We start from the raw sequence: 244,588 nt of genomic DNA on the forward strand, positions 1-244,588 counted from the left end.
GCTAGCTCTGATCGAACTAGCATACTAAAAACAGTGTCCCTGTGACAGTGCAAGTAGTGGGAGGGGCTAAGCGCCTGGAGTACATGCCTAGTGTCTTGGATGGATACATACTCAGGGTGGTTAGCCCCTCCTGCTGCTTACGCGTTATTTTTAGCATGCTAGCTTGATAAGCTCGAGCACAGGTATGTCTCCTTGAGCTGGCAATCACCACTCCAACTCGAACTGTAGACATAACTTTTTCAGGATTTAGGATTTCCACACGGGGAATTACACTGGTACAGATTTAGGGTTATAATAATATCTGTATAGTTTTTCTGGTAAATTTTATGATATAAACAAGTCCCACAAAGGATTCAGTGTTTATTAGCAGCCAGAATCCAAGGGACAGAAAAATATATAAACAGGAATAGCAGCACCTCTGCTCCTGACTCATCATGTTTCTCTTTACAGATCATCTTGCCCCGTCCCCATCCAATGCTTTCTATTTCTGTCTGTCTCTCTGTTTGAATGCTGCTTAACAGGGATGTCCCATCAGACCACGCCACCCAACCAAGTTGGGGAAGGTTGCTGAGAAACAGACTAGCTGAAAGACAGGGCTAGGTGAATGAAAGTCATACAGGGTAGAGTGAGAGACTTGTGGATAAGCCAATGATAATGGGACTGGATACAAAGAGAGGTGCTATTTGAGCTGGAGACCAAACGTCACTGGTTACTGATGGCCAGAAACGGAAGTGCTGAGAATCAAAAACCACTTTTGATAATGTGGGCCCCACTGAGGGAGGCAGTGTGGTCTAGTGGCTAGTGCACTGGAGTGGGACTCTGTAGAACTGGCTTCTATTCCAAGCTTTGCCCCAGCCTACTGAGTGCCCTTGGGCAAGTCACTTTGCCACTCTGTGGCTTAGATTCCTCACCTCTAAAATGGGGATAATGAGACTGACCCTCCGTCATAAAGTGCTTTGAGATCCATGGATTATTAAGAGCTAGAGATTGTTATGATGAATGAATGAGATGTCTGTCTGCATATTTTATGGTCTGTATTAGCATGTGAGTCCAAGTTAGACCGGACTGGATCATTTAGAAGCTGAGAAACATCCATAGGAACACAGGACTGGAAGGGACCTCAGGGCAATCCTGTCATCCAGACAACCCTGCAAAAAATTAGTCTAGCTATTAGCTAGTGATAACAAGATGCCATGAAAGAGCCAAGAAATGCTAGATTAGGAGCATGGAAAATGTATGCAATGATCCTTATAACCCTAAAGACTTGAGGTTTTTGCAGTTAATTGTGAATTCTCCAAAACAGGTCAATTTCATTTAAAAAAATAAAAACAGAAAAACTGTAAAATGTCTCAGTTTTTCTGAATCATCAACAGGAGTAATTTCAAAAGAAACAAATCTCATTTCGGAGCAAAAAATCCCAAAACCTCTAAGCGTTCCAAATTCAGTTTGGACAGAGATAAGTTTTTACATTGAAATGTATGAGATTTCCATGTCAAAACAGCCATTGTGCAAACCTTTGTGAAATCTCTGGCCCTGAAACAAAATTGGGAAAAAACATTTTGGGGAAATGGGGAGGAGGGGAACATTTTTCAAAATTGTTGTCATTTTTGCACATCATTGGTAATAAGACACTATCAGGGAATAGCTATTGTGAAAAACACTGATATGCTATCAAAGAGATAAGCTCTTATCAGCGTTTTCCTGGAACAGACTTTCCCCAGATAGGAACAGACTGTGATGTCTGGTGCCTATAGGATATATTTCTCTAAAATCCTGTTCACCAGGTAAGTCATCAAGCAAGACTGGGGGTGGTAGATGTGAATTGAAGTTCATTGGGTAAAAAGCCTCAAGCAGAAGGATTTGTTCCCTGTAGTTGACACAGTAGATACTATTATTATTATTATTGATTAATCAGGAGGAGGTGGAGGAGATATTTTTAGAACAAATACCAGAAGTATCCAAAGCACAGGACCTGGTGGTAATGGGGGACTTTAACTACCAATATACTGTATCTGTTGGAAAAACAACACAGTAGGACATAAGCTGCATTGGGGACAACTTTTAGTCTCAGAAAATGGAGGAAGTAACATGGGGAATGTCTATTTTAGATTTGATTCTTACTACTAGGAAGGAACTGGTTGAGAATCTGATGTTGGAAAGTAACTTGGGTGAATGACCACAAAATTGTAGATTTCATCATTATTCTAAGGAAAGGAAGAAGAAGTGAAAGCAGCAGAATAAAGACAGCGGACCTCAGCAAAGCAGACTTTTAACAAACTCTGAGCATTGGTAGGTATGGTCCCATGGGAAGGGTATCTAAGAGATAAGAGAGTTCAGGAGAGCTGGCAGTTTCTAAAAGAGACAAATATTAAAAGCACAGCAGCAAAGTACCCTGATGGGGAGGAAAAGATGGGAAGAATAGTAAGAGACAAATATGGCAGCTCTTTACTGACCTGAAAATCAAAAAGGAATTGTAGAAAAATGGAAACAAAGACAAATTGCTAAGGATGAGTACAACAGAATAGCACAAGCATGCCGATCAAAGCCAGCCCAAGTACTTCTACACAAGCATCAGTCACACCTTGGGCTTGCAGTTAGACATACTCCCCCTATAACTGAGAATCAGGCCTCATGTTTTCCAGGGAAGTTCTCGTCATAAGTTTTGAGGGAAGGCACTTTGGCCCTGCACACTGTCTGCCTGCATCCTAGTCTGAAGGCGTCTCCATGGTTTTATGGTGTATGGTTTGGTCTTGTGGGTTATTTGCCTTGGCTCGGAGCACAGTAAGCTATTTATCTAAGCGCTTTTTTATTCCCACTACAGGAGCAGCTGGATAATATGTTTATTTTCCTGTCAATTTATTGTTTTCTCCAGCTCCCTTTTAAGGGGATCTACTGAAAAACAGGCAGAATTGGGCAAGAAAGAAATGGGTCCATCCAGGTTCCTCAGCGCTTACGCCCCAATGGGAGTTTGCTGGCTTGGAGTCCCTGGAAGTCCTGACATTAGGATCTGGCTCATTGGATTTCCATCTGAAAGTACAACATGCCACATGTCCTCTCTTAAACAGGGGGCTCTCTATAATCCATCACCAGGCACCTGCTGAGAAACTGCTCATAATCCTGATGGCTCCAGCTTCCAACTTTCTTTGGTTCTATCCACTTTTCCTGTTAGGATCAAGAGTATATCACATAGTCTGAGCCAGGAGCACTTAATCTTCCCTTTTGATGGGAGGAGATAGGAGTAGAGGTTTCTCCCTGGGTCTTCCATAAAATAGCCTCTCTTCCCCCAGGCTCATAGACAAATAGACTTTAAGGCCAGAAGGGACCACTGTGATTATCTACTCTGATCTCCTGCACATCACAGGCCACAGAATCTCACCCACCCACTCCTGTAATAGACCCATAACCTCTGGCTGAATTATTAAAGTCCTCATATCTTGATTTAAAGACTTCAAGTTACAGAGAATCCATCATTTACTCTAGTTCAAACTAGGAAGTGACCCATGCCCCACACTGCAGAGGAAGGCAAAACAAAAACAAACAAACAAACAAACAAAAAACCAGCCCTCAGTCTCTGCCAATCTGACCTGAGGGAAAATTCTTTCTCGACCCCAAATATCAGTTAGACCAGGGGTCAGCAATCTTTCAGAAGTGCTGTGCCGAGTCTTCATTTATTCACTCTAATTTAAGGTTTCACGTGCCAGTCATACATTTTAACGTTTTTAGAAGGTCTCTTTCTCTAAATCTATAATATATAACTAAACTATTGTTGTATGTAAAGTAAATAAGGTTTTTAAAATGTTTAAGAAGCTTCATTTAAAATTAAATTAAAATGCAGAGCCCCCCGGACCAGTGGCCAGGACCCGGGCAGTGTGAGTGCCACTGAAAATCAGCTCGCGTGCCGCCTTCGGCACACATGCCATAGGTTGCCTACCCCTGAGTTAGACCCTGAGCATGTGGGTGAGACCCACCAGCCGGACCCCTGGGAAAGAATTCTCTGTACTGACTCAGAGGCTCCCCCATCTACTATCCCATTTCTGGCTGTTGAAGATACAGTATTTGCTAATAGCAGTTGTGGATGGGCCATATGCCATTGTAAGCAACCTTATCAGATCATCCACTCCATAAGATCATCAAGCTTAGTCTTGAAACAAGTCTTGAAATCCTGAAGTTGACAGTGCAGGTTTTCACCTTCTGCAGAGTTGTAATGAAGCTTTGGACAGCCTTGTTCAGGAAGTAGGGGAGCACTGGAGCAGTCTGACCGGGGAGGCTCATGTGCACTCAACCTGCTTTGCCATCTTCTGTTGAGATTCACCACCCCTCTTTCCAAGTACATGAGACAAAAGGGTTTCATTTTGCCTCCCAGTTCTAGACTTTGAGCTGGAATTGTTTGGTTTCGCTTGCAGGTGCTGTTGCTCTAGCATTTACTAGAGCTGAACAAAAAGAAATAGGATTTCCCTTTTGTGGGAAATTCCATCATTTTTAAATTTGACTTTGTTCCAACTTGGAATGAGAAGTTGAAATAACAGAATTTCCTGCTAAATGAAATATTCCAAAAAAACGAATGTGGATCTTTTCAAAACATTAGAAAAAGGTCAAAAAAATTCATTTCAACTTTATCATTTTGACTTTTATTTTATGAAAAGGCCATCAAAGAAGGTATTGTCTCCTTTGTTACCAGTCCTTGGGGAGGTTCTTGTCTTCCCGAGTTTGGTAAGAAGTTGCTTAGGCATTGCCAAATAATGAAGTAATTTCCCAATTAATGTAAATTTCTCATACTCAAATGATGACATATTAGCAGTTGGCTATAGCATCAAATTTGACTCCATATTTGTACATAAAACATCTCAATATTCACATTATGTCAAAAGTTATTATATGAGGGACTTGCATTTAAATACAAAGCATTTGCAAATAAACATCTCAAAAGAAGCTTATAGCCAGGGGCGGCTCTAGGCACCAGCAAAACAAGCTGGTGCCTAGGGTGGCAAAATCTAGGGGGCGGCAAAAGGCTGGGGGGGGGCGGCAGGCTGGGCCGGCGGACCTGCCGCAGTTATGCCTGCGGGAGGTCCACCGGAGCCCCGGGACGACTGGACCTGCCGCAGGCATGACTGCGGAGGGGGCGCTCGTCCTGCGGCTCGGCTGGACCTCCCGCAGGCATGACTGCGGCAGCTCAAGCGGAGCCGCCGGACCCGCGAACCGTGCGCAGCCGCGGGAGGTCCAGCCGAGCCACGAGGGACCAGCGGTCCCTCTGCAGTCATGTCCGCGGGAGGTCCGCTGCTCCCGCGGCTCCAGGGCCCCTCCCGCGCATGACTGCTTGGGGCGGCCAAAAAGGTAGAGCCGCCCCTGCTTATAGCATCTGAGGAACAAAAAGGAAAAAAACCACTTAAGAGGAAGTCTGAGGAAACGTGTTAGAAGTAACCAATACTTCTATAAAACAATTCCCCACCTAAAAATGTGCTGCTTCAAGTTGGAAGAATACAGACTTTTGAATGTTTATAAAAGAAATTGGTTTTACTACAGGAAAACTTCCACCCCTACCAGAGACTTTGGTCTTTTCCTCTCTCTTTATTGTCCACAAAGAGCCAGTGTAGACACTGCTGATTGTCTTGTCGACAGAACTGGCTTCCCCCAGTATCCCACAATGCCTGCCCTGATTGCTGTGCTCAGTGTTTTGATCTCTGCTGCCTTGCAGGCATGCACCCCTCCCCTTTCAAAGCTTCGGGGAGTATCTGTGTGCTGCTCCACTTGGGGAACAAACAAAGAGCAAATCATTGGACTGCTCCTGTTCTGCCCTGCAATAGGAACACAGCAGCAGCCAGACTGCTCCGCTGCTTTGCCATTCCTCATCATGGAGATCTCAAAGAGCTACTCATGATGCTGCTTTCGGCAGCTGAGGGGGCTGTGGGAGAATTCGGAGGGAATCCCAAGATGCGCAGCGATCAACTCTTCCTTCCCACAACACTGCACTGTGGGATACATACCATCGGTGCATTGCTCACCATGTCGATGACGGTGCCCCCAATGTGGACATGATCTGTTGACAGAGGGAGCAAGTGTGAACACCCTTTGATGATTTTTGTTTTGTCAACTTTTGGGTGTCGACATAAGTTTTGTCAACAAAACTTGGTAATCTAGACAAGCCCTGAGATGCTACAAAGGGCCTTTGACTCATGGCTGCTTTGACACTGCCACGTCATGGGATCATGTCACCTGGTACTAGACTCCATGATAGAATACCAGCATTTTTCCACTGGGGGGGAGGGGGCATGAGAAATCACACTGGAAAACAAAAGATTCCCCCCCACATGTAAAATCTATTTAAGGCAGGGAAGTGAGATAATGAGCGTTTGTTTTTCACTGAATACCCGCTCAGGATGACTACTGGAAACATCTAAGAAACAAAAGGGCGGGGGAGGGGGGGCGGAGAGGACTGAGCCCAGGCTGGAAAAGTGTCTGGCCAGTGAAAGAAATACCTGGAGTTTTAAGCTACAAGCAAGAGCAGCTTGCCTTCAAGAACCTCTACAATCTGGCAAGAATAACATTTAGGGTGAGAAATTACTGCTTGGAACCAATTTCTTTAGTGTATTAAGCTGAGTTTGGATCTTTGTTCCATTTGATAGGTAATCTGCTTTGATCTGTTTGCTAACCCTTGTAATCACTTAAAATCTATCTTTTGTAGTTAATAAACTTGTTTTTATTTTCCCTAAAACCAGTTTGTGGAATTCATAACTGGTGGGAGGGGCAATAAGCTGTGCAAATCTTCCTCCACATTGAGGGAGAGAGCGAATTTCATGAGTTTACACTATACAGTTCTCTGTGCAGCACGAGACAATATAATTTTGGGCTTACACTCCGGGGTGGGGGGCGTGCACTTGAGGGCTGGCAGTTGCCTAGCTGAGCTTTCCCATGCAGAGCTGATCTCATGTCTGTGTCTTTCTGCAGCTGGGTCTGATCCTGCGAGCTCAGTGGGTACTCCAGGACATCAGGTGGCACCCCGGAGTGTGGGGGACAGCTCATCACAATGTCTATGGGCCATCAGGACATAGACACCTGTAAAAAGTGCCTCGATGAGAAGTCTCTCCAGCATCTTGGTCTTAGTGTTAAGTCTTCGAAGATCAAAGAGGGAGCCATTGAGTCAGTAGTGAATGTATGTCCTTGATCCAAGTCCTTTGTGGCATGGCTGAGGACACAGGCAAAGAACAAGTTGAACAGCACTGGAGCAAGTATGCAGCCTTGTGTAGCCTATAGGATTAACCCGCTTGCTGCACACACACACACATATATATATATATATAGTTTAATTATTTGGTTTATTGTAACAGGTTAATAGATTTATATTAAAGTAAGTTCATCTATAATGCAAGGGACCTACAGGCCATATCCTGTATGTTGAGCTAAGGCAAAGTTAGCACATCTATGTCTGATAGCAAAGTCAACACACACATACATATGTCTGAGACCTTTCATCTAGAAAGATAAATTATGGTAGAATGGCATAGGAGGTTTCCAAGTCTGTACCCTCAAACTTAACAGGTACACTACAAGGAAAGAACCGAAATAACTGGGAGAACAAAAATAACATGTGTGTATGATCTAATGTCATTAATATGTATGTACATGTTATTAATACATACAAACATATTAGCCTATGGAGTAATTGACCCTAACATTTTTGTGGGTGAGAAATGAAGTTTGGGCATAGAAGGAGGGCTCAGAGACCTGTGCCCTATAAAAGAGGGCCTTGCTAGAGAGCCTGTACTTGTTTTTCTTAAAACTTTCTAAGCTCCAAGGGGACTAGGCTAAGCTTGGTTTCCCTAAGTTTTTGTTCTTAGTTTGGTGCATTAGGTTTTGATTTTAAGTTTAAGCTAGTTAAGTAAACGCAAAGTTAGCTTCGACAGCTCTTAGCTCTAGCTTCTTCTAAGCTTTGCACCTCTCACTCAAGAATTGAGGAACCTGAACCGCCAGAGGTGAGGCTGGTCCTGTGTCTCTCACCTCCAGGTTATCAAGGAAGGGTGTGAGTATATTAACCAAAGCTTTGTAGCATATAATACCATATGTGTCTTTTGAATAGCTGTAATACAATTGTAACTTTGTAACTCTGATTATTTTACCATTTAATTACTACTTCATTTATCTTAATAAAAAGTTTTAAAGGCTATTTCTGTCTCAGTGTGAGCTTCCTGTCATACCCACGAGGGTCTTTTGTAAATTCTGTGGAGTTTGATTCGGGACAAGAACCTTTTTGTGTGTCTTACTCACTCATTCTTAAGAACACAGGAACCCGATTTCCTGTGACTGCTCCTTGGCAGCTATCCCAGAATTTCCTGTTATGTACCATGGTTTGACTTAGGGCTTGGCTACACTTGCAGCTGTAGAGCGCTTTAAGTTAAACCAGCCTTTGGGAGAGCGCACTAGGGAAAGCATTCCAGTCTGTCCACACTGAGAGCTGAAAGCACACTGGCATGGCCACATTTGCAGCACTTGCAGCTGCATTGGGAGTGGTGCATTATGGGCAGCTATCCCAGCGTTCAAGTGGCTGCAACATGCTTTTCAAAGGGGAGGGGTGGAGTGTGACAGGGAGTGTGGGGGGAGAGAGAGTGGGTTTTTGGGGTGCTGAAAGTGTGTCAGCACGCTATCTTGTAAGTTCAGACCCCCCCCTCCCTTGCCTCTCTCTCACTCACTCAAAGCAAACATAAGCTGTTTGTTTTTTTTCTCAGACCAGATAAGCAGCCGGCACTCCGAAACGGAGCTTTGGAAGGGCACTGCCGCGACCCGAGTTCACAACAAAGACAAGAGAGGCCACTTCAGTTAAGGGGATTATGGGACGTTTCCGGAGGTCAATTAGAGCATTGTAATGTTACTTCTCATTTACACTGGCACTGAAGCGTCTCACCCAATACACAACAGCTGTTAATCCTCTCGCCAAGGTGGAGTACCAGGAGTGCTCCAGCCAGGGAGTAAGAGCGCTCTGTGTCTTGCCAGTGTAGATGGGGAGTAAGGTAGAGCACTCTGAGAGGCTTTATTGGGGTATAACGTGCAAGTGTAGCCAAGGCCTCAGAGTTTTAGCTTAGAAGTTTTGAATTTAATCTTGCAAGATAAAAAGTAATAGTGTTATTATTTAAAGTGATACGCATGTTTAAGGGGCTTTGTTGAAGGTTGAAATTATAACAGGTGGTACTGATAAGATATTAGAAGTAGCATCGGGCCCGATGACCCACACTAGTGGTAGCGGGGGAGTTCATAAATCTATGTATTAAGAGACCGCAGTAGAGGCCGCAGATGGTTCGAGCTACTTTATTTCAGTCCCCTCAACTCTCCCAGGCTGCACGTCTGATCTGTCTGCCTCAGTTTCCCACAGTTGTTTGGCAGATCCCAACAGAGGAGAAGAGACCTCTCAATCAGCTATGCGCCATCGAGGGAAGAGAGGGGAACGCGCCCCCACCCCTCTATTGTTTACTTGGGACTTATTGAACTAAGTGTAAAAACCGGTTTGGGGTGTTGTTTCTGTGAAGGGACACCTTCAGTTTCAAAGTAAAGAACAGCAGAGTGTTGATTATATAGTTTATTACATAGGCTAGTCAATAGTGAAGTTTTAGAATTGAAATGAATTGTATGTTACGTGTTAAGATGAGTGGCGCAAAGGCAAGAGTAAAGTCTGTTGGAATTACCTGCAGTCTAGCTTTAGAAAACTTTATCAGAAAATACATTCAGGAGCATTGTGGAGGTTTAGTACAACTAAGAAATAGCGAAATGATCTCTGAGCATTGTAACCCATGGGGTTTTGTGAGTGAAGTGTTTGATGTAGAAACAGAGCAGAAAAAAAAAAAGGCTAAACTGGTGTAGGGAATAGCTATTGAATGTCTGCTCGTGGCTTGTAGTTCGCTGGGAAAGAAACTGAATAAAAAATTAGAGTTACTCAGGAAAGCCCTGCAAACTTTGGATGAGGGAGGAAAGGTTATTCAGGATTTAACAAATCGGCTATATGTAGTGTCAGAGGAGCAATCAGTACTTTTCCAAAAGAAGCAGGAGATAGAGAAAACAGTAGAATGGTGTAGGTACGAGATACAGGAAGCAGGAGAAGAAGCATGTTGTTGGCAGGAGCGAGTGGATGCCAGCTTAAAATCGCTGGACAGCTATAAATCAGACTGAGGTTGGCTGTTGAAAAGAATCAAAGAGTTGGAAAAGACAGGAGATGTGTTAGAGGAGGACAAAGAATCAGTTCCCATCCCTATTGGCGCGGTGGAACTGATGGAGATAGAGAAACCTGCAGGGCCAATGACTAGAAGTAGAGCGAGAGAGTTAGTTCAGGCTGATACAGGACCTTTAAGAGCAGAGTTGGAGATTGAGTCTCAGGAAGAGTCAAAAGAGGAAGTTGCAGTGCAGAAGCTACTAGCAGTCTGCCAGGGCCGCCCAGAGGGGGGGCAAGAGGGGCAATTTGCCCCAGGCCCCGGGCCCTGCAAGGGCCCCCACGAGAGTTTTTTGGGGCCCCTGGAGCAGGGTCCTTCACTCGTTCTGGGGCCCCTGGAAAACTCTCGCAGGGCCTGGGCCTCCAGAACATCTTCCATGGCAATTCGGCAGCGAGGGGTCCTTCTGCTCCAGGACTCGCCGCCGAAGTGCTCTGAAGACCCGCGGCGGCGGGTCCCGGGGTATAAGGACCCCCCTGCCACAGTGCCGGGTCTTCGGCGGTAGCTAGTGCCAGTGATGTAGTAATCTCTAGGTTACAACAGAGAGAGATACAACAACCAGGGGATGCAATTCCTGCTCCTCCACCCAATGTTACATTGGCACCATATAGATCAGGAGACCCAGCCCCTTTGGTTGGACGCTTATTGGTATTTGGGCGATCTTCAACATTGCCTAGGTCCCTAGAATTTCGTGGATGCTCTACACCCCCTTGGTATATGCTGGTATCACCTAGTGTACCGGTAGAACACCCTACTACACCAGATCTGAATGGACTGAGAGATGTCCTACATCAGTGTGGAGATGCCTTGAGTGTAGGACATAGAGGTTTTATGGAAAGTTACCCTGCTCATCCAGGATTATTTCCAGAGGAAAGTTCTGATAGCTCTGATGAGGAAAATGTGGATTTGGGTAGGAGAAGTTAAAACATAGAAATTATAGATTCAAACTCAGATAGAAGCTCAGATCCCGATCTGGAGAGAAGATCCTCAGATTCTAATTCTGATTGTCCGGTAGCTAAGCAAGTAGGGATGATGGATGATTCTTTGGTTGCAATGCATGCACAATGTGTACAAAAAACAGCAAAAGTGTTTGGTTTACCAAGGGAAGATTGGATTAAAATCTTACAACTCACAGTGAATCGAGCATTATGGAGTACTTTGCCACCTGCATTTAGGGTAGGAGAGAGATCTTTTAAGACACAGTAGCCCTATTGGAACATAATCAGCATCTGGGGCAAGCTGGAGTGGCTATCCTGTCTAACCTAAAGCAGAGACCTAATGAGTCCTCACATCAATTTCACCTGCGGTTAAGTGCAGCATGGCACAGTCACATGAAAGCAGAAACAGAGGAGCCACCATACGTTAGTTTGTTGGTCAATAACTCTCTTGCCCATTTGCAGGAAAAGGTTAACATACATATAAATGATAGCACTTCTTTCAGTAAGGCATTAGTCTTATTGGCGAAGGCATATTCTCAGGGAGGCCCTAAAAGAGGTTGTCAAGAAGCCCCTGTTGCAGTACTTCAGGAACCACAAGCTAATCCCACTGTGAGGACTGAGGGACCCCCAGGGTTAGGCTGAGGTGTTCCTAAATTCCGGTGGCCTCCGTTGACTCATTTCCTTCTCTCCGGTGGACAGCCTCTCCTCCTCCAGAGTTGGCTGCCTCCGAAGAGACAGAAGGAAACCCCATAGATTATTTGTTTGCATACTCTACAAATTACTCGGCATGACGCCAACCGACCCCGCGAGTAGTCATAGCCCCTTTAGGCAGGGATGCAAGCGGGAGACCCACAGTATCTGCAGTGGTAGAGGGCCGCCACAGGACTTTTATTATAGATACTGGGGCAGCAATTAGCATTATCCATGTCAAGGATCCTAGATCCTCTTCTCTGTCATCAAGGTGTACAAAAACACTTTCAACTTTTGCAAGCAATCAGATTGTTACTACACTTTCTAAACCCATTGAAGTACAGATAGGTCACCTAAGAAAGGTTCATACCTTTGCACTGGTGAAATTAGCAGACCCAAGGAATTGCCTATTGGGAACTGATTTCCTATACAAACAGGGATGTGTTCTTGATTTGGTTAACCAATTGTTGTGTCTTACTGTAGAACAGGCAAAGGATGACTCACCAGTGATCATACCTGAGTGTGGCATGGTGTCTCCAGTGGAGGACTCTGAACCTGAGGCGTATGATTTGAACAAAATAGTGGCTAATCATGCAGACCAACCTGAGTTACAGGCTTTACTTCGCAAGCATGCGGATACCTTTGCTAAACACAAACATGATTGTGGAGTCTGGCAGCCCAAAGACAATATCCTTACCCAGACCAGGCAAACTCATACATAGGAAAGACTATCAAGTCTTTACTGACACAAGGAGTACTACATAGATGTACTTCCATTGCCAATTCCCCTATTTGGCCTGTGAAGAAACTAGATGGTTCTTGGCGTCTCACAATTGATTACAGACGCCTGAATCAGGTCATACCCATGTGTGCCCCTACAGTGGCTAAGATACTGGATCTAATCAAGTCCTTTGATCCAGAGGCTGTGTGGTTTACTGTCCTTGACATCAGTAACAGCTTTTGGACATTACCACTGGCCCACATTTCACAGGACCGTTTTGCATTTAGTTTCCAGGGGGTCCAATATTCCTGGACACGTTTACCCCAGGGGTATAAAAATTCTCCAGCTTTATTCCATGCACAAATGAGGCAGGTACTGTCGCAATTTTCTAAACCAACTGTTCTGTTTCAATACATAGATGATCTTTGTTTAGCAACACAGACCAAGAAGGAGCATCTGGAAAGGCTTGACGAGCTCCTGCAAATCCTAAAGGAAGCAGGGCTAAAATGCAATCTGGCCAAGGCACAGCTAATGGCCTCATCCTGACAATATGGGGTAGCGCCCCAGCACAACCGAAAGTGGATGCAATCCAAACATTGCCTTTACCACAGGACCCAACGGCTTTCAGATCCTTTTTGGGTTTAACTGGATACCACAGGGATTTCATTCCCAATTTTGCTTCCATTGCAGGTCCCTTGTACCAACTGTTAAAGAAGAGTGTCCAATGGAAATGGACTGAGCAACACACAGAAGCAGTATCCCAGCTGAAACATGCCATTGTCAAGGCTCCAGTGTTGATCACTCCAAATCCTGAGATACCCTATCATCTGGTGGTAGCAGTGAGCGTTAATAAGTTAGCAGCTTCACAAGAGAGACATGGAAAAATCAGACATATGGCCTATGCATCACGTTTAATGTCATCAATTGAACTTAAGTATGACAATTGTGAAAAGTACCTATTGGCCACCAGTTGGGCCATACAACACTTTTCTTTTCTAATTGGCCTCAGCCCAATCATATTACACTCATCGCACACTCCAGTTCTTACCGTCCAATAGGGTAAAAGATGGGCAAGAATGCTTGCCTAGCCCACGGGGAATTGCTGCTGCAAGGAGAAGATATTGCAGTGAAACCTGTTAGGACACCATCTTTGTTACCAACTGCCCTACTGTACCAAGGGGAGCCACATGTGTGTCCTGATCTTGATCAATTGGATCTAAGGGGGGAGGAAAAAAGAAAGCTTTTCTGACCATTGATCCAGGAGACAGATTCCGTTAAGAGGTATCATTTCTTCATTGACAGTTCTAGTTATTACCATCAAGGCAAACCTTACACCAGGTTTGGAATCTATGCAGTTCCTCCCAAGGAGAAAGGAGAGCCCTTGGAAAAAGGCATATTCATGCATATTCATGCATATTCCACATTTGGCTCAATATGCTGAATTAGCAGCAGTGGCTTGTGTGCTGGAGTATTGCGAGCAGTTCTCCATCACCACAACATACCAAAGTATCTGTCTGTTTTCAGACTCCGCATGGGTATGCAATTCTCTCACAGAGTTTCTATCATGTTGGGAGACAAATGGGTTCACGTCTTCTGATGGCTCACCTATTAGGTATGCATGGCTGGTGAAAATACATCCGCTGGTTAGCAGTAACAATCACTGTTCCAGGGTGGCCGATTAAAGTAAAAAAAATAAAAGCTCACTGGAAATTAGAACCCTATGCAACAGAAAATGGGAAGGCTGATGAATTAGCCCGAGAAGGAGCCTGATCAAGGGAGTTCTGGAAATAAAAAGATCAGGAATATTCTGTGACTACCCCTAGTCCCAGATGCCCTATTCCCACAACTAAAGTTGTACAGATTGACATACTGGATTTAAAAGAGATGCAAAAATCGGATAGAGACATAGTGAGACTAATCCAAGAGCTTTCCAAGACAGAAGGAGAAGGGTCGCTAACAGTAGATCCTTTGTACAGAAGATATGAGCATCATTTGCAGGTATTGGACGGAGTTCTCATATATACAGGAGGTCCTTTCCTTCTATGGGTAATTCCAGCTCACTTACGGAGGGAAATGATGTACATGGTTCATGACACTTCTACGAGAGGACACCAGGGAGTGGACAAAACTGTCAAGCGTCTTGCATCTGTGAGATGGTGGCCACTTCTTAGGATGGATGTGCAACAATATTGTTATATCTGTCTGGCATGTGCTCAAGCCAATCCAACTCCATCCACAAGAAATGTGCCATTAAAATCTCAGGTGTATGAAGGTCCTTGGATGGCTTTGCAGATTGACTTTGTAGGTCCTTTGCCAAGGACTCAAAGAGGTAAACAATACCTGTTAGTGATTGTTGATCCTTTTTCAAATTGGACCAATACTTAAAGCCAATACTGCAAAAGCCACCGCCAAGGTCCTAGTAGAGCAAGTCTTCACTTGATGGGGGATCCCTACAAAGGTGGAATCAGACCAGGGATCACATTTCACTGGACAGTTCTTTAGGGACTGCCTTAAATTAATGGGAGTCCCGCAAAGACTACACATCCCTTACAGACCACAGTCATCTGGGATGGTGGAATGAACCAATTGGACTATAAAAGTGATGTTGAAGAAACTGGTTGATGCCAATGGGCATAACTGGGACACTCTCATGCCTCTAATTTTAATGGCATTGAGAACGACACCGGCTGCATCTACTGATAAAACACCCTTTGAAGTGATGATAGGCTGAACAATTTTGATTACCAGAACATTTAATTTGGCACATCAGTGGCACTCAGTTAGAGGGAATAAAAATGGATACCTATGTGATGGGTTGGATCACAGAAACCCCCCTGGGCGCTGCCAACTGATGTGCCAAGACTACCTCTGCTTCTGTTTTCCCTAACAGCTCAGGACTCCAGCACCCTGTCTTGCTGAGCCAGACAATCCCGTCTGCTCCAACAAAGCATGGACATGTGACTTGCCCATGTGACTCCAAAACTCCTTCTTTCAGCTGGATTATGCATAGGAGAGAGGAAGGGGTCTCCACCCACAAGAGAAAGTCTATTTAAGTCCCTTGGAGACCCCTCCATTTTGTCTTCAGCTGGCTCAAGAGGCAGCCTCTCCATTCCCAAAGGATACCTGAAAGAAACTGGAACAAAGGACAGTAACCACAGGGGTGTGAGTGATTGCTGAACCCAGACTAGAAGGAGGCTAGTCTGTAAAAGAAGCTTATTGGAACATCTCTGAGGGTGAGATTTCATCTGTAATCATTTTCTTACTATATTAAGATTAGACTTGCGTGTTTTATTTTGTTTTGCTTGGTAATTCACTTTGTTCTATCTGTTACTACTTGGAACCACTTACATCCTACTTTTTGTATTTAATAAAATCATTTTTACTTATTAATTAACCCAGAGTATGTATTAATACCTGGGGAGGGGGAGCAAACAGCTCTGCATATCTCTCTATCGGTGTTATAGAGGGCGAACAATTTATGAGTTTACCCTGTATAAGCTTTATACAAGGTAAAACGGATTTATTTGGGGTTTAGACCCCATTGGGAGCTCAGTTAGCTGAGTGTTGGAGACAGGAACACTTCTTAAGTTGTTTTCAGTTACGCCTACAGCTTGTGGGGGACGCGGTTCAAATCTGGATCTGTGTTTATAGCAGTCTGGCACAACCAGGCAGGGTTCTGAAGTCCCAAACTGCCAGGGAAAATGGGCTTAGAGGTAGTCTCCCTTGCTGCACATGTAGCTGATTCTTCTTGTCCTACCCTTGGTTGATATGGATAATAATAGATCACCATTTTCTTTATCACAAGACAAAATAGAGGGGGGTCTCCCAGGAATTTATATAGTTTCTCTTTTGTGGGTGGAAACCCCTCCCTGCCTCCCCCTATGTAGAATCCCCTCTACAAGATGGAGTTTTGAAGTCATCTGGACAAGTCACATGTCCATGCATGACTTAGTTCTCCACAGGAATGTTCCCAGGACACCTCAGATGTGGATTGGCGTCTATGAAAGACTATTGTCAGATTAAGTGTTTCTTGATTGGGCACTTACTGAGAATAGTCTGTTCTCAAGAAGCTGACCAAATGCTTCACAGAGGCTACTTAAAATCAAACAAGTACACAGCCAATATTCATAATTTCGAATACAAAAATGATACATGCATACAAATAGGATGAATATATTCAGTAGATCATAGCCTTTGCAGAGATATGTTATATGGCATATTTAGCATAAAACATATTCCAGTTATGTCATATTTACATTCATAAGCATATTTCTATAAAGCATTATGGGGTGCAACATCACAGGACCATAACCCATTAATAATGAGGTGGTATTTAGCGCTCCAGCCATACTTCTTTGAAGTACTACATCGAGTGGGTAAGGCCCATAAAAATGCAGACTTCTTCTCAAGAGACTGCAGGGAGTCAATTGCATGAGGCAACCTTACAGTGCCAGTCATGGTGGAGAGGGCACATGATGAGGTTTACAAACCCCTCACTAAGGCTGAGGCAGGGAAAAGGCTGGAGTAGTACTGGGCCAGGAAAGCTCCAACCCTCAGGCACTGCCAACCATGCTCCTGGGGAAAAGAGAAGCAGAAGGAGAGCTCCAGCAGCCCAGGCAGGGGAGGAGAGAAGCACTGCCTGAGACAGATGGCGAAGAAGCTCTTACTGAGGAGGTGTCAGGGTTCCTTTCCCACTCTGAACTCTGGGGTACAGATGTGGGGACCCGCATGAAAGACCCCCTGAACTTATTTCTCCAGCTTAGGTTAAAAACTTCCCCAAGGCACAAATCCTTCCTTGTCCTTGGATGAATACTGCTGCCACCACCAACTGAGTTAGACAAAGGTTCAGGGAGGGCCACTTGGAGCCCTGCCTCCCCCAAAATATCACCCCAAGCTCCTACACCCCCTTTCCTGGGGAGGCTTGAGAATAATATCCTAACCAATTGGTTACAAAGTGAGTACAGATCAACCCCCCTGGGTCTTTAGGACACTGAAAAACAATCAGGTTCTTAAAAGAAGTGTATTTAAAAAAAGATAAAAAGAATCACCTTTAAAATCAGGATGGAAGATAACTTTACTGGATAACAAAAAGATTCAAAACACAGAGGATTTCCCCTATAGGTAAAAATTTAATGTTACAAAAACTGGGATAAACCTCCCTCTTAGCACAGGGAAAATTCACAAGCTAAAACAAAAGATAATCTAACGCATTTCCTTCCTATTACTTACAATTTGTAATCCTAGAGGCCTTTAGTTCAGGTATGGCTTTGGGACATGTATTTTCCCTGCCCTGATTCCTTGCTGACCTGGAGAGAACAACAAAGGAACACAAAACAAAAACCTTCCCCCACAGATTTGAAAGTATCTTCTCCCCTCATTGGTCCTTTTGGTCAGGTGCCAAAGGTGTCAGGTTGAGCTTCTTAACCTTTTACAGGTAAAGGAGGGATTTTATGCTACCCTTAGCTGTATGTTTATGACAGGAGGTCAGGCTGTGAGTCTTTCCCCTCTCTTCCTTTGAGCCATTACCCCCCAGTGGTAGGGAGAACCATGTGTGGGAGCACCAGGGAGTTGCCTGCATCAGTCCCAAGTCTCTGGGTTTGGAGCAAAGGACTCTTATTAAACAGCAGCCATGCCCCAAACTGAGGCATCAGGGAAGAAGTGGCCCAGGGGAAGGTGAGCAGAAGGTGGGCCGAGTATAGCCCAGCCCACGCTGTCACACTTTCAGGGCCCCGGACTGGGACCTGGTGGAGCAGGAGGGCCCAGGGACCCCTACCTACTTCAGATTTCCCTACGCGTAGCCCTGCCTAGGAGATCACCAATGAGGAGGCCGGATAAGTGAACCCTGTTCAGCAGGTCCTGAACACACGGAACTAAAAGTAAGACTGGAGCAGCAGGCCCTGACCACTAGACCAACTTGACTATGGAGTCCATGTGCTGATTATGAACAGCCTGGAACAAGAGCTATTGCTCATGTCAATGGCAGAGTATGTGAATCTCTGAGACATTCCCTTCTGCACTTGTTGGGATGTATCAAGCCTTTAGGTGCTTAAACCAACATGTCGCATTGCCTCTCAAAGACTGAGCGGTTGGATAGACGTTTATGAAATCCATTGTTGTTTGCAGTGTTGTTAGTCCTAGGATATATAGAGAGACAAGGTGGGGGAGGTAATATCTTTTCTTGGACCTTGTCGCTATAGAATCCATGTTAGTCTCTTAATTTCCCCGCAAGGAGGAGCAAATGCGAATAGGGGATTTTTCAACTTCCTCTTTAGTCATGACATTTTGGCAGCAGTCATTGTAGGGCAAGGCAGGGGAACAGAAACTGCCAAAGTAGGGAAAAATAAAACATATATAGAAGGTGGAAAGGGCCTGTTATGCAACCAGTCAGCACCCAATCCTGATATAAAGGGAGAGAGAGAGAGAGAGCACCCTGTAACTGAGAAATTGACATGTCTCATCCCCATCAGACAAATATTCTTTTCCATCCCTGCAGTGACTGGAGACTTAGGAGTGTTGGGTAAGTGATTCCCTTCCAGTCTGTGCCTTATTCTCCTGGGGTGTAACCTGCATTGCCATTAACACAGCCCTGCACCAATCAGGAGTATTCAAATGGGATTAAATAAATTTCATCCTATAAACCAGGCCTCTTTAAATTACTAGAGTGGGGCCTGGCTGTCAATTTCTCTATCCCCATATATCCTGACCCCCTTCTCACTATCCTAAGAATATATAATGAACTAATTAGGGCTATTCTGTGCATAATCCTGAGCAAAGGGATGGAACCCAGGGGTCCTGACTGCCAGCCCCACTTCTCTATTTCAATAGACCCCTCCCTGCCACCAGAACTGAGAACAAAACCTAGGAATTTTGACTCGCAGTGCCCCCTGCTCTAATCACTGAGACACCACTTCCCTTCCAGACTTTAGGGGGGAAAAAACAGGAATCCTGGATCTCAAGCTCCCCTTCTGTCAACCTTTGACTCAACTCCCTGCCCGGAGCTGGGAACACAACCCTGGGGTTAGTCAGCTTTGCTTTCCCTTATGATCCTGACAGGGTCAGTTGCACCAGCACTATTTTATTCTGGGATTCTCTTCTACAGATTCACAGCTCTTTTGACAATGGATCTTTCAACTAGAATCAGTTAATGATTACATGAAAAATGGACTTTTTTAAAATGGGAAATTTTGTTGGAAAAAAATTGTTTCCAACTCTCCAATTTTCTGGGCAAAAGCGGAAAACAAAAAAAAGTCACTGTCTGTTTGGGCCTTTTATGTTTGCTTGTTGTTCCTTGCTTTGTTGTCTTTCCATTTCCCCCCATTTAACAATGCAATAGAGGGTTGAAAAGTGGGAGGGGAAATGAAAAAAAAAAAAAGTCAAACCCAAACATTTCCAGGATTTTTTTTGTGTGAAAATGAAATTAAAAATAAAAATTAAAAAACGGAATGCAAATGGCTTCAAATTTTTCATGAAAAAAATTCCCCTTTAAACCAAGAGTTGCCACTCATTAAATATTATTACTTTTGGGATGGCAGCAGCCCTACCATAGTTAAGGTTCCATCAGGCTGTTTGTTACAATTTGATTTTAAGTGTTCAGCAATCTACATATATTATCCAATTATCCTAAAAATGTGTATAACAGTAGAGCAACAGTTCTCAACCTGTGGCCCACAGGCTGCATGCAGCCCAATTAGCACACAGCTGCAGCCCAGCTCAGCTGTGTGCTAAAGGCTGCGAGCTCTGGGCTGCCCTGCTGCACCGTGGTTTCTGGTCTCCAGGCTGCTGCGCGGTTGTCTCCAGGCTGCCATGCGCAGGGCTGCCCAGAGAATTCCGGGGGCCTGGGGTCTTCGGCGGCGGGGGGCCCTTCCGTTCCGGGACCCGCCGCCGAAGTGTCCTGAAGACCCGCGGCGGGGCCCCCCCACCGCCGAATTACCGCCGAAGCGGGACCCGCCGCCGAAGTACAGCCCGGTCTTCGGCGGTAATTCGGCGGCGGGGGGCCCCGCCACGGGTCTTCGGGGCACTTCGGCGGCGGGTCCCGGAACGGAAGGGCCCCCCGCCGCCGAATTACCGCCGAAGACCGAGCTAAACTTTGGCGGCGGGTCCCGCTTCGGCGGTAATTCGGCGGTGGCGGGGGGGTCCTTCCGCCCCGGAGCAGAAGGACCCCCCTGCAGGCGAAGACCAGGAGCGAAGAAGCTCCTGCGCCCTGCCCCACCAGAGTTTTCCGGGCCCCCCGGAGCGAGTGAGGGACCCCGCTCCAGGGGCCCCGAAAAACTCTCGTGGGGGCCCCTGCAGGGCCCGGGGCCTGGGGCAAATTGCCCCTCTTGCCCCCCCCTCTGGGCGGCCCTGGCCATGTGGCGGTCTCTGGGCTCTGAGGTCCTGCGGGGTCTTGGCCCTGGCTGCTGCACAACCCTGCACAGCGGCTTGGGGTCCAGGAACCTGGCAGGGTCTGGGATCTTAGCTTGGTCCTGGCTGCCTCCCAGCCCCACAAGGCAGGGGTCGGGGTCCCCATGGGGTCCAGAGTCGGGTTCTCCTCCCTGCCCCTTGCCCCATACCTAGGTCTCCGCTTCTGGCCCCACTCTGTGGAGGGATCTCTGGGTGGAAGGTGCTGAATATAGGAGTTGGAGGGCGGGATTAGGTGGAGGGCACTGTGATTCTCAACCTATGGCCCAGCTAACACTTTGTGGGTCACATATGCGGAACCCCAATCATAAATAGGTTGAGAATCACTGCAGTAGTGCCACTTGCAACAATTTAGTGGAGCGAATTTGGGGTATTTTGGACTGTGGGTTCCTGAGATATAGCTTCCCTAAACCAACTTCCTTTGAATTTTTCCAGTGCTCTAAAATGCACGTACACAGTTGGATTGGCTGGAAAATTGCTATGCTAGTTGAGGGTCCAGAGTAGACATTGGGGTACAAATTTGGATTAATTTGGTTAAAGGGTTCCCAAAACACAGCCTCCCTAAAATGAAATCTGAAATCCCCATGCTGATGCAGATTGACTTGATAGTTGCTGTGCCAGTTGAGAGCCCAAAGTGGAGCTTTTGATGTAAATTTGGGTCACTTGATCAAGGGATCCCTGAAATGCAGGCCCACCCCAAATGATCTACTTTTGATTTTTAACGTGTGCTAAAATTTAAATGCAGAGTTGGATAAGTTGGAAAATTGGTTTCTGCATTGGGATTGTGGGAGAGCCAAGAGCATGGTCAGTCCACGGCACAGGTACACAGTACTGAGACCAGGGACTGCTAAGAATGAGCGTGTGTAACCAACAGGGTTTACTGTACTGCAGCATTTGACTTTGGCTCAAAAAAAGTAAGAGAAACAGAATAGAGGAAATGTGGATGTCTGTGGATACGCTAGCTCAAATAGAGCTAGCACATCTCTCTACCCATGCTGGGAAGCATGCTCCTAGCTGCATTGTAGACACACCCTGTGTCGGGTGCTCATGCATACTAGTGCAAGGCAGGATAACTTGGCCAGAAGGGCACAGGACCATAGAGAAATAGGGTGGGGTGGTTATAGGAAGTTTTCATTGTGTGCAACTCACCGAGCAGGTCATCCCCAATCACCCTTACAGAGTGGAGCCAATCAGAGCGCAGGGGGAAGAAAGTTATAAATAAAAGACAGCTTTGTAGACTCTGTGGCTGATCAACTCAGGACCAGGAGATGTGTCTGCTGTGAGGACTGGTTCCCAATACTGGTATTACTTTGGCTATAGGTGAGTGCTATTCCAGCTTTACTTTACTATGAAAGACCTCCATTAGGATGGTTGGTCCACCAGGGTGTGTCTTACAGACCTTTAGAGCAATGGTTCTTAACCAGGGGTCCAAGGCCCCCTGAGGGGCCATAAGCAGGTTTCAGGGGGGCCACCAAGCAGGGCCAGCATTAGACTTACAAGGGCCCAGGATAGAAAGCTGAAGACCTGCCGCATGGGGTTGAAACCTGGGCCCTGAGCCCCGCCAACCGAGGCTGAAGCCAAAGCCTGAGCAATGTAGCTTTGTGGGGGTTCTTGTGGCACGAGGCCCCAGGCAATTGCCCTGCTTGCTACCCCCTAACGCCAGCCCTGGCTTTTATATGCAGAAAACCAGTTATTGTGGCACAGGTGGGCCATGGAGTTTTTATAGCATGTTCGGGGGGCCACAGAGAGAAAAAGGTTGAGAACCCCTGCTTTAGAGGGAGAACTCATTGCCCCTAGAGATTGTACAGCCGGCGGAATTGACATTTAGCTATTAGCTAATGCTTTAGTTGCGGATTCTGTCTCAGTTAAAGAGAATGAGGCAGCACTTAGTGAGGTGGGGGCTTGTACATTCTTGCCTGACATCAGGGCCATCCTTAGGCATATGCAGCATATGCTGCGTAGGGCACCTGAAAATTTGGGGCACCCCTGGGTCTTAGTGTCCACTCACCCACCTCTTCCTATCCCTGTCCTGACCCTTCCTGCAGACTCCCACCACAGCTGGCTGCTGCACTCTGGTGAGTCTTCCTCCTGAGGGGATCTAGTACTTAAAAGTGAAAAGAGACCTATTAGCACAACATTGAAACTGTTAAAGAGCCATTCAAGTGGTAATGAAGCCATTTAACAGGCATTTGCCAACCCCCAGGTATCTACTGTCAGTTTCTGAATGTATTGACAAAAACATTTGTGCTTATTCAGAACATGTATCAGAGAGGTAGCCGTGTTAGTCTGGTTCTGTAAAAGCAGCAAAGAATCCTGTGGCACCTTATAGACTAACAGACGTTTTGCAGCATGAGGTGTTAGTTTATAAGGTGCCACAGGATTCTTTGCTGCTTATTCAGAACATGTTAGTCTACAGGACCTTAGTTTAAAATTTGCTTTAAAAATATTTCATTGGTGTGTTGCTGAAGATTATAAAAATCACATCTCTAAAAAAATCCTTGCATAGATTTTTAGATGCACAATCTGAGTATTCATCTTTAGAGTTAAAGGCTTGGATCTTCAGACCTATAGTTTTTTAAATAAATCCTTCAAAAGACCCCCCTTATCTAAAACACACATGCGAGCCTGGGCTGCCATCGGGCATAGGGGCACCAATTTAATAATACTGCATAGGGCCCTATAAATCCTGAGGATGGCCCTGCCTGACATAGCTGGGTTTATAGGGGAAAGATATTACCCTGTGGGGTGAGAGCCTTATAGAAATCCAAGGAATGGATATTTTATATGCTTCTCCCAATACCTAGACCACTCTGGGTACAGGCTATAGATTTCTGTTTCACCTGCAACTGAGAGGACCAGTCAGCTACTAACCCGAACGCTGGGATGCTGCTAGCTGGGCAGATTACTCCAGACAGTTTGTTTGCTGACAGGGTTCTCAGACGTTTGAAAAGACTCAGATGCTTCCATTCTCCTCCAACTCTGAAGAGTTCAGGTGACACATGCTTGCATGTTATGATAGGGTGACCAGATGTCTCGATTTTATAGGGATAGTCCCGATTTTTGGGTCTTTTTCTTATATGGGCTCCTATTACCCCCCATCCCTGTCCTGATTTTTTACATTTGTTGTCTGGTCACCCTATGTTATGACTACAGACTGAGAAATCATCATCAGAGGGGAATGTGTTTTGATGTATGTACTAAAGTATAGGAAATGTTATACTGAACCCTTGTATTTGAATGTATATGAGAGGAACCAAGTGGGAAGGAAATCTGTATTAGGTACACAAACTGTATGCAGCGTAGGTATAGCTGGGTTAGTCCCAGGTAGGGTGACCAGATGTCCTGATTTTATAGGGACAGTCCTGACTATTGGGTCTTTTTCTTATATGGGCTCCTATATAGCCCTAAAGTTGAACTCTGTGTAAATGGTTTCACAAAAGACAGAACTCTGGCTTGTGCTTCAGCAAAGGGCTATGCAGAGGTGCAGAAAGACTGGGAGTGTAATAATTATAGATAATATTGCCCCAGCACACCCATACCCCCTTACACATATTTGGCACATAGCACAGGTACATGGGCCTGAGATCAGGGCAAGGGGGCAAGAGCTGAGAATGAGCATTCACACTCTCTTCTCAAACACGCACCCTATGAAATTAAAAGGCAACAAGGGTAAAGGTGGCAGATGAAAAAACCTTTGGGTTCTTTACACAATCCGTCATTAACCTGTGCAGTCCCCCACCACAGGAAATGCTAATAGTTTCTGGGCACCTTCAACCTGATGTTTAATGACTAGGGATCTACCAAATTCTACCAAATTCATGGCCATGAAAAACGCGTCATGGACCATGACATCTGGTCTCCCCCTGTGAAATCTGGTCTTTTGTGTGCTTTTACCATATATTATACAGATTTCATGGGGGAGACCAGCGTTTCCCAAATTGGGGTCCTGATTCAAAAGGGAGATGCAGGGGGGTCGCCCAGCTCTGAAGGCAGCACCCCACCAGCAGCACTGCAAAATTAAGGGTGGCAATACCATACCATGCCCCCCTTACTTCTGCACTGATGCTAGCAATGGCTCTGCCTTCAGAACTGGGCTCCCAGCCAGCAGCAACCGCTCTCCAGCTGCCCAGCTCTGAAGACAGTGGCGCTGCCAGCAGCAGTGCAGAAATAAGGGTAGCAGTACCACAACACCCCCCCCCAAATAACCTTGTGATCACCCCACAACTCCTTTTTCGGTCAGGATCCCTACAATTACAATACCATGAAATTTCAGATTTAAATAGATGAAATAATTAAATTTACCATTTAAAAAATCCTATGACCATGAAACTGACCAAAATGGACTGTGAATTTCATAGGGCCCTATTAATGACGCTTACATCACACCATCCAATTTATTTCCTTTTTGAACGTGGACTTCCTCTTGTGACTTCCCTTCAGCCCCTGCTTGTATAAATCCTCTGGACGGAGAATTTGCTGCATCAGAGACCCCAGCTCTAATTCACGCTCTTCCTATCACCATGAAGGCTCCCTTCTTTCTCTGCATTCTCTTTGCTCTCCTAGGTCTGGGTGAGTCAGCGCTGTTTCTCTGCAGGGACTTGCATTCTAGTTTGTATAAAGTAGCAAGAGTCCAACTTGGTCCTTTGTATAAATTTGTTTATAAATGTCACCAAAAAGCCAGTATTGGGAAAAATGGGCCGACTGGACATGTCGAAGGGAAAAGAACAGATTCCTTATGAAGTCCCGAGTTGACATTGAAATATTCTAGAAATAAGAGGAAATATTGATACTTGAAGTCCTCCAAGACATGTTCTGATTGGTTCCTTTTTACAAATGGCTGGAAAATTGGTGTTTTATCCCCCACAAGAAATGTTGTGGGAAAAATCCACTTTTGAAAATCCCCTGTTGGGAAATGCTGATTTTCCTGCAGGAAATTTTAAAAATGGGGAATATGCAGCCATCTGAGACCAGGGTCAGAGCTGGTGTGTGTGTGAAGTGAAATAGAGAAACTTCAGCACCGGAAAGCAGGTTGCACCAGATCCTTTCCTGAAGAACCCAGGGGAAGGTGAGGGGTAAGAAAGGGACAAATCTACATGAATAATTTTCTTTCTCCTTTTCTAGGTGCCTGTCTGCAGTGTGAGGTTTGCTCTGAGTTTGGCAGGACCTGCAGGGGCAGCATGAAGACCTGCAGTTCTGGAGAAGATTCCTGTGCCATCACTCTGTTTGAAAGCCAAATAAGTAAATGAGCCAGATCTCACACCAGCATGGTCCAGTGACCAGAGAACACTCGGTTCTATTCCCAGTTCTGGGTGAAGAATGGGGTCTAGTGGGTTTGAGCAGGAGGTAGGCTGGGGATCAGGCTTCCTGGATTCTATACCCATCTTGGGGAATAGGACCAGTGGGTTGGAGCAGGGGTAGACCACCTGAGCAACCACCAAGGATGCTATGGTCAGAGGTGATCTGTGCAGCAGTGCAAAGGTGTGTGTTGCTGGCTGGTAGGGGAGAGCCACAAACTCACAGAGGTTGTGAGGGAGATTCCCAAACCTGAGCCATTCTTTTTAGGTAACAAATCTGAGGATCTGTCCCAGATTGAGGTGTCATTAGAGGAGGTTTTGGAACGTATTGATAAACTAAACAGTAATAAGTCTCCAGGACCTGATGGGATTCACCCAAGTTCTGAAGGAAGTCAAATGTGAAATTGCAGGACTACTAACTGTCATCTGTCATCTAAACCAGTTTCTGTACCAAATGACTAGAGGATAGCTAATGTGACGCCAATTTTTAAAAAGGGCTCCAGAGGAGCCCCTGGCAATTACAGGCCGGTAAACCTGACTTCAGTAATGGCCAAACTGGTGGAAACTATAGTAAAGAACAAAATTGTCAGACACATAGATGAACATAATTTGTTGGGGAAGAGTCAACATGATTTTTGTAAAGGGAAATTACGCCTCACCAATCTACTAGAATTCTTTGAGGGGGTCAACAAGCATGTGGACAAGAGTGATCCAGTGGATATAGTGTATTGAGATTTTAGGAAAGCCTTTGACAAGGTCCCTCCTCAAAGGCTCTTAAGCAAAATAAGCCATCATGGGATAAAAGAAAAGGTTCTCTCAAGGATTGGTAACTGGTTAAAAGATAGGAAACAAAGGGTAGGAATAAATGGTCATTTTTCAGAATGGAGAGAGGTAAATAGTGGTGTCCCCCAAAGGTCTCTACTGAGCCCAGTCCTATTTAACATATTCATAAATGTTTTGGAAAAAGGGATAAACAGTGAGGTGAGGTGGAAAAATTTGCAGAGGATACAAAACTACTCAAGATAGTTAAGTTCCAGGCACAGTGAAACACTACAAAAGGATCTCTCAAAACTGGGTGACTGGGCAACAAAATGGCTGATGAAATTCAATGTTAATAAATGCAAAGTAATGCACATTGGAAAACTTAATTCCAACTATACATATAAAATGATGGGAGTCTAAATTAGCTGTTACCACTCAAGAAGGAGATCTTGGAGTCATTGTGGATAGTTCTCTGAAAACATCCACTCAATGTGCAGCGGCAGTCAAAAAAGCGAACAGAAAGTTGGGAATCATTAAGAAAGGGGTAGATAATGGGACAGAAAATACCATATTGCCTCTATAAAATCCATGGTACGCCCACATCTTGAATACTGCGTGCAGATGTGATCGCCCCATCTCAAAAAAAATAAATTGGACTTGGAAAAGATTCAGAAAAGGGCAACAAAAATGGTTAGGGGTATGGAACGGCTGCTGTATGAGGAGAGATGAATAAGACTGGGATTTTTCAGCTTGGAAAAGAGACGACTAAGGGGGGATATGACAGAGGTCTATAAAATCATGACTGGTGTGGAGAAAGTAAATAAGGAAGTGTTATTTACTCCTTCTCATAACACAAGGACTAGTGGCCACCATATGAAATTAATAGGCAGCAGGTTTAAAACAAGCAAAAGGAAGTATTTTTTTCATACAACGCATAGTTAACTGGATATTGTGAAGGCCAAGATTATAACAGGGTTAAAAAAGAACTAAATAAATTCATGGTGAATAGGTCCATCAATGCCTATTATCCAGGATGGGCAGGGATGGTGTTCCTAACCTCTGTTTGCCAGAGGCTGGGAATGGGCGAGAGGGGATGGATTACTTGATGATAACCTGTTCTGTTCACTCCCTCTGGGGCACCTGGTATTGTCCGCTGTCGGCAGACAGGATACTGGGCTAGCTGGACCTTTGGTCGGACCCAGTATGGCTGTTCTTATGACAGGTGGAGGGAAGTGCCCAGATTTCTCCCTGCTTTCTCCCAGCAGAGGAATGGGGGTGCAAAGAGTGACACACATATACTGCTCACCCCCTGCCCCAATGTTCTTCCATGCCCCACTAGGAGGCTGTGAAGGCAGGAACACAGGCGCTGACTTTCTAAAGTGCGTGGGGGTGCTCGACCTCCAGCTCTCCCCCAGATCCTGCCCACACTCCATCCCTTCCCGCCCAGTTCTGCCCCTCCCACAAGAGCCACATCCTCACTCCTCCCCCTCCTTCCCAGCCTCCTGCACGCCACAAAACAGCTGATGGCAGCAGGCAGCAGGTGCGGGGAAGGAGAGAGAGACACTGATCTACGGGGCAACCGATGGATGGGAGGCACTTGGGAGGAGTGGGGAGCTGATGGGGGGGGTGCATGGGTTTGGGGCAAAGAGGGCACAGTGCAAGGGTTAGGCGCGCAAGATGGGGGTACATGGGTTCATGGCAAAGGGGGCACAGTGCACGGGTTAGGGACAAAGGGGGCATAGTGCAGGGTTTAGGAGCACAAGAGGGGGATGCGGGGTTTAGGGGCACAGGAGGGGTGCAGGGGTTGGGCGAAGGGGGTACAGTGCTGTACAAAGTAAGGGTGGCAATACACCATATACAATGGCATCCTTACTTTGCTGCTGCTGGTGGCGGCCTTCATAGCTAGGCACCCAGCTAGCAGCTGTCACTCTCCAGCCACCCAGCTAGTGCTTAATTTGTGCCGAGGTTTGCTGGGGCTGAGCTCCTCTTTCAATATCAATTAAGCACGGGGGGGAGGCAGCAGGGCCCTTTTGGAGTGGGAAGCCTTGGGGGCGAGAGGTGATGGGGGGTGGGGAGCCCATGGTGGCCAGGGGAATTGGGGGGGGTGGGGCACCGTGCCCACGGGGGCCAGAGGCGCCAAAATACAAGTTCACCCAGGGCACCATTTTCCCAAAGGCCAGCCCTGGGGTGGAGCAGGGTGTGGACTAGGACTCAGGCCTCCAGGGTTCTATTACTGACTCTGTGACCTCAGGCAAGTCTCCATGCGTCAGTTTCCGCCTGGGTAGACTAAAGATAAAGACACAGACGTCTTTTTGAGGAGCATGGGGATAGGGTGGCAGAGTTGGTGAGTAAACATTGGTCTTCTCCTTCTGTACAGTGGGATTGGCTATACAGCAGGTAATCAAATCCTGCATGGCATCCAGTGAGTGCAGAGCCAGCCCTGTTGTTACCAGGTTTGGGGATGGAATGGCAATAAGGACGAGCACCACCTGTTGTGTGGGGGATGCCTGCAGTACAGCCTCTGTTACAAGTACGTATCCCTCTCTCTATCTACGCACCCTAATATCACTCCCACACCAATTCTTCCTCTTCATTCCCCCTCCTCCCCCTCTGCCCACCTGCACTCCTCTTTTCTGGAATGAGCCCCTGAGAACAGTCTCCTGCCCTGCATGGGGTGCTGCAGTGAATTACACTGAGCCCTAAGAAAAGACGGTTACCCACCGTTGTAACTGTTGTTCTTCGAGATGTGGTGCTCATATCCATTCCAGTTAGGTGTGTGCACGCCGCGTGCACGCTCGTTGGAAGATTTTTACCCTAGCAACACTCGGTGGGTCGGCTGGGCGCCCCCTGGAATGGCGCCGCTATAGCGCCAGATATATATCCTTGCCGACCCATCCGCCCCTCAGTTCCTTCTTGCCGGCTACTCCGACAGTGGGGAAGGAGGGTGGGTCTGGAATGGATATGAGCAACACATCTCGAAGAACAACAGTTACAACAGTGAGAAACCGTCTTTTCTTCTTCGAGTGATTGCTCATATGCATTCCAGTTAGATGATTCCCAAGCCTTACCTAGGCGGTGGGGTCGGAGTGAGACGTGGCAGAATGTAAGACTGCTGAGCCGAAGGCTGCATCGTCTCTGGATTGTTGGACCAATGCATAGTGTGAAGCAAAGGTGTGAACGGAAGACCAGGTAGCCGCCCGACAGATTTCCTGGATGGGGACATGGGCCAGGAAGGCGGCAGAAGAGGCCTGCGCTCTTGTAGAGTGAGCAGTAAGATGGCTAGTCTGAACATGAGCAAGCTCATAGCATGTCTTGATGCAGGATGTTACCCAAGACGAGATCCGCTGGGAAGAGACTGGCATGCCCCTCATGCGGTCTGCTACAGCTACAAAGAGCTGGGGCAAACGCTGAAAGGGTTTGGTCCGCTCTATTTAAAATGCGAGAGCCCTATGGACATCCAAAGTATGAAGCTGTTGTTCCCGGCGCGATGAGTGCGGTTTCGGGAAGAAAACAGGGAGGAAGATGTCCTGGTTTACATGAAAAGCAGACACTACCATAGGGAGGAAGGAGGGGTGTGGTCGCAGGTGCACTTTGTCTTTGTGGAAGATTGTATAAGGAGGGTCAGCTGTCAGGGTGCGAAGTTCTGAGACTCGCCTTGCCGAAGTGACAGCGACGAGGAAGGCCGTCTTCCAGGAAAGATATAAAAGGGAACACGTGGCCATAGGCTCGAAAGGGACCCCCATAAGTTTGGCTAAGACCAGGTTTAAGTCCCAGGTAGGAGCCGGGCGCCAGACCTGTGGGTACAACCGCTCTAGTCCCTTAAGGAACCTGGAAACCATCGGGTTAGAAAAAATAGAACAGCCACCTTCGGTTGGTCGGAAGGCCGAGATAGCTGCCAGGTGCACCTTTAAAGAGGAGACTGCTAGGCCCTGCTCCTTGAGGGACCAAAGGTAGTCCAATATCGCTGGAATAGACACCAGATGAGGATCGAAGTTGTTCTGATTGCACCAGTGGGAGAAACACTTCCACTTGGCGAGGTAAGTCGCCCTAGTGGAAGGTTTCCCGCTTCCCAAAAGCACCTGCTGTACCGCAGCAGAACAACGCCGCTCCGCTTGGCTCAACCACGCAGGAGCCATGAGGTGGAGGGACTGCAGGTCCAGGTGGTGAAGCCTGCTGAAGTCCTGCGTTATGAGGTCTGGCCACAGTGGTAGGGGAATTGGTTCCGCCACTGATAGGTCGAACAGCAGGGTGTACCAATGCTGCCTCGGCCATGCTGGAGCAATGAGAATGAGGTTGGCTCTGTCCCTCCGGAGCTTGAGCAGCACTCTGTGAATGAGGGGAAATGGCGGAAAGGCGTAAAACAGGTGTCTCGTCCACGGGAGGAGAAATGCATCTGTGAGGGAGCCCGGGGAGTGTCCCTGGTAGGAGCAGAACACGTGGCATTTCCTGTTCTCTCTGGAGGCAAAGAGGTCTACTCGGGGAAAGCCCCACCTCTGGAAAACTGTATGGATGACATCGGGACGGATCGACCACTCATGAGACAGGAATGACCTGCTGAGGTGATCTGCCAGGGTGTTCTGTACACCTGGGAGAAAGGACGCTACTAAATGAATAGAGTGGGCTATGCAAAAGTCCCAAAGGAGGATGGCTTCTTGGCAAAGTAGGGAGGAATGCGCCCCGTCCTGCTTGTTTGTATAGAACATTGTCATCGTGTTGTCCATGATCACGGATACACAGCGGCCTTGTAGATGGACTTGAAATGCCTGGCACACTAGGCGGACTGCCCTTAGCTCCCTCACGTTGATATGTAAGGCCAGCTCCTGGAGTGACCAGAGGCCTTGAGTGTTATTGGTTCCCGAGGTGGGCACCCCAACCCAGAGATGATGCGTCCGTGGTCAGTGCCACGGAGGGTTGGGGAGGGTGGAACAGTATCCCTGCGCAAACTACCGCGGGGTCTAACCACCAAGTGAGGGAGTCGAGGACTGTCCCGGGGATCGTGACCACCGAGTCTATATTGTCCCTGTGTGGACGGTATAGTGAAGCGAGCCATGTTTGAAAGCGCCGAAGTCGCAGTTTTGCGTACAGGGTCACAAAGGTGCATGACGCCATGTGACCTAGGAGGCCGAGGCAGGTACGCACCGACGTTGTCGGGAAGGATTGGAAACTTCGAATGATCGAAGACAGTGCCTGAAAATGTGGCAGAGGGAGGCAGGCCCTGGCCAGATTGGAGTCCAGAACTGCTCCAATAAATTCTATCCTCTGCATTGGAGTCAGAGTAGACTTTTCGACGTTGACCATAAGGCCTAGCCTCCCGAAGAGGTCTGTGACTACACGCAGGTGTTGGGATACCTGCAGCTGGAAAGTCCCTCGAATGAGCCAATCGTCGAGGTACGGGTAGACGTGTATTCGACGACGGCGGAGGGCGGCAGCGACTACTGCCATGCATTTGGTGAAGACTCTTGGGGCCATAGACAGGCTGAAGGGGAGCACCGTGAACTGGTAGTGCTGGTGGTTGACGACAAAACCAAGATAGCACCTGTGTGGCGGGTAAATGGCAATGTGGAAGTATGTGTCCTTCATATCGAGGGCAGCATACCAGTCTCCCGGATCCAGGGATGGGATAATGGTCCCCAGGGTTACCATGCGGAACTTGAGTTTTACCATAAATCTGTTGAGTTCTCGCAGGTCTAGGATTGGTTGTAGACCTCCTTTTGCCTTGGGGATTAAAAAGTAGCGTGAATAAAACCCCCTGCCCCTCATGCCCTCCGGTACCTCCTCTACGGCACCCAGACTCAAGAGTGTATGGACCTCTTGCAAGAGGAATTGCTCGTGAGAGGGGTCCCTGAAGAGGGACGGGTAGGGAGGATGGGAGGGACGGGGAGAAACAAATTGGAGGTGGTATCCCGCTTCCACCGTGCGGAGGACCCAGCTGTCGGAGGTTATCTGGGACCAGGCAGGGAGGAAATGGGAGAGACGGTTGGAAAAGGAGGGTGAAGGATCCGGTAGGGAAACTGGTGGGTAGTCCTCGGGCGTTCCATCAAAAGTTTTGCTTTGTCCCCGAAGATGGTTTTGGGGGCGCTTGAGTTTGGTTTCCCTGGTTACCAGATTGTGTCCGCCGGTTCACCCTGCCACGACGTCTGGTGTCTCGTTGCGGCCTGGGTTGATTATAGGGGCAGTACGGCTGGGGCCTGAAGGATCTACATTGGGTTACTGGAGTGTGCATGCCCAACGAGCGCATTATAATGCGGTTGTCCTTGAGACTTTGCAGTCTTGGGTCAGTTTTCTCTGAAAAGAGACCCTGACCGTCAAAGGGTAGATCCTGAATCATCTGCTGCAATTCAGGTGGGAAACCTGAAGCTTGGAGCCAAGATATGCGCCTCATCGTTATCCCCGAGGCAAGAGTTCTGGCTGCAGAGTCTGCTGAATCCAGGGAGGCCTGGAGGGCAGTTCTGGCTACTTTTTTACCCTCTTCTAAAAGGGCCGTAAATTCCACGCGGGAATTTTGTGGTAGGAGTTCAGTGAACTTGCCTACAGACACCAATGTATTACAGTTGTAACGGCTTAGGAGGGCCTGCTGGTTGTCCACCCTAAGCTGAATGCCGCCAGCCGAGTATATCTTACGGCCTAGGAGGTCCATGTGCCTTGCCTCCTTAGCCTTAGGAGCCGGCGCCTGCTGGCCATGCCGTTCCCATTCATTGACAGATTGTACCACCAGTGAGCAGGGAGTTGGGTGGGTATATAGATATTCATAGCCCTTCGACGGGACCATGTATTTCCTTTCCACTCCCCGAGCCGTAGGTGTAATAGAGGCTGGGGACTGCCAGATGGTATCAGCATTGTTTTGTATAGTACAGATGAACGGGAGGGCCACTCGAAGGGGAGCATCCGCCATCAGAATGTCCACCACTGGGTCCTCTATTTCAGCCACCTCCTCGACCGGTAGGTTCATGTTTTGAGCTACTCTCCGTAACAAGTCCTGATGAGCCCGAAGGTCAATGGGAGGAGGACCCGAGGAGGATGTTCCTGCTACCGCCTCATCAGGTGAGGAGGAGGAGGAGAGGCCCGGTACCAAGGGGTCCTGTGGTGGGTCAGTGAGCGGCGGAGCTCCTTCTGCGTCAGGAGGAACTTCGGGTTCCGCAGAGACAAGTGGCTCCTCGTCTGTGCCCGTGGGAGGAGGCCAGCTGACCGTGGCTTCGGGGGCTCTATGATCAGAGGGACCTGAACGCTGAGCCGCGAATGGGGCACCTTGCGCCTCGTGGTATGCCCACGGAGTCCAGAAAGCCCATTGAGGAGGGCCTTGCTCTTGGCCTTGTGCCTCGGACTGCTGGTAGGAAGCACTGCCGGCGTGGGATGAGATGGATGGGTGCCTCGAAGGCCATGGCGGTGCCGAGAGACCCTGGGACGGTGCCGCTGATTCAGCCGTTCGATCCCGGGGCGGTACCGAAGAACGGTACCGGTCCTGTCGGTGCCGGGACTGAGATCGGGACCATCTACCGCGCCGGTGCCGGGAGGTCGACCGGGATCTCGAGTCTCTGTGGTGAGAACGGCTGCAGGACGTACGGTACCGAGAGAAGGACCGGTGCCGATAGTGTCTGTCCAGAGACTGGGATCGTGAGCGTCTCCGCGAGTACGACCGGTACCGCGATGGAGAGCGGTACCGGGACTGCGAGCGGTGCCGGGATCAGGACTGGTGTGAGTGGGAACGTCTCCGAGATTGGGATCTGAAGTGACACCTCTCTTGGTGGTCAGGGGAAGGAGGCCTCATAATGGCTGGCTTGCCAACTGACTTGATGACCCACACTGGTGGTGCCGGGGGTTGAAGCTGTGTCGACTCCGTTAGCGCAATTAGCTCTCTTGCTGTTGAGAATGTCTCGGGAGTTGAAGGGAGAGCTAGCTCAACCGCAGTGTGAACCGGGGAGCTGTGTGGTACCGGACTCAATGGCCCTTGCGGTGCCAGAATCGACAGTGCCGCGCTAGGAGGAGCTTGGAGCTGCGGTGCCGGAGTTGGTGGTGCTGGCGCAGGTACCGGGGTCCGGCCTGTGGGCCTGGGTGCATGCTCCTTTCTAGAGGATGTGGCCGGCGCAGCACGATGTTTCCCAGAGGGGGAAAGGGATCGGTGCCAGGGAGTCGGTGCCGGCTGATGTCAGTTCCGGGTCTCGGTACCGGAGTGAGCTGGTGCCGAAGGTGCACTCCTCACTGATGTAGACTGCTGGGCGGTCGGTGCCGGCGCCGCAGGGCTAAGTGCCGATTCCATTAGGAGCTGCTTTAAGTGAAAGTCCCGCTCCTTCTTTGTTCTTGGCTTGAACGATTTACAAATTCGACACTGATCAGGAAGGTGAGACTCTCCTAAGCACTTCAGGCAAGATTCATGAGGGTCTCCCACCGGCATCGGCTTCTGGCAGGCTGAGCACGGTTTAAACCCCGGTGCCTTGGGCATGAGCCTGCACCGGGTCAGGGGAAAAGGGGCTACTCCCCCAATCCCCTGGTGGACTACAAACACTAACTACAACTAAACTAGTAAAACTAACTATAACTACACTAAAGTTGAACTATATACATGATAAGCTAGAGATAAGAGCGAGAAGCTAGGGTTGTGGAGGACAGCGATGCCGCACTCCACCGTTCCAACGACCGTCACGGGCGGTAAGAAGGAACTGAGGGGCGGATGGGTCGGCAAGGGTATATATCTGGCACTATAGCGGCGCCACTCCAGGGAGCGCCCAGCCGACCCACTGAGTGTTGCTAGGGTAAAAATCTTCCGACAAGCGTGCACGCGGCGCGCACACACCTAACTGGAATGCATATGAGCAATCACTCGAAGAAGAACAGTTCTGCTGCCTGTAGGGGGGCGCAGCAGTGAATAGCACCGGGTTCCTAGGGGAAGAGGTGGAATTAAGTGAATGTGGCTCTAGACTGCCACAAACTGCAGCTGATTCCACATGGGGCATGGTTCAATTGGTCTGTGCTGCAAACTGATGCCACTAACCTTGCTACCTCCAGTGTCTCCTGAGCTCCTGTATGTGGGATGCGGGGTTGAGCTGTTCAACCCTAACCTGCTCTCTCTGTCCTGAAGCCTATTTTGGCCAAGTTGACTGCATTTGTTCTGCTTCTTCACAGTGCCCCCAGCAAGTACAATCCCAAATGGTCGGCACTGCCCCGCCTGCTCTTCTGTGTTTAACTTTCCATGCAGCGACGAGACCTTAGCTTGCACTGGATCTGAGACCCAATGCCTTGCAGTAACCGGAAGCATGACAATGGGTAATTTGAATTTATTTATTCTGGTATGCTATTTGCTTTCTTATTATTTTCTCTCAGACGACACCTATGGTCTGGTAGATAAGGGATTGGGCTTGGACTCCAGACACCTGGGTTCTAATATCAGACAGCAACTGGCCTATTATGTGACGTCAGGCAAGCCTCTGTGTCTGTTTTCCCTTGGACTAGATCTCTTTCTATTGGGGCCCTGTTATGCTAGGCGCTACACAGACCCTGATTGAGATTGGGAGGGTCCCCCATTGTGCCAGGCACTGCACAGACACAGCCATTCACCGTTGCACAGATTTTACCATCTAAATAGTAAAGGAAGGATTATTATCTCCATTGTACATATGAGGAAACTGAGGCACGGACAGATTTAAGGCAGGGATCTTCAAAGGAGTTTGGGGCGTTAGGGACTCAGATCCCATTAAAATTAAACCGCCATCTATGTTACACTCCTCTGAAAAATCTGCGCCTAAGTGATGTGCCCAAGGCCAATCAGGGAGTCTGTGGCAGAGCCAAGAATTGACTTCCAGATATTCTGAGTCCCAGCCCAGTCCCTTAATTAGCACAAGGCCTCTCTTCTTAGAGCACCCACTCCCTGCCACCAGCTGTGAATTGTTTTGTTGCTCAATGAAGAGTGGGAATAATACAAAGCCCACTGAAGTGAATGGGTGTCATCAGTGGGTTTTAGATCTGGGGTCCCAGAGATTTGTCCAAGGGCACACAGTGAGCCTGCATCAGAGCCGAGGAGGGGAGGCTGTTGGGGCCTAGATGAGAAGGGGGAAGCAGAGCAGACAAAGAAGTGACGGCCATGGAGAGCTTACATGCAGCTCTGGGGAATGGAGCAAAGGGGAGGCCTAGATGGAACTTCAGGGAACAGAGCAGAGGAGGAAGCTGAGGCTGTTGTGGTTTAGAAGGGCAGGAGCTGTGGATTTATGGGTAATGGCGACAGAAGGAGACAAGACTCCCTTGACACTGACCAGCTGCTGCTTTTTCCAGGGGCAGATTTACAGGCCACCTTGAAGGGTTGTGCCACTGAATCCGCCTGCACCCAATTGAAAGGTGATTCAAGGCGCTTCGGAGACAACGTAAAGATAACCACAGCCACATGCAGGCCAGCCCCTGGCAGGTCTGAACCAACTAAGGGACCAGCCCCGGGTGCAAGTGGCACAGCTAAGGGACCAGCCCCGGGTGCAAGTGGCACAGCTAAGGGACCAGCCTCCAGTGCAGCCAGCCAAACTTGGGGTCCAGCCCCTTTTGCGGCTGGCACGACTCCAGGACCATCTGGGCTTCTCCTCCAAGTCCTCACAGGGTTATTCCTGTTGAAGCTGTTCTCCTGATCCCCACACTATGCACCAGCACCACTGCACTAAATAACACCTGTTCAGCTTGCATTTGCCCTTCTCAGCTGCTGCTTTTCCATTCCAGAGACTCTCACTTTCTGGACGGATTTGTTTCCCCTTTATTTTGTTGCACTGAATAAAACAAACTGGAGATCAGAAAACTCTGGAACTGGCTGAATTATTTTGACAGGAAAAATTAAGTAGCTTCCTGAAGGGGGACCTACGGTGGCAATCTATTAGCTCATGTGTTAGGCACATGGAGCTTTTCTCTGTGGTAAGAAAAAGCCCTGGATTTCCCCACTTAGTCCCCTCTAAGCAACAGAAGCAGGCGGGGGGAGAAGCATAATTAGACAGACAAGGAGGAGAAGCAAATAGATTAAGGGGGAAGGAGGATTTCTGCCCTGGGAAATATTCCCATGCCAGGAAGCATAGGCCCTGACTCCGTGAGTGCTCTGGAGCTCCGGCAGCCACAGAAAAAAATAGTGGGTGCTCAGCACTCACCAGCTACAACTGTTCCGTGCTGCTGCCAATCAGCTGTTTGGTGGCTGAGGGAGGTGCTTGGGGGAGAGTGGCAGGGGCCTCAGGGGAGGAGGTGGAGCAGGCAGGGCAACAAGCAGCGGAGCAAGGGTAGGGCCTCAGGGGAGGGGGCGGAGCGAGGGTAGGGCCTCGGGGAGGGGGCGGAGCAGGGGTGGAATATTTTCCCACAGAAAAATAAAAGTCAGTGCCTATGCCAGGAACAATCAGCTGCTGCGTAACAAACACCGTGAATAGAGCTGGTTGAATTTATTTGGAAGTTGGTCTTCTTTTAAAAAACTGAAAATTTTGTTTGTTTTTTAAACTTTCCATGTTTTGGGGATGAAGCCCCCAAATTCCAGGGAGTGTCTCCTGTTTTCTTATTTTTTCAGCAGCAAAATGGAAAAAGGGAAGTGTGCAAGAACACCAAAACATGTCCATTTTGAAATTTTTTTGAAAGCACAAAAGCTCTGATTAAGATTTTTTTTTGGTAAAAATTTTTAAGAAAAAAATGAAATCTCCCTTTTAAAAATTATTTTGAAAATGTTCCCACAAAACTAAGATTTTGTCATGGATATTTTTAGTAAAAGTCACGTTCAGGTCACAGGCAAAAACCTGTGCGTGACTTTTACTAAAAATATCTGTGACAAAATGGGGATCTGCGGTTTCCCCACACTGCCTGAAGCGCAGCAGCATTTGGACAGTTTGCCCAGTGGGACTTTGTTACCCTAGAAGGAGGGTACCACAACCACATAATGGTCTGGCTGGAGGGTTGAGGCATGAAGAGGGAGCACCCTGTGTTGGGGGTGGGGCACAACGTGAACAGCCAATGGAAAGGGGTGCCAGGTGGGGTAAGAGTTAATTCCCAGACCCAGCTACAAGGAGGTACATCTGAAGTGAGTGGACCCCTTCACACCTGCTAACCAGATGCAATGCCTGTCTAGGCTTGGACACAGGCATATGCCTTGTTTGGTGACAGGGGAACTGTCACGTAAGTGGTTTATGGTGTTTTGTCTCTGCCTGTTTCCTGGTTGAAAGAGAAACACAAGGGAAGGAGAGCTTGTCTGCACCAGGGGCGGCTCTATGTTTTTTGCTGCCCCAAACACGGCAGTCAGGTGGCTTTTGGTGGCATGCCTGCGGGAGGTCCGCCGGTGCTGTGCCATTGGCGTACCCGCCGCCGAATTGCCGCCGAAACCGTGGGACTGGCGGACCTCCCGCAGGCATGCTGCCAAAAGCCGCCTGCCTGCCACCCTCATAGCGACCCTCACGTGCTTGGTACGCTGGTGCCTGGAGCCGCCCCGGTTTGCACAGAGACATTTACCAGTAGAGCTCTACTGGTATGATTGTACATTAGAGCTATGCTGCTGTAACTGCCCTCGTGGACACACTCTTTCAGGATCTAGGGTATGTCTACATGTGGAGCTGGAGGTGTAAATTCCAGCTCGAGGAGACATGCCTGCGCTAGCTCTGATCAAACTAGCATACTAAAAACAGTGTCCCTGTGACAGTGCAAGTAGTGGGAGGGGCTAAGTGCCTGTAGTACATGCCTAGTGTCTTGGATGGATACATTCTCAGGGCCGTTAGCCCCTCCTGCTGCTTACACTTTATTTTTAGCATGCTAGCTTGATAAACTCGAGCACGGGTATGTCTCCTTGAGCTGGCAATCACCACTCCAACTCGAAGTGTAGACATAACTTTATTGGGATTTAGGAATTCCACACGGGGAATTACACTGGCACAGCTTTAGGGATGTAATCACGTCGGTATAGTTTTTCTGGTACATTTCATGATGTTGACAAGTTCCACAAAGGATTCAGTGTTTATTAGCAGAAAGAATCCAAGGGACAGAAAAAAATATAAACAGGAATAGCAGCGCCTCTGCTCCTGACTCATCATGTTTCTCTTTACAGATCATCTTGCCCCATCCCCGTCCAATGCTTTCTGTTTCTGTCTGTCTCTCTGTTTGAATGCTGCTTAACAGGGATGTCCCATCAGACCACGCCACCCAACCAAGTTGGGGAAGGTTGCTGAGAAACAGACTAGCTGAAAGACAGGACTAAGTGAATGAAAGTCATACAGGGTAGAGTGAGAGACTTGTGGATAGTGGGACTGGATACAAAAGAGGGGTGCTATTTGAGCTGGAGACCAAACGTCACTGGTTACTGATGGCCAGAAACGGAAGTGCTGAGAATCAAAGACCACTTTTCATAATGTGGGCCCTACTGAGGGAGGCAGTGTGGTCTAGTGGCTAGTGCACTGGAGTGGGACTCTGTAGAACTGGCTTCTATTCCCAGCTTTGCCCCGGCCTACTGAGTGCCCTTGGGCAAGTCACTTTGCAGCTCTGTGGCTTAGATTCCTCACCTCTAAAGTGGGGATAATGAGACTGATCTTCCGTCATAAAGTGCTTTGGGATCCATGGATTAATAAGAGCTAGAGATTGTTATGATGAACGAATGAGATGTCTGCCTGCATATTTTATGGTCTGTATTAGCATGTGAGTCCAAGTTAGACCGGACTGGATCAGTCAGAAGCTGAGAAACATCCTTAGGAACACAGGACTGGAAGGGACCTCAGAGCAACCCTGTCATCCAGACAACCCTGCAAAAGATTAGTCTAGCTATTAGCTAATGATAACAAGATGCCATGAAAGAAGCAAAAAATGTTAGATTAGGACCATTCAAAATGTTTGCAATAACTCTTGTAACCCTCAGGACTTGAGGTTTCTGCAGTTAATTGTGAATTCTCCAAAACAGGCCAATTTTATTTTTTTTAAAAACCTGTAAAATGTCTCAGTTTTTCTGACTCATCAACAGGACTAATTTCAAAAGAAACAAATCTCATTTCAGAGAAAAAAACAAAAAGAAAAAAAACCTCAAAGTGTTCCAAATTCAGTTTGGACAGAGATCAGTTTTTACACTGAAAGGTATGAGATTTCCGTGTCAAATCAGCCATTGTGCAAGAATTTGTGAAATTTCTGGCCCTGGAACAAAACTGGGAAAACTAATTATGAGGAAGTGGGGAGGAGGGGAACATTTTTCAAAATTGTTGTCATTTTTGCACATCATTGGTAATAAGACACTAGCAGGGAATTGCTATCGTGAAAAACACTGATAGCTATCAAAGAGAGAAGCTGTTATCAGCATTTTCCTGAAACAGACTTTCCCCAAATAGGAACAGTCTGTGACATCTGGTGCCTATAGACTTTCTTTAAAATCCTGTTCACTAGGTAAGTCATCAAGCAAGACTGGGGGTGGTAGACGTGAATTGAAATTTGTTGGGTAAAAAGCCTCAAGCAGAAGGATTTGTTCCCTGTAGTTGACACAGTAGATACTATTATTATTTATTTATTGATTAATCAGGAGGAGGTGGATGAGATATTTTTAGAACAAATAACAGAAGTATCCAAAGCACAGGACATGGTGGTAATAGGGGACTTTAACTACCAATATATCTGTTGGAAAAACAACACAGCAGGACACAAGATGTGTTGGGGACAAAAGATGGTTACTCACCTTTGTAACTGTTGTTCTTCAAGATGTGTTGCTCATATCCATTCCAATCAGGTGTGCACACGCCGCATGCATGATCGTCAGAAGATTTTTACCCTAGTAACACTCAGTGGGTCGGCTGAGGCGTCCCCTGAAGTGGCACCCTTATGGCACCGGATATATGCCCCTGCTGACCCAGCGCCCCCTCAGTTCCTTCTTGCCGATGTGACAGACCCAAACCGGTGGGGTACAGGAGTCTGGTTACTCGAACAGTGGGGAAGGAGGGTGGGTTTGGAATGGATATGAGCAACACATCTCGAAGAACAACAGTTACAAAAGTGAGTAACCATCTTTTCTTCGAGTGCTTGCTCATATCGATTCCAATTAGGTGACTCCCAAGCCGTACCTAGGTGGTGGGGTCGTCGTGAGATGTCACGGAGTGAAGGACTGCTGAACCAAATGCCGCATCATCCCTGGACTGCTGCACTATGGCATAGTGGGAAGCGAAGGTGTGCACAGATGACCAAGTCGCTGCCCTACAGATCTCCTGTATGGGCACATGGGCCAGAAAGGCGGCGGACGAAGCTTGAGCCTGAGTAGAATGGGCAGTGAGGCGGGTAGTTGGGATGTGAGCCAAGTCATAGCACGCACGGATGCATGATGTAACCCAAGACGAGATTCGCTGTGAGTAGGCTGGGAGGCCCTTCATCCGGTCTGCCACCGCTACAAACAGCTGGGATGTTTTTCTAAAAGGTTTTGTTCGCTCGATGTAAAAGGCGAGAGCCCTATGAACATCTAGAGAATGCAGCTGTTGCTCTCATCGCAAAGCTTGCAGCTTCAGAAAGAAGACCGGGAGGAAGATGTCTTGGTTGACATGGAAAGCAGCCACCACCTTAGGGAGGAAGGCGGCGTGTGGTCGCAGCTGTACCTTATCCTTATGGAACACCATATACGGTGGGTCCACTGTGAGGGCCCGAAGTTCCGACAAGCACCTCACCGATGTAATAGCGATGAGGAAAGCTGTTTTGCAGGAAAGGTACAGAAGCAAGCAAGTGGCCATCGGTTCAAAGGGGCACCCATGAGCCTAGATAGGACCAGACTGAGGTCCCATGTAGGGGCCGGATGACGAACTTGCGGGTAGAGACATTCCAAACCCTTGAGAAACCTGCTGACCATATGATTGGAGAAGACTGAGCGCCCATTCTTGCCAGGGTGGAAACCGCTGCTAGGTGTACCCTGATGGATGAGACAGCTAGCCCTTGCTGTTTCAGGGACCAGAGATACTCTAGGATGGTAGGCACTGGCACCTCCAGAGGGACAGCATCGTTCTGGGCACACCAGCAGGAGAAGCACTTCCATTTGGCCAGGTATGTGGATCTCGTGGAGGGCCTTCTGCTACCCAAGAGTACTTGCTGCACTGAACTGGAGCAACGCAGCTCGGACGGAGTTAACCATGCAGCATCCATGCTGTGAGATGGAGGAACTGTAGGTCTGGATGGTGGAGCCTGCTGTGTTCCTGAGTGATCAGATCCGGCCACAATGGTAGAGGAATTGGTTTGGTCACCGACAGATCGAGGAGTGTGGTATACCAGTGCTGCCTGGGCCACACCAGAGTGATCAAGATTAAGCAGGCCTTGTCCCTGTGTAACTTGAAAAGGACTTTGTGGACAAGTGGGAATGGAGGAAAGGCATAGAGCAGGTGGTCTTTCCACGTTATCAGGAATGCGTCCGACAGGGAGCCCGGGCAGCGTCCCTGGAGAGAGCAGAACACCTGGCACTTCCGATTCTTGCGAGAGAAACCCCCACTTCTGGAAAACAGAGTGGATAACGTCCGGGCGAATCGACCATTCGTGAGCTAGTAAGGACCTGTTGAGGCGATCTGCCAAGATGTTCTGGACTCCTGGGAGAAACGCCACCAAGTCGATTGAGTGAGCTTTGCAAAATTCCCAGAGATGTATGGCCTCCTGACAGAGGAGGGACGACCGCGCTCCACCTTGCTTGTTGATGTAAAACATGGCTGTTGTGTTGTCTGTGAAGACTGTGACACAACGGCCTTGAAGGTGTTCGCAGAATACCTGACGCGAGGTGTACTGCTCTCAGTTCCCTTATGTTGATGTGTAGGGTTATTTCTTGTTTAGACCAAAGACCTTGTGTGCGAAGTCCCACAAGGTGAGCGCCCCAGCCCAGAGATGACGCGTACGTGTTCAGGGCTAGAGAGGGCTGTGGGGCATGTAATGGCATCCCCCTGCAAACCAAGGTGGGGTTTAGCCACCAACCCAGAGAGGCTAAGATCTCCGTTGGCACAGTGAGAATTGTGTCCAAGCTGTCTCGGCCTGTATGGTACACTGATGAGAGCCAGATCTGAAGTGGACAGAGGCGTAGTCTGGCATGTCTGGTCATGAAAGTGCACGAGGCCATGTGGTCCAGAAGAGTGAGGCACGTGCATGCTGTCGAGGTCGGGAAGTTTTGGAGGCCATGAATGATGGTCATCATGGACTGGAAGCGGGCCTGCAGTAAGCACACCCTGGCAAGATCTGAGTCTAGGATTGCCCCAATGAAGTCTATTCTCTGTGTAGGTTCCAGAGTGGACTATTCAGTGTTGAGCAGCAGGCCGAGTTGCTTGAACAAGCTCATGACAAAATGAACATGAGACCACACCTGCAGCTCGGAGGAACCTCGAATGAGCCAGTCATCGAGGTATGGAAATACTTGTATCCGATGTCGGCGGAGCAAAGCCGCTACGCCAGCCATACATTTTGTGAAGACTCTTGGCGCTGTGGACAGGCCGAAGGGAAGGACAGTAAATTGGAAATGCTGCTGGTTGACCACAAAGCGAAGGAATCGCCTGTGCGGCAGGTAAATCGCTATGTGGAAGTACATGTCCTTCATGTTGAGGGTGGCGTACTAGTCTCCAGGATACAGGGAAGGGATAATGGGCCCCAGGGAAACCATGCGGAACTTCAACTTTACCATGAATTTGTTGAGTCCGCGCAGGTCCAGGATGGGCCGTAGACCCCCCTTTGCCTTGGGGATTAGGAAGTAATGAGAGTAAAACCCCCTGCCCCTCAAATCCTTTGGGACCTCTTCTACTGCTCTGATAGCCAGGAGCGCCTGTACCTCCTGTAAGAGGAGTTGCTCATTAGAGAGGTCCCTGAAGAGAGACGGGGAGGGAGGGTGGGAAGTGGGGGGCAAAACAAATTGAAGATGGTATCCAGTTTCCACCGTGCATAGGACCCAGTGATCTGACGTTATGCGGGACCACGCAGGGAGGAAATAGGAGAGGCGGTTGAAGAAAGGTGGGAAAGGATCCTGCAAGGAGACTGGTGCTCCGTCCTCAAGCACCTTCAAAAGTTTTGTTTGGGCCCTGCTGATGGTTTTGGGGGGCCCTGATTCTGGCCTGATTGAGGTCCAGATTGTCTCCTCCTATTACCACGGCCACTAGTGAAGTCTTGCCGTGGTCGAGAGTTAGGGTAGGTGCGCTGCAGCTGGGGCCGGAAGGGTCTGCTTTGCATCACCGGGGTATGCATGCCTAGTGGTTGTCCTTCAAACTCTGAAGCCTGGGGCCAGTTTTATCAGAGAATAGCCCCTGACCATCAAAGGGCAGGTCTTGAATGGTCTGCTGCAGCTCCGGTGCAAGACCGGACACTTGTAGCCATGAGATGCGGCGCATAGCCAGCCAGAGGCTAGAGTTCTAGCCGCTGAGTCCGCTGCATCTAAAGATGCCTGCAGGGATGTCCTCGCCACTTTCTTGCCCTCTTCAAGCAAGGCCTCAAAATCCTCTCTGGACTCCTGGGGGACCAACTCTTTGAACTTCCCCATCGAGGTCCAGGTCTTATAGTTAAACGGCTCAGGAAGGCCTGCTGGTTAGCTACCCTGAGCTGTAGACCACCAGCAGAATAAATTTTGCGCCCGAATAAATCCAAGTGCCTAGCGTCCTTGGACTTAGGGGCGGGCGCTTGCTAGCCATGGCTGTCCCTCTTGTTCACCGACTGCACCATGAGAGAGCAAGGGTGGGGGTGAACATACAGATATTCATATCCCTTGGAGGGCACCATGTATTTCCTCTCCACCCCTCTGGCTGTGGGAGGAATAGATGCTGGGGACTGCCAGATCGTATCGGCATTAGCCTGGATGGTCCTAATGAAAGGTAGGGCGATGTGTGGGGGCATCGGCCGATAAAATGTCCACCACCGGATCCTCCAATTTCTTCACCTCCTCCACCTGCAGGTTCATGTTCTGTGCCACCCTGCGCAGGAGATCCTGGTGTGCACGAAGATCCATAGACGGTGGGCCAGAGGAGGACGTGCCTGCCACAGCCTCGTCAGGTGAGGAGGAAGAGGATACCCCCGGGACAAGCGGATCCTGGGAAAGGTCTGGTTGGGGAGGGTCCTGCTGCTGGGAGCCGGATCGGTACCGATCGTACTGGGAAGGAGATCTGCGTGAGGCGGAGCGGTGCCACGAGTACAACCAGCGCCGAGATGGGGATTGGTGCCAGGACTGCGAGCGGTGCTGGGTCCAGGACCATCGATGGGATTGGGACCATGACCTGGACCGGGATTGAGATTGGTGCCGAGCTGTCCTACTCTGTGAGGAGGGTCGCATGAAGGCAGGTTTCCCTATGGATTGAACAGTCCGCACCAGCAGTGCCGGGGACTGAGGCAGTCCAGGCTCTATCTGTGCAATCAGGTCGCGAGTGGTGGAGAAGGTCTCTGGGGTGGGCGGCAGGCCAAGCTCAATCACAGTGTGCACTGGGGAGCTTGTGTGCACTGGACTCAACGGCCCTTGCGGCGCTGGAATCGATGGTGCTGAAATCGGCAGTGTCAGAGTTGGAGCCTTTGTGGGATGGTCCAGTCCAGGCTGTTGCTCCAATGGGGCCACAGGTGGTGTCTGCAACTGTATAGAAGCAGCAGGTGGTTTGTGCTGCTTCTTGGGCCACGGAGACAGCGAACAATGTCGAGACTGTACTGGTGCCAGAGATGTCCGGCGCCGAGAGTCTTTGCTGGTGCTAGGTCGTTCCGGTGCCAGAGGTGTGCTTTGGACTGATGGCGTCTGGTCTGCGCGCGGTACCAAAGGCTCCGGGCTAAGTGCCGCTAATTGGAATCAATATGAGCAAGCACTCGAAGAAGAACTTTTAGTTTCAGAAGATGGAGGAAGTAACATGGGGGATTTCTATGTTAGATTTGATTCTGACTACTAGGAAGGAACTGGTTGAGAATCTGATGGTGGAAGGTAATGGGTGAAAGTGACCACAAAATTGTAGATTTCATCATGATTCTAAGGAAAGGAAGAAGTGAAAGCAGCAGAATAAAGACAGTGGACCTCAGCAAAGCAGACTTTAACAAACTCTGAGCACTGGTAGATATGGTCCCATGGGAAGTGTATCTAAGGGATAAACAAGTTCAGGAGAGCTGGCAGTTTCTACAAGAGACAAATATTAAAAGCACAGCAGCCAAGTACCCCGCTGGGGAGGAAAAGATAGGAAGAATACTAAGAGACAAATATGGCAGCTCTTTACGGACCTGAAAATCAAAAAGGAATTGTAGAAAAACTAAAACAAAGACAAATTGCTAAGCAGGAGTGTGACATGCATTCCATATGCTTTATAAAAATATGTTTATGATTGTGAATATGATGTAACTGGAATATGCTTTATGCAAAAGGTCTCTTGTAAGGTATCATTACAAAGCTTATGATCTGCTGAGTGTGTTCATCCTATTTGTATGTTGTGGTGGGCCTGGCACCACATCACCCCTTTATGGCAGGGAGGGATGGGGTGTCGGAACCTCGCCACTCCCAAGTTCACGCGCTAGCCTCTCTGTGAGCGGCCTGATGCGGCCTAACGGCCTGTCTCTATGCAATCGCCCCTCGGTCGGGGTAGTGGGCCCTAACAGCTAGTGTCCATGTAGCTCGCGCCAAGAGTGAGGGCTGTGTGGCCCAACTGCCAGAGTCCATATAAATCCCCCCTCTCAGGTGGGGTAGTGCGGCCTAGCGGCCAGAGTCCAAGTAGCTCACACCAAGAGTCAGAGCCATGTCGCTCAATGGCCAGAGTCCATACAACTCCCCCCTCGCAGGTGGGGTAGTGCAGCTTAGCAGCCACAGCCCATGTAAATCACCTCAAGTGTCAGGGCACTGTGGCCCAATGGCCAGAGTCCATATACTTCCCATGTGTGTGGGCATGTGAGGAGGTAGGGGGACCCGGACTCACCTTCTCCACTGGGTCCCGACCCAGGGCCCTGATAGCAGCAAGTTCCCCTTGCAACTAGCCCGGCCGGAATCCACCCGCAACACACTGAGCATCTGTGCAGCTCTAATGCCGTTTGCCTCTGAAGTTCCCCTGGGTCGCTTCCTATCATAAATGTCGGGATCTCCGCTTCGCGGAGGGGTCCTCCGGTCTGTTCCCCTCCTGTGACATACTCCTTCTGGGTCTCAGGGTGCATCCCGGCTTGGATGGCCTCCGGATCCTGGAGCACAGGCTGTCCCTCCTCGGAAGCTGGCGGCATGCCTCCTTCCCCTCCAGCAGTCCGCCCAGACTGAGCAGCTCTGCAGGCTTTTATACCTGTTCTCCAGTTGGAGCATGCCCAGCAGAGCTTCTGGGGCGTGGCTTCCTCTGCTAGGAATGAAGGGTTAACCCCTGTGGTACTGGTGCGGGGTCACTCTGCCCCGTCACATATGTATATATCATTCTTGTATCTAAAACTAGAAATATGAAGTATTACTCTGAAGTCCTATTGTAATTATGTAAAGTGTGGGCTATTAATGGTGGCTTGGAATCTTGATGGCTCCCATTAACTAGGACAATTTGTTGTGAATGGCTCTGTTTACTTGCAAAACTTCCTGGGTACCTGCCGGCCAGCCTTGGAAGAATGGAGACTAGGGGTCTCACAGGACATGTGACCATGTCACATGATATTGGAATCCATCTTAAACCTGGTGCTTTTCCATTTAGAAAGAGGGGTGGGAACCTGGAGAGACAAAGGATTCCTGCCTTATGCCAAAGCTATAAAATGGGGTGAAACAGAACAAATGTGCCCAGTCATGTGGAATCCCCTGCTTTTCACCTAAGATGCCTGCTGGAACTAATAAGATCTGTACCAGGAGAAAGGATTGGGCCCAGACTAGGAAGGAGTCTAGTCTGTGAAAGAAGTTTATTGGAACATCTCTAAGGGTGAGATTTATCTGTATTCAGTTTCTTAATGTATTGGGCTTAGACTTGCGTGTTTTGTTTGATTTTGCTTGGTAACTTATTTTGTTCTGTCTGTTATTACTTGAAACCACTTAAATCCTACTTTTTATACTTAATAAAATCACTTTTGTTATTAATTAACCCAGAGTAAGTGATTAATAGCTGGGGGAGCAAACAGCTGTGCATATCTCTCCATCAGTGTTATAGAGGGCGGACAATTTATGAGTTTATGCAGAGTAAAACGGATTTATTTGGAGTTTGGATCCCATTGGGAACTAGGTGTCTGGGTACTGGAGACAGGAGTACTTGCTAAGCTGTTTTCAGTTAAGTCTGCAGCGTTGGGGACGTGGTTCAGACCCTGGGTCTGTGTTGCAGCAGGTTAGTCTGTCTGGCTCAACAAGGCAGAGTTCTGCAGTTCCAAGCTGGCAGGGAAAATGGGCTCAGAGGTAGTCTCAGCACATCAGGTGACAGTCCCAAGGGGGTCTCTGTGACCGAACCTGTCACAATGAGTACAACAGAATTGCACAAGCATGCAGATCAAAGCCATCTCGCGTAATTCTACACAAGCATCAGTCACACTTAGTGCTTGTACGCAGCCTTGCTTCACTCCATTTGAGATTTCAATGCATCAGAAAAGTCACCAGTGGAAAGCACTTGCACTGTCATCCGGTTTCAGAATCAGTAACTGGTTAAACGATGGGAAACAGGGTAGGAATAAATGGTCAGTTCTCATAGTGGAGAGAGGTAAATTGCGGGATCCCCCAGGGATCTATACTGGGAACAGTGCTGTTCAACATATTAATAAATGATCTGGAAAAAGGGATAAACAGTGAGATGGGAAAGTTTGCAGGGGATACAAAATTACTCAAGATAGTTAAGTCTAAAGCAGACTGTAAGGACTTACAAAGGGATCTCACAAAACTGAGTGACTAGGCAACAAAATGGCACATGAAATTCAGTGTTGATAAATGCAAAGTAATGTGCACTGGAAAATATAATTCCAACTATACATACAAAATGATGAGGTCTAAATTAGCTGTCACCACTCAAGAAAGAAATCTTGGAGTCATTGTGGAGAGTTCTCTGAAAATATCTGCTCAATGTACAGCGGCAGTCAAAATGTTGGGAAAGGGATAGATAAAAAGACAGAAAATATCATATTGCCTCTATATAAATCCTTGGTATGTCCACACCTTGAATACTGTGTGCAGATGTGGTCACCCCATATAAAAAAAAGATATATTGGAATTGGAAAAGGTTCAGAAAAGGGCAACAAAAATGATTAGGGGTATAGAACAGCTTCCGTACGAGGAGAGATTAATAAGACTGGGATTTTTCACCTTGGAAAAGAGGCAACTAAGAGGGGATATGATAGAGGTCTATAAAATCATTAGTGGTATAGAGAAAGTAAATAAGGAAGTGTTGTTTACTCCTTTTCATAATACAAGAACAAGGGGTCACCAAATGAAATTAATAGGTGGCAGGTTTAAAACAAACACAAGAAAGTATTTTTTCATGAAACACACTGTCAGCCTCTGGAACTCCTTGTCAGAGGGTGTTGGGAAGACCAGTACTATAAGGGGGTTCAAAAGGGAGCTAGATAGATTCAAGGAAGATAGGTCCATCAATGGCTATTAGCCAGGATGGGCAGGAATGGTCTCCCCAGCCTCTGTTTGCCGGAAGCTGGGATTGGGTGACAGGGCATGGATCACTTGATGATAACCTGTCTGTTCATTCCATTTGGGGCATCTGGCATTGGTCACTGTCAGTAGACAGGATACTGGGCTTGATGGACCTTTGGTCTGACTCAGTATGGCCGTTCTTATGTTCTTATGTTTAGAGGAAAAAAGGAAAGAAAGGTTATTAAAGAGAAGAAAGAGTGTTTGGTTAGGTTTAGTAAGGAGAGATGATTTTAAAGGCTTAGTTTGGCATGTTATTAAAGAATAAGAAAAATTAAATAAATTTAAAACGATTTTTAAATATAAAGTTAGGTTAAAAAAGAATACATGGCAAAAAAGGGAATTTTATAAAGCAGAGACTGTGTAGTAAGCACATGGTAAAAACATAAAGGCAGGTTAAGAAAAAAACATTTAAAATATTAAATATAAGGGTAGGTTAAGAAAAGAGTGTTTAAAAAGAGTTAAATAAAAGAGAAACATATAAAGATAGGTTAAAAGAGAGACCAGGGCAAGAAAAGGGAAAAGAAAGCCCCTTTGCAAAGGGCAAAGATAGACAGCACGTGGTTGAGTCAGAGAGAGAGAGAGAGAGAGAGAGAGAGCTTACCCTCGCCGCTGCTCCTGGGTAAAGAGAGTGCTTCCAAGACTCACAACCCCTCAGGATAGTTATCACCACCTTTGGGTGAGACCAATCAGATGCTATTCTATAGCTGTGTCATATAATACATTTTCCTGAACCAATCCTATAGTTCCAAGATTTTTAAACAAGAGCCATCTCCCTCCCCTCTTTACACCCCCCTTTAACTGCCTTATTCTTATCTAAAAAACAGACTTGAAGCATCTTTCCTGACATGTAGTACTTTTACATAAGTGTTTTAATAAAGGTTAAAACCATAAGCCCTTAGTAACAAAAATTTTGTAAAAGTTTTCCACTATATTTTAGACTAACATTGGTCATTTTTTAGTAAGAACAATTTGAAGCAGCATGCTTTTTCGGCAAAGCCACTGTCAGCAAAAATAGCATCTGTGAGTCAGTGGATCAGAGATAAGAAGGCTGCTTCTTTTTCTGCTTTTTAACGAAAGCAAGTAAAAGATATATTAAGTCTTGTCAAGGAATAAAGCTCTGCTTTCTAATCACTTGAAAAGACAAGCCTATATGAAGAAACTGCCCTTTATTTAGCACTTTTGCATGTGTTTTAATAAAAAATAGGCATGCAGAAACACTCCAGTGTTAAACCCACAAACACTTACTAACAAAAAATTTATAAAAGCTTTTCCCTCTGCTTTTAGTGAGGACAAATTGAAGCTGCAGGAAAACAGCATCTGTGAGCCAGTGGATCAGAGAGAAGAAGATTGCTTCTTCCCCAACTTTTTAACAAATAGAGGTGAAAGTTAGATTAAGTCTTGTACAGGAATAAACACTTTAAAAGACAAACCTATATGAAAACACATCCCTTCATTTAGCACTTTTGCACGTGTTTCAATAAAAAGCTAGCATACAGAAACATCCCAGGGTTAAAGACACAGAGAACCTCTTTATAAAAGTAATTTATAATGATAAAATAGTTTTCCCCTCCATGTTTTAGACTAATATTGGTCATTTTTTAGTAAGGACAATTTGAAGCAGTGTGCTTTTGCAGCAAAGCCCCTGTTAACAAAAACAGCATCTGTGAGTCAGTGGATCAGAATTAAGAAGATAAGAGATAAGATAAGAAGGCTGCTTCTTCCTCCGCTTTTTAACAAATACTACTGAAAGGTATATTAAGTTTTGTAAAGGAATAAGCGCTTGAAAAGACAAGCCTATATGAAGACACATCCCTTTATTTAACATTTTTACAGGTGTGTTTCAATAAAACAGAGCATGCAGAAACACCCCAGGTTTAAAACCACAGGTCCTCAGTAACAGCCAGTTTATATTCCCCTTATTCTGTAATTCAGTGGATCAGAGAGAAGTTTATTTTCCTCCACACTTTTTAACAAATTTAACAAAAGTTATATTAAGCTTTCAGTTTCTTAGGACTTTTAGATTTAAGTATGAATTTTTCTGTTACATTATCAGAATGTCTTTGTTTTTAAATGTTTGCAACCCATGTGCTGAGACACAGGTACACGCTCCTGTGTTTGTTTTGGGTCCATAGATTTTATTAAAATAATACATCACAGGCTGGAGCCTTGGCTTTCTCTATATTTTAAAAACAGATACGACTAATTAGGCTAGCCAGTGATCCATGCACTATAGTCTTCACTTAAATCTCTATACTTCTCTTTGATCCACTGGATTACAGAATAAGGGGAATATAAACTGGCTATTACTAAGGACCTGTAGTTTTAAACCTGGGGTGTTTCTGCATGCTCTATTTTATTGAAACACACCTGTAAAAATGTTCAATAAAGGTCTCTGTCTTCATATAGGCTTGTCTTTTTGAGTGTTTATTCCTTTACAAAACTTAATCTAACTTTCACTTGTATTTGTTGAAAAGTGGGGGAAGAAGCAATCTTCTTCTCTCTGATCCACTTGCTCACAGATGCTGTTTTTCCTGCAGCTTCAAATAGTCCTCACTAAAAGCAGAGGGAAAAGCTTTTAAAAACTTTAGTAGTAAGGGTTTGTGGGTTTAACCGTGGGGTGTTTCTGCATGCTCATTTTTTATTAAAACATATGCAAATGTGCTAAATAAAGGGCTGTTTCTTCATATAGACTTGTCTTTTCAAGTGATTAGAAAGCAGAGCTTTATTCCTTTACAAAACTTAATAGTACTTTTATTTGCTTTTGTTAAAAAATGGGAGAATAAGCAGCCTTCTTATCTCTGATCCACTGACTCAAAGACGCTGTTTTTGCTAACAGGGGCTTTGCTGCAGCTTCAAATTGTCCTCACTAAAAATTGACCAATGTTAATCTAAAACATAGAGGAAAACTTTTTAAAATTGTTTGTTACTAAGGGCTTATGGTTTTAACCCTTATTAAAGCTCCTATGTAAAAGTGCTACATGGCGGGAAAGATGCTTGGGGTCAGTTTTTTTAGATAAGAATAAGGCAGGTAAAGGAGTGGGAGAAGAAGGAAATGGCTCTTGTTTAAAAAGTCTTGGGACTATAGGATTGGTTCAGGAAAATGTATTCTATCACATATCTGTAGAACAGTATCTGATTGGTCCGATCCAAAGGCAGTCATAACTAGCCTGAGGAGTTGTGAGTCTTGGAAGCACTCTCTTTACCCAGGAGCAGCCGCAAGGAGTAAGCTCTCTCTCTCCCTGAATCAATAGGGTGACCAGATGTCCTGATTTTAAAGAGACAGTCCCGATTTTTGGGGCTTTTTCTTATATAGGCACCTATTACCTCCCACCCCCGTCCCGATTTTTCACACTTGCTATCTGGTCATCCTATTAATCAACCATGTGCTGTCCTTCTTTGCCCTTTGCAAAGGGGATTTCTTTTCCCCTTTCTTGCCCTGTTCTCTCTTATCCTATCTTTATATGTTTCTCTTTTATTTAACTCTTTTTAAACAGTCTTTTCTTAACCTACCCTTATATTTCATATTTTAAATGTTTCTTTCTTAACCTGCCTTTATATTTTTACCATGTGCTTACTACACAGTCTCTGCTTTATACAGTTTCCTTTTTTTTTTTTTGGCCGTGTTCTTTTTTAACCTCATGTTATATTTAATCAACTTTTAAAATTTATTTAATTTCTTTTTATTCTTTAATAACATGCCAAACTAGGCCTTTAAAATCATCTCTCCTTACAAAACCTAACCAAAAATCTCTTTTCTTTAATAACTTTTCTTTCCTTTTCTCCTCTAAACCTTAGCAAATCTTTCTTTTTTTTTTAAACTTTAAGCTCTCTCACTCTATTCTTTCAACCTTTTTCTCTAAACCAGTGGTTCCCAAACTTGTTCCGTCGCTTGTGCAGGGAAAGCCCCTGGTGGGCCGGGCCACTTTGTTTACCTGCCAGCTCCCAGTGCCCGTGGTTCGCTGCTCCAGACCAATGGGAGCAGTTGGAAGCGGCACAGGCCAAGGGACGTACTGGCTGCCCCTTCCAGCAGCTCCCATTGGCCTGGAGCAGTGAACCATGGCCACTGGGAGCTGCAATCGGCAAAACCTGCAGACGCGGCAGGTAAACAAACTGGCCCGGCCCGCCAGGGATTTTCCCTGCACAAGCAGCGGAACAAGTTTGGGAACCACTGCTCTAAACAATCAACCACATGTATCAAAGCACAAGCATGCAACATTCCCCCTATTCAAACATGAAAAATAATTAAAAATAAAAATAAAAATGGCAGACACTGCCAAACCTCGATATCAATGGAAACGGGAACAGAGGGCAGGACATAAGCATTAAAGGGGGCATAGACACCTGTCAAAAATACATGGTGATGAATGCTATCAAGGTTATACTACTCTCAAGCTCCCCTTCTCTGAACCTTAGTCTCAGTTCCCTGTCCAGAGCTGGGAACACAACCCTGGGGTTAGTCAGCTTTGCTTTCCTTATGATCCTGATAGGGTCAATTGCCCCAGAACTATTTTATTCTGGGATTCTGTTCTTCCATAGATTGACAGCTGTTTGACAATGGCTCTTTCAACTAGAATCAGTTTTCTGGGCAAAAGCAGAAAACAAAAAAAAGTCATGTTTGGGCCTTTTATGTTTGCTTGTTATTCCTTACTTTGTTGTCTTTCCAATTCCCCCCATTTCACAGTGAAATGGAGGGTTGAAAAGGGGGAGGGGAAATGAAAAACAAAAAATGGCAAACCCAAACATTTCCAGGATTTTTTTGTGAAAACGAAATTAAAGGTAAGAAACGGAATGCAAATGGCTTCAAATTTTTCATGAAAAAATTCCCCTTTAAACCAAGAGTTGCCACTCATTAAATATTATTACTTTTGGGATGGCAGCAGCCCTACCATAGTTAAGGTTCCATCAGGCTCTTTGTTACAATCTGATTTTAAGTGTTCAGCAATCTACATATATTATCCAATTATCCTAAAAATGGGTATGACAGTAAAGCAATCGTTCTCAACCTGCAGCCCACGGGCCGCATGCAGCCCAATTAGCAGACAGCTGCGGGCGCGGCCCAGCTCAGCTGTGTGCTAAAGGCTGCGAGCTCTAGACTGCTGCATGACCCTGCACAGTAGCTTGGGGTCCAGGGCCCCGGCTGAGTCTGGGATCTTGGTGGGGTCCTGGGTTGGGGTCCTGGCTGCTCCCCAGCCCCACAATGTTGGCGTCAGGGTCCCCATGGGGTCCAGAGTCCCCATGGGGTTCAGTGTCATGGTCTCCTCCCTGTCCCTACCCCATGCAAGCATCTAACATCATTGGGGAGCTTCCGCTGCTTGTGGCTTTGTAACAGCACAACAGGAAATTGTGCAAACTGCACTCGAGTGGGGAGTGGGGGGCGCGTCTGGCTACACTTATAAATAAAAGACAGCCTGGTAGACTCTGTGGCTTATCAGCTCAGGACCAGGAGATGTGTCTGCTGTGAGGACTGGTTCCCAATACTGGTATTACTTTGGCTATAGGTGAGTGCTATTCCAGCTTTACTTTACTATGAAAGCCCTCTATTAAAATGGTTGGTCCACCACAGTGTGTCTTACAGACCTTTAGAGCAGTGGTTCTCAACCAGGGATCCAAGGCCCCGTGGGAGCCTGAGAGCAGGTTTCGGAGGGCAGGCCGGGGGGGGGGGGGCACCAAGCAGGCCCAGCATTAAACTTACAAGGGCCCAGGATAGAAAGCTGAAGCCATGCTGCATGGTGTTGAAACCTGGGCCCTGAGCCCTGACATCTGAGGCTGAAGCCAAAATCTGAGCAATGTAGCTTTGTGGGGGTTCTTGTGGCATGAGGCTCCAGGGAATTGCCCTGCTTGCTACCCCCTAATGCTGGCCCTGGCTTTTATATGCAGAAAACCAGTTATTGCGACACATGTGGGCCGTGGGGTTTTTATAGCATGTTGGGGGGCGGGGATTGAGAGAAAAAGAATGAGAACCCCTGCTTTAGAGGGAGAACTCTGAGGGGAACACTTGCCCCTAGGGATTGTACAGCTGGTGGAATTGACATTTAGCTATTAGCTAATGCTTTAGTTGGAGATTCTGTCTCAGTTAAAGAGCATGGGGCAGCACTTAGTGAGGTGGGGGTTTATACATTCTTGCCTGACATAGACGGGTTTATGGGGGAAAGATATTGCCCCGTGCAGTGAGAGTCTTATAGAATCCAAGGAATGGATATTTTATATTCTGCTCCCAATGCCTAGACCACTTTGAGTACAGGCTATAGATTTCTGTATCGCCTGCAACTGAGAGGACCAGTCAGCTATTAACCCAAATGCTGGAATGCTGCTAACTGTGCAGATTACTCCAGACAGTTTGTTTGCTGACAGGGTTCTCAGACATTTTAAAAGACTCAGATGCTGCCACTCTCCTCCAACTCTGAAGAGTTCAGGTGACACACGCTTGCATATTATGACTACAGACTGAGAAATCATCATCAGAGGGGAAGGTATTTTGATGTATGTACTAAAGTATAGGAAATGTTAGATTGAAACCTTATATTTGAATGTATATGAGAGGAACAAGGTGTGAAGGAAGTCTGTATTAGGTACACGAATTGTATGCAGGATATGTATAGCAGTGTTAGTCCCAGGATACTAGAGACCTCTGACCTGAGGAAGAGCTCTGTGTTGCTCGAAAGCTTGTCAGGTCTGTTCAGTAAAAGACCCATCTTGTCTCTGTAAGGAACACCAGTGCATTTACTGCCTAACAGTTTTTGTTGAAGTTATTGATAGTGTTCCAAATGTATTTACAATATTTTCTTGAGCATTAAATCTTTGTTTTACTGAGTGCTTGTCTTCATATACAGCACTACTGTACGGTAGCACTTTAGTGAAGATGCTACTGCACCATTAATCCACCTCCCTGAGAGGCAGTACACACAGGTGCCAACTTTCAGCTTTCCCCAGGTGTGCTCCACGACCACTCCACCCCGAGGTCCCACCCCCAATCCCACTCCCACTCTACTCCTTCCCCAAGGCCCCACCCCACCTCTTCCTGCCTCCAGTCCGCCCCCTCCCCGAGAGCACCCTGCCCTCGCTCTGCCTCTTGCCCCCGCTCCAGCACCTCCCACCCGCTACCGTACAATTGATCAGCGATGGGCAGGAGGTGCTGGGGGGAAGGAGGAGCTGATCGGTGGGGACTGCTGAACAGCTGATCAGTGGGTGGCTGCTGAGCACCCACTATTTTTTTCCCTGGGTGCTCCAGCCCCAGAGCACCCACGGAGTTGGTGCCTATAGGCAGTAGCCATGTCGACAGCAGAAGCTCTCCCACTGACAAAGCGCTGTCCACACAGGGGGTTAGGTCAGTATAACTACGTCACCCCACACCCCTGAGCGACACAGTTATACTGATATAGGTCTGTAGTGTAGACCTGACCTAAGAAACTGTGTGGTACTCTTTGTAGTTGACTGGGAACTATTAACACCTATTTATCAGGGTTTTACATATAGCCCTAAAGTTGAACTCTGTGTAAATGGTTACACAAAAGACAGAACTCTGGCCTGTGCTTCAGCAAAGGGCTATGCAGAGGTGCAGGAAGATGGTGAGTGTAATAATTATAGATAATATTGCCCCAGCACACATTTACCCCATCACACATGCTCGGTGCATGGCCCAGTACATGGCCCTGAGATCAGGGCAAGGGGGCAAGAGCTGAGAATGAGCATTCACTCTCTCTTCTCAAACAGGCACCCTATGAAATTAAAAGGCAACAAGGGTAAAGGTGGCAGATGAAAAAAACCTTCGGGTGCTTTACACAACCCGTCATTAACCTGTGCAGTTCCCTGCCACAGGAAATGCTAATAGTTCCTGGGCACCTTCAACCTGATGTTTAGTGACTAGGGCTCTACCAAATTCACGGCCATGAAAAACACGTCACGGGACCATGACATTTGGTCTCCCCCTGTGAAATCTGGTCTTTTGTGTGCTTTTACCATATATTATACAGATTTCATGGGGGAGACCAGCATTGCCCAAATTGGGGTCCTGATCCAAAAGGGAGATGCAGGGGGGCTGCCCAGCTCTGAAGGCAGCACCCCACCAGCAGCACTGCAAAATTAAGAGTGGCAATACCATACCATGCCCCCCTTACTTCTGCACTGATGCTAGTGATGGCTCTGCCTTCAGAACTGGGCTCCCAGACAGCAGCAACCGCTCTCCAGCTGCCCAGCTCTGAAGACACTCCCAATGCCAGCAGCAGCGCAGAAATAAGGTTAGCAGTACCACAACCCCCCAAAAAATAACCTGTGACCACCCCACAACTCCTTTTCTGGTCAGGATCCCTACAATTACAATACCATGAAATTTCAGATTTAAATAGATGAAATAATGAAATTTACCATTTTAAAAATCCTATGACCATGAAATTGACCAAAATGGACCGTGAATTTCATGGAGCCCTATTAATGCCACTTACATCACACCATCCAATTTATTTCCTTTTTTCAGGTGGAATTCCTCTTGTGACTTCCCTTCAGCCCCTGCTTGTATAAATCCTCTGGACAGAGAATTTGCTGCATCAGAGACCCCAGATCCAATTCACGCTCTTCCTATCATCATGAAGGCTCCCTTCTTTCTCTGCATTCTCTTTGCTCTCCTAGGTCTGGGTGAGTCAGCGCTGTTTCTCTGCAGGGACTTGCATTCTAGTTTGTATAAAGTAGCAAGAGTCCCACTTGGTCCTTTGTATAAATTTGTTTATAAATGTCATTTAAAAGCCAGTATTGGGAAAAATGGGCCAACTGGACATGTCGAAGGGAAAAGAACAGATTCCTTGTGAAGTCCCGAGTTGGCATAACAACACGTTGAAATATTCTAGAAATAAGAGGAAATATTGATACTTGAGGTCCTCCAAGACATGTTCTGATTGGTTCCTTTTTAGAAATGGCTGGAAAATTGGTGTTTTATCCCCCACAAAAAATGTTGTGGGAAAAATCCACTTTTGAAAATCACCTGTTGGGAAATGCTGATTTTCCTGTAAGAAATTTAAAAAATGGGGAATATGCAGCCAGGGTCAGAGCTGTGGGGGGGTGGGGGGGAGAGAGAGAGAGAGAGGAGGAGAGAGGGGGAGGAGAGAGAGGGAGCGCGCGCACTGGCAGGTTGCACCAGATGGTTTCCCTAAGAACCCAGGGGAAGGTGAGGGGGCAAGGTACAAATCTACATAATTGTCTCTCTCCTTTTCTAGGTGCCTGTCTGCAGTGTGAGGTTTGCTCTGAGTTCGGCAGGGACTGCAGGGGCAGCATGGAGACCTGCAGTTCTGGAGAAGATTCCTGTGCCATCACTGTGTTTGAAACCCTAATAGGTAGATGAGCCAGATCTCACATCAGCATGGTCCAGTGCTCAGAGCACACTCAGTTCTATTCCCAGTTCTGGGTGAAGAATGAGGTCTAGTGGGTTGGAGCAGGAGATAGACTGGGAGTCAAGTTTCCTGGGTTTTATTCTGAACTTGGGGAATGGGGCCAGTGGGTTGGAGCAGCAATAGTTTTAGGGGTGGACCACCTGAGGAACCGCCTTGACTCAAGGGTGATATGGTCAGGGGGGTGCTGTGCAGCAGCACAGAGATGTGCATTGCTGACTGGTAGGAGAGGGCCACAAACTCACAGAGGTGACCCTCAAGGATGTGAGGGAGATTCCCAAATCTGAGCCATTCTTTTTAGGTGGCAAATCTGAGGAACTGTCCCAGATTGAGGTGTCATAAGAGGACGTTTTGGAACAAATTGATAAACTAAACCAGGAGTTCTCAGACTTTTGTACTGGTGACCCCTTTCACACAGCAAGCCTAAGTGCAACCCACCCCCCCCCCCCATACATTAAAAACACCTTTTCATATATTTAACACCATTATAAATGCTGGAGGCAAAGCGAGGTTTGGGGTAGTGGCTGACAGCTCGCGACCCTCCTTGTAATAATCTCATGGCCCCTTGAGGGGTCCAAACCCCCAGTTTGAGAACCCCTGAACTAAACAGTAATAAGTCACCAGGACCAGATGGGGTTTACCCAAGAGTTCTGAAAGAACTCAGATGTGAAATTGCAGGACTACTAACTGTTGTCTGTAACCTTCTGTACCAAAATGACTGGAGGATAGCTAATCTGATGCCTGTGATGGGTTGGATCACAGAAACCCCCTTGGGACTGCCAACTGATGTGCTGAGACTACCTCTAAGCCTGTTTTCCCTGCCAGCTTGGGACTTCAGTGCCCTGCCTGGTTTGAGCCAGACACACTAGCCTGCTACAAACACAGACCCAAGTCTGGACCACATCCCCCACAAGCTGCAGGCTTAACTGAAAACAGCTTAAGAAGTGCTCCTGTCTCCAGCATTCAGATACACAGCTCCCAATGGGGTCCAAACCCCAAATAAATCCATTTTACTCTGCATAAAGCTTATACAGGGCAAACTCATAAATTGTTCGCCCTCTATAACACTGATACAGAGGTATGCACAGCTGTTCCCCCCCCCCCAGGTATTAATACATACTCTGGGTTAATTAATAAGTAAAAAGTGATTTTATTAAATACAAAAAGTAGGATTTAAGTGGTTCCAAGTAATAACAGACAGAAAAAGGTGAATTACCAAGCAAAATAAAATAAAACACGCAAGTCTAAGCCTAGTACAGTAAGAAAGCTAAATACAGATCAAATCTCACCCTCAGAGATGTTTCAATAAGCTTCTATCACAGACTGGACGCCTTCCTGGTCTGGGCACAATCCTTTCCCCGGTACAATCCTTGTTCCAACTCAGGTGGTAGCTAGGAGTTTTCTCATGACTGCAGCCCCCTTTGTTCTGTTCCATCCCCTTATATATATTTTGCACAAGGCAGGAATCCTTTGTTCCTCTCTGGGTTCCCACCCCTCCTTCTAAATGGAAAAGCACCAGGTAAAAGATGGATTCCAGTTCAGGTGACATGATCACATGTCACTGCAAGACTTCATTACCCACTTGCCAGCACACAGGTATACAGGAAGACTAAGTAAACAGAGCCATCTACAGTCAAATGTCCTGGTTAATGGGAGCCATCAAAATTTCAAACGACTGTTAAGGGCCCACACTTTGCATAATTACAATAGGCCCTCAGAGTTATATTTCATATTTCTAGTTTCAGAAACAAGAGTGATACATTTATACAAATGGGATGATCACACTCAGTAGATTATAAGATTTGTAATGATACCTTACAAGAGACCTTTTGTAGGAAGCATATTCCAATTCCATTATATTCAAACTCATTAGCATGTTTTCATAAAATCATATAGAGTGTAACGTCACAATGCCAATTTTTAAAAAGGGCTGCAGAGGAGACCCTGGCAATTACAGGATGGTAAACCTGACTTCAGTACTGAGCAAACTGGTGTCAGACACATAGATGAACATAATTTGTTGGGCAATAGTCCACATGGTTTTTGTAAAGGGAAATCATGCCTCACCAATCTACTAGAATTCTTTGAGGAGGTCAACAAGTATGTGGACAAGGGTGGGGGGTCCAGTGAATATAGTGTATTTAGATATTCAGAAAGCATTTCACAAGGTCCCTCACCAAAGGCTCTTAAGCAAAGTAAGCTGTCATGGGATAAGAGGGAAGGTTCTCTCCTGGATTGGTAACTGGTTAAAAGATAGGAAACAAAGGGTAGATATAAATAGTCATTTTTCAGAATGGAAAGAAATAAATAGTGTTGTCCCCCAGGGGTCTGTATTGGGCACAGTCCGATTTAAGATACTCATAAATGATCTGGAAAAGGGGGTAAACAGTGAGGTGGCAACATTTGCAGATGATACAAAACTACTCAAGGTAGTTAAGTCCCAGGCAGACTGCAAAGAGCTACAAAAGGATCTCTCAAGACTGGGTGACTGGGCAACAAAATGGCAGATGAAATGTAATATTGATAAACGCGAAGTAATGCACATTGGAAAACATAATCCTAACTATATATATAAAAAGATGGGGTCTAAATTAGCTATTACCACTCAAGAAAGAGATCTTGGAGTCATTGTGGATAGTTCTCTGAAAACATCCACTCAATGTGCAGGGCAGTCAAAAAAGTGAACAGAATGTTGGGAACCATTAAGAAAGAGATAGAGAATAAGACAGAAAGTATCATATTGCCTGTATATAAATCCATGGTACGCCCACATTTTGAATACGGCATGCAGATGTGGTTGCCCATCTCAAAAAAGATATATTGGATATTGGATTCAGAAAAGGGGAAAAAAAATGGTTAGGGGTATGGAATGGCTGCCGTATGAGGAGAGATTAGTAAGACTTGGACTTTTCAGATTGGGAAAGAGACGACTAAGGGGGAAGATGATAGAGGTCTATAAAATCATGAGTGGTACAGAGAAAGTAAATAAGGAAGTGTTATTTATTCCTCTTAACACAAGAACTAGGGGCCACCAAATGAAATTAATAGGCAGCAGGTTTAAAACAAACAAAAGGAAGTATTTTTTCACACAATGCACAGTCAACCTGTGGAACTCCTTGCCAGAGGATGTTGTGATGGCCAAGACTATAACAGGGTTCAAAGAAGAACTAGATAAAATAATGGAGGATAGGTCCATCAATGGCTATTAGCCAGGATGGGCAGGGATGGTGTCTCTAGCTTCTGTTTGCCAGAAGCTGGGAATGGGCAACCAGGGATGGATCACTTGATCATCACCTGTTCTGTTCATTCCCTCTGGGGCACCTGGCATTGGCCACTGTTGAAAGACATGCTACTGGGCTAGATGGACTTTTAGTCTGACCCAGTATGGCCGTTCTTATGACACATGGAGGGACGTGCCAAGATTTCTCCCTGCTTTCTCCCAGTGGAGGAATGGGGGTGCAAAGAGTGACGCACATATACTCTTCCTGTTCTCTCCCAGCCTCCTGCATGCTGCAAAACAGCTGATTGTGGCGGGAAGGAGGCACAGGGAAGGAGAGAGAGATACTGATCCATGGGGTAGCTGGGGAGGAGGCGCGAGCTAATAGGGGGGCTGCCGGTGGGTGTTCAGCACTCACCATTTTTTCCTGGTGGGTGCTCAAGCCCCAGAGCACCCACACAGTAGACGCCTATGTGGGGCAATGTGGAGCAACGCTAGGCGTTCCGTGCATCCAGGTCACTTTCCCCACCTGGACTGTGCTGTGAGGCAAGCATCAGGAGCTGTGGCTCTCCTACTCTCCCCTTATGCAGGCCGGGAGCGGGGGAAAGTGACCTGGGTCTAGAGAGCCCTGACATTGCTTGTCGCTTCCACCCATGACTCGCTAGGGGTGCATGGATGAGCAGTGTTGGAGAGGGGGAGCAAGCAGCAGCGTCAGCTGCTCCCTGCATCCAGGGCAGTTTCCTCATGGTGGGCACAGAAGGAGAGTGCAAGAGCTAGGCGCACAGGAGGAGGATGCATGGGTTTGGGGCAAAAGGGGGCATAGTGCAGGGTTTAGGGGCACAGTGCAGGGTTTAGGAGCACAGGAGGGGGATGCAGGGTTTAGAGGCACAGGCGGGGGTGCAGGGGTTGGGGCAATGGGGGTACAGTGCAGGGTTTAGAGGCACAGCAGGGGGTGCAGGGATTGGGGCGAAGGGGGTATAGTGCGGCACAAAGTAAGGGTGGCAATACAGCATATACAATGGCATCCTTACTTCGCTGCTGCTGGTGGTGGCCTTCATAGCTAGGCACCCAGCTAGCAGCCTCCACTCTCCAGCCACCCAGCTAGTGCTTAATTTGTGCCGAGGTTTGCTGGGGCTGAGCTCCTCTTTCAATATCAATTAAGCACGGGGGGGGGCGGAGGCAGCAAGGCCCTGGTGGAGGGGGAAGCCTTGGGGGCCAGAGGTGATGGGGGGTGGGGAGCCCATGGTGGCCAGGGGAAATGGAGGGGCACCGTGCCCACGGGGGCCAGAGGAGCCAAAATACAAGTTCATCCAGGGCGCCATTTTCCCAAAGGCCAGCCCTGGGGTGGAGCAGGGTGTGGGCTAGGACTCAGGCCTCCAGGGTTCTATTATTGACTCTGTGACCTCAGGCAAGTCTCCATGCTTCAGTTTCCGCCTGGATAGACTAAAGATAAAGACACAGACGTCTTTTTGAGGAGCATGGGGATAGGGTGGCAGAGTTGGTGAGTAAACATTGGTTTTCTCCTTTTGTACAGTGGGATTGGATATACAGAAAGTAATCAAGTCCTGCATGGCATCCAGTGAGTGCAGAGCCAGCCCTGTTGTTACCAGGTTTGGGGAGGGAATGGCAATAAGGAAGAGCACCACCTGTTGTGTGGGGGATGCCTGCAGTACAGCCTCTGTTACAAGTACGTATCCCTCTCTCTATCTTCCCACCTACTACCACTCCCACACCAATTCTTCCTCTTCATTCCCCCTCCTCCCCTTCTGCCCAGCTACACCCCTCTTTTCTAGAACAGTCTCAGCAATGAGCCCTTGAGAACAGTCTCCTGCCCTTCAGGGGGCGCTGCAGTGAATTTGACTAAGCCCTAAGAACAGTCCCACTGCCGGCAGTGAATAGCACTGGGTTCCTGGGGGAAGAGGTGGAATTAAGTGAATGTGGCTCTAGACTGCCACAAACTGCAGCTGATTCCACATGGGGCATGGTTTTCCCCATGCTGTGCTGCAAACTGATGTCACTAACCTTGCTACCTCCAGTATCTCCTGAGCTCCTGTATGTGGGATGTGGGGCTGAGCTGTTCAACCCTAACCTGCTCTCTCTGTCCTGAAGCCTATTCTGGAATATCCCCTAAATTGACTGCATTTGCTTGGCTTCTTCACAGTGCCCCCAGAAAGTACAATCCCAAATGGTCGGCATTGCCCCGCCTGCTCTTCTGTGTTTAACTTTCCATGTAGCAAAGAGACCTTAGCTTGCACTGGATCTGAGACCCAATGCATCGCAGTAACCGGAAGCATAACAATGGGTAATTTGAATTTATTTATTCTGGTATGCTATTTACTTTCTTATTATTTTCTCTCAGACGACACCTATGGTCTGGTAGATAAGGGATTGGGCTTGGACTCCAGACATCTGGGTTCTAATATCAGACAGCAACCAGCCTATTGTCTCACCTCAGGCAAGCCTCTGTGTCTGTTTTCCCTTGGACTAGATCTCTTTCTATTGGGGCCCTGTTATGCGAGGCACTCAGACAGACCCTGACTGAGATTGGAAGGGTCCCCCATTGTGCCAGGCACTGCACAGACACAGCCATTCACCGTTGCTTAGATTTTACCATCTAAATAGTAAAGGAAGGATTATTATCTCCATTGTGCAGATGAGGAAACTGAGGCATGGAGAGATTATGGCTGGGATCTTCAAAGGAGTTTGGGGCGTTAGGAACCTAGATCCCATTAAAATTAAACCGCCGCCTATGTTACACTCCTTTGAAAAATCTGCACCTAAATGATGTGCCCAAGGCCAATGAGGGAGTCTGTGGCAGAGCCAAGAATTGAATCCAGATATCCTGAGTCTCAGCCCATTAACACAAGGCCTCCCTTTTTAGAGATCCCACTCCCTGCCACCAGCTGTGAATTGTTTTGTTGCTCAATGAAGAGTGGGACTAATACAAAGCCTACTGAAGTGAATGGGTGTCGTCAGTGGGTTTTAGATCTGGGGTCCCAGTGATTTGTCCAAGGGCATACAGTGAGCCTGCATCAGAGCCGAGGAGGGAGACTGACACTGACCAGCTGCTTCTTTTTCCTGGGGCAGTTTTATTTCCTGTACAGATCACCATGAAGGGTTGCGCCACTGAATCCGTCTGCACCCATTTAAAAGGAGATTCAGGGATCTTCGGAGACAACATAGACCTAAGCACGGCCACATGCAGGCCAGCCCCTGGCAAGTCTGAACCGACTAAGGGACCAGCCCCGGGTGCAAGTGGCACAGCTAAGGGACCAGCCCCGGGTGCAAGTGGCACAGCTAAGGGACCAGCCCCTAGTGTAACCAGCCCGATTAAGGGACCAGCCCCCAGTACAAGTGGCACAGCTAAGGGACCAGTCCCTTTTGCAGCTGGCACGACTCCAGGACCATCTGGGCTTCTCCTCCTCCCAGTCCTCACAGGGTTATTCCTGGTGAAGCTCCTCTCCTGAGCCCCACATCATGCACTGGTGACACTGCACTGAATAACACCTGTTCAGCTTCCATTTGCCCTTCTCAGCTTCTGCCTTTCCATTCCAGAGGCTCTCCCTTTCTGGACAGATTTGCTTCCCCTTTAGTTTGTTGCAGTGAATAAAACAAACTGGAGATCAGAAAACTCTGGAACTGGCTGAATTATTTTGACAGGAAAAATTTGTCAAAAAGGTGATCTAGATTTATGGAGACCCCTAGTGATGAAATTAGACAGTACACTCAGGCCTGGTCTACGCTACGGAGTTAGGTCTAATTTAGCCACGTTAGGTCTATTTTAAAATGAATGCACCCCAGGGCCGCCTGGGCGGGGGTGGGGGGAGGGGGGCAAGTGGGGCAATTTGCCCCAGACCCTGGGCCCTGCAGGGGCCCCCCGAGAAGATAGTATTCTATAGTATTGCAACTTTTTTTTTATGGAAGGGGCCCCCGAAATTGCTTTGCCCCAGGCTCTCTGAATCCTCTGGGTGGCCCTGATGCATCCACACAATCAACCCCATTCTGTCAACTTAAAGAGCTCTTAAAATCGACTTCTGTACTCCACCCCGGCAAGGGGAGTAGCACTAAAATCAACCTTGCTGGGTTGAAATTGGGGTAGTGCAGCTGCAAATTGATGGTACTGGCCTCTGGGAGCTATCTCAGAGTGCTCCATTGTGACCGCTCTGAACAGCACTTTGAACTCTGATGCACTAGCCAGGTACGCAGAAAAAGCCCCGGGAACTTTTGAATTTCATTTCCTGTTTGGTCAGCATGGTGAACTCAGCAGCATTCAGCAGCAGAGGTGACCATGCAGTCCTCCCAGAATCGTAGAGCATAGAATGTTTCTCTGCTCCCTTTATCATCTCCGTCCCTGAGGTTATTGCAGAGTAGAAGGCGAAAAAAATTCACTCGCGATGACATGTTTTCCGAGCTCATGCAGCCCTCCCGCACTGATAGGGCACAGCTTAATGCATGGAGGCATTCAGTGGCAGAGGCCAGGAAAGAATTAAGTGAGCATGAAGAGCAGAGGCAGGACACGATGCTGAGGCTAATGTAGGAGCAAACGGACATGATGAAGCGTCTGTTGGAGCTGCAGGAAAGCCAACAAGAGCACAGACCCCCGCTGCATCCACTGTATAACCGCCTACCCTCCTCCCCATGTTCCATAGCCTCCTCACCCAGACGCCCAAGAACGCGAGGGGGGGAGGCTCTGGGCACCCAGCCACTCCACTCTAGAGGATGGCCCAAGCAACAGAAGGCTGTAATTCAAACAGTTTGATTTTTAGTGTGGCTACAATAACAACTGTGGCCTTGTCCTTCCCTCCTCCCCCACCCCACCGGGGCTACCTTGTCCGTTATCTCATTTTTTTTTTAATTAATAAAGAAAAAATGCATGGTTTCAAAACAATAGTTACCTTATTTCGAAGGGGGGAGGGTGGTTGGCTTACAGGGAATTAAAATCAACTAAGGGGGCGAGTTTGCATCAACACACAACTGTCACACCGAAGCCTGGCCAGTCATGAAACTAGTTTTCAAAGCCTCTCTGATGTGCAGCACGCCTTACTGTGCTCTTCTAATCGCCCTGGTGTCTGGCTGCTCAAAATCGGATGCCAGGCAATTTGCCTCAACCTCCCACCCCGCCATAAATGTCTCTCCCTTACTCTCACAGATATTATAGAGCACATAACAAGCAGCAATAACAATGGGAATGTTGGTTGCGCTGAGGTCTGACCTAGTCAGCAAACAGCTTTTAAAGCTTTTAAAGTGCATGGCGGTGAGCTGAGCGGGCTCCATGCTTTCTGTGGTATGGAGTCTGCATGGGTAACCCAGGAAAAAAGGCATGAAACAATTGTATGTTGTTGCTTTCACAGAAGGAGGGGCGACTGACGACATGTACTCAAAACCACCCGCAACGTTTTTGCCCCATCAGGCATTGGGAGCTTAACCCAGAATTCCAATGGGTGTCGGAGACTGCGGGAACTGTGGGATAGCTACCCACAGTGCACCGCTCCATAAGTTAATGCTAGCCATGGTAGTGAGGATGCACTCCGCTGACTTAATGCGCTTAGTGGGGACATACACAATCGACTGTATACAATTGATTTCTAAAAATCGACTTCTATAAAATCAACTTAATTTCATAGTGTAGACATACCCTCAGGGAGTGCCCGTGTCCAGCAGCCTTAATGAAAGATCCTCTATTCATCAAAGCCAAGTCCTGTCATTTCTACTGGTGGTGCACCCTACAGTAGGGAGCTGTAAATTTACAGTCTAATCTGGAAATTATTTTTCAAAATCTGGAAGAGAATTTTTGTGGCAGAGCTGGGAAGAGAACCCTAGCCTTCCAGGCCCCACCCCAGCACTTGCATTGGAGTTACTCATGTTTATACTTAGGCATCACACTTAAATAGCTTCCTGAAAGGGGACCTAAGGTGGCAGTCTATTAGCTCATGTGTTGGGCACATGGAGCTTTTCTCTGTGGTAAGAAAAAGCCCTTGATTTTCCCACTTAGTCTCCTCTAAGCAAAAGAAGCAAGTGGAGGGAGCATAATTAGACGGACAAGGCGGGGAAGCAAATAGAATAAGGGGGAAGGAGGATTTCTGCCCTGGGAAATGTTCCCATGCCAGGAACCATAGGCACCAACTCCATGAGTGCTCTGGGCCTCAAGCAGCCACGGAAAAAAAAAGTGGGTGCTCAGCACCCACCAGCTACAACTGTTCTGTGCTGCTGCCAATCAGCTGTTTGGTGGCTGAGGGAGGTGCTTGGGGGAGGACGGAGAGAGGTAGGTAGGTAGGTAGGTAGGTAGGTGGGTGGGCAGGCAGGAGCCTCAGGGAAGGAGGCAGAGCAGGGCGGGAAGAGGTGGAGTGAGGGTAGGGCCTCAGGGGAAGGGGCGGAGCGGTGATAGGGCTTTGGGGCGGAGCAGGGGTGGAGCGCCCCCCCGCCCCAGGAAAAATAAAAATCAGTGCCTATGCCAGGAACAATCAGCTCCTGTGTAACAAACACCATGATTAGAGCTGGTTGAATTTTTTTCAACACTCTTTATGTTGAAAGTTAGCCTTTTTTTAAAAAAACTGAAAATTTTGTATTTTTTTAAACTTTCCATGTTTTAGGGATGAAGCCCCCAAATTCCAGGGGATGTTTCCGCCTTTCTTCTTTTTTCAGCAGTAAAATGGAAAAAAGGAAGCGCGCGAGGAGAACACCAAAACATGTACATTTTGAACATTTTTTGAAAGCAGAAAAGCTCTGATTAAAATTTTCTACCAAAAAAAAATCAAAGAAACAAACAAAATCTCCCTTTTAAAAATTATTTTGAAAATGTTCCCCCAAAATTATTCTGTTTTTCAACCATCTCTGGAGATCATGACTAAGCTAAGATTTGATCATGAATATTTTTAGTAAAAGTCATGGGCAGGTCATGGGCAAAAAAGAATAATTCACAGAAGCTGTGACCTGTCTGTGACTTTTACTAAAAATATCCATGACAAAATGGGGATCTGCGTGTCCCCACACTGCCTGAAGCGGGGCAGCTGTGCAGGGGCTAGGAGCAGCCTGCAGCAGCTGGGGGCTGCGGGGTACCTCTGCTGCCCGCAGCTCCGGGGGTCATGGCAGCTTGGAGCGCAGGGATTCCCCCACTGCCCATGGCAGCTGGAGCTGTGGGGTACCCCGCCACCCGCAGCTCTGGGGGCCAGAAGCTCAGGGGTTCTGCCACCGCCGCTCCCAGCCACCATGGGCTCGGGGGTTCTGCTGCCACCACCCCTGATGGCCGGGAGCTGTGGGATTTCTCCTGGCGTCCGGGAGAGCTCTGGGGGTTCCTCCAGAGGCTGGGAGCTCTGGGGGCCACCAGATGCGGCGGGGGTATCCCACAGCTCCTTGCCCCCGTGGGTGGTGTGGGGGACCCTGCAGCTCCCAACCACCACAGGCTGAAGTCACGGAGGTTGTTGGAAGTCATGGATTCCATGACTAATAGCCTTAATCATGACCCTAATCCTGCACATATTTCACTGATGTGCTTAATTTTGCTGCCATGAGTTGTCCCGTTGACATCGACAGAGAAAATTAGGGCATGTGTGTGTGTATGTGTATTTGGGGGAGAGGGGGGAATGAAAGTTTTTGGTTCAGAAAACCTTTGAAATTGAATGTTTTCTAAACAAAAAAATTGTCTGTGGGGAAACATTCCCTCCCATCCACCCATTTCTGACCCATTTCTCCACTCCTTTTTTCAGCAACAAAACGGGTATGAGGGAGGGAAATAAAAGGTTGGTAGAACCAAAAATTTCCTATTTCCAATTTTTTCCTCTGGCTTTTATATTTCATTCTAAATGATGATATAACATAAAAGTCCAAATGAAAAAGTCAAAATGAAATGTTTTGACCTTGTTGAAATATTGTGATAATTTTGCTGTCAAATATTTTAGTGAATCTAATATGATACCTCAAAAGTTTTGATTTTGATGATTCAGCATTTTCTGGGGAGTGGAGACAGGGAGGGACCTCTTCTGTTGGAAATATTTTGACTAGCTCTAATGTTTACTACTTTACTAGCCCAAGCTACAAACCCCAGCCACAGAGTAATTGCTACCAGCAACAGACAGAAAGTGGAGATGAACATAGTTTGGGGCTTCCTACAGGAAAGGCAGATTGAGGGAGAGTGTGACATTCTGTACCTCATAGTAGCACCACGGCACCCCCATATTCACCATGGTGATATGATTATGACAGGTTTTGTACAAAGTATACCTTACGAGGTATCATTTTAAAAGTCTTGATCTGTTGAACATTAGCATTCTGTTGGATTGTAATTGCAATGTATGTTACTAACATATGTTTTGAGGTTGGGAACACCCACAACCAGCCTTTCAGGTACAACAGTGGAGTAGCTAGGCAGTGTTAATGGCTCATCAACACCCATCTGGGAAAGAATCCATTATCCCAGGGACTGTATGCAATGGAGAATTCTCAGAGAAAGCATGTATGCAATGGAGACTGCTTGACCAATGGGGACTGACTGACCCCCATATCACAGCATAGATCTTTCCAGCAATCTGGAAGAAACTATAAAAGAGGGGAAGTGACATCATCAGTTGGCCTCACTCCCCCCACAACTCAACACCAGGAAACACGGCTGGAGGACAAAGACTTTGAACTGGAGGAAGGTGGCCCCAGGCTGTAAACGAGTCCCAAGCCTGTGTTTTGAAGACTTGTCACCTGCTTGTACCATCTGTCAGAGGGAGACACTCCCTGAGATAAATCCTGCGTAGTTTGTAGAACTTAGACTGCAAATTTATTTTTATTTCTTAAGCAACCAACTTTGATCTCTATGCTGCTTATAATCACTTAAAATCTATATTTCTGTAGTTAATAAATCAGGCTGTCAGCCCCAGGGTGAGGTGGGATGGCTCCAGCTGTCAGTGCTCCACAATGCCTCACACATTTAAGTCAGTGGAAGTGCTCCTGGTGAGGATGCACACTGCCGACAGAGGGGGCATAGTGTGAACATGAGCCACTGTAGTACTTACTCCGGTGTCTTTATGTCAACTATCAGAGGGGTAGCTGTGTTAGTCTGGATCTGTAAAAGCAGCAAAGAGTCCTGTGGCACCTTATAGACTAACAGACGTATTGGAGCATGAGCTTTTGTGGGTGAATACCCACTTTGTCGGATGCATGTAGTGGAAATTTTCAGGGGCAGGTATATATATGCAAGCAAGAAGCAGGCTAGAGATAACGAGGTTAGTTCAATCAGGGAGGATGAGGCCCTCTTCTAGCAGTTGAGGTGTGAAAACCAAGGGAGGAGAAACTGCTTTTGTAGGTGGCTAGCCATTCACAGTCTTTGTTTAATCCTGAGCTGATGGTGTCAAATTTGCAGATGAACTGAAGCTCAGCAGTTTCTCTTTGAAGTCTGGTCCTGAAGTTTTTTTGCTGCAGGATGACTACCTTTAAATCTGCTATTGTGTGTCCAGGGAGACTGAAGTGTTCTCCTACAGGTTTTTGTATAGGTCAACTTAATTTTGTAGTGTAGACTTGCCCTTAGGGTCTGAAAGAACTGCGCAGCTCACACCCATCTTGAGATGAGACTGTCTTAATGGAACAACAACTGAGTGAGTGTTGAGGCTCCAGCAATGGAAAGAGTCAAAGAAGATATGAGATATCTCAGAGGAATAGTGTGGCCATTTTGGCTACTTGTCAAGAGCCAGAGCAGCCACACCCAATTTGTGTTATTTGCATATTTAATCTTAGCAAAAAGAAATGCAGGGAGCCTGCCTTAGCCTTGCTGTGCCACAGGGCTGGCAATTCCGTGGTCTGGACTGAAAGCCTTGATGGACCGGATCAGACAGAGTGAACTGGTTTGTGAGTTGAGGGAACAGACTGTCATCCAGTTCCCAGAGCTCTTGGGATGTCTGTAAACAGCTTAAACTTACCAGGATCTCCAGGTGGAAGGTAGATTGGCATCTGGTAAGCTAGACATGCATAGAGTCTGTTTGTAATTTTAAGATCTTTTTCCCTGAAATGCTTTTATTCTAAATAAACAATACTTTGCTTTAAAAGGCTGTTTGTGGTCATTGCTCCCAACAGGAGTGGACTGTAGGTTCTAAGCCTAAATTGAATCTGATGAGATAATCAAGATTAATACCAGTGGACTGCAGCTCAAGGCCAGTCTTAGAGTGGGAGAACTGTGTGATTCCACCCTGAAAGATGTGGTGACTCTATCCATGAGACCTGGAGGAAGTGCACCCATAAAGACCAGGAAGGAGTCAGAGAGGCAGTTAGGCCAGGAACCCTGACAGAGGGAAAGACGCAGAATTTGCTGAAGTTGTGAATAATCAGCCAGATCCTCAGCTGTTGTATATTGGTGTTGCTCTATTGACTTCAGTGGAACTATGCCAATTTATATCAGCTGAGGGTCTGGCCCTACAAGTCTAGTTGATGCAGGGAATAGGAAGTGGAGTGATGAGTCTTACCCAGAAAAAGAATGTCTCGAAATATTGCTCACACGTTTCCCATTCTCCTTTACTTCTGCCTGTTACTGTCAATTCTCCTACCTGAGGCCGGGTGGCAGGTCTGGGTTGGGTCCATCAAGGCCCTCATTGTTCATAGCCGTGAGGTATCCTCTCCATCCTCTTCTCTTCTTTCTTCTTTTTTTTTCCCATTCCTTCTCACCTCTGTGCTTATAGCTGTTCCTTCTCTCTCCAGCCCACTGTCCTCTTCCTCCCTCACTGAGTAACCAGGGAGTTAGCCTAGGGTTGCCACCTGCCCAGGTTTTCCTGGGATTGTCCCTTTGTTGAGGTAGCTGTACTGGGGAATCTGTAATGTTGTGCAGCACACACTGCCACCTGTCCAGTTTTAAGGGCTCAGGATCATCCTGGATGCCCTCAGAGGTGGCAACCATATGTCCTTTTCAGAGGTACTGCTAGTCATGCACCAAGCCTGGTGTCTAGGGTGATGCTCCGGAGCAGCAGGAGTGACTGAGAGTTAATCAGAATGCCCCCTGGGGAGTGGGAAGCTGGATATGGGAGTTGGAAAGTGGCATTTGGGGGTAACAATTGAGTAGGAGCTGGAGGCTGAGAGAATGCACCTGGGAGGAATTGTTGGGTGGCAGGGAGGTGGCAGTTTGGTGGGTGGGAGAAGGAAGTTGGCAGTTGGAAGTAACAGTTGTGTGGCTGGTCGGAGTAACCTGGGTGGCTGAGAGACAGGCGCTGACAGTTGAGAGGCACCATTGGGGGAGGTGGTAGTTGGGATGGGAGTAACTGTTGGGTGGCTGGATGGTGGCAGTTGGGATGCACAGTTGGGTGGCTGGGTGGGGGCAGTTGGGTGGCTGAAAGACAGGCGGTGATAGTTGGGAGGCACTGTTGGGTGGGAGATGGCAGTTGGGAGTAACTGTTGGGTGGCTGGATGGGGGCAGTTGTGAGGCACGGTTGGGTGGCTGGGTGGTGGCAGGTGTGTGGCTGAGACACAGGCGCTGACAGTTGGGAGGCACCGTCCAGCCGCTGGCTAACAGGCAGGGCAGCAGATTCAGTTCGGGGCTGGCTATGTGCTCTGAGGTATTTCTGAGGGGAGTGGAGGAGGAGGGATCTGGTGGTCGGGTGCGGTGATGGGACTGGAGGCGCAGGGGCTAAGCGCATGAAGGCGGTGTCATGGCCACGGGTAAGGTGTCCCCATCACATGGCACATGGGGGATGAGGGGCTTTGGGGGGCAAGTGTGGTCTGACGTGAGAATTCAGGGAGGGTGAATTGGAGGTGGGAGGGACCCACCTGCGTAAAGGGAGTGGGTGTTCTTATGTTCTTATGGTGACATAGGCTTGTGGGTGGCTGTGTGTAGGTGGGGGGCACAACTTTCCTACTGAGGTAATATGTTGGGGGACAACAACAACCTCCCCCCACAACCGGCAGTTGGGCAGAGCCTTTTCCCGCCCACTCTCCCTTTTCTCCTTGCCCCGCCGTCCCTCGCTTGGGACTTAGCCCCTCTCCTATACTGTAGTCTGGCCCCGCCCCGCCCCTCATTTTCCCGCCCTCATCGCCCCGCCCCTTAGAGCGCCCCGCCAATCACCGGGCCCCACCCCCCAAGACGCTCTTCTCCACAAAAGCCCCGCCGCTAGCTCTACGCTTCCCTATTCACCCACGCCGGCAGCGCGCGCCGCAGCTCGAGGCGCTCGCGCGCGGTCTCTAGGCTCCTCCACCCGCCCGCCCCCCGCGCATCGGGACCCGACGCTCCCTGGGGGCCATGGCCGCGTGCAGGGACCGCGTGCGCCTCCGAGATGCCGGGGAGAAGGGCGCCTCCAACGGGGAGATCGGCCCGCAGGACGCCGGCAACGGGGCCGTCTTCCCCGCGCCGGGCTCCCCCTCCAAGGCCGCCCGCGTGCGGGGCTGCCTGCGCGCCAACCTGCTGGTGCTGCTGACGGTGGCCGGGGTGCTGGCCGGGGTGGCGGTGGGGCTCGGCGTGCGGCAGGTGCCGGGCGGGCTGAGCCGCGCCGGGGTCCTCGCCTTCTCCTTCCCCGGCGAGCTGCTGCTGCGCCTGCTGAAGATGATCATCCTGCCGCTGGTGGTCTGCAGCCTGGTCTCCGGCGCCGCCAGCCTGGACCCCGCCGCCCTGGGCCGCCTGGGGGGCTGGGCCATGCTCTTCTTCCTGCTCACCACGCTGCTGGCCTCGGCCATCGGGGTCAGCCTGGCCTTCATCATCCGGCCCGGGGAGGGGGCCGCGGCGCCCAGCCTAGGGGGCGAGGGGGGCGGAGCCGTGCCCGAGGCCAAGGAGGTGGCGGACTCCTTCCTGGATCTCATCAGGTGAGGCGCTGGGGAGGGGGCGGGAGCCACGTGTTCCCTGGGGTAGATGATGCGTGTGGGGGGGAACGGGAGCAGGGAACACGGGCGGGGGACGGCGCTGTACATAACTCGGCGCTGGTGTCTGGGGGGAGCTGGGGAACGTGGCGGCCTGTGTCTTAGGCAAGACCATGATCCGGTAGCGAAGAGGAAACGGACACGTGTCGTTCTGTCCTCCACCCCGGATCTAGGAGGGACCCAAGTCCCGGCTGGCCCTGCTGATTCCATCCCGGCTCCAGCTCCGTACCGGGGGGGGGGGGGGCTGCAGATCCCTTCCTTCACCTGAAGGTGCCTTTGCTACCCAAGCTACCTGAGTCGCCTTTCAGGTGGATGGGGTGGGGTGGGTCTTCCTCCCCTCCTAGCCCGGTGATGGTGGCTGCTCCAAGGCCTGGATAGGACAGATGGGGGCTCCGGTTGCAGGTGGTGGAGAGGGGAATTATGCTCATTCCCTTTTACCCTATTCTGGTTGGTGGCCTCCCTGGCATCACAGCCACCCACGTAGCTTCTTATGCTTCTGAACAGGGACACTGAGTTGCATGCAGTCCCCCCCCCCCCCATTAGACATTAAAGCCCCATGTTGGGTACTGTCCTATATATACAGAGTAGAACCTGCTCTAAGGCAACTGCCTTAAACTGCCGCTCTGAACTAACCTCAAAGGCTTTCTACTAACCTTGTTCTACCTTCAGACTCCTGTCCTGTCCAGTGGTAACTAACACTCTTGGGGGCCCCTTCAGTGTCTGGTTGGTTGAGAGTTTGTAACATGCTAGGGTGAAAGATAAGCAAGAAATGTTGGATGAGAATGTGACTTGCCACCTGCACAGCACTCCCTCCATCTGGAGATCCCAAGAATGACTTTAGTCTCCCTGCCTCTTTTCCCAGTACGGTTGGGGAAACTGGGATACAGTGTAGGTATCTTGGGCAGGTCATCAAGCAAGTTTATGGCAGAGCTGGGCATGGAACTTGGAGCTGCTGACTTCCAGTCCTGTGTCCTGCTCCCAACTCCATCCTCTTTTCCTCCTCCTCTCCCCCCCCCCCCCCCTTGCTGAAGGCATGTTAAATGCTTGCTGTGGAAAGTCTTTTTGCTACTTAGGTCCAGCAACCTGGATCCTATGGGAAGCTTGTAAAGACCTGATTGGCACTTCAAGCCACGTAGTATTGATGGGAGATCCAACAGGAGGCCAGAGGAATGTGATAGTCTCCGAACACTTCTGATTCAACACGGCCTGCATATTGCGTGTGACATAAATGCCACATGTCTGTTACCGACATCCTCTTCCTCATGGTGTATGTATGCAGAGGCAGCCTGGCCTCTAGGCTGTTAATTCATTAATACTCAGTTGGCATGTCAAGCTATACAAGTGTTGCCAAAGTATAAAAGGGAGAGATCCCTCTGGGCTGTGTCAGATGCTGACACTCTCTACCAGGGCTTTACTCTTTTCAGGGTCTCAGTTGCAGTCAGTATGGTCCATTTGCAGTAGATATTCCCGATCTGGTTGCAGACTGCTATGTAGCAGCCTGCCACTGTGAGAAACATGATGGCATCTCTCAGTCTCTCTCCAAGGGTTAAGGGCAGGTTTTTTTTTTCTTCATAGCTTTTAACAAAAAGCCTAGTAGGGAGAGTCTATTTGTGATAGCAGTTGCCTGGAACAGGGACCATCTGCCCATTGAATCTGCTGAGTCACAGTTAGGTGGTTGAATTCAAGTCTCTCCTTGGTAGCTGGGGACGAGAGAAGTGGCATGCAGCCCATAAGGAAGAGAATTGTCACAAAACCTGTAACTTGCTGCTGAATGAGTATAGCCCTAACCCACCCCAAGGGCAGAGGCAATGCAGGCAAAGCTGACTGACCTCCTGAACCATCAAACGTTCTTTGTTTCTGAATTATACAAATAACTAGATCACATCCCTGCTCCACCCAGACCGGGAGGTAGGGATTATTCCTATGTTGTGACTTGCCTACAGTCATGCAGGCTGTGGCAGAGAGGGGATTAGAACCACAAAGACCAGCCTTCTGTAGCATCTTTCATACTAACTTCATGCCAAGGGAGTTGACTTGGAGGACAAATAACCCCAGATCACAACTGATGAATGCAAAGGCTCTTTGTGAACGGATTGGTTTGAAATCTGGGGTGACGACCATGTTGTCTGGTATAAATCTGACATCCTGAGTCTGTCAGGTGGGAGTTGGGATTGGTTGAGCCGCTAGCCTGGACTGGCATTTTGACAGAGTGAAGGAGTCAGGCTTGTTGCTGATGGAGAGAGCCTGTTGTGGTAACAGGCTGCTCCTTGTGTCTGTGAGAGCTGATGCGTGGCGGGGGAGGATGAACACTAGCATTGGCTATTGTCTGTGTTGGCCAGTGCAATATCTTTGATCACTGCACTGCCAGTCATGGAGCCCCAATGTGAGAGATGACCAAGCTTTGCAATAGCTGCAAGCTCTTATGCTTCATTTGTGTCTATTTATATGCTTAAATCAGATGCCCTGTTCCTGTTTTGATGGATGAACAGAAATTTCTTGTTGCAGGAGTCTTCCATCAACTAACACCCCTGTATAGATGACTTATGTCCTAGCCCCACACTTGGAGTGTCATGCCTATTGGCCAGAGAACTAGCTAGCTGTGGTTTGGACACTTGCTCCGAACTACTCTGGTCTTGTTGGCTTCGTGGCCGAGGTGCTGCTGTGTCCTTAACAGCCTGAATCTTCTCCCTTCATTGGAACAGCCTGTCAGAATTTCCTCTCTTCCTGGCAAAAGCATAATGTCTTGATTCATGCATGATTCATGTGAAATGAGTCACACGAACTGACATTTGAACAGTCTCTTTGGGTTCTTTATGGGCTTTTTATGTGGCTCGGGGCTAGCAAGCTAGCTACTGAAGCCATCTCTTGCCAAAGGGCTCCAACATAGTGCTCTGCCAGTGGCTAGCTTCCATGTAAGCCCGTGTCTTATGCTGAAACTCCCTCACTTCAGCGGAATGAAAATGTAGCTTGCATTAGATGCCCTGGCTTTTTCAGGGACCAAACCAAACAGAGGGGGAGTCACCACTGGTCCTGTCTTTAGGAGATGCCGGGGTTTGAAGTAGGTGGAGTCCTGTCTGTCTGATGCAATGTTGACTGTGTGTTGAGTCTGCTGCCAGGCAAAGCAAGTGCTGCATAGGGTGGGGTTGAGACCGGAGCACTGCTCTGGGCAGGCATTCCAGCACTAGCCATGCGGAGGCTGGGTAGGGGGATGGTAAAGCAGAGCTTTGAACTGTCAAGCATGGGTTAACGTCTAAAATGAAGCTGTCTGCCTCAAGTCTAGAAAAAAGGCTAAAAATAGCTCTTAGGAGCTCCTGTGGGGTAAAGACATCGATGTAGCTTTATCTATGCCCTGAGGGCAGCACAAGAAGTCGGTGGTCTTTGGGGAGCACCACTAGAATAGTGGGGGGGGGGAAGGTGAGAGGGTTAATTAACCCAAACAAAATAGTCTTGTTGCCTGTGTTTGTAAATCAGAAATAGCAGCCCAAGTGTAGGTTGTTTCCTTGCCTTTTGCAAGGGTGAGTTAAGGGTGCCAATGCTTTAGTTGCTTGGCTGAGTCTGGATCAGGGATGCAAATGGCTCTTACGAAAGAGGAGAAATCTCGACCTGCCTATTGCCAATGCCAGTGCCTTTGTCAGAGTTCAAATAGGTGGAATTGTAACTCTCTATTGCTGTTATGCCGCAAGGTGCTCCTGGGTGCCAGCAGGTGTGGCTGGGATCCAAAGACAATCCCAACCCTTGTTAAAGCCTGTGGGTTCACCAAGTACTCCTGGAGCATGGCTGCATTTGAATGTTAATTTAGATTCAAGTATGTTGTGGATTCAAAGCTCAATAGCTGTCCTTCTAGAACTCTGTGTATAGACAAATCCTTGAACTATGTCTTCACTGTCCCAAAAAAAAAAAAAGAAGAAAAAGTGGGTGGGTAGGTCTTTATTTTGTTTGCAGCAGGAAAACTGTTTGTGGAGACAAGGCCCTGTCATTGGGGGGGACTAACACCAAAGGCACTAGGATGCATGGCAGGTCAGAGTAAAGTTGTGTGGACTGAGTTGCCAATGAAGGAGCTAAGAGTTGGTGTTGGATGCAGAGAACCAGGACAAGGAATTGTGAGCATGACCCTCAGGGGAAGCTTCTTTGGTATAGAGCATGCTAGAGTGGCAGGCTGAGGAATTTCAGAGCAAAGAAACTGCCTGCTCGGAAACAGGGCTTTGGATGTTGTGAATAAACAAGGTACCAAGAACACTGACTCATCTATTTCTCCTCCTAATAGAAATGACCTTGCTGGGCCCTGGATATTGGCCAGCTGGTCAGACCAGAGGGGCAACTCTGATCATTAACTCTAATTATCCAGTCTCCTCTAAGACGCTCCCCTTTGGAGCCTTTCCAGTGAAGTGTTCAGCAGAAAAATGACTAACTGGTGGTGTGGTCTGTCTGAAACTTGCTGATTCCAGATCAAACAACTTTTTTTTTTTTTTTTAAAGCCAAAAGATGATGAACAAGCTAAGGAGAATCTAAAGAGCCCAGCTGGGCTTTCTGCATCAGGCCTTCTCTAGTGGCAAAGAAGAGTTCAAACTAGATCTCTATGCTCGCTCCCCCATCTGCAGGGCCAAGAAAGCGTAACTATTCTGGAATAGTGTGTCCACACACAGCTGTTCTAGAATAGCGTATTTGGTGATAGCTAGGCTGGGTAGACACTTTCTGCTTTACCCAGTTGCTACTTGTCGTGGACACTTACCTCCTTGCCCAGGATAGCACCTGTTCTACATGAGCCAAAAAGGACTACCTTAAACCAAAACTTCTGGGCAAAACAAATGCTGAGATAAAACCACGCACAGCTTAGAGAAAGGGATCGTCACTCATGCATCTGATACTTAATGGGGTTTGCATGCTTTCTCTCTCCAATTTACTGCCAGATTTGGAGGTGAGTAGATATTGGACTCCTGGATTTTATTCCTGGCTCTGCTGCTGTCGCTCAGGTCAAGTCTGCATTGATCTTTTTTTTGAGGCTGTGTGTAAATGAATACTGCAGCTGGCTGACACTAGGCAGGCCCCAGAGGCTGCCATGGGATTGGTAGCTTAAACTAATATAAATTGCTTTAACTGTCCAAACTCTTCAAGCACAGTCGTAAATGGGCTTGGAGTGGCTGGCTGTGATTACAATGTGCATTCTGCTGCAGCTGGAATTGACTCTGTAGCTTTCATAAGTGACAGTAATCCAGCATAAGGGGAATTTGTGTCTTTTTTTTAAAAAGCCACCGTTAAATCTGTTCCCAAAACAAATACGCAGACCTATGTGGCAGAACCCAGTGGTCCCATTCAGCCATGGTGCTCTGCCCAATGAAGGGCCTGTGCACTCTGCATGAACTGACAATTCCTTATGGAGTGCTTCTCGTCAGCTCTCAAAGTGCTTCATGGTCTAATGTATCTACCCCCAGAATCCCCCTGTAGGGCACAGGACTATTACCCCACATTGAGGGGATGGGGGAATGAGGCACAGAGAGGCCAACTGACTTGTCTGAGGTCACACAGGAAGTCTGTGGTGGAGCAGGGAATTGGGCTGGGACTTGGGGTGCCAGCTTTCATGTTGTAACCAATGGACCATTTTTTCCTGAAGTGGCTGGCTCGTGCCTAGTTGTCCACAGGACCCAGGTCAAAAGGAGCGTTTAAATTGATTAGACCAAGCTAAATAAGTTTAGAAAGGTTATTTTGGGTCCTGTAACTGTCCTGAATCTTTTCTCACTGCTCTTCCCTCCCAGCCAATTTGTGGGCATTACAGTCTTTAAAGAGTTTTATGTCTGACTCTCACACAGAGCTGGTAATAGCTCACAGGTGTGACAGTGAAACTTCAGAGAGCAATGAGATGCCCAAAAGAGGCAAAGAACTTGTTCTAACAATCGTGATCTTGGGTGTCTGTAGCAAGAGTAGGATGGTGGAGGGGTGGGATTTGGGCCAATGTGATTGGTAAATGGACAGGTTCCCATCAACTATAGGAGTGTCAGCTGGGTGGCAGCACAAATTTAGACAGATGTCAATGGTTCTGCTCATGCAAAACTGCTGCCCACTTGAGACATCCGTTAGAAGTGGAAGAGATACCTGAGGGTATGGCTACACTTGCAGCTGTACAGCGCTGGGAGTTAGAGCTGTCTTCGTACAGCTGTGTAGGGAAAGCGCTGCAGTGTGTCCACGCTGACCGCTACCAGCATACTGTGGTCACATTTGCAGCATTTGCAGTGGTGTTGGGAGTGGTGCATTATGGGGAGCTATCCCAGCGTTCAAGTGCTTTTCAAAAGAGGGGTGGGGTGCGGTGGAGTGTGACAGGGAGCGTGGGGGAGAGAGGGAAATTGGATTTTTGGAGCCGACACTGTGTCAGCTCCCTGCCTTGCAAATCAAAGTGTAGTGTCTGTTCTTATCAGTTTAATATCTGATAGGTCCTTTATTTGAGAACTGTATGTTAAATTGATTTTTAAAACAAGGGGATGGTATAGGAGCTTGCTCTGTCCACCCCATGCATTGACCTGGTATTGCAGTGTCTCCAGGACCAGTGCTTCTCCTTCTTGGGGGGGGGGGGGGAATTCTGACCTCTTCCCCCACCCCTCTCTCATTCACTAAATGCAAATAGCCCTCTTTGTTTTTTCCTCACAGACCAGATAAGCAGCTGCTCCAAAATGGACCCCACCCGCCCGCTGTGTTGTTCTCTCCTCAAGCAAACACTAGCTGTGGACATTCCAAAGGGATCCCCCTGCCTGCCTCATTCACAGCAAACAGTAGCTGTGTTTGTTTTTTTAGATAAGCCGCTGGGTTCACAACAAAACAGAGGCATCACAACAAAACAGAGTGTAATCTTTACTTAAAAGCATTATGGGGAGGTTCCGGAGGTCAGTTACAGCACAGTAAGATTAATCACTGTTTACACTGGCACCCCAGCGCTGCAGCACCAGCGCTGTTCTCTTTATTCCTCTCGTGGAGTACATGCAGCGCTGTAGCCAGGGAGATACAGCGCTGTATGTGCCTTGCCAGTGTGGACGGGGAGTGAGTTACAGCGCTGTAAAGCCACCACCAGCGCTGTAATTCTCAAGTGTAGCCAAGGGCTAAGATAAGGCTGCACCCAAAACTGCAGCGCTGGACTTCCTTAAGGCAGATCTTTTGTCATTAATAGGCTCCATCTCATCCCTTTGCAGCAAGGGGGAATTGAGGACAGAGTCATTGGCTTTACATTGGAATTTCCTGGCATTTCACTAATCTTCAGTGATCCTGTTTTGTGGTTTGTTTTTTAACCAGGACTTTGCTCCATGTGTCTTGAGTATGCTAAATCCTCCCTAGTGCCAAGTGACATCGTAAACATGTTTATCCGGAGGGGTTAGAACAGGCAGCAGCAGCTGGGATCTGAAATCTTCTGGTTTGAATCTGACATGGGTTGAACATCTGTTTGCCCTCTTATGGCTGCTCAGCAGTGTGAAATAAGTGTGGTCTCAGCTCAGTTCTAGCAGGCAGGTATCTATATCCAACGATTACTGCTGGCATTATTAGTCCTGTTCATGACCCCTAATCCCGCGCTTTCCCTCCCCCACTGGAAGCTGTGCTGAAGCCTCTTTCAAAGGAGAACTGTGTACACAGTCAGAACTGAACAGATCAAAATGCCCATCCAAGGGCACCTGGGCACATCTGAATAAACTGCTTCCTCTCCGCTTTGCTCCCAGGAAAATGGATGATCCCTACAGCGTGTTTGGATCCTCTAGGCCAGTGGTTTCCAAAGTGGGGTGCGCAAGAAGATCCTTGGGGGTGTGCAGCAGGAGGAGCATGCTTCTTTTTATTTGGTGCATGGCAGGGGGTGCATGCTCAATTTTTTTACTGATAGGGGTGCGCAATCAAAAAAGTTTGGAGACCACTGCTCTAGGCTCTGCCATCCTGATCAGAAGAGGGGGAGTGAGTGAGCGAGCAACTGACAGAGCTGAGGACCCTTCTGGGAGGCAGTGTGGCCTGGTGGTTAGAGCACTGCACTGGTGTGCTGTAGACCTGTGTTCTGTTCACTCTCACTGGCTTGCTGGATTACCTTGCCCAGGCCACTTCCTCTCTCTGTGCCTCAGTTTCCCCCTCTATAAAATGGGGGGTGAATGGTACAGACCTTTGTAAAGTGCATTGAGCTCTACAGATGAAAAGCACTGCTGTACACTGTAGGTATTGCCACACAATTAGTGCTGCTGGCTGAGGCATGCCTGGGTGTGTGGTCATCCTGCCTTTGCCTGCGCTATACCTGCCCTGGGGATACAGGAAGCGCTTCAGTCTCTGGGGGTGGCAGGATAGCACTTTATTTTGAGATTAAATCAGAGAAGCTTGAGGATGTTAGTCTGTCCCTACTTGCTAGGCTTCCTGCACTGAGATGTGTGATTGTATCAAAGCATCTGTGTGCGCTTAGTTATAAAAGATCAAAGACCTTATCCCTGCTACTGGAAGCTCTGACACAGACACCGCCCTGGGAGAGCCAGAGAAATGTTCCCGCTGGGCTTCCGCTTGTCCAGAGCGAGGGGTTTTCTCCCATTATTTCTGCCAAGGGACTAGAAGTTTCAGAAATGTGTAGACTCCATCTTAACAACCAGTTAAATTTCCTGCCATCAGACACCAACAATCTCCTCTATTTTTTCACTAGTTCTAACCAGCACTCATCTGAATCAGCTGCACAGACTGGCTTGTGCTCAGAGAAGCCTTCCTAACAGCTTGGGTGGAAACAGAAGGAAACCGTGGCCTATTGATCCTGGGGAATGTGAGGAGGAGAGATGCTGGCCTGGGATGCTCTGACATGTTTGTGGACGATCTACTGCCTTCCTGAGCCCAAGGGCAAGTCTACACTGGAGCGCTACAACAGCGCAGCTGTAGCACATCTGCTGAAGCGCATCGGCACTCTCCAGTCAGCAAAATTACTCCACCTCCGTGAGAAGCTATGTCAGCAGGAGATGTAGCGCTGGTGTGGCAAGCACTTAGATCGATGTAATTTATGGTGCTCGGGGAGGGTGTGTGTCTTTTACAGCCCCATAGCGACATAAGTTACATAGACTTAAGGGCTGATCCACACTACTGCTTAATTGTAAAAGTCAGCTGGACCCAGTGTGAGAATTATCACGCAAACATCAGAGCTAGGAGACCTACCTAGAGTTGGAGCAGGGGCTGATAAGATTGGATGTGAAATCCTGATCTTATGGCTTAGGTTATTAGAGCATGAGTGCTCCGTTATCAGTATCGTCCCCTCTTCTGGGGAGGCCGGGCAGGGCTATTAACGCCATTGTACAAGATGGGGAAGCTAAGAAACAGGAAGTCTGGTAAAATATGGTCTCTAGCTGCAGGTGGTGGGGTTGGGGCTGGGCCTGCAGAGGCTATAAAGGGAAGAGACGAGGCTAGAAAGCCGCTTCTTGGTTTGAATGGAAAAAAACGGAACCACTTCAGACATCTGGGACCTGATTCTGTTGCTTGTGGGATCTTGTACAGTTTGCTTGTGGGATCTTGTACAGTCGCTCACCTCAGTGCACATAGTGACATGCCACCATGCTGATCTGGTGGTGGTTCACTGATGCTTTGCACTAGTGAGAACGAGTCACAAGGGCAATAGTTGGGCCCTATGAGTTTTCCCCCGGTTGTCCTTTTCAGCCAGCATAAACCAGTCCTATGTTGTTGTGGATGGGACCAGTTAAGGCTGCTCAAACTCCAGTTCAACTGGCGCGTCTACTTAGCGGGATCTGACCCCTTGCAGAGGGGAATGAGTGCCATGAATGCAGGGTATGAATTCAGACGGTCAGTCGGTGAAGAATGGCGCTCTAATGAATGTGCCCTTCTCCCCATGGGATTGAGACCAGCAGGGACAGAAGCTGCTGCAGGAGACCCCTGTGCTGGAGTAGAGCTCTGTACATGTGCAGAGTATCACCCTGCCCCTTATGCTGGGCTCTGTGACTGGTTGGGGAGTCCTGTAAAGGAGGGTGACTGGGAACTAGATCCCTAGCGCAGTCCATGGCAGCGCTCTGGGAATTTGGCAGGAAGGCTCTCACTAGCCCTATTGTGCAGGATTAGCTGGGGGCACATGACAGCGGAGTCTGCGGAGCTTTGTTGCTTTTGGTACTTAGTAGCTGCGCTTTGAGAGGAAAGCTGGCTCCTGTCTTTGGGTAACTTGGGGACAGGGTGTTGTGTCCTTAAGAGGATCACAAGAATGGCAGCCATATACTTCTCTTTCCAGAGCCTGCCTGAATACTCCCTTTACCTCTGGGGTGGGTAAGCCCCTTCCAATGGAGGAGGGGGGGGAACAGTCCCCCCTACCCACCCGCCTCCCAGCTAGGGCTGAGCTGGGCTCATGCCATGTTTGTTTTTGATCAGGATAGTTCTCTTGTGGGCGAAATGCAGTCGCTCCCTTTAGAACCAGTCCTGTGTTGGAATGTGGCAATCGCTGGAGTTTGATTGTGGCGGCCCCATGTGACTGCTGTTTGGATTCGTGTTTCAGGGCCGGCTGCTGGCAGAGAGGATGCAGGCATCTCCCCACTGCCCCAAGGGGTTGTGCTGGCCCATGATGGAGTCTCTCAGCCAAGCTTCTCCATGTGTGCTGGGAGAAGCTGGGTTTGGACTGGGATGTGAATGCAGCGCAAAGTGCCTGGGTTACTCTTCAGCCCACCTCAGCTGTAGAGGCACAGATCATTCAGGTCTGCTTTCAGCCTTGGGAATTGCTGGCTCTACCAGGGGAAATCCCCTCTCCCTGATCTCATCTAAAATATCTGATGGAAGTAGCTGTTAGTGTCACATTGCCCAGGGAGAATAAAGCCCTGTTCTGTGTGGCTGAGGTGCAGCTTTGGGAGTCAGGACTCCAGGGTTCAATTCTCATCTCTGCCACTCGCTTGCAGTGTGACCTTGAGCGAGCCACCATCCCTTGTCTGGGCCTCAGTTTTCCCCATCTCTGAAATCAGGAATTGCCAGACTGCATCAGATCAGGGGCCCATCTAACCCATTCTTTCCACTGAACCCAGTGCCAGCTGCTTTAGAGTCAGGTCCAAGAAACCCAGCAATGTTGGGATAACCTGCCCCCAGAGAAACTATCCTCTGACCCCAAAAGTTAGAAGCTGACTTACCCCTGGAGCAAGGAAGGGTGTTATCTCTTCCAAAGCTCCTGGCTTTTAATATTAATGACCAACTCTGGATATCCTACTTATCCTTATGATCATCTAATTCTCTTATAAATCCTGCTAAGCTATTGGCCTTCATTTTGCAGTTAAATGAATGGGTTCAAAGAGCTTGGAGATCCTTGCAGGGATGGGAGGTGCGGAGAGAAAAGAGGTGGTTCTGATAGTCAGGGGATGTAGTGTTGGGTCTAATCTTGTCCAAGCTATACTACTCAATTCCCTGGAGGAGGTAAGACAGATCTATGGGTGATCCTTAACTAAGAGGGCTGGTCAGTATGTTTAGAGGAAGGTGGTGGGACCCAAAGGATCAATGAGGGGCTGATGGGTCAAGCACAATGTAACATACAACTGTGTGGAACTGACCAAAGGAATTATTCCTATAGAAACTTGCCAATCTACCTAGTGTGTCAAAGGTCTGTGCAGTGTTCTCAACCCTGGCAGCTCCCCAGTGAGGCAAGTGTTTTGTCTCCTCTAGGTAGGAAGCAAAGAGGTTGTGTCTCTTGCAGATAGAGAGATGTGTAGAGGACAGAGGCATGTATGTTGGGTGTATCCATAGAGTGGGTATCACAACTGCCTTCTGGGTGCCAGGCATAAATTCCTTTATCTAATCAAAGGCAACAATAGAAACTGCAACCGTCAGGGAAAGAGGTGATGGATCCGGATATCTGAAACAACTAGTTAGGTGCAGTGTAGCATGCTCCAGGATACGCCGCTAAGCTGGTATTTACTCTGCTGGGAACAGTCATTCTGTTGTCTAGTGGCTCACCGGAGTGGATGATCTGATCAGACAGATCTCTACTAAATGAAAGTGACAAAGGCGCATGAAAAGGCCCCATGAACAACTTGTGAGGCAAATACAAATATTGCCTTTGTGCCAAACCTCTGATAAAGGGGTCGGGGGGGAGAGCAGGGGAGCTGTTACTAAAAATTCCTTTATAATATGGTCCTGTCATCAGGTGATGGAGTTCTTAGCACCCTGTTAACTCAGAGAGCAGCCTGGATTCCAACTCTCTCCTCAGATCAACAGAATTGTCTACTAAGTTCCAATCCAACAAAAACATTGCTGCAGATGACAATGTGCTTCCCTTGGAAAATTAGTCAACCTGATGATTGTAAGAAGGAATGAAGAAGCATGGCCCACTGGATTGGGACTTGGGACCTGGGTTCTAGTTCCAGATCTGCCAGTGACTTGCTGGGTGACCTTGGGCGAGTCACTTCTCTTCTCCCTGCCCCAACGCAGTGCCTTGGTTTCCCCGTTTGCTAGATGCAGGTACTGGTCACAACACAGTGGGACTCCCTAAATCAGTTGTGACCTCTGTGCTACTGTAATGTGTAAAGTGAGCCCACTGGGATAGGGGAGACCTTACAAATGTGGGGTTCCATGGTGCCATCCTTTAGTGGCTTTCAGGTGAGAATATCACTCCAGTGCAAGTCCATCTTGGCGCACACCTACCACTCCCTACCCTAACTCGTAAGGACGTCACTGAGTTCTGAGCACAAAGGGCATTGCAGGTTCCTGCTCTTTTTCTAACCAGGTATTGTGCTGCTAGCAAGGAACCCGAAAAGCCATGCAAACAGGCCAGGTCCAAAGCCTCCATGTCAGGACTTCTGGGTTCTATCCCCAGTGTTGACACTGCAGCCTTGGAAGAAGCACTTGATCTCTGATTTTGTAAAATGGCTAGAAGCTCACTGGGGTTGAGAGTCAGGGCTTGTCTAAAGAGATGTTGCCAGATCAGGCTGTTCTAGTGAATCCTATTTAGAACAGGAGTGACTCCACTTTACAGTTTGTCTGGTTAAGGGTCACATGGATGCATTCCTAACTACTCTGCTGCTGGCATTCCTCCTGCACTGCTTCACAGCTGGATTGGCCTGTCTGTGCTGCTTTGGGCTCATCTTGATTGGATGCATACTCTGTGGTGGCATTCAGCCAGCTTTGCCCCTCTACAGTACCAGGTAGGGGTGAGTTCATGCCCTGTATTTCCAGGAGACCTGGAGACCACCTGAGTCTGCTTGCAGTGTCCAGCATTGGACTGCAGACATCTACAAGACACTGAGATGAGGGGGCAGTGCCAGGCCTGGTTCCAGTGCCCAGCCAGAGGAAAGGGGCTCTGTCAGAGGTACCTGAAAGGAAGGGATGAGAACAGGGTCTCCAGTAATGCTCATCATAGGGGTAGGTAATGGGACTGGACTCCTGTGATGACATTCTTAGGGGCCGTTTTCTACAAAGCATCCAAGGCAGCATGACAATATCCAAGATGTCTAGGGTCTGTTCCCCACCATGGGGTCTAATCCAGAGGAGGTCTTCCTGGGTAGACAAGAACTGTGTGACACATGTGCAGAGTTCACACAAGAACCCTCTGTGTGCAGCCTGACTGAAGCTGCCATGGAGGAGAGATCTACCAGCAGTCAGTTTCACCGTGCTGTGGGGGGGAGGTGTACCCATATTATGTGCCATGTTACAATACAACTATCTAGGGAGCGTTAAACAGCTCTTCTGGGTACCAGCTGTCCTCTGAACTGAGCAGAGCTCAAAGACAAACCGTCAGAAGTTATCATCCATCCTCCTCTATGCTCAAAAGGGCACCTCTGCCAGAGACTTAAAGCTATAAAATAACAAATACCACAGCCAGTGCCATGGCGGGGGTTACTCGTACACAGTTTATGCTTGTTGTAGCAGCAGCTCCAGCAGGAACTGTACTCTGGGTCCCAGGTTGTTCCAGTGCACTTCAAGTGAAGATACAATTAAACTGTATGAGGTAAATGGCCAAAATCAGCTTATGGAGCCATTCCAGAATCACAAGGCACTTCCTATCACCTCCTACAGGCCGTTAACCTTTGTTTAGTTGCTGTAAAGGTTTATTTTTTTACACTTGTTCATAAAAAAAAAAAAAATTAAGGCAGAGGGAACGCTGTGCTTTAGCGCACGTTTCATGGCCATATACGCCCTGTAGCGCTAGTAGTCTCCTTCTATTCCTGCAGCAGCTGGGCAGACCCCATCCTCAGGAATAGCAGCGCTGCATCTCTCCTAGGTTTGCCCATTGCCTTCTAGAACCAGACTGCCTGAGGCCAGTTCTCCAACATGAGGATGGGCTAAGCACCCCTGCAGGCTAATACTTACCTGCCCCCTACCCAGCACTGCTAGAGGGCTATACAAGTGGGAAGAGAAGAGGGGAAGGGCATTCTGAAATCTGAGGGAGAAGCAATGTTTTCTCACTATTGGTATGGGGACTAGCACTGGGAGAATACATGTGATCATTCTGATTGCCCTCAGCAGCTGGTTTCCATGGCCTGTGCATCCAGGGTCCTGGCACCAATAAAATTAGCTCAAGTCTCTTCCTCATTGTCGGAGATAAGAGGAAACCTTCAGGGAACCAGTGCTTGCAGCCTATGAAGGCAGAAGGGTGGAGGCTTATAGGAGAGCGTGTGGCCCCGGAAAGGGACATGATGGAGATTTTTTGTAGCAAAGGTCAAGCACTGCCCCGAAATCTTGCCCTGCCCTGTCAACTATGTGGAACACACCACATTGGGACCACTGATGTGGGAAAGACCTCACTCAACCCTCTGCAGCAGGATAGGCCTGAGTGCCCCTCCTCCAGGAGATTGTGAGCGCCCCCTAGGCTGGGTGTGCCACACTTCTGTGGTCTACATTCTTAGTTAACTGTCTGGGTTTCTTTTATTAAAGGAGTAGTGTGTTTGTGGTGGGTGTTACTTTTTAACTCAATGGGTCTTTTCGTCCAGCTTGGCTGGGACATTCTATTACATCACTTATATAACTTTCCTCCATCATATGAGTTCTTAATAAAACCAGTGCACAAACATGTGAGTCACTGTTTTAGTTGCAGCGCATTTATTACCTCAGACTATCCCTTGGCCTCAGTGTAGGAGCACGATTGCATCACTGCTCCTGTTTCCCTGGACTCTTGGACATGTTTTCTCAGCGATGGTCTAGAATGTTGAGAAATTCTCTCCACCTCTTGTCTAGGTTCTCTTCCCTGGCTCATGGGTGTTTTGTGATGAGCGTTTGCTGTGTTCTGCACAAGGTATACGATGAGGAGAAATAGCCAGCCTGGCTCGGTGCCATGGCTGCTTTCCCTTCGCTCTTCCAAACGCACGTCCCACTGTCATTTTGCAGCTGCTCTGCAGCCCTTGTTAATATTGGTGAACTTTGCCCAGGGATCAGCCAGGCTTTGCAGCACCATTTTCATCAAAATCTCTGGCCTGGGGTGTGGGGGTGGTGCAAAGAAAAGGCACTGATCTGGTAGCAGTTGCCCCTGTACCATGCAGGCCCCCCATCCATGCAAAGGCATTGCCAAACTTTGTCCTGGGGCAGTAGCATCCTGTTAATACCTTGCACCGCCCCCCCCACAAGACCAGCCTAAGCAGCTGATTTCTCTTTCTCCACCCCCAAAACAAAACTCCAAATCACTAAGTGTTGACCACTAGTAGTGGAGGGGGGAGGAGATGAGCTTCCAAATGGCCCCACACTTCTCTGTGCAGAGGGGAATTCTCATGTTGGGCTTCTGCTGCTCCAGGGTGAGCTCTGCAGAGATCTCTAGGAGCGTAGGCTGCTGCAGCTACTGCTGGTCAGCCCCATTCTGCAGCACTGTCCTGTCCTCCCATCTGCGCTTGTTGACCAAGCCCCAAAACAGCAGTGCACTTGGGAAGGCTGCTCCAGTTCAATGCCCTGCTGAAGTAACTGCTGGATTTCCTCATCTCCCCCTCAGTGGCCGTGTCACTGCAACATCCAAACCCACTGTCCCAGACCTGTCGGCTGAGTGACTGCCAGTATACGTGCCTCATCCTGACATGAGCACGGTGCTCCATGTGTCCCCAGGGTGGCCTGATTAGCAGTTTGAAAATGGCACTGGCAACATACAGATGAATTATGGGATGTTTGGAGGGGGTGTGTTTCTCAGATCTCCTTCCCCAAATCTCAGAAGTCCTCTAGGTTCTGGGAGGCTTCCCACTATTCAATGCAAGAAAAATCCTAGAGCATTGAGTTGAGCGGCAGAACTTGGCACTATGGAGATAGCTGTCCAGAACGCTACCTGCTTCATTTGAACAACTGCAGAGCTGTGTGGCTGCAGTAATTAACAAGGGTTGTACCTTAAGGTGACATAACGGCTCCGTGCTGCGTACTTCAATTCTATACGGTTAATTCAAGGTACTGAGAGTGAACAAACTAGATGTAACTTTCCTGTATAGACAAACCTTTGCTCTGAGATCTCTAATGCAAAGGGGGCCGATTTAGTGACCTTGTATTTCTCTGAAGCTTCGCTGTCTAAATCTTTTCCTTCTCCACAGGAACATCTTCCCTTCCAACCTGGTGTCGGCGACATTCCGCTCGGTAAGTGACTCGCTGCATCATCCCACACGCTGTGCTTTGTCCCGCAGGTCTCCCCTTAATAACCGATCTAGAAACTGTCATTGGGCTGGTTGTCCAAGTATAGGAGGCCGTCCTAATGCCACCTGCACTGCAGATCTCCTCCGTGTTGGGGGCAGAACAGTCCCGTCGCAGTTCAGTAGTGTAGCTGGAACCTAGTGTGTTCCCCAGTTTTCATACTACAGATGGTGCCCTGTTTTGTGTATGTTGCTGGCAGCCAGCTCCCCAGCACTGAATCCAGTGGTGTATTGCAGGACTCTCAAGAGCTGCCTTCCATAGGCTTAGCGTGGGCGAGAAGTGCCCTAAATATGTTTATACAGCACCTAGCACAGTGGGGCATCTGGGAAGAGAATAAACGATGAACCTGTTGGGTGCATAATGCCTGCTCTAGAGATACAGTGGTGGTTTTGCTGTGTCACTCTGAATTAGGATCAGGTAGATCAGTCTCTCCAGGTTCTTGTAATGGGTCTGCCATGGTATCTGACGGCCTCCTGAGACTGAAAAAGGACAATCAGTGCGTGCCCTTTAGAGAGGGAGAGAGCCCTTAAAAGAGAGCTAAGCTCAGGTGGGTGGGGTGGTGGGGGAACTCAGGCTGAGAATTATGTTAACAACCAAGGCAAATCCCAGATGGGGACGTAAATGGACCCCTTCTCCATTGTGTGGGAACTGACTGCTCGCACTGCAGTGCATCTAATGCACCTGGATTCTAAAAATACACCTGGGAACTGGCAAGCTCTGTGGCTAAGCACCTGGTTATAGGATTTGGATAGCAGGTGAAGGCCTCAGTGTAAGCACTGTGGTAATTGCAGGGTTTACATACAATGTTGTTTGGCAGGTGCAGTTACTGCTAATGGAACAAGGGGGTCATAAGCAAATCTGTCACAGCGCTAACCTTTGGGTTATATTCATTTGTGGCAATTATGCTGCGGTTATAGATGTAATTGCAGTGTAACTAAAGTGTAACTGGTCACTATGCTGTACAGTGTGACCCCTAACTTCCTTCTGAGCGCACACTCCTCCACCCTGTTGGCCATTAAACAACATTGGACGGGTTTTTCCATCTCAGCCTATCTTGTGACTAACCCCACACGGGTTGGGGGCCTACAAGACACAGGTGAAGCAGTTTATCTCCCCTTTTGTCTCTCCAGTATGCTACCCACTACAAGCTGGTGGTGACCAGGAAGAACATCACCGATGAGCTGGGAGTTTTCAATGAAACTGTCACAGAGGAGAAGGTAAGAACCTCATCTGGGGGAACGGCGCTGCTACAAGCCGCTCTGGTCTGATCCCTGCTGAGATGAACCTTCAGGCTTGCCTCTGCTGCTAAGAACACAGGGAGCAGGTGAAACTGCTGTCCTCCCAACCCCTTGTCAGAAGCTGCACACGCAGGCCTCTGCTTTACAGCAGAGCCAGAGACTAGGCTGCCCTGAGTTGGTCCCATTTGTTCATATGGGATTGGTTAGTGGCCCAGTTGGGGTGGGACCATCTAAATCCGCTAAGCTGTTGTCTCTGTTCGGATTGGAGGGGACTTGGTGCTAAGAGTCCTGTCCAGACGGGAACTCTCCAGTCCCACCCTAATTCCTCCTTGTCTGTGACTAGGACACTGCTGGTGCCCCATTGACCTCTTCTCCCTTGCTCTGGAATAGGACATAGTTGCAGGGAGCTTCTTCATGGTCTGGACGTAATAGTCTCTCAGAACTAGAGGCTTTGCATCCTGCTCTGTTCCCTTCCCAGCTGTGTCCAAGGAACCCCTGGGAGAGCCGGACAGGCCTCCTTAGTACAGACATGGTGCTGTTGCCCAAAGATGAAGCCCCGTTTTTTTTTTAAATTGGATGGTGACTGGATAGATATGTTCTAAGAACATGAATCTGAGAACAGGCCGTTCCCACTGCTCCCCTTTGTCCTCAGTCAGGTGGTCATGGAAGGACTCTATGTATGATGCCAACCTTCACAAATGCTATCCAGACCATCTCCCTTATTCCTGGAGATGCCACCCAGCATGGTCTGCTATGGAGGCTCATGACTGTACAGACAGTACAGTAGTGTGAGTGCTGGGCAGAGAATTGCAAAGACAAGACCCAGGCAGTGCGTGTGTCTGTGCCTCGCAAATGCAGGGAGGTCACCTCTCCAGGTTCTCCAGCCTTCTGAGACCTTAAAGTACTGATGGCTAAAGTTCTACAAGGCTCTCCTTCCTTGCCAAACTCATGCCTGTCAAGCATCCGCAAATAGCTAGAGCCTTTCTCTGTTCCCTGGTCTGTTGTCTTCTCTGAGCTATCTTGTTCCTCTGATGACAAATGTTGATCTCTTCTCTGCTCAGGTTCCCCTGGGAGATGAGGTGGAAGGGATGAACATCCTGGGTTTGGTGGTTTTTGCCATTGTCTTTGGGATCGCTCTGCGGAAGCTTGGGCCCGAGGGGGAGAACCTGATAAAGTTCTTCAACTCCTTCAATGAAGCCACCATGGTGCTGGTCGCCTGGATCATGTGGTATGAAAGGGCAGCTAGTTGCACCTATTGGGGGAGAAGGGGGTTGATTCAGTGAGGGGTGGGCAGTGACTGGTAACTTGGTGATAAGACTGTCTCCTGTAGTGCGTCGCCCAGGGTAGATAGCCAGAGGTGGGGGGCGGGGAGTGGATGCAAAGGCCCGTGGGGATAATTATGGAGCTAGATGAGCCGGTGATGGGACTCTACCAAGCTGCTCAGACAGCTGTGTGGCGATTCTGTGCTGTAATGGAGACTGGTGTATCATAGACCATTCCACTTGTCTCAGTGCTAATTCGTTAACATCCTCACTCTGGAAGAGCTGGGCTCACTCACTAGTACGTAGAGTTAGTGCCTTGCTCTCAGACCCTCCAAGAACTGGATGTGAGCCTGATTACAGAAAGGGAGATGTAAAGTGATTCATCCAAGGTGGAGAGTCATCTGCAGAGCCACAAATAGAACCTATCCCTGCTCTGCTGACCTCGGGTCAGACACATGCCGGGGGCGTAATATTATACAGCAGCTGCTCTTGGATGCGGTTGTTGGCACTTTCTTTCCCGGTGTGCCAATATGCCGGGTGTAGCAGTGACTATGCGTTAGTGCTTACACCCCACTCTGCCTCCTCCTAGCAGCTGGATGTTCCTGTTCTTCCTGCACTGTTGGGAGATGGGTAAATGACTTGCTGTATTGGAAACACTATGGTGTAGTGTGAGATGGGAGTGGAAGGATCATGGGAGTTTTTTCCCTAGTTGAATGGGGGGACCATTAGCGGGTTGTGGGGTTCTTTGCTTCTGGAAGGGTCTGATGCTCACATCTCTGGACCGGAAAGGGCAAAAAATAGAATCCTCTCTCTGGGCTTGAGGAGTGGACAGCAAGGATCAGCAAAAGTCCTCCTGGCTATGGCTGGACTCCTTATCCGCTTCTCCTGGGATCCTGCCCCAGTGAGTGCTCTTGATGTATTTGGACTTTCAGAAAGCCTTTGACAAGGTCCCTCACCAAAGGTTCTTAAGCAATGTAAGCTGTCCTGGGATAAGAGGGATGGGCCTCCCGTGGATCAGTAAGTGGTTAAAAGACAGAAAACAAAGGGTAGGAATAAATGGTCAGTTGTCACAGTGGAGAAAGGGTAAATACCGGAGTCCCCCAGGGGTCGGTACTGGGATCAGTGCTGTTCAACACCTTCATAAATGATCTGGAGAAAGGGATGGTCAGTGAGGTTGCAAAATTTGCAGATAGTACAAAATTACTCAAGACAGTTAAGTCCATAGCAGACTGTGAAGAGATACAGAAGGATCTCACAAAACTGGGTGACTGGGCATCAAAATGGCAGATGAAATTTAGTGTTGATAAATGCAAAGTAAAGCACATTGGAAAACACAATCCCAACTATACATACAAAATGATGGGGTCTAAATTAGCTGTCACCACTCAAGAAAGAGATCTTGGGGTCATTGTGGATAGTTCTCTGAAAACATCTGCTCAGTGTGCATCTGCAGTCAAAATATTGGGAAAGGGATAGATAATCAGACAGAAAATATTATAATGCCACTATATAAATCCATAGTACGCCACACCTTGACTATTAGATGTAGTTCTGATCGCCCCATCTCAAAAAAGATATATTAGAATTAGAAAAGGTACAGAAATGGGCAACAAAAATGATTGGGGGAGTGGAACAGCTTCCATACGAGGAGAAATTAAAAAGCCTGACTGAGGCTGAGAGATGACTAAGGGAAGAAATGATAGAGGTCTGAAAAATCTTGAATGGTGTGGAGAAAGTGGATAAGGAGGTATTATTTACCTCTTCCCATGACACAAGGACCAGACGGTCACCCAATGATATTAATAGGCAGCAGGTTTAAAACAAAAGGAAGTACTTCTTCATCCAGTGCATAGTCAACCTGTGCAACTCATTGCCAGGGGATGCTGTGAAGGCCAAAAGTATAACTGGGCTCAAAAAAGAATGAGAGAAGTTCCTGGTGGATAGGTCCATCGATGGCTACTAGCCAGTATGGTCACGGGCACAACCCCGTGCTCCTGGTGTCCCTAAACCTCTGACTGCCAGAAGCTGGGACTGGATACCGGGATGGATCACTTGATAATTGCACTGTTCTGTTCGTTCCCTCTGAAGCATTTGGCATTGGCCACTGTCAGAAGACAGGATACTAGGCTATGTGGACTTTTGGTCTGACCCAGTATGGCCATTCTGATGTAACCTTCTCTCCACTCACGAGCAGCATGTGCTGGGCAGACTTGCTTCAGGAGATGTGGATTCCTCCTGACCAATGAGAAGTAGCATGAACTAAGAAAGGGATTTGTCCCAGATTTCGGTGGAAGTTAGGGAGCTTGAATATCTTTGAGGATCTGAGCCTGGAAGCCAGGACTCCTGGGTTCTCATCCTGGCTTGGCCACTGCACGCAGATCTGGGGTAAGACCCTTAACCTGGCTTTTCCCATCTACAAAATGAGGATAATTGCCAACCTCTGGGAGGTGTTAATTGGTCATTGTTTGCAAATGTCCTATGCTGGCTGGCATCACTGTCCTGCCATAGTGGCTGAGGGGGTCTGCCTGTCTTCACTGGTCTCTCCTGCCCTTAGGTACGCTCCCCTTGGTATCATGTTCCTGGTGGCTGGCAAGATTGTGGAGATGGAGGATGTGGTGGTTCTCTTCACCAGCCTGGGCAAGTACATCTTCTGCTGTATCTTAGGGCACTTCATCCACGGCTTCATCCTCCTCCCAGTTATCTACTTCATCTTCACACGCAAGAACCCCTACAGGTTCCTCTGGGGCATCTTCACAGCGCTGGCCACTGCCTTCGGCACCTCCTCCAGGTATGGCAATGCTAGCTGAGGGCACAGGTGCTTAGGGGCTTGAGTAAACCTCTCACAGGGAGGCTTCCATCAGATCAGGGAGGCCCTGGCTGCTCGGCCTGGCAAGGAGAGAGGGTGATAGATACTGGGGTTGTTAGAAGGTCCCTTCATAGAGTCCAAGGCCAGAAGGGCCCACCAGCTTATCCAGTCTGACTTCACCATCCCAAAACCACCCTGTTGCTCGCATACTGAACCCAACAATCTTTTTATGTGATACAAGAACCAGAGACAGTACTTGATTATGCTGAAAGTCGAGGAAAATGCTACCTCCTCTTCAGCGGTCCTGGGCTGCAGCTACTCCCATTGACTCCTGCTGGGTTTGTGGTTGCTCAGCAACGCTTAACTTGCAGCCACAGCGTTGTGTTAACCTGTAGAACTCACTGCTGCATGATACTTAGCAGTCTAGTATCTTTAAGAGTCAAGAAAAGTACTCAGGTTTTTCTGGGCAGTAGAATCATATCCTAGGGAGGATGCAGTAAGTAGGGCTCTCCATCCTTGGGCTTCAGGGCATAAACACTTCACTGGGGTCAGGAAGCAACTTGCTTCTGTTAAGTGAGGTGCATTCATTCTCCTGTGAAGCACCTGGCTTTGGCTGCTGCGCAGCAGAACATATAGACCAAGGAGGTAACAAACTTGGTGGGGGCTGTTTCCCATTTGTAGCGCAGCCTACGGGTGCCCTTCTCCCACAGGGAAGGGGGCCTGTGGATCTATTAGGAAGTTCTGCATTGGCCCCTCCCTACAGCTGGGGGGTTGCCTGCCCTTACGTACACACTTGGCTCAAGGCCTGGTGCGTGAGGACTCAGCGTACACGCTCTGCTCTCTCCACAGCTCTGCCACGCTGCCGCTGATGATGAAGTGCGTTGAGGAGAACAACGGCGTCTCCAAGCACATCAGCCGCTTCATCCTGCCCATCGGGGCCACGGTCAACATGGACGGGGCTGCCCTCTTCCAATGCGTGGCGGCCGTCTTCATCGCCCAGCTGAACAACATCCCGCTCAACTTCATCCAGGTCATCACCATCCTGTGAGTGGGGCAGCCCGCACCCTGCTCTGGCACTAAAACACCGAGCCACAGAATCTGCCCCACCCCACTCCGAGAGCTGGGCTGGTTATTAGCTCTGGCTTGCACAGGGCGAGGGGGGGTCCTGAGGCACAGGGAGGTGATGGGACTTGCCAAGCGGTGGCAGGGCTTGGAATAGAACCCAGGTGTCCTGTCTCCATCTCAAATCATGAGACCGTGCTTCTGCCCAGAGGCGAGAGTCCTAACTCCCAGGTTCTTGATCTAACTGCCAGGCACCGTTGTCTGGCCCCACCCGGCTGTTCCCCTTCCTCTTGCGGCTTTCTGCCGGAAACTGGGAATCTCCCTGCTTGCCTCACATAGGAAAAATGTGGTCATGAGCTTGCTGCCGAGACCAGAGGAGATTTATGTGACGCTGGCTCACGGCAGGAAGCTGATTCTGTTTTATAACTGAGCTCAGTGAATGACTAGCTGAGCCCTGGCACTAACCAGTGCGTGTTACAAGGGTTAGCAGCCAAGAGGCTGAATGTCCTGCCTCTGCATCACTCCCAGGTCTTGGCAATCCAGGAGCTTGGGGAGCCCATCTCCACCCCCCACACCCGCCACGCTGTGCTCTTAAAAAGCGACCTTCACGCCTGGGTTGTGTCTGTGTTTCCCCGGTACAGACACTGCTGGGGCGATGTTTGGGATACGGTCGCTGTCTGAGCTCAGGCACAGATGAGCTGTTGTCGTAGGAGCTTTCACTTCACCCAACTCCTCTGCCCCAGCCCCGAACCCCCGTCCAAGCGTGGGCACTGAGTCAGACTGGGATATGCCGTTGCCTGTGAGTGCGGGGCGCTGAGCCGTGCCGATCCATCCGGTACAGATCACACAAGGGGACCAGAGGGTCAGTGATCAGATGGTCCCGTGGCTCATTAGAGCCGGATGCTTCCTCCTTGGCCGAGAGATGCTGCCCACGCTCCTCCCCAGCAGTGGGTGGAAGGGGAAGAGCTCACTCTGCCCTTGGCTTTGCTGGCTGGCGTGGGGCCTGTCACTGGCTGGTTGTGCTGCTGGGAGGTCCCTTCTCTGAGCAGTGCTGACACACATCCCTTGGCCGCGTACTCAACTCAAGGATCACGTGTTTAGGGCACTACCCAAGGACTTGGGATACCTGGGTTCAAGTCTCAGCTCCACCACAGACTCTGTGACCTTGGGCAAGTCACTTGGCCCCTCTGTGCCTCAGTTTCCCCATCTGCACAATGAGAATAAGCGCCCCAGGGGAGTTGTGAGTGTGAGTGAGTTGTTGCACTAGTGACGTGTCTGTTCTCTCTCTCTCTCTCTCTCTCTCCCTCTCCCTCCCCCGCTCCCCCCCTCCCCCTTGCAGTGTCACAGCTACAGCCTCCAGCGTAGGGGCAGCGGGGATCCCTGCTGGTGGCGTCCTCACCCTCGCCATCATCCTGGAAGCCATCGGGCTGCCAACCAATGACATCTCCCTCATTCTGGCTGTGGACTGGCTTGTGTAAGGGCAGGACAGGAGGGCAAAGACACTGACGCGGGCTGTATGGGGTAGAACAGACGGATCCGTCTGAGGGGCTCGGTGGGTGCAGCTGCCTGGAATGGGCCGGCTGGCTAGGTCCATGGGAATCCGCTTCCCGGGGGCCCCCTACGTTTCCGCAGCCTCAGCAGAGCAGGTTAAAGCAGCTGAGAGCAATCGCGCACGGGGAGAGCCCTGGGCAAAGTGACACAAGGCTGCACTCCCCATAAGCTGTCTCCGCTTGGACAGGGCCGTTCCTTTGGCTGGCCTGCAGCTCAGGCTCTGCAAGGCTGTGGTTGCTGCGTTCGCCTGCCGCGCAGCCCCACCTGCTCTCAAAGGGGAAGGGACGGTGCCACGTAGACAAGCCCCGCGGCACAGTGCAGTGTCGCTTTGCCAGTGGGCAGCTGAAGCAAGGGGGTGCGTGGGTTAGTCTCCAACGGGAGCAGCCTTTGGGGCAGATGCCTGCGAGGTTGCCCTTGCGTGGGAGGGGAGTGGGGAGGTCAGGACTGAGGAGTGTGTCTCGGTCGTGGGCACGATCAGTGCGAGGAGGCTGATGCTGGCTCCTGTCCAAGGTGAGCTAGGGAACTAGCTGGCCTGGTTAGTGGGGCTTGGTGCTACTTCCCCATGTCTGAACACTCCGGGCCTAGCAGCTAAAAAGCCTGATTGAGGGGGACCAGCTTGGAGCAAATCCCAGCTCTGAATGGGATGTGCCCTGGGGCACAAGGGTGTATCCTGCAGGGTGCAGCACCTGCTCTAGAAATCCTCTGGTGGCATCTGCCACAGTCACGCCAAGCCAGCATCCAGCCCAACCAGAGGTCAAGAGCTGCGTGAAGGGCTCTGGGTTGTTGGGCAGGGGCTGTGGTGGCGCTGGGCTGCCGTCTCTGGTGGCACTGAAGCACCTGCCCCTGGTTCAGAGCTGGGGAGCAGTGTCTGACTCCCTGCTGTCGCCTGTCTGCTCACCCACCGATCCGCCTGTGTTTTGTTCAGGGACCGCACCTGCACCGTCCTCAACGTGGAAGGAGACGCCTTTGGAGCCGGCCTCCTGCAGGTGTACACAGAGAGGACAATGGGGAAGGCGGAAGCCGAGGAGCTGGTGGAGATCAAGACTGAGTCCCTGGGCCCCAGCAAGGTTCCAGGCGAGGAGGAAGGCTCCCCACTGATCAAGAGAGACGGGCCCATCCTGCTGGCTGCCGGTGGCTCCTGCGAGAAGGAGTCTGTGATGTAATCAGCGCCCGGAGCGTGGTCCTGGTCGGAGACTTTTCCTTTTGTAGGGTTCCTTTTTAAAGATGTCAATCAGGGCAGAAACGGGCCACTTCCGGTTTTCTTAAGCCGTGAACCTCCTGGGCAGAGGCAGTCTCGGTGAGGGGGCTGATTAGCTCGAGACAATCCTGACAGCTCTCTAGAGTGACCCCCTGACACCCACCAATCTGACTTGTGTTCAGGGAGCCGGAATCTAGGCTGGGCTTCCAGCCTCACCTCTTATTCCTTTTCTGTGTCGATCCCATTCTCCTGACACGGGGGCTGCAGCCTGTACTGGCTCAGGGGCCTCTTCAATCACTCCTTGCCTCTGACCTTCTGCTGGCTGCCCTCCACCCTTGCCCCCTTCCTGTTAATTTTCTGGACCAAGCAAAGCACCTGAACTGGCCTCCCTGCGCTTTAAATGTGCTGAAGCATCCGGCGTTTCTTGAATGACGGGTAACGCCACTTTCCGTTGTGCGCTCGGCTGCTCGAGTGGAGGCCGGCTGGCTCGCGGGCCCCTCCTGACCTCTGACCTCTCCTTGCCTGAAAGACTTGATACTCTAGCTCAGCCAGAGCTCCGGCTGGGGGTTCCTGCAAGAGGTCCCCCCGCATTCTTTCCATGTGGCTACAGCTCGGTTGTGAAACAGCTTGTGCCTTTGTCTGTGTGGCTGTGGTCCAGTCCTGTCTGTCACGCCGGTCCCAGAGGAGCCAGCGCTGACGTTGGTGTGGAATCGTGTGTCTGTGTCCCACGGTCTCTTGGTGTCCTGGTTGCTCCAGCCAGGCTGACGTAATTTATTTTGCTATTTAAACGATACGAGTGAGTTGGTCTCTCCAGAATAGAGGGGAGGGAGCCCTTAGACAGCACCAATGGACTGGAGGCTGCACCGGGCATCTGCCATGAAAAGGGGATGGGACAGATCCTGGACTGATGGGTAACCCTGTACATCAACACTCCAGCTAGGCATTGCCTTAATTATTTGACTCCAAGCCCTGGTTCTTGGGCTGGACACTCCAGCCAAGGGTTACAGCTCGGTGCTGATGTGTCAACCCTCTGGCGCTTCAGCGTAACCTCTGACAGGCTGCGGTTCCTCTGGCCCCATTCACTCCTTAGCCTTGTAGACCCAAATCCTGCAGGGCTGTTCCCATGCCAGCTGGACCCTGCTGCTCTCGCCTGTGCCACGATCAGCCATGTGGGGCTCTGATCTGGGGCTGTTCTTGGGGGAGGGGAGGGAATGGCTTGTTCTGTTCTGGCCCCCAGCAAGCCGTTCTGGGGGCTGTCAGGCCCTGGTAGGGGCTAAGTTATTGACCTTCGCCACGGCCTCAGTCGGGTGGGTTGGTTCGTTTGAATCTCTGTCGTATCTGCCCCAGAGAGGCTTTGGGGTGAGGAATCATGGGGGAGGGGAGATGGGTTAGCTCCTGGCTTCAAGGTCCGATCTTGTTTTAAATAGGCGGGGGGCAGGCTGGGAGAAGATACCAGGCCCCTCGGTAGATCTGTGGGGAGGGTGTTTGCAATACTGGCCGGCTCAGGGCCAGGCCAGATCTTGGATGTGATTGCCCTCTCTGCTGGCTCCATGTGCTGTTACTGACCTAGTGTCTCTGGCTGATTCCCCCCTGGGCCAGGGGCTGGGCATTTCCATTACTCAGACTGGCTCTTCACCCCTGGTTTTCCTTGGGTTTTTGGAGGCCCTTCGTTTGCCCTCTAAGGATCCCTCAGCTCAGGGCTGAGCCTGGGGCTCACTGGGGGGTGCTGGGAGAACCAAGACATTCCTGGGAGATGCCAGGGCTGCCTGCTGTGCCCTGTCTGCCCGCAGGCTGTGGCTCTCTGCTAAACCTAGACTGGTGCTGCCCAGCTGCGACAGCCTCGTCCTCTGGGCTGCCTCCCTTCTCTGAAGAAGCAGCAAAGAATCCTGTGGCACCTTATAGACTAACAGACGTTTTGCAGCATGAGCTTTCGTGGGTGAATTTCCACTCTTGCATCCGAAGAAGTGGGTATTCACCCACGAAAGATCATGCTGCAAAACGTCTGTTAGTCTATAAGGTGCCACAGGTTTCTTTGCTGCTTTTACAGAACCAGACTAACACGGCTACTTCTCTGATACTTCTCTGAAGAAGAAATTTGAGCTGCTAATCAGGTGGCCTGGCCTGGGAGGGGGGAGTCACGCACCATCCACCAGGGTCTGGTTCCTCTTAGCAGCCCCAGGCAGCCGTGCTTCCACCCAGGGTGCTCCTGGCACCAGGCAAACGTGGGCAGCTGCTGCAGATTGGCGATTTCCCCCTCGAGCCAGGCCTCGGGTGTCGAGCCGCTCGCTGGTGAGAACAAGCCCCGGCTGATCCCCATGTGAACTCCCTTTTCGGGAGGTGGGGGGTGGTGGTGGTGGTGGTGTGTATTTTTAATGCGGCTCTCGCTGCTGGGGACATTGGCACGAAACGGGCGCTTCAAGGCATTAAGTGGCCTTGTACCAAGTGTGCCTCTGGCAGCCGTCTCCATGGCAACTAAGCGATGGCAGACAGGATCATTACTCCAGGTGAGGGAAGAAACTGGAGCCGCGGGTGAGCCGGCTCTAGAGGCACCAGCTGTACTGCCAGTTGTGCGGCTGTCTTTGGGCTATAGCATGGGCCTCTTGACCTCTGCCATAGCTTCACGGCAACCTTCAGCCAGTCTCCTTCCCCGGGGGAGACAAATGTCCTTGGCTGCGCAGATAACCTGGGTTTTAGCCCAGCCATCTACAAAACCTTCTGGCCCAGTTTGCTTTAAGGCTGGGCCAGCTAGCACAGCTGGGGGTATCTGCTGATAGTCTTCCCAGGCCTGCCCACAATCCCCCCACAAGGATAGACCCATTCTGCAGCTGCCTCGGAAATAATCCTCGGTCCAAGAAGCAGCGGCTGTGCCCCCAGATCCACACAGACAGGTCGGATCTAGCCCACAGTAACAGGTAGGGCTTTGCAGGGGCATGCTCCCCTGCGCCAGCTGCCTCTCACCAGTGTGGCCTGGACAGAGACTCCATCCCCTTTGTTCCAGCTGGGGGTGAGAAAAGGCCCAATAGGGGGGATAACTGAATCCTGGGGGTGGTGATTTGAGGGGCATCCCCCACTGGGGTATGACTCCTGCTCAGGCCCCATAGCTGCTACGGTGATACAGCACTCCAAGCACAGCCCTATCTGCAGTCTTGGGTCTGTACTAACCCAGGATTTCAGTGGATCTTTGCCATCCTAGTCCCGGGGAGATGGAAACGCAATTTGAAGCAAGAGTAAGTAGTGGCAGCTCTGTGATTTTCAGGCAGACTCTACTGGGGGGGACTGCAGGTCGTCTCATCAGCTGTTGGGTTTGAAAGCCAGCCCTGGGCCCTATCCCTGGAGACAAGAATTTCCATCTCCAGAAGGTACCTGTGCGTAGGAGCAGCAGAACTTGGTTTACACTGGCCAGGCAAGGCTGGCCCACAGGTCAGTGCCCTGTGGGTGCAGGCAGGTTGGGTACAAGTCTACCTGAATCTGCTTCAGCTTTTTGGAAGCACGAGCAAATTCCTAGACTGGTCCTTCGGCTGAGATCTCCCCACTGCCCCTGAGCTGGATAGGGATGCAGGTGCAAGTCCAAAGTACACGATGCCAAAGGAATTGCTGGTAGGAGCCCTGCAGGGGCGGTGCTGCTCTCAAGGGCGCTTGGCGCGGGTGGTAGCAGTGTCTGTCCTCAATGCTGCAATGAATGTAACTCTAAAATGTGTCCAGTCTTGACTGTGTAGACAATAAAACAGACTGTCCACAGGTGTGTTTGTGCTTTATACGCTGTGACCCTCCTAGCGTGGCCTTGGGGGGACAGGTGGGCTCTGCTGCTGTGGCTGGTCTGGGGGGGCTCTGATATGGCCTGGGCCCGGGCCCCCTTAGGCTGGCATTGGAGGTGAGCAGTGAGCTAACCCTGAGATGATGGGTGTCAGACAGGATGTGTGGGGAGGGGAATTCAATAAAGACAGCAGAGTAAAGAACCAGGTTCTAGCACGTGGAGGAAGCAGGGAACACTGGTTCAGGCAGGCCCTGGGCTCTTGGATATGGGCCCAGCTGCCGATGGTGCTGGGGCTGGGCTTTGCTTCCCGGCTGCAGTCAGTCAGGTTGGCCTAGCCATACGCCTCTCGCCTGGACCCCCGAGCTGCCTCTCCTGGGGCCAGCCACTGAGCCTTTGCTCTCCCCCATCCTAGGGAAATCCAGTGCTCCCCGATCACCCAGTGCGAGCAAGTCTCCAGCCGGCACCAGCCTTGGCTTGCAGCCTCTGGGAGCCTGGAATCTGCCTCCACTCACTTGCATGGGCTTCGGCACAGCAGAGCCTGACAATCATTAAACTGCTGGCTGCACACTGGATGACTGCGGGTGAAAGTTGGTGAGCAGGTGACAGCACGAGGGCCGGCTGGGGGAGGAGGCGCTGCCCTCGTGTGCACTGCTTAGAGAAGAATAAAGATTTTCTGTGTGCCCTTTTCTTTCCCCACCCACTGCTTCCAACCAAGCTGTTGGCCTTTAAGGGGGAGGGATAGCTCAGTGGTTTGAGCATTGGCCTGCTAAACCCAGGGTTGTGAGTTCAATCCTTGGGGCCACTTAGAGATCTGGGGCAAAAATTGGTCCTGCTAGTGAAGGCAGGGGGCTGGACTCAATGACCTTTCAAGGTCCCTTCCAGTTCTAGGAGATTGCTATATCTCCTATTATTACCGGCCCACTCCACTCTTGTTCGGAAGAGGAGCTCCAATAGGACGACTGCTGTGAACTGGGCCCTTTCCAACACGGTGTCCCTTCCCAGTGTCTGTCTTACACCTCCTGGTTCTCCAGTTGGCCACAGCATTGTCTATGGTAGCCAAGACAGGACCTGACTTTCTACTGGTAACCTCTCAAGCTACCCTCTTAAGTGCATAAGGAAGCATAGCCCAAGCTGTTCTTCCCCTGTGGGCCGGATTTAAATGATTGATCTATACTCCCTTTATTGTTAATAATTACATTTGTTATAGGGGATGGCATTTGTACAGCCCCTGGCACAATGGTAGCAGTCTGCCCTCCCGGGTGGACAATTGAACAAGACCAGACACAGCCTGGGCTGGGGCAAGGGTGGAGCGTGAACAATGTGATGGCATCAAAGGGCAGGTTCGTGCTATGATTTTATTTGGGTGGGTTTAGGAAGGGAGGGGGAAGCAGACAGGAAGAGGGTGAGAGGAGAGTTCAGTCCACTGCAGAGTCCCTAGCAGCTCCTGGCTGGAGTCTCTAGTTAGTTCCTTTCTGCAGTTTTTCTCCAAGGCCTCATGTCAGGGGCTCTGAGAAGCACCAGTTCCCCCAGAGAGAGGGGGTGGGTCTCCCCTGTATGGTTCTGGGTCTGTGGGAGGTGGCCTTGCATCAGCTCTCACAAAGGTTCTCAGTCTGTGGGTGGATTATTTATGGGAACCTCCAAGGGAAACTGAGGCAGGGTGGCAGCAGGCCACTGGGGGTGCTCTGGAGGTGGTGACCCAGCTACACTGGGCCAGTCAAAAGGGGGGTTTCCAGGCCTGCAGAACAGCAGAAGGTTGAATGGCGGCTTTGCGTTGGCTAAAGTTGTAGGCGCCTTAATTCGCCCATTACCTTGCCCACTGTTTCCTCCCCCTTGCAGGGTTTCAGGGTGTTCTGCTGTAGAGAGCTTGAGCCGGGCTTCCCTGTAACCCTGCCCCTGCCTGCTCAGGCGAGGAGGGCAGCCCCCAGTGCTCGGACTGGAGACGGATTTCCCATCTGTGTCCAGCAATGGCATGTGAAGATGAGGGTGGATGGTCGGTGCTGCTCTCTGCTGGCAAGAACTGGGTTACACTGCATGGGTTTGGCAGGCCCTGCGGTAAACAAGCCAGGCCCAGGTCGCCTGCAGGTCTACACAGCTTGATTCTCTATGGCAGGGGTCGGCAACCGGCGGCACGCGGGCTGATTTGTAGTGGCATACTGCTGCCAGCCAGGGTCTCGGCCACCGGCCCCGCTCAGCCCACTGCCGGCCGGGATTATGGACCCGAATGACACCAGCAGCAAGATGAGCTGCTCAGCCCGCTGCCGGTCTGGGGTTCTGGCTGCTGGCCCCTTGCCGGCTGGGGTCCCAGCTGCCGGCCCCGCTCGGCCCGCTGCCGGCCTGGATAGACGGAACCTGGGCCGGCAGCATGCTGATGGGGGCTGGCGGCTGGGACCCTGGCAGGGACTGCCGGTCTGGGGTTCCGTCTGCCGCCCACGCTGCCGGTCTGGCACGCGAAACCTTAAATTAATGAAGACTTGGCACACCACTTCTCAAAGGTTGCTGACCCCTGCTCTATGGTAACAACCAGTCCTGGGATGAGGCTGTATTCACTGGAACCGAGTTAGTCCCTCGACTCCTGCTTTGGCCACACAGCGCAACTCCTCATCTTCCTCCTAATCAACCCTGCGTGTCTGTGCAGGAGGCATTTCCGCTTCTCTTTTCCGGAGGTAGAGCGGCTTATTTCCTCTGCAACCGGCACAGGACCCAGCTTCCCTTCCCCCCAGCTGCACTACAGCTAGTGGACATATTTTTACTGATGCTGGGAGCTTGCTTCTGCCCTATTCTCCCTCCAGCATCTCCCTGATGGCTAGATGGATTTGTTTTTACCACTCTCACTGTTTGGGAGATGATAGCCCTGTGACAGGATCCCTGGGGTGCAGCCTGGGACTGTGGGACCGCTGTGCCACCTTAACTCTCCTGCCTGGGTTGTCTCTCACAATGTTTTGCTAGTGACAAACAGCAAACCCCTCAGGCGTTGTGATCACTCAGCACAACCGCATGTGGAGCACGTACCCGGCTAGATTGCATGCATGCTCCCAGAGCCCCTCATGAATCACACGGAGAAAGGCACCAGCCCAATCCCCCCAGCTCCTGGCACTGTACCTCAGGAATATACCGTTTTGCGCTGCTCAAGACAAACAGAGCAAGTTTATTAATTAGTTCACCACTTCATCAATGGAAAGTGGATGCATCTAGGAGTGCAACAAAACCAAGGGCTCATAGGCAAGAACTGATGATAGGGTGAAGGAAATATGCTAAAATGCAGGGGATCTCTGCAGGAATGGGCACTTGCAGGCACCTAACTCCCCTCAATTTCCTGCGAGTTAGGTACCTAAATAACTTTGAGGAGCTGGGCCGAGCCATTTCTTCAAGAGCTGCCTGTCCATGCCATGAGCCTCCATTTATTGTCAGAGGGGTAGCCATGTTAGTCTGGATCTGTAAATCTATAGGGTGCTACAGGACTCCTTTATTTATTCTCCTTCTAGATTTCTAACTAGGGCTCCATCATTACAACACTGTGGATTTCTTTACTGCAAGGAATGGAGAGAGAGAACTGCCCTGGTGTGTCTTGGGGATGTTTTCTGACAGATCCCAGGGGCAGCTATCAGTTGGGGCGAGTTTTAAACACAGCACTGCTGAGCCTAGGGGTTACCGTGGAGCTTCAAAGCGCTATCTGATCGCAAAGCTCAAACTGGTTCCCATTTGGGCCCAGATCCTCAAGAGTTCGGATTCCCCAGGCCAGAAGGGACTATTGGGCTCACCTCGCCTGACCTGCTGCATAGCACAGGCCAGAGAACTGCCCCAAAATAATTCCTAGAGTGGAGCTTTTAGAAAAAAACATACCATCTGGATTTAAAAACTGTCAGTGATGGAGAATCCACCCCGGCCCTGGATAAGCGTAATTACTCGCGGTTAAAAATGTATTTCCAGTCTGAATCCATCTAGCTTCAGCTTCCAGCCCTTGCGTTGTGGTAGGCGTTTCCCTGCTAGATTGAAGGGCCAGTCATTAGCTATTTGTTTCTCATGTAGGCTGAGCTCAAGTCACCTGTAACCTCTTGCCGTAGGCTGTAGGTGTTTGCCAGGTAAGGCAGGAGTATAAATGGTAACTAATTGACATATATGCTAATAAGCATGAGGTAAACAGGCTAGCAGCCTATGGGAGAAGGGCCCCCAAGGGGGAGAAGCCCCTACTGAACATTAGGCATAGTGGTGTCTGTGTAACACCGTTTAAAAGTTGTATCCTGGCCTGAGTTTCTTGGGAGATGTAACTCCTGGGAGGTGCCAGGTTATGACCACTGGTGATAGTGACGAGGATAATAACTAACACTTCAGGTTGTTCAGCAAGAGATGGTGCGAGTATATAGATGCTCAAATGCACTTTCTGTATTATCTCAATCTATCTTGCTGGCTTGGCGTGTTTGCAATTTTACCAGTCGTGTTAATAAAACGAGTGCGAGTGCTGCAACCGAGCACACCTGGGTTCCCAACTGAATTTTCATTTTAATAATATTGGGCCGGCGCTGGAGATAAGAACCTACCAAACCTCAGAGTGTTAATGGGGAATTCTTAAGTAATTAATATAATTAATAAACAATCAATAGGTCAGGCAACAGTTAAGCTAAATAGTTTGAGCTCCTGGAGTCTGTCGCTGTAAGGCAGGTTTTCTAATCTCTTAATCGTTCTCGTGGTTCTTCTCTGACTCCTCTCCAGTTTATCAACATCCTTCCTGAATTGTGGGTACCAGAACCAGACACAGGATCCATCAGTGGTCACACCAGTGCCAAATACAGAGGGGAAATAAATAACCTCTCTGCTCCTACTCAAGATTCCCCTGTTGATGCATCCAAGGACTGCATTAGCCCTGTTGGTCAAAGCATTGCTCTGGGAGCTCATGTTCAAGTGATTGTCTGCCCCCTGCCCAAAATCTTTTTCAGAATCACTGTTTCCCAGGCTAGAGTCCCCCATCCTGGGAGTACGGCCTGCATTCTTTGTTCCCAGATGTACACATTTACATTTAACCATATCAAAATGCCTATTGTCTGCTTGCGTCCAGCTTACCAAGTGATCCAGTTCGATCTCTATCAGTGACCTGTCCTCTTCATTATTTACCACTCCAATTTTTGTGTCATCTGCAAACTTTATCCACAACGTATGTTTTCTTCCAGGTCACTAATAAAAACATTAAATAATGTTTAATAACGTTAAATACACCTGTGCAAGGCTGACTCCCGACTTAGTTAGATGTTGACACCAATCAGTAAGCCAGCTTTTAATTCACTGAAAATTCATTTAATTCATTATAGCTTCCTAGTTTTTTACTCAAAATGTCATGAGGTACGAAGTCAAACGCCTCACAAGAAGTCTGTTATATCAACACTGTTATCTTTATCGACCAAACTTGTGATCGCATCAAAAAAAGGTATCAAGTTAGGTTGACGGGATCTGTTTTCCATAAATCCATGTTGATTGGCATTAATCATATTACCTTCCCACGTCAGCCACTCTATTTTGCCCAGGATTGATATGAGACTGACAGTCCTATAATTATCTGGGTCATCCTATTTACCTTTTTAAAATATTGGTACAATATTAGCTTTCTTCCAGTCTTCTGGAACTTCCCCAGTGCTCCAAGACTTAGTGAAAGATATTATCATTGAACAGTATTTAGATTCCTAACTTCTACTGAAATGAATGAGTGAGGTGCTTAAATATTTTGAGGATCTGAATTCAAGGAGGTCGAGATTCTCTGACATTGTTCACAGCCCCATATGCGATCAAAACAAAGGCTGAACCAGATGGCAGGAGATGCCGAGAAAATCAGATGGGGAAATCACTTTGAGTTTTAATGATTATTTAAAACTTGGTGGACTTTGTCCTGAACTCCACAAACGAAGGGACTAGGTCTACAGTCCTTCCTGAGGCAGAACTTCCACTGACTTCAAGGCCGTGTGGGTATGGGGAGCTTGCTGGAAACTGTTGCTTCCTGTCTGATCTGCTTAAAAGGGCAACATACTTGAAGTGGGGTCAGCATACTTAAAGGGGGAATGCACTTTGGAAAGTCAGCACCTGTGCAGCCGTGCATGCGCTGTCAGGAGGAGGGAGTGGTGCACTCCAGCTGGAGAGCGTGGGATCATCATGTTCAGTTTTTGCAGGGAAGTGTTTGCAGCTACTGCTCTGCATCTATTGTGTTTCCTCCCTCCTGCCTCAGTCCATGCTGCCCTGTAGAGCGTGAGGCTACATTAACAACCCTTGAGGGCTCAGCCAAGTGCTAGTTCATCATTTAGCAGCAAGGCATTCCCTGGGAACTATCCCACCCTCTGACTCCACCACCTCAACCAAGCTTCACAATCATTCATTGCTATGTACAATATTCAACTGTTTGTTTTAAATTGTTTAAAATGTATACTGTAGGTGTATAGAATGTCTTTGGTGAAAAAAATATCCCTGGAACCTAACCCCCCCGCCCCCTCTTATGGGGAAATTGGATTCACTTAACATCGGTTCGCATAAAGTCGCATTTTTCAGGAACAGAACTACAACGATAAGTGAGGAGTTACTGTACTGAAGCCGCAGCTCCAGGAACTGTGACTGGGTGAAAATCTCATGTTTCACTGCAAAATAAAAAAGTGTCTGTCCCTCATGCTTGCACAGAAAAGCTTGAAAACCTGATCCAAGGGCCCCCTAAAGGCTTAATAACCAGAAAGCAGAGTAAAGGAACCCAACGTTTACTATTCTTTAAAATCTCATGAGTCTTATGCCAATCTCATGATTTTTAAGCATGTGGGGCTGGCGATACTGGCTGCTGGACCAGATTTTCTGTAAGTGTATTCAAATTATATTAAGAACTTGGCCTTTCAGCTGAAGATCCCCAGCTTTACACACATGAAGCAAGCCTCATGCTTCCCCATGGGAGAGGGAGGAAAGTATCATTAGCTCCATTCTACAGGTGAGAGGAAGTAAGCTGTCCTACGCTTCACACAGGGAGTTAGAGAATATAACCCAGGTCTCCTAGCTCACATTTGGATGCTTCCCCTGACTAATGGGCAAATGCCTGGGATTTCCTTGTTATTAAATTCTCGCATTTCTGTTACTCCTGACGCTGTCCATGAGTAAAACAAAGGGTTAATAAACTCAATTTCCTTTACATTGTGGAGGCAGTTTAGTTACGTTTCTACACTTTGCTCAGCTTGGGGCAACAAAATGTGGCTGGTTATTTTCACTTCTTGTTTAGAGGCAGTTTTGGTTCCTCGTTCTCCCACACCAATCCCGCGCTGCCCTGTTTGGGTTCCCAGAGCTATAACAGGAAGGCTTAAACTAAACCGAAACATCCCACTGAATCTTTAAATGAGAACATTTCAACTCCTAGCTGTATAGATCGTCACCTTCTCCTTTCCTTTTTCCTTGAAAAACTGAGCCGGGGCTCAGCCAGGGCATGGGCAGCTAGGCCTAGGAGGTGGAGCCAATGTCAGATGCCAGCAACCAGAGCCGAGGATCAGAGCTGGAGTCAAATGCCAGGATAGGGAATGGGCTGCAGCAAGGCTGGGGCGAGGCTAGGCAAATCCCCCTTCCTTTCACAACTTCTTGGTGTTCCCTCCAGGCTTAAGTAGCATGCCTGGACCAATCAGGGACTCTGGGAGCACGTCCTGTGGTGCTTGGGCCCACAAGGCCCACAGCCTGTAGATTGCTCCTCAGCCAGAGCTCTTGTGTGGCTGTGTGAATGCAGCAGTCGCTCAGGGACCAGCAGACCCATGTTCTAGAGCTGCAGATCCTCCCACAAACTACCTGCTGGGCCTCGATTCCGTAGGACTGCACCATTTTGAAGGGGTGAGCAAAAGACCTTGCTGTAAAGGCGTGAAACAGAACCAGCTGTGGTTATAAATATGTCTGCAATATCCCACGCTGGGCTCTTGATTCTCTGGGGTCACTTACAGCCAGTCACCATAAGAACCACACTTTGCAAATCTAGGATGAGACTCTATCCTGAGCCCTGCTGAAGTCGATCACTGAACTCGCATGACCTTCAGTGAGAGCAGGATGGGTCTTAAAAAGTGCATCACCAATATACTAAACAGCTGCACCTCCCTGCCAGGCCTTGCTCTCAGGCCTAGGCCTCAGGCAGGGTGAGTAAATTCCCATGTGCTGCTGCGGTTCAAGCTAAACATGTTACAGAGATGGATAAGAGAGTTGGACAGAACCTATTGGATCAATTAGTCCCCTCCCCCCTCTCTTACGGTGTAGACCCCCAGCCGCCGCCTGTCATCGGTTGTAAGCTTCTGTCTCTCTCTAGTGCCAGCAGCTTCAGAGCCTCCCAAAGCAGGGCAGAGCCTCACTGACTAATTAATCTCCCTGTTCAAGTTCTTCCTTCTAGTTAGCCTGAAGTTGTTCATGACCCCACAGCTGTCCCCACACTTGAAGCCTCAGATGGGTAAGAGATCCCCAGCCCCTAAATGAGGCAGCAAGGGCAACAGGCATTAAGTTGGTCCTCTTCCCGCTGATCAAAAACAGCTGTGGCTTCTCACGTCCTCTCAGAGAGCAGCCCCAAAACCAATCCATGAACTGCAGACCTTTGCTAGAAAGCAGAGAGTCCCACCAGTGACCCAGTGAGTCTGGGAGCCGCGCTGAGGCTGCATCTCCATGAGGTCTCCCCTGGGTTGCTTTGTTAATTGTCCTGTCTTTGTGGTCAAAGTGTCTCACCTGGTCACAAGCCCTTTGGACAGTCCCCCCAGCCCCAAAGCTGAGCGTAAACTCTCCCGGCTTCAGTGGGCCGTACCAGCAGCAGTGGGCAGACAGCTCCCCTAGCAGCAGCATGGTTCACACCTTCTGTTGGCATCAGTGATATGTTCAAGAGAGAGAGATCCCTGCTCCCTGGGCCTCTGAGTCTGATGCTCTCTTGGGCCCCAATGCAGAGGCAGAAGCCAGGGCCCTTGCTTATTTCCCCTTATCCAGCTTCTTCTGGTCTGGGTTTGGATATTCTGGATTCTCGATCACACCTGCACCGAACTTCAGCTCCAAAAAGCTCCGGTAGTTGTTGGGCGCCAGAGCCGTGAAGCCAGCAAACGGCAGGGGTAACAGGGGCTTGAGGAAGTGCTCTGGGAACTCCACGTCCTGCCGGTGGTCCATCCACGTGTCCTTGGTCATCAGCCCGTTCTTGGGGTAGAAGGGCCAGAGGTCAACATGCAGGTGGTTGTGCTCGCTGTACTGCACACGGTAGAAGTCGCCCTCGATGGCCTTCTCCCAAACAAAGCCTTTCTCGTCCACGATGGAGCCAGACTCTACGTTCCTGAGGAGGTCGCAGTTGGGAATGTCCTCCAGGTATATCCCTAGATCCACGTCATAATCCCATGGGATGATGTCCTGATGTCGGGCAGCCCCTAGGAGCGTCCCGCCTTCCAGCCAGTACCGCACCCCGGAGGTCTCCAAGATGTTGATGACGTACTTTGCTGTCTCCCTCAGGGCCTGTAGACAGCAAGGCGGGGTCCAGCGGTTCTGGTACAGATATTCCGGCGTATCATCATGGACGGTGCCGAAGCAACGCGGCGTCTCTTTGCTGCACCCAAACCACTGCTGCTTCCCATCCTCCAGGAGAACCCGCTTGATGCCGAAGTCTCGGAAGAGCTGCAGCCGGCTGGCTTTGGCACGGTTCTCTGCCTTCCATTGGTTGTGAGAGGAGCTGAGCAGAGGCTGGTGGGCTGAGGAGAAGGAGACGTCAAGGATTCGGACCGTCCAGCCCCGCAGCGATGTCTGGACGAATAGGGAGGTCAGCAGGGGCTTGGCCAAGGGAGTGGAAAGGTTGAAGAGATCCTTTGTGCGTAGCAGAATCACGGCGTCTCCCTTCAGAGCTGTGCAGAGCCTGGTGGACGGCGCTACGCTGTATTCGGCAGTCCACTTTCTAAGGCTGACCTTTAGGGTCAAGCACTGGAGGGGAGCAAGGGACTGCACGGGCGCTGCCACCATTTGAACTCTGCCCTGGTTGGCTCTGAACTCTTCTAACATACGATCCAGCTGCCTTGTGGAATCAACCTTGACTCCATCAGGCACCAGGGCCACATACTCCGTCTTCACGTACATCTCAGGCCTGGACACATGGGCAGGCTGGTCAGGGGCTGGCTTGAGGATCACGAGCTGGACGTTGGGAGCATCCGGTAATACAAGCGGCGGGTACGGCAAGGTATCCGCTGCCACCATGACTGGCTGCTCCGGCTTCTGTTTCAGGAAGGACTGCACCACATCAGGGACGTAGTTCTCAAAGTCCTCAAACTCCCTGATGATAACGGTCACCCCGGGCCTCTGGGGGACAGGCAGCAGCCGGGAGCTAGGCTGGACGTGGTCTCTGTGTCTGTGCAACATCCGCTGCTGCAGCCTCGAGACGTAGTACAAAATCAGCAGATTGATGACAATGGCGAGCGCTAGGACCCCCTGACAGAACGTGATGCGCATCTTGTGAGGCAGCTGGGTCTGTTCACCTGGGGAATGATGTTATGTGGCTGTGGTCTCTGCACGAGGCAGCCAGCAGCTTCCCCAGGAGGCTCTGGGCTCATCCATCCCAACACAGCTTACTTGCTGGTCACCCTGGAAAGAAATGCACATGGAGTGTGAGTGCCAGGGATGTTTGTGGCTAGGGAGAGCCTGCGTCCACTGCTCAGGGGCTGCCTCCCCAATCCTATAATTGGAGCGGGGGCTACTAGACTAGATGGAACAAAGGGTTTAAAATAAAGGGTCCGATTAAAGACAGATGCTCCCCCCAGCTGACTGCCACAAGAAACACAGTCCCCTGATTCTTCAGGTTCACCCAGGGGCATCTCTAAATTAAATCTCTCCACTGTCCCTCACTGAGACTGCATGGTTTAGTGCAGTGGTCCCCAACGTGGTGGGCGCCATGGCGCCTGCCAGGGCATTTATGTGTGCCCGCCTAGTGCCTAGCAGGGGAGAGAAGCCACAGCCCTGCACCTGCCGGGGACAGAGAACGGTGTTCTTTGTTCCCGGCAGGTGCTGGGCCTGCCTAGTGCCCAGCAGGGAAGAGAAGCTGCGGCCCCACGCCTGACGGGGACAGAGAACTCCGGGGCTGCAGGCACCAGTGTTCTTGGTCCCTGGCAGGCACGGGACCCGCCTAGTGCTCAGCAGGGGAGAGAAGCTGCGGCCCCGTGCCTGCCGGGGACAGAGTACTCCGGGGCTGCGGGCACCGGTGTTCTCTGTCCTCACGGCTACTCTCCGGTTTTTCTCTGGATTCATATATTATGATGAGCTAAGAGGTGAAAACATTATTTAAATATGAAGGTTTTTTGTATTATTTAATGTACAAATACAAAATAAGCCTTGAAAAATTGTTGGCGCCCGCCACACTCTTCTGAAAACATGAATGTGCTACTGGCCACAAAAAGGTTGGGTACCACTGGTCTAGTGGGTAGAGAATGGCCAGGGACTCAGGACTCCTGTATTCTGTTCCCATCTCTGCCACTGAACCACTGTGCATCCTTAGACAAGTGACTGCTGCTCTGACGCCTTCGAGGAGCAGTGGGCGCTGTCCGGGGTTCTCTGCTCGGTGTCCCCGTCAGGCTCCCTTCTTATGACCCTTTGACCGCACTCCTGTCCCTGTTCTTTTCTTAGTTGTCCCCCGAAATTAGTGGGTTTCTGAGGTCCTGTGGATCCTCCCCTTAGGCTGAGGGGGGGATCCTTTAGCATTGGGTGGGTTTCCACCTGCACAGTTTCCCGGAAACCCAATAGATACAATCCCCATCTGTAATATAGGTGCAATAATGCTCTGTGCCCGTTTCCCCAGTCAGTAGCAGAACCAGGAATAGGCTGTGGGAGTCCTGTCTCCCAGTCCCTTCCTCAAAAGTGGTGTTTAGATACCAGTCTGAGCCTCCCTCAGTCTGTGTTTATTGGCTGGTTATCAGCACAGCTCAACCACGGAGCAAAGCCAGCCAGTCAGCGCAGGTTGGAACTGCCTGACCGAACTGCCACTCCCAAAGGAGCTGCAGCCAGTGGAAAGGACAGACCTCAGTATTGTAGGCATGTCTGAACTCAGGATTCCTCCTCAGGCACCTGGAGCTTCCGTCTTGCTGGGAAAATAGGAGCAAGGAGACCATCCAAAAGTTCTGAATTGTTGCACACCGCTTCTCAACCTGCATTAACTGCTAAAGTTCCCAGAACAACAGATGCGCCATGTCGAGGGGGCTGCTTTATTTAATCTTGTTTGGATCAAGCTTGCTCATTTCCCCAGAGGGATCAAGGCCTCCGTTTTAAGCACTAATTTCTCTGCAAATCCACCTTCCCCTGGTGGGAAAGGAGTGGGGAACACAGAGCACAGTACCCTGCACAACAAAAGCCCAGTTATCAGGAAAAGAAAACCCAACTGCCCTCCTAACCTGGGGGCCCTGTTACAGGCAGGCCTGCTGAAAACAATTTGGGGCTCTGGTACATCATGTTCACTGGGGCCCCACCTCCTCCCGTTTTGCTTTATTTACACAGATATTTTTTTTTGGGTGGGGGGGTTCCCCATGTGCTTGAGTCCCTGCTACAACTGTCCACCCTTTCACTCCCTCTCTTGTCAGCCCTGGGAATACCGCTCTGCACTGTAAGGAGCCAGTCTGTCAGTAACACACCCTGCATCCCAGGAGAACTCTGTTAATGCAACTGTAGTCCCATACCCTGTACCTTGAATCACCAGGATCTCCGTCCCAGGTCGCATGAGACAACCCCAAGCCCCAAAGCTAAGACCCAGATCTGAACTTTCCCCAAGTTTGGAGGTGTCTCATTTGGGGGTTCTGGTCTGAGCTCAAGTCCAATCTAACACGATGCTCTCAGCAAATGGCTCGTGGCAGCTGCTCGCCTCTAATCCCACTGTCAAGCAGCTAAAGCTCTGAATGAGACCCACTGCGACAGATAGAGCCTGGGGTGAAAACATCCTCCAGATTCCAAGTCAGAAATCCCTATTTTTGTGGGACTTTTGAGGAAGCAGTGTTCTGTGCTCCCTCTGCTGGCTGAGCTGCAGCATCCAAGTAATCAACATCGTCCCCCAGAGCTGTGCACATTCCTAGTGATAACCATGCTCAAACAAGGAAGCCCAGCAGGCAGATTTCCTTTGTTGCCTTGGAGAGTTTAGGAGCTCACAATGCGCTCACTTTCCTTTAGTTAAAGCTACTCTCCATCCAGTAGGTCAATGAGCTCCTGGAGCAGCCACACGGTTTAAAGTAGAGCAAGCCCTGCTGTGCCTCACTGTGCTTCTTCAACGCTGCTCCGGCCTCGAGATGCAGGAATTTAGGAACCAAACCTAGAAAGAGGCAAATGTCACGCAGCGGTGATTCGATCAGGGGAGCTGGAAGTCAGTGTTGGCTTAGTGGTCAGAGCAGGGTGTCCTCCTGCATCCCATTCCCACCTCTGCCACTGATTCACTGTGTGGCCTTAGACGCAACTCCTGAGCTGTCTGCACCTATCTCTCTAGCTATAAAATGCAGGTATCTTTATCTCCCCGCCTTCTTTTGGGAGATTCAGCTAGGAGAGCTCTACACTAGCAACATTTGCCAGGATATAATGTAGGTTGGGGAGTGATTTTTTGGATGACATTTCTATGCTGGCAAAAGTCCTCGGGTAGACACAGTTATGCTGCTATCGCTTATTTCACTCAGGGAACTGGCATAATCTATGCCAGCAAAAGCACTTTTTTGCCAGCATAAAATGCATCTGCACTAGATCATGGATTAAAAGGCCAGAAGGAACCATTGTGATCACCTAGTCTGACCTCTAGCTATGCCAGCAAACCTTTTCCAGTGTAGATTTGGTCTTAATTAAAGTGTATAAAGCACTCGGAGCTCCTCAAGCAGAAGGTGCTGGAAAAGCGCAATCGATTATTAATTAGTACTAAGCCAGACTCCTTTCTGCCTCGGACTGCAGCAGCCAGGGGCGGCTCCAGGCCCCAGCACGCCCCAGTGCTTGGGGCGGCAAGGCATGGGGGGCGCTCTGCTGGTCACCGCGAGGGTGGCAGGCAGGTTGCCTTCGGCAGCATGCCTGCAGAGGGTCGGCTGGTCCCGCGGCTTCGGCGGACCTCCCGCAGGCGTCCCTGCGGAGGGTCTGCTGGTCCCGCGGCTTCGGCGGCGCCTGCGGGAGGTCCGCCGAAGCCGCAGGACCAGCGGACCCTCCGCAGGCAAGCTGCCGTGCTTGGGCCGGCAAAATGCCTAGAGCTGCCCCTGGCAGCAGCCTAGCCACAGTGATCTAAGTAGCTGTTAAAACTGTATGTTATAGACTAGAATTAAAAGAGGAGGCAGTAAGAAAGATGAACTGCCCTCAGAATTAAAAACATCTCTGGCTTTGTCTACACTACACAACTTTTAGTGAAAAGTCGGGCAGTGTAATGCTGTTTGTTTGCCGACAAAATACTTCCACCCCCTACAAATACTTCCACCCCCTAGGAGTATGGTTCGCATTGTTGACAGGAGAGCGCTCCTGCTGACAACCAGCCGTTTACACTGCCACTTGCCCTGGAAATCTTTTGTCTTTGGGGCTGGGGATGTTTAAGCACCTGTGAATGACAAAAGTTTTGTCATTCAGTTAGCAATGTAGAGAAAGCCTACGATTCCCCAAGGAGGCTGAAGTTGAGTTTTCTCAGCATGCAAAGGAAGCCTGGTCTCAGGGAAGCTTTTCCACTAGCGGGCTGGCTGCATTGTTAAGCCAGGGCTCTGTAGCTGTTTTGTTGCTTGCAATCTTGTCAGCATGGGTTTAGTTTTTTTAATCACTTGTTTATAAGCACCACCGACCTTAGTCTCCTCCCCTGCTGCTTTGTGGGATTGAAAGGGATCCTGTGTCAAGCAGCATTTAAGAAGATGGGTTTAGATAAACTTGAAGTTGTTAAAAAGCCATTGTATTAATCTCTGCTCCATTCCCAATGTGTGTAAGTGGGGGGAATCTATGTAAAATTGGAAAGGACAAAGCTATATTAAAAGGCACTTAATAATCCCTTGCCCTGCTCTAGCACCTTCAAAGCATGGTTCTTAAAAGACGTTAATGAACTAAGCTCCACAATCTGCCTGGGAGAGAGGCATTGTTATCTCCACTGAAACTGAGGCACACAGATGGGAACTGATTTGCCCAGTGTGAGTCAGTAGCAGAATTGGGAATAGTAGAACCCAGGAGTCCTGACTCCCTCCTACAGATGCCAGAACACCAGTGACACCCCTAAAAACATCCTACCCCACAATGGTCCAGGAACAGACAGGATGAGAGTGAGAGGCTAGACAAAATCCAGATGAAATGTGGCGGGAGGCATATTTACCTGCCTTCTCTTCCGGGGACATCTGAGAAAGGGGACCCTGAAAGGAGAAATCAAACAGGTCAGATGAATTAAGACCTAGAAAGTGTTTCACCAGCCCTGTCTTTTTTTTAAAATGCTGTTTCCTTTCAGACAGGAATAAGGAAGTGGAACAGAAACAGAAAGTTGGGCTGGAACAGAACCTCAGACCCAACCCTTCCTACCTTCTGGAGCCAAACTTTATATGGATAATAAGAATGTTCATAGTTATGTTAGATAGGTTAAAAAGGGATATATGTAATATATTACTTATATATATTATATGTATAATCTCATATATATATATAAAGGATATAAACCCCCTTGCTTCTGGGCAGACACAAACCTTTCACAGGGACGGGGTGGGGGGAATTTCTCCTCTATGGTTAGGCTATTCCTCAAGTGTCTACATAAGGGTTTGTTCTGCCCTTTCCTCTAAAGCAGGTGGTTCTGCCCACTCTTGGAAACAAGGTACTGGAAAAGAAGGATCCAATCCTCAAAGTTTCCAGAAGAAATCAGCTGGAATTTTATTAGTATATAGCATTAAACGCTGGCCTGTGTGAAATGAGTTGGGGGGCTCAGTCCAACTCCTAGTGGACGTATGTCCACATTAAAAAAAAAAATCAACAATCCCCCATCCCTATTGGCACTAATTGGCTGCCAGATGGGAAGCCACAGCAAAGACCAAGGAATGAGCGAGCCCCCTCTTACCTCTAAACTGTGTCCCTCCAGGGAAGGGGGAAGGCACCCAGTGTAGTGCGTTTTTAAGGGAGTTGGTTCTCTAGTTGCCTGTGCTGTACTTGTGGGGATGTCTCCGGGGTTGTCAATCTGGCCTCTTTCACCAGAACTAGAAGTAAAAAAAAACATAAAATGATTGACAGGAAAATAACCTTCATTGTAGCAAAGTACTCCATAAGGCAAAGTTTGTAGCTAAATGTGACATCAGCGAGCACTCCAGAATGTGTGTTTCTGGCTCCGGTCTCCCTTCCCAGCTCCTTGTCAAAATCCCCTGCTCAGTCATACAAGAGGAGTCAAGCAAACCATTAGACTCTATGACTGCCATTACAAACAGCTCCCCGACAGTTATGACCACAACCTCTCCGCCTGCCTAGGTTCCAGCAGGACACAAAAGCCCCAAGTAAGAGTTCCACACTATCACAATGCACAATGCCATAAAACAGCGGGATTCAATCAACAACCATTGATCATAGGCTTCGTAGCCCTAGCTTCTGAGTCGGTGTTCTGTTCCTTCCAGCAACGCTCCTGAGGCCTTGGATTTCAATGGTCTTGAAAGGTCTGTCTCTATTTTAACGCAAAATGGCCATCTTTCTAGGCTGTAAACAAGATGCCTGAGGTTTTCCACTCACCTACATCTTCCTCCTCCTAGTTTCTCGCTTTTGAGAAGAAGAAAAAAGTTGACATCACATTATATATTTTTAAATCGGGGAAATGACTGATGCCTGAATGTAAGTGAATTTGTGTAAGAGTGGGGCCCAAGGATGTCTGGACAGAGTCCCATGTCTCTGCTTCCTCTATGTCTATTCTACCCCAATTTCATAGCACTTCTGGACTTGGTTCCTTTGCCACAGCCAAAAATCTCAAGATTTCTGGAGGCAGCCCTGTGAGTCCTCCTAGGTAAGACAGGTAAAGCACACTGATAAACCTGAACACCAACCAGTGGTGGATTTGGGGTAAGGCAGGCAATTTCCCTAGATAAGAAGGTAGAGGGGGAAAGGAGATGGTGAGCACCCTGAATAGTTGAGAGGAAGGGACAATGACTGCTCTGAATAGGGGCCATTATGGAGCTAAGGTGATGGACCAAATGTTCCAGCAGTATGCTTGGGGAGATGAGTCAGGCTTTGATTTGTCCTCATCCAAACCAGACTGAAGTTTCAGCTCTGTGCTAAGAAGGGATCTGCCTTGGAGGCAGAGAGAATAGTACTTTGGGGAGGGGACTGATCTGGGAAGGAGGTGGCCTGTCAATGGGGTGGCCTGTGCAGTCCTGGGTGGAGGTGAGGGGTGAGACTGTGCTTGCAGTGGTGAGGCGCCTATTGCCATGGGGATCTCTACCTGTTTGCTACGGGTGGATGAGAGGCCTGTCCTGCGGAAGCCTGATCGTGACCCCCATTGAAACGGGAAGCTCTCCCTGTCTGCTTGGGATGGGGGTGAGAAGAGACCCTATTCTAGGGGGAACTTGGTTGGGGTCCCCAGTGTAATGAGAATCCCCCTCAGCCTGTTCTGAGTGGGGGGTGAAGCAAGTCTGGAGAGGGGGGCGTTGCCATGGGAACCCCTCACTGGATGGACCTCTCCTTGGATGCTTTGGGTGTCTGGATGTGTGTGTGTGGGGGGGAGAGCAGGCGGGGGGGGGTGTTGCCCTGGGAACTGCTCCCTCCCAGCTCGGGGTGGGATAAAGCAGGCTGGTAGGGAGGGGGTGTTACCATGGGAATCCTTCTCCTTGCTGGGGGAACAGTAGGAGGGTGAAGCAGGCCTACCCTGGAGGGGCCTGTTGCCATGGGAACCCCCCCTGCTCAGGGGGAATCAGGCCTACCCTGGGAGGGCCTGTTGCCATGGGAACCCCCCCTGCTCAGGGGGAATCAGGCCTACCTGGAGGGGCCCGTTGCCATGGGAACCCTCCCTCCCCTCAGGGGGAAGCAGCAGGCCTACCTGGAGGGGCCCGTTGCCATGGGAACCCTCCCTCCCCTCAGGGGGAAGCAGCAGGCCTACCTGGAGGGGCCCGTTGCCATGGGAACCCCTCCCTGCCCCCGTCCCGCGGCGCGGGCCCCATTTCCTGGTGGCTCACTATCTGGCAGGAAGTGCCCCCCCTTACGGCTCCCTATGTGGCAGCCGCCGGGATCCATGATGGAGGCTGAGCGGGTGCTGGTGCGGGCCCAGCAGGCCCCGGGCCCGGCGGGAGCAGAGCCACCACCCCCCGCGCCGCAGGCCCCGGGCCGGGCGGCCGCGGGGGCCGGGCCCGGCGAGCTCAGCCTGCCTGGCATCCTGCACTACATCCAGCACGAATGGGCCCGCTTCGAGGCCGAGAAGAGCCGCTGGGAGGCCGAGCGGGCCGAGCTGCAGGTGCCGGGGCCGGGCCGGGGCGCTGGGAGACGCGGGAGGGCGGGCGGTTACCGGGGCCGCCGCTGCCTCCGCCGCTGCCGCCATCTTGGAGGGAAATGGCCGACGGGACCCCGGGGGGGGGATCAGAGCCCCCCCTCAGGACCGGGACCCCCCGTGGGGGGGATGGGGGAGTGTCAGGGTCCCCCCAGGACCGGGCCCTCCCGTGGGCGGAGGGGCAGCACCCCCCAGGACTTGGGACCCCTTCGTGGGGGGGGCGGGGGAGTGTCAGGCCCCCCCCAGGATCGGGGACCCCCATAGGGGGCGGGAGCTTAGGCTTGGGGACAGACCAGGTCGTTGAAGGGAGAAGTTGGGGTGAGAGATTAGAGCGAGATGCTGAGTGGGGCAGGTATCGGGGTGTCTCCTCCCAAAATTGGGACCCCTTATTTGCAACTAGGGCTGGTGGCTGCTGCTGCCCCAGAAGGCATGAGGAGGCTTGGGGTGAGTCTGAGGGGTGGGGTACGTGGCTGTCGCCTCCCCGTAGCACATGGGGAAGGAGTGAATGAGTTGGGGCGAATGCAGCTGTCACCCTCCAACAGGGAGTTGGGGTGATCATGGGGGAGGAACGTGGCTGTCGTTCCCTCCATAGTGACCAGTGAAGGAGTTGGGGTGAGCTTTTGCGGGGGGAGGAAATGCAGTTGTCAGCCCGATAGCAACAAGCAATGGAGTTGGGGTGAATGTTGGGCCAGGGGCCAGGAAATGTCTGCTGCTGTCCAAGAGGGATGGAAGAAGGAGTTGAGGTGACACGGGGGAAATGTAGTCATCACCCTCCAATAGGGACTAGGGAAGGAATTGGGGTGAGGGCATGGGGGAGGACATGCATCTGTCAACCCTATAGCAACTAGGGAAGGAGTTGTTGGCGGGGGCACAGCCAACATCCAGTCCATTAGGGGGTGGAGGGGGAGAGAGAATTGAGGCGGGACACCTCATAGAGACCGTGGAGGGGGTCACTTCCCTGAATAGCCTCCATGGGTCTGGTCAAGAGGAGCAGCTCCCCGGTTATTGGTGTTTGGAGCAAAGGGAATGACGCTTTCCTGAGATACTGTTTAAGGAACAGGGGGACACTGATCTCCCTCAATAGAGCATGAAGACCAGCAGGGCTGTTCTCCCTGAGTAGCTCTAGGGATGGAATTGGGATGGGAGGAAATGGGAACCTCTCCAAACAACAATGCTGACAGTGCTCAGGGATGGACATTTCCCTGAGTAGTGGCTAGGGCTGTTACCTGCATTAACTTCTCTAAATAGCCACAGCCAGCGGATCTGGGGTTAGTAATTCAGGTGAATTCACTTCCACAGGGTTGGAGGGATGAATTGGTTGGGATGGAAATAGGTGCTGAAGATGTTAAGGGAATGCCCTGTCCCAAACCGCAGCTCAGGTACAGAGAATTCTCCTTCCCGAATACCAGTGGAGAAGGGCGGTGAGCCGAGGACCTTTCAGATCCTTGGCAAAGGGTGTCTGAATGAATGGTGGTACTCATCAGCGCCTGGGTGAGAGAGTTACTACCCCCTTGAACGTAGATGGGTTTGTAGATCACAGGAGAGAGGCAAACAAAATTGGCCAGATCTCATTGACTTCACTTTGTTGCTCTGCTCACACATGGAGAACAGGTGAAGAGCAGTAGCTTATCATGTGCCAGGTGAGAAGGCCTTGATGCCAGCCTCTGGCATGTGTGTTGGATGCTGCAGGCTGTAAGGCATCCCTAGAAAATGTTTCAGATTTCCAGATCCTCATAGCTGGTTGGCCCTGAGGCATAAACTGCTTTTTGGGGTCCGGGCTTGTATATATGATGGCTTATAGCTGGTCTGTATAGCAAGGGGAATTGAAGTGAGCCAAGCAGCGGGGTTTGATGTGAGCAGGGGGGTGAAAGGCAATGGATGGGACAGAGTTGTAGGTATTCAGGCAAAGGAATATTCAGGGATTGAGAGACCGAATCTGGCTGGAGAGTTTAATGAGATCGGGATGCTAGGGGAGCAGTGAAATGGCTTTAGTCTGCAGGGTGAGGCTGAAGAGAGTTGTGTAGGAGGGATTATGAACGGAACAGGAAAAAGGCCATAGAGAATTGCTTATAAAATCGAGGTGTGTCCAGGGGCACAGGGGGGAGGGTAGCAGATTGCACGAGACCTTGGTCTGAGGGAAGAGAAGCATGTGAGTCAGCAGCAGCAGTATGGAGAAAGAGAAACTGATCAAGAAGAGGAAGCTGCAAGAGGAAGATGAGATGGGGCTTTCAGAAGAGAATTAGGATGCAGTCTTGGCTGTGACTCTGATGCCAGCTCCATAGCCCAAACAATGAGACTCTCAAGGAGGAGGTACCCTGGGAGTAGGCTGCCATGTGCTCAACACTTCTATAGTGCTGTCCATCCCCCTTTGTAAACATTAACTCATTAAGCCTTGTAACTTCCCCATGAGACTGTTTCAGTATTCTCGGATATGGAAACTGAGGCACAGAGATGGGCAGTGACTTGACTCCTCTGTATTTGTGGGTGCTGTCAGAGCCATGATTAGAAATTGGGATTTTCTGGCTCCTAGTCCTGTGCGGAGACCACTTGACCATATCTAATTCTCAAGTGAGAAGAGGCAGGGAAGCATTGCTTGGTCTCAGTAATTCCATGGATATCAGTGTCAGGGATGAGGAGGGACTTGCTCTGGAGAGAGCTGATGTTGACATTTACCCAGGAGAGTGGTTAATGGCTGAAGAATGATGGAAAGAGGATTGGGATATTTCTCTTAGAGGTAACAAGGGCATGTTTTGGGGAGAATGCTTCGGGGCCATCTTTGGGAGCTATTAGCTAGCTGTGCCTGGTATAATATGCTTATACTCTAACTTCCCTGCAGCTGCTTAGATTTCGGATTCATCCAGCCAGCTCTGACCTCAGCCTTTCCTGTTTGGAAGAGAGAGAAAGAGAATTATCATGAGGGCTAGGAAACAAGCAATGCATTCTGAACCCAGCCAGTGATACTGGAGTTAGCAATGCACATTTGCTGCAGCTGGTTACTGAAGGGAGCGGGGATGTGGCTGAAAAGCCAAGTGGAGGAGAACAAACCCACCACAAATCCTCTTGCCCACCTACATTTCATAACTGTGGGTAGGGAGCGCTGTGGCAGAGGAGCACGTAAAAGCGCAATCAGAGCTCAGCCTCTGTGTCTGTAAGCATCATGGGAGCATCCTTGTGGCAACTGGGACTCCAGGGGAGAAGGAAGGAGCCAGGAAGAGCATGATGAGGAGCAGTGGAAGAGGGAACGTGAAAACAGCTGCAAGGATGGGCCAATGGCTAGAGCCCTACCCAGGGCTGTGGGAAACCTAGGTTCAATTCCTGCTCCACCCCAAACATCCTGTATGAACCTAGGCACGTCACTTTGCTTCTCTGTGTTTCAGTTCCACATCTGTAAAATGGGCCTAAAGATTGTGTGGCACTCAGATAGTGTGGTGATGCGGGCCAGATAAATATTCAAGATAGCTTGGCAATTCACATGAAAAGTCCATCAAACAATATTAACTGCATCACTTCAGCATGTGCCTCGCTTACACATCCTTAAGGAGACAGATTTAGCTAGAGATCATGTATTGCTCGGTGGGTTTCACCTGCGTTCTCATGCGCCAGTGCAGCTGGTGAAAGGAATTGGCCACTCGGTGTATGTGGCAGCATTTGCAAAGAAACCTTTGCATAATAGAGCTTCTGGATTGTTGCCCAAGGAAGGTTGCAACTTACCGGCCTTCCTGCAGACCTCATCTGCTAACTGTAGGACAGGCCTATCCATGCTTCAGTGCAACTTTGTATTGCCCCACTAAAGGCACCCATTTTAATGCTCTACGTTTACGTTGGCCCTGCTGCTCCTAGGAAAGGACATATATTAGGGTACGTCCATACTACCCGCCGGGTTGGCGGGTAGCAATCGACTTCTAGACGCGATATATCGAACTCCGAACGCGCTCCCGTTGACTCTGGAACTCCACACCGTGGCGGCGTGGCGGTGGCGAGCAGAGGGGGCGGACCCGATCGCCGCCGTGAGGATGGGGGTTGTACTTGAACGAAGGTAGTTTGACACTCAGCTACCGTCATTCTAGCTGGCTGAAGTAGCTCGAGAGTGTAGACCAGGCCTTACAGCGCACAAACCCATGGCTTCGGCAGTGTAAGAGGTGGGCATGGCTTAAGACGTTCTGATTCAAAGGTTGCAGACTAAAAGTCCTTCCATAAAGTCCCATTGCTTTAGGCCTGTCTAGTTTCCCACATTCCTGGTGGAAATTCTAAGGTATGTGTTGTCAGAGAGAGCAGTTTGTTTGTCAAGTATCAGAGGGGTAGCCGTGTTAGTCTGGATCTGTAAAAGCAGCAAAGAATCCTGTGGCACCTTATAGACTAACAGACTATGTTTGTGTTACTGCTGTGCTTTTATCTCCACTCAGACCTTTCATAGCAAAATGGGACATACAGGTGAACAGGGTTAAGGCTGTTTGGGATCTTAATTGAAAGGCCTGTATGGAAATTATCAGTTGATTAATTTTAGACTTCAGCTTGGAATTCCTTGGTTTTCTACAGGACTAGGTAAAACTATAGTGTTCTTCACATTTTTCCTTCTTCAAATACTTTCTCAGTTTTAACTCCATCTTGCTAACTTTTTTTTTTCTCAACCAGGGAACTTCCTTAGTCTGACAAGTGAAGTACCGATCCCCCTTCCTATATGGAATTATTTATTCTACACCAGGCACTCAAAGTACGCTGTAGCCTTGGTTACCTGCATGTTATTTAGCATACTTTGATGTCATCTTTGTTAGAACTGCACTGCTGTTTCTTCAACGCTTCAGCCTTTAAAAAAATGGTTCAAGCTGGCCAGTGTGCATGTGGACTCCCAAGAAGTAGGAATCTGAACGTTTTTGCCTTCATGAAATCTTTCAACCTAGTAAGATCTGTGAAGTATTTTAAGCAGTCCCTGTGGGTCATAGGCTCCTTGGGAGTGATTGCATTAACCTGCGGGATGGTTTGTGGGGTTGAGTGTGATGGGCCAAGAATCTTTGTCTCAATCCAGCAAACTCTATGACTTTTATGCTTCCCCAGAGCTCACATAGGGTTCAGCAGGCCAAGAAGTTATAGTGTTAAGTTAGGTTCCCTAGGAGTTGCTGTGGGAAGTGGAAGCTCTTTAGGAATGAGTGTATGGGCACACACTGGAAGGTGTTCCTTGATCCAGTCTCTGAGCGGTGGTTAGCACAGTCCTTTTCCATCTGCAAAGTGCTCTTTCCCCACCCCCCACCTCTAGTGAGGTTGGTCGGTCGGTGTCAGTATCCACACTGTACAGATTGGGAAACTGAGGCACCAAAATGGGAAAGGCCTTGCTGAAGTCCCTGTGAGTCAGTGGCAGAGCCAGGACAAGGACTTCAGATTCCTCGACTCCTAGTCCTGTGTTCGTTTCATTCGACCAGAGTTTCAGCCTTTGCAAGTAGGCAATCCCTTATCTGAAGTTAAAACTTTTTGCCACCCCATTCCGCTTACTATAAAAGTTAGATTAAAAATATATATTGGTACTGAGGCTAAGTAATTGATTTGTGTGTGTGTTTCGAGAGCTTGACAGAGAACATATGACCTTGAAGAGTCAGAGGATGTTGGAAGTGGGGTAGCAAGATCTTCTTTGCTTTAGATTGTAATAAAAATGTCAGTGCCTCACGATCCTTCCCACTTCCCCCTCATGGGGGTTGTGACCCAATGTTTGGGAAACACTGCACTAGATGGTGGTACTCTAAGGTCGGTTATGTTTGCGAAGGGAATTCTAGTCTTGATCCTTGCACGGTGATCTGGTATGCGAAGGCAGGCTGAGTTGAGCTAGATCAATTCTTGTAGCCAGAGAAGGCTCCAGGTTCATCTGAGCAGGTACGTTGCCAGCAGGAGAGAGGGGTTGTGGAGGAGATGGGAATGATCCCTACATAGATGGCAACAGTGCTCCTTTGGGGTTCGACTCTGCTACCCTAGAGCGTTGGGCACAAGTAGCTGACGTTAGAAGCTCAGAAAGCTGGGCATATGCCATGAGTTAAATGATTGGAAATGAATCTGTAACAAGTGCTTACCATCACTGTTTGCTGGGACAGGGTTTGACTGATGGGAGCATGTCGGACCGGAAATCTGGCTAATAAGCAGAAAATCTGTGTTAATAGACTGGTGGTTGGGGTAGGGGGTTTAAGAAGGTGTCAGCTGGCGGATGGTGGAGCCAGCTCGCAATCTCGCCTTAGGAGCTGGCAGGCAGTTTGGCATATGGTGCAGATTCCCGCAGCTTAAGCCAACAGACAGTCATTAAGTGATGGAAACGTTTTGTGATTGGGTTAAATTGCCTGTAGAAGGGTGAGAAAATACACACACGAGCTCAGTCCAGAGTGGAGCAGTCTCTCAAATGCAATGGAGCATGAGGAGTGGAATGAGCTCCTCACGGCCCCTGCCCAGCAGCGGGCAGGTCTGCAATTAGCTGGATTGCTGCTGTGTGAAAGAGATGGAGGAGGGAGGTGTTGTGGAGGCCTTGCAATGCCTTGGGCTGAGTCCACCCTGGCATTAGCTGCCTGATGCCACTGAAGTCAGAGATGCACCTGCAGGACAATTGGCCTGTTGTTTTTATCAGAATTTTGGCACTGACATCGGAGGGAAAGGATGGTTTTGTGGTTAGGGCAAGGGAGCGGAAGTCAGGACTCCTGGGTTCTGTTCCCACCTAGGAGGAGTGGGGTCGAGCAGCAGGGCTGGTAGTCAGGATGTCTGGGTTCTATGCCCACCTCTGGGTGGGGTTGGGTGGGTTAGAGAAGTGGGTTCTACTCCCACTTCAGCATTTAGGCAACTCCAACTAGTATAGAACGTGTCAGCATGTGTCCTCAGCAACACAGCTGCTGGAGCACATCAAACCTGTCCCTCACTCTCTATACTGGCTTCTTAGAGCATATTGAATCAAGTTCAAGGTCTTGGTCCTTATCTTCAAAACGCCACGTGGCCTGGGCCCAACATATCTAAAAGATCATCTAAAGCTCCCGGAAAGGCTGTGGTCGACAGCTCTGCTCCTCTGGCCCAATGGACTCTCAACAATAGGAGTAGAGATAGTCCATGCGGGAGACAGAGCGTCTCTAGGAGTGGTCTGAGACTGTAGCCCGAACTCTCCCAGGAACTAAGGATTATCGTAACCCTCACCACCTTCCACTCCAACTACAAGGAACATTTCTTTGACCTGCCTTCTATAAAAACACAGCAACAAGTACCCGTATATTAAAAGAAAACAGACACCCCTATCAAAACCAGACAGTCCACTGCATGGCGTTTCTCCCTCTGGGGAGAGGAGGAGAGACCGGCACATGACCGACGTGTAGTCATGGTGCGCTGCTGGAAGGCACTCAGATACTACGGTGATAAGTGTGGTTAAAATCTTCTGTGGAATAGACCAGAGTGGGGGCTAGTGGTTAGAGCGGCGGTGGGGGAGCTGGGAATGAGGACTCTTGTTTTCAATTTGAGACCCTGGTCCTGCTTTTCTATCTATGGGATTCTGGGGTGGTCACTGCGCCTCTTGGTAAATCTGTAAAATGGAGAATAATGGCTTCGGCTCTCCCCAGGGAGCTGTGAGGCATCCTGTGTTACAGGGGGTGATTTTCTTTCAGATCCTCAGATGAAAGTGGCTGAATAAATTAGTGCCTACGCCCTGCACTGATTGGGAATGTTGGCGCCGTACACAAGCAGCTGGGCTGGTATAACTGGCACTGGTTTTTGGGTTCTGCTGGAATAAGTAAAAAAAAATAATCATCCTTTACCCATTTCTAGCACTTCCTGTATGGGGATCTCCAAGCATGTTAGGGCAGCATAGGTATGAGCCAACAACCTGCGCTCCAAGCCCTTATGGGACCTGACTGATCTTGGGCTTGGTTCTTGTTCCTACAGGCCCAAGTGGCATTTCTGCAGGGAGAGAGGAAGGGCCAAGAGAACCTCAAGACAGACCTTGTGCGCAGGATAAAGATGTTGGAGTATGCCTTAAAGCAAGAGAGGTAAGAGATGCAGCAGCTAGAGGAGATGGGAACACCCGGGAGGGCTGTGGCTTTGGGGAGTGGGCTGGCCTGCTTGTCACTCCCCATGTTTCGGGGGATCCTTGGAAACTTCCCCTCCCAGGCAGACTCCCCCAGCTTCGTTTTCTCCAGCAGCAGAACAGGTGCGGGGCCCTTCACTCTCAGAGAGGGCCCTGTAGTCTGTTAGGTTACCAGGGTTAGGATCTGAAAGTCTCAGCCATCAGTTGTGATCCCTTGAAATCTTCTGCTACTGCCGTCTCATGAGTCCAGCTGCAAGGGTTTCCGAACAGTGATGGGTGCATGGCCACCCCCCATCCTCCTGCCACCCTCCCCCAGCTCATATACACACACGGCAGCACACGGGGGTGTTACTGGCTCTCGGGTAGAGCCTAGGGAATCATGAAGGGGCCAGACTACGGTCAGTGTCTGACTCTGGTCTGGAAGGATGCATTGGCCTTCTAGTGGTTAGACTAGATGAGAGTGGAGAAGCACGTGTTATGACTCCTGGGTTCAATTCCAAGCTCCAAGGGGAAGGATTGCCAGGTGGTTAGAGCAGGGGTGCACGGAGAGTCAGGACTCCCGGGTCCTGGTCTCCATTCTGAGGAGTGGTTGGAGCAGACTCACTGCTCTATAATATGGAAATCGTGCGTTGCCTCAGTTGCTTTAGGTTCACCTCAAACTTCGCTTTTCCACATTCGTTCAAGGTCGAAATACCACAAGCTGAAGTTTGGCACTGAACCAAACCAAGGGGAGAAGAGAGCGGATCTGTCAGAACCAGGTATTGTACCATGCGAGTGCTCTCATACCCATGGTGTCCTATATGTTCTGCCCAGTCCCCTGCTCGTGGATACAGACATGAGTTCTGTGATTGCGTATAGCTGGGATGTGGGATACTATGGGCTCGTGATCTCAGGGTTAGATTCTTTCCAAGGGGTTAGCCTGGCACTGACAGCTGAGGGCTTGGGTTTGAGGCTGCTCCAGGGCCGTGGGTGACTTATGGAAAAGCTGGTGCTGAAGCCAGAATGGAATCCCCATGCCGGGTATGCGTCACTGACACCCTTTCTTTACTGTCCTCTCAGTTTCCAATGGTCCAGCGGAAACAACTTCACTGGAAGGCAACCCACTGGTGTGGAAAGAAGGGCGCCAGCTGCTCCGGCAGTGAGTATGAAGAGCCTCCTGGGAGGGGCCGAGGCTCAGGAACTGAGCCCCCAGGGGAAAGTGGGCGAATGGGGAGCTGTGTGATGGCACAGGGGAAGGAGGAGACTAGTGTCCCAGTCCTCTGGCCATCAGTTCAGTAGCATTATCCCCACGTGTACCGGGTGGGAACTGAGACGCTGAGGCTCCCTCCTGGGCCGCTGCTCCGTGGGCTGAAGCGCACCCACCGTGCAGCGAGACTTGGGGGGGCTGGGCCCGGCCCCACCCCTGGGCTGGGCGGGGCGGAGAGTTGTCAAACACAACAGAGAACAGATTAAAAGGTGAGGGTGAGTGGGCTGTCTGTGTGTCTGTCCTGCTCCTTGCTGCCCAGGGGTGTCGCAGCAAGTGACTTGCCCGAGGTCACCCAGCAAGCCTGTGGCGGTGCTGAGAGGATAGAACCCAGTTCTCCTGACTCCCAGCCCTGTGCCTTATCCACGGGCCCACCCTTCCTCTCTGCAGCTACGTTCCCTTTAATGAGGCATCTGCCCTCTGGCTGGGAGAGCCACCGCCCTCTGAGGCTCAAATGCTGCTGGCAGCGTGGAGGGCTGTCATGCTGCACCCTCCTCCAGAGAGGGACTCGGAGGATCTGCCTGGGCCTCCCCCATGCCCCCTAAGTCTGTGCCGCCTGCTTGGCATCACGGACAAAGTGAGGGAGAGCACAGGACTGCGAGGGGGAAGTTGTCGGGTCTGCTTTGCTGACCTGGAGCAGTCCCTTTCCCATGCCGGCTCTGGAGAGATTGCTGACCCGCAGTGTCTCTAAAGTGCTTGGAGAGCCGCAGACGACGGAGAGTGTTACGATGTCCTGCCCTGCGCCCTCGCTCTCAGCTCGCCTTTCTCCCTCCCCGCAGGTACCTGGAAGAAGTGGGCTACACAGACACCATCCTGGACATGCGCTCCAAGCGAGTGCGCTCCCTCCTGGGCCGCTGCTCCGTGGAGCTGAACGGCACCGTGGAGCCCAGCGACTTGGGGCTGGGCCCCGCTCCGGGCCCCACTGGGCTGAACGGGGGCGAGTCGTTGCTTGTCAAACAGATCGAGGAACAGATTAAAAGGTGAGTGGGCAGCCCTCTGTCCTGTCCGTACACCTTGCTTCCCTCCTGTAGGGGGCATCGCTGTTCTATGCCTCCTCTTGAGTTATGTCAGGGGCTGTGTGCTTCTCTTCACTGGGGGTTGTCTCACAGGCTGCTGCATGGATGGAGTTTGGCTGCTAGGGGAGGGGTTGCTCTGCTAGATGGATGGATGGGGATCTGGCTGGCAGGGGAGGGGAGTTCCAGCCTGGAGTGTCTTGTGGGGCAGGGGAGGTCTCTGCTGGATGGGAGGGTTCTGGCTGGTGGGGGGAACGGGGGGTGGGGGCGGGGGGTGTCTCTGCTGGATGCATTCAACCCAGAGTCTGGCTGGTAGGGGAGACAAGTGATGCACTGCGTAGAGGGGGATACACCTGCTGCAGGGAGGGGTCTTGGCCCTCATTCTGCTTGGTAGAAAAGGGGCATGCTGCCTAGATGGCACTTTGCCTGGAGTCGGCCTAGTATGGGGGAGCTGCCCCCACTGAGGGGTTTTGCATGGTGAGTCAACCCAATGGGATGTGCCTCTGTTCGCTACAGAAGTGTTGATATCCAGCTGCAGGGTGCCATGGGAGGAACATCTGGGCCGTGGAGATCTTCTAGCATAGGAAGCGGAGCAGGATCCTCAGTGGCTGGTCCTAGCTGCTTCAGAGGAAGGTGTGACGGGAGACACCTATGGCATTACCTGCCCATGGAGGCAGTTAGAACTCAACTAGGGCCCTGAACCAGGGAGGTTTCTGTCCCTTCTCCCCGACTTCCACAATGCACCTGCTCTCCTTTCCCTCTGCCCAGTGGGCCATGCTGGGTCGGGGGGCCGCAGTGCAGCCTCGCTCTCTAACGCTGGCCTGGTATCGACTCTGCATCTGGCAGGAACGCTGGGAAGGAGACAAAGGACCGGATCAGCAGCTCGGTGATGGAGAAAATCCCCTTCCTCCAGAACTGCGAGGACGAGGACAGCGATGAAGAGGAAGATCTGGAAGGCCTTCCTCTCGAGACCCAGCGGCAGCACAAGAAACAGCGAGTAAAGGCAGGTCTTACGAGGACAGGAGAATGTCCCATTTCAGACATTAACATGTCCTGGGCCACTCTAACAAGCACTCCCAATAGGTTTCTGATGGCAGGGGCTGGGCATCAGAGCTCTTGGGTTCTCTGAGAGGAGAGTGTAGTGGATTGGTTAGAACAAGGATTCACTGGGAGTCAGGACTCCTGGGTTCTGTTCCTGGCTTTGCTACTGTCTCACTGCGTGGCCATGGGCCAATCCTGTCCATGTGCCTCTGTTTTCCCCAGCTGTATAACAAGGTTAATACACACTCGCCTTTGTAAAGTGCTTGATAAGCCTCTGCAGAAGAGGGCTATAAATGGACAAGTAACATAATGATCAGATCTCCTGTGTTTGCCTTGGCAGCCAGATAGGAAGTTGTCCCCTACTGTGGGTGGCGGGAGCTGTACATGAAAGCTTCCAGCAATGATAATTCTTGGCCTTCCTCTAGCATTTTCATCCAAGGATCTCAAAGTTCTTTAATTAATCCTCACACTCCGTCCTGCGGGGTGCACCACCATTTTGCCCATTTTACGGATGAGGGATGCGAGGCACAGAGCAGGGAAGTGACGTGCCCAGTCACGTGGTGAGCAATGACAGAGCTAGGGATAGAACCCAGGAGTCCTGATTCCCAGCAGCCTACCCTGCTCTAACCACTAGACACCCTCTCCTCCCAGAGGTGGGATTAGAACCTAGGCCTTCTGGCTGCCCCTGTGCTCTAACCATTGCCCCATATACCCTCTTTTTCTTGGTTCCCCTTCCCTTGCTGGTGGGGGAGTGGTGGTTTCTTCTGCAGGGTTCCCTTGTCCCCTTTCTACCGATCTCTGGCTGCTAATGAGATCCGTGCTGCAGCAGCAGCTGTGTGGCAGAGATTGCAGAGGGGTGGTCTGACCCCCACTGCCATAACACAGCGATGCCTTAAATGACTTCACCTTCCCACCTCCAGCCTGCCCCATGGTGAGGGACCTGCCGCCCCTGTGCTCAATCTGGGGGCATGGTAATGGGACAGCCAGAGAAGCCCTACGCCGTGTTAATGTCGGTGCACGCGCGTGTCCCAACACGCATGCGCAGAGCCCTGCGCTGTGCTCGTGCATATGAGCGGCTATTGGCCTTGTATAGAACAGTTAACCCTTTAGTGACTGAAGCCCTATGTGCACACTGCTCCCCCTAAGCACTTTGCCTGGAGAAAGGCAGCATCCTTCCCACGTGTGAAGATGTGCCTGGCCCTAACTAACCAGTAGTGATGGCTTTCCTTGCCCACGGTCTCGGATCTTCCTCCCCCAGCCCTCCTGTGTTGAACAGAATCTCCCTGGACCCCATCCCAGGTCTGGATCTATCAGTCCTGTGGGCTGGTGTCTCCGCGTTGTGTCCCCAGGCTGCGGGGAGCAGACTAAGCTTGGAGCCCTCCCCACCCTAGGCTAACTCTCTCCAGTCTGTGTTGCCAGCTTGCCACAAAGCCCCTGATGCCTGAGGTGGAGGATGAGGAGGATGATGAAGACTCTGAGGATGCCTTGAACGAGTTTGACTTCTTGGGCTCTGGGGAGAACGGCGAGGGCTCCGGGGACGCCCGGCGCACCGGGGACGGGAACGAGCTCGGTAATGGGAGTGTGTGGATAGGATCCTAGCGCTCCCAGCAGCCATCCCCACAGGACTGAGCCCTCCAGTCTGGTTCTGTGTGTCCATGTGATGGGGCTACCCCCTTTTCCTGCCCCCTTCTCTGCATGTCCCTGGGGGAGATCTTTTCCCAGCTCCTTACAGCCCACGTTAACCCTCGATGGGTGCAACTTACATCCGTGTGTCATCCAGACGAATTCCCCACCCACCTTTGTGGTGACATCCTTCAGGTATATGCAGCCAGCGACTTGTCCCCCCTACAGCTTCCTCGTAGCTTAGCCAAGCTGTGCACAGAGCACGTGGCTGCTGGGAGCCAGGATGCCTGGGTTCTATCTCTGGCTATGGGAAAGGACTGGGATATAATGGCTGGCCCAGGGGGGCTGGGACTCAGGTTCTATCCCCATCTCCGGTAGGGGAGTGGGAGTCTAGTGATTAGAGAAGGAAGGCTAGGAGTCAGGAAGACGAATACCTTTACCCTTAGCCACCTCCTGGATCATTTCTGTTTGTCAAACTCCCTCCGGATCGTTCATATCCTCCCGGGACCATGGTGCCTAGTACTGCCCGTAAATCCCAAGAGCCCTGTAAAGAGGAGCTGCCACCTCCCTTCCCTGGGATCCTTGTACACACTTCCCACTCCCCAGGATCTGTTGTGCGCTTTACTGCTGGGTCACACTGCAAATTCCTGTTTAACTTCCCAAACTGGGGAAGGTTTCTAGCAAGATGAGAGAGCCACTGACTCCCAATCTCTGCTGCAGGGATGTGGGGTTCCCTGCCCCCTTCCTCCTCCAGCTGTGCTCTGAGCTTTCAGAGGGGAAACACAGACTTCCCGCCAAGCACATTACTAGCAGCAGCCACTGTTCCCATGTCCGGTCGGGATGATCCTACTTTCCCCTCGGGGCTGCCCTCAACCAGCCTTCAGCAGGAAAGCACCGAGCAGCTGCACTTCCTCTGCAGGCTTGGATGGCATGAAACGTTCCTCCTCCCCCGTTCCCACACACACACATACAGTAGTCCATTCTCCCACCCCCACCAGTGATTCCAGCCTGGCTCCTGGCAGCTCCAGTTCCCGGCAGTGAAGCTGGTCCTAGCCCCTGGACCTGAACTCCATATGACATGAGCACCCTCTAGAGCTGCTATAACCTTGTGTTCTCAGAAATTTAACACTCTATTTTCCTCCTGGCTGCAATGGGCCATGCAGTGTCCCAGCCTGGAAGGAAAGCTTTCCTTTTAAATGGGCGTCGTCAGTTTCAAACCATGAGTCGAAGGCAGTTTTGGGCAGCAACGCTGGCTGCCGTGAGCATGTCACACCTGTCTTCTGCCCTCTACACTGGCAACCTGTTGAAATTGAATCTAGTTCATGGTCTCGGTCCTTATCTTCAAGGCACTCCATGACCTGGGCCCAGCCTATCTAAAAGAGGCTCCAGGGTGGGGAGCTTGGTCGATGACGCTGTTCCTCCAGCACCATGGAACTTTGTTACCATCAGGGTAAAGCCTGTCTGCACAGGAGACAGATCGTCCTCGGGGGCTGGTCCCAGACTGCGGAACAAACTCCCTCAGGAGCTAAGGACTATCTGAAATCTGCCCACCCTTTGCTCCCAGTGCCAGGAGCGCTGCTCCAACCAGGCTCCTCTAACAGAAACACAGAGCAGCATGGACATTTTAATAAACAACAACAAAACTTTACCAAAACAACCCACCCACACAATCCCCACCCCTCATGGGATAGAACGAACCACAGGGGAGAGGTGGTTATGATGTCAGTTACTGAGTGACTGAAAGGTGCCCTGATGTTACAGTGATGAGGGCGAGGTAAGAACCCCTATTGAACAGAATAGGTCCCAGGCCTGTTCCTTTGGTTCTTTTCCTCTTTGTAGATTCCCAGGCCAGAGGGACCATTGTGAGCATCTAGTGTGACCCCCTGCATAGCACAGGCCATAGGGCTTCACCGAATGAATTCCTCTTCTTGCATTTTTCTCTTTCCCCTGTGGCTGGGTGAAAGACTTCCACCAAGAACAGGGGAAGCAGTGGAACTGACAAATGCTGAGGGCATACCCAGGCTCAGTATATTTTAGGGGTCTGGTCCCAGAGAAGCTACCTGTCTCTTACCACGCTGCCAGGGCCTGGATTTTAACCTTCCTCCCTCATCTTTCCTTCCTCTGCAGAGAGCCGGAGAGTTAAGCTTCAAGGCATGCTTGCCGATCTCCGGGATGTTGATGGGCTCCCCCCTAAACCATCTATTCCATCTGCCATCTCCAATCATCCCAGGTCTCATGAAGGTAACAGCTAGTCCCTTTGTTCCCCTCCTGTTTCTGACTGTGGGGTGGAGATTGTGTTATGGAGGGGAGAAGGTGGGGGGGGTCCATCACGCTCAGGCTGTCATGTTCCTCAGATCTTCTTTGGACCTCTTCAAGCCAATCCCCAGTTACAGAGGCCCTACAGACTACCTCCCACCTTGGGGTGCCTCCAACATACCCTTCTCAAGCTTGGAATACTACCGTCTTTCCTCCAGTCGTAAACCCACTTCCACCTGGCACCTCTCCAGTTAGCCCTGAGCTTTGCCTCTTCTCCCCTTGCAGCAGGGTCGCTTGGCTTCTCCTCGGATGTGTTTATCATGGACACCATTGGCGGAGGGGAAGTAAGTCTGGGGGACCTGGCAGACCTGACCGTCACCAACGACAACGAGCTCACTTGTGACGTGAGTAGCCAGCGTCATCTCCTCGCCCCAGCTTTCCGAGGTGGCCCTTAGCCCAGGCTCCGTGAGCGTTAGTCAGTGCCGCCTGTGGTGCTAGGCATCCGTGGCACAGCACCACTCCGTGCACCCAGTACATCCCATTCCAGTGGGCTCTAATACCCAGCTGTCCTTTGCACTGACATCTGCCCATTGAGATGAGTCTAATGAGCCCCACAGGCTCGGAATCTGTTTGCCTCCTGGGGTCCCTGGGCAGAGCAGTGTCCAGGATTATCTCCTCCCATTCACCCCCTGGTTGGAATTAGCAGTCATGTCTCTCCGCAGACCTAGCTGCTGTCACCCCCAGCTTGGACTATGTTGTAATGCCCTCTGCAGGAAGTAACCTGAGGATCTCAGCTAGTGCAGAAGCCAGCTGCCTGCATGCTGAGGGGGGGAGTTCCATGCAGGGACCCCTGTGCTTTGGGGTCTGCGCTAGCTACTAGCTTATCTGGGTGTGGAACAGATGGGCAGACCACATGAGTGGGTCCTGTCTGACACAGATGCCCTCTTGCTCCATGTGCACCAGGCAGACAGTTGGGATCAGGCAGGACGTGTCTACTAGCAGTCCCCAGATGGGAACTCTAGTGGGGGTTAGGGGCGGGGCCTTCTCGGAGTCTGTCTGGGACATATGGAGCAAACTCTGATTCCTATGGGACCACCAGAACACCCTTCTGCATAGCCAGTGAACATACCAGTATGACCAGTCTCTGCTGGGTTGCTAGTTTCCCTTCCAAAAATGCAGCCGTTTTCCAGTGCAGGAAGGAGTACGAGGCCAGTTTGGGTTTCTTTCCTGCCTCTTTTAGCTCTTCTGACAAGAGTTTTGTTCTAATCCACCCCTGCTCTGTCCTGAGCATTCCCAGCGCCAGACCTGAGCGCATGGCTCCCAGGGCCAGACAGGAGGTAAACTCAACCTTGCTGCAGTGCAGGGGGGTGGACTAGAGGACCTCTTGGGATCCCTTCCAGCCCTGCAGCTCCATGATTCCATAAAAGGCCATGTTGCTGTTGGCATCAGCAAAAGTGTGTAACTGAACCTGTTGGGGTTGAGAGGAGCGATGGCTCAGCGGTTATGATTCTTGCCTGGGACTTGAGAGACTGATTCAAGTCCCTACTTTGCCTCACGATGTCTCTGTAACCTTGAGTGAGTCACTGCCTCAATTTACCCATCAGTGAAATTATTATTATTATTAATTATTAGGTGTATTATGTTAGGGCCTAGGAGCCCTAGTCATGGCCCAGGGCCACAATGTGCTAGGTGCTGTGCGAACAGAGGCAATAATAATAATACCCTGCTCTGCCCTGCCTCACAAGGGTGTTGAGAGGATAAATATTGTGAGGTGCTCTGATACCACAGGGATGGAGGCTATACAAGGACCCAGTGTAGTTAAGACAGGTGTGGTACTTAGCCAGAAGCAGGCAAATGCTTGGGATAATCACCCACAAGCAGAACATAAGAATGGCCATACTGGGTCAGACCAAAAGTCCATCTAGCCCAGTGTTCTGTCTTCTGATAGTGTCCAATGCCAGGTGCCTCGGAGGGAATGAACAGAACAGGTGATCATCACGTGATCCATCCCTTGTCACCCATTCCCAGCTTCTGGTAAACAGAGGCTATGGACACCATCCCTGCCCATCCTGGCTAATAGCCACTGATGGATCTATCCTCCAGGAGCTTATCTAGTTCTTTTTTTGAACCCTGTTATAGTGTTGGCCTTCACAACATCCTCTGGCAAGGAGTTCCATGGGTTGACAGTGTGTTGTGTGAAAAAATACTTTCTTTTGTTTGTTTTAAACCTGCTGCCTATTAATTTTATTTGATGACCCCTAGTTCTTGTGTTATGAGGAGGAGTAAATAACACTTCCTTATTTACTTTCTCCGCACCAGTCTGTCATATCCCCCCTTAATTGTCTCTTTTCCAAGCTGAAAAGTCCCAGTCTTATTAATCTCTCCTCATATGGCAGCTGTTCCATTATCTAATCATTTTTGTTGCCCTTTTCTGAACCTTTTCCAATTCCAATATATCTTTATTGAGATGCGGCCACATTTGCATGCAGTATTCAAGATGTGGGCGTACCATGGATTTATATAGAGGCGATATGATATTTTCTGTCTTATTATCTATCCCTTTCTTAATGATTCCCAACATTCGGTTTGCTTTTTTGACAACCACTGCACATTGAGTGGATGTTTTCAGAGAACTGCAGAGGATGTGCAGAGGTAGCCCGGATGCTGGTCCCTGTTGGGGTTCTTATTGGAAATGGACAGAGGTGGCTTGGCCCAGCTCAGAGGAGGAGGAGAGCATAGCTGTGCTCACGCGGCCTTGTTTTGTGTTTCCAGCTGTCAGATGGCAAAGACGCCTTTAAGAAGACCTGGAATCCCAAGTTCACGCTCCGGAGTCACTACGATGGGATCCGGGCCCTTGTTTTCCACCACACGGAGTCCGCGCTGGTCACTGCCTCTGAGGACGGCACGCTGAAGCTGTGGAACCTCCAGAAGACGGTTGCTGCCAAAAAGTAAGCCCCGCCTATAGCTGGGGAGTATGCCAGGCTCAGAAGGGCCAGCAGAAGGCGCTGCGTGGGGGAGGGCTGGGGAGGGTTTGCCAGGCAGATGCATTAACCGTACCCTGTAAAAACCAAATCTGGGGAAGGGAAAACATAAATACATCCACGTGTCTAAGGCATCTGCCAGCCAGCAGCCCCTAAAGGTTCCCCCCGGCATCCCACATCATGCTGCATGTGGGGCTGATTATTTTGGAATGAGGCGATGGGGAAGGAGAGCACTGCCAGCTGTTACCCTGATTTGTTCAGTTTGACGTGGGCACAAAAGGGTTAAAATCACAGCAGAATCCCCTCCCCTTCTCCCCTGATGCTGAGGGAAGGTCACACATTGAACCCTGGGACTTTCCACTGCGGGGTCCTGCGGTGTCCCTGAGCCAGGCCTGCTGGGCAGTAGAGTTTAAAGCATCAAGCCGTGCCAGCAGTGAGTGGGACCCAGGTGTCCGTCCCCCCTAACCTCGGCCCTTTCCTCTCCTGCCGCAGGAACGCTGCACTGGACGTGGAGCCGGTCTACGCTTTCCGGGCACACAGGTGGGTCCTGGGGTGTGAGGCTGATGCCTGGTACTGCTGCCCAAAGGGGTGTCTCCCCACCCATGTATTGATCCTAGGGTCCAGAATCTATGAGTAACTCTGGCTGGATCATCTCCCTAATGGACTCTGTGGGCCCAGAGAGCCAAGCCCGTGACCCTAGAGTCTGGATCCTTGGCCCCAGTGCAGCCTTTGGGATCAGACGGTGGAACCCTGCTCTCAGCAATCTGATTTAATGAAGGAGTGAGGCTTAAACCCACAGGAGATTGGGGCGAGAGGGTCAGGGCTAATCCTGAACCCCCAGCCGACCCACGAGTGCAGCTAGTGCAGCTCCTGTGTCCTGCAAGTTCATTAAACGACTCTGTCAGTCCACGAGCGACGAGCTGCTCAGTCCAGGCAGGTGCTGTCTGAAGTGCCAACTGAGCAGCATCATACTAGAGACGTTGCCACTAGAGGGTGCTCTGACTCCACAAACACCTTTCTGAAGCCCAGTGCTCAGATGGGCTCCACGCATCTGGGAGCTCCTTTCCCCTAGTGGGTGGCTGTGGTTGGCTCATCCTGTGTGGTTTGCACCCATGCTAGCTCCTTGGGAGAGTCTCTGTGAGTGTGGGGCAGAGAGGGGAAGCCCCATCCTACAGCTTTGGAAGTCCCCCTCCCCCATTCTTTGCCCCATTTCCTTCACCCTGCCCTTCATCTCTGTGGCCATCCCGTTTCTGCAGGGGTCCAGTGCTCTCTGTTGCCATGGGCTGTAACAGTGAATATTGCTACAGTGGAGGAACGGACACCAAGATCCGCTTCTGGAGGGTCCCGGATTTGAGCATGGATCCTTACGACAGTTATGGTGGGTGCAGGCAGCTGGCTGTCCGTCCTCTCCCCAGCAGTCCCTATGCACTGAGCAGACCCCAGAGTATCCAACCTGTCTCCTGACAGCTGGGAGGAAGGCAGAATGAGGCCCAAATGGGAGATTTTTGGTGATTTTCTGGGTGGTTTTGTCTCCCTGGGAGTTTTCCAGGGCGGCAGTGCTGGGGAGTGGGCGTGCCGGTGCCCAACAGAGGCCTGGGCTGGAACCTCTTCATGTGCTGATGGGCTGTACCTGATGTGTACAAGACTCAACAGGGTGCAATGGCTCTCGATTTTACCTGTGAAGACTACAGCTCCCAGCATGCACTGTGGCCTGGCCACTCCAGTGGAGGTGGAGCGCTGTATGCTGGGAACTCTCAGCTAGAGGAGGGCCCTGGGGCAAACTAGGGTGAGGCTCCCCAGCTGGGAGCCAGAATCCAGCGTGACCCCTCCTTGAGCCTGGCTTTGTTTCTGGCCCAGATCCAGGAGTCCTCAGCAACGTCCTGGAAGGCCACACGGATGCGATCTGGGGCCTGGCATTCAGCCCTTCCAAGAACCGCCTGGCTTCGTGTTCAGCAGATGGCACGGTCAGGATATGGGACCCTAGCGAGCACCCATCCTGCCTCAGCACCTACAACACGGAGCGTGGTGAGCGAACCCTACCCAGGGATTGCAGAGCCTGGCTGGGAAATGGGGGCCTCTTTGAGAGGATGTTCCCCACCAGATTAAGGCTTTGGGGGGTTAGAAACGGGATGGGGAGCTCCCTCTTCTTGGGTCAGTCTTGACCCCCGTGCCCTAGCACAGTGCTAGGGAATGCTGTGCTACAGTAGGTGGAAGGATGGCCCATTGGTTAGGCCACTAGCCTAGAACTTGGAAGACCTAGGTTCAAGTCCTTGCTCTGCCACAGACTGTCTGTGTGATCTTGGGCAAGTCACTTAGTCTTTCTGTGCCTTGGTTTCCCCATCTGTGTAATGGGGATTATAGGCCTGCTCTGCCTCATGGGCATTGTGAGGATAAATCCATTAAGGATTGTGAGACGCTCATATACTACAGAGATGGGGGGGGCACATATGTACCTTAGATAGGTGCCATCTAAAACGAGGGCCCTTCTCTCTTGTGGGCATTGAAGATCCCTTGGTAACTTCCCAAAAAGTCACAATGCTGCCTGATGCCCTGGTCAAATCCCAACTCAGGGAATGCTGTTCCGCCTCTCTAACAGACCTCTAGTTTCAGTTGGCTACAGGGCACTTCTTCACTTCCTGTCGTAAACTATGTGCTGTTGCTGTGTGCATGTGACATGCTCCAACTCGGAGGTGGCTGCATTTTGGTTGAGACCTGTGTGTTAGTGCGGTTGGAATGCTTTGCTCTGTCAGGCGCTACAGCAGGTGTGGTCTTGGCGCTGAAGCGTTGCTCCCATAAGGCGGCCGTCATTGTTCTGTGTCCCCTCCCGCAGAGTACGGAATCCCTACCTCTGTTGTGTTCGCCAGCACGGACCCTGCCCATGTTGTGGCCGCCTTCCGAACGGGCAACACGGTGCTGTATGACCTGGAGACCTCCCAGCCCATCCTGACGCTGGAATCCAAAGCCGCCACTGGTGAGTTGAGGCGACTCCTGTGTTCTAATCCCAGCTGTGGGAGGGGAGTGGGGTCTAGTGGTTAGAGCACAAGCGGGGAGGTTGGGAATCAGGACTCCTGGGTTCTGTTCAAAGCTCTTACTGATTTGCTGTGTGATGGTAGGCAAGTCACTGCCTCTCCCCGATTTCCTCCCTCCCCGCCGTGAAGTGTCCATTTCCCAGGCAGTGGTGAGGACCAGCACTTCAATTTGTACTGTGAGAGCCTTGACTGGATGGTGCTTCTCCAGCAGGAGGCGGTAGAGGGATGCACACAGGAAGGGTCAGGCCAGTTTAGCTGCTCTGGGAAGAGGGAGATGATTGGTTGGTCCTAGGCTGGCAGCTGCTCTGGTGGGACAGGGGGAGCATGGATGGTTCGGTAGTAACCTGCTCCCTCTCCCATGTTCTGACCCAGGATTCAGTCAAATCAATCACGTGGTGAGCCACCCGACACAGCCCGTCACCATCACGGCGCACGACGACCGAGGGATCCGCTTCTTGGACAACCGGACAGGTAGGGCAGCCATCTGGTGGCAGCTGGGACGGATCTGCAGCCTGCTGCCCCCTCCTCAGCCCCACCCCCTGGCAGGAAGGCTGCCAGCCCAAGCTCCTGGGGCGGAGAAGGGCCTTGCCGTTTCCCAGAGCTCCACCTCGTGGGGCCATTTCCCCACCGCCTTGAGGCTCTTGAGGGAGGGTGACATCACTGTGCTTTGGGGTCGTGCCTTGGGCATCCCCTGTCTGCTGGGGGTGGGAAGAGAGGCAGGTGGTGGTTATGGGGCCGTTTCCATTGAAATCCGTGATGCAGGGCCCAGCCCCTGCCGTGCCTCCTTCTCTCTATCCAGGGCACACGTGCAAGCCTCCCCATGCGCCCTTTGCAGGGAGACTCACCCATGATGTGATGGGATCGGCCCCCTCTCGAGGCCAGGCACCCCCTGCCTGGGGGCTCCTTCGTCCCCAGCTAATACATGTCCGTGTCCCTCCCAAGGACCAGTCTGCCCTCGAGCTCCCCTCGCCTGCCTTGAACAGACTGTGTCTACAGATCTGATGGCTCCCAGCCCTCTCCTGCTCACCCCCTGGGGGTGTCACTGTCTCCCCCCCCTTCCCCAGGAGGGTTCAATCCGCTCTCACCAGCCCGGGGGCCCCTCTGTGCCCTCCCCTAAGCGTGCTGCTACAAGACCCCCGTAGAGGGAGCTGCCTTTCCCATGCCCATGGGGGGAATCCAGCACTGTAAGCTACCCCACCCCTTGGGCTGTGGGGAGAGCACCTAGTGGTTGGAGCAGGCCCCAGGCATGAGCGGGAGCTGCCGTATTAAACCCTTCTCCTCTCCTTGCCTAGGGAAAGCCATCCACTCCATGGTCGCTCACTTGGATGCTGTCACCTGCCTCGCCGTGGACCCCAACGGGGTCTTCCTCATGTCTGGAAGTAAGTGTCTCTCTGCCCCACCCTGCTCCCCGTCTGCATGCATCTTGCCTGCTTTCCGCTTTGAAAGTCATCTGCGGGGGAGGGGGACAGTGATCCGGGGGTTCAAATCCAATGGGGATCAAAAATCTTTCCTGTCCGCGTGGCACCCGCCATTGCCGCTGGCATGAATAGACCTGCCCTCTTGGCTGCATCAGAGGGGCTGAGGACTGAATGGGTCATGGGGGCTGGGCTCTTCTCTCCCACCCCTGTCCCTCCAGTGCAGGGAGCAGTGTGGGCACACTTGGCCTGGCACTGCCCATGCTGGGCGTGTTCAGTGGGAAGTGGATCCAGAATCCAGCACTAAGTGCAGTAAACAAGTGACCCAGAGTGTCAGGAGGGGGAGGTCTGGACTTTGCTGGCTGGGCTTTGAGGGAAGAGCAGGGAAATGGGAACCAGGACTCCTGGGTTCTGTGCCCAGCTCTGGGAGGGGAGTGGGGTCTAGTGGTTAGAGCAGGGGGGCTGGGAGCCAGGACTCCTGGGTTCTATTCCCGACTCTGTGGGCGAGTGTCTTTTCCCCTCGACCCTGGGTGACCCTTCTCTGCTGGCTCTCCCAGGCCACGACTGCTCTCTGCGCCTCTGGAACCTGGACAACAAGACGTGCGTGCAGGAGATCACGGCCCACCGCAAGAAGCACGAGGAGGCCATCCACGCTGTGGCCTTCCACCCTAGCAAGGCCCTGATCGCCAGTGCCGGGGCCGACGCCCTGGCCAAGGTCTTTGTATGAGCAGCGGAGGATCCTGCAGGTGAGCTGGGGCTGCGGGACAGGGCAGTGCCGGAGCGGGAGGCCAGAAGCCCCTCCCAACCCTGCTCTCTCACCTGCCACCGGCCTGCTCCTCTTGTGTCTCCCAACAGGTGGGTCCCCGGGACTCTCCAGAGGTGCTAACCCCGTCTGGCGATGAGCGTATCCCCCCCACCTCCCCACAGCTCAGGACCTGCTGCCAAGGGGCGGCTCTTCTCACCCAGTGGAGTGACATGGACGTGTGTGGCTGGGGAGGGTGGGCAGGGGAGGATGACAACCCCGTGACCGCCCCTTCCTGTGCCCTCAGGGCCCAGCAGCCAGATTCTGGAATGTTTTCTGCTTGTTTCAAGGTCGCCTGGTTTTATTTCCCAGCCAGCGAGTGGAAAGTGTTCAGGGCCAGGCACGGCTAATGGCAGGGAGGGGCTGGGCCCGGGCCCAGCTGTTCCATGACGTTGGGCACTCGTCCCCTCCCCAGCACCAGTACAGCCCTCGCTGCCCCTAACTCCCCTGGGCAAGGCTCTGCCAGGCCACAAAGTAACCCCCGGACCTTTAGGGTTCACAAACCCACCAGAACTGTCTCCTGGCCTCTTCCTTTCCTCCCTGAGCTGTCCCCTGCCAGCCCCTTGCAGAGCCCCAGCCGAGCTGCCCCTGCCGGCTGATGCCAGGGCCGTCAGCAGTAGGGGTTTGGGGGCTGGAGAGCCAGGGAGAGGGGGCACTGAGTGGAAGAGGGGGCCAGCTGGGAGGTTGCTCAGATGGACCTGGAATAAGAGGCCCCATTGCGCTGGGTCAAGCCAGGAAGGTTACTTCCCGTGGGGAGCAGGGTGGGGGTAGCGAGGCAGTTCCCAGGCTGCTGCCCGCACAGGCGAGTGACTGGGACAGGGGGACGGGACTCACACCCAGGAGTTACAGCGTTGACAGTGGAGGGGCTGATGGGTGCTGCCCTCTCTTCTCACCCCTGCAGGGGGCAGCGCTGCTGGGCCTGATGCGGAGTGTTTGGTCTCCAGGGCTGCTGCTGCCCTCATCCCAGTTTGCAGGCCAGCCAGCCAGCCTCCCGTGGCAGATCTCCTCGTCCTGCCCCTGGCCTGCTTGGCGCTGCCCTGGATCCCGACCCCATCAGGTCCTTGGGGGTGGGGAGGAAGCAGCCCTCGGCCTCCTTGGCTTCCTACCTTATTGTAGCAATAATCCCTTCCCGTGAGGGGAGGGGGTCTCCGGGCAGGCGGCTCCTGTGTGACACTACTGCTCCCTTAGCACAGGGGTGCGTGCCTGCCCTGTGATGGGAGCTCCATTCATCCACGAACGGTTCTCCTGCCCTCCGACTGCAGCCTGGTTCTCAGCCCATCCCCAGCGCAGTCCGGGCAGAGCCTGGCATCTGGAGTGCTCCCCCCAGAACACTAAACCCCCCATGCTGTTCCCAGCGGGCAAGGCCATCTTTGCCAGGACTGGACACCAGCGGTGTTACCTGGGATGGCTGCATCGGTCAAACACTCCCCCCAGAGCAAGCCAGTGCCAGCAGGCCGGGCGTTCCCCTGGCAAGGGTTGGACACAGCCATGCACGGAGCCTTATGGGTCCCACGGCGCTCAGAGCCGGTTTGCGGTAGAGTCACCCTCACCATCACCCCAGCAATAAAGGCCACATTCCCGGGGCTCCAATGCCTTGACCCACCCCCAGCTTGCTAACGTCACCTAGACTGCTAACCTGCTTGAAAGGCAGTGGGGTCTAATGGTTAGGACAGAGGGCCTGCTGGGAGTCAGGACTCCGGGGTTCTGTTCCCACTCCTTGGGGAAGTCACTTCCCTCCTGGCATCTCCCTTTCCCTGTCCTCCCTGCCCCCTGCTTGCAAAGTGCATGGTGCCGTTGAGCGGCCGAGGGTTACCCTCGCCACATCAGGAACCATCTCTGCAGGGGTGATGTCCCCGCTTTGGCTTGGACACTAACCCATCGCGCCGTGGGGTGCCCCCTGGAGCCTGTGCCTTGTCACGGGATTCTGCATGAAGCAGTGACGCCCCCAGGAGCCAGACCGATGACGGGGGGCTAAAAGAGAAATGTTAGCTTTGATCGCAGGGCTCTCAAACCTCTCCAGTGGGGTGGGGGCTGATTCCACCATGGCCAGAGGGGTGCAGATCCCTGCCCCCTGGTTGGTATCCCCTGCCATCTCTTCTTCATTTCGTCTTCTCGCCTGTAACAAAGAAAAACTCCTTGTATATTCTGTACAAATGAAATCCGATTGCAACTGAACCCAGAGACACCTAAAGGGCTGAAGCTCAAGTGACTACAAACCATGTTATCACTGTGTGATAGTCTCTACCGCTGGCATTTTCAAACCGACTAGCGATTGTGGGGTGCCAGCTCTAAAGGGGGGTGTTGCTGAGCCAGCTGCCCTCTGGCAATCAGGCCCCGTTAGGCCACGTCGAGGCAGGGGAGCTGCCCAAGAAATCAGATCGCTAGCCGCTCTTGAAAACCTCGGCCTACGTCCCCAATATACTGTATGTATCGGTGTGCTGTATTTATCCAAACTGAGAGCACTCGCCTTTTTAATGCGGATTAACTTTTTATTGTATATTTATTTGACCTCTTTGGGTTTTTTTTTTTTTTTTTGTCCTGTTTAATCACAAGACTGAATCGTATGTGAAAAAAATCTGCCTCAATAAACCCCCTTTGGAATAAGAAGCAGGTTCTTCCCCCTCCTTGTCGCTGCATTGGGCTAGGTCTATGCAGCATTCATTGGTACAGATGGGGGCACACACTCACTCCCCTGCTGAAATGCAGCCACCTCTGGGGCGCATCGTGTAGTGATGTCGCACAGAGTAGGTCAGGATCAGTTTAGGATAGGAAGTGAAGGAGAATCTGTTATCCCATTGACACTGCAGGGGAATCATCCAAGCTGGGCTCTGCCCTGCACCTCAGGTTTGACGCTGACTCGTGGGTGGAGGGTGGTGGGGAACAGGACATGCCCTGGGAACTGCAGTGAGCGCAAGGTTTCAGGTTTAGGTCTGTCTGGCTGTGCCTCCAGCAGCACAGCACAGCACCCGCTAGTGCCCAATGCACCACTTCCTGAGGTTTCCGGGACCCCTCCCAACCAAGCCCTGACCCTGCTCAGACCCTGGTGCGGGGCAGCTGCTGCAGGCCCCCTGCGTAGCACGTGGTTTGTCTCCTGTGTGCCTCTGCTCAGACATGAGCCTTTCCCAGGGACAGCATTCTGTGCCTTCTTCCAAAGGGGTCCAACTCCAGAAGGGTCATTTGCTAAAGTATCGGGGATTTGCTTTGCCTGGAGCCAGGAAACTGGGCTCGAGGAGCCTGATCCAGAGTCGCAGGGAGGATGGAGAGGGATTGGGCTAGATCTGTGATCTGCAGCAGGGCAAAGGGGATCCCAGGCAGATGGGCTGTTAATCGGAACTGGCCTGGGGTGTGTGAGACAGGACATCCGTCTAGATGGGCCTGATGGTCTGAGCTGGTGGGGATGGGGGGAGATACTGGACATTCAAGATTTGCGATATTAAAACAAAATGAATGTGACAGATCCCGCTCTGCACTGCTCGCTCCGCCGCATGGGGCCCCATTTCCCATCCCGCGGGGCCTGTCAGAGCCCCCCTCTCTTCCCTGGAGTTACAGTATTTGCCTTCCTGCAGCCTCAGAGAGGGCCCCCAAGACTTGGCTTCCAGGCCCAAGAGTGACTCGCAGGGGTTTGTATGGTTGGGGCAGCGAGAGCCCAGCTGACGCTCCCCAGCGCAGGCACAGGATCAGCTCAGCGGGATGCCACTCGCTTGGCAGAGAAGCTCCCCCCTAGGGATGGGAGAGGGGTGATATCAGCCCCCCTCTCCAAACCTGCCCTCGAGACCGCACCACTAGCAGCTTCCCGGAGCCCATTGCAATGGGAGTAACTCCACCTGCATCTATCTCCCCTGGCCGATGTTACCGTGACCCTGCAGCGCACCCACCCCCAGCTGGGAGCGGCGCCTGGTCCCCAGCACCGGGGCTTGTTTCAAACCAAAGTGGAGCTGGATGGTAATGAATGGGCGTTTACCTGATAGCCCACAGGTGGCTGCCGTTAGGCCCCTGCCAGGCTTCCAGCATTGCAGAGGAGAGTGAGGTGAGCCCGATTGACTCCTTCTGTGGCCCGGAGCAGAGCTCCCTTGTGGAAGGGACTCGGGGGGCGAAAGGGGCTGCAGAGGCAGCTGTTGGGAGAGACATTGTCATGGGCACATAGTCTCTCGACAGGAGAAGAGGGTGTGTACGTGGGGGGAGGGAGTCTCTGTGCCCTATTGTGACTCGGCTGGTGCCGGCAGGGTCCCCCCATGCTCCCAGAGGAGCAGGTAGGTGCTGAGACCCCAGCCTCCCCCCCGCCAAAAGGTAGGGAGCAGCGAGAGGGCCCAGCCCTCCCAAGGAATAGTGGTAATGGATCTCCGGAAGATAGCTCTTGTGAAGGGGGGTGGGGGACAGGGGCGGTGGAGGGCTTTGGTGGGAGTGTCCCAAGGGCCCTCAACTGCCTTCATCTGGCCTTGCTTGGGTGTCTCGGAGATGGACTCTGGTTGTCATCTAGGGGCTGAAATCTGCTGGGCCCCTTGAGCTGATGGCCCCTGGACATGTGGGTCTGGGAGGTTGTTCTCGGGGTGGTGGTGGCTCTTCGCAGCAGGGGCTGTCTCTGTTCTGTGTTTGTACAGCCCCTAGCACAATGTGGCCTGGTCCGGGACTGGTGCTCCGAGGCGCTACCATAATACACCTAATAGCAATAAAAATGTACAGCCCCTAGCACAAAAGGTGCTTGGTGTTTACATCTGGAGTGCCTAGCCATTACTGTAATACACCTAATAGCAGTGAAAAAATCGCTAGCCCTTAGCTCAATGGGGTCCTGGTCCATGAGGTGCTACCGTAATACATCTAATAATAATGGGGAGCTGACTTGGTGCTTGTGCCTTGATCCCATGCATAAGACTGTTTCCCCTGGGATTGGCTGGGAGGGTGGGGAAGATGTTAGCTTCCTAAAGGCTTGGCTGTGCCTAGAGCTCAGGGGCAGGTGTCTCTCAAGGCCCTGATTTCTGGAGGGGCTGAGCCCCCCCAAAGCTAATGGGAGCTGCAGGCGCTCAGGGCCAAAGTTTCCCTCCCCCATGCTGGGCTGAGGAGCTCTGTAAGGTTTATTTATATGACTGGATTGTTTGATTGTTTTTTAGTAGCTTTGAATTTTGCTTTCAGCCGCGGCTGCCAGGAAACTTCCCGGACCATACACAAGTACACCCACCCACGTCTTGCATTTATTTCCAAGAAGCAAAAGTTCCTCAGAAAAGAGGTGGAACTGGTTTTGAACCAGCCAACCTGGGGGCAGGCTGGGACGAATGGAAAAACTCCCGCCCCCTAAGTCCCCATCAAAGATGCCCCGCTTCCCGTTATGTTCCTCCTAATGTTTATTTAATGGCGATGCTCCTTTTTCTAAATATGGGAGAGCTCCCCAAATTGGGTAAGGATCAGGGAACAGCAGGGGGGCCTGTGGGGCAAGGCTCGAGAGGCCTCAGCAGAGCTGTATGTGTGGGGAGATCAGGGCTGGGCTAGCAGAGGGCTGTGGGTCGGGCTGGATGGGCAGCGATAGAGCTGGGGGGGAGCCCAGGGGCTGGGGGATAGAGGGGCAGCGATTGAGCTGCGGGATAGAGGGGCTGTGAGATAGAGGGGCAGCGATGGAGCTGGGCAGGAGGAGGCCAGGGGGCTGTGGGTCGGGATTGAGGGCACGGGCAGAGCTGCCCTTTGGCTGGCATGGGCCAGTTCCTTCCCAGGGCTGTTGGCGGCCATCTGCTTTGTGACTGCAGCCTGGGGCCCCTTCCCGCCACCGTTTGCGTTGGCGGTGGCTGGGGGTGGGGCTGCCGGGGGAAGCACCTGCAGAACCTGCCCAGAACAAAGCCCCTCTCATCCCGCACCCAAACCGGCCTAGGCCTGGCTGCATGCAGGGCAGGAAAGCCCAGCCTGCCCTCAATCCGCTTTGAGGCTCCTGAGAGGGTGCGGCCTGGTCTGCTCTTTCCCATGTAAACAGGGCGGGGCTGGGGCTGTAAGGCTCCGAGAGCCCCTGGCAGAACTCCCAGCAACTCTGCAAGCCATCTGCTCAAAGACCACACATTGCACACACACATGAACATGCACAAACATGCACTGCACATGCACGAACACGCATTGCACATAAATGAAAATACTTTGTACATGCATTGCATACGCATGAACGCACATTACACCCACATGCCCCATACACAGAGGCACATGCACTGTGCATACCATCGTGCAGAAACGTGCACATTTGAGAACACACAATCACACACCCAGGCACGCGTGTGTGCCCCACAAACCGTCGTGTCCGCCAACGCACGGCAGCCCGTGCACAGCTGCCCATGCTTGACTGCATGCACACCCCCGCCAGATACGCCAGCAGGACGGGGCGCCTGCACCTGCGTACCCACCCTCACCTGCTCACCCCCACGCAGGGGCGTGAGCTGGGGCAGCGCCCCTGCCCGCTGGGGCCTGCGGCTGGGTGCCAGGATGGCCTGGCTGTAGCTGACACGCCCCGGGTGGCTGGGTCGGAATGCTGCCCAACCTGTCAGGGTGGTGCGGGGCCCGGGCAGGAAGATGACTCTGCTCAGCTTCCCCTTGCCCGGGGCAGCTGCCGCTCTGGCTCTGCATGGCCAAGTCTCCATTACTCCTCCCAGCAGTGGCTGGGAGCCCTCTCCTTAGGGCCCCTTCCTATACCCCTCCCTCCTGCTTCCAGTGCCATTAGCTAATAATCCCCAGGGCACAATTAAGGAGCGAATTCTACTCCTCCCACCCCCTTCCCAGTGCCTACTCAGGAGCGGATAGGGACAAATCAGCCCTTTCTGGTCTGACTCCTCCCTACTTTGATTGGCAGCTCTTTGGGGCAGGAACTGGCTTTGTGTTCTGTGTCTGTACAGCGCCTGGCACAATGGGGTCCTGGGCCGGGGCTGGCGCACCTACCCAATACTTGAATAAAGCTAAAAGCAGTAAGAATGGACGGCGCCTAGCACGACAGGGTCCTGGGGCATGGCCCAGGGAGCTGGGACTCGGGAGACCTGGGTTCTGTCCCCAGCTCTGCCCTGCTGGGTGAGTCACTTCCCTGCTTGGTGCCTCAGTTTCTCCATCTAAAATAGGGAGAACGATGCTGACACCTGGCTTTGAGCTGGCTGGCTGGCAAACAGTACAGAAGAGCCGGGGAGTGACAGGTTGTGGGCAGCTCCGTGCCAGCCTGTGTCAATGCTGTTCATTCTGCAAATATTTGGCTGCCCTAGACTGGAATAGCGTGTTTGGTTCCGGAGCTGACACATAGCAGGGGCCAGAGCAGAGTAGAAACCAGGAAGACTGAAAGAGGTGTCAGTCCACATCCAGATCGGGCTGACCCGGGAGTTCGTCCTGCTCCCCGGGGCCTCAGACCTGGCTCATGTCCAGCGGCCGGCATGCTCCACCTCTGACAATGTTTGAATCCAGGCGGTTTTCAGACAGATCTGCTCTAGGAATTATTGTGGGGACGTTCTCTGGCCTTGGGATCTATGAAAATCCTCCTGTTGCAGGGCCTGAACCAAAGTCTCTGTGATGGGGTCAAGAGGTAACTTCCCTGCTGGGCAGGTTATTCCTTCATTGCCCACCAGGGGGCACCTTCCTCTGCAACTGCTGGTACCAGGGCACTGAAGGAGACGGGATACCAGGGTAGATGGGCCTTTGGGCTAATCCCTACTTCCTTCCCCTTATGCAAACTGGCTTCTCGCTCAGCAGGGCTCATGGTGGGAACATCCCCCAGGCCCTCTGCTCTGTCCCCTCCCAGGCCTAGGCAGTCACGGCTCCTGCCCCCAGGTCTCTGGGGTGTGGGTGGGGGAGCTCCCAGCCCCTCCAGCACTCGGTGGCAGGATGTTAGTCTTAGGCAGGCCACGCAGAGACGAGAGCAGCAGTGAGTGGTTCTTCTGAGCCCTGGAGGGGGAGTAGGGATTCTGTGTCCACCTCCCTTCCTCCCCTTGCCACCTTCCTGGGGAAAGGGGGAGGGGGCATGGGGACCCAGAGGCAGGGGTCCCCGATGGGGAAGCTTGTTCTCAGGATGGTCACATCAGAACAACTTCCAGGGTCGTGGATGTGTTGACAAGTGCCAGGTACAGATGTGCAACCCCATGCCCCTACATGTTTGTGCAAGCGTGCTCCTGCGCATGCGTGTGCCAACTCGTGGACAAACACACACTGCACACAGACATGAGCAAACACCTCTGCAACCATGCGCCCAACCGGCAACTCTGCAAACACGCTGGTATCACACACATGGGCTGGAGCAGATCAGAGAATCTGGCCTCTTGTCTCTCTCCTCCTCACGCCTAGCACTGGCCCCTGCCTTGTCCCCCGCGCTCTCCCCACTGAGGTCAGGGCCTGAGAGCCTTCTCCTCTGCAGCCCCTACCCCTCCCTGGACTCGCTTGGCTGCAGCCCGTCTCCCCCCTCCTTCTAGGGATGCCCGGGGAGAGGCAGAAGGGTGCAGGCAGGACCCCAAACCACAGGCAGAGGGATCAGGCTCCCTGGTGCCAGCAGGGGGCGCTCTCCCCAGCGTGGGGAGGGGGCACTGACAGCGCAGAGGGGAGAGAGGGGTCCCAGCAGGGGGCGCTTTCTCTAGGGCAGCGGGGCACGGACGGGGTGGGATGTGGGGGGGATCCCAGCAGAAGGGGGAACACAGGAGAGTGGATTGTCCGCTGCCCCCCCAGCGCCTTGTTTAGTGGGGGACTCCAATCACCCATGGAGACAGATGGGGCGGGCTGCCCCCCAGCAGCTCCAGTGGGGGACAGCAGGAGAAGTGGGGGGGTGGCTGGGGCGCCCCGCCGCGCTCTCCCGGGGCGGGGTGTGGAGAGAGGTGGCGGGGGAAGAGTCGTCTGACTTCATCCCCGGAGCTCGCCATTGGCCCCGTGGCCCGTCACTCACGGCACTTCCTCCTCAGTCCCGGCCGCCCGTAAAGTTTGAGGGGAAGAAAAAGAAAGAAGCGGCGGAGGAGAGCGAGAGGCGCCGGCCGGGTCCCCGTGCGCCCCCGGCCGTGCCACCACCCGTGCGCCCCGGCCGTGCGCCCCCAGCCGTGCCAGCGCCCGTGCGCCCCGGCCGTGCGCCCCCGCTGGCCAGCTCCCGTGCGCCGCGCCCCTCCGGGATGCGCTGCCCCCTTCGGATGTGACAGCCAGACCCGGACGCCTGGGCTCGGGGTGCAGGGGCGGGGGAGTCTGTGCGTCTCTCCGGGGGGCTCCATGGCCTCCTCACCGGCCTGCGCCGGCCCCCCGGCTCTCCCCTCTTCCCCCGGGACCTCGGGAGGCTGCCTGGCCGCCCTGGAGCCCGCGCCGCTGGCGCCTGGGTCCTGCGCCGCTTGCCAAGGGGTCTCGTTCCACCTCCAGATCGGGCTGACCCGGGAGTTCGTCCTGCTCCCCGCGGCCTCGGACCTGGCTCATGTTAAGCAGCTGGCGTGCTCCATAGTGGATCAGAAGGTAAAGTGGGGGAAGGGAGCGCGACGGGGCGGGTGTGGGGCGGTCTGGGGGGCAGGCGCTGCCGGAGGGACCAGATAACTCCGGGCCCAAGAGGCGGGAGAGGCTCCATCGCTCTGTGTGTGTGTAATTGTGTCTAGATCGTCCTGTGTGTGTGTTTGTGTATCTAAATTGGTGTGGGTGTGGGTGTGTGAGGCCATGTGTGATTGCATGTTGTGTGTATGCGAATGTGGTGTGTGTGTGTGTGTATGATTGTGGTGTGTGACTGCGATTGCATGTTGTGTGTATGATTGCGGGGTCTGTGTGTGACTGCGATTGTGTGTTGTATGATTGCGTGTCTGTATTCTGATTGTGTGTTGTGTGTATGATTTTGGTGTGTGTGTATGACTCTGTGCGATTGTGCGTTGTGTGTATGATTGTGGTGCATGTGGCAAGAGTTGTTTGCATGACTGTGTCTCTGTATCAATTAATGTGTGTGCCTGGAATTGCGTGTGTCCACATGGGTGTGTGTCTGGGAGCCTGCCTGTATCAGCTGCGTGGGCTGGGAAGGGTTAACTGCAGTTGTGGTGTTTTGATGCGGTACTGTGCATGGTGGAGGGACAGGCAGGCCTGGGACGCGGGTCGATGGGGAAGGAAGTGGGGTGCAGAGGGGAGGTGGGAAGCTGTGTGGCGATAGATAGGGTAGTGAAGCCGTGCTCTGGGTTGGAGCTGGGTCCCATCTCTGCCCGACGGGAGGGTGGGGGTTTCATTTGGTTGGAAATGGCAACTTTTGAGGTTTAAGCTCCGAGTTCGGCGCTCCTCATCCTCCCCCAGATAAGGGAGTCCTCTGGCCCCCGCTCCCCAAAACATCAGAACTTTAACCAACCAGTGGAAACTCTGCCCGTGGCTCCTTGCCTGACAGGAAAGGGATGAGTTTTTCCAGCTCCCAGAGGCCCAGCTGGGTTCAAGGAGGCCCGTGGGACGAGGCAGACCTGAGGGGACCCCTCCATCGCTAGTGTCCTTCTCCCCTTCACCTGGTATCTTGGGGCACAGGCTGTGGAGGCCTAAAGGGACGGGGAGCAGAGGGATGCATCCCGAACCTGATTCATGCCTCCCCTGTCCAAACGCCGTGCTGTGGGGGCTACCTTTCCAGTTGAAGCTGCAGTCCCTGCACGGGAGCCACCAGGGCCGGGAAGCAGGGGAGACCCCACCGGCTGAGGATGAGTTTTCCCCCCGAGCTGTCTGGGGAAAGGGCCCCATCTCCCTCTGCTGGATCTCCTTGCTGGACCCAAGTTATACCCTGTCCCAGAGCCTGGGCAAGAAGCTACTTAGTGCCAGAGCCGATCCAGATCACTAGCCCTTGAATTGGTTAAGCCCCGAGGCTTTGGACACAGTAGTTTCTGGTGAGAGGGGTGGGGTGGGAACAGATGCCCCAGTGTCAGAGAGCCCTTTTGTGGGGTTTAGGGAGATGTCCCCCTGGGGGTGCAGTGCACTCATGGGGGGGAAACACGGGACAGGAAGGGCACTGTGGATGTGAGGCATGCAAGGCGGGGAGGGCGCTAACTATAGGGGGCATGGGAGGGATCCAGCCAAAGAGTAAACGGGGGCAGCTCTTGGATGAGAGACCTCAGAGATGTGCAGGAAGAGGCATTGGGGTCAAGTGGGAAGGGCACAGGATTGGGAGCCAGGACTCCTGAGTTCTAGCCCCAGCTGTGGGAGGGAAGTGGAGGCTAGTGGTTAGAGCAGGGGGGAGGGGCTAGATGTCTGGACTCCTGGGTTCTGCCTCCCAGCTCTGGGGTTTAATGTGGCCTTGCATTCACACAGGAGGCTGTAAGGCCTTGGGCAAGTCACATCCTCTCTCACTCTGCTCTCCCTGTTCTCTACTGGGCTTTGAGATCCACGGATGCTGTTGAAGAGTTGTGTTACTATCTATAGGGGGCACTCTCCCTTGGATGCAGTCTAGGGGCATCGCCTGGAGTCCCCAGGCAGAGATCAGCCCCAGCCCGGTGCTAGGGGTTAGGGTGCTGCTGGAGGCTCTGGCTGCTATAGGAAATGCAAAAGCAAGGCCATGATTGCTTGGGGTTATTAAAGCTCCCACAGCTGCTTTTGACAAGGGAAGGGCTCTTAGCTCAGGTCTCCCGGCTAAATTCCAGTCTGGGTAATTGTCTTCCACTTCTGTAAATTCCTGCCTGTAGTTTCAGTTTGGCTCATGCTTCACTTCCTCCGTTCTGAACCATAGAGAGTTTGTGTGGCTGATAAAGAGCTGCTGCGCCTCACCCCAGAGGTGGCTGCATTTCAGTGCTGGGTGGTGGAGCCCTGTATAGATATTCACCATGCTCCACCCCAAAGGTGGCTTCATTTCAGTGCCCAGTGTTTACATTTTGCTTGGTGCTTTGTGGCTCCTCCAGGGCCTGTAGAAATCTGAGCGTGCTGGTTACTAGGCCTTGCCCTGATGTTGATCTAGCCTTGAATAGAGGGCTGGTCCCTGATGCGTGAGCTGGCCCGGAGAAGAGCTCCCTCCCTTCGGGTTTATTGCCTGCTGTTATGTGCCTGCTTCCTGCAGATCAGTAACAGTTTTGGCAGCAGCTGGGAGAAGGGAAAGCGTGACTCAGGGGTTAACCCTTGGCTGGCCAGCCCCAGAGGAGGAGAAACAGGCTGGGTTTGACCATCCCGGCTCTTTGGGGATGCCCTTGAGGGAGCCAGCTGGCGGCATAACAGGGGTGTGTGCGATTGTTCCCACTTCCCCTGTGGTTGGCTCAGGCTGCCTCAATCACCGCCCCCCCCCCCCCCGCAAGTCTTCTCTTCTGGTGGGTCTACAAGGGGAGCAGAATGGGGCATCAGAGTCACTCCCCCCTGCTCTCGTGAGACACCTCCTGCCCCCCAGACCTGCCTCCCTAGCTGGAAATCCATCCCCTACCTCCAGAGACAGAGGGAGGGAGACAGGCTGCTCCCCCAGGCCTGCACTGGGGTGTGGTATCACAGGGGGGCTGGGATCCACCCCCTGCAACCCTGGGAAGGCCCGTAGGGGTGGTGGAGAGGGGATTCACCAGGCTACAGCTGCTTTTGTCTCTTAGGAGGCTGCCATGCTCCACCCCAGAGGGGGCTGCATTTCGGTGCTTGGAAGAGATTCCCCATAGCTTACCAGGGACAAGGCGTGAACTGTGTGTGCATACTGCCCATCCCCCCCCCGATCAGTTGTCCGCATTTTGGAACAGGGACTGTCTTTCTGTTCTGTGCCAAGCGCTGCACAGACACAGGGCCGGGGCTGTGGCTGGGCTCCTAGGCACTACCGCAATACAGCTAATAGCAATAAAAATGTACAGCGCCTAACGCAGTGAGGTCCTGGTCCAGGAGTGGGGCACCTAGATACTACCATAATACATCTAATAGTTATACAATGCAATACAGAGTAATACAGCCTCTAGCATAATGGGGTCCTGGTGTGTGACTGGGTGCTACCATAATACACCTAATAATTAGGATCACCTGGGCATTGGCTGATCTACCACAGGCTGGGTCCTATGGGGGTGGGGGGCACTGAACCAAGGTAGAAAGAAGAGCTCTTGGGGGGCCTCCAAGAGACCAGATGCATTGTGAAGAGCAAGGCCCTGCTGGCCTCATCTTCCAGCTTTGAATCTGTAGCTAACTGGGGTGGACTTTGAATTCCTGGGATGTTATCAGGGACTGGGCCCTGCCCATGGAATACGCTCTGGCCCGGCGTGTCTGTGCATGGCTGCCCTCTGCTGGGCGGCATCAGAACCGCTCACTCGTGTGTCATAGCCTCGCTGCTCGTGGAGATTCTCTGATGGTGCTGGGCTTTCCGGGGAGGGGGCCTGGGTTCTGTCCTTGCTGCTGTCGTGAGGTCGGGAGGCCAAAGTCTTGAGAGGCTACGGGTTTTGTACATTACATGAGACAACAGGAATGGGAGTGAAGCATCATGACAGGTGAGGGCTGGAGGGTCTTTCAGGCTGCTGGATTTTAACCCTTTTGGACTGGATAATATAATCTAAAAATCCAAATCTAGGTGAAGTGTCTTTTTAAAACAGTAACACTCAGGGCCGGTGCTTACATTAGGCGACCCTAGGCAGTCGCCTAGGGCGCCAGGATTCGGGGGGCGGCATTTTGTGCACTCCCCATAGGATGCACGGGAGCTTCCGGTTCCGCTCCTGTCGCGCCGCCGAAGAAGGACCTTCTGCCGACGTGCCGCAGAAAACAGCGGCAGGCAATTGAGCAGCTCAATGACTGCCACTGTCGCCTGTGGCATTTCGGCAGAGGGTCCTTCTTCGGCGGCGCGATGGGAGCGGAACCGGAAGCTCCCGCACGCCCCGTGGGGAGCGCACAAAATGCCCCCCCCCCGAATTCTGCCTAGGGCGCCAGAAAGCCTGGCGCCGCTCCTGGTAACACTCAAAACCATTTTTCGCCGTATTTTTTTTTTTTAAATCCTGTTTGTACAAATATCAAACCTTAGATTTTAGGCCTCAAAAGCAGCCAAGTGTCCCCAGGAATAGTAAATAATTATTATTGAACAGAATGTGGTAGCACATAGAGATGTCTAGTTTGTGCCCCATTGTGTCAGGTGCTGTACAAAACATGGCAAAAACAGCAAGTCTCTGCCCCGGAGAGCTTCCAGTGTAAAAGACTCGACCTACCAGCAGGGTGAGACCTAATTAATATAGCTTCTAAGTGGTTACTATAGTATTAATGTAGCTAAATAATTAGCAGAGCTGCTCATTATATTCTCTTTTGCTCACACTTCACCCAGAAATGATTCCAAATAAATTTACAATTCTCGCCATTGTATTGCAAATCTTGTGAGACTTTGGGTTTCTTCCCCCTCCTCCCATAAATCTCCAACTGCAGGAGTCAGGTTATTACCTGCGAATCTCAGTTTACATTTTTTTGTTTTTAAAATGTAAGTTCTTGTGGTTGTGGACTTAAGCTTGAAAATATGGGCCCTGAGATTCTATTATATCAGAAGGCAAATAAATAACCCCAAATCTATTAGTTTAAAAAAATCTCATGATTTTTTAAGACAGTCTCATGATTCTTGGGGCCACTTTTTTATACAGTGTGTATATAGGACACTTTATCCCTATGATCGATCGATCTATCTATCTACATGCAAACACCCCCCACCCCTATTTTGTATCCATCCATCTGTCCTAATCCGGCTCTCGTTACCACAGTGCTGCTCTGCTCACAATATTTAATACATTTATTTATGTAAATGCCTCTGCTTCTGGGGTGGAAGGAACGCAGCTCTCTGAGTGCCATGGAGACGCTGCCCAGTCTTGTGGGGTGGGGAAGTGAAGAACTGTTCCTCCCCTTACCCCTACAGGAAGGATTCAGGCTGGACAATTGTCCCGGCCCCACGGCGGATTAGGTCTGACGCCGACACGGGTCTAGCAGCCCGGCTCATAGTCTCATTGACAGTCACAAGTGGGTGGGACCGTTGGTTTACAGGGGGTTCAGCTGTTCAGCTCCCCCTGATTCACTAGGGGGGAAGTGCGCCTCCGACTGACCCACCCGCACCGCTCCCTGCAGCCTGGGATCTATGGGCAGCCCGTGGCTGCAGGGCGCAATGCTGCAGCTTGCACCGTTGACCCTGTGGTTGACCCTGTGGGAGTGGGTGGAGGAGGATGCTGTAATTAGCCCCCCTGCAGCTGACGCCACCCTGTCTCCCTGCACCTGGGAAGCAGCTGCTCCCCTTGGCCCGCCTGCTCCGAAACACCCATCCACGGGGTTAATCTCCTGTGTGAGCATCGAGATGGGCAGCCGTGGTGGTGGGATCCAGGGATGCATGGCAGTGCTGGAGCCGGAGTCTCCTTGCACCACAGGCCTGGAAAGGAAAGCTAGGCCCCAGGGGCACACTTTGAACTCGGCATCCTGTTAGGTGGGAGTTACCCTGAGTAGCGGGGTTCAGTGGTTAGAGCAGGGTGGCTGGGATTCCTGGGTTCTTTTCCCAGCCCTGCTTCTGTCTAACTCAGCATCCTTGGACAAGGCACTTGGCCTCTGCTGTTCCTCAGTTTCCCCCCTGTGTGGTGGCTCCACGCAGCCTCCTGCCGCCCAGGCCAGAGCTGCCGTTGCTGCATGGAGGAGCCTGGCTCCTCAGAGGAGGAACCGGGGGTGGGGTTGGGGGGGGAGTGCAGCGTCGGCACCTGCGCCCAGCCCTTTGCTGAACTCTCTGGGCCCCGGGCCAAGAGCCCTGCTTCTAACCACGTCCTGACAACAGGCAGCCGGCTGCAGCCGCAGAGCTGGGGCATGAGTCCTTTCCCCGAGGTCCCTCGTGGGCTCCTTGCCTCCCCCTTGCCCAGAACCGACTAGGCCTTGGCCCTGTTCAACCCAGCTTGACATGCAGCTTCCTCAGCCCAGCCCCAGCCCCTCTCCTGCTTGGCTCCAGCTCTCTGGGGCAGCCTTCCCTTCCTGTCTTCGGTGGCCTCCAGCCCGGTGGTATCCGGGCACCACACACTCTGTGGTGTATTTCTCCTCATAAGCCCTCCCTCTGAGGCAGGGTGGTGCTGTTCCCCCCACACCCCATGTTATAGATGGGGAAACTGAGGCACAGAGGAGCTAAGTGACTTGTCCAAGGTTGCACAGAGGAGTCTGTTGCAGAGCTGGGAACTGAACCCGGGTCTCTTGAGTCGTCGCCCAGCCCCTTCCCCACCTGGCCCTTCATGTCTTTAGTCATGTCACCCCCTAAGCCCGGGGCACATCACGGTTACACCCCCATCCCAGTCCTATGGCTCCTACTTCACGTCCCAAGATTCCCCATGTCCTGCTCAGTAGTACCCTGCCCCCACTTGCCCACACCCGGAGGGTAAGATGTTGAGGGAAGGTTTGTCTGTCTTCCTTCCCCTCCTTCCATCCGCAGTACCCCGTCTGTCCTCCTGTCCATCCTTCCGTCCTCTGCCTGTCTGTCCTTCTGTCCATCTGTCCTCCTGTCCCTCCTTCGTCCACTGCCTATCTGTCCATCTGTCCCTCCTTCTGTCCACTGTCCATCTGTCCTTCTTCCGGACACTGTCTGTCCATCTGTCCTTCTGTCCATCTGTCCTCCTGTCCCTCCTTCCATCCACTGTCTGTCTGTCCATCTGTCCTTCTGTCCATCTGTCCTCCTGTCCCTCCTTCCATCCACTGTCTGTCTGTCCATCTGTCCTCCTGTCCCTCCTTCCGTCCACTGCCTGTCTGTTCATCTGTCCTCCTGTCCCTCCTTCCGTCCACTGCCTGTCTGTTCATCTGTCCTTCTGTCCTCCTGTCCCTCCTTCTGTCCACTGTCCATCTGTCCTCCTTCCGGACACTGTCTGTCCATCTGTCCTTCTGTCCATCTGTCCTCCTGTCCCTCCTTCGTCCACTGCCTGTCTGTCCATCTGTCCTCCTGTCCATCCTCCCGTCCAGTGTCTGTCTATCCATCTGTCCTTTGATCCATTCACTGTCTTATCTATCCACCTGTTCTTCTATCCATCCTTCCAGCTCCTGTCTACCCATCCGCCCATCCATCCACCCATCCATCCGCAATATCCTATCTGTATTCCTCCTTCCATCCACTGTGTGTGTCTGTCTGTCCATCTGTTCTTCTATCCATCCTTCCACCCATCCACTGTCTGTCTGTCTCTCCATTTTATACTCCTCTCCACCTTTCAACCTCCCTCTCTGCCCATCCACCCACGCTGGGGCTGGCTATCTCAGCGCAGATCGGTCTGTCTCTCAGCCTCCTGGTCTCAAAGAGAGGAACCTGCTTTTCCGAGTTGCCTGTTGCTGCAGCAGGCTTAGTTCTGTCCGTGTCAGCCTTGGGGGTGTGCGCTGAGCTCTCTGGACAGCTCCCCCTGCGAGTGAGGGGTTTTATTGTCGCTTGGCTCGTCATGAGAATGAGCTGGGCGGTTGTGAGGGGAAGGGGAGTGTCTCTGCAGAATCGTCATGGTGGCATTTTGGGTTCTCTGCAAGAGCTGAAGTGGGGTGCTTTGATCCGGGTCCCAGCACCTCTGAACCTGCCCTGGAGTGGGGAGTTGGGTTCAGAGAGCCGGCCCCATGCAAGGGGGGTCTTGCTCCCCTGAGCTGAGCTTGCAAGTTGGCTGATCAGGGTGCATCTGTGGGTGTGTGAGGCGACTCCTCCTCCTGGCGCCGGTGGAGTGGAACGGGCTGGGCCCTGCTTGGGCAGGAGGAAGGAAGGAAGGGGCCGGAGATCAACTGGAACCAGATCGCTCCTCGCCGGGGCCATCTCAGAGCCAAAAATAACCCCGCAGATTTGCATAAGCAGCTGGAGGGAGAACGCGTTAGCCCCTGTGCCCAGGCTGCCCTTTGTGGGCTCTGCCATCAGATGGGGGGCACCCTGCCAGGTGACACTGGGGGAGCCAGAGCACTCAGTCCCACTGTACCGCTGGGGAAACTGAGGCACGGGGGAGCTGACATGAGTCTGTCTGCAGCAGAGCAGGGCACCTGTGCATCAGACCCTCATCCCCTCCTGGCCGGAGGAAGCCATTGGGGCAGCCGTGGGGCCTTTGGCCTGGGATCCTTTCTGTCTCTTCCAGACCCTTAAACACCCCCTGTGCCAGCCTCATCTCCTGGCACCAGCGTTGCCTTGGGGATGGATCTGGGTGGGGAGCTCTCGGAGCAGAGGAGGGGATGCGCTAATGGGTCGCCGGGCCTTGTCTTTCCTCCCCAGCTCCTGACCATGAGTGGGACCCCCAAAGTCCAGGCAGGGCTCAGCAGTCATGGAAGGTCCTGGGGGGCAGCTAGACATTCACAGCAATGCAACCACTGCTCCTCACCAGCCGCTGCAGCTCCTGTGAGCTAGGGCTTACAGCAGGGGGGGCTGGGAGCCAGGACTCCTGGGTTCTGTCCCCAGCTCTGGGAGAGGGGTGGGGTCTGATGGGGGGCAGGGCTGGGAGTCGGGACTCCTGGGTTCTATTCTGAACTCTGTCATTGATTCGCTGTTTGAGCTTGGGTGAGTCACTTGCCACCAGGGGCGGCTCTAGGAATTGCGCCGCCCCAAGCAGGGCGGCACGCCGCGGGGGGCGCTCTGGCGGTCGCCGGTCCCGCGGCTCCGGTGGACCTCCCACAGGCACGCCTGCGGATGCTCCACCGAAGCCGCGGGACCAGTGGACCCTCTGCAGGCACGCCGGCGGATGCTCCACCGAAGCTGCGGGACCAGAGGCCCCTCTGCAGGCACGCCTGCGGGAGGTCCACGGGCAGCGGGACCAGCGCCCCCTGCAGCAGGCCGCCCCTGCGGATGCTCCACCGAAGCCGCGGGACCAGCAGACCCTCTGCAGGCATGCCTGCGGGAGGTCCACCAGAGCCGCCTGCTGCCCTCCCGCGGCACGCCGCCCAAGCGCGCGCTTGGCGCGCTGGGGTCTGGAGCCGGCCCTGCTTGCCACCTCTGTGCTTTGGTTGCTGAATGTAGGCCTGGCTGCTTAGCCAGCTGGCGGCTCCCTGGCCCTGCCCCTCTCTGACTCAGAAATGGGTGGGGGTGTGTTGGGCTGTATATGCCCCCATGCAGAGGCGCACTGGGCTCGGGGTGTTCCCTGCCAGCCAACAGGGTATGGAGCTGCCGTCTGCTGGATGTTGGGTCTGGTGAGCTGCAGGAGGGGCTCTGAAAAGCATAAAAATGGCCATCCTGGGTCAGACCAGTGGTCCATGTAGCCCAGGGTCCTGTCTTCCGACAGTGGCCAATGCCAGGTGCTTCAGAGGGAATGAACGGAACAGGTCATCATCAAGTGATCCATCCCTTGTTGTCCAGTTTCAGCTTCTAGTAGATTTAGCAAAAAGAACAGGAGTACTTGTGGCATCTTAAAGACTAACAAATTTATTTTAGCATGAGCTTTCATGAGCTGCAGCTCACTTCTTCGGATGCATAGAATGGATTATACATACAGAGAACATGAAAAGGTGGAAGTATGCATACCAACAGGCAGAGTCTAATCAATTGAGATGAGTTGCATATTAATTCAAGTACCAATGCTTGACACTCTTGGCTAATAGCCATGGAGGGACCTGTCCTTCAGGAACTGATCTCATTCTGTTTTAACCCAGTTATACTTTTGTCCTTCACAACATCCCCTGGCAATGAGTTCCACAGGTTGACTGTGCGTTCTGTGACGAAGCACTTCCTTCCGTTTGTTTTAAACCCGTTGCCTATTGATTTCATAGGGTGAGCCCCCTGGGTCTTGTTACCTGAAGTGGTAAATAACACTTCCCTAGTCATTTTCTTCACACAAGTCATGATTTTATAGAACTCTGTCATATCCCCCATAGTCATCTCTTTCCCAAGCTGACCAGTCCCAATCTCCTCATATGGAAGCTGTTCCATACACTTAGTCATTTTTGTTGCCCATCTCTGTCCCGTTTCCAATCATATCTCTTCTTTGAGATGGGACGACCAGAACTGCAGGCAGTATTCAAGGGATGGGCGTACCATGGATTTCTATAGGGGGCTTATAACGTTCTCTGCCTTATTATCTGCCCCTTTCCTAATGGTTCCTAATATTCTGTTCGCCTTTCTGGACTGTCCTGCATGTTAAGCTGGTCTTTTCAGAGAACTATCCGCAATGACTCCAAGATCTCTTTCTTGAGTGGGAAAAGCTAATTTAAACCCCATCATTTTGTATGTAAAGTTGGGATTATTTGCATTATATGCATTGCTTTGCATTTATCAACGTTGAATTTCATCTGCCATTTTCTTGCCCAGTCACCCAGTTTGGTGAGTCCCTTTGTACCTCTTCACAGTCTGCTATGGACTTAGCTATCTTGAGTAATTTTGTATTGTCTGCAAACTTGCCACCTCACTGATCACCCCTTTTACCAGATTATTTAGGAATATCTTGAACAGCCCAGCCCAGTACAGATCCTAGGAGGACCCTGCTATTTACCTCTCTCTACTGTGAAAACGGACTGTTTATTCCTACCCTTTATTTCTGTCTTTTACACAGTTACTGATTCATGAGGGGCTCTTCCCTCTTATCCTGTGACTGCCTAAGAGCCTTTGGTGAGGGACCTAGTCAGAGGCTTTGTGAAAGTCCAAGTCCACTGTATCCACTGGATCATTCTTGTCTACGTGTTTGTTGACACCCTCAAAAAATTCTAATAGATTGGTGAGGCGTGATTTCCTGTTACAAAAGCTGTGTTGACTCTTCCCAACATATCGTGTTCATCTGTGTGTCTGATAATTCTGTTCTTTACTCTAGTGTCAATCAATTTGCCTCGCCCTGAAGTTAGACTTAACCGGCCTGTAATTGCCTCTGCAGCCTTCTTGAAAACTCGGTGTCACAGTAGCTCTCTGCCAGTCGTCTGGTTCAGAGGCTGATTTAAGCGATAGGTTACCTACCATAGTTAGTAGTTCTGCAATTTCATATTTGAGTCCCTTCAAAACTCTTGATCTGCTTATTACTTATTTGGTGGCTTATTACTGTTTAATTTATCAGTTTGTTCTGAAACCTCCTCTAGTGACATCTCAATCTGGGACCGCTCCTCCGATTTGTCACTGAAAAAGAATGGCTCAGGTGTGGGAATCTCCCTCACCTATTCTGTAGTGAAGACAGATGCAAAGAATTCACCTGGCTTCTTCTCTGCAATGCCTTTGTCTTCCTTGAGTGCTCCTTCAGCACCTTGATTATCCGGTGACCCCACTGATTGTTCGGCCCACTTCCTGCTTCTGATGTTCGTACAAACAGTTTTGCTGCTAGTTTTTGTGTCTTTTGATAGTTGCTCTTCAAATTCTGTCTTGGCCGGCCTAAATATACTTTTACACTTGCCGGAGTTTATGCTCCTTTCTGTTTTCCTCGGTTGGATTTGACTTCCAGTTTTTAACAGATGTCTTTTTGTCTCTAGCTGCCTATTTCACTCTGCTGTTTAGCCATGATGGCATTTTTTGGGTCCTTTTACTGTTGTTTGTTTGTTTGTTTGTTTGTTTGGGTTTTTTTGGGTGTGCATAAATTTAGTTTGAGCCTCTGTTATGGTGTTTTCAAAAAGTTTCCATGCAGCTTGCAGGCATTTCACCCTTGTGACTGTTCCTTTTAATATCTATTTAATTAGCCTCGTCATTTTGGTGTAGTTCCCCCTTTTTGTAGTTAAATGCTGCTGTGGTGGGTTTCTTAGGGGTTTCCCTCTCTACACTGATGTTAAATTTAATCGCCACATGGTCTCTATCACCAAGTGGTTCAGCCATATTTGCCTCTTGGACCGGATCCTGTGCACCACGTAGGGCTAAATTAAGAATGGCCTCCGCAGGGTATTTACCGCATGGCTCTGCTGAGTCCCCCAGCACTGAGCCATGATCTCCCCATCCCATGTCTGTCTGTCTGTCTGTCTGTCCTCACAGTTCCCAGAGTGCGGCTTCTACGGGCTCTATGACAAGATCCTGCTCTTCAAACATGACCTGTCGTCCGCCAACATCCTGCAGCTGGTGCGGGTGGCCGGAGACATCCAGGAGGGGGACTTGGTGGAGGTGGTGCTCTCAGGTAACACGCGCGGGTGTGTGGATGAGGGAGAGAGAGAAAAAGGGCTGTGTGGGAATCTACACGCTTTCTGCCCCCTGTTGGAGGGGATGGGCCCTGCTCTGTGTGTGTGTGTGTGTGTGTGTGTGTGTGTGTGCAAGTATGTGTTTTCCCTGCCGCCCCCTGGTGGGGCCCTGCTCTGTGTGCGTGTGTGTGTGTGTGTGTGCACGTGTGTGTTTTTCCCTGCCGCCCCCTGGTGGAGGGGATGGGCCCTGCTCTGTGTGTATGTGTGTTGTGACTTTGCTGCCCCCTGCTGGAGGGGTGAGCCATGTGTGTGTGTGTGTGTGTGAGTCCCTGCTGCCCCCTGCTGGAGGGGATGAGCCCTGCTCTGTGTGTGTGTGTGTGTGTGTGTGTGTGTGTGTGTTGTGACCTTGCTGCCCACTGCTGGAGGAGATGAGCCCTGCTCTGTGTGTGTGACACCACAACACAGTTGCCCTCCTTTCCTAGATGCTCACTAGCCCAGCCGAGCTCTTCCCACGCAGCCCGCTCCGCACTGGCTCGCACCTGCCAGCACCGTAGGCTGCCCAGCTGCCGATCCTGTCCGGGTGGCACTGTCGGGGCATTGCCAGCTTGTTCCCCAGCCCACGGCAGCCGATCCCGACTCGGTGGCGGCGGCTGCGTTGCTTGCACTGTGTTGGCAGAAGGCTGGGCGGACCGATGGGGCGCTGAGGGCTGGGAGGGGCAGAATGGGGCCACCCCCGGGGCTGGTGAAGCGGGTGTGACACCGGCACGATGCTGCCCCGTGGCACGTTGCCGTACGACAGGCAGGGCCTGGTTCGGGATGGTTCTTGGCTGGAGAGGACGGGACACAGTGCCACGGGGTGCTGGGAGATGGCAGAGGGACAGGACACGTCTCGGTGCCGGGGACCCTGGGAGAAGGCTGGGATATAGCGTCAGGTACCCAGGTACCCATCACGGCGTAGTCACTCCGGGGCTGTGGGTGGGGAGCTTCCCCACGCATGGCTGTGGGCCGCGTGCGGGCCCCTGGCTCCCTGGCACCATCGCTCTCCTCCGCTGCTCCCCGCCCACGGCTGCTTTCGCTCCTGCCGGTGCCCAGGTGCTGTTTTGAGTCAGGGCCGCCCGCGCGCGCCCCGGCAGGAAGTGGTTTGGGGGCCGGCTCCCTGGCACGAGACCTGGTGGGGGGAAGGGCAGGGGCGCAGCAGCTCCGAGGCCCGGGGTGATGATGTTTCCCCCCGCACCACCACCACCACCCGCAGGAAATCCTGCCCCGCAGCCGCCCAATCTGTGCCAGCGACCCCCCTGTGTTAGAGAATCCCCAGTGTCAGGGGCTCTCGCCAGCAGGGGGCACCCCTGGCACCAATAGGGGGGTCCGGCCACCGCCCAAAGCGGGGTGTTGGCTATGGATCGTTACGGGGAGGTGGGTGCAGGGAAGTGGATCCAGCCGGGCCCACGGACTCCCGGGGGCAGCCGGCGGGTCTGGACCGGGTCGCGCCGTGCCCTGAGCTCCCTCCCTCTCGTCCACCAGCCTCGGCCACCTTTGAGGATTTCCGGATACGTCCGCACGCCCTGAACGTGCATTCGTACCGTGCCCCGGCCTTCTGCGACCACTGCGGGGAAATGCTCTTCGGCCTGGTGCGCCAGGGCCTCAAGTGTGACGGTACGGAGCCCAGGGGGAGGGTGTGGGGGTGTCTCCCCATCTGAGCCCAGGGGACTGGCTGACTCGGCGGGGGGGTGGGGAATGGGACACGGGGCCTTTCCCCTGTAGGCGATGCCGGCTCTGATCTGGCCCCAGGACGGGGAACTGGCTGGCTCAGGGGGGTGGCTGTTTGTTGACCCTTGTGTGTAATGAGTTGAGGGGGGGTCTCGGCCCAGTTTGAAGGGGGTCCCACTGCACAAGCCAGCAGGTGAGAAACAACCCAAACTGTCCGCAAAGCCCCACAGACTGAGCAGACCCCTGCCTGCGGGGGGTGGGGTGGGTCGATCTCTCTAGGGTGGGGGCACCCCTATGCCCCTGGGGGGCGATCTCTCTAGGGTGGGGGCTGGCATCGCTTTTCACCACCCAGGTCACCTCTACCTGGCCTGCAGGGGTGGGGGGCCGGGGGCCTGGCACTGGGGAGCTCTGCTTTTGACCTTGGGGGCTCCAGTGCATGGCTGTGGTCCCTTCGCCAGGTGCCCTGTCCCAGCCCCGGGACGCAGCCAGAGACGGAGTCACTTAGCGTGTAGGTAATTAACCAACTTAATGCTTCACCTGGGCTCCCAGCCATCCCGTTAAACCAGCGTCCCAGCCAGATCCACGCTGGGGCCTGCCCCGCTCCTTGGGCTGGGACCGCTGCCCAGAGCCATGCTCCCCGCCTCCCCGTCCGTCTGTCTCTCTTACACTTAGATCGTAGGCTCTGTGGGGGAGGACTGCCTCGGTCTTCGGACAGTGCTATGGGGCTCTGATCCTGCCATGGGGCCCTGATCCCATACTGGGCCTCCCCCACCCTGGGGCCCTCCCGCCACCCATCCGGTCGGAAATGTGATGCAGGCGGCTCCTCCGTATTGCAGGTTGTGGCCTGAACTACCACAAGCGCTGTGCCTTCAACATCCCCAACAACTGCAGCGGGGCCCGCAAGCGCCGCCTCTCGGCCACCTCGCTGGCCACCTCGCAGTCCCTGCGTCTCGCCACCTCCGAGTCGCTGCCCTGCGCCCCCGACGAGCTGGTAAGAGCCCCTGCTGGGTGGGGATGGGGACCGCCCGGCCCTGCATCGCGGGCCAACCCCGGATATGGCGCTGGCCGTGCGTCGTGGCCACCTGAGCTGTGTGTCAGGCCTCCTATACTGCCCAGCTCAGGGAGATTCTTCTCAGGCTGGAGGGGCAGGGTCTGGGTGCTGGGGATGGGAGCGGTCTGGGGTCCATCCTCACTACTGCTGGGTAGTTTCGAGTCGTGGCTGGCCATGACCAAGGGTCATGCCCCAGGAAGAGTGGGGTCGGGGTGGATGGGCAGCCCTTGTCACAAGTTCAGGTCTCGACCCAGCTCTCAATGTACTGGGTCCTCAGCTGGAAGTCCCACCCCCCATCCCCAAGGGCGTTAACTGTCCTCCCCGTCCCATGGCAGTGCTAACTGGCCCCCTCTGTGGCTGCTGCAGCGCTGGGTTGGCCATGGAACCTGACTCCCCCTCCCCCGTGGCTGGTAGGGGGCCGGGCACGGGGCCTGTGTTCTGGGGCACGGAGCTCTTGCCTCCGTGGGTTATAATGCCCCCTCCCCCCCGCAGAGCCGGAGCTCCATGGAGACCTTGCCCCGCAGGCTCACCAGCACCTCCTACATCGGCCGCCCCATCGAGCTGGACAAGCTGTTCCTGTCCAAGGTCAAAGTGCCTCACACCTTCCTCATCCACTCGTACACCCGCCCCACCGTCTGCCAGTTCTGCAAGAAGCTGCTCAAGGGGCTCTTCCGCCAGGGCCTGCAGTGCAAAGGTGAGTGGGGGTCAGGTGGGAATCAGCCATGGGCCAAGGTAGGGAAAGGAGAGGGGAGCGCTGGGCACACACGGCCGGTGGAACTCCCTGCCACTGGAAGGTCCAGCGGTGCAGCTGGATGTAAGAAGGGGCTAGGCATTTTTATGGGAAAGGGCTTCCATTCTCATGCTTCAGGGCCTGGGATGAGTGTCAGAGGGGACAGGAAGGAGATTCTCCCCACCCGCTCCACACCCACCCCTAAAAGGGAGGAGTGAATGTGCTTTCCTTTGAAGCTTTCTTAATTGGCTGCTGTTGAGAGGTGGGACACCAGGTTAGATGGGCCCATGGGTCTGATCTGGGGTGACAGGGAGGGGGCGGGATACTGGGCTAGATGGGCCCATAGGTCTGATCTCGGTTGGCAGGGTGGCCGGGATACTGGCTATAGAACAGAAATGGCTCCACCCCGCTCTGAAATTATTCTTATTTATTAGGTGTGTTACGGCAGTTCCAAGGGGCTCCCGTCATAGACCAGGACCCCCTTGTGCCAGGCAGCTACTTCTGGGGTGGGACGTGACAGCTGTCTGACAGAGAACAGCAACAGCAGTGAGGGGATGGGAAGTGGAGGAGAAGCCCTCACCCAAAGGAGGGGGAGATTTTGGGAGGGGCAGGAATGGACACGGCTGGGGGGGTTTGGCTGAGACCCTGGGGCTCGCAGCCTGGCTGGTGCAAGGTGTCGGGGAGGGGGTTTGTGTCTTGTTCTGCCATCTCCCCGGGAGGGTGGGGGCACCGTCCCTGCTGCTGCACAGCGCCCCCTGGTGAGACGGTGGGGTACTGCAGGGCATTTTGGGAAGGGGGGCGGGACGGTGGAGAGACGGGGCTGGAGACCCCCATGCTGGCGCCCTCCTGATGCTCCCCCCTCTTTCAGACTGCAAGTTTAACTGCCACAAGCGCTGTGCCACCCGGGTGCCCAATGACTGCCTGGGCGAGACACTCTTCAACGGCGGGGGTGAGTGGCCGCCGTGCGCAGGCGGAGGGGATGGTGGGACGGTGTCTTGGCGCTACTGCCCGGGGGCTGGGGAGGGGGACGGGACTGGGGGTGGGGATCCAGCCCTAGGCCTGGCTCATACAGCGTGTGGGTCTCCTTCGTCCCCCTGCCTGCCCATGGGCTGGGATCCCAGCGTGGCAGGGTCCTGTGGGGCAGTTCTGGGGTTGCAGCCTGGCACCGGCAGGGCCCCACGGACTCTGGTGCTTCCCCCCCAGATGTGCCCATGGAAGACGCCAGCGACCTGAGCGACGCCGAGAAGAACTCGCTGATGGACGAATCGGACGACTCGGGCATTATCCCCGGCTCCCACTCGGAGAACGAGCTCCGCGGAGGGGACGACCCCGACGACAACGCCAGCAAATCCCAGGGGTACAGCCCTGCCCTCCGAATTGCCCCTGCCCTGCCCCTCCCTCCCCAGCATCCTGGGTGCAGGGCCAGAGTCCCCCTGGCTTCAGGCTACCACCAGCTGGCAGCTGCGTTTCCTGGTGTGGGGAGCAAATATCCCCTGACCACTTCACCTCTGGGTCTGGGGTACCTTCCCTGGGATTTCCTGTCCCCCCCTCCAGCTCTGATGACCCGCAGTTCTGATCCACAGCTACCCCGGCCCTGGGCTCCCCCCGCCACAGCTCTGCCCTTACCCCTCAGTCCTGACCCACAACCCCCCAGCTACCCCAGCCCTGGGCTCCCCCCGCCACAGCTCTGCCCTTACCCCTCAGTCCTGACCCCCAGCCCCCTAGCTACCCCAGCCCTGGGCTCCCCCCAGTTTCCACAGCTCTACCAATGCTCCTCCATCTTTACCTGCAGCCCCCTTCCTGCTATCTCAGTTCCGGGGTTCCCTCACCCACTGATCTGCTGATGCTCCTCAGTGCTGATCCGCAGCTCACCCCATCCCCGTTAGCCCAGCCCTGAGGTTCCCTGCCTCCTCTCCCCCCACCTCCCCGCAGCTAACGTGTCCGGTTGTTCTCCCCCCAGCGCCATGGGCTACATTCCGCTGATGCGGGTGGTGCAGTCGGTGCGGCACACAACCCGGAGGTCGAGCACAGCGCTGAAGGAAGGCTGGGTGGTTCACTATAGCAGCAAAGACACCCTGGTGAGTGGGGACCAGTTCCTCCGGGGAAGCCAGGCGCAAGAGCTGGCTGTCATGGGCTGCTAAACTGTATAATACTGCACCGTCACGAGGTGGTGCTGCGAGTAAGCTAACCTCAGCTGTACCTGGTGGATGCAGCCGGGGTGGGTAAGTGAGCTCCGCAACCAGGCCAGGTCTGGTGCAGGAGAATGAGGAGGTGCCAGGAGTGCGACTAAGAACAGAAACAGAAGCAACAGCAGCCAAGGTTGCAGACAGAAAAAACAAAAAGTTGCAGGATCTCATCAGCATGCCCCTCTTCAAAGCCCCACAGAACTTTATCTTTGACAAACCTTCACACTGGACAGACTGGAGACAACTGGTCCCCCCCTCCCCTCCACTACAGAAGGGATGTGGACAAATTGGAGCGAGTCCAGCAGAGGGCAACGAAAATGATTAGGTGCCCGGGGCACATGACTTACGAGGAGAGGCTGAGGGAACTGGGCTTATTTAGTCCGCAGAAGAGAAGAGTGAGGGGGGATTTGGTAGCAGCCTTCAACTGCCTGAAGTGGGTTTCCAAAGAGGATGGAGCTCAGCTGTTCTCAGTGGTGGCAGATGACAGAACAAGGAGCAATGGTCTCAAGTTGCAGTGGGGGAGGTCTAGGTTGGATATTAGGAAACACTATTTCACTAGTTGAGTGGTGAAGCACTGGAATGGGTTCCCTAGGGAGGTGGTGGACTCTCCTTCCTTAGAGGTTTTTAAGGCCCAGCTTGACAAAGCCCTGGCTGGGATGATTTAGTTGGTGTTGGTCCTGCTTTGACTAGGGGATTGGACTAGGTGACCTCCTGAGGTCTCCTCCAACCCTAATATTCTATGATTCTAAGATTTTACAAGATCTTGCATTGCTGCTAAGCTCCAAAAAGAAATTGGAGATATCCAGGTATCGTCTTTAGTGTGTGCTATGGGGAAGCAGGCAGAGTGTGTCTTTAAATCCTTTGACTTTAGTGAAACCAGTCACAGAGATGATGATGAAAAGGTTCTGGCAGTGTTTGATGCATACTTTATACCTCAGAGAAAAGTGGTGTATGAAAGAGCATGTTTCCACCGGAGAATTCAAGAACCAGGGGGAAATGTTGAAAGTTTTTAAGAGCTCTGCATGCATTGACTGAAAACTGTGTTTCTGGGAATGCAAAACATGAAAATATCAAAGACAGGCGTGTTGTTGGGTTAACAGATAAAAATCTTTCACAGCAGCTACGATTGAGGAGAGATTTAACCCTAGCCACAGCTATCCAGAGAGCAAAACAGTCAGAATTAGTCACACATCAGAACAAAAGGCAGGAGCAACTTGAAAAACCTAAAAGAAGCTTAGGCTCGGTCTACACTATGATGATGCACGTCCAGCTAGAGGCGCATGATGTAATAATTGCACCAAATATGGACATTTTGCAGCTGTTTGCTTCACCAAAGCAGTCAGGGAGTTGACTTGTATTACAGACAATCAAGAAACATGGCTTCTGGGATCTATCACTCGTGATGATGTAGAACCTGCCTGGAGAATGAAATTAAATATTCATGGCAAGCTCAGGAGCTGCCCCGACTTCACCTTTAAATTGACTCAGGAGCTGATGTCACAGTCATCTCAGAAGGGACTTACAATCACCTTTGACTTCTCCCAGAGCTGAAGTCACCTGATGTAGCTCTGAACTGCAGGGGCCAGTTCACCACAGAAACAACTTACAGAGACAAGAACTTTGGGTTCAGAGTCAGATCAAAGGATCAAAGACCCAGCCGCAACGTGGCAGCCATGATCTCCTGATTTTATAGGGACAGTCCTGATATTTGGGGATTTTTCTTATAAAGGTGCCTATTACCCCTCCCCCCCCCCACCCCGCCGTCCTGATTTTTCACACTTGCTATCTGGCCACTGTAGCCATGATGGGCCTAGCGAGGAGGGTGGAAGAACTCGACGGAGGATTTGATGATGATAGTCTTTTGAAAGGAGATCCAGGACAAATCAATGCAAGAGACAATGCTGAATCATACAGTGTACAAACACCTCTACCAGACAGACCATGGAAGAGATTAGCTGCAGATTTATGTAAATTCAGAGGATAGCGTTTTGTGGTTGTTGTGGGCTGTTTTTCCAGGTATATAGAGATAACGTCCTTGAAAGACGTAACGTTGCAGTGTTATCGAGAAACTGACATGCCCGTTCGCTCCTTTTGGCATTCAAAACAACCAGCGATGGACAACGAACCACAAAGCGCCGCAGCAGAATTTAAGTTATTCTGCACGAAATATGATTTTGATCATATTCCCAGCAGCCCACATAACCCACAAGCGATGGAGAGGCTGAGGGAGCTGGGCAGACAGCCAAGGAAATCCTGCTGCAGGACGATCCAGTCCAGTGCAACTCCTGATGGGAAGACAACGCAGAGCTACTGTTTCGACTTTGAAAAATAGCCTATCTCCAGATTGCCCCGTCGCGAAGAGAATAGCCAAATCGCGTAAAAAGGCTAAAAGAGCTAACGAACACTTTTATAACAAAAACAACGAGGAGTCCTGGTGGCATCTTAGAGACTAACAAATTTAGTGTGAGGTCAGTTTAACGAGACAATTCACTTAACAGCAGGATACCAAGGGAGGAGAAATAACTTTTGAAGTGGTAATGAGAATGGCCCATTTCAGACAGTTGACAAGAAGGTGTGCGTAACAGTAGGGAGAAATTAGTATTGGGGAAATTAAGTTTAGGTTTTGTAATGACCCAACCACTCCCAATCTTTATTCAGGCCTAATCTGGTGGTATCTAGTTTGCAAGTTAATTCCAGTTCTGCAGCTTCACGTTGGAGTCTGTTTTTGAAGTTTTTTTGTTGAAGAATGGCCACTTTTAGGTCTGTTATTGAGTGACCGGAGAGGCTGAAGTGTTCTCCTACTGGTTTTTGAATGTTATGATTCCTGATGTCAGATTTATGTCCATTTACTGTTTTTTGCATAGAGACTGTCCGATTTGGCCGAAGTACATGGCAGAGGGGCATTGCTGGCACATGATGGCATATATCACATTGGTAGATGTGCAGGTGAATGAGCCCCTGATGGTGTGGCTGATGTGGTTAGGTCCTATGATGGTGTCCCTTGAATAGATGTGTGGACAGAGTTGGCACCGGGGTTTGTTGCAGGGTTTGGTTCCTGGGTTGGTGTTTTTGTTGTGTGGTGTGTAGTTGCTGGTGAGTCTTTGCTTCAGGGTGCGGGGGCTGTCTGTAAGCGAGGACTGGCCTGTCTCCCAAGGTCTGTGAGCGTGAGGGATTGTCCCTCAGGATAGGTTGTAGATCCTCGATGATGCACTGGAGAGGATTTAGTTGGGGGCTGTAGCATAGGCGCCGACTCCGTGGGTGCTCCGGGGCTGGAGCACCCACGGGGAAAAACTAGGGGGTGCTCAGCACCCACCGGCAGCTCCCCGCCCAGCTCACCTCTGCCTCCCCTCTGCCTCCGCCTCCTTCCCTGAGCACGCCGTGTGCCCACTTTTTCCCCCCTAGCTCCCAGTGCTTGCGCCGTGAAACAGCTGTTTTGCGTGGCTGGGAGGGAGGGGGGAAGAGGGGGAACGCAGCGTGCCCGGGGAAGAGGTGGGGCTGAGGCAGGGATTTGGGGAAGGGGTCCAATAGGGGCAGGGAGGGGGTGGAGTTGGGGCGGGGACTTTCGGGAAGGGGTTGCGATGGGGGCAGGGCGGGGAAAAGGTGGAGTCGGGGTAGGGCCGTGGGTGGGGTGGGGGGCGCGAGCACCCACCGGCGCCAGGGAAAGTTGGCACCTATGGGCTGTAGGTGACGGCTAGTGGCGTCCTGCCACTTTCTTTGTTGGGCCTGTCTTGTAGTAGGTGACTTCTGGGTACCCTTCTGGCTCTGTCAATCTGTTTCTTCACTTCACCCGGTGGGGCTTGTAGTTTTAAGAATGCTTGATAGAGATCCTGTAGGTGTTTGCCTCTATCTGAGGGATCGGAGCAAATGTGGTTGTATCTTAGGGCTTGGCTGTAGACAATGGATCGTGTGATGTGGTCTGGATGGAAGCTGGAGATATGTAGGTAAGTATAGTGGTCAGTAGGTTTCCAGTATAGGGTGGTGGTTATGTGACCATCACTTATTAGCACAGTAGCATCCAGGAAGTGGATCTCTTGTGTGGACTGGTCCAGGCCGAGGTTGATGGTGGGGTGGAAATTGTTGAAATCTTGGTGGAATTCTTCAAGGGCCTCCTTCCCGTGGGTCCAGATGATGAAGATGTCATGAACGTAGTGCAAGCAGAGTAGGGGCATGAGGGGACGAGAGCTGAGGAAGCATTGTTCTAAGTCAGCCATAAAAATGTTGGCATACCGAGGGGCCATGCGGGTACCCATAGCAGTGCCGCTGTCGTGAAGGTATAAATTGTCCCCAAATCTGAAATAGTTGTGGGTGAGGACAAAGTCACAAAGTTCAGCCACCAGGTTTGCCGTGATGGTATCGTGGATGCTATTCCTGATGGCTTGAAGTCCATCTTTGTGTGGAGCGTTCGTGTAGAGAGCTTCTGCATCCATAGTGGCTAGGATGGTGTTTTTTGGAAGATCGCCAAAGGATTGTAGTTTCCTCAGGAACTACATTGCCAACATTTTTATGGCTGACTTAGAACAACGCTTCCTCAGCTCTCGTCCCCTCACGCCCCTGTTCTACTTTCGCTACATTACCGCTTCAAAAGTTATTTTCCTCCCTTGGTATCCTGCTGTTAAGTGAATTGTCTCCTTAAACTGACCTCACACTTGGTAAGGCAACTCCCATCCTTTCATGTGTTTATACCTGCTCCTGTATTTTCCACTCCATGCATCTGATGAAGTGGGTTCTAGCCCAGGAAAGCGTATGCCCAAATAAATTTGTTTCGTCTCTAAGGTGCCACAAGGACTCCTCATTGTTTTTGCTGATACAGACTAACACGGCTACCACTCTGAAACTTTTATAACAGACGTCACTCAGTTAGTTAGAGAACCTGGTGACTGTGTTCACGTCCAGTTGGGTAGAGAAGAAGGATGGACATCTCCAGCTGCCATAAAGAAAAAGAATTCAGCGCTCAAGTCATACGTGATCGAGACCAAAAGTGGAGACGTCAGCAGAAACCACCAACACTGATAGTTTGTTCCTCAGCAAGAGCAAACTGTGCAGATGGCGGCTGCAGGACAAGAAGACTCCTCAAGGTTTCCAAATTGACCACGGTCCGTCGTTGCAACTGCTGGCCAGCCAGATGGCCGAGTCGTTCCGCATTCTGGTCGTGTAACTAGAAAACCAGCAGGTTTCAGAGAGATGTGACAAACTGAGCCGCTGTGAATGGCACAGACAGCGTGACGGTGTAAATAGTGCACGTGGTCGGAAGGGAGGTGGAATGGGATGTTAAACCATATTAGACTGTTGAGACACTAGCTGCGTGTAACGTACTTTAGTTAAGCAAATCTTGGCTGGTTCAGGATCATGATGCCAGCCTGGGGTAGAGATGGACTGAGGGGGACCCCACTTCCCCCCCCGGAGCTGGGCTGTGACCATCTGCCTAGGGCCGAGCCGCCAGCCCCACGCAGTGGTAGACACCCCCATGGGAACTAAGTTCATTTCTTTCCCCTCCCCAGAGGAAGCGTCATTACTGGCGGCTGGACTGCAAGTGTATCACGCTCTTCCAGAACAACACCTCCAGCCGCTACTACAAGGTAAGTGCCCTGAGCAATTGTCCCTGATAGTCTGTTCCCCCAGCAGAGATGGAGATGCCCCCTCAGGGCCCACCGAGCCCTTCCCCACCCAAGGCAGAGTCATCCCCAACTGTCTGTTCCTCCTAGGGAGGTGGGGTATCCCAGGTGACTGTATCCCAGTGTCCCCAACCCTTCTCTTGGGGAGATGTTTCCCCAGCCTGGCTGATCAGGTTCTGCAGCTCCTCAACTGAGTTTCATGCTGTAAATCCCGGCTGTCTGTGTGTGTGTGTGTGTGTGTGTGTGTGTGTGTGTGTGTATTGTCACCACACCCTTTGTGTCAGCGGCCCCACACTGATGACTCAGGCTGCTCAAAAATCTTTGGACAAAAAAGTCCTTTTTCCGTCAAAAGACATTTTTGGCACCAAAAAAGGAAAAAAGTTTAATTGTTGAGGATTTATTTTTTTTAATGGAAATTCTCAGCAAAAAGGCACCCGCGGTTTTTTTTGTATGTTGAAGTGATGTCAAATTCCCACTGTCTCTTGAGTTCCCCTGCCCCTTCGTTTCCTTCCCCTTGGAAAAAGTTGGTGGGACGTGAAAGTGTGTGTTGTGGGGGGAAGGAGGGGGGGGAAGATTCCACTCTTTTCCTACTTTCCACTTGAAAAGTTTTGGGGGGAAATGTTTTCAAAAGTCTGAATTTCTCTCAGTTTTTTAAAACATTTTACAAAAATATTTCCTTTATTTCCCACTGTGGGGAAATAAAAGAAAGAACTTTCTTTCTTTCTTTCAAACAAAAAAAAATGGTGTGTGTTTGGGGAAGAGAAAATGAGGGAAATAAATGGGGTGGGGGAAACCCTGAAAATTCAGAGGGAAATCAAAGGGCCCAGAAGCCAAGCTGGGCCGAGCTACTCTGCATTCTGCCCCTGAGCTTGCGGGTGGGTTCCCGTTGCAGGAAATCCCGCTGTCTGAGATCCTGGCGGTGGAGCCGGCCCAGACCTTCGCCCTGGTGCCGCCGGGCGGCAACCCGCACTGCTTCGAGATCGTCACGGCCAACGCCACCTACTATGTCGGGGAGAACTGCGCCCCGGCCCCGTCCACCGCCAGCCAGCAGCACAGCGGGGTTGGGCTGGAAGTGGCCGTGGCCTGGGAGAGCGCCATCCGCCAGGCCCTCATGCCCGTCATTCTGCAGGATGCTCCCAATCCTCAGGGACAGACCCCCCACAGTGAGTGAGAGCCCCGAGGCCTGGGATGGGCTCTGGGGCAGTGGGGAGAGCGCCCCCTTCCCCGCTCCCTGCAGCACAGCGCCCCCTAGCACCGTGTTGGGTCGTTGGGGCCAGCGCTGACTGCGAGGGGAGAGCGCCCCCTACCGAGCCCCCACCCTGGTCCCTGCAGCACAGCGCCCCCTAGTGCCACACTGGGACATCGGGGTCGTAAAGAGCATCACCTCTCGGGTCACCATCACTGCTCCCTGCAGCGCTCCGGGTGTCTCCTATCCGAGTGCAGGCTGGTCCCTGTTGGGAGCCCAGCCTGAAGCACCAGCATCCAGTCAGACCCTTCTGGGCCTAGCCTGGCAGCGTCCCAAGTGTGGGAGGTGATTGCCCTGCAGGGGGCGACACCGTTCTCACCTGGGGAACACCGAGCCGGTCCTGAGCTCAGTCCTCAGATGCTGCAGCTCCCCGGGGATCAGGGTTAGGGACTGGGAAGGGGGCGGGGACTTGACACGCCGTTCCCCATGTAGGATTTCATGCCCTGGACACAGTATACGGGGGAGGGGGGAAGAATCCTGATTGGCTCAGGCCAGGCCTGTCTGGTGCCAGCTCCTAATCAAAGGCCCCTTTTCCCTTCCCAGGGCAGGCATCGCTCAGGATCTCCGTGTCCAACAGCCAGATCCAAGAGAATGTTGTGAGTAGAGGCCACGCCCCCTTTCTTTCTGCCACGCCCCCTTTCTTTCTGCCACGCCCCCTTTCTTTCTGCCACGCCCTTCTCTGTGTATGTCCAGACCCAGGAGAATGTGGTGAGTAGGGGTTCCCCCCACCCCATGGCTCTTTGTCTATATATAAAGAGTGGGAACATGAACCAACAGCTAAGGAGGAGCACAAAGGAATAGCACGAGCATGTAGGGACAAAACCAGGAAGGCTAAAGCACAAAATGAGCTACATTTAGCAAGCAACATAAAAGGCAATAAGAAGAGGTTGTGTGATTACCTCAGGAGCAAGAGAAAGATGAAGGAAAGTGGAGGCCCTCTCCTTAGCTGGGAAGGAGAACTAGGAACAGGCGACCTCGGGAAGGCGGAGGCGTTTATGCCTCTTCTGCATCAGTGGCCTCTGAAAAGGTTAATTTGTGACCAGAGACGTAACGCAATTAATGGTAACAACGCAAGGGAAGAAGTGCAAGCCAAAATAGGGGGAAAAACAGGTTAAATAAGATAGATATATTCGAGTGGTCAGATGAAATTCACCTGAGGGTACTTTAGTTGCTGGCTGAGGCAAAATCTCAGAACTGTTGACAGTTCTTTCAGAACTCCTGGAGCACGTCAAAGGCTTTGTGAAAGTCCAAGTACACTATATCCACCCAATCAGTCTTGTCCACATGCTTCAAAATATTCTAATAGATTGGTGAGGCGTGATTTCCCTTTGCAAAAGCCGTGTTGACTTTTCCCCAACATATTGTGTTCATCTCGGTGTCTGATAACTCTGTTCTTTACTCTAGTTTCAAGCAATTTGCCTCGTCCTGAAGTTAGTCTTAACCAGCCTGTAATTGCCTCTGCAGCCTTCTTAAAAACTCGGTGTCACATTAGCTCTCTGCTAGTCTTCTGGTTCAGAGGCTGATTTAAGCAATAGGTTACCTACCGTAATTAGTAGTTCTGCAATTTCACATCTGAGTCCCTTCAAAACTCTTGGTCCTGGTGACTTATTACTGTTTAATGTATCAGTTTGTTCTGAAACCAAATCTATTGACACTTCAATCTGGGACCCCGCCTGTCTCTATGTCCCGCCCCTACATGTGATGGACACCCTCCCACCCACCCCGGATGGGCCGACATGACCCTTTTTCTTGTGCCGTTGCAGGACATAGCCACAGTTTACCAGATCTTCCCGGACGAGGTCCTGGGCTCAGGGCAGTTTGGAGTTGTCTATGGAGGTGGGTTCAGGGGGAGGGCGGGATGCAGGGCCTGCCACTGAGAACCTCTGGGGTGGGGTGTTTGAACAGGGATCGCTCACCCAGCAGTGCACTGAGATGCAGCTGGCTCTGGGGTGGAGCACTGGTGGGGGCTGTTTAATAGCTGCACGGAGATGCTGCAGACCAGTTGGGAAGGGAAATGGAAGAAGACTCCTGTGTCCAACCCTATTTTGGATAGGGGAGATTAGCTGGTTTGGGGTGTTGGGAATGGGACATGGGGCCTTTCAACTCAAGGAGGCGCTGGGTCCAGTCTACCCCCAGAGTGGGGGAATGGCAGGGTCAGGGGGTGGGCAATGGGACACGGGGCCTCTCCCCTGCAGGGGGTGCCGGATCCCCTGGGACGAGGACTCTAATGCCTCTGTTCTGGCCCTCACCAGGGAAGCACCGTAAGTCGGGCCGGGACGTGGCAGTGAAGGTGATCGACAAGCTGCGTTTCCCCACGAAGCAGGAGAGCCAGCTGCGCAACGAGGTGGCCATCCTGCAGGTGAGAGGGGGACGGATGGACAGACAGTGACGGTGCTCAGCTCCTCGCTCCCCGGCCCTGGAGAGAGCACCCCCACCCCCCACGGGGCCTGCCTCGGCGGTCCTGGGGCTTGACTGGCTTAGGGGCATTTCTGAAAGCTGGCCCCGAGGTTGCTGCTCACTGCAGCGAATTGCACAGGTCTCAGCCCAGGTCCCAGCAGGGCAGGGAGACACGTGTTGAGCCGGCCGCTCTGGGGGAGGCTGTGCCGGGGGAGGCAGCACAGGGGCTGGGGTTTGCCTGGAGCTGGGTGGCTCATGGGGGTCACCAGCCCCAAGCTGGGGTGGGGCTGGAAGACGGGTGGATTCCCTGCCCCCAGCCCCCACTTTTATCCCTCCTGTCCCCGGCCCCCAGAGCCTCCGCAACGCAGGCATAGTGAACCTGGAGTGCATGTTCGAGACGCCCGAGAAGGTGTTTGTGGTGATGGAGAAGCTGCACGGGGACATGCTGGAGATGATCCTGTCCTCGGAGAAGGGCCGGCTGCCCGAGAGGCTCACCAAATTCCTCATCACCCAGGTGAGACACCCCCCCGCCCCCCGAACTGCCCCAGAACTGCGGCTTGTCCCGGGGGCCACTGGGTGGGGGAGTTCACCAGGATGGGCCAGGGGCACGCGGCTGTGTGTCCGTCTGGCTGGACGGGACTGGCCCTGATCCGTGTGTCCGTCTGGCTGGACGGGACTGGCCCTGATCCGTGTGTCCGTCTGGCTGGAGGGGACCGGCCCTGATCCGTGTGTCCGTCTGGCTGGACGGGACCGGCCCTGCGCTGTGCGTCCGTCTGGCTGGAGGGGACCGGCCCTGCGCTGTGTGTCCGTCTGGCTGGAGGGGACTGGCCCTGATCCGTGTGTCCGTCTGGCTGGAGGGGACTGGCCCTGATCCGTGTGTCCGTCTGGCTGGAGGGGACTGGCCCTGATCCGTGTGTCCGTCTGGCTGGACGGGACTGGCCCTGCGCTGTGCGTCCGTCTGGCTGGACGGGACTGGCCCTGATCCGTGTGTCCGTCTGGCTGGACGGGACTGGCCCTGATCCGTGTGTCCGTCTGGCTGGAGGGGACTGGCCCTGCGCTGTGTGTCCGTCTGGCTGGAGGGGACTGGCCCTGATCCGTGTGTCCGTCTGGCTGGAGGGGACTGGCCCTGATCCGTGTGTCTGTCTGGCTGGAGGGGCTGAGCTCTGCTCGGGGCGTGTCCCTGCTGCCCTCTGGGGTGCCCCAGCCCAGCCTGGTCCCTCAGCTCCTCCTTGGAGGGGACGGGGGGGTATAGGGGGAACAGGCAGCACCCCCTCCCCTCCCTCCAGCTGGCGGGGTCAGGCCTCCACCCCCCCAGGCTGCTCTGTCCCCCCTGCGCCCTGTGCCCCCTCCAGCCCCTGGGGGGGCCCCTGCTGGGCGGCTGGGGGGAAGGGCCCCGTAAGCTCTTGGGGCAGCCCTGGCCCCGCGCGCAACATCTGACCTGCCCCGTCCCGGCAGATCCTGGTGGCCCTGCGGCACCTGCACTTCAAGAACATCGTCCACTGCGACCTGAAACCGGAGAACGTGCTGCTGGCCTCCGCCGAGCCCTTCCCCCAGGTGAGACCCCCCCGGTTGGACTGCCCCACCCCCTGTACAGGGACCCCTCCCCCCACGTGAGACCCCCCCACCGGTCGGACTGCCCCACCCCCCTCTACAGGGACCCCTCCTCCATGTGGCCCCTTCCCCACGTGAGACCCCCTTCCCCTCCCGGTGGGACTGCCCCACCCCCTCCACAGGGACCCCTCCTCCATGTGGCCCCTTCCCCACGTGAGACCCCCACCGGTCGGACTGCCCTCCCCTCCACAGGGACCTCCCCTCCATGTGGCCCCTTCCCCACATGAGACCCCCACCGGTCGGACTGCCCCACCCTCCACAGGGACCCTTCCCCTCCATGTGGCCCCTTCCCCACGTGAGACCCCCACTGGTCGGACTGCCCCATCCCCTGTACAGGGACCCTCCCCCTCCATGTGGCCCTTCCCCACATGAGACCCCCTTCCTCCCCAGGTTGGACTGCCCTACCCCCTCCACAGGGACCCCTCCTCCATGTGGCCCCTTCTCCCAGGTGAGACCCCGGTTGGACTGCCCTACCCTCCACAGGGACCCCTCTCCCCAGGTACGACTGTCCCACCACTTTGAGCAGGGACCCTTCCCCAGATGAGACCTCCCCAGTCCCCTCCACAGGGACCCCCGTCCCCCCTGTGAGACCCCCCCCACAGCCCTCTGCAGGGACCCCTTCCCACTCCCTCTTCCCCTCTGCTGTTTGTGACACCCCCATCTCCCACCGTGGAGACCCCTCATCCCCCACAACTCCTGGGGCATTGGGGAGAGAGCCCCCCACCCTGCTCCCTGCAGCACAGCGCCCCCTAGCACCTCACTGGGGCATCTGGGCCAGGGGGAGAGCGCCCCCTGCTGAGACCCCTCCCCCGGCTCCCCCAGGTGAAGCTGTGTGATTTCGGGTTTGCCCGCATCATCGGCGAGAAGTCGTTCCGGCGCTCGGTGGTGGGCACCCCGGCCTACCTGGCCCCCGAGGTGCTGCTGAACCAGGGCTACAACCGCTCGCTGGACATGTGGTCCGTGGGTGTCATCATGTACGTCAGCCTGAGCGGCACCTTCCCCTTCAACGAGGACGAGGACATCAATGACCAGATCCAGAACGCCGCCTTCATGTACCCGCCCCACCCCTGGCGCCAGATCTCGGCCGGAGGTACCTGCCCTGGGGGGAGGGGGGATCTCGGCTGGAGGGACCTGCCCTGCGGGGAGGGGGGGATCTCGGCCGGAGGGACCTGTCCTGTGGGGTGAAAGGGGGATCTCGGCCGGAGGGACCTGCCCTGCGGGGAGGGGGGATCTCGGCCAGAGGGACCTGCCCCTGGCGAGAGAAGGGGAGGGGGGATCTCGGCTAGAGGGACCTGCCACCAGAGGGGGAGGGGGGATCTCGGCCGGAGGGACCTGCCCTGGGGGGCTGAGGGGGGCTCTCACTGGAGGACCAGTGTGTGTTCTGGTTTGGGGGGGGGGTGTCTCGTTGCCTCCTAGTGGCAGGACCCAGCCACTACAACAGCTGGCTGCGGACTCCCAGCTATGGGGTTTGCACCTCAAGCTCAAATGGCGGGGCGGGGGGGAGGCTCAGACTGCCTGCGAGGCGGCAACACCCCCAACTGACGCCCCCATCCCTGCAGCACAGCACCCCCAGCAGGAAGGCCTGTGTTGCTGGGGCACCATACCCACTATCCCCACACCCCGTGGCTTTCCCCAGGGCAGACTCGGGCCCTTCCTGCCCCCGCAGGCTGCTCCATGACTCCCCTGCGCTCTCTCCTCCTCCAGCCATCGACCTGATCAATAACCTGCTCCAGGTGAAGATGAGGAAGCGCTACAGCGTGGACAAGTCCCTGAGTCACCCCTGGCTCCAGGTATGTAGGGGTGGCCCAGCCGGGGCCTGACAGCCTCCCCCCAGACCCGGCAGCATCCCCCAGCCCTGCCCATGTCCAGAGCCGTTACCTAAGGGAACGCTCAGCAGGAGCGTTGCTATCGCTATGGAGAGGTGGGGAAACTGAGGCACGGAGAGGGGCTGGGACTTGCCTGAAACCTGGGAATGGAACCTAGGAATCCCAGCGCCCAGCCCCCTGCTCTAACCACTAGACGCCACTGCCCTCTTACACAGCTCACAGGCCTGCTGCTGTTGCCTCTGTGCCCAGTATGGTCCTGCAGCTGCTGCCCTTGGTTGCAGCAGCAGAAGGGATTACGGAGCCAGCTAGAGGTGGCGGCTCTGGTGGTCTCCAGCAGGGGTCAGCAGTGACACACACCAGCTGGCCCAGTGCAGGGCAGTTCTGGTGTTGTCCAGCAGGGGGAAGCACTGACATATCCCAGCTGGCCCAGTGCAGGGCAGTTCTGGTGTTGTCCACTGGGAGGCAGCAGTGACACAAACCAGCTGGCCCGTGCAGGGCAGTTCTGGTGTTGTCCAGCAGGGGGCAGCAGTGACACACCTCAGCTTGCCCAGGGCAGGGCAGTTCTGCTGTTGTCCGCTGGGGGGCGATACTGACACATCCCAGCCCGCCCAGTGCAGGGCAGTCCTGGCGTTGTCCAGCAGGGGGCAGCAGTGATGCACCTGGTCCCTGTTAACCCCTTGCTGCCCCTGCAGGATTACCAGACGTGGCTGGACCTGCGGGAGCTAGAGACCAAGATGGCCGAGCGCTACATCACCCATGAGAGCGACGACGCCCGCTGGGAGCAGTTCGCCGCCGACCACACCCTGCCCTACCCCGCCCACCTGCGGGCCCCCCGGGGGCCGCCCCCCGAGGAGGAGGAGGAGGGGGAGGGGGAGCTGCAGGGGCTGACAGAGAGGGTCAGCATTCTGTGAGCCTGGCCCCCGCACCCCGTGGCAGAGAGAAGACCCCCCCCCGCTCCGGTTGAGGGGGAGGGACAAGACGGACCCCCGGGGATGGGGTGAAGGACACCCCTGCCCCCGCTTTGTGCGGCGGAGACGTGGCTCCCCCTGCTGGCACCAGAGCAGACAGGACGGCTCCCTTTTCCCGACTGGTGCATTGTGACGAACTCCCCCGCCCGCCTACCTGCACGCCCCCCCTGCCCACAGGGGCCACCCTCAGGAGCCCCCGAGCAGGCGCCCCTAGGGCTGAGGAGAGGCAGGTGGGGGCCCGGGGATGGGCTGGGGGCCCCAGGACATGGCGAGGGGCCTAGGCAGGGCGTGACGCCTGGCACGGCTGCTGAGGTCGCTTGGCGCCCATCTGGACGGCCCTCGGCTCCCGTGGCGCCCCGGCCAGTGCAAGAATGGAATAGAAGAGGACGGGCTGAGAGGCCCCAGGGCCTCAGGGAGGGGGCCTGGCAGGGGCCCAGGCTCCTGGGGAAGTGGGGGGGGGCCTGGCGCTGTGATCGGGGGCTGAGGGCATGAGGGGGGCAGAGTCCCAGGCGCCTGTCAGGGACCTGGGGGTGACTGAGGGGTCCCAGCGAGGTAGCTGGGGAGTGGGGGGAGGGTGCAGGATGTACTTTGCTCCCATGGTTAGGACAGGGGGGTGTCCCAAGGGCATGGGGTTGGTGTTAGGGGCCTGGGCTATGGGTGAAGGCTTTTGAGGGCATAGGGGCCCCTCCCTGCACCGACTTGCCCTGGGGGCAAAAAGGGGGGTCTCCATTTTGGGGAGCACAGAAGGAGCTGAGCCCTCCCCCTCCTGTCTTCAGCGGGGTAGAGGGGAGAAGCATCCGTCCCCCCGCCCCAACCCCTGCTGGCTCCAAGCCATCTCGGCCACACCAAAGCCGCCCTAGGCCGAGCCTTCTGGATCTTGACACCCTGCTCCACGTGTGGCCTGCGTGGCCATGTGCATCCTGGCCCGTGCACACGCGTGTTCACGGCGGGGCCAGGGGACGGGCGAGTAACTGACGAGGCCCATGGAGCTGGGACTGATCGACGCCGCCCTCCGGTGGATACTCGTACAGGGACGTGTGTGTATAAATAAATAGTGAACAGAACCCGCCCAGCCTGCCTTTGAACTGAAATATACTTGACCCCCTGTGTGGGGGGACGCTGAGCCACCCCCGCCCCCCAAGCTGGAACGGACTGGGTGGGCGTGATCGCCCTGCACTACAGCTACAAGCCCCAGGTAGTGCTAGGGGTGACCCTGCCCCCCTGTAGGGCACAAGGCGCAGGGCTGGGGGTCGCCTCCGAAAGTTTCAGATTTAGCCACACTCCAAAGTTATGCTCCGGAGCCATGGGTTCTAATCCTGCCTCTGCCGCTGGCTGCGGGCAAGCCCCTTCCCCGCTCTGTGCCTCAGTTTCCCCAGCTGTACAATGGGGATAAAGACACAGACCCTGCTTGATAAAGTGCTCTGAGCGCTCCAGAGGGAAAGGCCTCGATCCGAGTTAGGGGTGGTGGTTTATCTCGTGTGGGTTTCTTGTAAAAGCAGTGCCTGTTTGGGGTGGGCATTGGAGCCCGACTACGCGGGACAGGCAGGAAAACAAGTGGATCCTCGCGGGTTGGGTCAGCTCTGCTCCCGCCCGGGGGGCTGGCGTGGAGGCAGCTCCATGCGCTGCTCCGGGCGGACTTGGGTAGAGTTTGCTTGTGGCCTGTGCGGCTCTCTAGCATGGATGCTCGTTATATCACTTTAAAGTTGGCTTGCACCTGTAAATTGACCGGCACCAGTTCAGCTGATAGATACAGTACCAGGTTTAAAGCACTATTAAGGCATCCGTATGGAGGAGTGGGCGCAGCCTTGTGTCCGCCAAGGGTCTCCTGTTCACACCCCTGACCCAGGCACTTGGGCCAGGAGAAAATCTGTGTGTTGAGCCAGACCCAGTGGGTATCCAGTCCCGCCTTCAGGGTGACTGGGGCTCTGGGGCATTAAACTTGCCCCTGCAGGAGTCGTCGGTGCTTGGCACCCCCTGTAGCTGAGGCGAATGGAGGTCTGTTTGGAAGTGCTTGGAGCCCAGGGTTGTGCCTGTGAAGCCGGGGCTGGTAATCATGGCTGGGATTAGCGCACAGGTGTTGATTTCTTCCCTGTTCGGATCTCTCCATGTTCCAGCCAGAGAAGAGGTAGAATTTGTGACCATGGAGGGCAGGCTACCCGGGCTCTCAAATAATAACAATCCCTAGCGCTTTTCAAAGGAGGGTGGTCTTATTCCCATTCTATGGCTGTGGAAACTGAGGCGAAGTGAGGGGACGGGTCTTGCCTGTGGCAGGCTGGGAACAGACCCCAGTGCTGCCCAGTGCTCTGCTCGGCCACACTGGTCAGAGACAAAGCAGCGTGAAAGCGCCACGCAGAGCTGCTTCGCCGAAGGGTCCTGCGTTGACCCTGGCCCGAAGCTAAACAAGGCAGCGCAGTAACAGGAAGCCGAAGCAAATGCCACGTGAGCCCCGCTAGGATCTGCAGAGGATCTGAGTCAGTTACAGCCCTCCCAGAGGCAGGTTGGCTCTTTAGCTTAAGCTGTACCGGGTCCTGCATTTAGCTCAGGAGGGCCCCGGTTCAGTCCCCAGGCTGTCAGCTGAGAGTTGTGCCTGTCTCCAAAACAATCAATCTGTGGCTTTGTCCCCAGGCACCTCTGCTGTCCCTAAACAGAGCCTAACTTTGCTGGCTCCAGAGCTCTGGTTTCCCCAACCCGAACGCAAGCTCCCATCACTCAAGGTACCGTGCAGTGTCCTGGAATAGTGGTAACCCTTTAAATAGTTGGGGAGCCCTCTAGAGGCGCTCACTGTGTTCCAGGTTTTCGCCGAGTAGCCGGGTGGCTAGGTAGCAGGGCCTGGCTAGTCAGGAGCCGTGGTTAGACCCCGCTGTGCCCATGGAGGGTCTTCCTTACAGGTGGAGCTGGGTGGTGGAACTGCACCCAAGACGTCTGAGCATCTGTGAGACCGAGGCGCGGGAGACTGACGTGTCACTTGCCCTGGCTGGAAACTTCTGCCCCCGCCCTTCTTTGTGCAGCTCTAACGCCCCCATGGGTTGGAGCCAGGACGTGCGAGGTGGCGGGGGGTCGCCCTGAGGACAGAGATGTGCTGGACCCAGTCCCAAGCTGCTGGCTCTCCCAGTTGAGGTGTTGGTTGACCTTGTATCGAAAGACCAGGAGGCAACTAGTTGAAGGTAGCGCTAAGCCCATCTCCCTTAAAGGGCCATCCCCTCCCCCAACCACTAGGCTTCAGGTTTAGGGAGGCGGGGTGAAATATGTGACCCTCCGCAATGACAGAAGGCGTCTTGACTCCCACTCGCCCCCACCCCCCACATCTGGGAGGGGAGTGGGGAATCGAGTGGGTTAGAACAAGGGGAAGCCAGGCCTCCTGGGTTTTATTCTGAGCACGGGGCGGGGAATAGGTTCCTGTGGTTAAGCGGAGGGGAGGTAGGGAGGCGTCTATCCCCCAGCTCCTCCGCCGACTCGTTGTGTGACCTGAAGCGGAATAACCGTCACTCTCGGCTCTGAGCCGTCAGTCGGTTTCTGAGGAACTCCAGGGGACCTAATGACTCTGCATCACGCCAGGAGCCGCAGTGGAATGCCCGGGCCCGTCTGCACGGTGCAGGGAGACAGGGCTGGGAGTCGGGGGCCGTCCCCTGCACCTGGGGCCATTTCTCGGTTTTCTGCTGCTGTGAATCCCCAGCGGCTGACGGACGTAAACAGGAAACCACCGAGAGCAACTCTCTGGGTGGGGAGCTTAGGGCACCTGGGAGCCAGTGCGCCCCGACACCAGGCCTGCCTAGCCCCAGGGACCCCGCCAGAGATCAGGGCAGGGGAGCGTGGTGTTCCCAGGCCTGCAGTCGTGACCGTGGGTGGCAGATGGTCACAGGGGGGGCACAGATTTGGTTGGTTCCTGTCTGCACGCCCGGCGTGACTCACTTCCGGCTGACTTGTGAATCATAGAATCAGAAAATATCAGGGTTGGAAGGGACCTCAGGAGGTATCTAGTCCAACCCCCTGCTCAAAGCAGGACCAGTCCCCAACTGAATCATCCCAGCCAGGGCTTTGTCAAGCCTGACCTTAAAAACCTCTAAGGAAGGAGATTCCACCACCTCCCTAGGTAACCCATTCCAGTGCTTCACCACCCTCCTAGTAACATAGTGTTTCCTAATATCCAACCTAGACCTCCCCCACTGCAACTTGAGACCATTGCTCCTTGTTCTGTCATCTGCCACCACTGAGAACAGATAGTTGAAAGCAGCTATCAAATCCCCCCTCACTCTTCTCTTCTGCAGACTAAGCCCAGTTCCCTCAGCCTCTCCTCGTAAGTCATGTGCTCCAGCCCCCTGATCATTTTTGTTGCCCTCCGCTGGACTCTCTCCAATTTTTCCACATCCTTCTTGTCGTGTGGGGCCCAAAACTGGACACAGTTCTCCAGTGCTGAATAGAGGGGAATGATCACATCCCTTGATCTGCTGGCAATACCCCTACTTATACAGCCCAAAATGCCATTAGCCTTCTTAGCAACAAGGGCACAGTGTCGACTCATATCCAGCTTCTCGTCCACTGTAACCCCTAGGACCTTTTCTGCAGAACTGCTGCTTAGCCACTCGGTCCCTAGTCTGTAGCAGTGCAGGGGATTCTTCCGTCCTAAGGGCAGGACTCTGCACTTGTCCTTGTTGACCCTCATTAGGTTTCTTTTGGCCCAGTCCCCTAATTTGTCTAGGTCCCTCTGTATCCTATCCCTACCCTCCAGCGTATCTACCACTCCTCCCAGTTTAGTGTCTGCGAACTTGCTGAGGGTGCAGTCCACGCCATCCTCCAGATCATTAATGAAGATATTGAACAAAAACCGGTCCCAGGACCGACCCCTGGGGCACTCGGCTTGATACCGGCTGCCAACTAGACCTGGAGCCATTGATCACTACTCATTGAGCCCGACGATCTAGCCAGCTTTCTATCCACCTTATAGTCCATTCATCCAGCCCATACTTCTTTAACTTGCTGGCAAGAATACTGTGGGAGACCGTATCAAAAGCTTTGCTAAAGTCAAGGAATAACACGTCCACTGCTTTCCCCTCATCCACAGAGCCAGTTATCTCCTCATAGAAGGCAATTAGGTTAGTCAGGCATGACTTGCCCTTGGTGAATCCATCTGGTGAAGCATCAGTTGGGGGTTTCTAGCGGCTCGTGGCTTTCAGAGCGTCTCCTCCAGCCGCCCCTCCATGCGCTATCTGGCCTGTCTGTCTGGGGCTCCTAAGGGCGGCTAGTTTAGTACACGAACAGTATAGGGGTAGTAAGCCTGGTCTTGTATTGATCCAGCGCCTCTCAGCCAGCAGAAGCCCAGTGCCCGTCGCAGGCGATCCACGGAGGGGCTGCAGCCATCGCTGAATTGCAGCCACTTCTGGGGTGGAATGTGGTGCGGGTGGCAACGCTACGCAGCCATTTGGGGTGCTGTCTCCCCACCCCACCACAAGCACCACAAATCCTCCCCTCCCCACGCTCAGCTCACCAACAGCACCTCGTATTTCTCAGCAGGGGGTGCCGTGCTGCTGGGGGTGGGGCAGGGGGCTCAGCGAGGTGCTGTGGGGGTGGGGCGGGGGCTCGGCGAGGGGCGCTGTGCTGTGGGGTGGGGTGGGGCGGGTCTCGGCGAGGGGCGCTGTGCTGTGGGGGTGGGGTGGGGACTCGGCGGGGGTGCCGTGCTGCTGTGGGTGGGGCGGGGGCTTGGCGAGGGGCACTGTGCTGTGGGGTGGGGTGGGGTGGGGTGGGGACTCGGCGGGGTGCCGTGCTGCTGTGGGTGGGGCGGGGGCGCTGTGCTGTGGGGGTGGGGTTGGTGCGGGGCTCAGCGGGGTGCTGTGCTGTGGGGTGGGGTGGGGTGGGGACTCGGCGGGGTGCCGTGCTGCTGTGGGTGGGGCAGGGGCGCTGTGCTGTGGGGGTGGGGCGGGGCTCAGCGGGGCGCTGTGCTGTGGGGTTGAGGGGCGGGGCTCAGCAGGGGTGCTGTGCTATGGGGGTGGGGCGGGGGCTTGGCGAGGGGCGCTGTGCTGTGGGGGTTGGGGCGGGGCTCAGCGGGTGCGCTGTGCTGTGGGGGTGGGGTGGGGCAGGGGCTTAGCAGGGGCGCTGTGCTGTGGGGATGGGGTGGGGTGGGGCGGGGCTCAGCGGGGGCGCTGTGCTGTGGGGGTGGGGTGGGGGCTCGGTGAGGCGCTGTGCTGTGGGGGGTGGGGTTGGTGCGGGGGGCTCAGCGGGGGGCGCTATGCTGTGGGGGATGGGGTGGGGTGGGGCGGGGGCGCTGTGCTGTGGGGGGTTGGGGGGGCGGGGGGCGCTGTGCTGTGGGGTGGGGCAGGGGCTCGGCGGGGGCGCTGTGCTGTGGGGTGGGGTGGGGCGGGAGGCTCGGGGGCGCTGTGCTACAGGAAGTGCTGTCCTAGGTCCCCGCTCGGACGCTTTTCGTGGGGTGTCAGGCCGAACCCGGCCCAACTCCTGCAGTACCAGCCTGCCCCCTTCATGCCTCCACCGCCCTGACTCGGGGGCACCGCCCAGCGTCCGCTCCCAGGTGCAGGGATCCAGGCCAGGTACTTCCGGGCCCCGAGCCACTCACAGCCCTCAAGTGCTTTTGCTTTATTTGCCTTCACATTTTTGCAGCTTGGTCTGGGCTCTCCACAGCCTGGCCCTGCCCCCCGCCCAGTTCTCCCCACTAGTGGTCCATGCCCGGGCCCCGTCCTCCCCCCCCCCCCCCGGCGCTGCCACCGCCTTTCTGATATCCAGGACTTGGAGATCCCAGCCCCAGGCAATGCCCCTGCCTGTCCCTGGGGAGGGGAAAGATGTTTTGGGCATTTGAATTATGACCCCCCCTGCACAGCCACCTCCCACCCACCGTCCATCCACCCACTGTCCATCCCCCACCATCCATCCACCTCTCACCCACCGTCCATCCACCCACTGTCCATCCCCCACCATCCATCCTCCTCCCACCCACTGTCCCTCCATCCACCCACTGTCCATCCCCCAGCATCCATCCACCGTCCATCCACCCACTGTCCATCCCCCACCATCCATCCTCCTCCCACCCACTGTCCCTCCATCCACCCACTGTCCATCTCCCAGCATCCAACCACCTACCACCCACCGTCCATCCACCACCCACCCACTGTCCATCCCCCACCATCCACCCACCCACTGTCCACCTCCCACCCACCATCCATCCATCCACCTCCCACCCACTGTCCATCCACCCACCATCCAAGCACTATCCATCCCCCACCATCCATCCCCCCACCACCCACTGTCCATCCACCCACCCGCCATTCACTGTCCATCCACCCACCATCCATCCATCTACCCAACATCTTTCCACCCATCCCTGCATCTCCCCATTGATGGATCCACCCCTACCACTCATTCAGCCATGCCCCTATCCGTTTAGCCACCCCCACCCACCCATCCATCCTGCACCTGGGACACCATTTCGCCGCACTGTGACAGGGCCCTCATTTATAGCCAGAAGAGCAGGTGAAATGGCCGTAGCACCCAGGGGCAGGCGGCATTGGGGGAGCGTGCGCAGCGGCTGTGCGTGGTGCAAGGCAGCTGTGCGGTGGCCATGTATGGTGGTGAGCGCCTGTGCCCAGTGGCCATGCAGGGTGTGAGGTGGCTGTGCGTGGCATTGGGCGAGTGTGCCCGGTGGCACTGGGCGAGCGTGCACAGCGGCTGTGTGTGATGATACCTGCGTACGAGCGGCAGTTGTGTGCTGACCTTGCTTGGCGCTGGGCCAGCGCATTGTGTGCGCGCGCTGCCCGTGCTGGCATGGTATGGAAACGGGGACACGTGCGCCATTGGTGATTGCAGAGCCAGCCCCGCGAGCTGCTTCTGGCAACGTCAGCAACGTTTCCCTCTTGCCCAGCACCTGCCAGCCCTGGTCGCCCCCCCAGGGACCTCAGCCCTCTGCCTGCCCTGGGGAGGGGAGGACGTGTCAGGGGCAGACGGGCCCAGGGCTGGGCCACCCCCCGGCCAGCCCTTGGAAACCCCCTTCCTGGTGTGTGTGAAATCCCGGACTGCGCTTCCTAGCAATCGCTAGGTCGGGACTGCGGGGCGGGGGTGGGGGTGGGGGTGGGCAAGGGTGTCTGCTGGCGAATGGCAGCAGGGCGGGCAGAGCTCCCAGCCATTCACACGCCAGCTGGGGTAGCGAGGGCGGGCGGGCGCGGGGGAGCCTTTGGGGCTGCAAAGGAGCCGAGATCTGAGGATGCATCTGTGCCACTGAGCTGCTCCGGTGCCAGCGTCCCCCCAGGCTGGGGGCTTCCACTCAGCTCTCCAGAGACCCTCCCTGGCGACTTGGTATGTGCCTGTCCCCCCATCCCCCTGCTCTTGAGATCAGTCCCTGGGGAGGGGAAGTGAAAGACTGGGGCATGCCCCCACCCCAAGCCGTGCATGCTGCCTAAGGGGCAGGGGTCGGGGGGGGGGCAGACATGGGGGACTGCTTGGTGGAGCAGGGGAGGGAGTGTGAGGGGGGTGGTGAACAGCAAACCCCTCCCTGCCAGATGCCCCCTCCCCCAGGGCCCCACAAGTAAATAAACTGCAGGGGGCGCGGTTTTGGAGACGGGGGGGCTGAGTGGGAGGTGAGGGCACATGTGTTATACCTAGGGTGACCAGACAGCATGTGTGAAAAATCGGGGGGGGGGGGAATAGGAGCCTATATAAGAAAAAGACCCAAAAATCAGTTCTGTCCCTATAAAATGGGGCTATCTGGTCACCCTAGTTATACCGGGGGGTGGGGGGAAGGGTAAATAGAGGCAGGGGGATGGGGTGCTACATCCAACCCCAGCTGTCTTGAGGCCACAGAGGTGGTCCCCCATCTCACACGGACATAGGGGGCACTGGATGGGCCAAGCCAGCTGTTTGCCCCCCAACTTCTCCCAGAGCCGGCACCAAGCCCACCCCACCCTCCTCCCAGGGCCCTTTCCACACGCCAACATGCCCTGCACACACACAACCCACACGGCATATGCGTCACCCCTTGGTACACAGGCTCCCCCACACACGTCACTGTTACACGTCATCCCCTGTGACAGAGACATCACATTTCACACCCAGCCAGGTCCCTGTGCAGCTCCAATGCCTACAGCCATGCAACCCTGCCAGAGATCCCCAACCCCTGTACAAGGGTAGGTTGGTACCATTATCCCCTGTGCTGTGGATGGGGAAACTGAGGCACGGAGTGAGGCCGTGACTTAGCTAAGGGCAGCGGCAAAGCCAGGAATAGAACCCAGGCAGTCTGACTCATAATCCCCCCATGGCAAACATTTTCCCTTCCCAGGAACAGAATCCAACTCCCCCACTCTGACCTCTAGACCTCACTTCCCTCCAAGAACTAAGGACAGAACCCAGACATCCTGATTCACAATTCCTCCCGCAAATCTAGTCCCTTCCCTGAACCAGGAACAGAACCCAGGAGTCCTGATTCCCCAGCCACCCCTGCTCTATCCCCTTGACCCCACTCCCCTCCCAGAGCTGAGGCTAGAACCCAGGAGTCCGGGCTCCCAGGCCAGTGCATTGTCTACTATACCACCCTGCTTCATACAGGTACCCCCTGGCTCCCATAAAATCTGCCAGCTGCATGTGCCACCTTGGCCCCCTCACTGAGCACAGTGCCCCCTAGTGCGCCAGCCTCAGTTCTGCTACCGCTGTGGGAGCTCCCCCACTCGTTGTGCGGCAGGACGGGGCTCCCTCCCCAACAGCCGCACGGCCGGCTGCTGCATGCACCATTCACCACCTGGCGCATGTGTTCAGTGCTCGGGCAGCCCAGGCAGGAAGCCGGGCCTCAGGGTAGTGTCGTCACTGTCGTGGGGTGGGAAAGGAAATGGTCTCGCCACAGCGCACCTCAGCCACCCTTAAAGAGCCAGGATGCTGGAAGCCGGGTGTGTGCGGGGTTGGGGGAGGCAGGTCAGTGGCCCGCTGGCGACATGCACGAGCATGCTGAAGTGGGAGGCCTTGGGAGTGCCAGAGGCACGTGGGCTGTTGAGTTCCTAGGCCAGGCTTTGTTGTGTTCAGTGTCGGCCGATGGCCTCATCCCACTGCAGCCGGTGGGTGAAACCCTGGGAGAGCTTGTAAAAAAAGATTGTTACATATGTGTATCACGGTAGCAGCTATGAGCCCCAGTCGTGGCCCAGGCCCCCACGGTGCCAGGAGCTGTACATTCATATTGCTATTAGGGGTATCACGGTAGCAACTACGAGCCCCAGTCATGGCCCAGGCCCCCACGGTGCCAGGAGCTGTACATTCATATTGCTATTAGGTGTATCATGGTAGCAGCTACGAGCCCCAGTCATGGCCCAGGCCCCCACGGTACCAGGAGCTGTACATTCATATTGCTATTAGGTGTATTATGGTAGTGCTTAGATGCCCCAGTCATGGCCCAGGCCCCCACCATGGCAGTAGGTGCTGTACATTCGTATTGCTATTAGGTGTATTACGGTAGCACCCAAGGACTGCAGTCCGGCCAAGGACCCCATTGTGCCTGGTGCTGTACAAGCAGAGAACAATGACCTTGTGTTTTCTCACCTGTTCGCTCATTGGTTCCCCCCACCATGTGTGAAAAAGACAGTGAGGCCGGATTCCTCACATGTACCGTGAAGAATGCGGACTCAGTGCGCGGCTGTGTGCATCCCTCATATGTACTGCAAGGAGCGGTAGTTACGCTGGAGGGTAGGGGTAGGATAGAGAGGGACCTAGACAAATCAGAGGATTGGGCCAAAAGAAATCTGATGAGGTTCAACAAGGACAAGTGCAGAGTCCTGCACTTAGGACGGAAGAATTCCCTGCATTGCTACAGACTAGGGACCGAATGACTAGGCAGCAGTGCTGCAGAAAAGGACCTAGGGGTTACAGTGCATGAGAAGCTGGATATGAGTCAGCAGTGTGGCCTTGCTGCCAAGTAGGTCAACGGCAGTTTGGGCTGTATAAGTAGGGGTATTGCCAGCAGATCGAGGGACATGATCATTCCCCTCTATTCGACATTGGTGAGACCTCATCTGGAGAACTGTGTCCAGTTTTGGGCCCCACACGACAAGAAGGATGTGGAAAAATTGGAGAGAGTCCAGCAGAGGGCAACAAAAATGATTAGGGGGCTGGGGCACATGAATTATGAGGAGAGGCTGAGGGAACTGGGATTGTTTAGTCTGCAGAAGAGAAGAGTGAGGGGGGATTTGAGAGCTGCTTTCAACTACCTGAAGGGGGTGGGGGTGGGGGTTGCAAAGAGGATGGATCTAGGCTGGTCTCAGTGGTGGCAGGTGACAGAACAAGGAGCGATGGTCTCAAATTGCAGTGGGGGAGGTCTAGGTTGCATATTAGGAAACACTATTTCACTAGGTGGGTGGTGAAGCACTGGAATGGGTTCCCTAGGGAGGTGGTGGACTCTCCTTCCTTAGAGGTTTTTAAGGCCCGGCTTGACAAAGCCCTGGCTGGGAGGATTTAGTTGGGGTTGGTCCTGCTTTGAGCAGGGGGTTGGACTAGATACCTCCTGAGGTCTCTTCCAACCCTGATATTCTATGAACGCGAACTCAGTGCACGTGCGTGTGCGCATGCATATGCACGCGCACACACACACACACACGCACACACACACACACGCCACCCCTGGCAGGACCTCGCGCTACACCGCAACAGAGACCAAAGTGCACAGATCGGGAGCGCACAGCCCCTCCCCAAACCCAGCAATGCTCTGCCTCCCAGCCCCACATGTGCCCCTTGCCCCCAAGTCCTGACATGGCTGCTGGGTCTCAGCCCCACATCGGCCTATTCCCCAGCCCAGCCTCATGTCGCTTCTGTACCCACCTGCCCCACATCAGTGAATTTTCTGTTCCCAGCCCTTATTTCTGCCCCAGCCCATCTCAGTTCTGCCCCCCAGCTCCAATTTGCCCCTTGCCCCCAGACCCATGTCAGTTCTGCCCCCTAGCCCGTCACACCTCTGCTCCTTCTACAACCGTGGAGGCTCTTCCCCGCCCCGGGCCTGAGGGGAGGGGCAGCTCCAGCAGGGCCACCTTACTGCAGAGATGGCAGGGGGAGGGGAGCAGGGAGCCGGGCCACCCAGAGACTCCTCTCCTCCCTCCCTTACCCAAAAAAATCCTGTAGGCTTTGTGCGGGGAGGGGGGGGAGCCTCCTCTGCTAGTCTTCTGCAGCTCTGATTGGCTGCTCCCCCCCCCCAGGAGGTGAAGCAAGTGGGAAAGGACAGCCAGTCAGCGTGTGTGTGTGTGTGTGTGTGTGTGTGTGTGTGTGTGTTCTGCCCCCTGCTGGCAGGGACGAGCCCTGTTCTGTGTGTGTGTGTGTGTGTATACGCACGCACTGCCCCCTGCTGGCATGGACAAGCCCTGCTCCGTGTGTGTGTGTGTGTGTGTGTGTGTGCGCGCGCGCGCGCTGACCCCTGCTGGCGTGGACAAGCCCTGTTCCGTGTGTGTGTGTGTGTGTGCTGCCCCCTGCTGGCGGGGTGTGTGTGTGTGTGTGCTGCCCCCTGCTGGCAGGATGAGCCCTGCTCTGTGTGTGTGTGGGTGTGTGTGTGCTGCCCCTGCTGGCGTGTGTGTGTGTGTGTGTGTGCGTGTGTGTGTGCTGCCCCCTGCTAGCGGTGTGTGTGTGTGTGTGTGCTGCCCCCTGCTGGCAGGATGAGCCCTGCTCTGTGTGTGTGTGTCTGTGTGCTGCCCCCTGCTAGCGGGGTGTGTGTGTGTGTGTGTGTGCTGCCCCCTGCTGGCAGGGATGAGCCCTGCTCTGTGTGTGTGTGTGTGTGTGTGTGCGCTGCCCCCTGCTGGCGGGGACAAGCCCTGCTCCGTGTGTGTGTGTGTGTGTGTGCTGCCCCCTGGTGGCAGGGAAGAGCCCTGCTCCGTGTGTGTGCGCACTGCCCCCTGCTGGCAGGGACAAAGCCCTGCTCCGTGTGTGTGTTCTGCCCCCTGCTGGCAGGGACAAAGCCCTGCTCCGTGTGTGTGTTCTGCCCCCTGCTGGCGGGGACGAGCCCTGCTCCGTGTGTAGACGGCACGTGTGCTCTGAAGACACCATTGATGGGGGGCTGGGGGTGGAGGTACCCCACTGCTATTAAGACCCACTCTCTCTTTGCAGCGCCGCCCCCAGCACCATGCTGAACGCCAGCGCCCCCTGCCCGTCCAACGCCTCGCGCTGCGGGGTGGATTTCCAGGTTGGCCAGGAGCTGGTGGTTTCTCTCTACGGTCTCGTCTTCCTGCTCGGCCTGGCCACCAACGCGCTGACCCTGTGGCCCATCCTGCAGCAGGTGCGGCTGGGCAACGTGCTGGCCGTCTACCTGCTGGGCCTGGCCGCCTCTGACGTGCTCTACCTGTTCACCCTGCCGCTGTGGATGCTGTACGTGTGGCGCGGGCACCGGTGGACCCTGAGCAGCCTGGCCTGCCACGCCGCCGGCTTCGTCTTCTACTCCAACATGTACGTCAGCGTCCTGCTCCTCTGCCTCATCTCCCTGGAGCGCTACCTGGCCGTGGCCCACCCGCTCCGCTCCCTGGGCCTGCGGAGCCGCCGCTCGGCCGCCGTCGCCAGCGCCCTGGTGGCCGTGCTGGTTTTCACCTTCCACGTGGGCATCGCCCTGCGCTCCCCGGAGCCGGCCAACGCCTCCTGCTACGACAGCTACCCGCTGCAGCCCGGCGTGGCCCGGTTCAACTACTTCCGGGTGGCCGCCGGCTTCGCGCTGCCCTTGCTGGTCCTGGCGGTCTCCTACCTCAAGATCTTCCAGGGGGTGCGGGCCAGCAGCACCCTGCTGGGCTGGCAGAAGGCCAAGGTGAAGCGGCTCTCGCTGGGCGTCATCGGCATCTTCCTGCTCTGCTTCGCCCCCTACCACCTGCTGCTGCTGGTGCGGACGGTGGCCTCCGCGGTGCTAGACGGCTGCTCCCTCTGCTCCTTCGAGCAGCGGCTCCACCTGCCCTTCTCCCTGGCCCTGGCCCTGTCCAGCCTCAACAGCGCCCTGGACCCCGTCCTCTACGCCCTGGTGAGTGACAGCATCAAAGGCGACCTACGGAAGGTGTTCGGCTACGTGGTGCGCGCCCCGCCGCCCGGCACCGTCACCTCTCTGGCCTTGTGACCGGGGCTGGCACGGCACCGACCGAGGGAGACTGGAGCGGGGATGCCCAGTGGCACCAGAAGGGGGGAGCTATGTGCTTAGGAACGTTGGCCTCGCCCATGGGAGAAAGCCGGCAGCACCATGCCCAACGGCACCAAGAGACGCAGCTGGAGCCATGGGCGGATGCCAAAGGCTGGAGGGGAGGGGTCTGGGGCCCAGCAATGGCTGAGGGGGTGGACTAGATGGCTTGCCAATGAGGCTGCAGAGACGGGGGCATTGTGGGAAGGGGACAGCCGTGCCTCGGAGCTTGTGCTCAGCAGCCGAGCAGTCGCTCTCTGTCGCTGGGATCCCAGGCGCTGCGTGGGGCTTGGAGGGAGCTAAATCTGAGAACTCTGCAGAGAGCGGGATGCAGGACAGGAGATGCTCCAAAGAGGGTGAAGGATTATTTAGGGGGGAGCAATGAAGGGCGATGAAGACAGAGCGGGTAAAGCAGGATATGATTCCCTAACAGCGAGGCTGGGGGATCCTCTCTGCCTGGGACGGAGGCCATCTCACCGAGGACTTAAATCGAGGGGTCCATGGTGTTGAGAAGAGGGCGTCTCCACTCAGGAAGAGAGAAACTGTTAACAAGCCCTCGTTCACTGTCCCAACACTAAAGTGCGGTCCATCAAGTTTTGCAGGTGACTTTCACTGCAGTAACCACCGATGAACATCTTTTAAACCTTTTCTTACAAGGACCCTGAAAGAGAAGGGAAAACAGTCCAAGTCCTGAAGGAGACTTCTCTTTTAACGAGGTGTCAGTGCCTTTAGCAATAAAAGGTTGTTATAGGTAATAGCTCCTGTCTGACAGTCTAAGTAGCATGAAAAGTGGGATGAACTGTTCTTTTTTCGGGGACCGGAAATACAAGGGATTTCTGATGGTCTGAAGCCACCGGTGGAGTCTGATTCTGCCTCCTTTAAGACAAACACACATGAACAGGGAGGAAAAAGAACAACCAAGATAGGAAACGCTGCATCCGTGGCTGGTGCCGTCTCTCTCCTGCAGCCTCATTGCTGGAGAAACACAGGCTCAGCCCACAGGCCGATCAGCCACTCCGAGACCTGGTAAATTTGTAGCAGTGTTGGGGCGGGTTAGGGCCCTGCTTTCAGCGGCCTCTTTGGTCGCAGGCTTGCAAAAGCTGGAGTTGCATTGGGTGGCGGAGCCGGATGCTGATTACACAGCTGGCAAAAGGAGGGAGGAGGAAAGAGGGCAAGAAAACTGACACATGGGGGGGGGGGGCGCAGCAGAGAGCAAGTCTCCCGCCCCCGGTGTGCCGGGTTTGGCTGAAGCAGCTGGAGAAAGATGAATTCACACTGGAGCAGGTGCGGAGAAAGGCTGCTAGATCATCATGGATCAAAGTGCTGATCTCATCAGAGGAGTCTGACGGAGCGGGGCTTGTTTCGTCTAAACCCCAGGCTGCAGGGGGATCCGATTGTGGGGGTGGGGTGGGGGTGTCCCCGGGAAGGGAGAAGAGCTAGCGAAGCTAAGGAGAATGTTGGCACCAAATGGGAAGAAACTGACCAGAGGAGGAGGAGGGAGGGTCTGGGGCAGTCTCCCAACTGGAGCCGCGGCAGGGCAGACAACCATCATCCGCAAAATGGCAACATCCTCCGGGGCCCTCTCTCTGGCCAGGTCTGTTCAGGACGCCTGTTGGGATCAGGCTGAGAAAGGCCCAGTGGTGCCCAGGACGGGGTGGGGCTGGCAGCTGTGATATAAACGCACTCTATGCCAGGCTGGCAAATCTCACCAGCCAACTGACACGCATCCTGGTGACTTCAGACATTTCCTCCCATTTCTAGGCGCTTTCAGCCCGTTGCCATGCCGACCCCTGACATTCCCAGGGGCCCCTTAGCCTCCTTAGCCACACGTCTTTTAACTTAAACGATCCACCCCGGATCTGCCTGTTTGTTGCCAGCTTTTCAGACTCGGTTCCCGGACCAGGCTGACGACTTTTGTCCCCTCGGACAACTGAAAATCCAGGCGTCTTTACAGTGGGCCCTGGGACTACTCGGCCGCGCATGCCGGCGCTGAGATGGTGCTAGCGGCACTCTGGGCCGTACAAACTGCAGGGTGAGTGCCCGGCTAATGAATAAGGACCAGGATCCTGAGCCTTGTGCTTTCTACTCACCCATGGGACCCACTAGTAGATTCCGCCCCCCACCACACACACGTCAGATCCATGAGCAAACTCGGTCAGTTCCAAGACGCAGCAGAGATTTGGCTCCACGGGGACGCAAGGGGATGGAAGCGTGGGGAGCCACAGGGTTTGCCTGGCGATGAAATCGGTTTCAGGTGGTGTCGGTGCCACCTGGGTTGTTATTGACGTGAGCTACAGGAGCACCAACGGGCCCTAACTCAAGCAGAGCTAACATGAATATGTCTGCTCCTCCCAGCTCCAATGTGAATGTACTCCCAGCCACGCCACCCCCTCACCCGATGGCCTAGGAACTGGGGACATGGTTTTCCCGTCCCAGGAAAATAGTCAAGATTTGGGGAAATTTCCCCATCTCGAAGGGAGATAAGAGTCCAAATCTCGAAAACATTCGCGAACCGAACTGCCAACGCTGGTTGGGGTTCAGGTGGCTGGAAACATTTCGTTTTTTAACTTTCTTCATTTCGGTTGAAATGGCAATTAGCCTCAGGTGCTACCGGAAGAAGCCTTTCAAGCCAGGAAACTGCAATGTGCCATTCAGACGACAGCAAGATGGGACATTTTGACAATTTCTAAACTTTTTTTCACCTTTTTATTTTTCAAGTCAAGAAATTCCCCAGAATCGACCCGGCCCTGTAAACAGTTTTGTTTTTCAATGAATCGACTCTTTTGGATGGGAAAAGTCTCATTGAAAATTCCCTGACTTATCAACAGGTCTGGGACATGCCTACACCATGCTAACATCCAACACGCACTGACCCTAACAGAGCGCCCCCCTCTAGTGGCATGGCGCCTACTAGCCTGTTAGCCCTGGGTCTAGGTGTACTTGTGCAACCCCCTCGTGCGTGACTCGCACCAGCATGGACAAGTTGGATTCTGCTGTTCTTAGTCTGGAAAGTTTCTGGGAGGGGAGTGGGGTCTAGTGGTTGGGGGGGGAGGAGTGGGGGCTGGGAGCCAGGACTTCTGGCTTCTATCCCCAGCTCTGGGAAGGGAGTGGGGTCTAATGGATAGAGCAGGGAGGCTGGGAGTCAGGACTCCTGGGTTCTGTTCACCCCAGCTTGGGGAGGGGAGTGGGGTCTAGCGGATAGAGCAGCAGGGGGTGGGAGGGCCTGGGAGTCAGGACTCCTGGGTTCCATTTCCAGCCCTGCCTGCCTGCCTTAAAGACAGGCAGGAGTTTATTAAAAGTGCCGGATCAATGAGGCCTTTTCCCCATGTGTCTGTGCTGTCATGACGCATTCTGGCCCCCAGAGGGGGGTATCGGCTTCTTCTACAGATGCATGAGCCCAAACCCTTTCTCCTTTGCTAGTGCTGGGGTGACTGGCCTGGGGGAGCTGGCCAGGGTCACTGGTGGGGCAGGCCATGGTTGGGGGGCTTGGGGCTGTGATGCCGGCACCCTTCCCCAGCACTAAATCCCCTTAGAAGTTAACTGGGGGGCAGGGCAGTGTTTTGATCCCGGCTCGACCTGCGGACACCGATCCTGTTAATCTCCCGCCCCAGGCCCTAATCCTATTGGAGCTGGTTAAATCTCCCTGGCCCCTTCCCGTCTGCACTGGCTCTGGCAGCTGCAGCCTGGGGACGGGGCAGCCTTCCTGACCCCACACTCCCAGCCACTCTGCTCTCCCCTTTTTCCCACCATCCCTGCTCCCCGGCCTGTTTTAGCATGGCCATTTTCACCATCATTATCCTCCGCCAAAGAGAAGGTGGCTTGATCCCAGTCTGGCAGGAGACAAATATTTAATCCTGGGCTCCTCAATCTAGCAGGGAAGGTCTAACACGATCCAGTGGCTAGGAATTGAAGCGGGACAAATTCAGACTGGAAATAAAGGGGTAAATTTTCAACGGTGCAAATAATTCACAATTGGAGCCATTTCCCCAGGGTGTTGGTGGATTCTCCAGCCCTGGCAATTTTTAACTCAAAATGGGATGTTTTATTAAGCTCTCGAATTCATTCAGGGCCGTTCTCGGGCCTGTGCTCTCCGGGGGGCCAGACGAAATTATCTCTGCATCCATGGCTCTCTAGATGAAGCTGTGACTATGATTAGTGTGGTCTCTTCTGGTCTTAGTTCTACACTCTGTGAATCGCTGTTCTTGCAATGGGCTCTTCCATGTCCCCGTCCTCCCCAGCCCGGTTGCGTGGAGTCCAGCCTGGCCCGGCAGGCAAAGCAGCCCTCTCCTCTGCACAGACGCATTTCACTCCACAGTCGGAAGCCGGCTGTGACCCACGTGCCGGAATTCACAGTTTGAACGAGGATGGTAGACGCTGCTCCGGGATAAGGCTTGTGCCTCCAGTGGGGCTCTGTGTGTGTGTGTGGGGGTGAGATGTGGGAGGGTGTGCCGCATAAGTGGAGCGGGGGGGCAGGCATGTTGTGGGTTTGGTAGGGGCTCTTGTTGGAAGCAGCAGGAATAGTGGGCCCTGGGAGATTTGCCGGGATATGGGGGGACCTAGAGGGGCGCTGCAGGTATTTGGGGGGTATCAGGGACAGCAGGGGATAGGAAGTATTGGGAGGAGGGGTGAATGGTGGGAGGCTGCAATGGGAGCATGGCAGAGACCGGCAGGGGTGGGGGAGGAGGGCGAGCATTATGGAACAGAGGGATTGAGGAGACTGCCTTGGGGGAGGAAGCCATAAATGGGGGGCAGTGTGCATTGGGGAGGGGCTAAATGGGGGTGCACAGGATGCATTGGGGAGAGGTTGAAAGGGGTGCATTGGGGAGGAGGTGGAGGAGTGTGCAGAATGCATTGGGCCTGGATGAGGGGGGTGGCAGAGTGTGCCAGGGGAGGTGAAAATGGGGTGGACAGAGAGGACTGGGGAGGGGATTAGTGGGGGGGTACATTGTGGATGGGATGGGGGGGTTGCACATGGTGCATGGGGAGGGGTGCATGGGAGTGATCAGAGAGCATTGGGGTGGGATTGATTAGCAGGGCAGAGAGTGCATTGCGGAAGGGGCTGGGAGTTGCACAGGGTGCACTGGGGAGGGGTAAGTGGTGGAGTGGGCAGAGAGCACTGGGGAGGAGGGGTATTGGGGGAGCAGGTTATTGGGAGTGCATTGGGGAGGGGGTGCATTAGGGGAGCGGGTTCATGGGGGAGCATTGGGTTCAGCTGTGAGGTGGGGGTGTTGAATGACCGTTGGGGAGGATGGTGTTGCACGGGTGCATTGGTGGGGGGCTTATTGGTGGAGGGGATGGGGTTGCATTGGAGGTGAGGTTAGTGGGGGTGCACTGGGGGTTATTTCTGGGGAGAGGGTGAATTGGGGAGGGGGCTAGAGGGGGTCAATTGGGTTGACATGGAGGAGTTGAAGGACCATTGGGGAGGGGATGGGGGTTGCACAGGATGCATTGAGGGTGTTATTGGTGGAGGGGATGGGGTTGCATTGAGGTGAGGTTAGTGAGGATGCACTGAGGGGTGCACTAGGGGAGAAGGTGTATTGGGAAGCGGGCTAGTGTAGGTGCATTGGGGTCACATGGGGGAGTAAAGTTAAGGACGATTGGGGAGGAGTTGCATTGGAGAAGATTAGGGGATGTGCACTGAGGGGGATTATTGGGGGCAGGATGCACTAGGGTCATCTTGCAAAGGGAGAGAAAAGGACCCACTGGGGCTTTTCCCAGAACCAGCAGCTCCGTGCTGAATCACGCGACCCCTCTCTTAGTAGGTAACCCAGGCGCTCTGGGAGCCAGCCAATCAGGTGCTTGCACCGTCCCCTGGTAGGTAGGATGAGTGATAGCCACACCCCTCTTGGGGTGGGTGGAGCTGTCACTGCCCCTCCCGGGATGAAATGGATGAACCAATGGCTAGGTGCGGGAGGTGTGGTCATGCAGATTTCACTCAGGGTATGAGCAAATGGCAGCATCCAGGGGCGTGGCTATGCAGATAAGTGTGTAAATAAATCACGGGCTGGGAAGGGGAGGTGGCCATGCAATTTAAACAGGGTGGGTGGAGCCAAGGATTACATTTAGGGGCGTGGCTATACAAATAAAACCGGGCAGGGGAGTCAATGGCTTCAAATTTAGCAGGGTCGGACAACCAATGGGTTGATCTCAAGGTGTAGCTATGCAGATAAAGCAGTGCGGGAGATCCGTGGGTTCATCTGAGGGCGTGGCTATCCAGATGACTGAGGTCAGGAGAGCCAATGGGTTGATATGAAGCCTTGGCTATGCAGATGAGGTAGGGCGAGAGAACCAATTGCTTGATCTGAGGGTGTGGCTATGCAGATAAAACAGTGAGGGGGAACCAATTGATCAGCTCAAGGGTGTGGCTATGCCGAGGAGGCAGGGCGGATGAGCCGACGGCTGTGTTGGGAGGGGTGTCTATGCAGATGAGGCCGGGCAGGCGAGCCAATAGCTGTGCTGGGGGGGTGTCTATGCAGATGAAGCCGGGCAGGCGAGCCAATGGCTGCGATGGGGGTGGTGGTTATGCAGATGAGGCGGTGACAGCGCCGAGCTGCCGCAGGCGGAGCGCTTGGGCTGCGCTGTCCGGGGCCGCAGGGGCAGCAGCGGGAGCCGAGCCGGGGGGATGATCCGGGCGTTCTCCTTCCCCGTGAGCCCGGAGCGGGGCCGGCTCCGGGGCTGGTTGGAGGGGAGCCTGGCCGGGCTTTGCGAGCTCCACCTGCTGCGGGAGCGGCAGGAGCGCCGGGTGCGGCAGGCGCTGCGCCTCGGGACCGAGCCCGCCGAGCCGGCGGCCGGGGAGCCCGAGCCGGGCAGCGCCGGGGAGCCAGCCCCCGAGGAGCAGCTGGTGAGTCCCGGCCGGGGGACGGGGTCCGGAGAGCGGGGGCGGCGGGGCCGAGGTGGGGGTCCCGGGGGCTGCGGGGCCGGGACTCGCTGGGCACAGTCGGGCTAATTCCAGGGGGCTGCGTCCGGCCTCCCCATAGCTAAGCGGGGTGTGTGGGGCTGTTATGGGGCTGTGCGGGGAGCCCGGGGTGTGGGGGGTGCATGGGGCTGTTATGGGGCTGTGCGGGGAGCCCGGGGTGTGGGGGTGCGTGGGGCTGTTATGGGGCTGTGCGGGGAGCCCGGGGTGTGGGGGGTGCAGGGGGCTGTTATGGGGTTGTGCGGTGAGCCCCCAGAGGTGGGGTGTGTGGGGGGTAAATGGGGCTGTTATGGGGCTGGTGTGGAGGCAGTCCCCACTGTGTGGTATGTGGGGTGTGTGTGTATGAGGCTGTTATAGGGGTGTGGGGGGAGCCCCCAGCTGTGCAGTGGGGGGTGTACAGGGCTGTTATGGGGGTAGCCCCTAGCTGTGTAGTAGGGGGGGTCTATGGTGCTGTTAAGGGGGTGTATGGGGCTGTTATTGGGGTGTGGGGGTTTATGAGGCTGTTCTGAGTGGGTGTGGGGGAGCCCCTAGTGGTGTAGTGTGGGGTCTATGGGGGTGTATGCGGCTGTTATTGGGGTGTGGGGGGACCCCCCAGCTGTTCAGTGGGGGGTGTAGAGGGCTGTTATGGGGGCATGGGGATTATGAGGCTGTTCTGAGTGGGTGTGGGGGGAGCCCCTAGCTGTGTAATGTGGGGTCTATGGGGGTGTTATGGGGGTGTGGGAGCCCCCAGCTGAGCAGTTTTAGTGTTTTCTAGGGGTAGGGGAGCCCCCTTTTCCTGGGGCAGGTGAGCAGGAGGCTTCCTCTCCCCTTCCTTTGTGTATTTAACTTGCATAGAAACATCTCAGACTGCCCTGGCCTCTGGGAGCCCCTGGGCCTGGCCTGTTGCCTGACTCAAGTTGATGGCACCACCCATGTCCTAGGTTACATTGTCCCCTGCCCTGTGGCTGGAATCTGTTGATCTTTGTGTGTTTTCTCTATGGCAGTGTGGTTAGAGCAGGGAGCCTGGGAACCAGGACTCCTGGGTTCTATCCCTAGCTCTGGGAGGGGAGTGGAGTCAGTGGTTAGAGCCGGACACTGGGAGTCAGGCCTCAAGGGCTCTGTTCCCAGCTGGAGAAACCCAGGGCCAACCTTTCTTCTTGATTTGGTTGGGCTTGCAGTTTAAACTGCTTTTGGAACATGAATCCAGTAAGCAACAAAGTAGTGAATTATTGTGTGACCATGAGGCATTAGTTGGTAAATCTCCCACTAAGTATAATAGCAACTGGGCTTCTAGTGTCAGGGTTTTCCTGAGAGCTAGAGAAAGGAGGATATTCCTGATACCTCGGGATAGACACGAGGGGAAAAATGGGGCCTGTGAAATTGCGAAGCGATAAACTGAAAGTAGAAGAAAATTAATTATCTCCTGCAGTGATGCTGGAACAATTTTTATAGTGGGGGGGCCGAGTGCTATTGAACCCAACTGTTAACCCTGTATATGATGAAAACCATTTCGAGTCAGGGGGTGTGGCAGTACCCCAGCATCCCTAGTTCCAGCCCCTATGCTCTCCTGTGTAGCACCAAATTAACTTGTGGAATTCCCTGCCACAGGATGCTACCAATGCACAGTGCTTGGGTAGGAGTTGGGAAGAAAGTTAAGATTGTTTTTTAATACAATACCTCACCCTCATGCTTCAGAGCCGATCACTGGCTAATGGTCAGGAAGGCACCCAATCCGAGTGCACAGTTAGGTCCATTTCCTCCGTGCCATCCAGGAGAGAATGTGGATCTAGACTGGCCCAGTGGTCTGCTCTGGTGCAGCAAGGAAGGGGGTGGTGGGGACACTGCCCTCAACAGACCATTGGTCATTTCTGCTTTGGCATCTTCAGGAACAGAATTCAGTCTGTGCCCAGTACTAATGCAGGGGAAGGGCTGTCTTGCCATTGACAAATTAGACCAAGCGCCTATTGTCTTCTCCTCCATGTGCAAGTGGAAGGGAAGATCCTGCAGGCTGTGGGGCTATGCTGACATAAGGCAGCTAGGGGGAGGCCAGAGATGGCAGGTGAGGTGTTCCTCTGAGTCGTGCTGCTGGGGCGCCAACTGGGGATCAGGGCCCAGTGGTGCTGAGCACTATGCAGGCAAGCCATAGGGAGTCCCTGCCCCAAAGACCTTACAGTGCAGGGCTGGATCCCAACTGGGGTAAATTGGCTGTAAATCCACTGGAGTCAGTGGAGCCAGATCCTCAGCTGGCATAAATCAGCTTTGCTCCACTACCTTCATTGTAGTGCTATGGAAAGCCCTCTGGGGCGCGGGGTGTCTGTCTGTCTGTCAGAGCTCTGGTGCATGGGCTGCGTCCTCCCCCATCTCATTCTCAGCCCGCTCAGAGGGGAAAGCAGGTGGGGTGGGAGTTGAAAGGGGGTGTGTCTCGCTCATAAAAACACGTGATTGTCCGGTCATTGTTGGAAGTGGCAGGTTCCTCCGTGTCACTATGCTGGAGTCAGCTTGGACTTCGATTGTGTGGTGAGATTCCTTGCAGCACTGTCCTAGCCAGGGAGGGGCTGGGGTTGTGGTGAGCTTCCTCAGTGCAGTGTCATAGCTGGGAAGGGGTCAGCGGTGTGGTGAGCTTCTTCACTGTGGTGACCTGCCTCTCAGAGCTCAGGCTGAATCTGGGAGTGCTGGGTGGGGCAGGTCTCTCTCCGGCCTGAGGAGACCATATCTTGGGGGAGAGGAATGGGGCAGGCTGCCTTTCCCTGGTGTATGGGGTAAGGTGTTGGTAGGGTCTGTGCCACCTCTGAGCTGGCTCTAACCTAAGACCCTGCAGTACCAAACTAAACTGCCCTCAGTGGCTCCTGGAGTGGGGTCGGGGGATGTTGTGTGTGTCTTGTGTCACTTTGTGTAACAAGCCCTGGGCAAAGGTGTCTGTTGGGCATGCGGAAAATGGTAATATAGCTAAAGCTATTCTCACTGGAGTGCTCCCCTTCCCTCATCTCTGCCCCTCCCTGCCTCAGCAGGACAGACAGATGGACAGCATTGCTGTGCTGTGCTCCAGACTGCTGCCCATGCCGGGGGAGTTAGTCGTCAAGGTCATGCTCCAGGGCAGGAGCTGGGCCCTGGAGCAGGGTCAGGAAGGGGATTCATCAACTGCCCCTGCAGCACATTCAGCCAGTAGCATGGTTGATTCAGAAGCATTGGATGTTGACTGGTGCTGGTGGCAGGGTGCTGGGCTGACGTGCTGTAGCAAATATCTTCATCCCCACCCCCGTGCTCTAGTGTCTCTTAACATTGCTGCAGTAGGGGCAGCTACAGGACTCGAGTGTCTTGGGGAGCTTCCTCCTAGCAGCGACCTGGGTGGATTTACATATAGGGGGAATTAGAGGCACAGCACAGACGAGCGGAGTAACGTACCCTGAGATCACCCAGCAAATCAGTGTCAGAGACAGGAATTGAACCCAGGACTCAAGGCATCAAGTGCTTCTGCTGTAACCACTAGACCCCACTCCCCTGTCAGATCTGGTGGTAGAACCCAGGAGTCTTGACTTCCAGCCCCCCTGCTCTAATCACCAGACCCCACTCCCCTCCTAGAGCTGGGGGTGGAACCCAGGAGTCCTGATTTCCCCCACTCCTGAGCTCTAACCCCTCCGCCCCCTTGCAAGGTGCCCTGTATTTTCAGTGCCCTGGATGTGCTATTTTGCTGATTTCACAGCTTGGCCTGTGCAGCCTTGGGAGATTTTTGCGTCTCTGACCAGGTATCGCTTGGACCCCTAAAGGTCTTGTTCTGGAGGCTGGCATTACTGGTCCCTTCTGCTGCTGCCAGGGCTATGGGCTTCCTGCTGGGCCTGGTACATCTCTGCCCCCCACCCCGGCCCCTCTTTCAGCTCCGGCTTTGCCAGCTATTTACTGATTTAATAAAAAGATTTTGCTCTTTCTCTCTCTTCCTCCCCCCCCCCCGATTTAATTAAATCGACTTCACGTTTGCGGAACCGCTGTCAAAAAGCCCGGCAGCGTCTTCCAGCAGGGGATTAATGGGGCGAGCAGCCAGCAGCCAATGACAGGCGTCTGCTTTGCATAGTGATGAGATCCTCTGGTGGGGTGGGGGTGAGCTGGTCTGGAGGCTGTTCCTTGGACCTGGCGTTGAGGGAAGGCGGGGCAGGGAGGGCACTGGAGCTGTGCGGCCCTGGGGACGAGGCTGCAGTCAGATCAGGATGCTGAGCGCTGGGTGAATTCGTCCTGCTGCAGACACAAGCTGCGTGCCTTGGTGCTGATAACGCTGCTCCAGCGGTGGGGTAATGGGCCGACGAGTCCTGCTGTCACCCCAAGACTGTCTGGACTCCGGTGGGGGGAGGGAATGAGTCAGCCAGAGAACAGGCTCCCTGGTCTTCTGTGTCTTCCATACACCCCTCTGCCCCTCCCATCTTGACTGTGTGTCAGTAACGTGGTGAGCTGCCTCCGAGCAGTGCCAGCTAGACCCCAGGGCCAGGGCTGGACCCAGCCTCACACAGGGCACTTCCTTGGCTCCGCCCCTGTGCCATGACCCCACCCCCTCTTGTGTTGGGCAGGGGTCACACATTCAACCATCCTATTTCTCTCCCTATTTTTTGGTCTTTATCTTCTGGCTGGGCTGGGGTCCTTCCCGAGATTGGGAGGCTCCTTCCTCCCTCAGAGAAGGTTGGGAGTTTTTCAACAAAATGTTTTTATGGTTTTTTTTTTGCTCACTGGGAAATGCTGATGCGTCGAAACCCAAATTTTTTGTGGGAAAGTTTTTTTTTGGTTTTGACAAATTTCCTGATTATTATTTTTTTTGGTGGGGGAAAGGGGATAGGAATTGTTACCACATCCCTGTCGTCACATTTTCCAAAATGAGAAAGTCCCAGGTTTTTTTGGGGGGGGGGGCACGAAAGGAAAATTTGAAGTTTAATTTATGGGGGGGGGAAATGTAAACAAGGTAGATTGAAACCTTTTTTATTCCTGTCAACACGAAACCTTTCAATTGGACCCAATCTTCTTGTTTCTATTTCCTCTACTACGTCTTCTTTTTGGATTGCTGGTTGGTGAAAATTTTTAGGTTTTTTACTTTTCTTCCCAATTCGGGACAGGAAAACTAGAAAATTCTTGGGGGATGGGCAATCTGTTTCCCATACAGCTGTGCTTCCCCCCACCCCATGTGTGTGTGTAGGGGAGGGGGGGCTTCTGACACCATCCCAGCCTAGTGTGGTGAGCTTCCTCAGAGAGGTGTCCTGGCTGATGGAAGTTAGGACACCCCTCTCCCACCCCTGGGGTGTGGTGAACTTCCATCAGCCAGGACACCTCCCTGAGGAAGTTAGGACACCCCTCTCCTGCCCCCGGGGTGCTGTGAACTTCCTCAGGGGAGTGCCGGTGGCTAGCATTGTCAGTCCCTTTAGCCCTGGCCTGGGTCTCCGTGACGCGCCGTCCGGCATGCGCTCTGGCGGGCCTCGTCGGTCCCCTGCCTTCCAGATGGAGCTGGGGCGTGTGGGAGTCTTGGCGGTGGTGGTGGGGAAACACGTGAGTCGTCTGGAATGGGCCGGCGGCCGGCGGGCTGAGGTCGGCTCATGCCTGAGACATGACGGTGCGCGAGGCTGCGGCTTGGCGTCCGGCGCGGCCCCGGTTTAGGGTTTCCTTGGGAGAGATGCTCAAACAAAGCAAAGCCCAGCCACGCGTCCCCGGCTGCAGCGTCCATCCCCCGCCCCACACACCGCCCCACTGACTCCGGCTGGGGCTGCCTTTCCGCTCGGAGTCTGATTTCTCCTCTCTGCTCCTCGTTTCTTCAAAGGCAAAAGCTGTTGGCGGCTCACGATTGAGGCTGGGGGCTGTGGGGGTGGGATCCTTGGGCAAAGTGCTGCCTCTCCCTGGGCCTCGCTCTCCCCGTCAGTAAAACAGGGGTAATAATCCTGCTCATACGGCGCAGTGCCCTCTGTGGGGGGTGGCGGGGTGGGGGGTTGATCTTGGGTGGGGAGGCTGCAGAATTGAAGCGAAGCTGCTGCCAAGGGAGTAGCTGCAAGATCCCAACCTGGCTGGCGGAAGCAGGGGGTGAGGCCTGTGGTTACAGAGGGGGAGCTGAGCAGCCAACCCCCCCCCCCACCACTTCCCACTGGACTTTAAATCAGTGGGCTGGGGGAGGGCTGAGAGTTGTCTGCACGAGGCAGGGCTGGTGGCAGCCGACAGCTGCATGCTCAGGGGCCTGGCGGTGGCTGCTGGGGGCAGACTGGGCCCCTTGGCTGGGCTGGCTGGAGCTGTTTCACTCTGCCTGCCCCCCCCCCCATTCCTGACTGCTGAGGGATGCTGAAGGGATGCAAGGGGGCAGGTTCCTCCCTGGTGCGCAGCCTCCCTTCCCCCACCGGTCCCTCCTGCGTCTTATCTCTGCTTTATTACTTATGGGCCATAACCGCTGGGCTGGGGGGGCGGGCTGTGCCGAAAGGAGTGAAACTCCGGCCTGGAGTGGCGGGGGAGGGAGGGAGCTGTAGCTAGCGGGATGGATGGGGCAGGGATGTTGCTGGTGCCAGGACAGGCTCCGTTACGTCAGGGATCCTCCTCTGCATCTCACCCCAACGTAGACCCCATTATTCCCCCAGCCCCAGAGAGCCCTCAAGACAGACCCTGTTGTCCACCCTCAGTAAGCCCCCTCCCAATTGACCTTAGCACAGACCCCCATCACACCCTCTCCTCCTGGGAGCCCCCACCCTATCGGATCCCAAAACAGACCCATTACCCGCTCCCCTCCTCAGTCACCAAATGTCTGTGTAGTGCCCGGCAGCCCTGATTGCAGTCACTGTGTGTCTGGGCAGCGCCCGGCCCGACAGGGACCCCGGTCTCGGTCGCTGTGTGTCTGGGCGGCGCCCGGCCCGACGGGGCCCCGGTCTCGGTCGCTGTGTGTCTGGGCGGCGCCCGGCCCGACGGGGCCCCGATCTCAGTCACTGTGTGTCTGGGCGGCGCCCGGCCCGACGGGGCCCTGATCTTAGACAAGAAAGAAGAAAAATGAAGCCAACGTGGAAATCCCAAAGTAGCGACATAAGTTGGATCACCCAGCCAGGAGAGCTTCTTATGTGTTCTTGGACCAGTCATAATGACCTTGGCCGCCCTCCTCAGCTGGGGAAGGATCTTCAAGGGCTGCTCCCCAGTCTGGTCCTCTCCAACTCAGTCCATCCCCTTCTCGTACCCTGTGTGTTAGGATCACACATGACACTTCTGTCTAGCTAGGTCCTTGTATGGCCCCATCACCGTGGCAACTGTGCAAGCCCATCACCACGGTAACTGAGCGCCTGATCTTCACAGCACCCCATTTTACAGATGGGCAAGTGCTGCACCTCAATTTCCCCAGGGTCGCACAGGGAGCGTTTTTGACAGAGCTGGGACGTGAACTCTTGTCTCCTGCTGCTTTAACACCCGAGGCCAGGCTTGTTGCCAGAAACGTTGTTGCCTTGAGACTGGAGGGTGAGTAGAAGGCCCAGGTGGAAGGAGGAGAGCTTGTGAATTCTGAACAGACGCTTAAAAAAATCTAAGGCCAGGGGTCTGCTCTGGTGCCATGGACCAAAAATCTACCCCACCCCTGTGCTGTGCACTCCTCCCCACCCCAGAGGTGGCTGCATTTGACGGCGGCTGCTGCTGCTGAGTGTGTGTGCACAGCCTGTGAAAAGATTTGAGATCCGCTGGGGAAACAGTGTAACAATATCAGAGCATTGCCGTCTTCTGGATAGACTTGGCACGGCTCTGCTGAGTGTCATAAGCCCTCTACTGCTAACACCTACCTCGTGGGAGATTCTCCTTCAGCTCCGATAGGCTTTTGTGGCAGGAGGTGCTGGGTTCTATCCCTGTTGTTGGTGAGAAGTTCTGAGCTACCACAGACCTTCCTCCAGATTATCTTTCTTGAGCGTGTCAGTGGCTTGCTGGAAAGATTACCACGCCGTGCCACGCAGCTGATTGTGGTTTCAGTTCAGGTGGAGGCATTAGCAGCTGTTAAATGCCGCAGGAACAAAAGAATCTGCTCTTATGCAAATATCCCTTGTAATTAAGAAGACGAGGGAAAGAAAAAACCTACCGAGGGGGCGGAAAGCCGCAGAGAAGATGCCGAATGCACAGCCAGGGATGTTGCTAAGTATAGCAGTGGCTAAATCATCCATGGCGTAACTCCTGTGAGAATCAGTGGTGTAACAGCTCAGTACGTTTTTCAAAAGTCCTTTGGATCCAGGCTTCAAGTGCAAATCCCTCTACGGTCTTCCATAGCCTAACGGGGAAAAATCATTTCTAGGTATATGAACCACATACACTTCTACGGAGAGAAATGTACATGTATTCAGATTTTATTCATCACGTGCCCTGGCCCAAGACTACTTGGAGAATAGGGCACACAATGGTATTTGGTATTGAAGAAAAATAGGCAACCTCCGATGCTCACCCGATAAGAGAAGTCCCGCCCCCCCCATATTTCCCCATATCTAGCTAATTAAAGAAATTCAGTCGTGGAACTGCCGGTAAGAAAGCTAGTGTGTCTCTACTAAGATCCTTTCCACACCTCCGAAGCTGATGCTTCTCTTCAAGAATGGATGTTTTTGTAAAAGACCTGCTGGAGTTCAAACAGGAATTAATTTGGGGTTATCCAGGAGGTCACACCACATGATCACAATGGTCCCTTCTGGATCCTAGAAATGCTCATTCAAGACTCCATCAGATGAAGCCAACCTTGATTTTTTTGTTGTTGTTCTGAGAAAGGATGTTGTGTCCCCCCCACCAAGTTAGGAATCAGTACCAGCCCCGAATTAATGGCCATATACAAATTGGTTTTGGAAGCGTAGAAGATGAGAAATTTCGTCCTTCGTCAAAATCGGTGGTTTAATTTTAACCGCCCAAACAAAATTGTAATTCTTTTCCTCGTTAGCGAAGCAAAAGCTTTGCAGGAATTAAATGTTGCTATGGGAGCGCCTGGGTGTTTTTTTGTTTTTTTTTAGAACAAGCTCTTGTTCTAACGATTTAAACCTCATTCCAGAAATTATGGCTGGGAAATAATCTAGGGGAATTAGATGCTTATGGAATTCACATGCCTAACTCCCTTACGAAATTCCAGTCCTGTAAATCAGGTGGGATGATTCATTGTCTACTCCCCTACACCAGGGCAGAGTTGGTGCTTAAGAATCTAAAGCCACTGATGTCCCAGGGGAGTTAGGCACCTCAGCTGGTCAGGCCCTTTTGTAAAATCCTGCTTGGTGCCTCTCTGCATCTTGAGGTATCTAAATCCCTTTGTAAGTTTGGCCCTCCATGCCTGAGGCGATGGGGGTGAAGCACTTATAAGCAACAGGAAGTTTATTTAAGTTATTTTCCTTTTAAAAATCCTTTAATGCTTGCCATTTGTATGGCGCTTTTCAGCCGCAGGGCGCAAAGCGGGTAGTATGGCCACGCCCCCTGGTTTACAGAAGGGAAACTGAGGCATGGAGGGGGAAAGCAACTCCCTCAAGGCCCTTCAAGGGGTCAGTGGCAGAGCTGGGGAGAGAAGCTAGGGGTCCTGACTCCCAGCCCTGCTGCTTTAACCACTAAACCCCACTCTCCTCTCGGAGCTGGGAATAAAACCTGGTTTTCAATTGCGCTGGCTCTAACCACGCTCTCCCACAACGGGGAATAAAACCCAGGAGTCCTGAATGCTGGTGCGAAACGTTGGCCTATGGGTCATGTGCTTTCCTCTGTGCTGGGTGTTTTTTACACACACACGGGCACAATGTACATCTCCAACCGTGGTTCCATTTTTATTTTTTTTTTAAGTACAGCTTCCCCGTTTCTCCGATCAGGGAAGCAGCCCTGACTGTCCAAGAGGAATTTTCCTGCGGAGAAATGGGAGCTGTGCTTCCATCCAATAGACTTTTATGGTCTGTCATCTCCTCTCCTCCCGGCTGAGGGAGAACGCTGAGCCGCAGCTTCTTTAAGGGAATGCAAGAGCGAGAGAGAGAGAGAAATGATACAAAGCTCAAGCTTATTATAGCCTGCAATCCCCTTGGCGGCGGTTGGCTGTTAGGATCCGGTGTGCTAAAGGCGCTCTCTGTAACGGCGAGGAGTGCAATCTGCTCTGAACTGCACCGTGGGGACCAGCAATAACTAGCTACTTAGTACAATGGTTCCCAGCCACAGCAGCTCAGTGATGCTGGAGCGCTGGGCCAGCGCAGTTCGTGCTTTGGCCGGCCCTGCTATCCCCTGAGTTGGAGGCAGTGTGGCCTAGTGGCTAAAATGCTGGTCTGGTACTCAGGAGACGTGGGTTCTCTTCCTGGCTCAGCCACTGCGTGAGTGGCTGTGCCTCAGTTTCCCTAGCTGTAAAATGGAGGTTGTGATCCTGCCGTCCTGTGCCCTTTGAGATTTCATGGTGAAGAACAAGGCTCCCCCCCTGCTCCCCATTCAGCTGTAGAGGTGCCAGCCCCCAAACTCATGTGTCAGCTCCCCCCAGAATCATGAGATGGCCCTACACTATCACCAGACTTTCCCAAATAATGGGGTGGGGGGGATTCTCTCCATGAGCCTTTAGGGCATCCCATTTTCTAGCTCTGTCTCCTCTACCCCAAGCCCCTACAGACTTAGATCTGGAGTAGGTCAAAGTGCAGTCTGGGTCAGTTATTGCATGGCAGGCTACTGCCAGGTAGATTCACGCCCCAGCTTGGCGCGTGCTAACAGTTCATCTAGACAAGCCTTTACTTCATTAAGGGAAAAAAATGGAAGCAGATATTCTCCCATGACTCCAGGAGCTGGGTCTTGAAGTGCAAGAATTGGCAATGCTGAATTATTATTTATCACTGTATACCACAGTACCACCTAGTGCAGATCAGGGGCCATTGTGCCAGGCACTGCCTGGCCACAAAGTCCCTGCACCAAAGAGCTCACAGTCTAGGCAGGAGGAGAAGCGGAGAGAAGTGATTTGCCAGCGCCATATAGTCTGGGCAGAGCCAAAAACAGAGCCAGGGCACCCAGCTTCCAGTCTGGTGCCCTATCCACTGAGCCAGGCTGCCTCGAGCTGGTCCAACCTTTCTACCTCCTAGGCTAGTGCGATGTTGGATGTGCTGGCCAATATGGCCAGGCTGGGAGATTTACTAGCCAGAGGGGTAAACCTGCAAGCCAGGTGCTGATCTGAAATAAGAGGGGGGGGGGGCGTAAAGACCTAGCAAGACCAGCCCATGCCTCTGTCCTCCCACTGCGGGAGATGAGAATGGGGGTGGGACACTTCCCCTGTCTCTGCTCTTCTGGGTCAGCCTCTGCTAGTAGGTGTAATGAATCTGAAGCCACCTCTGGCTGCTGGCTCGGTGAAGGGTGGAACATTGAAACCTGGCAGGAAGTGAGAGAGAAACCCATACTGTGGTATCCTGTGGAACTCCCTGCCACATGATATTATTAAGGCCAAGAGCATAGCAGGATTTTAAAGGAAGGGTTGCAAGTTTTCCAGATAAAAGAAGAATAGGAAGTTTTGGTAGAAGGGATATAAGCCTTCATGCTTCAGGGCATACACCAACCCGCTAACCTGGGGGTCTGTCAGGAACTTCTGCTGTCGGCCGGGTATTCCATCATTGCCTACCCCGGGGGCGGGGTGGGGGCAGGAAGGGCGGTTCTTGCACCTTCCTCTGAAGCAGCTGCTGCCGTCGCAGACACAGTTCCAATGCTCAGGCCTTTTATCTTGCGCTGGACTTAAAATGGGTGGAAATGGCCCCTTGAGAGTCCCTCCCCCGCAAGGGCTTCTCGCCAGCCAGTGTGGAGCTGGGGTGAGAAGACCTTGATCCTAGCCCGCGACATCGGGGGGGCATTGTCAGAGCGCACTGCGCTGTGGCTATTCTCTGTCCTCCAGAGGGAACGGAGTGTGAATTAGAGGAGCCCTGAGGCTGCACTGGCTAACCCCGGCTGCTGGGGGAGGCCTAGAATATGATGGGGGGAGGGGCGGCACTGTGCAAAAGGGCTTAAAACCACCTCCCACCATCACTGCCACAAACACGGGGTAGGATAGCTGGGAATCGGGCCCCACGATACTGCGCTAGATGAGGTTCTGCTGGTCCAATCCGGCCTAGCACATCCTAGCCCAGATTCCTAGTGCCTGTGTGGCATGCAGATTAGAGACTCGCACGGCCTCCAAGCCACCATCCATTTGCTGCGCTAGCCACACGTCCAGAGCCTGGCCCTTGGCTCTGATGGATGCTGGGTTGCTGCACTGAGGTTACTTTAACTGAATTCTACATTTTAACCCTTTTTTAACCTTGACCTGAGCCGCGAAAGGCGCAGAGTTTTATCCAGCTGCATTCAGCCGAGCCCCGGCGCTCAGGAAGTCATGGGATCTGACGGCACTTTTCCATTTCTGGTTGCTGCGATCTCTGCTTTAGCTCCGCTGCGCCCACCTCTTGCTTACGGCCATTAACTGGACGATAACAGCTCTGCCGAGGTCTGGCTTGTGTCTTTGTCTCCTTGTTGCTCCAACATCCAAACATGCGTTTGAATGCAGCCAAATGCAAGATCGAGTGTCTAGGAGCAAAGAATGCAGCTACAGGGGGGACTATATCCTGGAAAGCAATGGCTCCGAAACAGACTGAGCGGTCACGGTGGCTGTCGCCTGGCACGTTTATACGTCCAGGCTCTGACTCCGGTTTGAGCCCAATGCCCTCCCTTGTGTCCACACACAAATTGCTCTGGCTTGGGTCAGCAAGCGCTCACCTAGGCCCCTGCCAGGGGGTGCATCGGAGCCCTGCTCCTGGTGTGACTCAGGCCCGAGCCCCGTCATTTTTTCAGTGTGGACACAGCCCGAGTCGGGCTGCAGACTGCGTAGTGCCGTGTGGACGTGTTAGCATGGCTGAGAGACCCCAGCCCAGCACTTGTAAGCCCAGCTTTGCAAAGCGGTGTGGACTCTCAAGCATGGACTTGGAAAGGCCGAGTCCACATGCCGGGGTCCACAGACCCAGGTTCGCAATGCAGTGTAGACACACCCCGTCAACCCCATCCTCGACCCGACAAACCGTCTGAGCAACCATTTCAAGTGCAAGGCCCTGAGTGGCTGGCATTGGAGTAGGGCCTTCAACCTGGTTTGCTGTATCCCTAGCGACCACCCTGACCACTGGGCTACCCAGTCTCTCTTTTTGGCCCAGTGGCTAGTTAATGACTTCTACAAAGGGGCAAGATGTAGGCTGATTCTCCAGCCTCATGAGTGGGACCCCCCTTGGGGCAATGGGAGACACCAGTTCAATTCTCTGGGCTGGACCATGCCTGGATCTCATTCTAGTACTCAGCTGGAGAACTGAGCAATCCATGTTTAGTTTTAAAGGGATGGAGTGGAGAGTAATGGTTAGAGCGGGATGGGGGAGGGGGAGTCAGGACCCTTGGGTTCTGTTCCTAGTTCTGGTGGGGTTTAGTGGGTCGGAGCAGGGGTCTGGGAGTCAGGACGCCTGGGTTCTCTTCCTCCTGCTCTAGGAGGGGCGTGGGGTGCAGGGGATGAGAACAAGGGCGGCTGGGAGTTAGGACTCCTGGGTTCCATTTTTTGCTCTGCCATTGGCTCTTTGATCTTAGGCAAGTCAGTATGCCTCAGTTTCCCCATTTGTAAAACAGGGATAGTGCTGAGCAGGTGGGACTGGGAATCCGGACTCCTGAGAGTCCATTAGAATGGCCTTACTGGGTCAGGCCAAGGGTCTATCTAGCCCAGTATCCTGTCTTCTGACAGTGGCCAGTGCCAGGTGTTTCAGAGGGAATAAACACACCAGGGCAATTCTCGAGTGATCCATCCCCTGTCGCCCAGTCCCAGCTTCTGGCAGTCAGAGGTTTAGGGACACCCGGAGCATGGGGTGGTGCCTGTGACCATCTTGGCTAATAGCCACTGATGGGGACCTGTGCTCCAAGAACTTATCCAGTTCTTTTTTTGAACCCAGTTATACTTTTGGCCTTCACAACATCCTCCGGCAAGGAGTTCCACAGATGGACTGTGCGCTGGGTGAAGAACTATTTCCTTTTATTTGTTTTAAGCCTGCTGCCTATTAATTTCATCGGGCGCCCCTCTGGTTCTTGTGTGATGTGAAGGGGCAAATAGTGCTTTCCTAGTCCCTTTCTTCACACCAATCCTATTCCCAGAGGACTTGAACCTGGGTGTCCCATATCCCAGGAATACATCCTAACCTCTGGGCTTTTGGCTGTTCCAGGCTGGGGGGTACGTGTACACGCGCGTACACTCTCTCTCTCTCTCTCTCTCTCTCTCTCTCTCTCTCTCTCTCTCTCTCTCTCTCAGTAATTTCAAAAGGTCTCGGTTCATTCCAGTGTGAAATAAAAACAAATTTTGAAACCTTGACACTTTCTGCGGAGGGGGATTTGTGCTTTCTGACCAGCCCCCGGCGTTACCTCTGTATACAGCTACCGGGATCTGGAAAAGCCACCTCCCAGCAAGAGAGGGAGGGAGCTCAGTCTATTTAGTTTATTGAAAGGACACCTAAGAGGCAGCTTGGTCTGGGTGGATAAACATCCACAGGGGGAGATCTCAGGTGTAAAGGGCTTGGTAACGAACCAGACAAGCCATAACCAGAGGCAGTGACTGGAAGCTGACGCTAGAGAAATTCAGACTGTAAATAAGACTCAAGTTTTGAACGGGAAAAGGAACTAACCATTGGAACGACTGACTGAGGGACAGTGGTGGATTCTCCGCCACTTGGAGGCTTTCTGCTGAAATCAGCCATTTCTTTCCTGCTGTAGCTCGACCACAAGATATGGGCTGGAAGTGGGATTCGCTGGCCTAGGTTATACAGGTCAGACAGGCTGATCAGAATGACGGTTCCTTCTCGGCTTAAAATCTCCGAATCACCACGGGAGAGCCCCAGCTCCCCTGTAGTCACTCCCGTCAGAGCTTCTACCAATCCCACCCCAGATCTCCTCCTTCCCCTTTCTTCACAGAGCCCCGACTACTGCTGAGATTGTCACAATTCCTCTGCCTTTCTGACTGCGGCTCCAGGGCATCCTGTTTAAATGTATCTCCCCCCCCCCCCGCCCCGCCCGTACGATGTCTATATGTGGCTCTGTTCTGTAATTTATCCCATACGCTCTCCCCGGCCCGATCTTTCATTCGGCGAGGGATAGCTCAGAGCAGCAGCACTGTGCAGAATGAATGTGGAGGAGCCCCACACCTGGTTCTCATTTGAGCTTTCTTTTGGAGAGCGGAACAAGCTATGTTTAGTTTTAAAGGGGAAGAGGTGGGATTTAATTGCTAGAGGAGCAGGGATATGAGAATGGGGACTCCTAGGTTCTATTCCCAGATCTGGAGGGGAGTGGGAGCCAGGACTCTTGGGTTCTATAGCTCCGCCATTGACTCTCTGGTTGTAGGGAAAGTCACTATGCCTCAGTTTCCCCAATTTGTAAACCAGGGAAACAGAGCTGGGGAGCAGAAAGGGTTAATATTTATATAGTATCCTGGAGGTGTCGAGTGCCGCATACATGATTATATTTGCTGCCTTGTGCTGGTGAGAGGCAAGAAGTGGAACTGATTAGAATCGGAGTGAAAACAACCCAGCTGTGTTTCAGGGTTCCTGAGCGAGGTGAAAGGCAGGCAGGAAACCCAGCGCATAAATAAGATCTTTGCAATCTCTAACCAGATCAGATCAATTTCCCTGAGACAGGTTGCCTGATATTGTGCTGCAACTAATCTTAGCCACGAAGCCAGGAAGAAAGTAGGCTAGATTTAAATATACACCAGGTCTCTTAATGCAGAGGGGTTTTTTTTGTTTTGTTTTTTTAAAGTGATTTCATATGATTTTAAAAATTGGGAGGGGAGAGGATTTCAGCCTGTGGAGCCATATTGATCCTCCCATACATGCAGGGTGTCATCAGAGTTGGGGTCATTGGATTCACAGCGCAGTCCTGGTAGCAGTAGTAGGCTGTTATCTTCTGTGGGGATCTGCCACTAGAGGCGGATGAAAGACACGTGTTGACTGTGGGGTTCACAGCTATTTGCTGACACCAGAGGGATGTTGAGGCTCATGACTGGTCCTCCTTCTATCCCACTCCCTCTTCCTACCTGCATCTCTTCTGTTCCCCCATCTGGCCTCCTCATTCCTCACCCTTCTGCATTCCAGTCTGGCAGCTGTCTCTTCTTCCATGCTGTATGGTGCCAACAGGGGGAGCACTCAGAGTGCCGGAGAGAATCTCCTTGTTCTTTGTTCTGCATTGCCTCTGCTACCTCCCGGCATCCCCAAGGAGCAATTTCCAGGAGTCCTGCTCAGCCCCTGTAGCCCTGGACTGGAGCATGTTCAATTGCTCTGTTGGGATGGTGCACGGGCTGTCTGGTTGGCCTACAGGACAGATTCTCAGGGGAACAGCAGAAGGCACATCCCTGGCCCCTCTGCCAGATTTCCAGTCCCTGCCCCAAAGCATGGGGGCACTAGAGCTTCTCAACAAAATGGCTGGAAGAAAATATATATATTTTTTGGAGCATGGCCAAAGTGCTGTATTTCCCTCTAACTTTGTTCTCAAAAACAGCTGACCTGTTTTAGCTGAAACTTTCCAGAAAAATTCAGCTGGAGGCTGACACCCAGCATAGAAAATTTCAACCTGAACAGCTAAAGTTATAAGTAACCGCAAATAGGCTCTTATAATGGAAACTGTCAGACAACCTTAACGACTGACATTGCTATCTGGGCTGCCGATAACACACCTATGCAAATCACAGATCCAGTGCTTCTTGCCGTTATATCCCAGGATGTATCTTTAAGCTCCATCCTTTACCAGAGGCTAATTGCGGCTGCTTGGCAGTTGGATCGGGATTGGTTTTTCAAACACATTTGTGTGTGTGGATTTAGATGTTTGAAATGCGCCAGCACCAGATATTACAGAGCTTAACAGGATTCCAAAAAGGATTAGCCATTTATAGGAATAATAAGAATGGTTGCGGCTACACGCGCTGAGATGAAAATTTACATGGGATATAAATCCGCCTGCCTCGGGGTATAATCCCACTGCAAACGGATGGAGATTGGGAGAACTTCCCTCATAGGTGGGTTAGTTAGTCATGGTCCTATCCGCAGTGCCTTGAACCTGCCTCTGAAATACCTGGACTAGCCACAGAGAGGTGGGGTGCACTTCCTAGGGGGTGATTTTAAAGTCTTTTTTCCAGTTTAAAAATCTTTGGACCAGGAGCTCAGCTGGTGCAAATTGGTGCAGCACTGTTTGCTCCAATGGAGTGATGCTGAATTATACCAGCTGAGGATCTGGTTCTGTTCATTCCAGTGTTGCTGTGCCAACTGGGGATCTGGCCCATTGACTCCACCAGTCGGGGGCCCAGAGCCTTAGCTGACATCATTAACTCAAAGAGAATAATTTGGTTTTTATTTTGATAGGCCCCCTTGAAAAAAATTCTTTCCATGCTGTCAGACCAAACAGACCTTTATGGCTGGGATTTTAACTCCCAGGGCTCCTGGGTTTCCCAGCTACGGGAGGGGAGTGGGGTCTAGTGGATTGGAGTGGGTAGAAGGGAGGGGGCTGGGATCCAGGACTCCTGGGTTCTATCCCTGGCTCTGGGAAGGGAACAGGATCTAGTGGGTTAGAGCAGGAGGGCTGGGAGCCAGGACTCCTGGGTTCCAGTCCTCGCTCTGGGAGAGGAGCATGATTTAGTGATTAGACTGTCAAATTGCCAACCTTCCCCCGTACAGCCTAGCTCAGAGCAGGGCTAGCTGACACAGCAGTTAAAACCCTGATTGGCTGTCGGTTCGGCTGTGGGACCTGCATGGCTGGATCATCTGTCCAGGGGAAAGTGCAGCGAACTCATGGGTGATGCATGCAGGTCGTTTCAGCCCTTGTGTACTTAATGGGGTGCCTACATGCACCTGTATAGTAAGGTGCCCTGATACTGTAAGGATGAGTGTGGGATAATAAGAATCTGACTAGAACAGGGCCTGCTGCCATTGGAGGATTTGATGAGGCAGAAAGCCCAGTGACCAAGGCCATTGAGGGCCAGGTTTTTCCAGCATCCACGCCTGGGACCTCAGCACCCAATTCATTTAGGTCTCTAAATGGAAATTCTGGCCTAGCCTGTGGGTGCTGCCCCCTTCTGGATAGTCCATGTAACAATCACCTCAGGTCCTGCTCTCGCCCCATTAATACAGCATCTGAGCACCCCACAAACTTTAATGTAAGGATCTTCCCAGCATTCCTGTGAGGCAAGGCAGCTATGCCCATTATACAGAAGGGGAAACTGAGGCACAGAGAACCTTGTGTCTAAGGTCACCCAGGGAGGCTGTGGTGGAGCAAGGAATTGAACCGCTCTCTCCTCAGTCTGAGGCTTGAGCCCCTGACCGCTAGGCTAGCCTTCCCCCTCCCTTACCAGCCTTGTTCTTTCTCTGCTATCCAGACCCTGCTACGCTGAACCGAAAAGACCTGAAGAAAACAAACCCTCAGGTCCTCACAAAGTTCTACGGTTTTTTTGAGGTGTGGGGCATAGTTAGGAAATTTGCCATTTTTACGTCCAGCCTCTTCACAAAATGGCTGGACTTCACCCATGAGCCTGACACCGAGGGCCTCTGGGAGACAGACGGTGGAAACAGAGGGGGATGGTTAGGTGCTGGGTGGACAATAGAGTTGGGGGTCAGGAATAGGGGGGGCGTTGCCCCTTCCATGGGTGGGGGAGAAATTTATCAGATGTCCCTAGAGCAGCAGGATAATTCCTAATTTTGAATGTCACTTGTTAAGTGGGGGGGGGGAAAGGACATGGGCTGTATTTATTGAGTAGGGGGGTGGATCTGGGATAGAATGGGAATACCCACCGGACAGCCCCTTTGTCTGCAGCCCCCTGAGCTGTAATTTATTCATCAGCATTGCCGTTGTAGTAGGAATAATTAATTTCCTCCGGCGTTGACCGGGTGTGCCCCCCCCTTTCCTCAGGAGCTGTGATAAATGAACCCCCCCCCCTCAATCTCTGAGCTGAAATTCACCCCAGGCAGAGGGGAAGGCAGCCAGGCGTGAAGCAGAGATAGCGGGGATAGGACGAGGGGGGGGGGGGGGAGGCCCGTGTGTGCACGTATCCCCAGTGCAGGGCTGGGGAGCTCTCCCCAGGGTGGTTTATGTTGGAGGGGTGGGGGAGGTTTTCCTTTCTCTCCTTTCCCCCACTCGTTCATTCTCTCACTCGTTTCTCTCCTTTTTTTGTTGTTGTGTTTTCTGTCTGTCTTATCCCCACGTAACCCCGTCTGTCCGTCCGTCCCAACACACCTCTCCTTTTCCCTCTCCCGCCCTCCTGTTCGATTTCGCCTGTCCGTTTCCTTCTCTCTCACTCCTCCTGGCGCCGGTTTGAAATCTCCCTGGAACTGACGGACCGGGGCTGACGGTGGCCCGGGGTGTGGGCTGATGACACCTTTTTATGAACTGGCTTGTAACCAGGACGCTGTTCAATTGACGTGGGGTGTTAAGAGTTTGCCTGAACTTGGTGGCGCTGATGCTTTAGGGATCCAGGTTTAATGTCTGCTGGGTGTGTTGTGCTTTGTTTTGTTCCTGTCTTGGTATTTCAGAAACTTTTAAAAAAGTTTGAATGAAATTTGATGTGAAGAAAGGTATTTTTCATGACGTCGTCTTTCCTTTTCCCCCTGTTCTTCTCTCCTTCTTTCTCTTTCTCTCCATCTCTTGTTCTCCCCGCCCCATCCCGACTGGCTCTGGCCCCGTCAGAACATCCCCCCCCCACCTGTGCCCACCCCCGCTCCTTGCAGCTCAGGAAGCTTCCCCCCACCTCTGTTGGGCCGAGAAGTTCTGGGATCTGGCTGCCTCCTGCTTTCCTGAGCTTATCGGGGCAGGGTAGAGGCCAGCACGGTTCCAAAGAGCCTGGGGCCCGTCTCCTGGCTCCCTGGGCCTTGTTCCCCTGGGCGGCTGCACACCCCATATCTGGGGGTGAGGGTTGGGGTATCCCAATGCAGTGGGGCCAGGTGGTAGCTGTTTCCCCTCCCCCTCCACCCCCCCAGCCCTGGAGCTGTCAGCTCCCCCCTTTCCCTGGGGTGAGGATGTTCCCCCTACACACACACACTTTTGTCTCCAGCAGAGTTTGAGCGACAGCCCCAAATGGGTCTCATTGTCTCCCCGCGCCATCTGTCTGGAGGTCAAAGGTCACCCAGCGGACCCTGGCCCCCCCATGTGGGCTGTCTGCGGCACATCCCCCCTCCTGCCATGATATCCCCCCTCCAGAGTGCAAAGTTCAACTGAGTGTAAACATGGGGGGGTGCTCAGGGGCTAGCTGACCCCCCCCACAACTATCTACTGCTGATGGGGGGTGGCAGTTTGAGCCCTGATTTTAGGAGGGGGCTGAGGGGGTGACGTGCAGCAGTGGCTTTGGGGCGAGGGGCACTGTTGGATGGGGCTTGGAAGGCCCCTGTTGCTGGAGTATTAATGCCTTGCTAACATCCCGCCCCTCTCTGGTTCCTTTCCAGGATGCGCTGCCTGGGCTGATGTGGGAACTGGAGCAGCAGGTGGGGGGGCTGCGGCTGTACCCCGAAAAGGCCTGCGGGGAGGCAGCCGAGACGGACAGCTGGCCCAGCTCAGGTAGGGACCCCGGTGATGTGATGTGGGGGGGTGTCTCAGATTGGGGGACAGATGCAGCCGATCCTCACCCCTGGTTATCCCTGCAGGGAAATGGGACCCCAGAACTGCGTCTCACACCCCAGATTCCAAGCTGAGGCCCACCCAGGGAACTGGCTGGCTGGCTGCCCCATGGGCTGCTCCCATCCCCCGCCACCTGACCTGCCCCCATCAGCAGTTCCCACAGAACATGGGGCCAGTCCCCTCTACTGCACCCCCCCCCCCATTGCCCAGTTCTCCTTGTCTTCCCTCTGCCCCTCCAGCCCCCATCACCTGCCTCCCCCTTCCCTGTCCCCAGCTGATGGCTGCCTCATCCCCTCCCCGCAACTGATGGCTGCGCCCCTATGTCCATCCCTGTCCCCCAGCTCATGGCTTCCTCTTTCTCTCCCCCATGGCTGTCCCACAAATCCATCCCTGCCTCCTCACAGCTCACAGCTGCCCCCCAGCTCACAGCTGACATCTCTTGCAGGTTTCTACGAGGGTGCCTCCTCCGCGGTGGCCTCAGAGTCGCCAGCCTCCGGCTTCGGGGACTCTTCCGGCTTCCCCTCCGTCTCCGGCTCCTGCTCCCGCATTGGCCAGGCCGAGTCGCGTGGCAGCTACGCCAGCGAGCGCCCCAAATCCGTGGGTGAGCGGCTGCCTGGCTCCTGAGAGACCAGCACGGGGCTGGGGTCGCCCTGCTGATCTGGTGGGGGGAGGGAAGGATATGGGGCTGGACGGGCCTGAGGGTTTGGTCCTGGGGGATACAGGGACGGACGGGGCCGTGTGTCGGGTCCTGGGGGATACTGGTCTGGATGGGTTGTCAGGGACCGTCTGGTCCTGGCCGAGGAGAGTTGGGGGGTGGCAGGTCTGTCTCTCAGTCCGTGTCTCTCTGTCCCGCAGGCGAGGTGGGCAGCAGTGGCAAAGACAGTGCCGGGCGGGGCATGGTTCCCCGCTCCTACTCGGCCCCCTACTCCAGCTCTCAGGACTACCCCTCCGAGCCGCCCCCGCGCCTCCCGCCCCGGGACAGCCTGGACCCCTTCCTGTACCCCAGTCCCCTTCACGCTGTGGCCATGCAGAATCCGCTGCTCCGCGGCCGCCTCTACGACGCTGCCCCCTTCTCACCGGGCCTGGCCTATGGGGCGGAGCAGGCCGGGGGGCTGGAGGAGTTCGGGGGGCAGGAGCTGCCCTGTTACCCCGAGGCCGCGCACTGCCACAAGGTGGAGAGCTACATCTCGCGGCTGATCCGCCGGCGCAGCCAGCTGGCGCGGGGCGGGAAGCCCCGGACTAGCCTCAACGCTGAGCCGCCCGCCAAGGCGGTGGCCCGCCAGAACAGCCTCTGCAAGAGGCCCTCGGAGCTGCTGGCCCCCCCGGCGGAGCGCAAGCACCCCCCGGCCATGGAGCGGGGCAGCAGCACGCCCTCTCCCTGCGGCTACGAGGGCGGGGCCGGCGCGGCCGCCCGGATCTGGTCGTCCTGGGACGCTGCGGCCGAGAGGACGCTGGTCAGCAAGGGGGCCCCCGAAGGCTACGCCCCCCCGCACTCCAGCCTCAAGAAGCCCCCCAAGCTGCAGGCGCTGGCCCACCTCCGGCCTGCCCTGTCGGTGGATCACTACGAGGAGGGGCCGGGCGAGGATTGCGCCCATGCCAGGAATGGCCAGGAACCCCCTCCCTACGAGGAGATGGGGGGCCGCCTCCTGCTGGCCTGCACCGAGGACGGGGCCTGCCAGATGGTGAAGGCGCAGTACATCCCGGCCCAGCAGCCCCCCCGTGCCCAGCAGGCCCATCGAGGCGCCAAAAAGAAGCCCCCTCCCCTCACCAAGGGGCGCTCAATGGAGCTGTCACCAGAGCGGGCCCCGGTGACACCCAGGGAGAGGCCTCGGGCAGCGGCGATGCCCAAGAAGTGCCGCTTCACCGAGGAAGGTGGGGAAGTGCCAGGGGGGCGCCGGGCTAGTGCCAGGAAGGGCTCCCCCCGAGGCAAGAAGGCGGCTCGCTCCCAGTCAGAGAACAGCCTCCTGAACAAGCCGGGCGCCTCGGGCACCAAGTACCACACGGTGGAGCGGGACGAGGTGGTGCTCAAGCCGTCCCGGCAACGCCGCCCCCACCCCGGCGCCGCCGGCTACCGGAAGTGGCGCTCGACGGCGGAGATCTGCCAGGAGGAGGCGGGCGCTGGGGAGCCGCGGCGGAGCCGGCGGGCGGGGCGGAGTGGGCCAGGCGCCGCCTCGCCCCCCCGCAATGTGCTGTACGGCTATGCCGGGAGCGACTCGGAGTGCTCGGGCGGGCGGGGCGGCGGGGTGCGGCGGGCCCCCGTGTGCCGGCTGGAGGAGGGGCTGGCTTACGGCGACAGCGAGTCCAGCCTGAGTGAGGGCGGCTCGCCCGCCTTCAGCACCGGCTCCAGCGACACGGACGAGAGCAGCGGGCTGGTGTGGCCCCAGCAGCTCTCGCCGCAGCTGGTCGCCAGCGCGGGGCCCGGCCAGGCCGGCGGGCGGCCCAAGGTTTTTGTCAAGATCAAGGCCTCGCACGCCCTCAAGAAGAAGATTATGCGCTTCCGATCGGGCTCCCTGAAAGTGATGACGACGGTGTGAGATCCTGGGCTGGGGGGGTCTAAATCCCCCCCCCCGTTGCCCCCTGCAGCCTCGGGCTGCCCCCGACCCACACCCTCTCCAGCCTTCTCCGCCCCCCAACCAACTCTGCCCCCATACCGTCCTGGCCGGGGGCAGCCTAACCCATTCCCACTCTATGTCCCCTGCCTGGTGGTGCCCCCCAACAAACCCTGCCCCATACCCTCCTGGCCTGGGGGGGGTACTGACCCCCCTGCCATCTACTCCCTCCAGCTTGGAGTATCCCCTGACCCATACCCCTCCAGCCTGATCCACCACACTCCATACCCCGTGGGGACTTTTGGGGAGGGGGGGGGGTTGACTCACCCCCCCCCATCTACCCTCCCAACCTGATCCAACCCCTCCAGGATTATCCAGACCACCCCCACCCTCAGCCTGGGAATGTCACTTGCCCCAACCCCCAGCCTGATCTGCACCCTGACCCGCCCTAGCCTGGGGGTTCCCCTCGACCCCTTATTCCACCCCCCAGCCTCGCAGGCCCCTGACCCACCCTGGATCCATGCACCCTCAGCCTGGGGCCCCCCTCATCTCATGCCCCCCACCCCTACTTGCCTTGGGAGGGGCATGTCATTCCTCCCTCCCAGCCAGCTTTGGGGCCCCTCTGACCTCCTTTCCCGCTGGTCCAGTTCTCCTCCCCGGGTTGCCAATTTTGGTTGGATGTATTTCATCACATGACATCATCTTTAATTAAAGATTTGTCTTTAATTCCCGGAGACTCCAGGCCAATCCTGGAGGGGTGGCAACCCTTTCTCCTCCCCCTTTGCCCTACTCCCAGATCCTCCTCCCCAAACCCTTCCCTGCCTGGCCCTGTGATGCAAACATCAGGCTGGAAGCTGGTCGGTTCAAGCCCCCAGGTTTCATTTTTAGCAGAGGTGCAAGATGCCCCCCTCGCCTCCCACCCGTCTGCATGGGTGGGGGGATGCCGTGATGGGGCAGGGGGCGCTGGCTGCTAGGGGTCAGTGGGTTACATTGCAGCTGGGCAGCTGGTGCTAAAATTAATTCGGGAGGGAATTGGGTGGGGGAGCTGCAATCTGCCCTGGCTTCCCTTCACCATTGTTCGTGAGCACTCACTTCCCTGGTGCGAGACCCTCGCTGCCAACCCCACTCCTGTCCCAGAGGAAATGGCACTGGGGGAACCTTTTAGTGGGAAAATCCTGATGTCGAGCTGCATTTGAGACGCTAACGGTGAAACTGGGGCACTAGTGAAATTGTGGGCGCTGGGGTGACACCCCCTGCATGGGGTGGTGAGCTGCGTTTGGGGCGCGAGCCAGGAGGTTGACACGCTGATGTGATCATGTCTGAACGGACGAGCTCTTTGGGTCTGTTAATGGTGATGCTGTGGGCACTAGTGAGCTTGTGCCAACACTCTGGCGGCTGGTACCGAGCCATGGCTGGGGCACGAGCACTGTAATCGTGCCCCACTAGTGTCACGAGCATTGTAATCATGCCCCACTAGTGTTCATCGCCTTGCTGATTTTGCGGCCTGCTGGGATCTGGGCCCCACCAGGCTAATGGCAGCTTCTGGGTTAGGACGGGCCTCTGTCTTTCCCTGCACGTGGATCATGCCCCAGGGCTTCGGCATGATGGATTAAGGGTGCAGAAATCTCAGGGTGGTGGCACCCCCGTCCTCTCCCTTTGGGAGCCTGTGCCTGGGTGCATGGACTCTGGCTGCCCCCCCGCACATGCTCCCACCGCTGCAACCCCTGATGAACGTGGCGGGCAGGACGGCGCTGTGGTCCCAGGGGCAGGAGATACAGGGGCCTTTCCCCGCTAGCTCCCAATTACCCGCCCAGCCCAGCTGGGTAACGCTGCCCCATCTGCAATCAGTCTGCTGGGTCTCAGCTCACACCGGAAGACACCATAAGCCCGGGAGCTGCTCACCATCCCACTCTGCGGCCGGAGCTGAGACTGACTCAGGGCAGCATTTGGGGTGCAGGCGTGGGTTCCCCCTGCCCGGGGTTGTGCCCATTCTGAGGCTAGACCAGGAAGAACCCCTCTCTAAGGGTCACCATCTCAGCAGCGATAAAATTCCCATCCCCAGATGTGTGGGTTTCATCTCTGCCAGGGAGGGGATGGGAGCCCAGGGCCGGTTACTGAGGAGATCCAGCCTGTTCCGTTACATCGCTACCCTGAAATAGACGCCCGTGCCTGCTACAGAGATAATTAACTTGCCAACAGGAACACAGCTTGTGTTATACCCCTGCCACCCGGCCCTGCTAGCGGGGGAACGGCTGGGCCAGCACTTCTGTGGAGCGACGTTCACCCCGTCGCATGCTTTTTAAAGGAACGTATTTATTATTCTGATTTTGTAACGTAACTCTCCTGGAGTCCGTGCTGTACATAGGTACCTCCCTGGAGTCTGTGGCAAAGCCCCCTGCCAGTCTTGTATTTCTATATATAATTTCCCCCTCCTCTTCACCCCGTTTTTGTAAATAAAAATCTGTGTTATTTGTGGAAGGGCTGCTTTACTGGTGGGGGGCGGGGGCGGGGTTTGAAGCACCCACAAAGTTAAGGGGGCAGGTTGCTGAGCAGTATTTATTATTATGGTAACACACAGAAAGCCCCAATTGAGATCGGGGCCCCGTCGCGCCAGGTGCTGCCCAGACGCACGGCGACTGAGATCGGGGCCCCGTCGGGCTGGGCACTGCCCAGACGCACGGTGACTGAGATCGGGGCCCCGTCGGGCCGAGCGCTGCCCAGACGCACGGTGACTGAGATCGGCATCCCATGGGGCCAGGAGCTGCCCAGACACACGGCGACCGAGATCAGCGTCCCATGGGGCCAGGCACTACACACACTAACTGAGATCCAGACCCCCCCATTGCATGCAATGCATGTCTGTGAGCATGCAAACAAGTGGCTTTTGGTGTGGCACAGGGGTGTGTGGTGCTAGATACCCATGTGTGTCTGGAGAAAGCCCGCCCCAAACCCCAGGCTGGGTCGGCCGTAGCATCCACACACATATGCCCTGTGACTGGCTAGGGCTGGAGAGCTAGTGGATCAGACCTTAGCATTTTATCCACCTTCCCGTGCCTGGCATGGGTCAATCCCCCCATGGCGGCATCATCCCACCTCTGACACCAATAGTGAATTTGGAGGGAGATTCCAGCCTGCAGTCATGTCCATGGGCTGTTTTAAGCTCCAGGCAGTCAATGTTAAAAACGCTCAGCCCAGAGACCCTTATGAAAACCAGATGCGTGAAGCAGCCAGGAAAACGTTCCTGCCTTCCAAATTCTTTCCCTCGGCCCCAGGAACGCCGGCGCTTGGCCCCCGCCCCTCCCCCCGGCCCTTGCTCAGCTGAATTATTACGAGCTGTGGACAACACGCACATTCTCCTCCTCGAGCCGTGCTTGGAAGCCAACGTGTGGAGCCAGTTCTGCTCCCTGCCCCCCGCCACCCCGGCTATGCAAATAGTCTCTGCTCCCCCCAGCTTAGGCTGCCGTCTCCCCCCTCCAAAATCTAAGCTTCCGCGCTCTCTGCACCCCTACTACGGCATTGCACCGTCTCTCCTGCTCCTGCACCCCCACACCTGGGGTGGTGTGCTCTCTGCACCTCCAAATCTGGCCTGCTAAGTCCCATGCCCCCTTGCACCCTCTAACCTGAGTGGCAGTGCTCTGCACCCCTCTCCCTCATATCCCAAGCCTAAGCTGCTGTGCTCTGTACCCCCAAACATGAGCTGCTGAGCCTCTCTTCCCATGTACCCCAGTGCTGAGCTGCTGTTTGCTGCACCCCAAAACCTGAGCCACTGAGCCCTTCTCCCCCTGCACCCCCAAACCTGAGCTGCCGAGTGCCTTGTGCATGATACAAATGAGGGGTTCACCTCCCCATGCCTCTCTCTGTGGGTGGGAATGGGACACCCCCACTTGAGGAGGCAGAATGTTCTCCCTCCCACCATTCACACCGGTGTTGCAGGCTAGGATCTGCCTGTCCCCTCCCTGGGTGCTCCATCTCCTCACATGGGGGACAGGGGAAAGCAGGGAGCATCTGGCTGCCTCCCGTTAGGGGAGCCTGGGGTAGAAACCGGGGGGGATTGATCCCGGTATGGGGGTGGGGGGAGGACTGGGACCACACCCTGTAATTTGTACCATCTGCAAATCACACTGAAACCTGAGCAGAGCGGGTGGAGGGAGGGGGGCTGTTCTGGGAGGGGAGGTTGGAGGTTGTGGGGTGGGGAATGGGCTGCTGCAGGGCAGGATGTGAATATGTTGGGCTCCCCCAAGAGGCGGGAGGGTGGTTGGCTCTGGTGTGGGGGGTGGGGGGCTGGGCTGTGGGAAGGGGCTGGTGTGTAGGAGGCCTGGGGATGTTAGGAGGCAGTGGGGGCTGGGATCTGGTGGGGCTGGGCTGTTGGGAAGGGTGGGTTGGGCTCTGGTGGGGCTGGGCTCTGCTGGGCAGTGCGGGGCTGGGCTGCGGTGGGTGCGCTGGGATCTGGTGGGGCTGGGCTCTGCTGGGCAGTGACGGGATGGAGGCTGGGCTGTGATGGGTGCGCTGGGATCTGGTGGGGGGGCTGGGCTGTGGGAAGGGGCTGGTGTGTAGGAGGCCTGGGGATGTTAGGAGGCAGTGGGGGGGCTGGGATCTGGTGTGGGGGGCTGGGCTGTTGGGAAGGGGCTGGTGTAGGAGGCCTGGGAATGTTAGGAGGCAGTGGGGCTGGGATCTGGTGGGGGCTGGGCTATTGGGAAGGGTGGGTTGGGCTCTGGTGAGGGGCTGGGCTCTGCTGGGCAGTGGGGGGGGATCTGGTGGGGGGCTGGGCTGTGGCAGAGGGGGACGTGGGGAGGGGCCGGCTGCTCTGGCTGACTGACGCGGCTGGCCCTGCCCTGCGCTGCGCTGGGGTCTAATGCCTGCCAGATGTTAGACAGTGGCCCCCTTTCATGGCCTGCCCCGAGCCAAACCCACCAGCCGCTGGGACTGTGCGCGCTTCACGCTGGGGCGGGGGGAGGTGCAACGGGCCTGTGGGACCCACGATCCCCTCCCCCAACACCTAGCACTGGGGGCGGGGGGGGGGCGCTGTGCCAGATCTGTGTGTGCGGGCAGGTGGTGCCCCATTCCTTGGCACCAGATGCCTTGATCCCAAGGCTGGAAGAATCCATTGCAACTAGCTCATCTGACCCCCCTGTGTGGCACAGAACTGCATGAAATAATCCCCAGAGCAGATCCTTTTTGGGGTGGGTGGGAGCAGGGAGCCGGGAGGAGGGGACCCACGCCTCCTGCAGCCACACCAGATCTTTGTCCCGGCAGAGGCCCAGACCTGGCTGTGCAGGTCTCTGGGGGACTGTTGTGCCATTGCAGGGTTCTCCCAGAAGTGGGGCTGGGAGTCCTTGGGGGGCACATCAGGGCAGTGGGGCTGGACAGTACAGCTTGGAGCTGGCAAAGCACCACTTGCCTCCCAAGGGGCATTGGCACTAGGTGAGGCTGCGGTGCTGCGAGCTTCCTCCAGGCAGTGCCGGTTGGGGAGCGTGATGCTGCGAGCTTCCTCCGGGCAGTGCCAACTGGCGAGCGTGGTGCTGCGAGCTTCCTCCGGGCAGTGTCAGCTGGGGACTGTGGAGCTGCGAGCTTCCTTACAGCAGTGCCCCAGCCACACCTGACGCAAACAGAACAGCGCGAAGCAGCGATTTCGGCGTGAATGCCGGTGTGGGGCTGGGGGCAAAGCCGAGGGAGAGCTGGTCTGGGCTTGGGAGGACGTTAGCACCCCTGTAGCCCTTGCTCCAGCGATTCCCCAGCATCGGGTGTGCTCAGCCCACTGACCCTCTCCCCACACGCCGGCTGCCGGCAGGAGCCAGGCCCAGCTGGGGAGCTGCTAAACTGCAGGGAACATGAAGCCTGAGTCAGGCAGCACCTTCCCACGGAGCCGCTAAAAATACCTCGCAGGCGGTGGCAGGGACTGAGCGTTGCCAGACTCCCCCAATTCTCCTCCCCACCCAAGCCCCAGATCGCTGCAGGGCGGGGGCTGAGCGCTGCTCTCCCGGGAAGGGGGTTCCTCCGCCCTGGCGTGTCCACGCACACCTGCTTCGCTCCTACCCCTCCTGGCACATGGAGCGGATGGCAGGCAGCCGGCCTGAGTCCCCGCTCCCTACACTTGGGGGCAGGGGAAGGGTTAACTCTCTTTGTGTTCCTCACATTCAGGGCTCTGCCCAGTTCCCGGTCAGGGGTGCACCCCCCCGTGGCCTGGGGGGCAGGGAATAGCCACAGCGCAGTGCGCTCTGGCCATGCCCCTGATCCACCCCCTGCGCCAGGGGATGAGGAGTGGAGGAGAGTCTCAAGGGGCTGTTTCCAGGCCTGAGAATGGAGCTCGACCTCCCGCCCCTCACAAGGCGCCTACCCATCCCGCCGTCTGGATCACCCACTGCTGAGAACGGGCTTCTCCTCCGCTCGCCGCAGTGCTGCGAACTTCTTCAGGGCAGTGCCGGCTGAAGCCTCCTGTGCGCCCGCCTTCAGGCACCATAGGGTTAACAAACTACCTTACCCAGATGGGCATGTCCCCCAGGCAATGAGCCAAGCTGGGCCCCCGCCAGTCGTTCTATCTTGGCCCCTTATAGGGTGTCCAGTGGGCTGGGTTTGAGCACCTAAGGTTCTGCTAATGGAGGGTCAACAAGCCGGGATGGTGGCAGGAGGCAGGATGGGTCCCTATGCGGGGTGATGAATTACCTCATGCCCCTGGCACCCTGGGGTGGGGGAATTGATCGGTTTGGTGTCACGGGGCTAACTTTTCCGGGATGGAACAACTGGACAATATTACAGTGGGGAGGAGGCAATTAATTATGGTGGCATCATGGGGACGATTAATGAGGCTGGGGCCGCAGGGGGTAATTAGACGGGCGCTGTGCACTATGAGCAGGAGAATGGCCTGGCCTGGGGGCCATGTGCCAGGCTGGGGAGATGGGGGAGAGCAACCCAATCTAAGGAGACAAAGGGGCTGGGCTGGGTTTGGGCCAAGGGGACTAGGGATTCTGGGATAGTGGGGCAGTTCTGCAGCAGAGGGGCCCTGCACACTGCCAGCACCCAGCTGGGGACTCCAGCGTTGTGAGCTTCCTCACAGCAGTGCCCTGCCACTGCCAGCACCCAGCCGGAGACCCCAGTGCTGTGAGATTCCCCTCCGCAGTGCCTGGCCGCTATGGGGTGCTGCTGGGAGGGCTGAAGGTGGTTCATAGATTTTGGGGGTGTGCTGCTGGGAGGGCTGAAGGTGGTTCATAGATTTTGGGGGTGGGGGTGTTCTAGTACCATTGCCTGGGCAGAGGAGATGCAAGTGGACAGGATTTTCCCACAATGCACCGGTGCCCAGGCACAGGGCAGGCGTTAGTAGCCAAGGTGGGAATGATGGGCTGCATTGGCAAGTGCTGGGAGCTGGCTGGCTCCTCATGTCCGTGCCCTGGGGACATCCTGTGAGTTCCAGGTTGGTTCAGACTCACCCATGAAGGGGTGGGGGGCTAGGACAGGACACTGGGGTGGGCTGCCTGCCCTGAACTGGATGCTAATCTGGGGGCAGGGGGGAGGGTCTCTCTGAATCCACCTGGCTGAATCCACTCAGGCTCCCCCCCTGCAGTGACTAGGACCAGGCTGACAGACTAGAAATCAGCAATGCTGAGAAAGTCTGGGTGGGGGGTGGGGTGGGGGAACTCCTTGTCTAAACAGCTGCCGCGGCCCACTCCAGAGGTGGCTGCATCTCAGTGCTGGGTAAAAACTCCCTGTATAAAGAGCCCATGCATCCCACCCCAGAGGCAGCTGCATTTCAGTGCTGGACAGAGAATCCTTGTATGAACAGCTGTCAGACTCACTCCAGAGGCAGCTGCATCTCAGTGCCAGGAAAAGGATCCCTGTATAAACAGCTGCCACACCCCTCCCCAGAGGTGGCTGCATCTCAGTGCTGGGTGAACAGGATAGAAGAAGAAGCAATGGGCTTAAACTGCAGCAAGGGAGGTTTAGGTTGGACATTAGGAAAAAGTTCCTAACTGTCAGGGTGGTTAAGCACTGGAATGAATTGCCTTGGGAGGTTGTGGCATCTCCATCACCGGAGATATTTAAGAGTAGGTTAGATAAATGTCTATCAGGGATGGTCTAGACAGTATTTGGTCCTGCCATGAGGGCAGGGGACTGGACTCGATGACCTCTCGAGGTTCCTTCCAGTCCCAGAATCTATGAATCCCTATATAAAGAGTCCCTGTATCCCATGCCAGAGGATGCTGCATTTAATCACTGGGTGAAGGATCTGCATATAAACAGCTGCTGCACCCCCACCCCAGAGGCAGCTGCATTTCAGTGCTGGCTGGAGGATCCGTGTGTAAACAGCTGCTGCACCCCACCCCAGAGGCAGCTTCATTTCAGTGCTGGGTGAATTGATCCCTAAAAGGAGCCCTTTCTCTGTCTCGTTTCCCTCTGGAATGTGCCCGATTCCTCCTCCTTCCCTGCCCCCCCGCCCCCCTGCTATCGTCCAGATCTTAATGAACCGATTCCACACCCCGGCTTTCCCACCCCTCGCGTCTTCCGGTATCAGAACTGGCTGGTGCCGTCACCATGGCGACGGTATTGCAAGCGCCTGCCTCTGGATAAGTGGGCGAAGGGACGAGAGGATTATGTTAACCCTTCCGCCGGCTCCTTCCACGCCAGCCCTCCGTGCGAAGGAATCCCAGGGCTGGCCGAGGGATCGAGGGGAAAAGCAAAGCCGCCTCCCTGCAGGGCCCGTCTACACTAAGCCAGTGGATGTTGCAACAGTGTTTCTGCAGGGTGGCACTATTTGGTCCATGCCACAGGGATGGGGCCTTTAGTTCAGTCTTGGCCAAGCCACGGATGGGAAGCCGCATGTGTTGCGGCAGGTCCCGTCCCCACAATGCACTGCTCTGCACCTGACAATTACCCACAGCTCTCTGCTCCCAGCAGCGGGGGTTGGCACCACCCATGCCAGGAGAGTGCGGGTTTGCACCCCCCCCTTTAGCGACCGCTCCATGGCTTCAGGAGGCGGCTCTGCCAGCCGGTCCTGTCGCTCCAGGGACAGAGACGCAGCTCTGACGGCCCCAGGTTCAAACACTGGGGGAGACGGAGTGGGGGGCAGGGTATCCTCAGCTGGGCAGTCCCACGGCACCGGTGGTGCGGAGGGGCTGAAATGACTCTACCAAGAAACTGGTGTCTGGAATCCCCATCCCTGAGAGATGTAGCCACTATACATGTCAAGTATAGACAAGCCCATAGGGCAGATGCACCCCCAGACGCTGAGCATATGAAAGATGGGTGGTGTTGCTACAACGGGTGGGTGCCCCGAAGAGGGGAAACGTTTGCAGCAAATGCCAACAGTCTCGGGGAAATGCTGCTTGGTTGTTGGGTTTGTTACTGGAACCAGCCTGAGTAGTGTGGGCGCAGCATTGCCTTCTGCTGGGAGGAAGCGGAACTGCTATGTGTGTCATAGACCCATCACTGCTGGTGTGGAGTCTCCTTTGGCTTCAAGTGATCTGAGCTGGTGGAGGAGGAGGATTTGGGTTTTACCCCAGCTGCTGCTAGGAAGCATTAGGAGAAGATGGCTATTAAACAAAAATAGAGAGGAGTCGTTTTACACAGTGTAGAGTTGCGGCTGCCTCTGGGGTGAGGCACTGCAGCTGTTTATACAGGGACACCTCATCCAGTGCTGAATTGCAGCTACCTCTGGGATAGGGCACAGCAGCTGTTATATACAGGTACTGTTATTTTGCCGGGTACGGAGATGCAGCTGCGTCTGGGGTGGAACACAGCAGCTGTTTATACAGCAACGCTTCCCTCAGCACTGAAATGCAGCCACCTCGGGGGTGGGATGTGACACCCATTTAATGGCAAAACTAAACACCGTTTGGGACAGTGTCACCCAGGCTGAGATGCAGCCAAGATGCCAGGATTGGTGCTCCAAAAGCTACATAAACTCTCTTTGGCAGTAAGTGGTGACCGAAAACAGTAAAAAGAGCAAATAATTAAATAGCGAGTCCTGGTCTGAGTGGCTGCAAGGTGTCGGGACACACTGCCCTCTGGGGGCACACGGGTGCTTGGAGCTTCCAGCTGGTAATTTGGGGGGCTGAGGGGGAGTTGCAGGGGAGGATTCAGCTGGAAAGGTGCTAAATGGAGGCAATCCACGCCCCCCGCCTGCCCCAGGAGGACGGGGATGTGGGGCCCGGGGAGGGTGCACATGGGAGCTGGTCCATGAACTGGACTGGTCCTGTGGTGCTTATTCACCCTCATTCTAGCCCTCTGTCTCTGTTGCCCCCCCACAGCGACCCGCTCCCTGCCATGCAGCTCCTTTAATGGCCTCGTCTTCCCCCCTCCGGCCGGCCTGAAGGCCCTGGAGTGTGGGGCCAGCTGATTCCAGCCCTCATGCTGGCTCTTTTCCCTTCCCCCACCCCCTCTACTCTTCCCCCCTCCTCCCTTTCCCCTTGCTCCATCCTTTTCTCTCCCCTCCCTTTCCCTGTCCCCTCTCTTTCACCTCCCTCCCCCGGTCTGGAATCCGTGAGGCCCTTCCAGACACTCCGCTGGGATTTGTTGGGGCTAATTTTAGCCCCTCAAGGCCCTTGTGGCTGCCATAGCAGCTGCAGCGGGGCTGGTGCTCAGAGGTGCCGGCCTCCCCCATTACACCAGGGCACAGGGGAATGTGTCCCAGCCAGCTCAGAGCCCTCCCCGAGGGCACGGCTTCCCGCATGGCTGTGCACGGCCTGTGCCGCGCTCTCCCGCCTCTCCTTTGCTCCTGTCCCACCTCACCACAATTGCGCGTGCCACGCTCACTGCAGACCGTGTGGGCACACGTGCTGCCACGCCGCGGGTCGAGCAGTGTCTTTGCTGTCACCCCCATTGGGCACTGAGCCCCCCGCCCTCCTGCAGCGCGTACACCATTGCACCGCCGGCCACGGCCCTGCACACAGTTCACCTGCGGCGCCTTCCTGCCCACATGGCACGCTCTCGTGAAACACGAGGGCAGCCCCTGGAGCCTGGTCACCTTCTGGCTCATGCTGAAGATCCCAGCGGCTTCTGGGGCTGAGCAGCAGTATCCTCGAGCCCGGCAGGGCCTATACTGATGTCTAAGGCCCTCTTGTCCTGCATGGACCCCCATGCCCTCTCCAGGTGTCAGCTCCATGGGGTGGGAGGGGAGGGCAGGGCAGGAGGAGGAAACCTTCAGCTGGAGAGACCCTGGCACCCTTGCCCATGCACCCCACTGCCTGCTCTGGGGTCTGTGGCACGTTCCCAGGCGCTGTACGGATCCCCTGTCCTTCGGTGCCCCCATGTGGGCGATGCCAGAGTTGCACATGGAGAGGACGGCACAGAGTGCAAAGGATCGGACTCGGGGTCCCAACGCCAGGGATGCGGCGAGACAAAGCAAAGTCATTGCACATAACAGAGAATCAGGGCGCAGGGGCTGGGCAGGGTCCTGGGGGATTCTGGGTAATTGGGAATGGGGCACTGGGGACGGGCAGGGCCCTGGGGGATTCTGGGTAACTGGGAATGGGGCGCTGGGGACAGAGAGGGCCCGGGGGTTTCTGGGTAACTGGGAATGGGGCCCAGGGGCTGGCAGGGCCCCAGGGGATTCTGGGTACCAGGGAATGCAACTGGAAAGGTCTGGTTGCTCCCCCATCATCTTGTCCAAGTGCAGTTGCAGGTTAGCACCCCCCCAATCTTGGGGAGCTCTTTTGCTCATTTTGGGGAGCCTTCCAGGGTCCATGTCTCGAGAGGCATCTGGGCAAGGTCTGGAGCCTTTTGGCCTGCTGAGTGCGAAGGGGATATGGGCAGCCCATTAGCCACCCACCTACACACAGCCAGCTTGGGCTGCAGCCCGTCAGCTATTCCCTCCAGGGAACATGCGGACCCCTTGATCTGGGGCTGGAATTGCTCCAGTGGGGAGCTGGGCACAGGCCAATCCCCAGTGATAGAGAGAAGAGCACCCCTAGAATCCTGGGGCCACATTCTCTGTGGGTCAGTGGGGAAGGCAGGGGGAAGGGCACTTCCATGGTGGCACATGGCATCCCTTGGCACTGGGCCACATGATGGCACAAGGGGTAGAGAACAGACCCTGCGAACTGAGCGTGTGTGAGCATGGGGCCGGCGTGTGTCTGTGCATATGGTGTGTGTGCGCACGAAGGCTTCCGTGCCTGGCTGTCCAGTTGCACCAGTGTGTGTCAGTCCAACCATGGAGGGGGTGTGTGTCTGCATGCACCTGAGTGTGAGTGTATGTCTGTATGTGTGTCCATCCACCCTTCCATGTGTGCCTGTCCAGCTGGCTGTCCGTGTG

At 53.3% G+C, this 244,588-nt stretch overlaps 8 protein-coding genes and 1 pseudogene across 28 annotated transcripts; 8 read left to right on the plus strand and 1 right to left on the minus strand.

Annotated features, from left to right (window-relative positions):
* Positions 1-18,924: 18,924 nt before the first annotated feature.
* LOC120388209 (phospholipase A2 inhibitor subunit gamma B-like) lies at positions 18,925-37,736 on the plus strand. 3 transcript variants are annotated; one of them, XM_039509879.1, is made up of 7 exons: positions 18,931-19,050; positions 22,110-22,250; positions 25,342-25,499; positions 26,052-26,168; positions 29,364-29,516; positions 36,104-36,244; positions 37,247-37,736. In XM_039509879.1, exons 3-7 carry the CDS (start codon positions 25,451-25,453, stop codon positions 37,585-37,587), a joined length of 801 nt encoding a protein of 266 aa, XP_039365813.1. In that variant the 5' UTR covers positions 18,931-19,050; positions 22,110-22,250; positions 25,342-25,450; the 3' UTR covers positions 37,588-37,736. The 3 variants fall into 3 exon arrangements, with proteins under 3 accessions (XP_039365812.1, XP_039365813.1, XP_039365815.1); XM_039509881.1 differs by having other exon boundaries at positions 25,371-25,499; XM_039509878.1 differs by lacking the exon at positions 22,110-22,250 and having other exon boundaries at positions 18,925-19,050.
* An 18,137-nt stretch (positions 37,737-55,873) lies between these two features.
* LOC120388210 (phospholipase A2 inhibitor subunit gamma B-like) lies at positions 55,874-66,543 on the plus strand. Its single transcript, XM_039509882.1, has 6 exons — positions 55,874-55,954; positions 58,927-59,084; positions 59,660-59,776; positions 64,582-64,734; positions 65,209-65,349; positions 66,135-66,543. The coding sequence occupies exons 2-6, from the start codon at positions 59,036-59,038 to the stop codon at positions 66,512-66,514; spliced, it is 840 nt and encodes a 279-aa protein (XP_039365816.1). The 5' UTR covers positions 55,874-55,954; positions 58,927-59,035; the 3' UTR covers positions 66,515-66,543.
* An 8,560-nt stretch (positions 66,544-75,103) lies between these two features.
* SLC1A5 (solute carrier family 1 member 5) lies at positions 75,104-101,928 on the plus strand. Of its 4 annotated transcripts, none has more exons than XM_039510488.1 (9): positions 80,530-80,769; positions 84,493-84,830; positions 92,300-92,342; positions 93,527-93,613; positions 94,696-94,862; positions 97,451-97,684; positions 98,552-98,746; positions 100,104-100,238; positions 101,241-101,928. In XM_039510488.1, exons 2-9 carry the CDS (start codon positions 84,784-84,786, stop codon positions 101,476-101,478), a joined length of 1,146 nt encoding a protein of 381 aa, XP_039366422.1. In that variant the 5' UTR covers positions 80,530-80,769; positions 84,493-84,783; the 3' UTR covers positions 101,479-101,928. The 4 variants fall into 4 exon arrangements, with proteins under 4 accessions (XP_039366421.1, XP_039366422.1, XP_039366425.1 ...); XM_039510491.1 differs by having other exon boundaries at positions 84,493-84,807; XM_039510487.1 differs by lacking the exons at positions 80,530-80,769; positions 84,493-84,830 and adding an exon at positions 75,104-75,800.
* Positions 82,223-82,400, plus strand: LOC120388978 (annotated as a pseudogene).
* A 7,883-nt stretch (positions 101,929-109,811) lies between the features above and the next one.
* LOC120388240 (fukutin related protein) lies at positions 109,812-123,755 on the minus strand. 12 transcript variants are annotated; one of them, XR_005590536.1, is made up of 6 exons: positions 123,671-123,755; positions 121,912-121,938; positions 121,256-121,391; positions 120,530-120,566; positions 112,647-115,833; positions 109,812-110,433 (listed from the first exon to the last, which is right to left on the minus strand). XR_005590536.1 is itself a non-coding variant. In XM_039509925.1 (5 exons), the coding sequence occupies exon 5, from the start codon at positions 115,699-115,701 to the stop codon at positions 114,193-114,195; it is 1,509 nt and encodes a 502-aa protein (XP_039365859.1). In that variant the 5' UTR covers positions 115,702-115,833; positions 120,530-120,566; positions 121,256-121,391; positions 121,912-121,938; positions 122,983-123,077; the 3' UTR covers positions 111,537-114,192. The 12 variants fall into 12 exon arrangements, 1 of the variants encoding a protein (XP_039365859.1); XR_005590534.1 differs by lacking the exon at positions 123,671-123,755 and adding an exon at positions 123,269-123,385; XR_005590535.1 differs by lacking the exon at positions 123,671-123,755 and adding an exon at positions 123,149-123,200.
* On the plus strand, positions 123,358-149,691 carry STRN4 (striatin 4). Of its 4 annotated transcripts, none has more exons than XM_039509922.1 (18): positions 123,358-123,619; positions 131,540-131,643; positions 132,366-132,439; positions 132,741-132,819; positions 133,704-133,904; positions 134,784-134,940; positions 136,398-136,548; positions 138,729-138,842; positions 139,146-139,261; positions 141,630-141,805; positions 142,331-142,378; positions 143,095-143,216; positions 143,696-143,863; positions 144,669-144,809; positions 145,240-145,338; positions 146,160-146,246; positions 146,840-147,028; positions 147,138-149,691. In XM_039509922.1, the coding sequence occupies exons 1-17, from the start codon at positions 123,380-123,382 to the stop codon at positions 147,007-147,009; spliced, it is 2,247 nt and encodes a 748-aa protein (XP_039365856.1). In that variant the 5' UTR covers positions 123,358-123,379; the 3' UTR covers positions 147,010-147,028; positions 147,138-149,691. The 4 variants fall into 4 exon arrangements, with proteins under 4 accessions (XP_039365856.1, XP_039365854.1, XP_039365857.1 ...); XM_039509920.1 differs by having other exon boundaries at positions 123,360-123,619; positions 139,143-139,261; XM_039509923.1 differs by lacking the exon at positions 123,358-123,619 and adding an exon at positions 124,135-124,395 and having other exon boundaries at positions 139,143-139,261.
* Positions 149,692-155,988: 6,297 nt separating this feature from the next.
* On the plus strand, positions 155,989-188,696 carry PRKD2 (protein kinase D2). Its single transcript, XM_039510993.1, has 18 exons — positions 155,989-156,498; positions 168,782-168,920; positions 170,443-170,574; positions 171,465-171,619; positions 172,172-172,373; positions 173,278-173,358; positions 173,613-173,766; positions 174,370-174,487; positions 180,094-180,171; positions 181,100-181,370; positions 181,997-182,049; positions 183,217-183,289; positions 183,706-183,812; positions 184,203-184,364; positions 185,306-185,404; positions 186,284-186,551; positions 187,166-187,251; positions 187,980-188,696. Exons 1-18 carry the CDS (start codon positions 156,265-156,267, stop codon positions 188,196-188,198), a joined length of 2,631 nt encoding a protein of 876 aa, XP_039366927.1. The 5' UTR covers positions 155,989-156,264; the 3' UTR covers positions 188,199-188,696.
* Positions 188,697-201,327: 12,631 nt separating this feature from the next.
* LOC120388806 (probable G-protein coupled receptor 132) lies at positions 201,328-202,296 on the plus strand. Its single transcript, XM_039510890.1, has one exon. It carries the CDS (start codon positions 201,328-201,330, stop codon positions 202,294-202,296), a length of 969 nt encoding a protein of 322 aa, XP_039366824.1.
* A 6,212-nt stretch (positions 202,297-208,508) lies between these two features.
* DACT3 (dishevelled binding antagonist of beta catenin 3) lies at positions 208,509-234,822 on the plus strand. Of its 2 annotated transcripts, none has more exons than XM_039509807.1 (4): positions 208,509-208,627; positions 229,627-229,738; positions 230,244-230,399; positions 230,654-234,822. In XM_039509807.1, the coding sequence occupies exons 2-4, from the start codon at positions 229,645-229,647 to the stop codon at positions 232,330-232,332; spliced, it is 1,929 nt and encodes a 642-aa protein (XP_039365741.1). In that variant the 5' UTR covers positions 208,509-208,627; positions 229,627-229,644; the 3' UTR covers positions 232,333-234,822. The 2 variants fall into 2 exon arrangements, with proteins under 2 accessions (XP_039365741.1, XP_039365740.1); XM_039509806.1 differs by lacking the exon at positions 208,509-208,627 and adding an exon at positions 208,766-209,194.
* The last annotated feature ends 9,766 nt before the right edge of the window (positions 234,823-244,588 follow it).

Source organism: Mauremys reevesii, linkage group 22 (genome assembly GCF_016161935.1).
Source record: "Mauremys reevesii isolate NIE-2019 linkage group 22, ASM1616193v1, whole genome shotgun sequence".
Lineage (NCBI taxonomy): Eukaryota > Metazoa > Chordata > Testudines > Geoemydidae > Mauremys > Mauremys reevesii.

Coding starts and splice junctions, on each gene's coding strand:
- LOC120388209 (XM_039509878.1), top strand. CDS start 18,983: ATGTCTCATCCCCATCAGACAAATATTCTTTTCCATCCCTGCAGTGAC. Junction 19,051..25,341: donor TGGAGACTTAGGAGTGTTGG/GTAAGTGATTCC, acceptor TCCTTTTTGAAC/GTGGACTTCCTCTTGTGACT. Junction 29,517..36,103: donor CAGTACAGCCTCTGTTACAA/GTACGTATCCCT, acceptor GCTTCTTCACAG/TGCCCCCAGCAAGTACAATC.
- LOC120388210 (XM_039509882.1), top strand. CDS start 59,036: ATGAAGGCTCCCTTCTTTCTCTGCATTCTCTTTGCTCTCCTAGGTCTG. Junction 59,085..59,659: donor CTTTGCTCTCCTAGGTCTGG/GTGAGTCAGCGC, acceptor CTCCTTTTCTAG/GTGCCTGTCTGCAGTGTGAG. Junction 64,735..65,208: donor CAGTACAGCCTCTGTTACAA/GTACGTATCCCT, acceptor GCTTCTTCACAG/TGCCCCCAGAAAGTACAATC.
- SLC1A5 (XM_039510487.1), top strand. CDS start 75,244: ATGGCCGCGTGCAGGGACCGCGTGCGCCTCCGAGATGCCGGGGAGAAG. Junction 75,801..92,299: donor TCCTTCCTGGATCTCATCAG/GTGAGGCGCTGG, acceptor CCTTCTCCACAG/GAACATCTTCCCTTCCAACC. Junction 93,614..94,695: donor AAACTGTCACAGAGGAGAAG/GTAAGAACCTCA, acceptor TTCTCTGCTCAG/GTTCCCCTGGGAGATGAGGT.
- LOC120388240 (XM_039509925.1), bottom strand. CDS start 115,701: ATGCGCATCACGTTCTGTCAGGGGGTCCTAGCGCTCGCCATTGTCATC.
- STRN4 (XM_039509920.1), top strand. CDS start 123,380: ATGTGGCAGCCGCCGGGATCCATGATGGAGGCTGAGCGGGTGCTGGTG. Junction 131,644..132,365: donor TATGCCTTAAAGCAAGAGAG/GTAAGAGATGCA, acceptor CATTCGTTCAAG/GTCGAAATACCACAAGCTGA. Junction 132,440..132,740: donor AGCGGATCTGTCAGAACCAG/GTATTGTACCAT, acceptor CTGTCCTCTCAG/TTTCCAATGGTCCAGCGGAA.
- PRKD2 (XM_039510993.1), top strand. CDS start 156,265: ATGGCCTCCTCACCGGCCTGCGCCGGCCCCCCGGCTCTCCCCTCTTCC. Junction 170,575..171,464: donor CCAGGGCCTCAAGTGTGACG/GTACGGAGCCCA, acceptor TCCGTATTGCAG/GTTGTGGCCTGAACTACCAC. Junction 183,813..184,202: donor ACGAGGTGGCCATCCTGCAG/GTGAGAGGGGGA, acceptor CCCGGCCCCCAG/AGCCTCCGCAACGCAGGCAT.
- LOC120388806 (XM_039510890.1), top strand. CDS start 201,328: ATGCTGAACGCCAGCGCCCCCTGCCCGTCCAACGCCTCGCGCTGCGGG.
- DACT3 (XM_039509806.1), top strand. CDS start 208,976: ATGATCCGGGCGTTCTCCTTCCCCGTGAGCCCGGAGCGGGGCCGGCTC. Junction 229,739..230,243: donor GGACAGCTGGCCCAGCTCAG/GTAGGGACCCCG, acceptor CATCTCTTGCAG/GTTTCTACGAGGGTGCCTCC. Junction 230,400..230,653: donor CGAGCGCCCCAAATCCGTGG/GTGAGCGGCTGC, acceptor TCTGTCCCGCAG/GCGAGGTGGGCAGCAGTGGC.